Raw genomic sequence first — 262,663 nt, forward strand, 5'->3', positions numbered from 1 at the left:
GAGCTAGAGGGTTCTGTAGTTGCTTAGAGTTGCATAAAGCTGGGCGTACAAATCCTTATGCAAATTTCATACTGGTGAATGATGCTTGATAAAGTCCAGGACCCCCTCTCTCCCCACAACTCTCCTAAAAAGATACAGCATCATCAAGAGTATCTGACATTAAATCAAGTGTTCCCAAACATTTCTACTAAATAAAACACCAACCTATAGGACATAAAATAAAGAAACTGCCTTATACTGAGTCACACCTTTGAGCCATCTAGCTTATTGTTGTCTGCAATTGCCAACAGTGGTCCTCCCAGATTTCACATGGGACATTCCCAGCCCTAAGTGAAGATGCTGGGGATTGAACCTGAGACCTTCTGCATGCAAAACAGATGCTCTACTACTAAGCTATGGCCCTTCTCCTAAACCCAGCCCTTTAGCTACTTGAAGAATGGATGCTACCAAGCTCTGCTGAGGGCAGGTAGTAGTACAGATACAGATGCAAGACTGTTCATGAATGATGCATCTGAACAATGTGGTAAAGTCTGTGTTTGATGTTATGGTCAAGATCAGGCATAGGCAAACTCGGCCCTCCAGATGTTTTGGGACTACAACTCCCATCACCCCTAGCTAATAGGACCAGTGGTCAGGGATGATAGGAATTGTAGTCCCAAATCATCTGGAGGGCTGAGTTTGCCTATGCCTGGTCAAGATCCAGAATAAGACACTCCACAATAAATTAGTGAAGGGATGGGTAATCTGTGGCCCACCAGATGTCATTGGACTTCAATTCTCATCAGCCTGGAACGCTGAGCACGCCTTAGGCACCAAGCGACCCAGCAGGAGGAGGAGGTGGCAAAGAGCCCCAGCCAGCCACTGCCACGACCTCACTTGTAAAAGGAAACTTGCAGATGGGAACCCGATTAAGGAGGCTTCCACACACGCACAGAACAAGGGCAAAAGGTGACAAACACGGAATAACCTCAACCCGGTGGATCAGTAAGGACTGGTCTCTTGGAAAGGGATTGGGGGGAGCCCGCTTGGATCACCTGCTTGGGCGGAGGGTGTGTGTATTTTATTTTTTTTTAGTGTGGAAGGAAAGAGAGGGGAAATGCTCCAGCCACCGCCTTTACAAGTTTCCAGCTGCTGAGTGCCTCATTTGTTGGTATAGAGAGATTTTGTTTCAAGACCATCGAAACAGAAACATGTCATAATAATAATATTATAGAGATAGGGATTAGAGGAGAGTTAAAGTTAAATTTTGTTACTATCAAATTAATCAACTAAAAAAATTACAGCTGGCTGGCTATTCAAAAAATTAAGAAATTAATTGAGGGCAAGTAATTTTTTTAAAAATGGAGCTTATTGGGCTGCATTGCAGCCGTTAAAATGACTACTTTCCCCAAGTTCTTATTTTTATTTCAAGGCTCTCTATATCAATTCTTCAATCCCAATTACAGAAATGGCTGGTGCTAATTAAAATTTTATTTTAGATTGAAAGTGGAATAGAACAACCCTCCAAACTTTGTATCACCCAAGGGACAACGGAGGAATAGAAGTGCCTTATGTTAAGAAATGGTGCCTTAAGTTATATTATGATGCCTTTCTGCTTAGACAAAAAATGCATATTATTAATAAGTCGCTAGAGCTCCTGTGAGTTCAAATGGAATCTTATAAAAAAAAACCTGTCAAATATTGACAAGCTCTAAAGGGAGCAATGGGAAACCCTTCTTTCAGTGACTGCATGCTAATGGAACTCTGCCTTAAGTGAAAGCCAATTGGTCCAATTGTTGCTGGCCAAATTACACTTTGCTCCAAATGCCCAGGCGACAACAAAAGCCTTTTTGGAAAACCACTTATAGGCTTTACAGGATATGAATTTTGTTAAATAAATAAATAAACCTACAACCATTTCATGTAACTGTAAAATAACTTGGGAGACAGAAGAGACTGCTGAAGATCCTCATAGCCCCAAAGCTGTAGTGCTACTTTCCCCAAGTTCTACTTTAACCCATCCCTACTTCCCGAGTTTTCCCCCCAAAAGGACACCTCCATCAATTGTGGCAAAAGCCCTAGAGAGATCTGAGAGAGCCAGGGTTCTGGCTTTTGCTCTGCTTCCATTTGCCTCTGACTCTGCCCAACACTGGCATGTGACCCTTGGAAGGTTCCCCAGAAGGAAATGCAGCCCTTGTGCTGAAAAGAGTCCCCTGCAACAATTTTACAGTGTCTCCCTGCTTGGTATCAATCCGGATCAAGGGTGAGCTACACATCAACAAGCACACACATAAATCACTGCTGAAGTGCACCTCCAATTTTGCAGAGATAATGATGATGTTTCCCCAGCCCGTTACTGTTGGTTACAGACTACCTGTGATGTCACAAAAACACATGACGGCTGAATGGATATAAAGGTGGCCCTTTTCCTCTTCTCCAACAGAAGACAGAGGGCAACAGCTGTGACATTCAGAATTGCCCAGCCTTCTTCCACCTGGAGAAGGAGAATTGGCAGATGGACGGAGGTGATCATCTGGCTGTGGGATGCCATGGAGCATTAATAAGGCAAGTTCACTTGCTGAGAGGGATGTGGCTTGAAGGCAGCTGATACCCATGGTCAGAAGCTGGCTGACATCTGGCGATGGGCTTAATGGAAGCTGGCAAATGTTTTTATCTTCCTTAGTAAATGCTTTTTTTCTAACTGGGGAAAAAGAACATATACCTTCAGTCTTTCAAACTTGCTGTGACCTAGATAGCAGCGCATCTTTCTTAAAACAGAAAAAAAAGTCAGTGAGCCATGGATTTCTGAATTGTGAAGAGCTCAATAAGCAAAATTCAAGCCTCCCAAATGAAATTTGGAAGTCGGTGGATATCTGCAGATTGAAGCCAAAGAACAAATATGAATGAAGAGTGAATGATAAGTGAATGTGTCCATTGGTGTTTATCATGGATGTTGGCTAGCATATGCATGCCTATGTGTATGGGAAGTTTTAATTGTGGAAAAGGCAAATGGTATCAGTAGCTACATGAATGTGATGTGTAAAAGGAAACTGGTGGATATTCATGAACAGCTGAAAACTCTGGAAGTTGGCAAGCTGAAGTTAGTTGATGAAGTCTCCAGGCTGAAGCCAGTGGAGGTGCCTGGTAGGTCTATCACCAGCTAAACGTTACGATTTAGTGATACATCACAATGTCTGAAACATGAAACTATGTAGGGTGGCGGGGTGAAGATCAGGCAAAGGAGTGGTCTTTGGAGATCGCACAGGTGGAGGCTGAAGATCGGGCAAAGGATCAGTTATGGAGATTAAGAGGTACATGTTATGTGCTCTGCGGATTCCTCCTCTCTGAGGCAGACAAACCCTCATGTTTGGAGGGTGAACTTTTCCCACTCATCCCTAGACAGAGGGAGAAGGAAGAAGCAGCCCAACTGCAACTCCTGCATCGGGCAGAGAGAGACACTGTGGTTATGAAGGGCACCAAGGCTAGGAGTGGGACCGTTCTGCTATCGGAGGGGAAAAGCAGTTGAAAGCAAAGGCAGCCACCAGACACCAGAGGGTTCACAATTATACCACCCCCTGGAATTTTGAAGGTTGTGCTTCACAATACATCGCCAGCTCAATTATTTTGAAACTGTTCTTATGATGTGGTCTACAAACCGGTGTTGGATGATGCATCAACAATCACACAGCCTTAGTGCCTGGGTGATGCTGTTGAATGATAACTAGCCCCTTCATTGTCTCTGTCCCACCCCACCCCCAGGATATCTGAAGTTTCTTCAGACCAACTGTGAAAGCAATGAAGAGAACTGTAGCACTTAAGCAAGCTCACTTATATTTCTAAACAAATGTCTTTCTAAATATATCTAGCTGTAGTGTTCATTCTACCTTTTTCTTCCAAGACAGTTTAGGTGAGAAGTACACATGAAAGATAGGCTGGGTGAGAAATAATAAACAGGAACACATTGACGATGGAGAGCAGGAAGTGAACTCAATGAGGAAATTGTATTAAATTTGATGTCATTTGGTACTGATTTGTTAAAAAATTGGAAAACTAATAATTATTATTTGGCAAAAAAGAAAAATAATAAATCAGTAGTGAGTTGCCCCACAATGGTCAGGCCAGGGGAGGTTATGCTGGTGCTTCTCCAGCTGTTGCCATTGGCTTCAGGCTGCCTGGGATGTCACAAAAGGACATGGTGGCTGAGGAGAAAGAGGCAGTTATTTGTGGAGGGAGTGAAGAGCCTTGGTGATTCAGGGGAAGTTGAGGAAGGGCCAGCTGGAGACAAGGAAGGGAAACCTGTGTTGGTTCCCTACTAGTTGAGTTGCCAACTTTTCCCTCCCTTTTTTACATAGCTGTCAAAAAGGTCACAACTGACTTTGTCAGAAAAGTCAGATGTCCCCCCAATAAACTTTTGAGGATCCACAGGGTTTGAAAAGCTCTCTGAGCTAGAATATTTCTTATAGGTCTAGTAAAGGTAAAGATACATTAGGATCAACAGATGTTATTGTGCCAATTTTCAGTTGGCATAATAACAGCAGTAGTTCTGGAACTCAGAACATACCCAGCTCTTTAAAAATCCACAGCATTTAAGAAATCCAGGAAGGATGATGAGTCATTTTCCATTGAAATAAGCTCAGGTAAGGACTCACCTTTTCCAACTGCTGCACGTGAATGTTTGGGTCAGGCCAAGAAAGTTGTCCAGTACCTTGAGGAATCAGACAATGAGTTATTCTGAACTGAAAGCACCTTGTTCAAAAATGGGGTGTTGGCCTTTCGATGGGTGCAAAGTTTTAAAACATTATGTTTGTCCCTGTAAGTATTTGACAGCTTTAACTTCCTTAATAAAATTTTATCTTCCTTAATATATGCTTTTTTCTAACTGGGAAAAAAGAACATATACCTTCAGTCTTTCAAACCTGCTGTGACCTAGATAGCAGTGAATCTTTTTTAAAAAAGAAAAGAAGTCAGTGAGCCATGGATTTCTGAAGGAGAAATCTCTGTCTACATAAGAGTCTAATTTTGCAATGCTGACAATAACGCTTGATGGGATAGGTAGAGAGATGTAGATGCAACATGCCTCATCAGACAGCCGTAACCTACATTTTAAAAATGTTTTAGAACATTTGGGTCACTCTGCAAGCGTATATGAATACTAGGTTACTACAGTTACAATATGCTTCCCTTTCTCTTACCCTAGCAACATTTATGCCTAGCAACAAGGCTGCATGTGTTACTACTACTGATTCTGCACGCACTTCACTCCATCATGGCAACATCTGTGCCTAGCAACAAGGCTACACATTCTCTGCGAATGCTGGTGAATGGCAGGCTATTTTGGAGCCAATCTTGTTCTTTGGAATGCTATGCTTTAGAGGTGACCTCTATAGTTCAGCCCACATAGTTTCCTCACTTATTTATTATCAGCCTGTTCCAGTTCCACTACTATGTCTGAAACAGATAGTGCATAAGATGCAAGGCATCTTGCTTGATATAGTCCTAGGGCATAGCCTGAAAGTACCTGATGCAGAATTTTTACTAAATCGAAGCTGGTCTAGATCTGATCGGTATCTGAATGAGAATGAACATAAGAATATGATATACGTAAGAAGAGTCCTGTTGGATCAGACCAAAGGCTCATCTAGATCAGCATCCTGTTCTCACAGCATGCCAATGGGGAGCCTGCAAGAAGGACCTGAAAGCAACACTGCTCCCTTCACTTGTGATTCCCAGCAACTGGTATTCTGCTTCCAAAGGTAGAAGAACAGAGTGATTGTGCTTTCAAAGCAGGTGCTCTGCCACTGAGTGTACACCTCTTCCCCACTTCCCAAATTCTCAGAAGACCCTCTGATTTTACACTGCCTTTCCCACTTGCTGGATGCAAACAAATATAATGAGGCTTAGAATGTCCCAATTTTTGTGTATATTGAAATTTTTATGCCTCCAGCTCTATGGGGAATAAGAACGTGTAATTAGAGATGTTATCATCATGTCTGTACAAAAGGCAGCAAAGATAAGGTTACATAGGGAACTGTAATGCTGTCATTTATTTCCAAATTTGTTTTAAATGCCTTTTGTCACAGATCCAGAGAATGATCTAGTTGAGCAAACTTGCTTCTCACACAGGTCCACACACAAACATGGGTCAGCTGACTTGTTGCTCCCCCCCCCCTGCTACATGTGCTGGCTGGGACTTATGGGAGTTGTAGTCCAAAACATTTGGAGGCACCAAGATGGTGAAGACTAGTTTACACCATAGCTGTCAAGTGTCCCTTATTTGAAGGGACAGTCCCTTATTCCAGCGCCATGTCCCGCTGCTGTCCCTTATTGATGGATGTCCCTTAAATGATGTCCCTTAAATTTCAAAGGAAGCAGCTCCTCTCCCTCCCTGCCGGCCAGGGAGGAGGGAGGCTCCAACTGTGTTGCTTGGCTGTGTTGCTCACCCAATAAGAAGTCTAAGAACGACTGGGGGGGTGGAGCGTGCATGCCTTGTGTGTGGCTAGTTAATGCAACCTGAGGGGTTTTTTGAATGCTGGACGCCATTTTGTTGCACATGCTGCTGCAAACTTTGCAGTGCAAAGCCAGGCCGGGGAGCCATCTTAAATTGAGGCTGCATAGGTCTTGTGGTGCATGTGATTCAGATTCTATTCAGTTGAACCTCTGGTTACAAAGTTGGTTGGACAGTGTTCTCGAAGCTACCAGCATGAGTTTGACCAGATTGCAGGAGGACAGGAAGACTGGAGTGCCTGGAACAGGTGAGGCTGCAGGTCCCTTTTTTTGGCTGCTGGTCCCTTATTTTCAAATCTGTAAGTTGACAGCTATGGTTTACACTGACAGTGGCTTTCCAGGGTTTTGGACAGGGGACATTCCCAACCGTACCTGGGGATGGCAGCAACAAAACCTGGGATGTTCTGCCCACAAAGGAGGTGCTGTACCCCTGAACTATGATGCTTGCCCAATTATTTTACAGAGGGAGATATAAAATCAAGCATATAAGAACATGAACCACTAAACAATACACTAAAAAAAGCTAAAACTTTGGTGCACAGCTCAATTCAATGAATATTCACTTGGAAATAAATCCAGAGAAGATTACTTCTGAGTTAACGTACAAAGGTTTACAGCCTTATTGTTCATAAATGCAATGTTTGGGCAAGGTGTTTTTATTACACTTCAAATATCAAGTTATGAATGGCGATGGGCAAATCAGTCTGTTTTCTGTTTCTCTCCATTTCTCATTTTTCCAATCTTAAATTCAGTTCTCCACATCAAATTATTTTTTAAAAAAAAAGTACTCATGAAAATTCATCAGTATTTTAGTGCAAATTTCTCCTAATAGCCACACATTTGTATGCAATTTGGCTTAAGACATATGTTTTTACTAGGCAATTTTGCTAATGGATTATGCATGTCGTTTTCAATAATAAATGCATTTAATACACATTTTACCTTAATAAATATATGCACATTTGTGCACATTACTTGACCAGAGAACTGAACTGCATAATTCAAAGATGTACCAGTTTCAAAGGATAGCCTTGTTTCAGTTTGTCTATTTTTCAAGAAAGTGTGAATTAGGTAGGTACACCTTTCAATGAGAAATGAATCAAATGTTTACCCAACCCCTAGTGCTTTAGCAAAAGAACAAAGAAAGCCTGTGACAGACTCTCTCACTAAAGATGGGAGCTGGGTAGTGTGACTGAATTTCTGGGTGCTTAAAAATAACAGTTAACTACACTAGAGAGGTCTGCTTCAACTGTTCATGGTGGTTTTTCTTTATTATTCTGCAGCAAGGTTTTTACGTATGTGAATAATGCCATGTGTCCACTTATCCTCTCACCCAGAGGTTTGAAGGATTAGGAGGCACTTCTGGGACAAAATTAGACTTTTTATTTAATTACACTCAATGAGGGGTTTAAGCTTGATGGTTACAAATGAGAGGCACAATACTTAGTTTCAGGCAAACACACTTTACGTTTTAAATTTAGCCTCAAGATAGACTATTTCCACCTAGCATGGCTACTAGCATTACTACACCAGCAACACTTTCCCAGTCCTTTCTAATATTTTTACTTTTCCCTAATTAAACTGGGTTGCCCTGGCTAGCTAACCCTAATTCCTGTCAGGAAAGGTCCCTTTCTCCTCATGTCCCACATGCTTTCCCAAGCCCTAACTGATCCCCATCTGACAGTTTAACTGCAAAGTTCTATTTTTTAAAATCACCTGTTCTCCCTGACTGGCTGGTGTCCTAACCAGTTCTGATTGGTCACTGGGTCACCAGGAGGCTGATCCAGGGCCTGACAATCATGCAGAGATTCTCCTCTACCTAATATTTGTCTTTCTGTTCTCCAGAAGCATGAGGCAGATCGCCCCCACCTTGCTGTCCTCTCTAAGCAGTGTCAACTCCAGTTTTAGACTCTAATTTGCAGTATACACTTAAAACAGTATCAAACCACTTTAAGCAGCCAAAGTTTCATCCAAAGATTCCTGGGAACTATAGTTTGTTAAGGGTTGTAACAAGACCCCCTATTCCTCCTCACAGACACTTTACAAACTAGAATTCCCAGGATTTAGTTAGGCTTCCTGCGTTGCAGGGGTTGGACTAAATGGCCTTTGGGGTTCCTTGTAATTCTGTGATTCTTGGACAAAAGCCATTATTGTTTAAAGTTGAATTTATTTTAAACATATGGGGGCCTCATCTGCGGTCTCCCTGTGGGTCTAGTCTGTACAATCATCCAGATGGGGAGTGCAGGGCAAGTGAAGGAACCTGTTCTATTTCCCCATTTTTGTCATTGCTTGCATTTTCAGAAAGGTGAACAGGCAAAAACAACAAGAAGGAGAAACTACAGGGTCAGGAGATTCTGGAGGTTGGCAGAGTCTCCTGCAGGTGTGTGTGGGTCTTGGCAGATGCCCAACAATGCTACCCCGAATGTATCCAAGGAAACCACACTCAAGTATTGCTAATCACCTCTCGAATCAAGTGTTTTTAAGCCAATGAAATCAATTGTAGGGCCACAATAGACATGATTACTTTGTTAGCTCTGAGGTGCTTGATTTTAGTAAGTAAATAAAGGGGGAAGTGCCTGAGCCAGATTGGCATGGAACATGGCACAGGGGGAAAGGGGGTCTCCATAGTCCAAACTGTAAACAGTTATCCTTTTGCCTGCTCTTCAGACTATACATTTGGTTTTGGTTTTTAGACACTGTGCTGCTTTAGGTGCCTTTGGGTGTGGTGAATGAACTTGAACATTCAAAATAGACATTTTCACCACAGGCTTCCCTAGAAATATACAGTAGCTGTTCTTTTATTAAATTTTACTTGTTTTGAATGATACCATCATATATTTTAATGATACCATCATATATTTTAAAGAGGACTTCAGGGCAGAATACAAGTCTCCTGAGAAAGCCTGAGGCGTAGTATATCTGTTTTTAAACACAAGTCAACTTCTCCCTCGGTTTATATGTAAGATAGCAACACCTATCTTGCTTACATTAGGTAAGCAGATGCCAACCAGTGGGGACATTTGGAATTTTGAGAAAGTGTCATGGGCACCAGTCACAAAATGGCTTCTGTGAGGGTTTGTGGCATAACACAAAATGGCAACTGTGTGGCTGTGGCATGGCACAGCACAGCACAAAATGGCTGCCACATCTTAAAGAGCAGAAAAGGAGATAGAAACAGAAAATGGTGAAGTCATGACCCCCTTCAGTGAGGAAAAAGCCACCTACATCAGTCACCACCACAGTTGCTCACAGAAAAAACCTCTATACAGTACTCCTCTGTGCAGAAGGAAGGGAGGTATCCAATCCTAATATCCAATGAAGTATAGGTACATTTAAGGGGATGTATTCAGTGTGGAAGAGGCCACTGAACCAGAAGAGCAAACTGTCTCTTCTATATTGTGGATTTGTCAGGGTATGTTATTTACTGAGAACTTTTTTTTGGTGCCGTAGGAGGTACTGACAGGCACACTGGCACCCATAGGCACCAAGTTGGCAACTCCTGCATTAGTTCATAAGTTCATAACATGTTTCAGCTTTAGAAAACTAGAATTATGATAGTTTACTGGTTATGTCACTCTCCCCACTTTCTTTTACTGAAAATTACATCAGTGTGATTACTAAGTGCAATCCTATGAATCCTTACCCAGAAGTAAGTTCCACTGAGTTCAATGAAGGTTTTGTCCCCAAGTCAATGTGAATAAAATTGCAGCCTTGGGCAAATGTGTGCAATGTGCAACAGGATAGCAAGATAACAGAGAACTTGGGGGTGCAACTTAGGCTACTATTCAGTTTCTGGGGTTAAAGTTTGTATTGGGTCACAATTCCAACAATGGAGGCTGAATTAATGCTCATGCATAGCAATAGCAATTAAAGGGTCTCCCTCATTTCAATATTGCCCCTAAGGACATTTGTGCTTCTAACACTCCAAACAACAAGCTGGCTGAAAAGGCTGGACACTCCCAGTAAATTACACAGGGCAGCACACACATTCTTCCCCTGGCCTGGAGCCCGGCTACTTGCTCGGACAAGCCAGGCCAGAGATGCTAATCAGTGTTTTGCTAGGAAACCTTCTGCTTCCCCAAAAGTAAAGTGGAACTAGCACACTCTTTAAATGGCTGGACAGGCCCAGAAGGGCTGTGACATCCTGTTTCTTTTCCTGTTCGTATCTGTCTATGATTGCATGTCTGTATCCAAAGCATAATTAAAGATTATGGAGACCCTATGCTGAACAATATTTAATCAATGAATCAATGATATGTTTTTCCTACATATATTTTTAAGAACCTATGAAATTTCTCCATAACTTGGGAATGAGGCCCTTGATTTCTCATTGTGTTGTTATAAGAATTTTAAGGTCTCAAATATCGAATAAATATTCATAAATGCACACATATCTAAATATATGAACCATGTGTCTTAAATAGTATGGGAGAGCAATCCTGAAGCCATTTTGAGTCTCCCAATGACCTCTGCAATAAGGGAGGCAAATGGGGAAAGCCTTCTTATTGTCTTTTTTGCTTGCAGTTCCTGTCTTAAGGGCATATTTGTGCACGAATAGGGTGAGCCTGTGACCTGGACTCAGGAACTAAAGTACAGTATTAACCATCACAAAAGAATGGCCAGACTGCCCAGGTAATGCAATCAGTATCCCGGCAGACAGGATTTCTGCTGTAGACCGCCTCCTTCTGTATTATGTATGATAGGGGTTGGGGGGTGGGTCTTAGGCTACAGGGTGGGCAATTTCCAAAGTCTATATAAGGGCTTGCACATCATTGTTCAGGGTTCTCCTCCCTCCTGTGTGTGGTGAGTGGGGACCCTGTTGCAACAGTTCCTTTAATAACGATCAGGCTTACTAGCCACTTTGCTTCTCAATATACTCTGGTTGGCCTCTGTTACTTTCTGCTACCAATAGGGAAGCCACTTAAGGATCCTATACAGGCACTGGAATACCCCATAAGGGAAAGGGAGCATTTTTTTCTTATAACAGTGTGATCAGAAGGGAAAGGAGGGTATGATGCAAGCTTCAGGACTTAGAGAAATCTTGGGCACTGGCAGAGGAAAGCGGGTGCAGGGAGTGCAGCGTGGACCGGGTGTCAGCTGTGAGGGTGGGTGACATTGGAGTGCCACCCACCCCACCCCCGCTCGCTGTGCAGGCAGCGCACCCAGGGCGTGGGCCGTGGGCCAATAGGGACAATGCTGCCGTGGGCAGCTAGCAGCCTCCCCGACGCTTACCGCACAGGCAGCAAGCAGCTAGGGGTGCTCGCCGTGCAGGCAGCTAGCCCTGTCCCCACGGGCCGGCTAGCCCTGCCCTCTCACCGCTCTGGATGCCGGGGCAGGTAGCTCCGCCCCTGGTGTTGGGTTCTCAGATGCTATTAGACTGTAACTCTCATCATTCCTGACCATTAACTCAACTGCCTGAGGATGATGGTGTTGGCCATTTACAGTTTAGTAGCGCTGCAGAGAGCTTGCTGGGGAGACCATGCATAACAAGGAACTCAAAAATAACTTTAACAAGGTTTCAATAACAAAACAAAAACTCCTTTTACACTAAAGATAACAACAACAAACCAGACCCAACCACCAACCCATCCCCCAGGGTAATGAGAGAGCTAGGGGCTGCTCCTTATATACTATGCCCAAATGCTGACACAGCTTAATTAACACAACCTAGCAGCACCTGCTATGTTTCACAGCTGCAAGACTGGGTCTCGTTATTTGCCCTGGCCCTTAAAAACATACACAACTTGTGAAACAATAATGAACCTTCACATTTTGCAGTGACCATTCAACAGATGTGAGTTGTAGTCCAGTGACATTTAGGGACCATAGGTTAAAGAACACCACTGTAGAGCAAATGATTGATGATGGTTCAGTATTCACACCCCACATGTCATGCACACAAAATATTGACCATATTTTTCCGCCCTGAGCTGCAACAGCTCTAACTTATTAAATCTAATCTTATTCTCTCTATTTTTTTACGCAGAACCCTTATTTAATGTGCCCCCACCTCTGCTTCACCTTTGTCAAGACAGTCGCTGCTTAGACTGCAACGTGCCACCACCATCCTCCTTGCCTGTTCTAGTGTGAGCAGCTGGTGCTGGTTAACATGGTTATCTATCATGGAGGCCCCATATAAGTATTCCTGGACCAATGCCTAATTTATATTGTTTCCAGTTCTTTGGCTTTAAATCTCATGTTTCCATCATTTTACCGTTACAGAAAGAGCCATTTTTAAATTGGTCCCTGTTTTAACTGGAGTTGTTTAAATACAACGGACTACTTCCCTGAAATAAGCCATGTTTCCTAAATGCTGCTCTGGTTCTCTTCTCCTCCCAGCACAGTAGCATTGCCACGACACGCATTGCCCATCCTACAGTAGTACTTTAATAGTGCATCACTGTGGGGTAGGAGCATGTGAGTGCTCTCTCTACAGGAGTCCCAATTTTTGCAAAGATTCTGCAATAGCAGCAAAATGACCTTTCTTGGGACAAAACTGCATAAATAAGCTCTCCCGCTGACACAATTCTCGGCTCACTCCAATTTTGCAAGGCGATTATTTGGAGTTACAACAGAACAAGGAAATTTGAAGGCTCTAAACCCTGTGTGGCTCTTCATTTGGCAACCTTGGACATACCCCCCCCCCATACCAGTGCTTTTCCCCCCTTAAAAAATATGTTTTGGGGTACTCTCATTTTCCTACTCATATTGAAATACTGCCCCTCAGTGAGGCCAAACTTAGATTCACAACATATTTAGGGGTATGTATATCCCTGCGTCCCCCTAGAAAAAAAGCACCACCCCTAAGCAAGGTTCTTGGTCCCTGATCTTCTGGACGACTTAATATACACGATATGCCATTACAGTGGTACCTCAGTTTACATACGCTTCAGGTTAGAGACTCTGCTAACCCAAAAATAGTACCTCAGGTTAAGAACTTTGCTTCAGAATGAGAACAGAAATTGTGCTCCAGCGGCACGGCAGCAGCAGGAGACCCCATTAGCTAAAGTGGTTCTTCAGGTTAAGAACAGTTTCAGGTTAAGAACGGACCTCCGGAATGAATTTAGTACTTAACCCGAGGTACCACTATATTAACTTATGAGCTGTTCATTAAGAAAGTGTGTATCTATAGCACTGTATGCTTCTCCAGACCAAAATAAAAATAAAAATCCAAATGAAAATGAAAATGTCAAGCACTACCATTCAGAACTGAGGTTATGCCATATGCGCAGTACCTACACTCCACAACTTGGCCACGTGACACACCTGAGCACAGTCCAGCCCCAGTTAAAACACTTTGAAGTTGTACTGAATTCATTAGAAGAGACAAAGAGAGACAGAGACAAACAGACAGAAAGAGAGCATGTTTTTAACTCTCTTCTATTGAAACCAGGTTGGACTTCGACTTAACTTTCCCCCGAATCAACCCCATAATGCAGAACGTTGGAATAAATGGTTCACTACATAGCTTGATGAAAAAATAATTGCTTTACTATTGGCCAGAGAAGAAACAGCTGCAGGGAGTTTGCTTCCCCTCTGCCAGAAAAAAAATCAGCTCCAACTGCCAGTTTCCATGGAACTGCAAGAAGCAAGGGGGAAAGCCCATCAGCCTCTGCCACCAGCCAGAGAACCAAAGACCACCAGATCGTTACACTGCTTCTATCCAAATGACAACACAAATAAAGTGAAAATCAGCCTGGGTATGGCACATCTCACTATTTCCTTCTGGTTAGGGCTGGGGGGGGCATTTGATTCAGATCACATTTAAAAGCGGAACTACATAACCTGCACTTTTCAAAACTATGTGCTAACTGGAACACACTCATCCTTTGAAATCAGCCTTGGCCCTGCGGACAGTAGTCATGATGAGCTCCTGAACTTCAAAAAATCAACAGTACATTCAATGATATCAATTACAGGCTAGAATGCGACTATCAAGGTTAAGCCTAGATTCAGAGGATTTTCAGCTGTGAGCCATTGAGTCTCTTCCATGCTCTTTATGTGAAGAAGAAAAAGCCAAAGAAAGACATTTGTAATGCAAATGAGCAACACAGCCAATGTAAACATTGGCTTTAAGCAAAGCAAGTACTCAGATGCAAGCTGTACAAAATTCCTGTAAAAACAATGAAGAGGCTTGTGGCCCCTTATACACAAACACTTATTCGGGCATAACCTTTCATGGACTAGAATCCATTTCATTGGATGCAAGACTCTAGTCCATGAAAAATTATGACATAATAAGTGTGCTGGTCTTTAAGGTGCTGGAAACTGTTGTTTCACTGTAACAGCCTAACAGTCTCAGAATGCAACTAAATTGTTTCTTATGCTGCCATCTAGTGACTGGTTGAAATAAAGACTTGCCCTACACACATTCAGATAAATAAGATTCAAATAGGATGGTAAAGTGCTGGGACAGTAAAGTTTCCAGATGATAGACAATAAGTTGATTGCGGGGGTGTGGGTAGTATTACTACTACTACATTTATATTCCACATTTTCTCAAATGAGTTTGCAGTGGTGTACACACTTCCACAACAATCCAGTGAGGTTAGTTAGGCAGAGAGATAGTGACTGACCCACTGGGCTTCAAGGTTGAGTGGAGATTTGAACCCTGGTCTCCCAAGTCAGAGTCCAGGACTCTAACTACATCAAACTGGCTCTCATGCCGAGGTGGTATAGCCTACTCTATCACCTCAGGATTCTACCATCTCATTCTGCTTCAAGTGTTAAATCAGGTCAAGTCAGACTATCTAGCAAAAGCCAATCTTTGGGATAAATCAGGCCTAAGTTTACCGTTGTCTGAGGGTTGCTACTTCACATGCTATTTTTCAAACCATACATGTTCAACCCAAATGCAGAGTGCTGGTGCAACAGATGTGTGAATGCAAACATGTTTATCATATAGGTGCTCATCAGGAAATCTGGATTAGCTGTGGGAGCTTGCCAATTGTAGAGTTACTGCCCATCTGGTTTTGCCATACCATACTGTACGAAATTGACAAGATGTTGCCCCTAAAACCTCATGCACGATGTTATTAAAATTTGCCTTTGATTCCTGATAGCGTGAATCCTGGCATGTCTATCCATATGCATGCGTGTACAAACACACATGGTGGGTTTTATCTTGTGAACTGCCCTGAGATCTTTTGATGATGGGCAGTATATAAATCAATCAATCAATCAAATAAATAAATAAATTTCCTATAGGTAATATCCAGCTAAGTCCTACTCAAGAGCACAACAAACCCCTAGAAACCGATTGACTTAAGTAACCTTCCAAGTCCATGAATTTCAAGAGGTCTACTCTGAGTATGTCTAACAGTGGATATCACCCTATGTATTTAATTTGCATGCAGAATACATTTAGGTGATGCTGTTAACAAAATTAATCTTGATTAAAATATGGAATACACTTATGTGTTTATGATTTTTCTGGAGTGTTGCTAAGAATTATAAGCATTTTAATTCACAAAACTCACTGCATTATTTTATCTCACACTGCATCAACTATCCAGCAAGTTTGGATTCTACAAACACAGACTTTATAGCAATTCATAAAACACACAGCACATATAATCTAGGCAGCTTGCTGTTGCCACTGTGGTTACCAATAATTGAATTTCAGTACAAATTTACACTCCAGTGGGTAAAATTTAACAAGTGGTGAGGTCCACACAGACTCAAGGAGGTATCTGAAATTAATTGACAGCACAAGCCTACACATGTCTACTCAGAAGTAAGACCCATGGAATTCAAGGCGGCTTACTCCTGTATAAATGAGTAGAGAACTGCAGCCAAAATGTTTTATTGATTCACAGTGGTAACTACAGAAATGATAGCATGAACTTCAACGATTACATAAAAGAAAATCCATCAAGGCAGGGCAGTGTAATAAACAAAGCAGCACAGTATGAATAAAAGAACAATAATAATCAAGCTGGTGCAATGTGAATGAAAGAACAAAAGCAATTTGAATTAGAATGATGGACAAAGCAACTACTAAAGCAATACATAATAAATTACAAGGACCTACACTGCAGCTTCTTAATAAGCATTTAATTTTAAAAGCATTCTAAATTCTCTGAGCTTGTGGACTCGGTTCCAAGAAGGAGATTGCAAGCCCTTCTTAGGCGCTAGAGATACCAGGCTGCAAACCAATGTCTGCTTTCACCAAATTGGCCTTGTGGCCACAACAATTAGCTTATTTTGTCTACTTGTATTTCCTCATCGCACCATCCGTTGCTTTGTGTAACATCTTACCTGATGAAGAGTTATGGAGAGCTGAAGAGCTAAGCAGCTAAGCACATTTTTGTGACTTCGGGGCTGGTCCTAATAAAGAATTGCCCAACTGTAGGCCTTTAGCTCAGTGGTAGAGCATTCGCTTTGCATGCAGAAGGACTCAGGTAGGGCTGGGAGAGAGCCCTGTCTGAAATCCTGAAGAGCCACTGCCAGTCAGTGTAGACAATACTGAATCAGATGAACAAATGGTCAGACTCGGTGTAAGGCAGCTACCTATGTAGCTATGTTTGCTTGAGCTGGGGAAGATGGGAGTTGTAGTCCAACAATGTCTGGAGACCCAAGGTTGAACACTGTCCTAGCACATGGAGACGGTTGTAATAATAATAATAATAATAATAATAATAATAATAATAATAATAATTTATTATTTATACCCCGCCCATCTGTCTGGGCCTCCCCAGCCACTCTGGGCGGCTTCCATAGAAACCAAAAATACACTAAAATATCACACGTTAAAAACTTCCCTGATGTCTTCTGAATGTCAGGTAGTTGTTTATAACTTTGACATCTGTTGGAAGAGCATTCCACAGGGTGGGCGCCACTACCGAGAAGGTTGTAGCCACATGTGCACACACCATGAAAGTACACAGGCTGTGCACATACAGTGAAGAAGAGTCAACTAAGGAGTCACATCAGTGGAAGCCCTGCCCTTCTACTTGAACAATGGCTCCTCTCCATCTTCTCTCCTGAAGTTGGCTCTGCTGGGGGTTGGAAGAATCCCCAGAACAGTACTCAGTAGGGGAGGAGGGATCATTACATTCGGCCAGCCAAAATGTTATATTGAATCCTTAGTGTTATATTGATTCTCTTCTCATAACTGTGAAACACAGGCCTTTCCCTGTTATCCTGAGAACTGTGGGCTACCCTTCACAGAGCTACAATTCCCAGCACCCTTCACAAACTACAGTTCCCAGGATTCTTTGGGGGAAAGCCATAAATTATTATTATTTAAGAATAAATTATTATTATTTAAACAGCTATCCTATTTTAAAAAGACATCTGAAGGCAGCCCTGTTTAGGAAAGTTTTTAATATTTAATGCTGTATTGTTTTTAACATTTGATTGGGAGCCGCCCAGAGTGGCTAGGGAAACTCAGCCAGATGGGCGGGGTATAAATAATAATTTATTATTATTATAAAAACATTAAATTTAAAGCGTTTAAAGTTGTTTTTACTGCTGTAACCCACCCCAGAACCTTAGGATGAAGGGTGGATAATCAATCAATCAATCAAGTGCTTTAAATATATGGTGTGTAGGCATCCTTAATCAAATAAGATAAAGAAACAAATGCAAATTTTTGGCTTCGAATTTGGGTTACCTTAGCGCAAGTTATTTGTTGCCCTTAGCATAAGCATATACTGTATGTGAGTTTGTATCCAAGCCGAATGACTGTATATTTTGAAAGTGACCTTGAAGCACTCCCCTACCCAAGGCATACAAATGTTGTTGTGTCCAGGCAAACAACTGCTGTCTCTGTAGACTGAGAATCTCCCAGGTGAGCTCTCTGCACACCTGCACCGGGAAGTGAGTCAGCAGGAACAGAGGCTGCAGCTGGATCACAGAGAATCCCAGACTCTGTGCCCTGGAATAGAAAACATCACAGGGAACCTCCTGGCAACTGTGCACAGCCCAGACTCCCTGAAGCCTGAAAGTTTAGCTGGTGATCTGGTTACTGCATTTTCTTGGACGCTAGCAGCAGAAGGTTGAATAAGGGCAAAAGTAAAGGATCATCACTCAGAGGTAAAGAGCCATCAAGCAGGAACCAGACTGTCAAGCCAAGGATCAATGTTGGGAGGCAGAACAAGCCAAGAGTCAGACGCAGTAAAGCAATGGTGGGGAACCTGTTGTTCTCCAAAGTCCTGGACAAAGACCGTTCTCAGCTTTTCTATCTAACCACCCATTATGTGCCTTGTGCGTCCACAACACCTTATAGGTTTGAAGCAATAGAAAGACCTCGGACAGTTTCCCAGAAAGGTACACATGCATCTCTTACTGTGTACAGTAGTACCTCAGGTTACAGACACTTCAGGTTACATACGCTTCAGGTTACAGACTCCGCTAACCCAGAAATAGTACCTCAGGTTAAGAACTTTGCTTCAGAATGAGAACAGAAATCGTGCTCCAGCGGCACGGTGGCAGCGGGAGGCCCTATTAGCTAAAGTGGTGCTTCAGGTTAAGAACAGTTTCAGGTTAAGAACAGACCTCTGGAACAAATTAAGTTCTTAACCCGAGGTACCACTGTATTATAAAATGGGATGGTAAATGACCATAGTCATAACTACAATCTGTCACATGTTTTATCATCCTTATCTTCATCTCCACAACAGGTAGACCCTAAGTATATATACATTCTTAGCTCATCTCTTTCCACAGGCTGACAAAAAATTACAACATGTTTAAAACCAAAATAGAATAATAAACTGTAAAAGCACACACAACAAACACACGCCAAAAAAAGCAAGTAAAAACTCAAGTTATCCTTCGTATCTGTCAGACACACCCCATGTGGAAAATCATTTGTGTATATTTTTGCTTCTTATATTAGTTTCTGTGAATTAGTTGTTCCATGTGTTGCTGCTATGTCTAGATGTGCACAATATTCTGTAAATTAAAATGCATTATGTTCTGTTTCTAGCAAATTGGAAGTCACTGCTAAGATGGTGTAACTAATATCTATATCCTTGAATCCTTACCTTCCAGCAGCGTTAAAGAATGCATTTTAGGGTACCCAGCAAAGCTATAGCGACTCTTCAGGTGGGCAGAGGCAAAAGAGGACCACAGAAGCAACACACTCCAAAGCAGGTGTTGGAAGATTCAGGACAGATCACAGGAAGTATTTCTTCAAAGGGCACATAGTTATGCTATGGAACTTACTCCCACAGGAGGCAGTGATGGTACCCAACTTAGATGTCTTTGAAAGACGATTAGACAAATTCATTGAGGTTAAGCCTATCAGATGGCTACTAGCCAGGATGGATATGCTCTGCAACTGTGGCTTGAGCCTATAGTGCTTCTGAATGCCAGTTACTAGAAACCACAGGACGGGGAGACCGCTCCTGTTCTCAGGTTCAGATTGCTGGTTTCCCACAAGGCATCTGGTTGGCCGCTGTAAGAACAAGATGCTGGAATAGTTGGGCCTGGCCTGGTCCAGTAGACTTGTCTAATGTTATCCTGAATGTTTAACGGTTGCGTAGTTTGCAAGGGAGATATAGTTTGCACAAGCTACACCTGTAGAAATTGCATCTTCTGCTCATCTGTTGAAGGTGTTCTCTGGCTATCCTAGGCACTCTGCACCCTGTATTTCCATCAGTTTTTCCTATGATCCACTCCACTTGTCTCCATGGAGAAAGTAAGACTCCCGCTAGCTACCGAATGCAAAAGTGGACAGGGCAGGAAGCATGGCTGCCATAGCTTTGCTTAATGCTTCAAAGCATTTAAAGGCATATAGGCACCATCTCTGCCTGGGAACTTCAACAATGTGAGGAGGAGGAGTGTGTGTGTGGCACTGACAAGCTTGCCTGATTTATTTATTTCTTAGAAAGAAGGGCTTTATTTTTGTGTGTGTGTATATTCCTGGTCTTGAATGAGACTGGTTGTGGGCATTTACTCCATCACATCAACAAGCTTAACAATTTGCGGCCTGATTTACTCAATGAACATCTGTGTTATCATCTACAGATGAGTGATAACTTACTTCAGCAACAAGGGGTGGGTTAGGAGGAAGAAAAGTAGTGTCAGAAAGTTTACAGGCAACACATGCATTGCAACATCATTGTTACAAATAGAAACACTTGCAGCAACCTGACTGTTGATCCCAAAATAATGGGACCCATTGGCTCAAGATGGATGTGTTGAACTTGTACCCTGTGAGTGGCAGGTGAGCAACCGCTGGCACAGATTGAGAGAGTTGACAAGGAAGGTGGACTGGATAGAACCAGGCATGTGTTCACAGTCCATATGAACTTTGTGACTATTCAGAGCTGTATTTCCAGAGCTGTATTGTTAGTGATGCTTCCCTGAGATTTGCAGGGGATTCCTCAACACCTCTGCTTTAAGCAAGGCAACAACAGAACAGCTGCTTTATATGGGACCTACCCAGCTGTGCTTTGTTAGACGTCTCCCCACAGAACCCTCTTCAGATAAATGTGAGTAACTTGTAAATAAGTCATTTCAGCTGAGTGCATTTGAGTTTTACCAATCTTCTTACAATAAGATGGAACTGTGTCTCTGTGCCGTCTCTGGGGCGGGGGTATAGGTGAAGTGGAAAAGAAAAATCAGATCTTTAGAAGATAAGTTTCTACAAGAGGAAGGAGGGTGTGCTGGGAACAGTGGCTATCTTCTGAAAAAAAGAAACATGCTCCTACATTAGCTTGGAGCATCTCAGGTCATGCAGATAAACCCACAAAAGTTACTAGCTTGCAAAACAGTAGTAATAAATGCTGGCCTCATAAGAGGCTAGTAGCCTGAGTTTCTTTGGTGGTTGTAGAACAGACAGCATGGAAATGAAGACCACAGTGGTCTCTTAGCAGGCTAGTCCAAAAAATAAAACAAAAAAGCATTCTACCAAGTGAACTGGTGGAGGCAGGACAAAGTGACCCATAGCAACCACTCCAGCCTCCACCAACTCACAATATTTTCATGCTGGTTGTGAAAAGGGTACTTCCTGTTTCTACATTACAAGTCTGGGAACCAAGCTGTTTCAGAGGCAGGCTACTGTAGCAGTCCTCCTTTCTTACACCACTTCACTCACTCACCTGCATGGAATTCTTGGTCGCCTGTAGCTAGCAGGTAAGTTTGTTTTGTTCATTTTATTTTTATCCTGCCCTTCATCTATCAAGAACTCTGGGTAGTTTGCAACAGCCAAATCCACAAAATCCAAAAAAACTAAAACCATAATCACAGCATTATGAATGTAGAATTTACATGTGTTTTATTTATTTTTAGATAGTGTTGAGTCTAATCTTTTAAATAAATACCTTTTAAAACTTTCGCTATTGCTCATTTTAATGTTTTTATTTTGTTGATAAACTGCATCGAGTTTGGGGTTGTGTTTTTACATTCAAGCAGTATATACATTTTGTTAAATAAAAACCCGGTGAAGGCCAGGGAGAAAAAATATTAATAGTAGCTGTGGTAGTAGTACTAATGCCTAAACTTTAATTTATCTCCCCAAAGCCTGAATGAATAAAAACAACTAAAACTGGTAATCAAAATATTTCCCATGAGGGTAATAGCCACACTTCCCAAGGCAGAGCAACATGCAGAAGGGCAACAGCTCATTGGTGGAGCATCAGTAGAGTTCTCTGATTGCTCCATCTCAAGAATAACATAGAGCTGCGAAAGTTATAGAAAAAGGGAAACCAGCATGATCTAGGGGCTGAAGGACTTTCCTTGCCACAAATAGCCAAAACATAAGGGGCTTCTTAATTCAGGGAAAAAGACAACATGAGGAGAGCATATCATTTTATAAGAATGATGCATGGTTTGGCATAGTGAGGGAAGTCTACTGCCTTCAAGCTCTGCTTATGGTCTAACTGGAAGCAATTGGCTAGCTGCTGTTGGAAGGAGGGGGCTGATCTGATCAGTCTAGCAGGGCTTATTTGATGTTCTTATGATGATCTCCTGTGTAAAATTTTAGCACACTTGAGAATGAGACTGTGTGTAGATAAGTGAATTTTAGGGGATGTGGCTTGCAAACTCTCTCCCATGCTTTGATCCCACTAGGCAGTGATTCCCATGACTCATAAAGCCTGTTAATTTGCATGTTACCATAGTTTCTTTTGCATGTCACTTCTACAGTAGCTAATCTTCTAGGAGTTGACAAGCCGCGTCTCCTGATGTTGGGGGAGCAGGACCATTCTCGAGTGTAGCCTGCAGTGGGGCAGTTAGGTAATTTTAGACTCTTACTCCGCCGCCATCCCAGCCTTTAGATGGTGGTGTGGTTTCCTGCACTTCCTTTCAATGTGATAAACTGCCCCTGCTGAGTTTGAGAACCTTCCTGTTCATTCTGCTGAGTGGGAGCCCTGGACATCTGCTCATAAATCCTGCCATAGTGACACCCATGGCACCTTGCCGGATATTCCTGGGTTAAATGCTTGTGTGGAACACATTTTATTTAAGAGAGCAACTCTGTCATAAGTTGAAGGGTCCAAGACCAATCCAAGACTTCTCATGTCTTCCCATATTCTCAGATGCTCCTAAGCAGCATCCTTGCTCAACTTCTTCACAAAGAACCACAATGGCTAATGAAAAACAAGCGTTAAGAAGATTCAGTATCCTTGTAAACTATAGAAAAAGGATGGGGAACTTCATGCCAAGAGGCCAAACACAGTGCTCCAGACCTTTGGGTCTCTCCCTGGGCCACTACACTGATTCAGTGTAATGCTTTTTGGACCTCTTGAGCCCCATAATTTGCATGCTGCAGATCTCCAGTGTGCAATTTCATTTCCCATACTTGTTATGTAGCAATAAAGGACAGTTGTGTTTGAACGGCCTGCCCCCTCCTGATTTGTTTTCCTGCTACTCCAACACATCACTTTCCTTGAATGGTTCTGCTTGACTCAAATGTGTTCTGCCTTCCTCTGATAATACTTCTTACTTGCCTGGATGGAGGTTGCCTGGATATAGGAAAATGTCAGGAAATCAGGAAAACGTCAATAACTATTTATTTGCGAGCAACAGGTCAATAAATCAGCATAGCAGCTAGGACTTGCTATATACATTACTAAGGTTCTGACTAGTTGTCACTGAACTATGGAAGGAACCACACCCAAGGAAGGCAGTTTCTATTACAGACCAGGCCTGTTTCTTAAAGAGACAGGATACGCTCAACATACACCTGTCACTAACCATCTCGAGTTCTCCTCAGAGCTATAGTTTATGAAGAGCCAATTTCTCTCTTCCGCAATTCTAGGACTTTTATCTGTGAAGCCATAGAACAGGGGTGGACAATCTGAGTTCTCCAGCATGAGCAGTGGTCAGGAATGATGAGAGTTTACTCCAAGATCTGCCAATCTGCTATTGGGTTAAGTTCAAGGATTTCTTACTAATAAAGTTCTATACACCTTAGGGCCAGGCATATAATTGTGGTTGTTGTTCTGCAGGAGGGTTTCTGCTTGAAGCCCCTATATTATCACAAGTCTGTTCCACAGCTTCTCAGAGCAGCATTCTCAATGTGGCTGCCCCTATTTTGTAGAACACCATCCCAGTTGAGAATGAGATGACAGACACCCACTGTTTGTAGTTTCTGGAAACAATTTCATTTTGACAAGTTTTTCCAACTGGATGGGATGAAAAAGATTAGGTCTCTGGCCTTGCATCCTTTATATGTATTATTCTAAAACCAATCTTCATATTTTTTGGGTATTGTTTTCAGACCTATTTTGGTTGTTTCTATTGTATAATTATAACTCGTCTTTAAATTTATATGAATGCTGAGACATAAATTAATAAACTAATAAGAGCAATTATCTGGAGGGCCAGAAGTTCCCTCGCCAGTGCTACAGAACACTAGATAACTGGAAAAGACTGTGAGCCACAGGGTTTCATAGTGAGATCTCAGGTGACAATAGCTGTATAGCAATAGAAGAACCTGCTTACTGAGAGAGAATAAAGTACATGCTGTTTATGAATGAGGGTGTGTTCTCCACAGGCAATTGGCAGACACCTGCTCTCCCCTCTCTGACTCGCTGCCAGGAAACGGCACAGCTGCTGTGGTCGTGCTTTGGATGATCACAGAAAACATGAAAACTCCACGCTGTCGCTACACTCGTCTGGTATGTACTGCAGTCCTTGCTTCTTGGGTTGGGATAGGGAAGGACAGAGGTGGGAGTTGCCCCAAGGGGCAGGGCTAGAACAAATGGGTGCAAACTGCAGGGCATAAAGTTCATTTCAACTAAACGTTAGCAGAAGCTTCCTAGTGGTAAGAGCTAACAGTTGAGAATACTGCCTCAGGAGGTGATCTCCTACCATGGAGGCTGGATGGTCAAGTTGTAGGGAAGCAAGACAGATTGAACAAGAGGTTAGAAGAGATGACCTCCAAGATCCCTTCCAGGTCTAGAACTCTAGGAAGTGAAACTGCAAGCCATCCTCACTGTACTATGTCCCCCTCCCCGCATTTGTGTCTTTCTGAAACCTTCTGGCATCATGGGAGCCTGTTAAGAGTTTAGTGCTACTGGGTTCCTAGGTCCAAAAAGGTATACGTATATCCTAATGGAAAACGGAAACACTGGTCAGTTAACTTCAAAACCAGGCAGCACAGAAATATGTTTCTTTTAGTAGACAATGTGTTACTGAGGAATTTAAATTCCCTCCCTCCTTTCTTTTGGTGCAGAGCATCAATCTTCTATTTCAGATGTTTGGGCTGAGAATGCCATTGTTTATGTGGTCAAGATAGTGCTACCAGGCAATCCCAGGCAGAATATTCCATACCATTTGTGCAAAGGGGATTTAATTGATTAGGAGATTAATTTGATGAAAAAGCATCATGTTTGGTGGAGGTTACCATCACCTTGATTTTGCCTTCAACCTCAAGTTTTGCTTTTAAGCCCAGCTCCTCGGGCTATTTGGTAGACAGCTTTTAATATTCATATCCTTGAAGTGACTTAAGCAAATATATATTCAGATGGGTGGCAAGCCCAAAAGAAAGGAAGGTAGCAAGAATGTAGGATTTCTACAGAAGTGGGTGGTATATTTCCGCAACCAGGTTGGTGCTGCAGATAAGGGAAAGTATGTGTAATTGCGGAAGCACAAGGGAAAGTTATATTGATAAAAGTGAAGCAGAGGACAAAGAGCAGTGCTGATACCGGGCTTTGTGGTTTTTGCCCAATGCATTGCATTTTCATACTGAGATGGGTGTGTTGCTGTTATTATTTGGCCCAGAAAGGGTATCTACAAGCATATCCCACCATTATCTTCCTACACCCTCATCTTCAGTCTGAGTAAGGGCAATAGAAGCAAATAGGGATAACTTACCCGATAATCTTCAGATTGATTTTAAAAGCATAACAGTTTTTGCTTCTGTGCAGATGAGATACGATAGCATATACACATGCTAATAGGATTTTGAGGCCTCTCTACATGTGTTTCTAGGACAGTAGCTTGAGTACACAGATGTCGTGCAGGATCATTGTACTTTTATTATCTACACACACAATTTATTTCCTGGACATTAGTACAGCACAGTGGTACCAGGTTACATACGCTTCGGGTTACAGACTCCACTAACCCAGAAATATTATCTCGGGTTAAGAACTTGGCTTCAGGATGAGAACAGAAATTGTGCTCCGGCGGCGCAGCAGCAGGCCCCATTAGCTAAAGTGGTGCTTTAGGTTAAGAACAGTTTCAGGTTAAGAACGGACCTCCGGGATGAATTAAGCTCTTAACCCGAGGTACCACTGTATTGGCTATGTAGGACCTTGATAATGTGCAGCAGCCCTCAGGTGAACCACTTTGTACTAAAGCTGGGAAGAAGGCTCACCCCTCCTGAATAGGGATAGAAAGATCTGTCAGTTTTGATTCTCATTTTTCCAATCTTACATTCATTTCCCTGAATTTTTAGCAGTTTGAGTTTTTTGTTTTGTTTTTTAATCCTCACAGAAATTCAGCAGCATTTTAATGTGAATTTCTGCTCATGATCAATTTATTAAATGCAGTTTTTACTAATGTACACATTTCTGTAAGCAAGGTTCCTTATAAAATGTATTGTTACATGCTATTTTAACTATTATATTCATTTTATTTATTTTTCTGCACACTTTCCCTTAATGTATGCATTTTTGCAAACATTGTTTGGTTGGCGTACTGCATTGCAAAATTCCAAAGGATGGTTTTGTTTCAGGTTGCATATTGTTTTGGAAAGTACAAATTTCATAAATTCAGCTTTAAATGTGTACTGAATCTAGTTTCTTCTCTTGCAATTGCAATATTTAATGTCAGAGGAGGGGGAATTGCACAGCAAAGAGCAAACTGTCATTTTACTATGGTGTATTTTCATTAACAGAGTCAAGACTCCACATTTACATAGTTGACAATTGCAGGGTAGCTCTAAGACATTCCCGAGTTGCTTTTTGACCTGCCGTAAAGATGCACTAATAGAGCTTTGAATCAAGAATGGAGAACTTGTAGCCCTCCAGATGTTGTTGAACTGCAATTCTCATTGTCTCTGGCCATGCTGTCAGAAAGGAGCTGGAGTCCAACAACATCTGGACTGCTAAGGCTTTAAATGAATCACAGAAGACAATCAATCTACCCTTTTTCTAGTCTCACCCTCTGAAACAAAGGATGAAGGGGAGGAGTGGGCTCAGGATGGTTCATTAAACTGATGTTCCTGAGATTAAAATATTGCTTTATTGTGGCCTACATACTGCTGTGCTATTAATTATAAGACTAAGCTTTTAGCAGTCCCATGAGACTAGAGGGAAGGGTAGACTCATTGCCTTCTGCAATTCACTTTGCTTTATCTTTTTGCCTTTATAGTTCTCTCTGAGGAGTATCCTTCTATTGAAGCAACAGACTACATATTGGGGAAGATTCTGCAACTTAGTTGTTGCCTTATTCATTTCCCATTTAACAGTGTGTGTCCTTTTATCAGCCCAACCTGCTGGAAGAAGCCCTGTCTTCAGAACCTGAGGAGTCTACTGAACCAGAGAACCCGGTCTGGACAAGCACAGAATTTCATGAGCCTGTGCTAAATGGGCAAAGCAACATCCTGCACTTAGAAGAAATCCAGAAGGTGAGCACCCTTCATACTGTGACTCAGCAATTTTCTTTAATGAGTGCTGCTATCACAGTGACTCCCCTAGGTGAGCCCTTTGCCCTTATACATCACTTCCACACATTGTCCTTAGCTAAGGCACACATTATGGAGTATTACTGGCTGACCTCTGTTAACTGGGAAAGCAAGTTTTTGGCAGGAAGGTCTGCTGAAGCCATGTCTCTACAAGGGCCAGGAGACCCTTGGCCCCATTTACAAGGAACAAGTGCAAAGAAGTAAAAATTTCCAGGACAGTCTCAGTTATTTCCACAGGCTTAATATTCACTTTTGTGAATGCAAAGATTGTAGAAGGGGCCAATAACTTAGGCAGTGGTTCCCAATTACAGTGGTACCTCGGGTTAAGTACTTAATTCGTTCCGGAGGTCCATACTTAACCTGAAACTGTTCTTAACCTGAAGACCACTTTAGCTAATGGGGCCTCCCGCTGCGGCAGCGCGGCCGCACAATTTCTGTTCTCACCCTGAAGCAAAGTTCTTAACCTGAAGCACTATTTCTGGGTTAGCAGAGTCTTTAACCTGAAGCGTATGTAACCTGAAGCGTATGTAACCCGAGGTACCACTGTAGTTAAGGACTGCAGGCCCCCTGTTTTTCAAAAGCCAAGCCATGGACCCCCTACTTTTGAAAATGTTTTTTATGTGATTGGTGCCACCATATGCTCCAACATGTCCCAGAGCAAAACTGGGATGTGCGTCTTCTGGGCAGCACTCCTGTGTGAGTTACATGGCCCATGCAAAAGCACCCCAAAATGGGATGTCCTGGACGGTTGATGGGTATGTGCCATGGCCCTGCTTGGTGGGTTGTGTGGACTCCCTGAGGTTCCACCAGTTGGAAACCACTGACTTAGGGTGTATGACCTGTGACCTGAACTAAGCAGAAGATATACTGATGAGCTTGTGCAGGTGTGGTAAACCTTTAGCCCTCCAGATGCTTCTAAACTACAACTCCCATTATCTTTGACCATTGGGCCTGCTTGGTGGGTCTGATGGGAGTTGTAGTACAGCAACATTTGGAGGGCCAAAGGTTCCCCACAGATCTACTGGAATAACTTAAGATACATTCCTACGTTGGACAGGTTTAAAGCAAAGATGTGAACTTTGTGGATGTCCAGAGGCTGACGGACTCCCATTCCCCCCTGCCAGTATGCCAATGGGTAGGGATGGAGACATGCAGTCCAATAACATATTTAACGCCTCAGGGTAGATGGAGGTAAGGAAAGAAGTGACCTTGTGTATGTGATACCTTTTAGCTTGCACCACACCTCCCTCTACGAGTGACTGGACACCCATGGAACCTCATCTACTGTACAGCAAGGGATGGATTTAGCCTGAAGACTATGTACCGAAGCATGAGTGATTTAGCTTCTCCAGTGTTGTTGATTATCAGAGACACTGAAGGCCAGGTAAGCATAACTAGCTTTGAAACAGGCCAGACTTATCAAGTCTAGCAGAGGGGGGCTGACTGGTTGGGTTCAGTTCACTGCCTACTCTAAATGGCCTTCCTGCTACTTGCAAGTTACAACACATCTCTCTTGCATCCTTTTCAGATATTTGGAGCCTTTTCTTCTACAGCCATCCATGTCAGCAGCTGCTTCTACGGCAATGGAGAAACATTTCTCTTTTCCTTCACCCCACAACTTAAGGTGATTGAAGGGATATCATCCCCCAAGTATGAAGGTTATCGGTGTGTGTTAACATTATCTGGAGCTATTACCAATTATACAAATGTTGCCTGTCACTGATTTGCCACAGGCTTAAAGTGGTATACCTACAAAGTTTCCAGTATGCACCATTTGGCAGTTGGTCTAGTACAGGGATGTCCAACTACCGGTAGATCCCCGGCTGATCCTGGTAGATAGCGGGATCCTTATCATGTACAAAATGTTACAGGGGAAAAGCTGAAAAACTCTGTGCAATCCTCCCCCTAAAAAGCTCAACAGCTCTAGGCAATCCACCCACCCCCCACATGCTCCTCCCCCCTCCAATGACAATGGGTCATTGACAATAAAATAATGACAATAAAATCACTGCCAGTTTTTTTATACTGGGAGTAGATCAGTCTCTTGGGAGCTGGACATGCCTGGTCTAATAAATCAGCCTTCCCCCATCCTTCTTTTTATCCTGGCCTTTGATACCTGAGATAGACATTTATAGGACCAACCCTATTCTTACTATAAATGATTTTACTTGCAAAGGGGAAATGCTTGTTTAAAGTTACCAGAGATCTGAAATGGGGCATTAACAGTCAGGGTGCTGCTTCAATTGTTTTATACACACACACACACACTTCAGTTATAATAAAACACGGAAGGTCAACACAAAAGATGCTGGACTGCAAGCAACCATTTGACAATACCGTGTGGATTCTCCAATATATATATATATAGAGAGAGAGAGAGTATGAAAACATGGCTGTTCCAGAAACAAGGGTGAGCGTGGAAGAAGTCACAATTAAAACACATGGTAGGAAGTGGTAAGCGACCCCTACCAATAAATACTTGGCAGTAAATTCTACTGAACTTAATGAGACTTACACCGGAGTCAATATGCAGACAATTGCCCTGATAGGGAGCTTGTGTATTACGTTGCAATTCTGGCTTCTCATTTTACTTCTGAGTCAAACTTCACAAGAAGTCTGCAAGAGTTTAAGGGGTGGGGTGCTGACACAACGTTCAAAATGCTGCCAACTGAACCAGAATATAAAGGTTTCAAGTAAGCATTGGAAAACAAAATAATGATTGTTTTCTCTAGTTGTACAGCTGTGTCTTTTATTCCCAATATGCTTCTCTCAACAGTGTTTTTTTCTTCTTACTCTCCAGGTATTTAAGTGGACAGGTAAAAACACCTTCTTCATGAAAGGAGATGCAGACTCCCTAGCAATTGGTGGAGGCAGGTATGTGACTGTGAAAGATGTTAGTGGGGGGAAATGGTTTTGTTGTGAAGGTAAGGGGTGCTGCAGTGCAGTCCCAATCAGATTATTAACTTTTGAGGATGGTCTCATCATCAGCAGTTCTTTTTGGAGCCAGTGTCCCTCCACTACTGAATCAGTGATACAAGTAAAAAAAAATGCCATCACAGTTAAGCTAGAACAAGTTATTCCTCAGAATGAGAACCATGATGAAAAGTATTTTTACTTTTATCTAAATTTACCACTATCCACCCTTCACTTATTTCTAGGTTTCATGACATCAAACTGAAGATTCCTCTCTCCTATACTTCTTCAGTCATTATGATTTGAGATACCGGCTATAAAAAGCCCAATGGTATTTTTGTGTGTGTCCTTTGAGTGGACATAGCTGTCTAGCTTTATTTAGTACACATTATCATCTTGCCCTGCGTCAAGATCTTCCAAGTTACTGTGGACTCTTTTGTATACATGTTGGAAAAATATGGTTAATCATTGCAGTGGAAAACCAGTTTGGCTGTATATAGTTTCAAAGCATCTAAATGTATAAATAGAAACTGTGGCAAAATGGTGAGTTCATTGTAAACCCTTTCAGAGCAGGGGAAAGAATTTGAGTAGAAAGGAAGCAACGAGCCCTCTAATCTGGCTCCCACTGCAAGGTAGAACCATTGACCACCCCTTCTTCAATCAGCCCAGGCAGCAGAAAGCAGGTGCATGTGAGATACCTACAGAGCTGTTGACTCACAATGAGCCCAAACCACACTGTATTTCTTATGGATCAGAAGCTTCTTGTGTTCCTCATTCTGCATAAAGTTTATCCAATGTTTTGCCTTTCCCTTTATTTTCAGTGGCAAATTTGGATTGTGGCTAGATGGAGACCTGAACCATGGAGGAAGTCAGCCCTGTGAGACATTCAACAATGAGACGTTATCTCCCAAAGAGGAATTCCTCATCAGAGACCTGGAAGTTTGGGCACTTTCCTAACTCAAAGTGTGGTGGTGGTGGGGACAAGTCCCCTTCTGCATCAACACTGCAAGTGCCATGGGAACAGGGCTTGGCCAGTCGTCCTGTGGTGGCAGCTTTTCAAATCCCCTTCAATGAACATAAACTTGCTGTAGAGACTCCCTCTGTCTCCGTAGATTGGGATGGAAAAGATGCTGGATTAACTCAGCAATTTCCTCATCTCTCTCTCACCCAATTTTGCTTCCTACTATCCTGATTGTACAAAGATAAGCTAAGGATTTTCATTTAAGCTCGTCTTTTGTACTTCAGGGCAGGTGAAGCTCTTGCTAACAGTCATCTTCAGAACTGGTAAGCTATGCGAATATTGGCGGCTGCTTGCCAGGGAAGGATGCCCCAAGAGACACCTCACAGCCTTAACCTGTACTTGCCCAATGGCAGACCAGGCAGTAAGCTCCTTGCCCTCCTCCTCGATTCTCACAGTTTTTGCTAGTGATAGAATTAGTTCGTATAAGCATTAGAATGTAAGAACTCTGGAGGTGCTTTCAAGTGCACCTTTATCATGTGGTTGTGAGAAGGCCCATCTCTTTGATGCTCAGCAAAGTACCACACAGGTACTGAAGCTAAACACTGAATGGCTTAGTTAGCCACACAGGTACCGCCCACATTTTGTCATCCTCTAGAGTTAGTACTTTCCTCAAACCACCCACTAATTTGGCAATAGGAAGCTTTCCACAGGGCTAGTCTTGGCCTCCTAATTAGCGTTCTACCAATGACATTCAACTCCTGAATGGGCATTTTGCAGGGTTAAAAAAAGTTTCCCCAAATGAGAGAGATTTTCCCTTCATAATAGTGTATTTCATATACAAACAAAGGTTAGTTGAGAAGTAACCAGTCTACTTTTCCCTCCTTACCCACAATTTAGCTGACTGTGGCCATGGGGGATTTAAGTCTTTCCCTGTTTGGGGGTTTGTGGGTAAGCACTTTATACACAATATTTTGTCTTCATAGCACTTTATACACAATGTTTTGTTTTTTGAAAATGGCATCAACTTCACATCCTAGCTAACATATTTTGTACATCAACATGTACAGGCCTCTTTGTCAGTTATTGGTCACTTTATGTGACATCCCTGACCTCATTTTGTAAATAGATTCATTTTTTTCTCAACTTTTTAAAAAGAGGCCAAGTGATAAATTATTCCTATATGGAAGCACGCAGAACCTTTAAAAACTAATCAGTTAAAAACACTGGTGCAAAGCCATGCACAACTATTTTATTCCAGATGTGTTCACACATGCATGCTGTGACTGAGCAATCAATTGACAACTTGCATGTATTAAACAGCCATAGATAACTCACCTCAGACGGAGCTTAATCGGTTTGGGCATACTGCTTTTCTATGCAATCTGTACACATTTCATCTAGGAATAATTCAATGCAATGTTCATGTATGTATAAATCAGCTCACTTTACTTTTATCATTTAAGAGCTTCTCCTCTTGGTTCTAGAGACTGTGAGGTCGCTTATCCATTTCATAGGGACAGGATATTTAAATTGTTCAGATCCAGCATCAGTAACACATTTTGAATAATCTGTAATGTCATCTAGAGATGCCCTTGGATACTCCTCTGGTTAGATATATGATGCAGCAATTCTTTTAACATTGCTTTGAAATGTCTGCCTAATGATTTTTAGTCAATATATGAACAATACGATTTTTTGATAGCTTTATAGTTAATTATACATTTAACACTAACAAACCAATCCTTAGATTTCCTCATTAGAGACTGGGCATTGTACACTTCAGAGGTCATGTGACTTCTTCTAGTCAAGGACTACAATCTGTCCAAATTGTTTTGTGCTATGCTGAGGTCTAGTAGCATAAATAAAAACTTTTAACAGATGGGAATGTCAGGGGTGTGAGAGAAATGTGGTGTGAAATACTTTAGAAGCATTAGGTATGTAGGGAAGGGGTGGAGTAGAGGAGGCCTTATGTTTGTCTTTTAAGCACATAATGAAGACATAAGCCTTTCTGAACATGTATCTCTCCTTGCTCTCAGCCTAGAAATCCTGAAAGCCGTGATCCTAAGAGAACTAGATACACCTTACATACTTGCAAGAACTCTTTCACTAAAGAACACTGGAAACTGTAGTTCTGTAAAAGTCACAACAAACTTGTTTTAAAGCAGCTTAAAGTTCTGGTGCAGATGTACTCTCAATCACTGTGAAGCCTCTGACTAACTGTTTTCGAAGCTCACTCCCCTCTCCTAACATCAAAAAGCCACAACCCTTCCAAGTGCATTATTTGGCAGAACAAAATTCAAAATATAGCACAAAATCTGAAATACAGGAAGCAGGGCTGTAAGGGGCAGATTCCGAAGACATCACTGTGGCAAGCAAAGGAAACCAACTGTGCCTACTGCCGGTCCCAATAAATGAACTGGGATAAATTGCCCATTGGTATTGTAACTACAGAGTTCCAGATTTGCTCAAGTTTGAATTTTACTTTACTGAAATTGGCTCTTTGTAACACACTGAAAAGTCCAGTCAAGTTCTGAACATATTAGGTATAGACCATTAGGGGTTTTTAAAGGGGTTTAATTACTCAGCTGATATGCACAGGGAAAAAGATTAATATACAGGCACACAAAATATATAATTATAATTCTAACCAGTCTGACAACTGAATATAGCTTTGGAGAAAATAGCTCTATGTATGTTACCTTAACCTGTTTTTATGAAGCAATTTAATGTCAAAACGAAGGCTCAGGATGCAAGCAGCTCCCTTTCAATCCAATCTTACGGAGCTCAAACAATTGAGCCACTGAGTTTGAGGTCTCTTCTTGCCTAGTCTAGTCTAGATGTTTTTGGGACTCCCAATTCACATCAGCACCAGACATGGCAAACAGTCAGGGATTATAGCAGTTGCACTTCACTGATATCTGGAAGGTCACAGGTTAGCTACTCTTACTCTGACTGCAGCACTAGAAATGTTGGATATTTCTGGACAGCTCTCTGCTCGTGTGAAAGTGTGTTCTGGTGAAATAATTCTAGATTCAGGTGCTGTGTGCTGGGAGTAAATTCAACAGAGCACCTGATAATGCCCTAAACATTTAATTTTTCAGCCCTAAGTTTTAAGAGAACTCCACAATGCAACTTCATTTTAAATACTGGCATGGATCTAACATTCCTTTGAACTATCCCGCTGGTGAAGGGAGTGGGATTCAACTCCCCCTGCAATGGCCCTGTAAATCTGCTCAGTACAGAAAGAGACACCGGGGGGTTGATGGTGAAAGTGGCTTTCCAGCTTCCTACAGTAGGTAGTCCCTTCTGTGATGAGGAGGCATTCTGTTTGCAGAAGGACATCTCTCTATCCCAATCCATAGTTCTTAAATGGTGTATACATTTCTTCTGAGCCTTAGGTTCGTTAAGTGAAGTTTCAGAAACTCTGTTCTCACATTTAACAGCACACTTCTCTCACACAAACCCATTTTCTGTCAGCATAAAGTGCCACATCATAAAACTGTGTTTCTCCCCAAAAAAATTTTTAAGGAACAATATATACTATTCCATACAAAGACAACAAATCTGTGAAAATATGAGAGATTAAAAATACATTCAAGTCGGTTTGAAACATAACAGGTAAAACTCCCTGGTCTGAAATTTGCTTCTGATTCTTAACAGCTGTTTGCTTCTCTATACAAACCAGCTCATTTCCTCTCTACCTAGTGCTTAATGGCTAGGATACATTCAATAATTGGTTGTTTTGGTACTGCAAGTATTTTGTTGGGTTATATAAAAGGTAAGCATTGAAGTTAAAAAGGTAACTTTATAAAATAGTATATCCTTGATTGTGCCAAGGCATGTTTAGCTCTAAATGAACATATACTGACTATCATGATTTGAGGGAATGGCAGCTAAAAAGAACAGTAGGATAAGCACTTTTATCATAAACAGAAAATAGGCAAATGGCATAGGCTTGTCCCCTTTCCCCAGAATAGGTTTCATATATAACATTTATCATAGTGGAGAAATTATACTATTGTGCTGATCTTAAGAAAATGAAAGAAGTTTTGAAATAGAATGGTGGTTTTTGTGGCTTTTCCCAAAACCTTTTGAGCTTTATCCAATTAAGTTGTACTCAGAGCAAACACACTGAAATTAATGGAGCTATATTAGCTATGTCCATTAATTTCAGCAGTTCTGTTCTGAGTAGGACTAACATTGGATACAACCTTATTTTGAATTAACAAAATAAGAACATTGCCGGTCATCAAATGTCCATGTGAAATCTACAACAAATGGAATTTTAACTCGTCTGAGCTAAGACTGACATTTTCCACTAATGCTTTCCTTTCCATGTTTCCATGTTTTTATAACACAACCTTGTTGTACAAACCGGAATCATTCAACAGAAAAGTTGTTCTAGTCATTAAAAAGCGACTTTCTAGGCTTTCTAGGCTTTGGAGTAGAACTGTTTTTCTTTGAATCATGCTTTTCGTCATCTTTGACTACATTCCAGTCTGCTTTCATTGGTGTAAGTTCAGGGGCAACAATATCACCATCCTATCAAAGCATCAAAATGAAGAAAAGAAGTTCAGTTGTGCACTGGAAATTAACAGTCAATACATTCTGTCATCTTCTTGGCAAGTGGAGGAAGACACTCACTGGAGCCTTTTTACACATCATTTTACAAGAAAAACATTCTTGTGCTGCCCTTTCAAACTGTCATAAAAGGGTAATGGGTGACTCATGCTGTACCCCATTTATTTGTGGTAGTCCCCTCAACAAATTTTATGTACTCATCATTTCCAAAGAAATTAATAAACATAACAGATACAAAACTTCTAGTTAGTGGTAGTATTACTGTTGTTTTAGAATGTAAACCATAAAGGCTAGCTTGTCCTCCAACGAGATTTCTGAGATTTTTAGAATTCTCAAGTCCCTTGTGTTCATAATGTGCAGAAGTAATAATGGGTTGGTGATAGAGGAGACTATGGAAGAATGAACAGGTGATGAACAAAAGGAATACAGAGAATGAGGTAGATCTGAATCTCATAGCTCAGTTGGTTAGAGTGTGGTGAGGAATGCCAAAGTTGCAGGTTCAATCCCCGTATGGAATAGTTGCATATTACTGCATTGGACTAGAGGATACTCAGGGTCCCTTACAACTCTACAATTCTATGATTCTACACTGAGATGTAGAAACATTTAGCACCTGCTAAATGTTAAACCTACCTTACCTGTGGTTTAGTGAAATTGTTGTCTATACACCACTGAACGAAATATTTTCTAGCATCACAGATTTTATCTGCTGTCTTACAATAAACCCTGATTTGCTGCTCTTCAAATTTTTCTGGTAAGAGCTTTGAAACCTTAAGACAGAAGGAAAAAGAAGTCACATACACTTAATTTTATCACCTTGTCAGAAAAAGCTTCAACAAATTTCTCAGAAGCACCATTCAGTTACAAGAATGTTTGCACAGGGGAATTTTACCTTAAAACCACTTGCATTCAATTACCACTTACATAGCAGGTGATATTAGAACTGTGTTGCTACTATTGCCATGCAATTCTGTAGTCATTTTCACATGTATTCAGATACTCTTTAAAAAGCTATCATAATAAAACAGGCAGAAACACACACACACCCCAACCTTACTTACTTGTTCTTTAGAAATTCTGAATGCCTTATTTAGGTCAGACTTGCAGTAGAAACGCACGTTATTGACAGGGTTCTTTTTTTTCATTCCATAATCCATGTTGATAACCTTCACAGAGGCAAGTCAAAAATAAAAATGTACTAAAGTGCATTGTAGGCACATATGTGAAGAAATCTAAATCATTTAAAATGAACATTTAAAGAGATCATTCTTACATCAACAATAAAGTCTTCAGGCTTTAATCCAGGCTTGTGAGATAATGTACTGGGCTGGGACTTGGCAATTTCTTCAGCCATCTTACGACACCGTTCCTGCAGGGTATAAAACCTTTTACTTTTTTGTGTATTTGAATCACTGTATTTCAATCATACTCTCAGAAACTGATGAACCAGACCCATGATTAATTTTCAAAATAATTTACTCTCTCACACACTTTACAATGTGACAAATAAGGTATTCGATATCACCATAATATGACAATCAGTAGTGATGACTTTTAATGCTGTCATAGCTTCTCTTCAGGCAGACTAAGGCAAAATTAGTTATCCATTAGAGAGAAAGGAAAGAAGGTTGGAACATTTTATTATTGTTGCTCAATGTTTTGCCATGCTTTTATTATGTTGAAAGCCAAAGTAGCTGGGGCAACCCAGTCAGATGACCGGGGTACAGGTAAGAATTTATTATTACTATTGTTGTTGTTATCCAACAAGTTGGTGCAAAATATTGTAAAAACCTAGTAACTCTTGTACTCAATGCTTAATCCAGGGGTTACCAACCTAGCACCCATGAAAACCACTTCTCGCACCCCAAGACACCTATGAGCTTTACTGAAGAAGGGGCCTGTCTGTGGCCTTTATATTGATTGCTCTGTTGTGCAGTGCTGTTTCTGAAGTTAAAAGAGCATGCCTGTTTCCACTCTGCAAATACAATCCTATGTCTACTCTTTGGAGGGAATGTTGAGGATATATGGAAGAAGATAAAAGGTTGCTAGCCTGTGCATTTTGAGACAAAGGTGGCCTAGAGTGGAGAGGAAGAGTGGTGGCTATCACTCCCTTTATTGCCCAGAAAGACAATTTGTTTCAGGATTCAGGGGAGGGGAAGGAACAATGGGGATGCCTTCCTCACTCATTTCATGAAGGATGCCTATAGGGAAGGACAGGGAAGGACAGGCTTTTCCCAGACTCCAGTGGACTTTTTCAGCAGGAGTGGGAGCAGGAGAGAAATGCAACAAGGATGTTGCCCTCAGTTGCATCATGACTAGTCTGCTTGTGCTGGCAAAGAAGGTGTGGGCTTTTCCAAAGGTTCTTTTCGGTCTAGAAAGTGGTAGATGTTGTTTCTGCACTGTGGCGTGGCTGGAGAGAGAAGTGACAGAGATGGCCTCCCCAGGCACTTCATGGACCATGCACCTGCTCAGGCAGGCTTTTGCAAGGCATTTGCGGCAAGATAGGGGAGCAGGGGAGAGATTAGTGATCTGTGAGGAATACTGAGAGAGTATGTAAAGAGACACTATGGAGAGACCTGGTCTGAATAGAGATATTGAATTCTTGTCTCATTACATATGCTAAATCTATTTTTGGTCATCTGCATACTATCCCTTGCTTTTTCCTGTAGGACTAATTGCAGTCGTTAACAGTCGTCAACAGGTTTACCATACCCATTGAGTCAATCACCCATCTCCTACTACCCTTCTGAGAAAAACCCCACCCCACCCTCCCACTATATATAAGGGTCTGGTGACTTCTGCAGAAGTGTGCATGCATACAAGAGTCTATACCCAGAACAAGCTTAGTTGTTCTCATAGGTGCTACTGGACATTTTTTTAATTTTTTAATGTAAAGAGAGATAGAAGCCAGAGGTAAGCAAATTGGTACTCGAAAAAACCAACCAGTACATTACTCTATGATCACACTTAACAAGTTAGCAGAGTGAAAAAACCAATGTAACTTGAGAAACTGTGCCCACCTTCGTAATTTCTGTGCCCTCTTGGGGCTGAGTCTGTCCCAGGTACTTATACAGGTCACGCCGCTCTATTTTACATAAAATTTCCCGTGCTTCTTTGAGCTCTAGCTCATCAGAATGAAGAATCCTTAAGAAGATCTCATCTGCCAGTATTAAACAAATCAAGTCATTAAAGCCAGCTTTTCTTTTGCATAATTGAAACACGTATTATCTGTCAGAATTTAAGATTTTTTTTTTATGCTATTATAATCGTAGTCAACTGGAAATAATCTTTTATATATCTGCAAAACGAAACTCACAAGACCATATTCAATTCAACAGTCAGATGGAAAACCCCAAAATTCTGCTGTGTCTCAACAGGGTTAAGATATAGTTCTGTGGGTCTCTTCTCTAGCTGCTTTGGCAGTAAACGAAAGGCACCAGAAGGTAACATTTTTATAAAATAATTATATCCTCAAACAAATCAAAGCCCAACAACCTCAACGTAGTTTATGGTAAAATGTGCATAAAATGAAACCAAATCAGGAAATAACATTTTTAAAAAACACACCAAAAATATCCGCTCATAAACCTAAAGAGCACAAAGGAAAGCAGCCCTAACATAGTCATAACAAGAATAGTCTGTTTTTTGAGCTGAAGACCTTCCTAAACAACCAAGTTTTGTGCAATGTCTATACACAGCAGTAAAGAAGAGCACAACTAGAAACATCTGACTCTACTTTACTAGTAAATAAAACTTCAATTACTACACACCTGGGATTAGGATGGTGAGAAGTAGTCAAGGGCAAAAGGCTTGACTTTCAAACAAGCATTTCCCAAGGCTCTGTGAAAACTGGCAGGTCCAGTGTAAGGGTTGGCAAGACTGGGCACCTCTCAAGGACACCCCCACCCCACTAACAATAACCGCCTGCTTGTTCATCTGCCTCTTGCTTCAACATGGAGGAGATGAACAAAGAGCGTCTCCACCCCCACCGTTCAGTCCAGACAGCTAGCAATGATGAGGCAGAGGAGCAGCTGCCATCACTGGAGTGAAGGGACATACTTACTGAGGTAGAGGGGTACATTGAGGGCATCTTGTCCAAGAACCACCAAAAACCTGGGCTCAGCACTAGTAACCAGAAATCTATACATCCCTCATAGCTTCCTTTCCGTTCCTCCATTTGCTTTCCGTTTTGTCCTGCCTTCCTGCTCCGCCACCAATTTGCATAACAAATCTTTCACTTCTACAGTCACATTGGTTCCAAGATTCGCACTGTTCCTGGCTAAGCCCTGGACTCTCTAGCCCAGGGGTCAGCAAACTTTTTTCACAGGAGTCCTGTCCACTGTCCCTCAGACCTTGTGGAGGGCAGGACTACATTAAAAAAAACCAACGAATTCCTATGCACACTGTGAGGGGGGCAAGTAGTCGTCTTCCCCACCCCCCACCCCACCCCCAGCCACCTTCTCGGTTTGCCACCTGCCTCATTCACCGAAAGGCTGGCGGAAGTGGCATGAAACGGGCTTCCTCCCTGCCTAGAGAAAGAAGGCGCTGCGCTTACCTTCCCAGGGGCTGCCACCACCGCTGCTTCTTCTCATGAAGTGGGTAGGCAGAGTGAGCTCGTCCGCTCCGCTCTCTAGCCCACAGGAGCACCAGGGCTGCGGCAGTGGTGGGAGGAAGAGGCCAAGCGGTGGCGGCTTTGCCAATCAAACACCTGGTTTACCTCAGCGCAGCATGGGGATGTCTCTGCCAATCAGAGCCACCGCCGCTCGGCCTCTTCCTCCCGTCACCATTGCCAGGAGTCTCAGTTGCGCAGCGGGTTCCGGCTTCACAGCGCAGGCCGGATTTAGGATGCAGGTGGGCCTGATCCGGCCCGGGGACCTTAGTTTGCCGATCCCTGCTCTAGCCCGAATCAACCGCCATTTTGGATTCAGTTTTGAGTCAACACCATCTAATACATACTCATCCTACCAAGATTTTTACAAGAGCAATAGATCAAAAAAAAATTTGCCTAAGCAGTTATATATCAACCTATTCAAATTAAACGAAGCTAATAAGCTCTTTAATGGCTTACAGAGGGGTAAAAAGAGAGACATGGAAAAGGAGGAAATTTTTATTTTTCTCTTTCACGAACCACCCCTTAAATAATTTTAAAACTGGGAGAGGGGGAAGTTTAGCCATAGGGGAACAAATCCATTTCTTATACTATAAATAAATAATTACAGTGGTGCCTCGCAAGACGAAAAGAATCCGTTCCGCAAGTCTCTTCGTCTAGCGGTTTTTTCGTCTTGCGAAGCAACCCTATTAGCGGATTAGCGCTATTAGCGGTTTAGCGGCTATTAGCGGCTTAAGGGATTAGCGGATTAGCTGCTAAAAGGCTATCAGCAGCTTAGTGCCTTAGAAAAAGGGGGTGGGGAGCGAAAAAAAATCGCAGGAACATTTTTGTCTTGCGAAGCAAGCCCATAGCAAATTCGTTTTGCGAAGCACCTCCAAAACGGAAAACCCTTTCGTCTAGCGGGTTTTCCGTCTTGCGAGGCATTCGTCTTGTGGGGCACCACTGTACTTCTTCAGACCTAGTGATACAAACACTTCACTTCCTTCATATGCACACAGCAGAATATATAATTCATTTACATAAAGCAATGCACTATGTTTCATTTAAGTGCCATAACAAAATGGTACCCTGAGAGAAATACTTCCTAAATTGGTGCAATTAGAATTTCAGTGTCAGTCCAATAAGCCCATACCTGTTAGCTTAGTGTAGGCTTCCATGTCTTCTCGTGCTGTAGCAATATTGTACTCTTCCCCTCCAGATCCCTTTATGATGATATGTGGGTTAGCTTTCAAAAGGGCATCTGTAATCCTGATATGAAACATGCAACACAAATGAGGAAGAATCCATAATTTCAATATTAACTCCAGATCAAAGATGTCACAATGGCTTTGGAAATTTATTTCTATGGCTAAAAAAGAGTAATACAAAAACACCAAAGTTGATAAAAAAAATTAAACCATATAACTTTTTCTAGTCATCAAAATCCACTTTGAAAAACGATTAAGGAGAAGGACAGGGACATTCAACAGAGTTTCTCAATGAGACACTCCAGAACTAGGGCTACAACCTTTAAATGATCAATTGGTTAATATTAATTAATTTTTTTTAATTAATTAAATTCAAATTGGTTGAATTAAAACACATCCCTAAATAAATCAGGCAACACTTCTTGAAAAAATATTTGTAGCTGGCAAGCACCATTGTAGAAGCATTCCTCCTTCAGTCATACATTATTAAAATGAATTAATATGCAAGCTCATACAAATGTAATTAATCTACTAACGTAAGACTGGCTAGGATTTATTTGGTTACTGCCCTGTCTAGGGCATATCAACATGCACTTACTTACATAGTTTCAATGATGTTGCTTATTTTATGTTGGTAGGCTCTGCGGTGCAGGCAATTCCGTGTGTGGAACATGTCATACAAATTTCCAACCTCCTAAAGTCCAAGATAAAAACAGTATTTTATTCATCTTTTATATTAAAACCACAGTTCCAAGACTTATGAAACATTCAGGGCAGGTACCTCACAAAATGTTTTTGTTTTATGTATGACTGTTGCAAACCACTGTGATGTTCTTTATGAATAGTGGTATATGTTGTTATAAATAAATAAAACTTGCTGGCAGCAAACTTTTGCTCCTTTCACTTAATGGTCAGGAATACATGAAACAGTCTCTCCCATAAATGCTCATAATAATGTCCTAGAGTGGGTAGCAGGGATTCAAGGGCAATTTTACAGAAATAGAAGATAGCCTTAAAAAAATTTTTTTTTATAAAAAGCATTTACTATCTGGTATCAAGAGCCTTCCCAAGTGCAACCCTATGTGTATAACCTTAGAAGTAAATTGCACGAAATTTAATGAGCCCGGTAGCCAGGTGAGAGTGTATACGACTGCAGCCTTAATCTGCCAATTCTACTTTAATTCCTCAAATTGGATTTTTGTTGCTGAACAACTAGGGATAAAATAAAAAAAGGTTCCAGGACATAGAAATAATTAGACCCTTCTAAATAATCCATGCACAAGAAATATAAAAACGTATTCCAGAACACTAGAGTAATCATTTTTGCAATTAAGATTACTTTCTGTTTATGTGGAGAGGCCTCATGGGGGCTCCTTGAAAGTGGAGCAGTGCATGAAACACAGGATCCTTAAGATAAGATGATTCCTTGCATGCATGAGAGCAGAATGCTCATAAATTGGTGGATACTTTCCTTGCTTCTGTACTGAGCTTTGCCTTGTACAAGCTTGTAACTGAAACAATTTTGTGTGGTTACATTTCCTGTTTCTTCCGCTTAATGAAAATACAGTAATCCCTTATCTTACGCACACATATAGCCAGCCAACCCTTGGAGCTGCCTTGCAGCAAGCGGGTGAGAGACAGCATCCCCAGGATTCAGAGAGCCAGTGTGTTGAACAGACCTTGCCCAGCAACCAAGGCCAAGACCTTAAAAGCTCATTTTGTGCTGGGCCGTTTGGGTTACCAGGTTTGAAAAGAGCTCTTAAGCTCTCTGTCTAACTTGCTGGGCAAGGCCCATTCGACATGCCAGCTCTGGAAGATTATGCATGCTTGTGTGAGATCTCGCAGGAAGTCAGATTATCTCGTGAGAGCGCCCCAGAATCTTCCACAGCCTGTGTGCTGAGTGGGCCTTGCCCAGCAAACAAAGCATATCTTAAAAGCTCATTTTGCGATGGGCAACGCTAAGCAGACCCGGAGTGAAGAGAGCTTTTAAGCACTCTCCCTTGCTTGTGACTTGACTTGCATAGACCAGGGAGCACAGTGGTAGAGCAACCAAATGCATGAGGATTAATGCTGGAACTAGAGAGAATAGACTGCGACGATTTGTACCTGCCTTCCATGCTAACCCAAACCTTCCCTACCCACTTTCTCTAAACTGATAGTCATGATGGCTATATTAACTCTATTATCAGAAGCAGTATGCCTCTAAAAACCAGTCTCTGCATATGACAAGCAGGGGAATGTTGTTCTGCTCATGTTCTCTTTGTGGGCTTCCCACAGGCATCTGGCTGGCTATGGCAAGAACGTAAGGTTGAATTCAACGTACTTTTAGTCTGATCCAGCAGGATTCTTTTTATGTTCTCATTTATGGCCCTTAAACACCAACTCCGACCCATCACCACATGGTCAACCATATGCTATAGTAAGCCTATATACTCCCTACATGTAGTGCGGCTGGTTGAGATGAAAGGTAATGGCTTGGCCAATACCTCGTGCTCCCAAAATCCATTTTCCCCCCTCAAACTTTCTGTTCTCAAACAACAGAGAAAACATATATTGCACTGTCTCCTATTGGAAATGCACTTCTCAATGTATGCAGCACTAGCAGACTGCAAGTTTATCTCCATCTGGACTCATTATACCCACAGTCATAAAGCTCACTGGGTGGCTTTGTGTAAACATTAGCTTTCAGGTTAATTTGCCTCTCAACACTGAGTGACAGCAAAATGAGACGGTGTTTCCCTGAGCTCCCTGAAAATGGGGGTGGGGGGATAGAAGAACGAAAAAGACAAAAATTTAACGGCGAGTTTTTCAAGCTGCCAACACTATTTTACTTGGCATTCTCTACTTTCCTCAAGAAAGCTTACCTTGTCACGGGTACAAATATGCTTCTTTCCCTCAAATTCACAGACACGAGCAAATTTAATGAAGCGTACATAATCAAAGTTGTTCTGGATTCCAAGATGGTGACAATCCCTAAATATATTCCAGAAACAGGCAGGAGGTAAGGTCATTCACTTACAAATTGAGGAGTTGCATGGACCAAGGAAGGGGGGGAACATTTTAAAATTAGGGGGAGGGATCAGGAAGATGGCTTCACTAGGGACCTCATCTTTAAATAATGTAAAAGGACTCTCAGGGGATTCTTTGAGACTCTATATATTTTTCATATTCCCAAAATATAGATATATAATCTCCAGACACACTTCTATAATAGCAACTGCAATTATCTTCAGACGAATTGTGGTTTATCATGAACCTGCAGCTGCTTTGCTCCTCCCAGGCTGTTCTGCTGCACTAATCCATAGTTTGGCTCAGAATTCTCCTGGAAAAACCAAGGGTCTTAAACCAGAGAACGAAGTGACAGCTCACTGGAGAGAGTTAAAACACAAGCCTGCGTGACACACTAAGCCAAGCCATGGCTTAGCTCAGCACAGCAGCAGAACTAGAGAAGAGCGAAGTAGCTGCCATCTCCTCCCTCGGAACCCCAACACTCAGCCATGGTTTGGTTTAAAGTGATGTATGAAATGGGACACTGTTTAGTTTGAAAAATATTGCTAAATGTTATTTAAACTGCTTAAGATAGTGAAAATCTCCAAGTGGTTTCCATAAAAACAACAAAAATACAAACATGTGATAAAAACAGAACACAGCTGTATTTCACAAATAAAACTGAGCAAGTCTACAAAACAAAAAAATTAAACACTAAGAGTCAGACACAGTCCAGAAAACATAGGCAACATATTCTGAAAAGTTGTTCAAGGGCCATTATGATCTCTACCTCATGAATTACCCAAAGCAGAGTATTCCAGAGAGTGGTTGCTATCTCCAACAAGGATTGCTTCTTTTCCCCATTCAGAAACAGTTGTAGTTTGTAAACTTACCGAAGTTGGTAGTGGGCACCATGAGCTACTGAGGTCACTTGAGTCTCTAGTGACAGCAATGGATCTAGGAGCACACTACAACCCTCAGAGGGAATGGAAACCCATCAGAACTGCTGAACAGCCCATCCATAGGGTTTCCATCCAGCCCTCATCTAGCCCAGGCACTGGTTTAAAATATGCATGACTTCTCTTGGTTCATATGTGCAGCTGCATATAGATACTAAATTTATTTATAAAAATATTCATATGCCCTGCATCATAAAAATATATCACAGTGGCTTACAACAACACAAGACCATAGAATAAAATCATAGAAAGTATATGGAGTACATGTACACGGAGAAATACCTGGGCTAGGTATCTCTCTATATGAGAGGTGGGGGACCTGGGCCCTCCAGATGTTGCTGAACCATCCCCAACCATTGCCCATCCTGGCTGAGGTTGATGGGAGCTGGAGTGCAACATCTGGAGTGCCACAGGTTCCTCATTCATAGTCTATATCCTGCTCATACTGGCTCTCTCACTTAGATATTTTTTTTTCAAGTATTTTTATTAGTTTTCAATATAACAAAATGCAGGGTTAACCAGCAAGCATACAGTTTATATGGTATGGCACCATACAGTATTTAAAGATAACGAGTTTTTAATGATAGATATATATCCCATTTAACTTGGACCAATAGGATATTCCATTAATTGGTTTGTCTATAGGTAAAATATTCCCAGTATTGTTTATCTATAAAATAAATCTTCCAAATGCGTTAAAATGAGCATGATCCATACCTGGCAAAGTAATCCCATTTATCAACATCGATGCCACTTGTTTTGTTGGCCACTATCTCATAAAGAAAGCCTTTTTCTTCAGGTCGCCCACGGTAAGGCCACTGGAGAAAGGGGTGGAAATACCCAAAAGCAAATAATACATTACAATAAAGCAATCTACTCTGAGCACCAAACTGGCAAGGAAGCAGGGTTCTAAGAACTCTTTGCACATGCTGGAACAGATTAATTGATACCTGCCAATACTTTATTAATAAGAGATAAAAATTGGTGGAGCTAATAATCACAGCCTAGTTTTGTGATGGAAAAAACCTTGGCTAGCCAAGTAATTAACTTACACTGGAATATGAATGCAAGGAGCACAGCCCTATTGGTTCTCCTGGACTGTATTTCTTATCGGTCAATTGTCTGGTTTGGGTCTAAGTAGTACTACTCCTTCCTGGAGAACTGGTTTCAATCAGATTGGCAAGTACACGGAACAGGACATTGTTGGCCACAGCAGCACATTTAGGAAATTCAATTCCCTGTGATATTAGGCAAACTCCAGCTTTATATTTTGAATCCAACCCTGGAAACCCATTTTTTCCTCAGTCACTTTTAACAGTTAATTTGAACTGGGCTGCAAAAACAGTATTACTATTTGATTTATAGTGTGCTTGCTTTTGTGGTGGCTTTTAAAGATGATTTAAAAGTTTGGCTGTTTTTAACATATTTTGCATTGTTTTGGTGGCTGCCATTTTTATACTTGTACATCACTCTTTAAAAGATGTTCACAGAAAAATATTTATTGAATAAAGATTCACTTTTATCCAAATATCAGGACAAGCAAATGAAGTGCCTGCAGGGTGACCTATTATTGTGTCACTTGCAAATATTCCCTTCATCCAAAAGGAAGGGAACCATTAGATGCACCTCTGTCTTTTGCAAGCTTACTCAGCAATACTTGTATCTGCATAGACATGCACAGAATTGCATGAAGTATGAAGCAGCTCAGATCATTCTTCGATCTACCCTAATGCATAACGATTCTCCAAAGCTTCATACCGAAGCATTAAGCAGCTCTGCTGCTGTGCATTTTTTAACTGGAAATGGTAGAACAGAGTGGAATATTATGAACACAAAGCATATGCTTTGCTGTTGAACTATGGCCCCTCTTCCAAGATCTATAAAAAGCTCAACAACCAATGTTTCACAAAAAATAATGAATCTCCCACATGCAACACCTGCCAATTTTCCTTCAAAAAAGATAATGCTATTAAGCATTATATTCCATTAAATTGCACAGTATTTACAAAGCAGAAGACTTACTGAACTCCTGCTTTTTTCAGTCTTAATGGGTCCTGCTATCTGCTCTTTGATAAAGTCTATATCTTCATCCGGCTTGAGACCATAATACTTCAAGACTGGTCTTAGATCATTGGAATCAATCAAGTGTTCAAACATCTTAACAGAAGCATCTTCATGCTACACAAAATGAAGTTTTAATTATTATTAATCAAAGCATATGCTGTCTAAACAAGCCATCATAACTGAATGCAAAAACATTAAGACAACATTACGCCATGGTTTAATGTCAGGTGGATGAGCCTGAAGCAAAGCATTGTGTGTGTGTGCTCCTGCTCCCCTCACAGGAGCTTGAACAGAGTTCATTTTCACTTCTGCAAAATCCCAGCTTAATGACAGATTTTATCCAGGGATTCTGGTTTAAAACAAAATATTTAAAGTGCCATAAAAAGCAAATTTAACTAGCTTGTTAAACAAGCCAGAGTTTCTTTAAATCAGGTTCCCTCATTCAAGCATAATGCTGGATCTCCCACTGCTGCAATAGCAAACAAATACCAGCAGGGGGGGAGAAGAGTTGTTTCCTAGTTTCACATTCTTGCTGCAGCTCAGCAGCTGAAATCACTAATTCCTGATAAGCAATGGAATGTTCAATAACCTGAGATGGCTGAAAATAGAAAGTACTTAGAACAGCAAATGAAGCAGAGAAGCTACTGAAAGAAGACCCTAGAAAGGTTAATGGAACATAATCTCTGTGAGAAGAAAGGACGGAGAAAATTCATAGAATTGTGGGGTTGAAGGGACCCCAAGGGCCATCTAGTCTAACTCCTTGCAAAGCAAGTAAACAATCCCCGACAAATGGTCATCCAACCTGTTTAGAAACCTCCAATGAACTTCACCACTTTCTGAGTGAGTCCATTCCATGTTTTGTCAGAATCTTCTTTCTTGTAATTTGAATCAAATGGTTCAGGTCCTACCCACTAAAGCAACAGAAATCAAGCTTGCTCCAAGTCCCATGTGACAGCGATTCAGCTAACTGAAGATGGCTATCATACTGTCTCTCAGTCACCTCTTCTCCAGGCTAAACATACCCAATTTCCTCAACCCCCAGAACTGGACACAGTGCTCCAGGTGGGGTCTGACTAAGGCAGAAGAGAGTGGTAGATAAACAGTAGGAATTTTAGTGACTATATTTCAACAATATGGTAACTTTAAAAAAGAAAAAAAAAACTTCAGGAAATGTCTGGGTACTTTGACTATAAAACACTATAACTGTTAAATGTGGTTAACATATTTTTAGGCAAGGCAGCATTCCCTTTAAAAAAGAAAGCAGTAATAACTGGTTGCATACCCACCTTCCATGCAGTTCCTGGACAAACACGAGGGATGAACCTTCCATCATACATGTGTGAAAATGGGCCATGACCTGAAAGTAGGAATTATGCAGTTCATCTTTACCTAGCGTGCATAAATTGCTTCATTAAGACATTTGGGAAGTGGCTTACCCAAATCATGACAAAGACCAGCAATCTGGACGCACAAAATATCCCTTTGGTTGATGTCCAACTCTGGTTGTCGCTTCTGCAGTGCCCGGATCAAACGGCCTGCTAGATAGCCGACCCTGTTGCAAGAAGGCAAAAGGTTCAGCTCTCCAGTTCTTAAATTTTACGGTTATAAATAAAATAAAAACTTGCCCCACATTATATATTGTGAAATACCACTCAATTTAATTAGCTCGTGAACTGCAAACCTCTAGAGCAAGGCTGATCCAAGGACCACATTGCTGGTCAGCCACATCTCCAAGGCCCACATGCCACTTGACATACAGGACATAGCACACACTTTCACTCTCTCACACATGCAGTCCAAAACTCAAACATACACTCACACACAAACATGCATGTATAAATGTGCACACATACAAAATCAGCATTCCCAGCACTAGGGTACAATGACTATAAATGCTGTTTTTTTACTCTGCTGAAAAGGCTCTGTGGAAGTTAAAAGGCAGCCTTTCCCCACCCCCACCAGCACTGAAGTGGGGGGGGGGAGCTGCTTTGTACTCTTAAAAGGCAGGCTGTGGTCTATCCCTGATTTCAGTGCTGTGATGCTTAGTGCTAAGACTGGGGAAAAAACATATCTTCGGCTGAAATGGCTTAAAATAAACTAGGGGAGGAAATGCAACTAAACTTCCTCTCTTACTATGCTTGCAAATTTCATACAATGCTGCCTTAAAATGTTTTTTTTTAAAGGTTCCAATCACATCAGCAGGCCTCTCTATCCACCAACAAAGTGCATTCTTAGGAAAGCAAGCAAGCAAGAACACAGCCCTACTGTCAAAGCAAATAGCATTTATTTTCATCCATGAGTTTTAGTGGGAAAACTCAGTGTCAGAAAATCTGCTTACTTAGTTGAGTTTGGGTTTGGTGAGCCTACATCCTCAGGAAATCAAATATTGAACACACCAGCATATGAGATGAAGGGTACTTCTAACTTTTACAGATATGTTAAATGTAAATCTCCTTTAATGGAAGTTAAGTATGTTACCGGGAAATTGGAAGGGGGGTGAGAGACCCCCACACCACACCACAAGGCAGAGACAAAAGAGTCTCCACTGCACATTACCAAACCATTCACTCACACACACATTTTCCTGCCTTTCACCTGTCAAACCAATCCCCTAGTGTCAAGAGACAACAGCAACATATCTGCAAAGGTATTGCATCTGCAAGGGAAGCTCAGCTCAGGAGCCTTGACTCACCGCTGAGTAACAGGTCTCCAACAAAGAAAAACAGGGAAAGTGTCAATACCAAATGTAGCAATTCACTGATAAATGTATCTATGTACTAGATCAATGGGAAAACTTTCGAAATTCATAAGAAATCACTTGTTGTATCAATCTTCTCAGTTCCAATAGCTTTTAGGATCCAGAGAAGTGAGGCATAAGGGGAAGGGTGAGAGAGCCCACCATAAGTGTCTGCAGGGCCTTCCCAAGCAGTCATGACTGATATTCTGCCCCAAGAGTGTCAGACAGATAATCATCTCAATCACAATGCCTAACCACCCCATAGTGGAATCAAGCCTGGTCAAGACAAAGATTTGACTTGACTCAGGGACCTGGAAACTGTAAATACTTTCCTTTGTACTGTGATGGAGTAAGTGTAAAAGACTATATTTGAGTGACAGGGGCATGCCTGGATCTCAGGTTCTGAGATCACACCTTTTCTGTGACATATCTATGATGTCTTAGTGATGCATCCCAAGATGTATTATGAGAGCCTTTGAAATACTGATGTAACCCGCTGATCGAGGCTTCTGGCTGCTTCATCTTTGTAGTACAGTGGTACCTCAGGTTAACCACTTAATTCGTTCCGGAGGTCCATATTTAACCTGAAACTGTTCTTAACCTGAAGCACCACTTTAGCTAATGGGGCCTCCTGCTGCCGCCGCACCGCTAGAGCACAATTTCTGTTCTCATCCTGAAGCAAAGTTCTTAACCTGAAGCACTATTTCTGGGTTAGCGAAGTCTGTAACCTGAAGCGTATGTAACCTGAGGTACCATTGTAGTTTATTGCAACAATAAACATCAGGCTTACTGGCTGCTATTTGGCTTCTATGTCCTGCTTTGAAGTCTCTTGCTTGTGACCCCGACCTGAACCTAAGAGAGTCAAGGTTAGGCGATTGTGGGGTGCTCCAAGGACTCCCTGTTACAAGTAGCAGTTGTAGTAAAGTTAGTATATTTCTGAAAGCCATTCCTTGGTTAAAGGAGGGAGTGAAGCCTTGTGGGAAACCAGCAAGCCACAAGGACCCTGGGAAAGGAATTCTGTTGCTTTAACCCGAGACTAACAGGCTCCAGGATGAGCAGTTTATGGGGGAGAGGAATAAACTGATTTACTGAAGGACCTAACACCTGGGTCCTATGCTGTTCCCATTTTCTCACTGATGTTATCTCCCTAAGTGGTTACAACTGCATACCATCAAGGAAGGGAGGACACCCCTTGATCTGGCTCTGGGTTCTTAATTGCTCCAGCTGCCAAGTGTTAGATGGATTAATTAGCTAGTCAGTCATTGGTGAATTTGAAAATAATCTAAAGTTATGATTGGTCTTGGGGTTCCGGTCCCACGTGTGTATTGGGGATAAGAGACTTGAGAAATGAATGGTCAAGTGCTCTTTGCAAATCCGCATTGAGCCCGGCTGGAAGCTACACCTAATTAGCCGACAATCACCGCCTATTGTGTTGGAGAATTGCTGCTCGTTTCATCCATGGACTTAAAGACTTTTCTATCCTAACCTATCAGTAGTGTGCTGTAAGTAGAGAGTTAGTTATATTTTACAATGTTCTTATTTTGCATCTGTAACCCTCAAGTGATGTGCCTGCACGTTTGCATGTGTTCTTCTGTTCTTCTTTTTTAAAATAAATTTTTTTAGCAAAGAAACTGTTTTAGTTGTGTGCCTTTCTGGGAATTAGCTAATCCTTGCCTTCCGTTTGGTTACGCCTACCGTGTATATTTCTGCCTGCAGAGATAAACTGCAGGGTTGGGGGGAAACCGGACTAATTAAGGCGCAGCCTTCCCCTTGAGGCTGTGGCTTGGAGTTCCCCGGGTTAAAGGGGTGGTGGCAGCTACCAGTATATTTTGTCCTGTCTTGTAAAGGAGTAACCTCCGCTTGCCTGGGCTACTCAGGGGTCCTGTCTGGCCGGGGGGGGCTGAAACAGGGCAGGTGGCCGGGTGGCAGAGGGCAGGTGGATGGTTGCTTTACCACAGCAGTGCTATGGAATTCAATGAAACTGCAATTACTTATGTTCAGAGGCACAACCAGTCTGCAGTAACCTGACTGGTGGCGTATACCAGTTCAAAAAAACCAGAGATCTGCAAAAAGAACTTGTGCCTTACCCAAGGGAATGCTCAAAACGGTTGTGTGATGCTCCTGGGAAAACATAATAAGTGCCACCCAATTGTTTGATGTATCTTAGACGCTGAAATTGAGGTGTGTCAATGATCCGAACAAGAAGAGGATGCATTTCAATGTGACCATGAATGGGGTCATTAAATACCTGGAAGATGTAAAACAAAATGTAAAATTATTGCAGATATATGAAAAGCACCAGAAGAAAACACTTTAACTTTCACTTGCTTTCACTATACAGTGGTACCTCGGGTTAAGAACTTAATTCGTTCTGGAGGTCCGTTCTTAACCTGAAACTGTTCTTAACCTGAAGCACCACTTTAGCTAATGTGGCCTCCCGCTGCCGCCGGAGCATGATTTCTGTTCTCATCCTGAAGCAAATTTCTTAACCTGAAGCACTATTTCTGGGTTAGCGGAGTCTGTAACCTGAAGTGTATGTCACCCGAGGTACCACTGTACTCAAAAGCTAGTACAATCACCGGATAACGAAAAGCATCTCTGGCTGCCCCTGTATGCCAAGATGAGCTCCAGCAGATTTAGCAGACAAGACCAATAGGTCCCACAGTCAAGAAGGTGGATACTGCACATGTTGTAGAGGGAAGTGAGGGGCAGATGGACCTCATCAACCTGGGAAGGTAGTTGATCTAGGAGAAGGAAAACCGACCCCAATCCTCCACTGACTTGAGGTATATCTTTGGGAGAAGAAAAGACTAAGGAGTAAACCCTACTCAAATCCAGAGTGGAGCCCTAAGACGGTTGGATGGCGCCTTGTATGCATCCTTCTGGCAACTCCTGCAGCCAAGCAGGTGCCAAATGTATTGCTCTGCTTTCCTTTGAACTACATTAGTGAGGTTGAGAGTGGGATCTTGTCATCTGGGCATCCAAGGACCTCCATATATACTGTCCAAGCTTGCATCCTGGAGAGGTCATTTTGATGCTGCTAACACAGCCATTTGACTTCACCCTCGGAGACACACTCCACTGTCTCTTGAGACAGACGGATGCCACCAATATGGCTGCCATAAAACAAAAGGTTTTAATTTCTTAACTGACTGACAAGTAGCACACGCAAATAAAATAGATGTTGAGAACATGAAATGTGATAAGAAGTTTGTCCAGATTCAGATAATTTTTTTCAGAAAAAAATCATACATTTGTTCTTTGAGCTAAGCTATAAACAAAAAACAAAAACATTGGAGAATTTCTGATCAAGCAAAACGTGATTTCCCCCCTCAAAGCAATTGACTGACCTACCTATTCCAAACCCTCCCAATCTGGATTCCCCAAACCCAACTCCACAAATGGCAGAGAAAACTACTCCTTTATCTTCTCATACAAAAAACCAAGAATAAGCCCCAAATACCTGCACCTCCCTACCTCAGAAGAAGGATGGGGAATCCCCAACATAGAAGCATATTACAGTGCCAACCAAATACGCCATATGATCCCATATATACTAGAAGATGAGACAAAACAATGAATACACCTAGAGAGGGACACAATTGGAAATACCTGCACCATACAATACCCACTCCTCCCAAACAAACTAAGGAAAATTCACACAACACTTAACAGGTACACACAGACCATGCTCAAAGCATGGAAAACAGAAATAGGCAAACTATCCCCAACCCCATCCCCACTAATTCCCCTGGCATTATTCCATCACGCAGCACAAAACCTCCAGATAAAAACCTGGCAAACCAAAGGCTTATATCGTCCAGTAGACTTCTATAAAAATAACAAACCTTTGTCAACACAAGAAATACAAGACAAACTAGAAGACACCCTGTAGTGAAGTTGGAAAATCTTGGTATGTCAAATGCTGAATCAGCAGGAGTAAGGTAAAACTCTCTAGAGGTGTGAGTCAATTACATCTTGACTCTAGGCAGGATGAGATGCTATCTGATTTGTAGACCCTGGCACAGCTGGGGGCCTGAGTGTGGATTGGGTTGTAAAAAGGTAAAGGAGGCTATCAAGTAATTTACAACTTGGGAGCCTGGTATGCGTAAGAGAGGCCTGGGTACAGAGGGAGAGCCTTTTGATCTCAAGGTCTCTGAGGCTAAACAAAGTTCAGCTGTGCCAGTCTCCTGACAATCAGAAGATATAGTCTCATCATACAGCCATTGGTAAATTGGTAATTAACCTAAATAAATTATTGGTCCCTAACCTGTCCTCCACGTGGGTTTTCAAGGATAAAGGATTTGGGAATAGACTAAGATTGCTTTCAGATTAATGTAAATGCTTCTCTCACCTTCGTTATGTCAACATGACTTTGTCCCAGTTTGCTCAGACAATTCAGAAGGTTCTGTCTCACTCCGGTCCTGAAAGTTATCAAGTATAAGTTAAGTTGACCGTTCCATATTTTATTAAATAATCTAGTGGACGCTAACATTAAGTTAATTGTTACTGTTCAGTGCAAACATTTTTCAAAGTTTTCAGTAAAAGATCTTCAAAAGATCTGAAACCGAATACTCTTAAACGCTACCAATTCCATGAAGATTTATTCAGATGTCAAACTGTAGTGGTTTTAAAACATACTTTCTCCAAACTATAACCTGTACCCAATATTTGCCAATGTGGTACAAAAGAAGATGACTATACACCATTTTCATGAACAGGCTCCATTATTTGTGCATCTGTTTCTGCACACACAGTCATCAACATATATTTGCTTCATTAATTTGACGGTGGTTTTGTCTAGGAAAGCTCATTTAAACAACATGCAAAGACAAACCTTGTTTAATGAGACTGTGCAGGCTACTGCAGAGAACCTAACAGTTGCTTTACTCCTTCCCAGTCCTTTTTGTTGTTGTTATACCACAATCACCCAAGCAAAGATTTTGCTTGGCATGTAATCCAAACCAGGGCTCATGGTTAACCTCTCACCTAACTAACCACCAGCAATAACAAATAGTTAGGGTGTAGAGAGGCTAACCATGGGCCCTCGTCTGGATTACATGCTAAGCAAAATTTTGACTTACCGCAGCATGACAGCAAAAATAACTTTGGAGGAGAAAGTGGATATAAGCAGCTCTCTGGAAGCGTGTGCCATCTCACTAAACCAAGGTTTGCCTTAGCATGTTATGCAGTGCCATAAATCATTCTGGAAGGGGTGCATTTCTGCATCATAAACAACAACTATGTTTTATTACCAAAAACTGCAGAATATTCCAGTAGCCCTCTGTGTAAAAAGGTGTTTTTCATAAATTGTGTAATATTAAAGGTATTCATAGAATCATAGAATCATAGAACTGTAGAGTTGGAAGGGACCCTGAGGATCATCTAGTCCAACCCCCTGCAATGCAGGAATATGCAGCTGGTCCACACAGGGATCGAACCTGCAACCTTGGTGTTATCAGCACCATGGTCTAACCAACTGAGCTATTCTTTTAATACAGTTTTAGTGACATCTGTCAAGTGTGAGATCGCAGAGAAGAAAAGTAACATCCATTGTTATGATGATTAATGTTGTAATAATTACGTTACACAATATGGCAAGTTCAAGTCCTGTTTCAGTTTCCTGATTTCATGAAAATGCTTTACATACTGGCTTGGTTTGCATGTCACATTAAATCTTCATTGCAACAGAACTGCAGTTTAATGTGAACCACTGTTGAAATCGAGGCAGCTTCCCTCCTCCTCTGCTGATAAAAGATCAGGGTCACTAATCTATATTTCTTTAGCAAATGTACAAAGCTCAAGGTATGCACTAAATATAGCAATGATCCATTTAGGAATTAGAAACACAAGCAGTCCAAGCCTATGTATGACTATTCAGAAGTATGTCCCACTAAATCCAATGGGACTTACTCCCAGGGTACATATAGGATTGCAGCCAAATTCAAATGTCAATAGATTTAAGTTTCCCTTACCCAATTCCCATTTCTTCAAGTTCTGATTCAGTGAGGTAAAGGAAAGATGAACCAGCAATTTTTTTTCCTGAGGAATTAAGGAGACAACAGTTAGCTTATTCTGTTACTCTTAACATTTATGTTTCTGAAATTCTTGATCATTCAAAATCCTCTGGGCAGATGACAAAATCACTTGAAAAGTAAGGAACGTTAAGAAACTATGCTATTCTGAATTCTTGGACCCAGAGATGTCTTACATGAATAGAAAGACAGATTAGAATGAAGCACCATTGAATTTTCCTGTTTTCCCTATCCAGCTGCAGCCCACTGTGCATCACACACTGTACCAGAAAATTACTCCCTTCATGGGAGGTTTTTAAGTAAAGGTTGGAGGGCCATCTGTCACGGATGCTTTAGTTAAGATTCCTGTATTGCAGAGGGTTGGACTAGATGACCCTACAGTTATATCTAACATGTTATAGAATCATATAATCAATAGAAGCCATATTTGGTATTACTTGGAGCACATGCTTCCCTCCTTAGACAAATGGGGGGGCGGGCGGTGTTCTGTAACCACCACTAGGTAACAGTAGGTAAAGTGGCTGCTTTGATGCTGTAACTAATATAATCTAAATTTATTTTAGTTTTTTATTTAAGAACAATAACACTCTTCTTTATTTCTGATTCCTGCTTTACAGGAGACCCATGAGTTCCAATTAGTACTCATTTGGTGCCGGGTATAAATCTAATAAATAAATCATCATCATCCTCAAATCATAGAATTGTAGAGTTGGAAGGAACTCTGAGGGTCATCTAGTCCAACTGCCTGCAATGCAGGAATAAGCCAGTATTCATTCATACTTTCACATGAAGAGCCACCAGTATTTCTTTTCTGCAAGTATGCTTTGGTGCAACCTGAAATATTTTGCACTGGGCATAAGCTAACTAACCTAATTAGCCTCCTAAAAACATAATAACAATAATAAATAGTTTACAGTTATACCCAAATTAAAATTAACTGCCAACCCCAACTAAACATTTAACCAACATCAACCTGACAAAAAGAAAACAGAGGAACCAAAATTAGAATTGTTAAAAATATTTTAAAACATTTTAGCCAGTTGCCCCAACCCAAAAGTGCATGCATGAAAAGTAATGTGGGGGATTTTTAGATCTGGATAAACGAATGACCTGACTTCTAGCTTTAATGATGTTGTGTCCTGATGGCACATGCTTTGGTGATCCTCTGATACATACTTGGTGCATGTATCTTTCCCCCATTAGAATATGTGCTTCCAATGTTATTTCCTTATTCTTTGAGAACATTACAAGTAGAGACAGAACATATCAATGCTGGTTAATGCCAATGGACAGCTAAAGATGGGTCATTAAGGGAACAAAGCAGAGCAGGGGCTCTGTGTCAGAGGGCAAACAGGTGGGTCTACCTCCCTGTTGGAAAGACAAAAGGCCAGAGTAGAGTTATTTGAGTCAGACTGGGGTGGCCTGCAATCCTTTTTAACTAAAAGGCTTGTTTGAGAAAGAAGTGCTCCTCCTTTGGGAGGAAGGGCGGCATATAAATCAAATAAATAAATACAACCCAAGTTAAAAGGAAAAGGGGATTTAAGGCAGCAACCCTAAACACTTATCGGGGAGTGAATCCCACTGAGCTTAATAGACCTTACTCCGGAGTAGACTGCGCTGCAAATGACTCTTAAGACACAGCCTTTTTAAAATGTGGGGGTTTTTTGGGGGGGGGAGTTATTGGGTTGTTGTTTTTATTTTTATTACGTATTTTGTAGTTTTAAATGTTGATTTTATTCTGTGAACCGCCCCGAGACCCCTGGGTATAGGGCGGTATATACATTCTAATAATAATAATAATAATAATAATAATAATAATAATAATAATAATAATAATAATACTGTAGCCCTATGGCCATTGACTTCAGAACAAGCCATCCTGGGTCTTACTCCTCAGAACGAATAGCCTTTCCCCTTTGGGAACTTACGCCAAGACGAACCTCTGGGGCACCGGGAGAGCAAGTCTCCCCAGGGCGCGCATATATATATACAGTATATTCTTTGCGTCGGCCCCCTAGTCGACCTGCGAGGAAAGTTCAGAGATCATTCCTATTTTCCTACTGGTTTTCCAGAACCAAAGCAGCAGCCGTGACTAGCCAACCCCACCCTCAGGCGACGGAGCCCGTTATGCTGCGGCTCTGCAATCCACTTCATAACCGCCTCTCCTCACGGCATCAGGAAGCGGGAACCGCTCGAGGGAGGAAACGGCGGCAGCAGCAGCAGCGTCGCCTCAGCCGGGCGCCCCCTTTAAGGTCCGCCGAGGTTGAAATTCCCGGCGCAACGAGGCTGCGCAGGCGAAGCGGCTCTCCGGTCCCGCTCGTCCCGCCCCCCCGCTTACCTCGGAAGCAGCGCAGCAACTCCGGGTCATCGAAGCCGCTGCTTCGCAGGAAGTCGCACACCTGCTCGATGCCCCAGTCCCGCGGGTGACTCCCGCAGGGATCCGGGGCGCGGCAGACGGAGACGCGCTTCTCCGGCGTGTGGAAGCCGTCGCCCGGGCTGGCGGGCCGGGGCCGCTTGAAGGCTCTTCCCCCCTTCCCGCTCGACATCGCCCTCGGCTTCCAGGCAGGGACACCGCGCAGCAGCAGCAGCCTGCTCGGTAGAGACGAGAGACTGAGCAACCACCCGGCCTTGCCTTCATATACAGCAAGACGCCTCCCGCCAGGGCCGGGGGTCACGTGACGGCAGTCCTCCAGTCAAGGCGGCCTGCGTGGCTCGCGGCTTCTGTGTCTCTGCTGGGTGGTTCTGTGTTGTTTTTGGAGGGAGGGAGTTCAAGGGGCTGGTTGGACGTGAGGCTGATAAGCCAGATCCCCTCAGCAGAGCTGGAGTTTTAGGGGAAGGCGTGAGGGGGCAAAACATGGGGTTTAAAGCTCAGGGATGGGGAACCTGTGGTTGGTCCCCATCCCATAGCTGTCAACGTTTTCCTTTTTTTGAGGGAAATTCCCTTATTCCGAATAGGATTCCTCGCAAGCAAAAGGAAAAGTTGACAGCTATGCCCTATGCAGCATGGCCAGTAGCTGCAGACCTTTGGAGGGAATCTTATTCCCCATCCGTGGCTCGAGCTCCTGCCATTTGCGCAATCTACACCATATCTCCAGTTCAGGATTTATGTGTAAACTAAACAAGCTATAGCTTAGGGCCCCACACTTTTGGGGGTCCCCAAAAAATTTAAAGGAAACAAAAACTGGATATACATTTTCAAAATATAAGATAATTGTATTTCAGTTCAACAATTACTTTGATAAAAGACATATTTTGTTCTGTGCAAATGGCCTTAGATACCTATTAGGTCCATAAATTACCATATAGCATATATTCAACACAAAAACTCCCAACAATTTATTGTTGACAAAGGACAGCTGGACATATAAAGGGCCACATTTTCTTCAGTAACTTACAGGCCCTGCCCGTAACTAAACTCTTCCAGGGAAATGTTTCTTATTTACTGTTAAATATGTTGCCTTTCTTTCTAAGAAGCAATTTTAACTTAATGCATTATAAGGCCAGTATGTTCTAATAAAAGTATTGATAACGTTCTGTCGTATCTAATACATAATGTTCTAAATGTTACGAGTGTTTATTTTGGAGCTCCCTCCCAGCAGCAATTCTCCCCCCCCCCCCAAATAAACTAGGCTTTTCATTAGGGTTTCAGGCCTGAGGAGAGGTGACAACCCTACCCAGCAGACAGTCAGAGGAAGCTGGAATAGGCACAGAGAAGGGAAGGCCACACAGTTTTTTCTCCATCTCTCAATTATCTCCCCTCATCACACTTTTCAGATGGCTAATTTCCCCAGAGGTTAGGAGGAAGGACCAGAGAAATGAAGCTGCTATGGAAAGAGATAAAGGTAAAGGTACCCCTGCCCGTACGGGCCAGTCTTGACAGACTGTAGGGTTGTGCGCCCATCTCACTCAAAGAGGCCAAGGGCCAGCGCTGTCCGAAGACACTTCCGGGTCACGTGGCCAGCGTGACATCGCTGCTCTGGCGAGCCAGAGCCGCACACAGAAACGCCGTTTACCTTCCCGCTAATAAGCGGTCCCTATTTATCTACTTGCACCCAGGGGTGCTTTCGAACTGCTAGGTTGGCAGGCGCTGGGACCAAACGACGGGAGAGCACCCCGCCACGGGGATTCGAACCGCCGACCTTTCGATCGGCAAGCCCGAGGCACTGAGGCTTTAACCCACAGCGCCACCCGCGTCCCTATGGAAAGAGATAAGGGGAGATAAACAAGGGTGGAATGGATGGATGGAGAAAGGAATGATGACAATCCTAAACTACTACTTCTCTTTCTTCTCATTGTACCCTACAATAGTTCGCTACTGGGTCATAAATATTACTGGCATTGCACTTTTGTTCAGCTTCAGAACAATGGGATTCAGTTTCCTTTTGAATCCCATATATTTAAAAATACGAATTTCCATTGATGCAAAAATACATTTGGAGATCTTCAACTTTGGAAACATTTTTACAAATCTGTCTAATGGAACAAGTTAAACCGGCTCTTTAAGAACATAGAAAGATCACTGCTGGATCAGGACAAAGGTGGTTCTAGTCCAGCATCCTATTCTCATAGTTGACAACCAGATGCCCAGGGTTCAAAAGCAGTTTTCTGTCAGTTGTTTAAAGAAGGGAGGGAACAGTAATAAAGACTGGATACACCTAAATTCTTGGGTTCTAACCACAACATAGCAGAGTCTGTATGGACATGTATACCAGACAATTTTGCCCAGATTTTCAGGAAACTGAAATGAAGGGAAAATTGTCCAGGAGAAATGAAACTCAAAAGTACTGGCCTGGGAAAGAGATAATAAATACCAGAATTACTTGAAGAATTAAACTTTCATTCAATGTTTAGTCATCAAAGTTGAGAGGGATAAATTCCCTCCACCCAGCCCCATGACTTACCGTACTTGATTACTGCTTTTCTTACAGATTTTATGGGCTCCAAACAACTTTGGTGGATTGACTGGTATGGCCATACAGATGGGTCAAAGTAATATATTCAGGAGCCTTGACAAGAGACACTGCAAGTATATTGTGATGTAAATAATTCGGAATCAAATGTACTGCTATATATTTTGGGGGCCAGTGTCTATGAGTGCAAGTCACCCATAAATCCTGGAATTAGTAAAAATTAGAAACAATCAAAGTTTGATTAAACTGTGCCAAACACAAAAAAACCACTGCTGGATTTGGTTTAGGAGCCAGGCCAGCTCAGCAGAGCTAGCTGGATGGGGCCATTGGAAAAACAATAGCTGATGATGGCCAGACATTGACTCATCAAGGAAGCCATCAAGAGAGTGAAGATGTACCAGACAAGGAGGGGTGGAGCCCCTCATCTAGCTGTGGGCAGAAACCAAAGGGGTTTAGGATTTCATGATGGGTGACATAGGCTGGGGGGGAAACAGAGATTCCCCCCCCTCCCACTGGGTTAGCAGTGATGGGCAGCGGGGCAAGGGGGCAGAGGACCATGTGGGATAGTTGGGACAAGCAGTAACAAAGACACAAAACATCGCTTATTTCTCTTGCAGACCCAAGCCTGCTGCTCCTATGAGAAAAGCAAGGGACCCTCTTGGGGTGTGATGGTGGGATTTTCCTTTATCCAAGTTCAGGTTTATAAAGACACCACAGTCACTGTTGTGCCTCATTGTCCAAGAGGAAACTTAAGCCTGGGGTAAAGCATGCCTGCAACCTCTGGAATCTTGTATGGCTCGTGGAGATTGGGGTGGCATGTAACAGTACATAAAGCTAAATTCTCCCTTGGGGGTGAGTGGAGCTTTACCCTGAAAGGCTGTGCGTATTCTTTATTTCAAATAAATACATTCATGAATTGTTCCAAACCACAGGCCCAGAGGAGGGCTCTGGGAAATTGTTGGGTGCAGGAATACCAAAGAAGGTGGCCCAAAACACCAAAGTGATCAGTTCTGGTGCTTTATTAAAAAAGGTAAAGACTTACAGCTCGTCAGCAACCTTTGCCAGACCTGGGACAGACTTCGTAGCAAGGAGATGGCTTGTCTGCTCCCAAGCAAGTGTGCATATATTCTTTATACAGTGGTACCTTGGTTTTCGAACATTTCGGAAGCTGGAACATTTCCATTTTCAAACGCCAAAAACCCGAAAGTAACTGCTTTGGTTTTTGAACACTTTTATTAGCACTCTGAATTTGAACAAAATTTATAATCCTCATAAAAAAATGGCATTAATTTCCTCTTTCCTTTGCTACTGCTTTGAGTTTCGTTTCTCCTAAGCAGAAAGTGAAAGCTTTCAGTTTCTTGGAAGTGTTTTGTCAGACGTTGCATTGTATTCTGTGGCTAGGATCCAGAATACAACTTTAGCTAAGCCTTAGGGCAGTGGTTCCCAATTATCTAATTACTGAGGACCTACTATTTTTCAGAAGATAAGCCACGCCCTCAAAATCTGCTCCAGAGGATTAGAGAACAGTTTACAAAAAAGGCAAATAAGAGTGGGAAATATGTTGTTTTTAATGTTTGCAATAGGTTTAAAAGAGTAAAAGGACAATTCCCTAGATGCCTAAATCCAGGTTTGGGGCAAATACCGTCTTGGTGAGAGAGCCCCAACAGAGATTTATTATAGCAAAATATGCAGTAAAGTAAATTTTCTTTCCTACTTCTCCTTTCTTCCCACAGCATTTTAAAAAAGACATGTTCGGTAAGTTAAAAATGGTTTGCTTACAAACTCTTCAAAGATCAGATTCATGTGCTTTTCCATACAGCAGCAAGAAAACACAGTTTAACTTAATTTAGAAACATTTACCAATTTTTGAAACTATTTGTATAGAAATATAAAGATAACTTTATATTTGTATAAAAATATAAAGATAACCTGGCGTGCTCTGGTCCATGGGGTCACGAAGAGTCGGACACAACTAAACAACTAAACAACAACAACAACATAAAGATAACTTGCAAAAAGTACATGGTTTGGGCTTGCAGCAATCAGCCTATACATTTTTCTGGTTGGATTCACACTGTGGAAGAAAGTGAACAAAGGCCTTCAGTAACCCCTTCTCCTAAGGTTAGGGGTGTGTGACCTAGTTAAGTCTAGCAGAACAGCTTGTTGTTTAGTCGTGTCAGACTCTTCGTGACCCCATGGACCAGAGCATGCCAGGCACTCCTGTCTTCAGGAGTGCAGAACAGCTTACTCTATGGTATTAACTCCTTCATGCATTACCTAGAGCTAAATATACTAGTGATATGAGGAACTGGGCAAGTGGTTTACTGAGGCTCCAAAGGATACAGTGCAGAGTTCTTTGTTGTTATGACTCAGGATGGACTCTGAAATAGCAAGCATGTCATGAAGGTCTGTGCTTGGGCAAACCTTTTGTGTGTTACTTATACAGAAACATCTTACGTAATCGAGCAGCAACAGTCCAATTATAAACGCCTGCCTGTTCCCAACTCCCAATCATCCATCTGTTAGATGAGGGGATAGGTGTTAGGCACCCAGGTTGCATGGAAAGTTCCCAGCTCTCAACTCCCTAGGCCAGTAGCCAAATTCTCAAAGCAAACAGATAAACATGTGAGATCACTTTTGCAGCATGTACCAGTTACTCTTGGAGTTATCTTGACTGCCAAGAAGGGGTTTACAGGCCTTCCAGGACGTATGGGTTTCACCATTTGGCTTTCCACAGTACAATACAGTGTTACAATTATTCACTCTCACAAGAGAGAGTGATGTCTACCAACTTGGATGGCTTTGAAAGATTAAAACGATTCATAGCAGGTAAGACTATCATTGGCTACTAGCCATGATGGCTCCTTTCTTATATCCACTGTTGGAGGCAGCATGCCTCAGTACCAGTTGCTAGGAATCATAAGTGGGCAGAGGGCTGTTACTATCATGACCTGGCTCTGGGCATGCCATAGCCATTTGGTGGCCATTATGGGAACAGGGGGATGCGGGTGGTGCTGTGGGTAAAAGCCTCAGCGCCTAGGGCTTGCTGATCGAAAGGTCGGCGGTTCGAATCCCCGCGGTGGGGTGCGCTCCCGTTGTTCGGTCCCAGTGCCTGCCAACCTAGCAGTTCGAAAGCACTCTCGGGTGCAAGTAGATAAATAGGGACCGCTTACTAGTGGGAAGGTAAACGGCGTTTCCGTGTGCGGCTCTGGCTCGCCAGAGCAGCGATGTCACGCTGGCCACGTGACCCGGAAGTGTCTTTGGACAGCGCTGGCCCCCGGCCTCTTGAGTGAGATGGGCGCACAACCCTAGAGTCTGGCAAGACTGGCCCGTACGGGCAGGGGTACCTTTACCTTTACCTTTATGGGAACAGGATGCTGGACCAGATGAGCCTTTAGCGTGATCCAGCAAGGGGGGGGGGGGCAATGTTTGCTAAAGGTACCCTGCATCTCAGTTTCCTATGTGTGGTTATTAAATTCTTAAAATAGGCTTAATAGTCCTATGCAAGTTCAGGAAAAAAAATTGTTCACTCTTGTATTCCTTTTAAGATCAAATCTATGGCTGTTTTAATATTTGTGAGTGGTTATATCAACTCTTGAATTGACCCTGTTCCTTATAAAAGATTCTCTCCCTATCTAATCTTAGGAAAACTGTTCACTTGTATCTTTCTTTAAAGATCATTTCTCAAGGAACTTTCACTCTTTAGTCTAAGGAACTCTCATTCAAACTATCTTAAGATCTGCTAAAAGGGTTCTGGATAAAGTTGGGTACTTTTATTTTCCTCTTCCTTAGTATACACGTGTGTGCTTGCATGATAGTAGCATAGCTTGTGTTTCCTTCCCCAGTTGTGTCTGTGTACATAAGTATGTGTGTGTCTCTCTCTGGTAGTATAAATCTTGCTATGAACCCTGTATTTTAGAAGATTGGACTAGGTAACGCCAGGGTTCCTTCCAACTCTCCCAATTTTATGACTATGTGGAAGGCGATGTGTCTGCAAGCATTGGAGGGTAATTTTTAAGTTCTGGTGTATGGTGATGGGTTGAAGTTCAGCCCAGCTTTGCTTTTTGGTACAGCAAGATGGAAAGATTGGTTTTTAGAGTTTAGAATAAAGAGTTTTAAAGGGTGAGAGGTGAAAGCCATGATGTTTTTGAAGCAGAACTGGTGATAACAAGCATTTGAGTGATTATCTACCAGTTTTTACCATTTTGTCTATTATTTAAAAATCAGACTTCAAAGTCTCTTCAAAGTTTAAGCACATACAAATTCATAATCAAGCAGAATGAACCTTGACCATCACTGTAAATAAAGGGCAGAAAATTTTGTCTGCAAATGGTAGGGCTGAAATGACTGAGAATGTTAAAGATCTTATTATGAATTCTGACTCTCTGGCCATTTTTACCCATACATAAGGGAGCGGGTGATTGTTCCGCGAATGAACAGAGGGGGAGCACACAAGATAATGTTAGCCCACATTTTTTAATAGAGACCTGCACCCAATTTCCTGTACATAAAGGAGGCGGTGCTCCCAAATTCCTTTTGCCTGGTGTGCAGGTATACAGTGGTGCCCCGCAAGACGAATGCCTCGCAAGACGGAAAACCCGCTAGACGAAAGGGTTTTCCGTTTTCAGAGGTGCTTCGCAGGACGAATTTCTCTATGGGCTTGCTTCGCAAGACGAAAATGTCATGCGATTCTTGAGGGGGTTTTTCGCTCCCCACCCCCTTTTTCTAAGGCGCTAAGCTGCTAATAGCCTTTTAGCAGCTAATCCGCTAATCCCTTAAGCCTTTAATAGCCGCTAATAGCCGCTAATAGCGCTAATCCGCTAATAGGGTTGCTTCACAATACGAAAAAAACCGCTAGACGAAGAGACTCGTGGAACGGATTAATTTCGTCTTGCGAGGCACCACTGTACTTATTTGGTGAAGGAAGCATGATCCCTTAGAACTGAGTTAACAGAAATTTAGTTTGACCAACTTCTATTGCTGGTGTTGGTGAAAACTTGAATTGCTGAGTTTCTCTTCTCGTTTTAAATGTAACCCTATTTTAAAATATACTCCTTACCCTTCCCTTCCTTTATTCAAATGGTAATTTGGCCAAAAGATGCAACATTTTTAATGGTATAAAAGATTTGCTGAAACATGAACTCTGCACATGCACAGAGGCTATGTCAGCTTAAAAGAGAGGAGGGGGGAAAGAAAAAAGGAGGTTTGGAGAGAGAGCAGACTTCAGGGAGACATTTATTCAAATTTCTTTATGAACAACTTGGAACCATTGAGGGAAATCACCCTTATGTGTCCTTTGCTCCAGGGTCTACTTAAGGAAAACAAAAGGATTAAGTACTGGACCCTCAAAAGTCAAGAGGTTGCCAAGTTCCAAATCTAACATGCCAAATTCTTTCCACAGGTAAATATCAGAGCACTCCCAATATGAGTTCCTCTCGGGAGTAGTTCCTCCCTCCAACAAAGGGATTTAAATGAATTTTATAACAGGTTTTGTTTTGTCTGTATATGCCTATGCACTTTAGGAACAGCATTTCCTGACAGCTTTCACATGAAAAAAATTCCCCTTTCAACAGGATAAGTGAACCTCTAAGAAGACTCAACCCCATTTACAAAGCGGTTGTCCCTTCTTTTCTCCCACAGTACAAATAATAATAATGAGGGGATATAAACAGTAATTTAAATATTCTATATCCAAGGTTCTCAGAAAAGTAATTACATTTGTATTAGTGGCTTTGAAACTTTTAAAGTTACAAATAATCTGTTTTCATTTATTAAATCAGTTTTTCCATGATGTCTATGAAATTAATCGAAGCACAACCAAGTATTGTTTTGGAACTGTATTTTGTCAGGTAGTTTTTAAGCAAACCCATTCCCTTTTACCCTGTTTGCCTGAGTATTTATTATTAGTTCTGTCATTGTGGCTAGTTTGAGGTACTTGCACAACTTTAAATTGCCATTCATCTTTTTTTGGTATTAACTCATTTTCCAATATTTTGCTATTAACATTCTAGCTGATGTTGTCACATCAAGAAACACTCTTTTATTTTCATTTGGGATGCTCATTGTTAGAATGCCAAAATAGATAAGCGTAGAGTTTCTTTTAAAATTGTGTGTTTTAGCATTTATTTATTTTTGGTTCCTCATAGGTCATGTAATTTTTTCTCTTTTTTTACTTTGGGAACATATCCATCACATGTGGAATAAGGTTCCTTCATTTTGTTGCATCTCCAAAACATATTGCTGATATTTATTTATTCTGACTGATTTGGATGGGATCAGGTACTATATGTAAGTCATTCTCATGAAGTTCTGTTTTATCAGATAGCACATGGTGAATTTTAAGCCTTTTCCCATTGTTTTCCCATTTTTCAGTCTAGTAGTAATCTGTGTGGTTTTGATAATATCTTTGTATTATTTAATAATAATTCTTTTCTAAATCTGATGTCTTTGTGTCAAGTCCGTTTTCATCTGGAAATTTTTTTTAACTGGTAATCTAATTTTTTAATTTTTTTTTCTTTTTAAATGTTCACCTTTCTTGTATTTCTACCCTTTTCTTCCTGTATATGTGGAGTAACTAAGTGAAGGAAAGCAAACAAACTTAGCAGATAATAACAATAATTATATGGAAATGTGATAATATTAAAATGAATAAAATGCTTAACACGCTAGGATTTTATTATTTGCAACTTCCCAAGATAACTCAAGATTTTTTTGTGTGGCTTTTGCCTCTTCCTTTTCTAACTGTGTCTTTTAAGTCCCTAAAAAAACCCTGTCACTGCTACAGATGTTAATGCAGACCCAATAATGGAAAACCCTCAGCCCAACTCCTCCTGACTACAAGGCTATTTATTACCTGCAGCAACAACAAAAGACACCAGAGTGGCCACAGCTATCTCTTTCAAAGGATATAGACTGAGAGGGGAATGGGGCTGACAAAGGGGGGAAAGTTGAACTGCAAGGATATTCTCTCACTTTTAAACCTCAAGACTGTGCTCCAGGACTGAAAAGATATGTAAAAGATCACGATTGCCTCAAGATATGTGACTGATATTTAATGGGTTTGTTGTGTATTATGTGTTATTATGTAGGAATATTGAAATATGTTTGATAGTGTGTTATTTCCACAAAGGGGCCCCCCAGTGTTTGTGCGTAATTGTTTTTATGTTTAATGTATAGTGTCTTATTGCTTACACCCCAATGGAGGATTCTCATGCATTTTATGTTTTCTAATAGATCAGGCTTTTGCATAGTCCAATATTTAGATTAGATCAATTTATGACCACATTTCTTTGTCCCACCTGGCACTCTACCAACCTTCCCTACCCATTTTAAAATGTGTTTTAACTCATTTTACCAAGGAGAAGCTTCAGGGTCCATGAAAACACCAGATACATGAAGGTATATATGCCTTGATTTCGCTGGAATGATCTGTTGGGTTGAAATAACCGGCAGACGAGTTGTGGGTGTTTATGTGGGAGGCATCTCGCAGACCAAGTCTTGGAGAGTCCCTTTTATTGTATATTACTAGCATTGCTGCATATGTGCTTGGTGCTGATTGGTTACACGTGGGGTGCATACAGGCATTATACTATTACATACACATATGAGAGGGTTACATGCAGATATTACACATCACTAGATAGAGAGAGTACAGGAACATGGTAATCTATCTAGTCTGCGGTGATAAACAGGGGGTGTATATAGTTAGATAGGAAGGTCATGACATCACTTAGAGACTTGGAGCTATCCGTACCAGGGTTGTTTAGAAGGCACTGTGCAAGAACACCACCTACGCAGGACTCTAAGAATTCAAGAGGAAAGCAACACAGGAAGAGAATACAGGAAGGCCATATTCTAGTCACACAGGAAAGGAAACAGGAAAGGAATACTCTACAATGATCCCTTATATAGTTAAACTGACTAATTTGCACAAGTGCCCTTTTTTAAGTATGGTTTTGTTTTAACATTGGTTTAGAATGTGTTAACCATGAGACTAAATAAATTCTAATTGGGCTCAGTTCTGATTGGGCATGTATCCCAGGTGCACTGAACTTTCTCTGGCCCCCTTAGAACAACTGAGCAACTTTCCTAGAGTGCAAGACAAATGCCAATAATAAAAAAAATGCAATCCCATAGAAAGGCAAAGGCAAAGACATCTCTCTCACTAAATGTCCAAACCTATGCCAGGGACAAGGCGACATGGTCAAGATGAAAGCCCTAAGGGGATTCACCAGGAGGTGTTGCTGTGGGTACGTTGGAGGTGTGAGTCCAGAGAACTAACGTTGACACTTGGGAACACCCAAAAAAGCAGAAACAAAATAAACTGCATTTTTCAGTCATTGGTGGACCTTCCTGCTAAATGTAAAGCATAGACCACTATGGAGAAAATGTTTCTCCCAAAGTGCTAGAATGCCACAAGTAATTTAGTAACAAAATGCAACATGTGTTATTTGTATGTGATATCCTATGTTCAGCTATGTGCACTGCTACAGTTGCAAATAGCCTTAAGGGGCCTGACATGCAAGACTTTTCAGATTTACACAAAGGCATCCATTTCCAACATGCTACGTTAACATTTTGTGGGGCAAATAATTTTTTAAAGAAAAAATTATAGCCCCAAAGCAGCACAGGAAAACAGCCATTAAGCCATTTTCTCTGCATTGGAAAATGGGAAAGCCTACCCATTGTCTTTTCCTTCACAAATCCTGTCTTAAGGGTATATCTATGTATGAATAGGGTGAGCCTGTGACCTGGCTCAGGAACTAAGTATGCACTCAGATTTCTGGTAAACATACTCAGATTTCTGTTGTAGACCACCCCTTTCTGTGATGTAGGTATGATGTGTCTGGGTGGGTGTTGAGCTACACCCCTTCTGTGATGTATGTATGATGTTTCTGGGGGTGGACAGGCAATTTAAAATGTCTATATAAGGGCGGGCACACCTGGGTTCTGGGTCCTCCTCCTCCTCCTCCTGCATGTTAAGGGGGCATCCTGTGGCAAGAATTCAATAAAGATCAGAGGTTTAATTACTCAGCTGATATGCACAGGAAAAAAGATTAATATACAGGCACACAAAATATATAATTATAATTCTAACCAGTCTGACAATTGTATATAGCTTTGGAGAAAATAGTTCTATGTACGTTACCTTAACCCATTTTTATGAAGCAATTTAATGTCAAAACGAAAGCTCAGGATGCAAGCAGCTCCCTTTTAATCCAATCTTACGGAGCTCAAACAATTGAGCCACTGAGTTTGATGTCTCTTCTTGCCTAGTCTAGTCTAGATGTTTTTGGGACTCCCAATTCACATCAGCACCAGACATGGCAAACAGTCAGGGATTATAGCAGTTGCACTTCACTGATATCTGGAAGGTCACAGGTTAGCTACCCGTACTCTGACTGCAGCACTAAAAATGTTGGATATTTCTGAACAGCTCTCTGCTCGTGTGAAAGTGTGTTCTGGTGAAATAATTCTAGATTCAGGTGCTGTGTGCCGGGAGTAAATTCAACCGAGCACCTGACAATGCCCTAAATGTTTAATTTTTCAGCCCTAAGTTTTAAGAGAATTCCATTACACAGCTTCATTTTAAACACTGGCATGGATCCAAGATTCCTTTGAGCAGAACTGCTGGTGAAGGGAGTGGGATTCAACTCCCCCCTGCAATGGCCCTGTAAATCTGCTCAGTACAGAAAGAGACACCGGGGGATTGATGGTGAAAGTGGCTTTCCAGCTTCCTACAGTAGGTAGTCCCTTCTGTGATGAGGAGCCATTCTGTTTGCAGAAGGACATCTCTCTATCCCAATCTATAGTTCTTAAATGGTGTATACATTTCTTCTGAGCCTTAGGTTTGTTAAATGAAGCTTCAGAAACTCTGTTGTCACATTTAGCAGCACACTTCTCACACACAAACCCATTTTCTGTCAGCATAAAGTGCCACATCATAAAACTGTGTTTATCCCCCAAAAATTTTTTAAGGAACAATATATACTATTCCATACAAAGACAACAAATCTGTGAAAATATGAGATTAAAAATACATTCAAGTCGGTCTGAAACGTAACAGGCAAAACTCCCTAGTCTGAAATTTGCTTCTGATTCTTAACAGCTATTTGCCTCTCTATACAAACCAGCTCATTTCCTCTCTACCTAGTGCTTAATGGCTAGGATACATTCAATAATTGGTTGTTTTGGTACTGTGAGTATTTTGTTGGATTATATAAAAGGTAACTATTGAAGTTAAAAAAGTAACTTTATAAAATAGTATATATGTTTAGCTGTAAATGAACATATACTGACTCTATCATGATTTGAGGGGATGGCAGCTAAAAAGAACAGTAGGATAAGTAAGCACTTTTATCATAAACAGGAGATAGGCAAATGGCATAGGCTTGTCCCTTCTTTTATGTTTTTTCCCAAAAGCTTTTGAATTTTAACCAACTAAGTTGTACTCAGAGCAAACTCACTGAAATTAATGGAGCTATATTAGCCATGTCCATTAATTTCAGCGGTTCTACTCTTAGTAGGACTTACATTGGATACAACCTATTGTATTTTAAATACTTTGTTGGAAGCTGCCCAGAGTGGCTGGGGAAACCCAGCCAGATGGGCGGGGTATGAATAATAATATTTATTATTATTATTATTATTATTACCTGTTTTTATAAGTAGACCTTTCTTCACCGGCACACATTTAGATTAACAAAATAAGAACATTGCCGGTCATCAAAATGTCCATGTGAAATCTACAACAAATGGAATTTTAACTCATTTGAGTTAAGACTCACATTTTCCACTACTGCTTTTCTTTCTATGTTTACATTTTTTTATAACACAACCTTCTTATACAAACCATAATCAATCAACAGATATTAAAGCTGTTGAGGTCCAAATTCAAGTTTCCTTTTGGCCTTTGAATCATGCTTTTCGTCATCTCTGACTACATTGCAGTCTGCTTTTGTTGGTGTAAGTTCAGGGGCAACAACATCACCATCCTATCAAAGCATCAAAATGAAGCAAAGAAGTTCAATTGTGCACTGGAAATTAACAGTCAATACATTCTGTCATCTTCTTGGCAAGTGGAGGAAGACACTCACTGGAGCCTTTTTACACATCATTTTACAAGAAAAACATTCTTGCGGTGCCATAAAAGGGTAATGGGTGACTCATGCTGTACCCCATTTATTTGTGGTAGTCCCCTCTCAACAAATTTTATGTACTCATCATTTCCAAGGAAATTAATAAACATAACAGATACAAAACTTCTAGTTAGTGGTAGTATTACAGTTGTTTTAGAATGTAAACATAAAGGCTAGATTGTCCTCCAACGAGATTTCTGAGATTTTTAGAATTCTCAAGTCCCTTTTGTTCATAATGTGCAGAAGTAATAATGGGTTGGTGATAGAGGAGACTATGGAAGAATGAACAGGTGATGAACAAAAGGAATACAGAGAATGAGGTAGATCTGAATCTCATAGCTCAGTTGGTTAGAGTGTGGTGCTGAGAACGCCAAAGTTGCAGGTTCAATCCCCGTATGGAAGAGCTGCATATTACTGCATTGGACTAGATGATACTCAGGGTCCCTTACAACTCTACAATTACAGTGGTGCCCCGCAAGACAAATGCCTCGCAAGATGGAAAACCCGCTAGACGAAAGGGTTTTCCGTTTTGGAGGTGCTTCGCAGAACAAATTTCCTATGGGCTTGCTTCGCAAGACGAAAATGTCTTGCGAGTTCCTGTGATTTTTTTTCGCTCCCCACCCACTTTTTCTAAGGCACTAAGCTGCTAATAGCCTTTTAGCAGCTAATCCGCTAATCCCGTAAGCCTTTAATAGCCGCTAAACCGCTAATAGCGCTAATCCGCTAATGGGCTTGCTTCGCAAGACGAAAAAACCGCTAGACAAAGAGACTCGCGGAACGGATTCTTTTCGTCTTGCGAGGCACCACTGTATATGATTCTACATTGAGATGCACCTTCTAAATGTTAAACCTCTCTTACCTGTGGTTTAGTGAATTTGTTGTCTTTACACCACTTAACGAAATATTTTCTAGCATCACAGATAGTGTCTTCATCTGCTGTCTTACAATAAACCCTGATTTGCTGCTCTTCAAATTTTTCTGGTAGGAGCATTGAAACCTTAAGACAGAAGGAAAAGGAAGTCACATACACTTAATTTTATCACCTTGTCAGAAAATGCTTCAACTAATTTCTCAGCAGCACCATTCAGTTACAAGAATGTTTGCACAGGGGAATTTTACCTTAAAACCACTTGCATTCAATGACCACTTACATAGCAGGTGATATTAGAAGTCTGTTGCTACTACTGCCATGCAATTCTGTAGTTATTTTCACATGTATTCAGATACTCTTTAAAAAGCTATCATAATAAAACAGGCAGAAACACCCCACTCCCAACCTTACTTACTTGTTCTTTAGAAATTCTGAATGCCTTATTTAGGTCAGACTTGCAGTAGAAACACACGCTATTGACAGGGTTCTTTTTTTTCATTCCATAATCCATGTTGATAACCTTCACAGAGGCAAGTCAAAAATAAAAATGTACTAAAGTGCATTGTAGGCACATATGTTAAGTAATCTAAATCATTTAAAATGAACATTTAGAGATCATTCTTACATCAACAATAAAGTCTTCAGGCTTTAATCCAGGCTTGTGAGATAATGTACTGGGCTGGGACTTGGCAATTTCTTCAGCCATCTTACTACACCGTTCCTGCAGGGTATAAAACCTTTTACTTTTTTGTGTATTTGAATCACTGTATTTCAATCATACTCTCAGAAACTGATGAACCAGACCCATGATTAATTTTCAAAATAATTTTCTCTCTCATGCACTGTACAATGTGACAAATAAGGTATTCGATATCACCATACCATGACAATCAGTAGTGATGACTTTTAATGCTGTCATAGCTTCTCTTCAGGCAGACTAAGGCAAAATTAGTTATCCATTAGAGAGAAAGGAAAGAAGGTTGGAACATTTTATTATTGTTGAGAAATGTTCAGTATTTTGCCATGCTTTTATTATGTTGAAAGCCTAAGTAGCTGGGGCAACCCAATCAGATGACAGGGGTACAGGTAAGAATTTATTATTACTATTGTTGTTGTTATCCAACAAGTTGATGCAAACTATTGTAAAAACCTAGTAACTCTTGTACTTAATGCTTAATTCAGGGGTTACCAACCTAGCACCCATGAAAACCACTTCTGGCACCCCAAGACACCTATGAGCTTTACTGAAGAAGGGGCCTGTCTGTGGCCTTTATATTGATTGCTCTGTTGTGCAGTGCTGTTTCTGAAGTTAAAAGAGCATGCCTGTTTCCACTCTGCAAATACAATCCTATGTCTACTCTTTGGAGGGAATGTTGAGGATATATGGAAGAAGATAAAAGGTTGCTAGCCTGTGCATTTTGAGACAAAGGTGGCCTAGAGAGGAGAGGAAGAGTGGTAGCTACCACTCCCTTTATTGCCCAGAAAGACAATTTGTTTCAGGATTCAGGGGAGGGGAAGGAACAATGGGGATGCCTTCCTCACTCACTTCATGAAGGATGCCCATGTGATAGGGAAGGACAGGCAAGAGCAGCCTTTTCCCAGCCTCCAGTGGACTTTTTCAGCAGCTTGGACGTGGGAGCAGGAGAGAAATGCAACAAGGATGTTGCCCTCAGTTGCATCATGACTAGTCAGCTTGTGCTGGCAAAGAAGGTGTGGGCTTTTCCAAAGGTTCTTTTCGGTCTAGAAAGTGGTAGATGTTGTTTCTGCATTGTGGCAGAGATGGCCTCCCCAGGCACTTCATGGACCATGCACCTGCTCAGGCAGGCTTTTGCAAGGCATTTGCGGCAAGATAGGGGAGCAGGGGAGAGATTAGTGATCTGTGAAGGAGAGAGAGAGAGAGAGAGAGAGAGAGGGGTGGTGTGTGTGTGTGTGTGTGTGTGTGTGTGTGTGTGTGTGTGTGTAAAGAGAGATATAGAAGCCAGAGATAAGCAAATTGGTACTGAAAAAGCAGTACTTAACAAGTACTTAACCACACTTAACAAGCTAGCAGAGTTTGCTAACCAATGTAACTTGAGAACCTGTGCCCACCTTCGTAATTTCTGTGCCCTCTTGGGGCTGAGTCTGTCCCAGGTACTTATACAGGTCACGCCGCTCTATTTTACATAAAATTTCCCGTGCTTCTTCGAGGTTGGGCTCATCAGAATGAAGAATCATTAAGAAGATCTCATCTGCCAGTATTAAACAAATCAAGTCATTAAAGCCAGCTTTTCTTTTGCATAATTGAAACATGTATTATCTGTCAGAATTTAAGGGGGGGGGGAAATTATGCTATTATAATTGTAGTCAGCTGGAAATGATCTTTTACATATCTGCAAAACGAAACTCACAAGACCATATTCAATTCAACAGTCAGATTCTGCTGTGTCTCAACAGGGTTAAGATATAGTTCTGTGGGTCTCTTCTCTAGCTGCTTTGGCAGTAAACGAAAGGCACCAGAAGGTAACATTTTTGAATAATTATATCCTCAAACAAATCAAAGCCCAACAACCTCAAAGTAGCTTATGGTAAAATGTGCATAAAATGAAACCAAATCAGGAAATAACATTTTAAGAAACACATCAAAAATGTCTACTCATAAACCAAAAGAGCGCAAAAGAAAGCAGCCCTAACATAGTCCTAACAAGAAGAGTCTGCTCATCTTGCTCTATAGGCCGAGGGAGCCAGCGTTTCTCCGCAGACAACTTCCGGGTCATGTGGCCAGAATGACTAAGCCACTTCTGGTGAACCAGAGCAGCACACGGAAACGCCATTTGCCTTCCTGCCAGAGCGGTACCTATTTATCTACTTGCACTTTGATGTTCTGTCAAACTGCTAGGTGGGCAGGAGCTCGTACTGAACAACAGGAGCTCACCCCATTGCAAGGATTTGAACTGCCGACCTTCCGATCGGCAAGCCCTAGGCTCAGTGGTTTAGACCACAGTGCCACCCACTTCCCACTTTACAAGTAAATAACACTTTAATTACCACACAACTGGGATTAGAAAGGTGAGAAGGGTCAAGGGCAAAAGGCTGGACTTTCAAACAAGCATTTCTTAAGGCTCTGTGAAAATGCACCTCTCAACGACATCCCCCCCACTGACAATTTCCTGCTTGTTCATCTTGAGTCTTGCTCCAAAGTGGAGGAGATGAACAAGGAGCATCTCCACTCCCATCGTTCAGCCCAGACACTGAGGTCCGGTGCCGAGGGCCTTCTGGAGGTTCCCTCCTTGTGAGGTTACAAGGAACCAGGCAGAGGGCCTTCTCGGTGGTGGCACCCACCCTGTGGAACGCTCTCCCATCAGATGTCAAGAAAATAAACAACTGTCTTGACTTTTAGAAGGCATCTGAAGGCCACCCTGTTTAGGGAAGTTTTTAATGTTTGATCTTTTATTGTGTTTTTAGTCCTCTGTTGGATGCTGCCCAGAGGGGCTGGGGAAAGCCAGCACCCAGCCAGATGGGAGGGGTATTTTATCTATCTATCTATCTATCTATCTATCTATCTATCTATCTATCTTATTCTTATTATTACAATGGTGGGAAGAAAGAGTAGTAGTTCGGGTTCCTCTGGCCAGCAAACAGCTAGCAATGATGAGGCAGAGGAGCACTTCCTTCATATGCACACAGCAGAATATATAATTCATTTACATAAAGCAATGCACTATGTTTCATTTAAGTGCCATAACAAAATGGTACCGACAGAAATGCTTCCAAAATTGATGCAATTAGAATTTAGGTGTCAGTCCAATAAGCCCATACCTGTTAGCTTAGTGTAGGCTTCCATGTCTTCTCGTGCTGTAGCGATATTGTACTCTTCCCCTCCAGATCCCTTTATGCGGATATGTGGGTTAGCTTTCAAAAGGGCATCTGTAATCCTGATATGAAACACGCAACACAAATGAGGAAGAATCCATAAATTCAATATTAACTCCAGATCAAGGATTTCACAATGGCTTTGGAAATAAACTTTTCCAGATTAAGACTGGTAGCAAAGAGCAATACAAAAACACCACTGTTTTTCTAGTCATCAAAATCCACTTTGAAAAACGATTAAGGAGAAGGGCAGGGACATTCAACAGAGTTTCTCAATGACACACTCCAGAACTAGGGCTACAACCTTTAATTGAACAATTGGTTAATATTGATTTTTTAAAATTAATTAAATTCAAATTGGTTGAATTAAAACACATCCCTAAATAAATCAGGCAACACTTCTTTAAAAATCATTTGTAGCTGGCAAGCACCATTGTAGAAGAAGCATTCCTCCTTTAGTCATATATTATTAAAATGAATTAATATGCAAGCTCATACAAATGTAATTAATCAACTAATGTAAGACTGGCTAGGATTTATTTGGATACTGCCCTGTCTAGGGCATATCAACATACACTTACTTACATAATTTCAATGAGGTTGCTTATTTTATGTTGGTAGGCTCTGCGGTGCAGGCAATTCCGTGTGTGGAACATGTCATACAAATTTCCAACCTCCTAAAGTCCAAGATAAAAACAGTATTTTATTCATCTTTTATATTAAAACCACAGCTCCAAGACTTGTACTGTTGGTTGTTTGTTGCTGAACAACTAGGGATAAAATAAAAAAGGTTCCAGGACATAGAAATAATAAATAATCCATACACAAGAAATATAAAAATGTATTTCAGAACACCAGAGTAATCATTTTTGCAATTAAGATTACTTTCTGCTTATGTGGAGAGGCCTCATGGGGGCTCCTTGAAAGTGGAGAAGTGCATGAAGCACAGGATCCTTGAGATAAGATTATTCTTTACATTCATGAGAGCAGAATGCTAATAATTGGTGGATGATATCCTTGCTTCTATATTGAGCGTTGCCTTCTACAAGCTTGTGGGGTTACATTTCCTTTTTGTTCTGTTTAATGAAAATACAGTAATCTCTTCTCTTACGCACACATATAGCCAGCCAACCCTTGGAGCTGCCTTGCAGCAAGCAGGTGAGAGACAGCATCCCCAGGATTCAGAGAGCCAGTGTGTTGAACAGACCTTGCCCAGCAACCAAGGCAAAGACCTTAAAAGCTCATTTTGTGCTGGGCCGTTTGGGTTACCAGGTTTGAAAAGAGCTCTTAAACTCTCTGTCTAACTTGCCGGGCAAGGCCTGTTCGACATGCCAGCTCTGGAAGATTATGCATGCTTGTGTGAGATCTCGCAGGAAGTCAGATTATCTCGCAAGAGCGCCCCAGAACCTTGCACAGCCCATGTGCTGAGTGGGCCTTGCCCAGCAAACAAAGCATATCTTAAGAGCTCATTTTGCGATGGGCAACGCTAAGCAGACCCGGAGTGAAGCTTTTAAGCACTCTGCCTTGCTTGCGACTTCACTTGCACAGACCAGGGAGCACAGTGGAAGAGCAACCAAATGCATGGGGATTAATGCTGGAACTAGAGAGAATAGACTCCAACGATTTGTACCTGCCTTGCATGATAACCCAAACCTTCCCTACCCACTGTCTCTAAACCTATAGTCATGATGGCTATATCAGAAGCAGTATGCCTCTAAAAACCAGTTTATGCGTATGACAAGCAGGAGAATGTTGTTCTGCTCATGTCCTCCTTGTGGGCTTCCCACAGGCATCTGGCTGGCTATGGCCAGAACGCAAGGTTGAATTCAACGTACTTTTCAACAGCAGGGTTCTTTTTATGTTCTAATTTATGGCCCTTAAACATCGACTCCAACCCATCACCACATGGTCAACCATATGCTATAGTAAGCCTATATATTCCCTACATGTAGTGAGGCTGGTTGAGATGAAAGGTAATGTCTTGGCCAATACCTCGTGCTCCCAAAATCCATTTCCCCCCCTCAAACTTTCTGTTCTCAAACAGCAGAGAAAACATATATTGCACTGTCTCCTATTCACTTGGAAATGCACTTCTCAATTTATGCAGCACTAGCAGACTGCAAGTTTATCTCCATCTGGACTCATTATACCCACAGTCATAAAGCTCACTGGGTGGCTTTGTGTAAACATTAGCTTTCAGGTTAATTTACCTCTCAACACTGAGTGACAGCAAAATGAGACAGTGTTTCCTTGAGCTCCCTGAAAGGGGGCGGGGGGATAGAAGAACGAAAAAGACAAAAATTTAACAGCGAGTTTTTCAAGCTGCCAACACTATTTTAGTTGGCATTCTCTACTTTCCTCAGGAAAGCTTACCTTGTCACGGGTACAAATATGATTCTTTCCCTCAAATTCACAGACACGAGCAAATTGAATGAAGCGTACGTGATCAAAGTTGTTCTGCATTCCAAGATGGTGACAATCCCTAAATATATTCCAGAAACAGGCAGGAGGTAAGGTCATACAATTACGAATTTTGGGGTTGCATGGACCAAGGAAAAGGGGGAGGAGATTTTAAGATTAGGGGGAGGAATCAGGAAGATGGCTTCACTGGGGACCTCATCTTTAAATAATGTAAAAGGACTCTCAGGGGATTCTTTGAGACTCTATATCCAGCAATTTACTCAATGTATTAATTGCTAAAGGGTTCTATTTTTTTAACATTCCCAAAATACAGATATACAATCTCCAGACACACTTCTATAATAGCAACTGCAATTATCTTCAGACAAATTATGGTTTAGCATGAACCTGCGGCTGCTTTGCTCCTCCCAGGCTGTTCTGCTGCACTAAGCCATAGCTTGGCTTACAACTCTCCTGGAAAAACCAAGAGCCTTAAACCAGAGAACGAAGTCACTGTTTAGTTAGAAAAATTTTGCTAAATATTATTTAAAGTGCTTAAGACAGTGAAAATCTCCAAGTGGTTTCCATAAAAACAACAAAAATGAGCCACTGAGGTCACTTGAGCCTCTAGTGACAGCAATGGATCTAGGAGCACCCCCAGACTACAGCCCTCAGAGGGAATGCAAACCCATCAAAACGGATAGACAGCCCATCCATAGGGTTTCCATCCAGCCCTCATCTAGCCCAGGCACTGGTTTAAAGCATGCATGACTTATCTTGTTCATATGTTACAGAGAAACAGCTGGGTATCATCAGCATATGGTGCTACCTTGCCCCAAATCTTGTAGAGGTCACCCCCAGCAGCTGCAAATAGATACTGAATTTATTTATAAAAAATATTCATATGCCCTGCATCAAAAAAATATATCACAGCAGCTTACAACAACACAAGACCATAGAATAAAATCATAGAAAGTACATGGAGTACATGTACACAGAGAAATACCTGGGCTAGGTATCTCTCTATATGAGAGGTGGGGGACCTGGGTGCTCCAGGTGTTGCTAAACCATCCCCAACCATTGGCCATCCTGGCTGAGGTTGATGGGAGCTGGAGTGCAACATCTGGAGTGCCACAGTTTCCTCATTCATAGTCTATATCCTGCTCATACTGTATACATGGCTCTCTCACTTAGAAATATTTTTTCATGTATTTTTATTAGTTTTCAATATAACAAAATACAGGGTTAACCAAAAAGCATACAGTTTAAATAGTATGATACCATATAGTATTTAAAGATAAAGAGTTCTTAATGATAAGATAGATATCCCATTTATGTTAGACCATTAAGACATTCCATTAATTGGTTTGTCTGTAGGTAAAATATTCCCAGTACTGTTTATCTATAAAATAAATCTTCCAAATGCTTTAAAATGAGCAAGGTCCATACCTGGCAAAGTAATCCCATTTATCAACATCGATGCCACTTGTTTTGTTGGCCACTATCTCATAAAGAAAGCCTTTTTCTTCAGGTCGCCCACGGTAAGGCCACTGGAGAAAGGGGTGGAAATACCCAAAAGCAAATAATACATTACAATAAAGCAATTTACTCTGAGCACCAAACTGGCAAGGAAGCAGGGTTCTAAGAACTCTTTGCACATGCTGGAACAGATTAATTGATAACTGCCAATACTTTACTAATAAGAGATAAAAATTGGTGGAGCTGATAATCACAGCCTAGTTTTGTGATGGAAACAACCTTGGCTAGCCAGGTAAATGACTTACACTGGAATATGAATGCAAGGAGCACAGCCCTATTGGTTCTCCTGAACTGTATTCTTATCGGTCAATTGTCTGGTTTGGGTCTAAGTAGTACTACTCCTTCCTGGACAACTGGTTTCAATCAGATTGGCAAGCACACGGAACAGGACATTGTTGGCCACAGCAGCACATTTAGGAAATTCAATTCCCTGTGATATTAGGCAAACTCCAGCTTTATATTTTGAATCCAACCCTGGAAACCCATTTTTTCCTCAGTCACTTTTAACAGTTAATTTGAACTGGGCTGCAAAAACAGTATTACTATTTGATTTATAGTGTGCTTGCTTTTCTGGTGGCTTTTAAAGATGATTTAAAAGTTTGGCTGTTTTTAACATATTTTGCATTGTTTTGGTGGCTGCCATTTTTATACTTGTACATCACTCTTTAAAAGATGTTCACAGAAAAATATTTATTGAATAAAAATTCACTTTTATCCATATATCAGGATAAGCAAATGAAGCGCCTTTTGCTTCTCTCCAGGATAAACTGCAGGGTGACCTCTTACTGTGTCACTTGCAAACATTCCCTTCATCCAAAAGGAATGGAACCATTAGATGCACCTGTGTCTTTTGCAAGCTTACTCAGCAATACTTGTATCTGCATAGACATGCACAGAATTGCATGAAGTATGAAGCAGCTCAGATCATTCTTTGATCTACCCTAACGCATAACGATTCTCCAAAGCCTCATGCAGAAGCATTAAGCAGCTCTGTTGCCGTGCATTTTTTAACTGGAAATGCTAGAACAGAGTGGAACCTTCTGAACACAAAGCATATGCTTTGCTGTTGAACTATGGCCCCTCTTCCAAGATCTATAAAAAGCTCAACAACCAATGGTTCACAAAAAGTAATGAATCTCCCACATGCAACACCTGCCAATTTTCCTTCAGAAAAGATAACACTATTAAGCATTATATTCCATTAAATTGCACAGTATTTACAAAGCAGAAGTAAAACGGAGAACAAGACTTACTGAACTACTGTTTTTTTCAGTCTTAAAAATGGGTCCTGCTATCTGCTCTTTGATAAAGTCTATATCTTCATCCGGCTCGAGACCAAAAGACTTAAAGACTGGTCTTAGATCATTGGAAGCAATCAAGTGTTCAAACATCTTAACAGAAGCATCTTCATGCTACAAAAAAGGAAGTTTTAATTATTATTAATCAAAGCATATACTGTCAAAACAAGCCATCATAACTAAATGCAAAAACAATAAGACAACATTACGCCATGGTTTAATGTCAGGTGGATGAGCCTGAAGCAAAGCATTGTGTGTGTGTGTGTGTGTGTGCTCCTGCTCCCCTCACAGGAGCTTGAACAGAGTTCATTTTCACTTTTGCAAAAGGTACTTAGAACACCAAATGAAGCAGTGAAATCACTGAAAGAAGACCCTAGAAAGGTTAATGGAACATAATCTCTGTGAGAAGAAAGGACGGAGAAAATTCATAGAATTGTGGGGTTGAAGGGACCCCAAGGGCCATCTAGTCCAACTCCTTGCAAAGCAGGTAAACAATCCCCGACAAATGGTCATCCAACCTGTTTAGAAACCTCCAATGAACTTCACCACTTTCTGAGTGAATCCATTCCATGTTTTGTCAGAATCTTCTTTCTTGTAATTTGAATCAAATGGTTCAGGTCCTACCCGCTAAGGCTAAAGCAACAGAAATCAAGCTTGCTCCATGTCCCATGTGACAGCCATTCAGCTAATTGAAGATGGCTATCATACTGTCTCTCAGTCTCCTCTTCTCCAGGCTAAACATACCCAACTCCCTCAACCCCCAGAACTGGACACAGTGCTCCAGGTGGGGTCTGACTAAGGCAGAAGAGAGTGGTAGATAAACAGTAGGAATTTTAGTGACTATATTTCACCAATATGGTAACTTTAAAAAAACAAAAAACTTCAGGAAATGTCTGGGTACTTTGACTATAAAAACACTATAATTGTTAAATGTGGTTAACATATTTTTAGGCAAGGCAGCATTCCCTTTAAAAAAGAAAGCAGTAATAACTGGTTGCATACCCACCTTCCATGCAGTTCCTGGACAAACACGAGGGATGAACCTTCCATCATACATGTGTGAAAATGGGCCATGACCTGAAAGTAAGAATTATGCAGTTCATTTGTGTGGGAAACGTTTGTGTGTATGCGTGCGTGTGATTGGACAGATGCACAGAGACACATTTTCAGTATATTCTGGTATTTTTTTTAACCATAATAAAACCATTTTGTAATACCAAGCCAGAGACCAAACTTTCAGTCCATTAGACCAGGCTACCCTTTGTGCTTCCCCCAGAGTTTCTAATAACCACACAAAAAATATAAAAACAAAATATAAATCATGGAGTAGGTAACATTTTTAAGAATTCTAAGCAAATTCCCACTGGAATATTAGTGTCTCCTATTGGCCCTGGAAAACAGAGAGAGAGGAAGTCAACCTCTGAGGGTAATTTGTTGCAGGACCTGGGTGGTATCACTGAGAAGGCCTTCTCACACATCACCTCCGCTGGAGATGGAACATGTTCAAAGAGCACATGGCAGTTCAAACAAGAGGACGCTGTTCTGCAAATATCCTAGGATAAAATTCAGTGCCATACTCTTCCAAACATTATATTTTTGCAAGATTCCAGCTAGCCAGAAAGGATGATGCCTCCTCCTTCATGCACTGTTATGGGGGTTCTCCCAACTCCTCCAGAGCCAATGCTTTTTTGTGGTGGGGAGATATGTGGGGAAAGAAAGGAGGGGCAGGTCTGTTGCACAAGAGGAAGATCTTGAGCAGGCCTTCCACGGACAGGGCTGGTTAGGTTAATCTTGTCCTTAGTTTAGAAATTTAAAAGTTTAAACCAATACTTCACAGCAAAAATCACCTGCCCCAAATCCAGCTCCTATCTAAATATTTTAGTATGGAATAGTACTTTTATTTACCTAGCATGCATCAATCACTTCATTAATATATTTGGGAAGTGGCTTACCCAAATCATGACAAAGACCAGCAATCTGGACGCACAAAATATCCCTTTGGTTGATGTCCAACTCTGGTTGTCGCTTCTGCAGTGCCTGGATGAAATGGCCTGCTAGATAGCAGACCCTGTAGCAAGAAGGCAAAAGGTTCAGTTCTCCAGTTATTTGGTTTATAAATAAAAGTAAAACTTGCCCCACATTATATATTGTGAAATACTACTAAACATACTCAGCTCGTGAATTGCAAACCTATAGAGCAAGGTTGGTCCAAGGACCACATTGCTGGTCAGCCACATCTCCAAGGTCCACATGCCAGTGATGGCTTTGACCAATGTATGCACACATACTACCCACAAACACCCACATTCACTTGACATACAGGACATAGCACACATTTTCATTCTCTCACATTCAGTCCAAAACTCAAGCATACACTCACACACAAACACACAAGTATAAATGTGCACACATACAAAATCAGCATTCCCAGCACTAGGCTGCTTTTTTACTCTGCAGAGAAGGATCTGTGGAAGTTAAAAGGCAGCCTTTCCCCACCCCCACCAGCACTGAAGTGAGGGGGGGGGAGCTGCTTTGTACTCTTAAAAGGCAGGCTGTGGTCTATCCCTGATTTCAGTGCTGTGGTGCTTAGTGCTAAGACTACAGAAGAAACATCTCTTTGGCTGAAATTGCTTAAAATAAACTAGGGGAGGAAATGTGACCCAACTTCCTCTCTTACTATGCCTGCAAATTTCATAAAATGCTGCCTTAAAATGTTTTTTGTTTTTTTAAGGTTACAGTCACTTGGGATGGTAAGGAAGAATTCCACATCAGCAAACCTCTCTATCCGCCAGTGAAGTGCATTCGAAGGAAGGAAGGAAGGAAGGAAGGAAGGAAGGAAGGAAGAAAACAGCTCTGTCTAAGCAAATAGCACTTATTTTCATCCGTTAGTTTTAGTGGGAAAACTCAGTGTCAGAAAATCTGCTTACTGACTTTGGGTTTGGTGAGCCTACATCCCCATGAAACCAAATACTGAACACACCAGCATATGAGATGAAGGGCACTTCTAACTTTTAAAGATATGTTAGATGTAAATCTCCTTTAATGGAAGTATGTTACTAGGAAATTGGAAGGGGGGTGAGAGACCTCCCCCCCCCACCATGAGGCAGAGGCATTAACAAACCATTCACTCACACACATTTCCCTGCCTTTCACATGTCAAACAAAATCCTCTAGTGTCAAGAGAAAACAGCAACATACAGTGGTACCTTGGTTTATGAACTTAATCTGTTCTGGAAGTCCGTTCTTAAACTGAAACCATTCTAAAACCGAGGGGCGCTTTCCCTAATGAAGCCTCTATCTATGGACTGGCTCAATGGGCTAACGTTAGAAATTCATAATAAATGAAGTGAGTCTGCAGAGCCTTCCCAATGGTGATATTCTGCCCCAAGGGTTTCAGACAGATAATCATCTCAATCACAATGCCTAACCACCCCATAGTGGAATCAAGCCTCAAGACAAAGGGGTGTATTTGACTTGACTCAGGGACCTGGAAACTGTAAATACAGTATTTTTCGCCCTATAGGACGCACTTTTTCCCCTCCAAAAATGAAGGGGAAATGTGTGTGCATCCTATGGGGCGAATGCAGGCTTTCGCTGAAGCCTGGAGAGCGAGAGGGGTCGGTGCGCACCAACCCCTCTCACTCTCCAGCCTTCAAGAAGCTGTCCGCAAGCCTTAGGAGCTCTCCTGCCGGGCTCCCAAGGCTTGCGGACAGCAGCCTGCAGCCCAGAACTCGAGGAGCACAGCGGGGCTCGCCCCGGGCTTCGGGCAGCTCTCCGCAAGCCTTGGGAGCCTGGCGCGATTTCCCACGGGGCTCCCAAGGTTTGCGGATAGCAGCCTGTTCTGCTTCCCCCGCCCCCAGCCCCGCAAGCAAGCTCCGGGAGTGATGATGAGGTTGCGCAACCTCGCCATCACTCCCGGACCCGTTCTGGGGGCTGGGGTCGGGCGAAGCTTGGGCTTCCCCAGCCCCCAGCCCTGCAAGCTCTGGGAGCGATGGCAAGGTTGTGCAACCTTGCCTTCGCTCCCAGACCCCCAGCCCCGAGGCTAAAAACGAAGCCTGGACAGCTAGCGGGATCCATCCCACTCGCTGCCATGGCTTCTTTGCTCTTTGGGGCTCAGGGGGGAAATAATTTTTTTTTCTTTATTCCCCCCCCCCCCAAAAAAATAAGTGCGCCCTATGGGCCGGTGCGCCCTATAGGGCGGAAAATACGGTACTTACTGTGTTGGAGTAAGTGTGAAAGACTATATTTGAGTGACAGGGACAGTGATGCATTCCAATATGTATTAGGGGAACTCTGAAATACTGATGTAACCCACTGATCAGGGCTTCTGCCTGCTTCATCTTTGTTGTACAGTGGTATCTCGGGTTACATACGCTTCAGGTTACAGACTCCGCTAACTCAGAAATAGTGCTTCAGGTTAAGAACTTTGCTTCAGGATGAGAACAGAAATTGTTCTCCGGTGGCGCAGCAGCAGCAGGAGGCCCTATTAGCTAAAGTGGTGCCTCAGGTTAAGAACAGTTTCAGGTTAAGCATGGACCTCCGGAACGAATTAAGTACTTAACCCGAGGTACCACTGTAGTGGGAAGTCTTGTTGCAACAATAAACATCAGGCCTACTGGCTGCTATTTTGCTTCTATGTCCTGCTTTGAAGTCTCTTGCTTGTGACCCTGATCTGAACCTAAGAGATTAAAGGTTAGGCAATTGTGGGGTGCTCCAAGGACTCCCTGTTACAAGTAGCAGTGCTTTTGTTTTACGATAGGTTACTGTGGAATTCAATGAAAATGCAGTTACTCATGTTCAGAGGCACAGCCAGTCTGCAGTAACCTGAGTGGTGGCGTATACCAGTTCAAGAAAAACAGAGATCTGCAAAAAGAACTTGTGCCTTACCCAAGGGAATGCTCAAAACGGTTGTGCGATGCTCCTGGGAAAACATAATAAGTGCCACCCAATTGTTTGATGTATCTTAGACGCTGAAATTGAGGTGTGTCAATGATCCGAACAAGAAGAGGATGCATTTCAATGTGACCATGAATGGGGTCATTAAATACCTGGAAGATGTAAAACAAAATGTAAAATTATTGCAGATATGCTGAGTACTTTGTCTTTCTGTACATTCCTTTCTCAACCACCCTGGCACCAGCTAGCCCGGAATGTTAAGTGATGTCCTGACCTTCTTATCTATCTGTATATATCCTCTCCTTATCACCCTGGACTGGAATGTTAAGTGCACTCTGTACGTTCTCTGAGTCTCACCATATCAATCACTATAGATTGTTTACTAAGGAAGTCTCCATGCCTGTCTAACTCTGTGTTCCCTCTATCTAATGATGATGAATGTCTTATACGCAACCCCTTGTATGTCTTATACGTAACCCTTGTAACCGCATTCGTGTTAAACCAATCAGCACCAAGCACATGCGAGGCAATGCTGTAATATTCAATAAAAGGGACTCTCCGAGACGTGCTCGAGGAGATGCCTCCCAGATGACACCCACTACTCGTCTGTCGCTTATTTCAACCCAACACAGATATATGAAAAGCACCAGAAGAAAACACTTTAACTTTCACTTGCTTTCACTATACAGTGGTACCTCAGGTTAAGAACTTAATTCGTTCTGGAGGTCCGTTTTTAACCTGAAACTGTTCTTAACCTGAAGCACCACTTTAGCTAATGTGGCCTCCCGCTGCCGCCGGAGCATGATTTCTGTTCTCATCCTGAAGCAAAGTTCTTAACCTGAAGCACTATTTCTGGGTTAGCTGAGTCTGTAACCTGAAGTGTATGTAACCCGAGGTACCACTGTACTCAAAAGCTAGTACAATCACCGGATAACGAAAAGCATCTATGGCTGCCCCTGTATGCCAAGATGAGCTCCAGCAGATTTAGCGGACAAGACCAATAGATCCCACAGTCAAGAAGGTGGATACTGCACATGTTGTAGAGGGAGGTGAGGGGCAGATGGACCTCATCAACCTGGGAAGGTACTTGATCTAGGAGAAGGAAAACCGATCCCAATCCTTTATCCCAATAAAAAAAAAACCAGATAGTTCAATACCACCTTCAAAAATAGACTAACATTGCTTTCAGATTAATGCAAATGCTTCTCTCACCTTCATTATGTCAACATGCCTTTGTCTTTGTCCCAGTTTCCTCAGACAATTCAGAAGGTTCTGTCTCACTCCGGTCCTGAAAGTTATCAAGTATAAGTTAAGTTGACCGTTCCATATTTTATTAAATAATGTAGTGGACGCTAATATTAAGTTAATTGCTTAAGTTTTTTTTTAATTGCTTAAGTTTTTTTTAAGTTTTCAGTAAAATATCTTCAAAAGATCTGGAACATAATACTCTTAAACTCTACCAATTCCATGAAGATTTATTCAGATGTCAAACTGTAGTGGTTTTAAAACATACTTTCTCCAAGATATAATCTGTGCTCAGTATTTGCCAATGTGGTAGAAAAGAAGATGACTATACACCATTTTCATGTACAGGCTCCATTATTTGTGCATCTGTTTCTGCACACATGGTCACCAACATATATTTGCTTCACTAATTTGATGGTGATTTTTTCTAGGAAAGCTCATCTAAACAACATGCAAAGGTAAACCCTGCTTAATGAGACTGTGCAAACATGCAGGCTCCTGCAGAGAACCTCACAGTTGCTTTACCCCTTCGCAGTCCTTTCTGCTGTTGTACCACAATCACCTAAGCAAAGATTTTGCTTAGCATGTAATCCAAACCAGAGCTCATGGTTAACCTCTCACCTAACTAAACACCAGCAATAACAAATAGTTAGGGAGTAGAGCAGCTAACCATGCTCCCTGATCTGGATTACATGCTAAGCAAAATTTTGACTTACAACAACATGGCAGCAAAAATAACTTTGGAGGAGAAAGTGGCTATAAGCAGCTCTCTGAAAGCCTGTGCCATCTCACTAAACCAAGGTTTGCCTTAGCATGTTATGCAGTGCCATAAATCTGTCCGGAAGGGGTGCATTTCTGCATCATAAACAACAAATATGTTTGTTTACAAAAAACTGCAGAATATTCCAGTAGCTCTCTGTGTAAAAAGGTGTTTTTCATAAATTGTGTAAGAATAGAGGTGTTATGGTAATATTAAAGGCCTTCTTTTAATACAGTTTTAGTGACATCTGTCAAGTGTGAGATCGCAGAGAAGAAAAGTAACATCCATTGTTATGATGATTAATGTTGTAATAATTACGTTACACAATATGGCAAGTTCAAGTCCTGTTTCAGTTTCCTGATTTCATGAAAATGCTTTACATACTGGCTTGGTTTGCATGTCACATTAAATCTTCATTGCAACAGAACTGCAGATTAATGTGAACCACTGTTGAAATCGAGGCAGCTTCCCTCCTCCTCTGCTGATAAAAGATCAGGGTCACTAATCTATATTTCTTTAGCAAATGTACAAAGCTCAAGGTATGCACTAAATATAGCAATGATCCATTTAGGAATTAGAAACACAACCAGTCCAATCCTATGTGTGGCTATTCAGAAGTATGTCCCACTAAATTCAATGGGACTTACTCCCAGGGAAGTACATACAGGATTGCAGTCAAATTCAAACGTCAATAGATTTAAGTGTCCCTTACTCAATTCCCAATTCTTCAAGATCTGATTCAGTGAGGTCAAAGAAAGTTGAACCAGCAATTTTTTTTCCTGAGGAATTAAGGAGACAACAGTTAGCTTATTCTGTTATTCTTAACATTTATGTTTCTGAAATTCTTGATAATTCAAAATTCTCTGGGCAGATGACAAATGAATATCACTTGAAAAGTAAGGAACATTAAGAAACTATGTTATTCTGAATTCTTGGATCCATAGAAGTCTTTTATGAGTGGAAAGACAGCTTAGAATGTAACACCATTGAATTTTCCTGTTTTCCCTATCCAGCTGCAGCCCACTGTGCATCACACCCTGTACCAATTACAAGGTGGACTTGCCTTCATGGGAAGTTTTTAAGCAGAGGTTGGATGGCCATCTGTCATGGATGCTTTAATTAAGTTTCCTGCATTGCAGGAATATGTGGCTCTGATGTTATTTCCTTATTCTTTGAGAACATTACAAGGAGAGACAGAACATATCAATGCTGGTTAATGCACAAAGGATCCTGTACTGCCAATGGGCAGCTAAAGATGGGTCACTAAGGGAACAAAGCAGAGCAGGGGCAGCATATAAGGTAAATCGAATAAATAACTACAACCCAAGTTAAAAGAAAAAGGGGATTTAAGGCAGCAACCCTAAGCACGCTTAGACCTTACTCCCGAGTAGACTGTGCTGCAAATGACTCAAGACACAGCCCTTTTAAAATGTGGGGGTTTGGGGGGGTTATTGAGTTGCCGTTTTTATTTTTATTACGCATTTTGCGGCTTTATATCTTGATTTTATTTTGTGAACTGCTCTGAGTACAGAGCGGTATATAAATTCAATTAATAACAATAAAACAGCAACAACAACCCTATGACCATTGACTTCGGAACAAGCCATCCTGCCACGACTAGCCAAGCCCGCCCTCAGGCGACGGAGCCCGTTATGCACCGGCTCTGCAATCCGCTTCATAACCTCCTCTCCTCACGGGGTCAGGAAGCGGGAACCGCTCGAGAGGAAACAGCAGCAGCAGCAGCGTCGCCTCAGTCAGGCCAAAAGGAAGAGGACGACGACGACGACGGCTTGAAAGATGACTACAGTCTTCCCGGCGCAACGAAACTGCGCAGGCGAAGCGGCTCTCCGGTCCCGCTCGTCTCGCCTCCCGCCCCGCTTACCTCGGAAGCAGCGCAGCAACTCCGGGTCTTCGAAGCCGCTCTTTCGCAGGAATTCGCACACCTGCTCGTTGTCCCAGTCCCGCGGGTGACTCCCGCAGGGATCCGGGGCGCGGGAGACGGAGACGTTCTTCTCCGGCGTGTGGAAGGCGTCGCCCGGGCTGGCGGGCCGGGGCCGCTTGAAGGCTCTTCCCCCCTTCCCGCTCGACATAGCCCTCGGTTTTCAGGCAGCGACACCGGGAGCGAATGAGCGACCCAGCTTTGCCTTATATAGGAGGAAACCCGCCAGGGCAGGGAATCACGTGATGGCAGTTCTCCAGTCAAGGTGGCTTGTGCGGCATGCGGCTTCTGTCAATGCTGGGTGGTTCTGTGTTGTTTTTTGGAGGGAGGGAGGAAGCTTGAATAGGCACAGAGAAGGGAAGGCCACAGAGCTTTTTCTCCACTTCTCCATCTTCTCCCCTTATCACACTTTTCAGATGGCTTATTTCCCCAGAAGTTGAGGGGAGGAAGGACCAGAGAAATGTAGCTGCTATGGAGAGAGATAAACAGGCCTTCAGTAACCCCTTCTCCCAAGATGAGGGGTGTGTGAGCTAGTTAAGTCTGGCAGAACAGCTTACTCTCTGATCTTAACCCCTCCATGCATTAACTAGACCTAAAAATGCTGGTTATATAAGGACCTGGTCAAGTGGTTTACTGAGGCCCCAAAGGATGTAATGCAGAGTTCTTTGTTGCCACTTTCATAACGCAAAATTTACGTAACCAGAGCATAGCTGTCAATGTTTCCCCTTTTTAAAGGGAAATTCCATTATTCCAAATAGGATTCCTCACAAGAAAAGAGAAAAGTTGACAGCTATGAACCAGAGGGTTTCGTAACGTGATGTACTACTGTACTTCTCTTTCCCCTCATTGTACCCTACAGTAGTTCACAACTGGGTCATACATATTGCTGGCATTGCACTCTTGTTCAGCTTCAGAACACCCGATGTTTTCTTTTGAATCCTATATATTTAAAAATACCAATTTCCATTGATGCAAAAATACATTTGGAGATCTTCAACTTTGGAAACATTTTTACAAATCTGTCTAATGGAACAAGTTAAAGCAGCTTTTTAAAAACATAAAAAGATCACTGCTGGATCAGGACAAAGGTGGCTCTAATTCAGCATCCTATTCTCATAGTTGACAACCAGATTCCCAGGGTTCAATAGCAGTTTTCTATCAGTTGTTTAAAGAAGGGAAGGAACAGTGATAAAGACTGGATACACCTAAATTCTTGGATTCTAGCCACAACATAGCAGAGTCTGTATGGACATGTACACCAGAAAATTTTGCCCAGATTTTCAGGAAACTGAAATGTAGGGGAAATTGTCCAGGAGAAATGAAACTCAAAAGTACTGGCCTGGGAAAGAGATTAATAAATACCAGAATTACTTGAAGAATTAAACTTTCATTCAATGTTTAGTCATCAAAGTTGAGAGGGATAAATTCCCTCCACCCAGCCCCATGGCTTACCGTACTTCATTACTGCTTTTCTTACAGATTTTATGGGCTCCAAACAACTTTGGTGGATTGACTGGTATGGCCATACAGATGGGTCAAAGTAATATATTCAGGAGCCTTGACAAGAGACACTGCAAGTATATTGTGATGTAAATAATTCGGAATCAAATGTACTGCTATATATTTTGGGGGCCAGTGCCTGTGAGTGCAAGTCACCCATAAATCCTGGAATTAGTAAAAATTAGAAACAATCAAAGTTTGATTAAACTGTGCCAAACACAAAAAAACCACTGCTGGATTTGGTTTAGGAGCCAGGCCAGCTCAGCAGAGCTAGCTGGATGGGGCCATTTGAAAAACAATAGCTGATGATGGCCAGACATCAACTCATCAAGGAAGCCATCAATAGAGTGAAGATGTACCAGACAAGGAGGGGTGGAGCCACTCATCTAGCTGTGGGCAGAAACCAAAGGGGTTTAGGATTTCATGATGGGTGACATAGGCTGGGGGGGGGGGACAGAGATTCCCCCCCCCTCCCATTGGGTTAGCAGTGATGGGCAGCGGGGCAAGGGGGCAGAGGACCATGTGGGATAGTTGGGACAAGCAGTAACAAAGACACAAAGCATGGCTTATTTCTCTTGCAGACCCAAGCCTGCTGCTCCTATGAGAAAAGCAAAGGACCCTCTTGGGGTGTGATGGTGGGATTTTCCTTTATCCAAGTTCAGGTTCATAAAGACACCACAGTCACTGCTGTGCCTCATTGTCCAAGAGGAAACATAAGCCTGGGGTAAAGCATGTCTGCAACCCCTGGAATCTTGTATGGCTCGTGGAGATTGGGGTGGCATGTAACAGTACATAAAGCTAAATTCTCCCTTGGGGGTGAGTGGAGCTTTACCCTGAAAGGCTGTGCGTATTCTTTATTTCAAATAAATACATTCATGAATTGTTCCAAACCACAGGCCCAGAGGAGGGCTCTGGGAAATTGTTGGGTGCAGGAATACCAAAGAAGGTGGCCCAAAACACCAGAGTGATCAGTTCTGGTGCTTTATTAAAAAAGGTAAAGACTTACAGCCTGTCAGCAACCTTTGCCAGACCTGGGACAGACTTCGTAGCAAGGAGATGGCTTGTCTGCTCCCAAGCAAATATGCATATATTCTTTATACAGTGGTACCTTGGTTTTCGAACTTTTCGGAAGTTGGAACATTTCCATTTTCAAATGCCAAAAACCCGAAATTATCTGCTTTGGTTTTTGAACACTTTTATTAGCACTCTGAATTTGAACAAAATTTATAATCCTCATAAAAAACTGGCATTCATTTCCCCTTTCCTTTGCTACTGCTTTGAGTTTCGTTTCTCCTAAGCAGAAAGTGAAAGCTTTCAGTTTCCTGGAAGTGTTTTGTCAGACTTTGAATTGTATTCCGTGGCTAGGATCCAGAATACAACTTTAGCTAAGCCTTAGGGCAGTGGTTCCCAATTGTCTAATTACTGAGGAGCTACTATTTGTCAGAAGAAGCCACGCCCTCAAAATCTGCTCCGGAGGATTAGAGAACAGTTTACAAAAAAGGCAAATAAGAGTGGGAAATATGTTGTTTTTAATGTTTGCAATTGGTTTAAAAGAGTAAAAGGACAATTCCCTAGATGCCTAAATCCAGGTTCGGGGCAAATACCATCTTGGTGAGAGAGCCCCAACAGAGATTTAATACAGTGGTGCCTCGGGTTAAGAACTTAATTCTTTCTGGAGGTCCATTCTTAACCTGAAACTGTTCTTAACTTGAAGCACCAGTTTAGCTAATGGGGCCTCCTGCTGCTGCCGCACCGCCGGAGCACAATTTCTGTTCTCATCCTGAAGCAAAGTTCTTCACCTGAGGTACTATTTCTGGGTTAGCTGAGTTTGTAACCTGAAGTGTCTGTAACCTGAGGTACCACTGTATAGCAAAATATGCAGGAAATCATGGGAAAGACCTTTAAAATATCACCTTCTAAGTTTCTTTCCATACTTCTCCTTTCTTCCCACAGCATTTTTAAAAAGACGTGTTCGATAAGTTAAAAATGGTTTGCTTACAAAGTCTTCAAAGGTCAGATTCATGTGCTTTTCCATACAGCAGCAAGAAAACACAAACCGTTTAACTTAGTTTCAAAAACTGGTAAATGTTTCTAAATTATTTGCATAGACATTATAAGGATAACTTGCTAAAAACATGTGGTCTGGGCTTGCAGCAATCAGCCTATACATTTATCTGGTTGGATTCACACGGTGGAAGAAAGTGAACAAAGGCCTTCAGTAACCCCTTCTCCCAAGGCTAGGGATGGAATGGATGGATGGAGAAAGATGGGTCATGATGGGTGACATAGGCTGGGGGGGGGGGAACAGTACAGAGTTAGATTATTAAATTCACTCTCACAAGAGAGAGTAATGGCTACCAACTTGGATGGCATTAAAAGATTAAACCAATTCATAGCAGGTAAGACTATCACTGGCTACTATCCATGATGGCTACGTTCTTATCTCCACTGTTGGAGGCACCATGTCTCCATACCAGTTGCTGGGAATCACAAGTGGGCAGAGTGCTGTTACTACCAGGTCCTGGCTCTGGGCATGCCATAGCCATTTGGTTGCCATTATGAGGATGCTGGACTAGATGAGCCTTTAGTGTGATCCAGCAGGGCTGATTTTATGCAGGGGGGAGGAGAGGAGAGGTCCCGCTGCAGAAGCAGATCTCTGTGCAATGTCTTGCGCAAAAGATTTCATATTGCAGAACAGTATTTCAAAATCTCGTGAAATAAACAAAAAAGGGTGATGCAAGGGGACACACACACACAAACACACACACACCAGCTCGATCCCAAGAAGGTTCCCATGCATTTCACAACGCTGAAAAATACTGCATTGCTGACTCATGTTCAGCATGTGGTCTACTAAGATCCTATATATTTTTCATATACAATACAGCTGTTGAGCCGTGAAGTACACACCCTATATTTCATCTGATTCTTCAGACCTAAATGCAGAACTTTTATGTGTTTTGAAATTCATTTTGTTTGTTTTGATTTAGTTCTCCGTTCTTTCAAGATACAGTGGTGCCCCACAAGACGAGTGCCTCGCAAGACAGAAAACCCGCTACACGAAAGGGTTTTCCGTTTTTCAATGCGCTTCGCAGGACAAATTTCTCTATGGGCTTGCTTCGCAAGACGAAAATGTCTTGCGATTCTTAAGGGTTTTTTTCGCTCCCCACCCCCTTTTTCTAAGGCGCTAAGCTGCTAATAGCCTTTTAGCAACTAATCCGCTAATCCCTTAAGGCTTTAATAGCCGCTAATAGTGCTAATCCGCTAATAGGGTTGCTTCGCAAGATGGAAAAACCGCTAGACGAAGAGACTCGCGGAACGGATTCTTTTCGTCTTGCGAGGCACCACTGCAATCTGGAATATTGCTTCTGTCTTCTAAGGCATTTGCTACTGTGCCCAATTTGCACTGAGTCATTTGCAGATACAATGAGCATCTCTACCACTCCTTTGTCTTGGTTAGGTGTCAACACACATTTTGGTCCTGTGGAGGCAAGTGGAATTTTGAATGTCATGAGCACCACCCTCTTCAACAGCACCCTCTCTCTCTCTCTCTCCACTCTGATGGGTCACTCCACACCCTCAATAGATAGAAATTCTGCAAGCACTTATCATGAACTCCTGTGCCCCTTGAATGAATCTCTTCAACAGAAATTTGCTTCACCCTTGGCTCTGTGAAGACTGTAACTATGACCAATTCATCTGAGCACCACATAAGGGTACAATCAGAGGAGACTTGGTGTGGAAAGTGTGGGGAAATGGACCACCAAACAGGAAGTTGGCGATCACCTTTGGTTTTTTTACTTAGGAAATCTCGGGCCCCGCATACAATCTCCATACTGGAGCAAGAGAAACCAATCAAAATGAAAGCAATCAGAAACAAGCGTTTTAATTAAGGTTCATATTTACAAGGATTTTTTCCAAAGTATTATGGAAATATATAATTCTATCAAGTCAAATATTGCAGGATCAATAACCTCTTGTAGACCAAGTTGCAATTAGTACAAAATATAATACAACCTATTAAATCATTATTAATAAGAAATTCAGCATCAGCCTTTGAGGTAAGAAAATATAGATAGGTTTGGAGGGCAGATATTTTAAGAAAGAGCCCTTGAGAAATTAAGATCAACTGATGTGGGGGGAATGCACGAAAATAACAGTACACATAGCTGAGTCTACTAAGCTCAGTGCATCTTTATACTACACAGTAAAAATGTAATAAGTAACACACCTTCAAAGCCGTCTTTGCCACAGAGATACTAACTTTATAAAAAGCTCAACATTTTAGATCCTGTGGCACTTGGGGATTTTCATTCTCTATCCAATTATTAAAACACACAGATATTTTCTGTATTGAAGCACTAATTGTTTATCAGCTTCATTGCCTTGGAAACCATGGCTCTTCTAGTTCACCTTACTACCTATTAGACTGGAAGACTTCAGTGCAGCCATGGAAATCTTCGTTGCTGCCCCCCATGTCCCAACAGCAGCTGGGGGGGGGATGATCCTCAGCATGTTTCTGTGGGATTCCAAGCCAGTGTGGTGTAGTGGTTAAGAGCAGTAGTCACGTAATCTGGGTAACCGGGTTCGCGTCTCCGCTCCTCCACATGCAGCTGCTGGGTGACCTTGGGCCAGTCACAGTCTCTCAGCCCCACTCACCTCACAGAGTGTTTGTTGTGGGGGAGGAAGGGCAAGGAGAATGTTAGCCGCTTTGAGACTCCTTAAAGGGAGTGAAAGGCGGGATATCAAATCCAAACTCTTCTTCTTCTTCCTCTTCTTTCTAATCCCTTGACATGCCCTCAGATAAAGGGGGACATATGCCACTCCTGGGACTGGTCTACTTGTTTTCCCTCCATTTAAGACCAATGGGATAGAATAGATTTCATGTGGGAGGCAGGACACACTTTCTGCCCTATTGGCGTGAGCCCAGCTGAAGATTTGTCCTACCAACCAGAGAACTTTGCCTATCCCATACCTTCATTGGGTGCTCCTCATCAAATCTCTTCTTTAGAGACCCTTAAGCATAAAGAGTTCAAAATTAATTTGGGACCCAATGCCAGTAATAGAAAATGAAGACTAAATCCTACAATAGTTACATATATCGTATGTACAAAAGCACCCAATTAAGGCTAACTTTTGTGTAGATACTACACAAGCGACATTATACTTTTGGGGGACAGTATTTATTAATAGGAATGTAGTAACATTGGCTACAAATTATAGCTTCTCACAGAAGAAGCAACCAGTGTGCAATGCCAAGGTTTCCTGCCCCCAAGGAGTACAAAGGGCAAACGAGAAGTGGCTTGAAGCTATTGCTAAATCCTCATTCCCCCCCCCCCACTTTTTTAAGCAAAAGGAGCCCCAGCAAATCTCTCTTCTTAGGCCTCTGTCCTCCTTGTTTTATCATATTGTTGATTTCCTTCAAACTCTGAAAATTAAAGAATTACAATCAAAGCTGGTAATAATTAAAGATAAAAACAAAAAGAGCTTAATATGTGTCTTTATTAGAGTATATTAGAGGGAAATCCAACATTGCACAATTGTTGCAATGTAAATAATTTGGAATCAAATGTACTGCTATCTGTTTTTGGGGACAGAGTCTGTGGGTGCAACTTACCCGTAAATCCTGGAATTAGTAAAAATTAGAAATAATCAAGCCTTGATTAAACTGTGCCAAACACAAAAAAAAACCACTGCTGGATTTGGTTTAGGAGCCAGGCCAGCTCAGCAGCTAGCTGGATGGGGGCCATTGGAAGAACAATAGCTGATGATGGCCAGACATTAACCCATCAAGGAAGCCATCAAGAGAGTGAAGATGTACCAGACAAGGAGGGGTGGAGCCCCTCATCTAGCTATGGGCAGAAACCAAAGGGGTTTAGGATTTCATGATGGATGACATAGGCTGGGGTGGGGGGAACAACAGATTCCCCCCCACTGGGTTAGCAGTGATGGGCAGCGAGGCAAGGGGGCAGAGCACCATGTGGGATAATTGGGACAAGCAGTAACAAAGACACAAAACATGGCTTATTTCTCTTGCAGACCCAAGCCTGCTGCTCCTATGAGAAAAGCAAGGGACCCTCTTGGGGTGTGATGGTGGGATTTTCCTTTATCCAAGTTCAGGTTCATAAAGACACCACAGTCACTGCTGTGCCTCACAGAATCATAGAGTTGGAAGAGACCACAAGGGCCATCGAGTCCAACCCCCTGCCAAGCAGGAAACACCATCAGAGCACTCCTGACATATGGTTGTCAAGCCTCTGCTTAAAGACCTCCAAAGAAGGAGGCTCCACCACACTCCTTGGCAGCAAATTCCACTGTCGAACAGCTCTTACTGTCAGGAAGTTCTTCCTAATGTTTAGGTGGAATCGTCTTTCTTGTAGTTTGGATCCATTGCTCCGTGTCCGCTTCTCTGGAGCAGCAGAAAACAACCTTTCTCCCTCCTCTATGTGACATCCTTTTATATATTTGAACATGGCTATCATATCACCCCTTAACCTCCTCTTCTCCAGGCTAAACATGCCCAGCTCCCTTAGCCGTTCCTCATAAGGCATTGTTTCCAGGCCTTTGACCATTTTGGTTGCCCTCCTCTGGACACGTTCCAGTTTGTCAGTGTCCTTCTTGAACTGTGGTGCCCAGAACTGGACACTGTACTCCAGGTGAGGTCTGACCAGAGCAGAATACAGTGGCACTATTACTTCCCTTGATCTAGATGCTATACTCCTATTGATGCAGCCCAGAATGGCATTGGTTTTAGCTGCCGCGTCACACTGTTGGCTCATGTCAAGTTTGTGGTCAACCAAGACTCCTAGATCCTTTTCACATGTACTGTTCTCAAGCCAGCAGGCACCCATCTTGTATTTGTTCCTCTCATTTTTTTTGCCCAAGTGCAATACTTTACATTTCTCCCTGTTGAAATTCATCTTGTTTGTTTTGGCCCAGTTCTCTAATCTGTCAAGGTCGTTTTGAAGTGTGATCCTGTCCTCTGGGGTGTTAGCCACCCCTCCCAGTTTGGTGTCATCTGCAAATTTGATCAGGATGCCCTTGAGTCCATCATCCAAGTCGTTGATAAAGATGTTGAATAAGACCGGGCCCAAGACAGAACCCTGTGGCACCCCACTAGTCACTCTTCTCCAGGATGAAGAGGAACCATTGATGAGCACCCTTTGGGTTCGGTCAGTCAGCCAGTTACAAATCCACTGAGTGGTAGCATAGTCAAGACCGCATTTTACCAGCTTCTTTACAAGAATATCATGGGGCACCTTGCCTCATTGTCCAAGAGGAAACATAAGCCTGGGGTAAAGCATGCCTGCAACCCCTGGAATCTTGTATGGCTCGTGGAGATTGGGGTGGCATGTAACAGTACATAAAGCTAAATTCTCCCTTGGGGGTGAGCGGAGCTTTACCCTGAAAGGCTGTGCATATTATTTATTTCAAATAAATAAATAAATTGTTCCAAACCACAGGCCCAGAGGAGGGCTCTGGGAAGTTGTCGGTTGCAGGGATACCAAAGAAGGTGGCCAAAAACACCAGTGATCAGTTCAGGTGCTTTATTTAAAAAGGTATAGACTTACAGCCTGTCAGCAACCTTTGCTAGACCTAGAACAGACCTCGTAGCAAGGAGTTGGCTTGTCTGCTCCCAAGCAAGTGTGCATATATTGTTTATACAGTGGTACCTCAGTTTTCGAACATTTCGGAAGTCAGAACATTTCCATTTTCAAAAGCCAAAAACCTGGAAGTAACTGTTTCGGTTTTTGAACACTTTTGTAAGCACTCTGTGAATTTGAACAAAATTTAGAATCCTCATAAAAATCTGGCATTCGTTTCCTCTTTCCTTTGAGTTTCGTTTCTCCTAAGCAGAAAGTGAAAGCTTTCAGTTTCTTGGAAGTGTTTTGTCAGAAGTTGCATTGTATTCGGTGGCTAGGATCCAGAGTACAACTTTAGCTAAGCCTTAGGGCAGTGGTTCCCAATTATCTAATTACTGAGGACCTACTATTTTTCAGAAGATAAGCCACGCCCTCAAAATCTGCTCCAGAGGATTAGAGAACAGTTTACAAAAAAGGCAAATAAGAGTGGGAAATATGTTGTTTTTAATGTTTGCAATAGGTTTAAAAGAGTAAAAGGACAATTCCCTAGATGCCTAAATCCAGTTTTGGGGCAAATACCGTCTTGGTGAGAGAGCCCCAACAGAGATTTATTATAGCAAAATATGCAGTAAAGTAAATTTTCTTTCCTACTTCTCCTTTCTTCCCACAGCATTTAAAAAAAGACGTGTTCGGTAAGTTAAAAATGGTTTGCTTACAAACTCTTCAAAGGTCAGATTCATGTGCTTTTCCATACAGCAGCAAGAAAACACAGTTTAACTTAGTTTCAAAAATTGGTAAATGTTTCTAAATTATTTGTATAGAAATTATAAAGATAACTTGCTAAAAGCATGTGGTCTGGGCTTGCAAAAATCAGCCTATACATTTTTCTGGTTGGATTCACATGGTGTAAGAAAATGAACAAATACCTTCAATAACCCCTTCTCCCAAGGTTAGGGATGGAATGGATGTATAGAGAAAGGAATGATGACAATCCTAAACTACTACTTCTCTTTCTCCTCATTGTACCCTACAATAGTTCACTACTGGGTCATAAATATTACTGGCATTGCACTTTTGTTCAGCTTCAGAACACCCGATGTTTCCTTTTGAATCCTATATATTTAAAAATACCAATTGCCATTGATGCAAAAATACATTTGGAGATCTTCAACTTGGGAAACATTTTTACAAATCTGTCTAATGGAACAAGTTATACCTGCTTTTTAAGAACATAAAAAGATCACTGCTGGATCAGGACAAAGGTGGTTCTAGTCCAGCATCCTATTCTCATAGTTTACAACCAGATGCCCAGGGTTCAAAAGCAGTTTTCTGTCAGTTGTTTAAAGAAGGGAGGGAACAGTAATAAAGACTGGATACACCTAAATTCTTAGGTTCCAGCCACAACATAGCTGAGTCTGTATGGACATGTACACCAGACAATTCTGCCCAGATTTTCAGGAAACTGAAATGTAGGGAAAACGAAAACGAAACTCAAAGTACTGGCCTGGGAAAGAGATAATACCAGAATTACTTGAAGAATTAAACTTTCATTTAATGTTTAGTCATCAAAGTTGAGAGGTGTTATGCTTCCAAGGGGTTTCTCGAGAGCAAGCAGGCAAATACCTCCCTGCTCTGCTGTGAAGCTTGCTTTTGCTGCAAAAATAAACTTTATCTGTCCGGAGCACCACTCTCCCATGGCTGACTCATTCACTGGCAGAATCCGTGAGTGGGCGGTTCTTAAACTTTCCCCAGCAAAGCAATTTCTTGACGCCCAGTCTGTGCCTCCCCTCTCTGCACGGAAGCTTACTGCGCAAGGAGGGCGTGGGTAACGGAGGACCCCTCTCCTCCCCGCTTTGCCCAGGCAAGGTGTCCTGGCACCTCCAAGCCCTGCAGCTCCTCTCCATTGGAGGCGTGGTTGCTCACCTCCATTGAAGAAGAGCTGCTTCCCACGATCCTTGGAGGCTCTCTATAATCCACTCAGTTTTTCCTCTCTCCCTCCTGAACCGATGGCAGTTCCCTGAGAAGAGGGATAAATTGCCTCCACCCAGCCCCATGACTTACCGTACTTGATTACTGCTTTTCTTACAGATTTCATGGGCTCCAAAAAACAGACCCACACCTGAAAGAAGTGCTGCTGAAATTCCAAAGTATTTCCAACATAAATAAAAAAAAAAGACTGAGGCAATGGATCTGAGGCAAGAGGTGGAGCCAGGGTGGGGAGAGGTTTAAAGTTTGGAAACAACTTTGGTGGATTGACTGGTATGGCCATACAGATGGATGGGTCAAAGTAATATATTCAGGAGCCTTGACAAGAGACACTGCAAGTAGGTTGTAATGTAAATAATTCAGAATCAAATGTACTGCTATATATTTTGGGGGCCAGTGTCTGTGCAAGTCACCCATAAATCCTGGAACTAGTAAAAATTAGAAACAATCAAGGTTTGATTAAACTGTGCCAAACACACAAAAAACCCCTGCTGAATTTGGTTTAGGAGCCTGGCCTGCTCAGCAGAGCTAGCTGGAAGGGGGCCATTGGAAGAACAATAGCTGATGATGGCCAGACATTGACCCATCAAGAAAGCCATCAAGAGAGTGAAGATGTACCAGACAAGAAGGGGTGGAGCCCCTCATCTAGCTGTGGGCAGAAACCAAAGGGCTTTAGGAATTCAGGATGGGTGACATAGGCTGGGGGGGAAACAGAGTTAGATTATTAAATTCACTCTCACAAGAGAGAGTGATGGCTACCAACTTGGATGGCATTAAAAGATTAAACTGAATCATAGCAGGTAAGACTATCATTGGCTACTATCCATGATGGCTACGTTCTTATCTCCACTGTTGGAGGCACCATGTCTCCATACCAGTTGCTGGGAATCACAAGTGGGCAGAGTACTGTTACTACCAGGTCCTGGCTCTGGGCATGCCATAGCTATTTGGTGACCATTATGAGGATGCTGGACTAGATGAGCCTTTAGTGTGATCCAGCAGGGCTGATTTTATCAGGGGGGAGGAGAGAGAGGAGAGGTCCCACTGCAGCAGTTCTCTGTGCAATGTTGTTTTCACTAATGTTACTTTCAGATGGTGGTCTAGGAAGCTCATTGCCAAATGGCTAGGTTGCCTTATATCTTGTGCAAAAGATTTCATATTGCAGAACAGTATTTCAAAATCTTGTGAAATAAACAAAAAAGGGTGATGCAAGGACACACACACCAGCTGGATCCCAAGAAGGTTCCCATGCATTTCACAACGCTGAAAAATACTGCATTGCTGACTCATGTTTAGCATGTTGTCTTCTAAGATCCTATATATTTTTCATATACAATACAGCTGTTGAGCCATGAAGTACACATCCTATATTTCATCTGATTCTTCAGACCTAAATGCAGAACTTTTATCTGTTTTGAAATTCATTTTGCTTGTTTTGATTTAGTTTTCCATTCTTTCAAGATAATCCTGAATATTGCTTCTGTCTTCTAAGGCATTTGCTACTCTGCCCAATTTGCACTGAGTCATTTGCAGATACAATGAGCATCTCTACCACTCCTTTGTCTTGGTTAGGTGTCAACACACATTTTGGTCCTGTGGAGGCAAGTGGAATTTTGAATGTCATGAGCACCACCCTCTTCAATAGCACCCTCTCTCTCTCCCCACTCTGCTGGGTCACTCCACACCCTCAATAGATAGAAATTCTGCAAGCACTTATCATAAACTCTTGTGCCCCTTGAATGAATCTCTTCAACAGAAATTTGCTTCACCCTTGGCTCTGTGAAGACTGTAACTATGACCAATTCATCTGAGCACCACATAAGGGTACAATCAGAGGAGACTTGGTGTGGAAAGTGTGGGGAAATGGACCACCAAACAGGAAGTTGACGATCACCTTTGGTTTTTTTACTTAGGAAATCTCGGGCCCTGCATACAATCTCCATACTGGAGCAAGAGAAACCAATCAAAATGAAAGCAATCAGAAAGAAGTGTTTTAATTAAGGTTCATATTTACAAGGATTTTTTCCAAAGTATTATGGAAATATATAATTCTATCAAGTCAAATATTGCAGGATCAATAACCTCTTGTAGACCAAGTTGCAATTAGTACAAAATATAATACAACCTATTAAATCATTATTAATAAGAAATTCAGCATCAGCCTTTGAGATAAGAAAATATAGATAGGTTTGGAGGGCAGATACTTTAAGAAAGAGCCCTTGAGAAATTAAGATCAACTGATGTGAGGGGAATGCACGAAAATAACAGTACACATAGCTGAGTCTACTAAGCTCAGTGCATTTTTATACTACACAGTAAAAATGTAATAAGTAACACACCTTCAAAGCCGTCTTTGCCACAGAGCATTTGGGGATTTCCATTCTCTACCCAATTATTAAAACACAAACACACTGACCTTTTCTGTATTGAAGCACTAATTGTTTATCAGCTTCATTGCCTTGGAAACCATGGCTCTTCTATTTCACCTTACTACCTATTAGACTGGAAGACTTCAGTGCAGCCATGGAAATCTTCGTTGCTGCCCCCCATGTCCCAACAGCACCTGGGGGGGGGGTGATCCTCAGCATGTTTCTGTGGGATTCCAAGCCTTTCTAATCCCTTGACATGCCCTCAGATAAAGGGGGACATAAGCCACTCCTGGGACTGGTCTACTTGTTTTCCCTCCATTTAAGACCAATGGGATAGAATATATTTCATGTGGGAGGCAGGACACACTTTCTGCCCTATTGGCGTGAGCCCAGCAGGGCTGAAGATTTCTCCTACCAAGCAGAGAACTTTGCCTATCCCATACCTTCATTGGGTGCTCCTCATCAAATCTCTCCTTTAGAGACCCTTCAGCATAAAGAGTTCAAAATTAATTTGGTACCCAATGCCAGTAATAGAAAATGAAGACTAAATCCTACAATAGTTACATATATCTTATGTACAAAAGCACCCAATTAAGGCTAACTTTTGTGTAGATACTACACAAGTGAAATTATACTTTTGGGGGACAGTATTTATTAATAGGAATGTAGTAACATTGGCTACAAATTATAGCTTCTCACAGAAGAAGCAACCAGTGTGCATGTTTAGAATGCCAAGGTTTCCTGCCCCCAAGCAGTACAATGGGCAAACAAGAAGTGGCTTGAAGCAATTGCTAAATCCTCATTCCCCCCCCCCCCCACTTTCTTAAGCAAAAGGAGCCCCAGCAAATCACAGGAATTGGAAAAATGTATTGTCCAAAGAAAGGATGCATTTCTTTTCTTGTTGCTGGTTGAGGGTTTTTAAAAAAGTATTATCTTACCATGTTTATTTGGGGGGAAAGTTGCTAATACTCAATTTGCAATCATAACTTCTCAGAAACATGGTACATTTCCTACTCCTATGACTTGGTGGGGTTATTTCTTCTACCTGAGATCAGAGAAAGGCATATGTTCATTTGGTGCTTCAAGCCACTGCAGCCTTTCCTGTTTTTGGGGACAGTTGTGGGAGAGAGATATTTCGGATGTCAGACACTCAGATATGGTTGTTTGTAAGCAGCTGCAATGCATAGCCAGGCTCATCAAAATGAAAGCAGGCATGTTACCTGAGGAACTAAGAAATCAACTGCAGAGTATGACATGCTTTTCATAGTTGGCTTACAGTATGTAAGCATCAGTCACTACAGTGAAAGTAATGTAAGCTCCGGAAGTTACAAAGAGTGCTTCTGTCTAAAAGCCTTTTTAAGAAACGAAAATAAAATGAGATACTAAGATAACAGAAGATAGTATTTCCCCAGTACAGCCTACAATAGAAAATTGTAGGCTACTTTCACCTCTGCTGTTGCACCAACAACAAAAACAATCCAAAACCCTATTTCATTTCATCCTGCATGCAGACAGTTAGCCATCCAACCTGCAGCTAAGAGTACAGCCCTTGAAAGTTATGCTCATGATTCAAATCAAAGCACTATCCAAGCATCAGATAAAAAAGTGACACCTCTTCACTCAACTAGGAAGTGAAAAATACCTGGTTTTAGTATATGAATGACTAGAAGTAAGAATTGTCCAACTTATGTCACATTAAAATAATGTGCAGAAGGTAATAATGTTCTTTCAACAAATAAAAACTATGCTATTTCTCCAAGTCAACTTCAAACCAAGAGAACAATCCCACTAAGGAACAACTGACTGGTTATTACATCTCTAACATGTGGTGGCTGCAATCTGAAAACTTTGGACCTTCTCATAGTAGGAACTGGCTCCTACTTTCAGAATAAAACTTAAAAAGCCAATAGCTGCACTTATAAGATGTAGAACAACGGATCTAACTCTAAAGTTCCACTTTTAAAAAGGAAGTACCATAAAACTACTTCAATGTTTTGACTAGTCCACCATCCAGGTAACATAAGCAAAAATTGAAAGTTGAAAGAGGACAGTGTTTTGAGCTACATGAGACAGATCTTAACAAGCTTTGGCCCACATAGGATTCTTGCAGACCTAATGATTTGCTCTTTCACTGACAACATCCTGAAGGCGTTTAAGTAAAACATCATCATTTTCCTGGCACAGTCTCTTTGCTGGTGATTCTGTGTCACTGTCAATTGAGATTGCTCTCTTCTTAGGCCTCTGTCCTCCTTGTTTTATCATATTGTTGATTTCCTTCAAACTCTGAAAATTAAAGAATTACAATCAAAGCTGGTAATAATTAAAGATAAAAACAAAAAGAGCTTAATATGTGTCTTTATTAGAGTATATTAGAGGGAAATCCAACATTGCACAAACTTCCCCTTCCTCTAATCTGTACTTTAGAATATCAAGTCAGTTCCACTTATGCACCAACTCAACTAGATATTACCCTTAGCTTTCAAAAATGTTCAGTAGTGCGGTATAATATTCAATCTTTGATTAAATTATTACAATCACATACAGTATTAGGGCACTTCAAAAAGGTATGGAGAAGGTTTTAAACACTTAAACAGCATTAATCTTACCTTAGAAGGGCTCCCATTAAATTTATATAAGAGGGCAGTTTTAGGTGTCAAGCAAGCACCATTCTTATGAGGTGAAACATAAACAGAATGTTGTTGGGATATCCGCCGAGGAGATACAGGTTGATGTTTAATGCTAGGAAATGGGGAAAGGGAAGGTGCTTCAACCTTGGAAAGAAAAATTGCAGAGTTAAATACAGACAGGCCATTCTCTAATTTTACAAATGTAAGATTTAACGGAAGAACACAGCTCAAAAATGACAACTGTGACGAAGTTTATTTGACCATCTATACAATTTTCTAAACCATGTATGTTACACTCTTAATTTTGAAGGATCTTTTTCAGCCACTGAAGAGATTCCCGAGGCTGCTTCCATAACGTATTCACCAAAAATACCAATTCAACATCAAATAGATACCATTAATTCGATCTTAGGCTTTGAAGAGAATTCTCTGCTACCCAAGACTTGGAGGAAGCTGTTGTACAGCAGTTAAGAGGGGAACAATATAACATGCACCTCTTTGAATCTCTCTTTAGAATACACCACATCTAATAACAATTCTATTTAACATACCACGTTTGTTATGTATGCATTACTTAAAACTTAGGTTATTTATCATCACAGTAATACTGAAATTTAGGGCTGTTAGGTCTTTTACATACAGTGGAACCTCGAGTTGCGGATGTAATCCGTCCCGGAGGCGCGTCAAAGTGTTCGCATCCAAAAGCGCCACGCCTGCATGTGTGTGTGCGCGCTTTAGTGCTTCTGCACATGCAGCAAAACCTGGAAGTAATCCGTTCTGGTACTTCCAGGTTGCTGTGGGACACAACTTGAAAAGGCGTAACCTGAAGCTGACGCAACATGAGGTATGACTGTATTGAAGGATCTTTCGGAGAACCTAACGATTTCTCAAGATATTTTGAATGTAAATTTGCAACCATTCAAATTATGCTTATGTAGAAGGCTAATGACCCAAAGTACACCACGGTACTACTTCTTATTGGTTACACAAAGTAAGTTTTATAATTGATTAATACAAACAGATTTAACAGGAGTCCACATAGTTCCCCCCCCCCAATTACTCTTATCTGGGTGATTACCTCTGGGTGATGTTTATCCGATGTGGGTTCTAATTTCAGTGCGAAGGCCTGCACTCTTCCTAAATAGATGGTGTCATAAAATGTTGGAAGATCCCCTCTCTCCTCCTTTTCCAAGCCTTTGGGAATTTCTGGTTTTGTTCTCATAGGTGAACAGCTCATCTTCCTGGGTAAGTCTAATGAAATGAAGGTGTAAGAAAAATAACATAGGCCATTATTATTATTAAAATGATGGGGGGAAATTTGAAATGGTAGAGATACAGGCAGATAGATAACTTCTCTCTTCACCATCCACCCAATCTGTAGTGCTGCTATAATGGGTCCAACAGCACAAGCCTTTGCTTGTTTACTTGGAAGTAAGTAACTTAGGTACAACATCCCCAGTCTTAAGTGGTTGTAGTAAATGTGGATTGAGCCAATGTATGTAATGTCAAACCAGTAATAAAATCAGTTCACCATGTAATGAATTCTGGCCAAATTACCCAACATAGGTGCTCATCTTGCCTTCTTTCATCTTGTAACTGGAGACCGAGGAGACTCTGTGACAAGGAGTGCCTTTCATCAGTTTAGGGTGGTATGCCAGCTCTGGCCTCCTGGACAGAAATAGCCCAACCCATGTTGAGTAGCATCTAGGATTGACTGCTGTAATGCATTTTATATGATGCTTCTAAAGGCTATTTGCTGACTGGGACAGGTTAATGAGAACGTATTTCAACAGCACTGAAAGAACCTTATTGCTTTCTAGACCATTTCCAAACACAATCAAAGTGCTGGTGCACCTGCTCTCATGAAGACCTGTCTCTGCACTGGGGTCATCCACATTCATGACATTTAGGAATCTTGTAAAAACACATCTCTGCTCCCAGGCCTGTGTTAATGCAGTATAGTATAATTTTAACTCTTCCCAACTACTTTTATATCATTTTCTTCCTATATTTTCATGTTTTAAAATGTATTCTAAGATTGTTGTACACCCCCTTGATGTTGGTAGTAGTACAGAAGTTTTAATCAAACTGCAATTTTTTGGGGGGAAACAAATATCCAGAGATTGCATGAATGGATACACCTGCATGTGCCTAAAGAGATCCTTAAATTCCAACCTTACAGGACCATCCTATGGATGTTTACTTATGCGTGTCATGCTGGTTATTCCTACTCTCTCCTTGGTTACAGAATAATAATAATAATAATAATAATAATAATAATAATTTTTATTTATACCCCGCCCATCTGGCTGGGTATCCCCAGCCACTCTGCTAGGGGTGGTTTGGTCTAAAGAATCTATCATGAAAGGTCCAAGTATCTGAATCTATCATGAAAGGTCCAAGTATCTAAAAGTCCAAGTATCTGATTCTACCACCAACTTTAGAGTCATATATTTTCATCAGATTTATAGAACATGGGCATCAGGGTGGTATTCAACTCAGTCTTAGTCAACTGAATACTCAAATGCCATTAATTTCAATAGGTCTACTCTGAGTAAAACTTAAGATGAATTACACCCCCCCCCCCCAGTTTTGAATGTATGTATTCAGGAATTTCCTTCCTAATAATAATAATAATAATAATAATAATAATAATAATATCTTTATTGTCATTGCCCCCTTCGGGGACAACGAAATTACTTGGCTGCTCCATAAAAACACTAATTAAACAATATAGTAAAATACAGCAAGAGAGATTAGATGACTTTAAACCATTCAATTAAATTTTAAAAATAGTAGATCTATTTACTTACCTTCTTCTGACATCTCTTCCACTTTTATATCTGATGTTGCCTCTGTGGACACACTTTTCAGTAAAACACTTCTGTAGACCTATAGCACATGGAAAAATGCAGGTTTTGGAATTGCTGGTAAATTGAAAGAAAAGGTTTACAATTTCTCAAAAGTGCAGGTAATATTTAGGTAACAAATGTATTATCTTTACTAAATGCCTTAACAAAATGTTTGTAGCTTGAAAACATACTTACATGGCTATTTGCTTGTGGCTGGTTTCTATAGCATTTCATTATGTCCTGAAACGTTCTTTCATCTTTGGATACCTGAACAGAAGAAGAAGAAGAAGAAGAGGAGTTTGGATTTGATATCCCGCTTTTATCACTACCTGAAGGAGTCTCAAAGCGGCTAATATTCTCCTTTCCCTTCATCCCCCACAACAAACACTCTGTGAGGTGAGTGGGGCTGAGAGACTTCAAGAAGTGTGACTAGCCCAGGGTCACCCAGCAGCTGCATGTGGAGGAGCGGAGACGCAAACCCGGTTCCCCAGATTATGAATCTACCGCTCTTACCCTCTACACCACACTGGCTCTACAGAACATTGCCAAACCCATTACATAATAAAAACATTCCTGTAGACATGCATGGATTTGAAGGGTTGGGAGAGCGCTTCTACATGCGTAAGTGAGCTTCCAATGACTTCTCCTGCAGCTCTTTGTGATGCTTGACAACTCAATAAATCTTTAGGACATGAGTAGGCAAACTAAGGCCTGGGGGCTGGATCTGGCCCAATCGGCTTCTAAATCCGGCCTGCAGATGGTCCAGGAATCAGTGTGTCTTTACATGAGTAGAATGTGTGCTTTTATTTAAAATGCATCTCTGGGTTATTTGTGGGGCATAGGAATTCGTTCTTTTTTTTTCTTCTTCCAAAATATAGTCCGTCCCCCCCAAAGGTCTGAGGGAGAGTGGACCGGCCCCTTGCTAAAAAAGTTTGCTCACTGCTGCTTTAGGAGGAAATTCCCAACAGAGCATAAGGAGCTAGACCTTTGAGTTGAAAATAAGCCAGTGCTAGTGCATATGAATACATAATGACTGCATGTAGCCTAAACGAGGAGTCCGCCAGCAACAATCTTTATGGAGAAACACAAAACTGGTGGGATGCTGTGCACTTGAGGTTTCTCTTAGTTGCATGCCATATGGCTAAGTTTGTGGCTGACAGTAGGAACCGAAGTGTTCCTAAATGCTTATGTTGTGAGCTGCCCTGAGATCTATAGATGAGGGCGGTATAAATTTAATAAATAACAATGATAAATAAATTACATGGTGGGAAGTAATTCTACGGGACCTCAAAGGAAGTAATAGGAGTTACTTTTTATTATCATTGTAAAATGGCACATAGTTTGAATTAATGTCTTTTGTTGCATACTCCCACTCGCATCATTTATAAAGATTGTGACAGCAAATATTGTTGGAGCTCACACCTAACTGAGCACTAGTATTTAAATAAATTCCTTGCTCTTACCTTTGCTCAGCAACTGCTTTGGAAAGGGGATGCCCAGCAAATACTTCCCACTCTCCAGCTCCATAACTACAAGTATGGGGTAAATGGAGAAAGGGCTCTTTCCTACAGCTACTTAGTGCATTTCTGTTTCTAACTCACAAGGTACAATTGGCTAAATTCATACCTTCCTAATTCACTTGGCAGTTTGAAGAGCTCAAATAAGATAAACGTGAAATGACTATGTGTTGTTCCACACACTGAGAAATACTTAAATATTAGTTGGCATTTGCTTCAAGAGATTCTATAGAGGACTTGTGGTACAGGAAAGATTCTGAAAAGCACCTCTGGGGTGCTTATATATAGCACATATAGCACCTCTGGGGAACACAAGGGCAGCTTATCAAACTGCTACATAACACAGTTTTGAAGGCTCAGTATCAAAGCATCCAGGTTTTGCATGCAACAACTAATCCATGCTGGCCGCAATATGTTCTTATTTGATTGACACAAAGGGAAATTACTAATATTAAGTATTTGGGATGGAAAAAACACAGAATCATCAGGTTTGTATTTGAACAACTTATATATCACTAAACAGGCAGCTGGAATGGTGAGATGAAAGTCATGCCAGAATATAACATAAAAACAGTACTGCATTCTGAACAGAAGCCTTACCTTTGCCATGATGAACAAAGCACAAATTAGGAGCTGATCCAAGTGCCGATCTTTCATTAGATCTGTACAATGAACCAATGTGAATTCGAAACATGTCCATATCTTCTTGCGCAAATCATTGGAAACATCCAGTTTTATGCACAGATCACGCAACCGCACACTTGCCAGATGATACACCTAAAATGAATTACCATGTAACACTAAGTGAATTTAACAGATTTTTTTTGGAATGTTAGGAATTTGAGCGGAGGGACAAACAAGGAATAGGAATGTGAGGAAATGGAAGTGTACACTATTTTCATTTCAGGCAATTTTGCTCTTTAATACAGACTTTATGTTTTAGGAGATGTTTGAAACAGTTGTATGCACATTTCTCCTGCCTCGTTCAAAATGCTGTGGCCCACCATAAATGCTCCCCTTTAAAGCCACTCCCCATCTTGGCCCAAAGGCTTCTAACGCTAGCATATAAATACAAGGTGTCTCTTTCCCAATGTGTCTGGCATATGCATTTTCCCTTACACCCATTTTAATTGATTTTCATGCTCTACTGTAGGCTCATTGCTTAGTTATATCCCATCTCCATTTAGATGATTAAAAACATTTCATCCTTATCCCCTAGGGGCGATTTATTCCAAAACAGATGCTCTCCAGATTCTGTTGGTTCTCTCTCCCCCCCCCCCAGGGGTCAGTGCTTCCATTCACACAAGTGGAACTTTAGATCCAAGCCAGCATGTTGTGACTTGGAGTAAATCTATTTTGTACAATGTTGCAACGTAAATCCTGCTGGCTTTAATGTAGAATATTTTGTTAGGGCTATTACTACGAAGCATTATTTTGTGGCAGGGGGAGAGGGGGCGTTAGAAACTTTAGCAAAAAATATCTTCTAGAAACACTTTTTACCTTTCTGAAAAATAGTGCAAGAGATCCAGTTTTCTTTGGCCTGCTTCCAGCTGGCTGATACGCCTCTTGTGCTTGAGTCATATGATGACTTGGAGACACACTGATTAAAGCTTGAGCAGTGAGTGGGGCTTGTCCAACGCTGTCCGCTTTAGATTCTTCAATAATAATAATAATAATAATAATAATAATTTTTATTTATACCCCGCCCTCCCCAGCCAAGGCCGGGCTCAGAGCGGCTTACAAGCAATAATAAAAACAAGATGAATGATTACAACTTAAAAACAAAAATAAAATACAACATTAAAATAATGGAACATTAAAATATTAAAATGTAGCCTCATCGTAGGAGGAGAAGGAAAAGAAAAAAGAAAGAGAGGGAGGGAGGGAATCAAATTGGCTCCAAGCCAAAGGCCAGGCAGAACAACTCTGTCTTACAGGCCCTGCGGAAAGAAATCAGATCCTGCAGAGCCCTGGTCTCATGAGGCAGAGCGTTCCACCAGGCCGGAGCCAGAGCTGAAAAGGCCCTGGCTCTGGTTGAAGCCAATCTAACTTCCTTAGGGCCTGGGACCACTAGGGTGTTGTTATTTATGGACCTTGAGGCTCTCCGTGGGGCATACCAGGAGAGGCGATCCCGTAGGTACGAGGGTCCTAGGCCGTGAAGGGCTTTAAAGGTCAAAAGCAGCACCTTAAATCTGACCCTGTACTCCACCGGGAGCCAGTGCAGCTTGAAAAGCACTGGGTGAATATGCTCCCGTGGCAGAGACCCCGTGAGGAGCCTCGCTGCAGCATTCTGTACCCGCTGGAGTTTCTGGAACAGCTTCAAGGGCAGCCCTGCGTAGAGCGAATTACAGTAATCAAGCCTGGAGATGACCGTCGCATGGATCACTGTGGCCAGGTTGGGGCGGGAAAGGTAAGGGACCAACTGCTTGATGCGGCGAAGGTGGAAAAATGTCGCCTTGGCTGTTGCTGTAACTTGCGCCTCCATGGAAAGGGAGGCGTCAAGGATTACACCCAAACTCTTAACGGAAGGCAATGGCACTAACTGGGCCCCCGCAAGAGAAGGGAGTTGGTCCCTCATCCCCATGCCATCCCGACCTAGCCATAGGACCTCTGTCTTCGAAGGATTTAGTTTCAATCGGCTCCCACGAAACCATCCAGCCACAGCTTCCAAACATCTGGTCAGTGTGTTCGGGGCCGAGGTGGTGTGGCCATCCATCAACAGATAGAGCTGAGTGTCATCAGCATATTGGTGACAGCCCAGCCCAAAGCTCCGGATAATCTGGGCAAGGGGGCGCATAAAGATGTTAAAAAGCATCGGGGAGAGAATTGCGCCCTGCGGCACTCCACACACCAAGGAGTGGCGCGACGACATTTCCCTCCCTAGTGCCACCCTCTGTCCCCGACCAGAGATAAAAGAGCACAACCAGTTCCGGGCTATGCCCTGTATCCCCACGTCTGCGAGGCGGTGGTCCAGAAGATCATGATCGACCATGTCAAAGGCTGCTGACAAATCTAAAAGGATCAGCAGTCCTGACCCGCCTCAATCTAGTTGTCTACGGAGATCATCTGTTAGGGCAACCAGAGCCGTCTCCGTCCCAAAACCAGGACGAAAACCGGACTGAAATGGATCTAATGCCGATGTTTCCTCCAGAAACCTACCAAGCTGTTCAGCAACCGCTCTCTCAATTACCTTACCCAGGTATGGAAGATTTGAAACTGGGCGGTAATTGGATAGGTCTAAGGGATCTAATGAAGTTTTCTTTAAGAGTGGACACACCACTGCTTCCTTCAGTTCCCCTGGGAATGTCCCCGTGTCAAGGGACAAATTGATAATTTCAGCCAGGGGGGTCCGCACAACACCTGGACATTCCCTAATCAGCCAAGACGGGCACGGATCAAGGAGGCAGGTGGTGGGCCTACTAACTTGGAGGAATCTATCCACATCAGTAGGGAGTATGCGATCGAAATGGTCCAACACTGGACCCGAAGTCAGTCGAGGGGCCTCCAGTTCAGTCACTGTATCTAAATTGGCAGGGAGGTCACGACGGAGCAACAGGACTTTCTCCGCAAAAAAGCTCGCGAATGCCTCACAGCTGTGGGTCGAATTTGTGCTTAGATTTGGTTGTCCTCCTAAGGACGTTAATGACCTAATTATTCTAAAAAGTTGTGCCGGGCGAGAGCTAGCGGATGCAATGGAAGCTGCAAAGTAAGATTTTTTAGCAGCTTTCATAGCCATCTCATAGGCTTTCATAAGCGTCCTATAAGATGTTCTTGAGGCTCCGTCACGAGTCCGTCGCCATACTCGCTCTAGCCGTCTGAGATCCTGCTTCATTTTCCGGAGCTCCTCAGTAAACCAAGGTGCCCAGTTTCGACGGGGTCGCAGAGGGCGCTTAGGCGCGATCTCATCAATGGCTGCCAAAAGCCGGTTATTCCAGTCCTCAACAAGGTCATCTAATGAGTCGCCAGGAGGAGCAGGGTTCCGTAAGGCTTGTCGGAATCTATCAGCATCCATCAGTTTTCGCGGACGAGCCCAAATAGGTTCGCCACCCGAGCCAGGGTAACTGAAATCGGTATCAAAGTGATCCCTCCAGTATTATTTGCAATACCTAGGGTATATCCACAAGTTACAATTTATGTATTTACAACACACTTGCAAAAGTTAATTGCAAACAGAAAAATTATTTAAAAACTTTTTATATAAGTGTATTGATGTGCATGTTATTTACTCATCAATATAGCTATACCAAATAGTGCCTTTATAAATAAACACACCAAAGTGAATTTCCCACAATAGTTAAAAGGCATTCAGTGAACCAAAAGTGTTTATAGCCAACAGTTTCACATTTATTACTCTTCTCCAAGATTACCAGCATTATAATCTAAATTATAAATTGCAATATATATTCAATTTACCATGCAATGTATTTTTTTGTCCTGTTACTGTAGCTGTTGTCATTGCAAGAACCGTCTGCTCAGTTGAAACAGGCACATTTTCATCAACAAAGCTTGACACTGGGGCAATTTTCAACCTAGTCCCTTCAGTCAGATTTTTTTCTGCAGGTTTTTCTTTTGGGCTTTCATCTCCAAAAAGTCTCCTCTTAGCACTTCCTGCCACAGGAGAACTATAGCGATCATGAACAGAAATGGGAGACAATGGTTGCATATCTAAAATGAAAGAGGGGACAATGTGTCACAACAAAATGCAACTGATCACAGAGAGGTTACTTTATCATTTCAGTAATTAAATTTTGAGATGCAGAATAGTCATGCACCAATACTACATTTTCATAATTTCTAAATAATCTCTATCGATTTAAGTTCCTATTTGCACAAAAATTGTTTCCCAGAGTCTAAGAATCAAGGTCACATTTACCACTGAATGGAATTTTTCATTTGTCACAAGCCATACATCAATAAGGAAAATAATGAAGCTTAGCAATATACAGATTACAGTGTGTGAATGAGAGACTAACATTCATTTAGGCTGCTGATTCTTAACACTCCTTGACGGATCTCTTCTTTGGGAAACAACTTGTTTAGAAGTAAACATCTTTGAATAAGTAATATTACCAACAGGAATTACGTGTGTTCTTGTCCTCAAGCAGAAGCAACCCTTCTCAACAAGTCACTTACGTAAAACTTTTTTTCCTCCTTAAGAATGGCAACACTTTCCACTTTCTTATCTAGGCCAGTGTTTGTAAGCCTGTAGTCTGTAAGCTTGGTTAGGTCTGCTTAAAATGACCCATCAGCCCTGAACAGCCCCTCTCCCCCCACTTGCATGTTACTATTGCAAGTAGGCTGGAGTTCCTTCCAGTTTCTGGAGCATTCTGACCTGCTAGCAATCATGGTGCACAAAAAACAGGAGACACCTTAGCAAAAAACACAGAGAGCTGGGTCCATCTTCCTCCCCATTTGCAGAATTTGGAGGAAATCCCACTTATCCCTCTGCTGATTGGTGCAGATTAGTTGGGTGGGGGTATGTCTGCCTACCTCTCTATGTGCCTGGTCACTTTGGTGCAGCTTATCATTGGCATGTGCCTTTCAGGGGTTTACCAAAAATGAATACAACCTTTAGAGGCTTTTATGACTGACAGTACTACCCAGATATATGTATAGCGGCAGTTAAACAACTTTCAAAATTTTGAAGGAAGGAAAGGTTTTCAGAATGAATTGCTTTTCTTCTAGCTTTTAACTAAAACCCAGATGACCAATTCTAATTGACTACCTGGACAAGGAGACACTTTTAAATACAAATTATTTCACACAAAGAAAACAGTAGTAAGATATTGAGGAAAAGGGGAGAGAGATGATGAGCTTACCCCGTCTAAGACTTTCCCCAAGATTTGTCCGAACCTCTTTGACTCGAGGATGCACTATAGGAGATACTGGCATCATGGGAAGATGTCCTAGTCCTCTTCCTCCATTCCCTGTTTCAAAATTACATGGAAATATTACCTGGGAAGGAAAATGTGACAATTTTGAAGAGGTAGGAATAATACTGTTTTGCTGTCTATTATACAAATATTTCTTTAATGGGGAACTGAGTAGTTCAGCAGAAATTTCCCTCCTTGATTTAAGGGGTGAGGGATATGACTTAAATTACTCCCATGTGTTCAACTTTAATTATTTGCCTGTCAACATACTTCTTCACAGGTAGGGACCTTGTTTTCTGATGCTTGGAGGGCATCCCACAGAGCAGAATCTTTTGTCCAGGCTAGGCTTTCAAGAATCTGTTCCTCAATGCTGTTGAGATGTTTTACCATATCTCTAGAGAGTCCTTCTTCGGATCGAATCAGTATTTCAATCACCTTGAATGAAAAGAGTATTTTGGTCACAGACATACAGTAAAAATCTACTTCACTAACCATTTTCACTGCCTCACATTAATAATTGTATATCCAAAGCATTTTCCCTACAGCTTGTTTCATCTGGCGTTTTGGAGGCTCTCCTGTGTTCTTTCAGCATTTTTCTCCAACCTCATCTCCAAAGTCTTCAAACTTCTCTCAGCCACAGCCACACCAAAAATTTCCATAAAAACTGAATTGCTTTCAGACTCTTTTAGTCCAGCAGTTTTTAATTTTGGAATTTCATATATGAACTGCCCTGAGATCTACGGGTATAGGGTGGTATACAAATTTAATAAATAATACAATCCCAAACATTTTGGATATGATTATTGTTAACAGTGAGACCTCAGACATTAAAAACTTCCTGATACAAGGATGCCTTCAGAAAGTTGTGAAATTGTTTATTTCTTTGACATCTGACAGAAAGGCATTATACAGGGCGGGAGTCACTACCGAGAAGGCCCTCTGCCCAGTTCTCTGTACCTTCACTTCTCTACAGTGAAGGAAACACCAGAAGGCCCTCAGAACTGGACCTCAGTGTCTTGTCTGAATGATGAGGGTAAAGATGTTCCTTCAGGTATACAAGGACGAGGCTATTTAGGGCTTTAAAGGTCAGAACCAATACTTGGAATTGTGCTCAGAAACATGCTGGGAGCCAATGTAGATCTTTTTGGACTGGTGTTGTATGGTCTCAGCAGCCACTCCCAGTCACCAATCTAGCAGTCCCATTCTGGATTAGTTGTAGTTTCCGAGTCACCTTCAAAGGTAGCCCCACATAGTACATTACACAGTACCCAAGAAAATTACTTTACATAGAACACAAACACTCATCAGCGTACAAAATTTTAACCTATCAAAAGATAGTAACTGACTGGCATTATTATCTAGCTGTCATTTCTGTAAGAAGTCAGAAGGAAGGATTTACCCAATTGCAAACCAACTTTAATTCAGTTAGGCCTTCTTTTACTAGTCTTCCTAACTCCTTCCTTCAACCCTTCGTTGGATGGCATCTGCACCTTACAATGTAGTATGGAGGCTAAACAATTTCATCACTAACATACAAGTTCTATATTTGTTTCATAAGACAGAAGTTAGACCAAACTTTTACCAATACTAAATGCCTGGGCCACTAACACATTACATTTTTATGTGTGCATCAATAGGCTTCAAGTGTACATCCAAATCTGTTAAGTATGCATGCATCAATCTTGCACTGCCAAGGCACTGTGACTGACCACTGCTGTTCCTATCAAGCATGCATAGTCTGTGAAACAGCCCTTTGACAACTTAATATACAATATGTGAAGTCAGTGCTTTGCTTGTGCTTTACCTTATAAAAATAGAATGGCCTGAGGTTAAGAATTTCAATGATCCAGGGGAAAGTTCGTGGTGAACTATATGCAAACAGCACTATCTCTAAACAACATGCCAGCAAGGAACGGTGGAAAATATCTTGCTCTAAAAGGGCCTAGAAGGGAAAAGCAGAATGTTTAACCTCTCAGTCATATAAGAAATTGTAATTCAGCATGCTTTTAAACCCTGCCAATCAAACTTGAGATCCTCAAGCTGTTTTGTCAGGAGGAGTTGAAACTTAGTTATATGGACGGTGCTCAAACACTAGAGAGTTCACAGCGGATATTAGCACAGATCTATGCCTAATAGTCCTGTTCTGCTTCTGATTTCTCTCTTTTTAGAAGTTCTGTCAATTATTCTACTTCAAAATAGATGTTTCATATAGTAAAAAGCTAGGTGATGTATAACAGGCAAACATTCATTTCAAGTTTTACTGGTGGTAACAAAACATTTCTTCAGAATTACCACTGGTTATATTTTTAAGAGCAGAGTCTGTAGGTGATAGGGACATGGGTTTTTGAAGTTCCAAACACAGCACTGAATTATTCAGTCATACAATCCTGCTGCAGTAATAATAAACTAATACTTATATGAAATGAAGCTTCTAATAAATAGAGTATCTTCACCCTAAAAAGCTAACATAGGTGAGACCAGTTTTGTCTCTGGGGAAGGACCGAGGAAGAGAGATGGCTGCCTCAGTTTGGAAGCTACTATCATCTGAACAGCACATAAGTGAACTAATTAGAAGGAAAGTAGTACAAGGGAAGGTTGAGCACATTCAAGTTACCTTATACAGAAGCAGTTCATTAAGATCATAATAGCCCTGCTGGATCAGGTGAAAAGCCCATCTAGCCCAATACTCTTGCTCTTGCATTAGTCCACCTAGCTAATTATTGCCTACTCTAACTAGAGAGCTCTCTAAAGCCCCAAGCAGAGTTCTGTCCTAACAACTTTTACCTTGAAATTCTGGGGACTGTACCTAGGAACTTCTGAATGCAAACTATCACTGAACCCCTCATGCAATCATCAGAATGAGAGAAAAAGCCTGAAAATTCTGACCCTTGGATTTTGCTCACCAAAATAGGCTTTCCATACTGCACCCCATCCCCCAGTAGGTTTACTTACAGACATGTCTTTGCCATGTAGCCTCCGCATTTCTTGTACCATTATGGTTTCCAAGATTTTATAATAAAGGATTTCTGCCAATTTTAACCGGTTAACAGCAAAATCTGCAATTTAAACAGAAAGTGTTTACATGTTTTACAGTTTAATTGTATTATACTTCTATAGTAAGACCCAAAAGTTTGTGACTTCATATTGATGAAGAAAACATCAATTGGCTCAGGCTGCAATCCTGTGAGTAAGAGTAATGCAGTAGGGGGCTTACTTTTTGGTGAGCATGCATGGGATGGCACGGTAAATGCAACAGACCAGGCTTCCTCAAACTTGCCCCCCCCCCGATGTTTTTTGCCTACAACTCCCATGATCCCTAGCTAGCAGGACCAGTGGTCAGGGATGATGGGAATTCTAGTCTCAAAACATCTGGAGGGCCAAGTTTGAGGAAGCCTGCAACAGACAATTCATGCTATCTACAAGTAGGACCTGAAACAAAATGTTGCAGTGTGGAGTGCTCCCTGTTCAGAATCACAGCCATTCTATCCTATTTCCTGTGCTCCTAGTTTTCAATTCCCTCACCTGACAGCCAGGCAACCAGCCAACATTCCTTGGTCATTTCAGGCCTCTCTGGAATGTGGGGAGAGGGGGCATTTGAAGAGTTTTCTACATTTCTGTAAACCTTTGGGTTCCCATAAGACTGCTGATAACTGTTTTGTATGGGTAATCTCTATAGCTACCTAAGGAATAGCACTCTTCCCCTAAAGATGGAAATTAGTACAGTGTATTAAAATAGCTACATGAAGTATTCCCAACATGCCATTTACACAAAGAACTGAAAGTTGTGTTTTTGTTACCTTTGGGCTTTGAAACATGTGAAATTTAATATAATATTAATAATATAATATAATATAATATAATATAATATAATATAATATAATATAATAATTTATTATTTGTACCCCGCCCATCTGGCTGGGTTTCTCCAGCCATTCTGGAGAATCTTCCAACAAAGATTAAAAATACATTAAAATGTCACACATTAAAAACTTCCCTGAATATGTTATTGTTACTTCCATTCCTACCTATGTGAGATCCTGGCTGATCATCAGTTGATCGTGTATAGTTCTGACAGAAAACTTCCCCTATCTCTTTCACTCTGTTCATGATCGTTTCCATAGGATTTTGTATACAAGACCTATAGTATAAAACCAATAAATTAACATAATATATGAAATGTTATGTAATTATCTTTTGATAGAAAGGCTTCCGCTTGCCACATTCTTTTGTAATTAACGCCTTCACTTTACTGCATTTTAAACTAGAATACATTGGCTGCATTTGCACATAATATTACATTTTAACAATGGTTTGCTCAACAAAGCATGAGTTGTCTAACAGACATGAAAAAAAGGCATGACTTGTTTCTTCAAAGATAGGTTTGTTCCCCAGATTAGTTTTCCAGCTGCTCTTGTAACCTGATGAATGTCAGGGGTGGGATGCCCAAATAAACCATGGTTAAACAAAGCTATTGGGTTCACACATAACATCAAACCATACTAAAAACAAGTGATGGCTTGTAAGCCAACTACAAGCTATGACTTTACACTGTGGTTTGCTGTCATATCTTAGCATTATGTGTGAACCAAACTGTTGTGAAAGGCTTAGTCTACAGAAAATGAAGGATTAGACTTATAGATTTGATGTTGTTTATTTATTTATTTAGCTTAAAATTATTTATTCCATTCCCCATTTGGATGTGCAACATTGCCTTACTTCAGCCATTCCCCACAACAACTTAACAACTGTCTATTCTAAACAAGGAGTGACTGAACATTTTGAAGTATAACTAACTTCCCAAATGATCATTGCCTTATAATAATCTTAGCACAAAATAAGTGGAAAAAGAATGCCCTAAATTTAGTAAACCACTTCCCAAAACAGAGCTCTATAGTTCTGGAATTCCATTTCCATCTAACTTCTTCTTGCTGTAAGAGAACTGAGCCTACTAACCCCCACCCCTGAATACCCAAGGCTGGGAAGCCATGAAGTTCAGTTCCTATAGAATGAACACCTACTGCTGCCATGACTAGCTGGAAGATTGTTGGATAAGGTGAGAGTATGATCAGTTTTAATTTTTAACTGCATTAATTATAGTAAAGGTAACGGTACCCCTGACCGTTAGGTCCAGTCACAGACGACTCTGGGGTTGCGGCGCTCATCTCGCTCTGTAGGCTGAGGGAGCCGGCATTTGTCCGCAGACAGCTTCTGGGTCATGTGGCCAGCATGACTAAGCTGCTTCTGGTGAACCAGAGCAGTTCACGGAAACACTGTTTACCTTCCCACTGGAGCGGCACCTATTTATCTACTTGAACTTTGACATGCTTTCGAACTGCTAGGTGGGCAGGCGCTGGGACCAAACAATGGGAGCACACCCTGTTGCGGGGATTCGAACCGCTGACCTTCTGATCAGCAAGCCCTAGGCTTTGTGGTTTAGACCACAGTGCCACCTGTGTCCCTGCATTACTTATACACTTACTGTATTTCAAATCAGTTCACACAACTTCAGGGAACCAAACTGAAAGAAGCAACTTAATGAATTACTAACTGCAAGTCATTATGTATTTTCCATGTAATATTGGAGTTGTAATCCAGGAAAGATAATATGTTTCTTTAGATCCAGCTCCCAGATTATGATTAGATCATTTGACAAAAACCAGAATGGGGGGAAGACCTACAGATCTGAGAGAAAGAAAAGGAGTATCCACTTACTCAAAAATAGCTATAAGCTGTTCACTAGGTGCATTTTTTAGCCCTGCTACAATGCTTTGTAACCGGCTTACACTCTGTGTTGCGGAAGCAACAGGAGTAATTACTTGTTCCTTCTCTCTAAGGTATCTCCTGCCAGTCAATGGAGTTGAGGGTGTGAAGGATCTTTTCTACCAAGTCAAAGAGAAACATCTTTCAATTGTTTTGGCCCATGGTTAACTTCACAAATACCATCAGACTTTAGATCACAGCTGCAGAACATGACACAACAAAAACATACCCAAAATAACAATCCCAGAAACTACTGACCGTTCAGAATTGAACTGTATGTTACACTACTACAGTACTTCTTTTTTAGACTATGGGTTGTATCCAATGACAGGTGGGCTGGCCCCAATCTCCTATCAAAATGGCTTGCTTAGAGTGGTGCAACAGAGGATCAGGTCCACTGGTCAGATTCAGTTCCCCACCAGTGGTACACTCGTTTGGCTTACTGTACTGTATGAACAAGGCCACTGCATTGGTGTTCTCCCCCAATCTGCCAAAAAGTTATTTAGATATTGCATTAATTGCGTCTTAATTTTTAAAAAGTTTGTAAAGATGAAACCATTTCTCTCTATTTGGTAACACCTGTTTACTTTCTGCAAGCAGCGTAGTCAGGAAAACCAATTAATTCCCCTGTCCTTCTGAAAAGTGTTGGTATTTATTTCTCAATAGATATGTGGACAAATCACCTTTTAAAGTGTGTTTTTAAGAACAGAGTTTGGATCAGGTACACTGTATAATTCTTTCATACATATGAGCCTGCCTAAGCATTAAGATAACTTACAGAGGTCCTGCTTTTTGGCCTGTAGATGTGCACTGTTAGGCATATGGATACAAAGAAAAGTGCTCTCTCAGTGGTGGCACCACATGTTTGGAATGCTCTCTCTTTCTCTAGGGACATATGAATGTACGTAAATAACTTACTATTGCTTCTTATGTACAGAGTTCAAGACATGCTTACTTAAAATACCTCATCCACTTTTCTTGCTGGAGGCTACGAAAGCAAGCCCACTTCTGTAAGACAACTAACATTACCTTCTCAAAATGCTGTTGAAGGTAACACTCTACATGAGCTCTTGTCATCACCTTGCCAGATGGCACATCAGTAGAAAACTTCCGAGGAGTTCCAATTTCTTCTTCTGCATCTTCTCCCAAGAAAACTCTCTCATCAAAGTCTCCTTCTGTCAGAACATATTCTTCATATTCTTTATTCAATGCTTTGCTGGAAGACAAACACACTATTATGAATTAATGTTAAAAGAAACCAAACTGATTTTTTTATTTTATATTTTACCCATTTTATAGATTTTATATTTTACCCATTGCTATACACACATGCTCTCAGTGCTCCCCTACTCTTCTACCTATGGTTTTCTAGTTTCTACAAGTTGAATTTTTTTTGAAGCCAACTGTTGGGATAGAATGGAAAAAGGAAATACTAGCAATTAGGGGGTCTGAAAAAGCCTTTAAAAATGTTTTACATTGTTATTTATTTTCATAAAATTTATATACCACTTGATTTTTTAAAAAAACCAAAACTCAAAGCGGTTTACCAAAAGTAAAACAGTAAAATCAAGAAAAAAAATTACAGCAGTACTTTAAAGCATACAAAAATTGAAGTACTAAACTTTCTAAGCATCTGGGTAAAGGTAAAGGGACCCCTAACCATTAGGTCCAATCGCGGACGACTCTGGGGTTGTGGCGCTCATCTCACTTTATTGGCCAAGAGAGCCGGTGTACAGCTTCTGGGTCATGTGGCCAGCATGACTAAGCTGCTTCTGGCGAACCAGAGCAGCGCAAGGAAACACCGTTTACCTTCCCGCCGGAGCAGTACCTATTTATCTACTTGCATTTTGACGTGCTTTCGAACTGCTAGGTTGGCAGGAGCAGGGACTGAGCAATGGGAGCTCACCCCGTCATGGGGATTCGAACCGCCGACCTTCTGTTCGGCAAGCCCTAGGCTCTGTGGTTTAACCCACAGCGCCACCCGCTTCTCTAAACAAGAATGTTTTTAGCAGGTGCTGAAAAAAGGACAGTCGTACCTTGGAAGTCGAACAGAATCCATTCTGAAAGTTTGTTTGACTTCCGAAACATTCGAAAACCAAAGCGTGGCTTCTGATTGGCTGCAGGAGCTTCTTGCAGCAATCGGAAGGTATGGAAGCTCTGTCGGATGTTCGGCTTCCGAAAGAACGTTCAAAAACTGGAACACTCACTTCCAGTTTTCAGTCATTTGGGAGCCGGAACGTTAGAGTCCCAAGGCCTTTGGGAGCCAAGGTACGACTGTATAGTGAAGGTGCCTGTTTAGGCACTGCCACACTATACGATCAAGTTCTTTCTACTTGATTCAAATCTGGTAGCACCAACAGGACCCAAACAAATGTGCTTGGACATTGCAAATTGTTTATCACTTCCCTATAGAATTTTAAATAGCAGAGCCTATAAAACAAGCTTTAAACAAGAAATCCACCAATGAAACTCCTGACTCAACGGTCAAGGGAAGAGCCATAGTTCATTGATCTAGCACCTGCTCTGCAGACAGAAGGTCCTAAGTTTAATCCCTGGCATCTCCAGGTAGGGCTGGAACAGATTCCTATCTGAAACCCTGGAGAGCCACTGCTAGTCAGTGCAGACAACACTAAGCTGAAAATACCAATGGCAGCTTCTTATGCTTGCATGTCATAGTAAGCAACAAACCGTGGCTTACCATGACTCTAGTAAATTAGCTTTATTCTGGGGCAATCCCTTGTTTTACTGTTAACAAGCATATGCATATAACTCAGTTTCTCCCACTTTGCTCCAGCCTGCCTGAAGCTAGGAGAAACAAACCACATTTGGCTTAGTGTTTGTTCTTGGCTTCCACTAATGGTTTGTTTAGAGAGAAACATACCACAAATGCTGGTTCTCACGTAACACTAGTCCAAGCCTCATGGTTTGTTTCTCCCAGCTGCAAGTAGGCAAAGTGAAGGAGGAGGGACTGGGCTTGTTCAAAGTAGGGTTGTGCCCCAAAGGTTTGCCCCAAAACCAAGTTAATTTACTAGAGCTGGAGACTGCAACATGAAGCAGCTTCCTAAATCCACATGCCTGGATTGTGCAGGAAAACAAGATAACGTCCTTCAGGATCTTGTGTAGAAATACTCCAGAATAGGAATGCACATTATTTAAAAATCCAGTGTGCATTTATTGCCATAGCTTGCAATTCACCATTAGTAATACCATCAAATGGCAGAAGAGCCATTTCCAAAATGTTCTATCACCAGATTCACACAATGAAATAAAAGTATTCAGATAATTTTTGAATGCAGAACTTACTTGTTGTCTGCAAAGTTACTACAATCCAAAAGACAGTCTCCTTTTAAAATCTAAATGAAAAAACAGAAAAGCAGTTCAAATAATAAATAAAATAAGAACAAGCAAGTCGGCCTCTGGCCACACAGCTGTGTAACATCAGTTCAAGTGGCTCTGACACTTAAGCATTATTTAGTCGGAACCAAAGAAAGACCACCCAGAAATGTTCTCCCCTATTTATGTCAGACAAAGATAAATATGTGTTTAAAGCAGGCTTGAAATTTTGCTTAAAAATAAACAAAAAAATACCAAAATAACACTTTTGCCAATCATGAGTCCTTTATAACCTACTCAATAATTAACAATGACTTTTGAGCGTATACCTCTCTATCACAGAGCTTCGAGATATATGGTTTAAAGTAGTGTTCCTTTATGGTCTTGGCTTCTACCAAAAGTCCATCATGTAATTCACATAGTGTGGCAATAATGCAAGGAGGCCCTTCAGAAGTCCTGACATCAGCTGTATGGAAGTCTTCTGGCAAACCTTAACCAAAAGGGGAAAAGTAAGTGTCTGATGAATTAGAAACTAATTTCAAGACTTGTCCAAAAAAAATTGCATTGGGGGCAATCATCATACCTTTAAAAGATGAATTCAATAGATCTCTCTTATGTGGACACAGAAGTGCATTTGCAAAAACCAGATCCAAACAGCACAGAAGCAAATGGTATGAGTTCACTAAATCACCTCCAATCATATTGAAATTCCCTTTGGAACAAACCACATAAACACAATTAAGACCATATAACCCTTCAAATGAATATAGGGAATCAAGTTAAATCATGACTTACCTTTTGTGTAAACAAATAATGTCCAACAAAAGTTGAATAGGTCTTTAACATTGCAGGGCACCCGTCTACAGAAATAAAAGTCAAGGTTAAGTTCCAGAAAACTGTCCTTCCAAAAACTGTCCTTTGAAAATATGCAGCTAGAGCATTAACTTGAATCTAATTAGCAACTACCATAAACTGCAGTAGCAATTTTAAACTTGAGTAGTACAATGGATTCCTCCATTAGCCATACTTCCATTTGTCATGTTCAAGAACCCTTCCACCACTATCACCATCCCACTGACTACCTAGTTCTTTTGTAGTCTAAACTACACTATTTTGCAGAATGCTTCTTGTGCCCATGTGTGTTGGGCACCACAGGAATTGTATAACATTACATCAGCCTTCACCAACCTGGTACTGGCTGCAGATGATGGATGTTATACTCCAAAAAATCTAGAGGGTACCAAACTGGCAATGGCTGGATTACAATTAGCTTCATTATATTATTATTATTATAATGTTGTTGTTGTTGTTGTTGTTGTTGTTGTTATATAATCGAAAATACCGCAGCATTTCAGTAGTACCTGTGTTTCCTGCTTCTTTGTAGCTTTGGTTGTTCTTCATCAGGATTTTTAAATATGACCAGGAATATTGGCTTAAACTTCTTGAAAATCACTGCAGACACTTCAAAGTTTCTCTCCAGTCTCTCCACTCGCTCCCGAAACTCCTGAGGCATATTTGACATGTCCATCCACTTTTTCATTTTACTAAAAAACTGAATTAAACTTAAAAAAGAATGACACTGGATTGTAGTCTTTACTATAGTTCATATCAGTATACAAGGTATGTACTTTACAGTTCTTGTGTTGTTGAAGAAGACCCATTTATACATGCAAGAAAATCACTTGATTACAAAATGTTTACATGGCTCACAGTTGAATGCATGAGCTGACTTAACTGAAAAAGTCCAGGTCTGAGATGTCGTGACGGTATATGAAGAAACTACATTAGCACTGCAATCATCAAGTACACATATATGTTTGAACTAGTGTTAGAATTATCCTTTGACATATACTATGCTATGCTATTTAGTTTCTAATGCTAAAGGAGTTAGCCTAACTACATTCAATCTGCAAAAGCTTCTGAAACCTCAAAGTAGACAACTGTGCAATTTGAAAATAAATTTCCAGTTTAAGTATTTCATGTCTAAGGTTACCTCTATATGCACAGACCCATTTTTAAAAAATAGTAAATTATGAACTTATGAAGCATAAAATCATAAGCACACCAAATTATTTAATGTCTTCAGACTGAAAAAAGCTAAAAGCGGTATGGGCACTCACCCATTTATTTTCAAAAAAGTAATACCTTAGTTTTGCTGAGCGTAGTATCCTGGTGAGTGAGACACAGTTTCCTTCCCTCAGGCCACTTCCTACAGTGGGGATAATACTCTTACGGCAAGCAACATAGAGAGCACAAGCCAACCAATGTACTGTTTCCCCCTGCAAAGATAAACAAACAATGGCCTTTAAGTGAACAATCCTCAGTTTATACTCTGAAATAAAGAATACAAAAAGATGCAGCTTTAGAAACGATTATTTTCTTGACTATTCAAGGAGGTAACAAAAATGTTTTTGATTCTTTTAAACTAAACTAACTACTAAATTTCTCTTAAAGAATAACTTGGTACTTTGCTTGATGTACTTATTAGAAGATAAAATAGAATAAATAATGTCAAATTCTAATCAAAACAAGCACTGAGTTGGATAGCTATTCGGAATTTGCATGAACTCTCATGCAAGCTCTGACAAGCCCATATTCAATCATTTTCAAACTGTGTTCCAGGGTACTCTGGGATTGCTCACAGAGAAAGTTCTATGAAAAGCTTCTATGAAAGACAGCTTGTCCACTGCCACCAATCTTCTCTTGAGGTATGCTGTGTTCTGAGGTCCACTGAAATTCACCAACATCCCACATGACTGGACAATTATAAAAGTTTTCTAACTAGATTCTGAACACAGAGAATTCTCTGCAAAACACAGAGCAGATGAAATGTTCCCTTAAAAAGTCACTTCCCTTAAAAAGTTTTAAAGTCACTGTCTTGGATGCAAGTCAAATATCTGCAAAGTTACTGAGCAACAACATTATCCGTCATAGAACGTGTGCTGAGAAGTTATTTTCAGCTCCTGCTTCAATTTTTAGAATTAGAAATGAAAACATGGAAATGTGTCACTGAAGGAGAAGAAATATGGCACAACTTTTTACCTAACAAAGTTTTCAGGCCAGCCAGGTTAGCTATCTTCTGCCATTGTCAAATGTCTATCAGAAAGGAGACAACACTTTGCTTTCAACTTGCAAAAAACTACGAAAATCTTAGAAACCTGACTCAGTCTTTCATCTCTTACATGTGCAATATTAAATATTTGAGCTCAACCCTGAACTCCAAAGCTTTCAATCCTGTGCCTAACACACATTTTGACTGAGTGGTTAAGTGTTGGAATCAACTTGGGGGAACGGGAAATTCTCGAGAAATCTCTCAGCAAATAAATAAGCATGAATGCTCAGTAAACAGTCAACATCCCATCTCCTCTCTACAAACTTTGTGCAAAGCAATCAGCATGAATACTCAACAAACAGGTTGCCTGGTAGCAACTCCCAAGAGCAGGTGGCGTTCTCCATGTCCGTAGTCCATATTAAAAGGAAACACCCTGAGTCCTTGCCCACAAGGTACAGGAGGCAAAAGTGACCAGGGCATTCACGATTATGGGGGCACAACTCAACCTACAAAGCTCCTTAGAAGGCTATGACTATTTAAATACACCTTAAGAATCCTTAATAATGCCCTTTTAAGTGAAAGCTGAGCTGCATAGTAATGAATCCATTTTGGAGACAGGGACAACACAAATGGATGTAAGCAGTGAAGAAAGCAAAGTTTTGAAACCTTGGTTCCTCATTGGTACTTATTTACTGAAGACCTCAAGTTAACTTCTGGCTCTTGTGGGAGGCCCCCGTTTAAAAGGCCGTCGCCTGCTGTCAGGCAAGTTTGCGTGGAGGAGGAGGCTGGCGGCTGCCCCTCCGTTACCCGGAGTAAGCAAACCGTCTCAAACGGCTCGGTCAGGAGTGAATGGAGGAGTGAAGCCGGCAGATGCAAGAGAGGGGTCGGCGCCGGTGGGGCGGGAGAGAGCAAGCAGCAGCGGGGGTCGGTCGGAGGGCAGCCTGCCAGGGGACCCACGAAGTCCGGAGCCCGGCCTGAAGCTACTGAAAGCTCCTTAAAAGCCCTTCATAGTGGCCCACAGCCCAGGTGGGGCCCAGCCGCGTCGTCCCTTGAGGCGAATTAAAACCCTCACGCAGCCCGGCGCGCTGAGGCCACTGGAGGGCAGGTCGCGGGGAGGCGTCTATTCACCGACCGACCGACCGACACTCCCTCCGCAGGACAGGCTGGTTCCCACCTCCAGGCTGTAGGTGCCTCGCAGGGCCGTGAAATCCCGAAGGGCCTCGGCGGCGCTGCTGGCGTCCAAGTTGAGCTCCTGGCAGAGGTGGCCTATGGCGGCCCGGATAGGGCACTGGCTGTCGGCGGGGTCGTCTTCTTCCCCCGGCATGATGATGCTTCCCCCTGTCCCGCGAGACCCCCGCGTAAGAACAGGCCTCCCAACCGCCCACAATCCTTTGCGCCGAGCCCGCCAAAACGGCCTCAGCCACTCAGCGAGCGACGCTCGACTCGGGCTCCTCCCCCACCGGGTGAAGCCTCTTTAAATATCTAGCCGCGTTTTCGCCATCGGTAGATTCGCAAACTTTTTCAATGGTCGTGCGCGTGCGCGGGGATGGGGGGGGGGGGATAAAACGCACTCCGATTTCCCAAACCCTACTGATAATTCCCCCCCCCCCGCCCGGAATTTAAAAAAAGGGTATTACGCACACGAACAAAGGCGCACCAGACAGCCTTTGCACAGGAGTCAAGAGGAGGGAAAGGGCCAAGCGAGGGAGAGGTGCTCAGCTCCACGTTTTGCTAGCCTCCCTATCGGTTCTCCAGGGCATCTGTCCAAAGGACAGCAGGGTAAACAAACACTTCCTCAGTAGAAGTAGTTGTCACTTTTCCAGCTCAGGTTCAAAATAAATAAACAAACAAAAACCGCAGTTATTTCCTCATAGCAACAGGACATTCTTATATACTGTATCTGCAATGGCTTCCTGATAAAATCTTAAGCTTCCAGGTTTGGGGACGTCAGTTCTGGACGAGCTGGAGCCACACTTTTCACGTCATAAACAGTAATAAACGGAGACGAGGAAGAGCTGCTATTTATTACCTAAGATGGTCATCCCACCCCTCTGTAGTTATTTTTTTATAAGGCTAAGTATACTTCGCTTTAGTAGAATTGTTCCTGTATACAGTATACTACTTCCCGCGCTAACTCTGCCCTAACTTTTTGGACTTTTCTTTCTTTTTCAATGGCACTATCATGGCTATTAAAAAAATGCTTTATAAGCAATGCTTGGTCCTTGTTCTCAAAGACTGTTTACAAATGAGAGAGGAAAAACTCTGGCTGATTAACGAAATCAAGCATTTTAATTTACAAGCCTGAGGCAAGAAATAAGACAAACAAGGTGTACGCACACGTGAGCGCACCCGCCGCACCCCCCCCCCCGGTTGTTGGTTTCAATTTACCGGTATGCTTGATTCCCCCCCCCCCCCCGTTATCTAGATGAGGGTGAACCTACACTGAAAAGTATCCCAATGGCTCAGACAGTCAAAGGAGACCACCCACTATCTCAGTCCAAGATACTTCTCAGACTGGAGCAGTGCTATGGAGCCAGGGTCACCGAGGTAGGCAGATTGCATGTAGGATTACTGTTCAACATCACTCCCTCAGACTACCCAGAAGAACTTTTAACTTTCTTGGAAAATAGTGTGCAACGGATTTGTGAGCCATGTTGGTTACTGCATGATCTGCAACCATGCAAGTTCTATTGACTATGCCAACTGAAGCCACTCGGAGTACTCCACCATTTTAGGTTTTGACAGCAAAAGGTTGTAGTGTTACCCTAGTCAGGTAGATAAAATAACTAGCGCTGCAAACATGTATCAACTTAAATTGATTAATTAATCAACAAATGAGTAAATTACTCAGTTGTTGTGGGTTAATTCTAACTAATGAAGACAAATTTTAATCCAGTAGGCTCTGACAATTAAAGGCACACATTTCTGAAGTATTCTCATTTTGGTGAGGAAATATGAAAAATTAAATAATACGAAAAGGAACTACAACAAAAAAATAACAGCCTCTCTTTCCAACAATTGGTAGCTTTTGTTTCTTTGACCATAGGTTGTCCCACATTTTCTTCAATATTTCAAAAATGTACACTTGATTACATGTAGATTTAATTTTACCACTTAATCAACTTTTCTAAAAAGATGATCAAAAATACTTTAATCGACAGCTTTAAAAACAACCCATTGAGACAGCACACTTAGAACCCAGTTATCAGTCTTCTGAAATGAGTCATTAGCTGCTTGGCCTGGGGGCTCCTTAACATACTTTCTTTCTGCACTTTGGAAGGCAACTATTTTTTTCTGTTCTCTCCTTTAAATATACATGAGAGACAGGACATTTGGCTCATCAGTTGACCGGACAATTCTATACCTTGGGTGCTATGAATTAGGGCTGTATTGGGGGAAGGGGAGAAGTAGGGTGGTTTCAGGATTTAAAAACTTATTATCAGGAATAGCAGTGCTTTTACACATTTGAAAAAGGGGGTAATTGTAATTGTTGAACTGAGATGGGAAGTAAATGTTCACATATCTCTGATAAATTATCATTCTGCAGTGATGGCAGGAGAAGATGTTCAGAATGTAGTCAGACCTCCTTTATAGTTCTCCATTCAAATAAATCATTCAGTAATCAGGTGGTTTCTTAGTTGATACTGAATCTAGTTCAAGGCATAAAATAATGGGTTTCAGCTTCTGTAGTTTGGTAAGACAGTCTGTCCCATGCTGGTGAAAGCCACTTCAGGCCTGCCTCCTGCACAAAGAACAGCATTCTTCGGCCTCCTAAACAGAAGGGGAATCTATCAGACACAATCCATACCCATACAACATTGAGGCTGGTTGGTGAATTATATTATTATAAGAGATTTTGGATAACAAAAGAGGTTTTACAACATAGAAACATTTATGGGATGAAAATGAGATTTCTGCTCAAGTAGAACACTGCATAACAAAACATTTAATTGTTTTTATATTGTGGTTGTCCTATATGCAAAGGCTTAGCATTTGAGGTCCTTATATCTTGGCCAACCTGTTGCATGATGCAATAATCCAAACCTCCTACAATTTGTTTCACTCTGAAATACATTGTTTCTGTTTCTTAAGGAATACTGGCAGATTTAAGAAATAAAGACATCACTATAAAATATTCCTAAGAGCATGATAGTGTCTTAAGAGAGTTTTAGAAGCCTTACATTGGAAACAGTTACTGACAGCCTTCACCATGGCAGATTTTGAACTGAAATTTTCAGGATCTAAACAGGTGAAATCACCACTACATACTTTATTTTTGCTAATTAGATATGCTGTGCAAATTCACTGTGGGATGTACATGAATTACTAGATTTTAAATGATGAAACTCTCTTAGTGCCTTCTGGTCCTTGAGCTGGAAATATCTCTAGTTGTGTAGCTTGGAAACCTCCATCCAGCTGGGTACCAAAACAATATGGAATGTTAATGTTAAAGAATATTTGAAAGCACTGTCTGATAAAAGGATGGCTTAAAATAGTATTATGGTTTAGTTTGCTGAAAAGTATGTAAGTACTGTATTGTGCAATTAAATCAAATCTACCCAGTCATAAAAGTAATGCATAGTTTATACAGTGGGGCTTATTGGGTCGTATGGGAAGTAATATGAAAGAAAGATAAGCTACAGGCCAAAACAGTGCTCATGCTGAGAAAAAGGCAAGTCATGTTTAGTTCCAAGTCAAGCAAAACAATCAGAAATAGATTTCCTAGAAAAAAGTATATACAACTTTTGCAAGGCTCTGCCAATATTTTTAAAAATGCATGATATAGGCACTAAATTAAAAAATTAAAAATCTGACTTTTAAATCTATTTATCATTTTTTACAAGCACAGACAGTTTATTTTAATAGCACATTAGATGAAGCATCTATGTTTATGTGAGTGTTCACGAAATAAGTGGGAAATCTGCATTTGTTCTCTAAAATGATTATGGGGAAAAAAGAAGTAGCCATTGATGCCTTTCATTGTAAATAAGCCAGAGTAGCTCCATCACTGCAAAAGAGTCACACATTAAAAGTCAAAGAGAAACCTACACACTCAGACACACACACATTAAATAAGAAAGAACAAGGTATATAGCACATGCTGACAAACTAAATAAAAGTTTAGTCTCAACCCTGTTCCTTACGAGTGTAGCTCTGGCAAATAATCTTTTTATATATTACAAATAGACTCCAGAGAGAGAGAGACCTGCATCCATTCACAGTAAGGCTTTCAAGATATATGAAGTTTTATAGCATTTGTATTTTAAGGATTTAGGGCAAGTACATGTTTTCTACTAAATAAAAAGTTAGTACTTAAAAGGTTCAAAAATATATCAAGTGATTTTTTTTTTACATAAATAAATTATATTGATTTTGGATTTAACAGCTGAAAAAACCTCTCTGCTTCCACTGGAGGCAAAACTGAACAAAATGTTAGTTAAACAGATAGCAGCATTTCTAAGAAATCTGTCAAGAGTGATACAGTATCTGTGCTACAGGGTGCTATTTAAATAGGGCCTATGTCATTATTCAATCTCTTGCAATAGCATAATCATAAATTGTTGAAATTGATTCCAACCCAGAAAACTCAGAATAAATTCACTGCAACATACAGACTTAATTTTAGTTCATGGGTAACAGACTTCTTTGAGATGCTAATTGTAACATGTACATACTTTATAATCCCAAATGTATAAAAGACAATGAAAAAAGCATCATAAATAAATAATGCAAACTGAAATAGTTATGTCAAAACATTTGGACCATCTGATAAATTAGCAAAACTGTAACAGAAAAAAATAAGTAAAAAATACAGTAAATTGTGACAAACCAAATGTGAATCTGAATATGAGCATACACTCCGAAGCCCCTCTAATGGTCTGCCATTTAAACATCGCACCACAAAGTGTGTATTTTTTCAAGTCTCGAACCATGAGCTATAAATTAGAACAAGCCCAAGTGAAAGAAAAGTGACATAGGAGTGGGAATAAAGCGGGCTATGTAAAGATTACCTGTGGAGGGCGTTTCAACACACTGAGCTTTGGGAGCCTACTTATGTTTTTAAAGGGTTTCATCTGAAACACTTACACAAAATGTATGTGCAGAGACATTGGGAAATACCACTGAACAGTGAATGGGATCAAGAGGAATTGAAAGGGGGAGCTAAAACGTTTTCTTCACAGTCTAATACTAGAAACAGAGGATAAACTCAAGCTTTGAAACCGTCAACAGTCCTTAACAAAAGCCCATCTCACAGCTTTAAAAATTCTGATTTCAAAAAATAACATTTCTTAGGGTAGTAGAATTGATAAAAGCCAATCCTGTTCCCTCATAAGAAGATTAAAACCAGTAGTTTATTCTTCATTGGGGGAGGGGGAATTATTGTTAAGGGCCTTTGTGAGAAACGGCTAATAGAAAAATAATAAAATAACTAGAAGTTATTAAGCTCCTGCCTCTGCATTAAAAAAAAAGAAAAATTATGCAAGATGTGCGTCAGTTTCTCAGCAGGAGCTGGAAATGGCCTAAAATCAAAGAAAGGACAACTGAAATCCACCTTAAACATAAAGCAAGATTTGGTTTTAGAAATATAAAAGTTCAGGTAATCTTTTCACTTACAGCAGTTTGTTTCCAAAACTTTGTAGTGTGAACAGGAGGAAATTATCTACCATTAATGCCTTTTTTTTAAAAAAAAGAAAGAAATGAATATATGCATTTTCAATCATTAGTTATATACTTCTGTCTATACTACTAATCTAGTAACCATGATAAAATAGGGAAATACTTTAAATCAAAAAATACACATTAGCACTTACTATAACTGTGCTTTTTACCCCAAAATACAAGATTTTTTAAATTCAGTGTCTTTGTAAAAACATCTACCTTTTCCTGTGTTTGTGTTTCCATCATTAGAGAAGCATTGTCTTACTGAGATTATTTCCCCTCTCAAACAAGCAAGCAGTTTTGGCAATCACCAAGTACTTATTTACTACTGTTTTGGAGAAGGGAGGGATGAACAGCTGGACAACTGAACAAGAAATTTCTGCCTCCCGTACCAATTAGAGAACACTGCTTATCTCTATGGCAAGACCCTGCAACTATTAACATGTCACCATAGTTATCTTACCAGGAATTAGGTAGATAATATTACTTATAGAAACACAGGTTTTTTTTATGAAGGTGAAGTGGGAACAGAGGGCTGTAACAAATATTTATGGGATGAGAAACTTACAAGCCACAATATTATTTTTTCAGAACGAAACAAAAGTTCTAATTGATATCTTTAATATCTTTGAATTCCTCTTCTTCCTCCTCCTCCGCTGGTACATCCTGTTCATTCTCTTCTGACACAGATGGTGTTTGCTCTGTACAGTTTTGACTGTTTGCATGTTCCTTGTCGGACAGTGAGAGAGTTTCTGGTTCTGCAGTTGCAAGTTCCCCTTTAGTTTTCTTCCTCTTCCGTTTCTGACTTTCTAGGTTTGTTGCCTCTGAGTGTCTGGTTTGTTGAAGGCCTGGCAATGCCATACCAATGCCAGGAGAAAGAAACATTGAGGGATAGATCAGTCCAGATGACATTCCTGGAATAAGAAACGGGTTAAAAGCTACAGGACTACTGGTAGTTATTGCAGGTTCTGACTGATCAGAAAATGAACTAGGACCAGACTTGTCTTCAGACAGAGTTTCCGTTTTTGCACCTTGGCCACTTTGTTTGTCTTCAGCATCATTTTCTGCGTGCGACGTACCACTTTTAGTTGTGCTTGCTAATGAAGTTGGAGCAGCTGAAGTACAAGTAGTTGTCATTGATGGATTAAGAAGTCCTCCAACACCAAACATTTGTGGTACAGCAGCCATGCCTGGTAGCATCATCGGCAACATACTCAGAGCACTTTTGACATCCTCGCCAGCAGGTATTGCTGCAAATCCAGCAGGAAACCCAACCAGCCCAGTTAAAGGAATGCCTTGCATGTTTCTCATGTTCTGAAGTCCTACTAAATCCATTCCAGCAATAAGTCCGTTCATGAATAATGGTCCCATTCCAGAAGAAGCATCTGCTACTATGCCAGGAGCTTTAAAAAGTTCGCTCCTTGGCCTCCTTCCTCTCCGCCGAGGCCCAGCATCTCGGAGTACAGGCTCAGTCAGAATACGATTAAACTTGCTTTCAGGTAAAAAACCCTGAGTTGGAAAAGAAAAGAAACAGAATTCCAAATGTTAACACCCTTAGAGGCTCAATCACATGTGCCTTCAGCTGTGTTCTCTAGTGGAATATAAATCCCCAAGTGCTTCTCTGTGTGACAACAAAAATGTAATTTGTGTGAAAACAAAGTCTCTGTGCTTTGCTGGTAAAATAATCAGCACCCCCCCACCCCACAATCCTATACATGTCTACCCCAAAAATAAGTCCTATTAAGTTCAATAGGGCTTACTCCCTGGCAAGAGGGTACAGGATCAGTCTTAAGGCTGTGATAATATGGACATTTTCTAAGGTGTAAGCCTGACTGAACACAAGATATCCAAGTAAACATGCATAAGACTGGGCTGTAATTGAAATTAATTATTGCTAGCTAATAGTTGCTTACTCTTTTTATTTTTTTAAAAAAGTGCTTCAGTGCTTTTAGAAGGGCCTTCTCAAAGAAACACTTCCAGCCATCCTCAGATGAAGTTAGCAGGAAAGTACTTTTGGCCACTGCTCAAACTGGAAGCCTAACCAAATTGTGAGCACACAAAGGATGCAAATCTGAATGATTTGGAAAGTGTGAAATGCATGGATTATGTGATTTTTTATCTTCCCTGAAATTCAGAGAGATCAATGAAGAACAAGGGATCAGGATACATTTTGAAAGATACTATGTTCGCATATTTAATTCAAAAGCCAGCTCTGCATCTGCAGGTAAGCCTAGGTTTATGTGTACAGCATGCTCTCACACTTAACTATCTTTCAATTGTACTGAAAAACAAATAGCTGTGCTACCTATTCAGAAAACTAATTAGAAAAGAGATATGGAAGAGGTGGAGGGGTGTTTCAAGATAGATATTTCTCTGAAAACCTTTTAACTTACTGAAAGCTTAACAATGTCAGACCAGTCTGCTGCAACAGCATACTCCATGTTTGCATCAAGCCACCTTGGCAGTTCCTTCAGTGCTGGTGCCATGGCTCCCCCTAACTGTAAAACACAGTAAAATGATTACTTATTTTGTAGAGAAGACTAAGCAACATTGCATAAGTAATATATGATGAAACACCTAGAGAAATCAAAGCTGAGTTGCCCACTCAGGTTGTACAGGTTACAGTTTGTGACAATGTCCTAAAAGGATTGCCCTTACAAGCATCTGCTGGAACCTACAGGTGTAAATCAAATACAGTCGTACCTTGGTTCTCAAACAGAATGCGTTCCAGGAGTCCATTCGACTCTCGGAACCGTTTGAAAACCAAGGTGCGGCTTCCTATTGGCTGCAGGAGCGTCCTGCAGCCGATCGGAAGCCGCACTGGACGTTCAGCTTCCGAAAATCGTTCAAAAACCGGAACACTCACTTCCAGTTTTCGATTGCTAGGGAGCCGAAACGTACAAGTTCCAAGGCGTTTGGCAACCAAGGTATGACTGAACAAACATAACATGCAGTCCAGCCCTATGTAGATGCAGTTGGAACTTTTGTGAATGTAAATATTTTCTTGTGACTGAGATATAAAATTAGCATACTGGACATCGGAGGTCACCCAAATGTTTTCTCCATGATATTTCATAACAGCTGGTATAGTCCACCCTCCTGATCCCCATGTCCCTCCTTAGGTTTTCCCTTACGAACGAAATACTCCTCCACAATGTTTCTCATATTGCCTGGAAAAATACTGCAAGGAACATTGCTTCCTTCCAGCCAGCAGAGCGTACCCATGAGAAAAAGCTGCAACTTGCCATGTGATACAGCAAGCTGCACCTTCCATCTGTTTGAGTCAATTTGCTGGAAGGAAGCAAGTACAGCTCCACCCAGCTATGCCCTACAGCAGGCAGCAATCCTTCCTTACCAGTCAATTTGTCTGTGAGGAATGTAGCAATCTGGCGTGAAAGCAGCAGGCTAATTTCCTCCCCTATAAGCAGATCTACATGGAAGTGGGGATATTCACACTTAAGTAATTTATGTGTTGCTCTTTGCACATATGCACTTCATATGTAGGAAGAGAGGCAAGGAAAGACAGACTTGAGAGAAACTGCATTTTGTTCTCCAAAACAAAATAAGCCAGTTAAGACAGAACTCAGGTTTGCAGGATTTTAATGCATTTAGAACTGACATTGTGCCAAATCACATAAAAGAAAAGAATAGTAAAGTCTTCTGCTTACCCTCCTCCCAGTACCCTTATGGACCACAGGCACGCGTTCCTCCCCTGTGAGAGAATTTATGTCCAATTTGCTAGGGTCCTTACAGCGCTGCCTCCTTTGTTTAGGCTTTTCTGAAAAGTTCTGAAAGGAATATTAGTGAAAATATGAGTGACGCTCCCTTCCAAGTAAACGGGCACAGGACTGGAATATGAGACTTGTACTTACTGTGCCAAAGCCAGGGATTTCAAGCGTGTAGTCAGACTGCTGTCTCAGCCAGTCCAGAAGACTCTTATTTGGAACAATCTTCTCTGCCTGGACATTAGTGCCTGGAACGGTCTGCGGACTTGAGGTAGTAATGGCTGGCCCATCAGGGTTAGGATTACTTGGTGCAGTCTGGATTTGATCTTCCTGAACAATATAATAGGAAGAGTGAGAAAGAAAGGCACTACTGAGATGCAGAAATAATACTGAATTTTCCAAATGTCACTGCAAAATGAACACAATATCTGCTCCAGCCATCGCAACTACCCTAGCTAAACCCAGGCTGCAAGAATGGCAAACTATTTCCTTGGGGAGGGGTGTGAATTTCTCCTTGCTTAGGCAGACCCCCACCCCCAGTACCTTGACACCATTATTTAATAAGAATAAAACAAAACATTTGCACTTGGCACTAAGCAATCATTAAAGTGCAGAGGAATAGAAGAGGATGGGGATTATTACTTACTGGCAGCCCTGTCTGGAGGGTTCTTTCCTTCAAAAATATGAGATCTATCCCTTCCACATTTTTTCTCCTGCCCCGTCTCCTCCTCATGGCAGCATCATCTCTTCGTAGACTCCCATTGACGATCTGTCCTGTGACAGGATGAATTAACCCTGCCTGAAGGATACCAGACAAGTCCATGCCAAGGGAGCCCTGCAGAGCGTTCACTGTCCCTAGCTTAGGTATATTTGTGCTCAGGGAGAAAGGAGAGCTGCTTGCTGGTGACCCATCAGGCACTCTTGAGAGGTCTACTGCTGCATCCCGCCAGCCGTTCAACACGATGGAAGGGTGGGGGTGGGAAGCCACGAGCTGTTCAAGGCTCCTCTGCTTGGCATCTCTCTCCATCTCAAATTCATATGGTTGCCTGTGCTTGTGTTCATCTTTGACGAAAGTGGGCGCCAGGAAACCTTCCTGTGTTTAAAACCAGGAGTGGGTAGAAAGGCACAGTTACAACAATCTGTCCTAATGGAGACTGCATACATAATTTTCCAATATTCTCAAGCAACTTTTAAATTCAGCACCCTTTTCTAAAAGAAATACTGTACCTGAATGTAGCTATCAACTTTTTTTAAAAAGGATGGCAGAAAGATAGTGTCAGTAATTTTAAGAACAGTAAGTTGATGCAGTATTGAGCGTAAGTTTATTACTTACGGACAGGAGTTTGAAACATTATACAAGTAACACTTTGCAGCAGGCAAAGACGTCTACCCAAGCTCACCTTCTGGACCTGTGCAGCTGTCACTCCATTGCTGAAGCTGGGTTCGGAGGCCTCTGGTTCAGTGTAGCTGTTTCTATTGCCAGTACTGCTGGATAATGCAGGAGTCGGCATCACAGTTTGTATTTCAAATGGCTGGCTGGAAGAAGGCCACTTGCCCTTTAAGATGGCATGACAGATGTTGTCTATGCGGTTAATGATCACTCGATCCTGTCAAAGAAGCAGATATGTTTCACTAGCTTGCATGTGCTGTAAGTTCTAATCCTTCCAAGAGCTACAACTAGGCAACTAGTTTAGCTTCAGGTGTTCCTTTTCCAGGTGATACAGAGGCTTGACCAGCCTGTAAATTAACCATCCTGCATAGCGGAAGCAAGGCTGCAGGCCTGTGCATGTAAGACACACGACACTTGGTCACTCCTGTAGAAAGGGTTCATTCCAGGGTACATACCATACAAAGTTTTAAATTGACAGCTTTCAGCCAAGAAAATGACTGGAGCCATTATGCAGATACACTCTCTATTTCTGTTTCATTTTTTAAAAATCGCATTTGAAAGTATGACTGGACATTTACCAATAAGCAACACAAGCTGGAAAATAAACCTCTACAGTCTACCCTTCCATCACACATCAATTTGCTCCTTTCTCTACATCATAATTTAAAGCTACTAATGCAAGGTTGATCCCAATAATGTCCTGTTAGGACATATATACACAAACACACTGGGAGCAGTTTTAACATCAGTAGCATTCTGATGGTTATTAACTTGCCTCAGCAATATTTCAACAATGAGTGATAGTAACTACACCGGGGTTCTAAACCCTGGATTGCAGGAGGAAGTCAAATGCAGAGCACCAGGGTGCCCCTTTCAAAATAAGATATAGGAGGGAAACAAAATAAGGTATAGGAGGGAAACAATAAATGACAGGCCTGCCAGAGGCTCTTGTCATTTAGGCTGAAGTCCTGTTAGGGCCACACACTCAGAACATGAGACCAATAACTAAAAAGAGATAAAAACATTTTTTTTCTTCAAAGAAAACCTCAATACTTCAAAACTGCCAGGACATTTTTCAGAAGGGAAGTGCCTGGCCTTTTTACAAAGAAAAGGCTATAGCCTACTGGAATCACAAACACAATGGTGTTTTTCACATTCCTTATTGAAGACACTGGACAGCTATTGATATTAACACCCATATCTGACAAAATATGACACTATAATGCAGGAAGTATAACAGAGAAATATTCAACTTGGAGAAATACTTCAATGCTGCTTCCAAAATGTTGCCGGATAATCTATTCTACTTCTCTCAATATGTTTTCAAAAGGGTTCAGACACAAGCCAGGGTGCCCCTGTGTGAAAACAACATGGTAGGTGGATCTCAGTCCCTGCGGAACATTGACCTAAAGCCCTTAATCATGCATACTTAAGCTACCAAGCCACCTTAGGCCACTCTGAGAAAGAGTAGAGTGTCTTCTCCTGCAGAAGCTGAGCAATGGTAGGTGCCCGGACATCTTGCAGTTCATCAATCTCTCCAGGAACAACAAATGTGGAACTCTTACTTTCATCTTCAGAAAACTTCTCAAAACAATCTAGACGGAGTGGAAAACAACATGTAAGCTTCGTTAAAGCATCAAATCGCTCTTTCTTTCAAAGGCATTCTGAGGCATCGATGGATCTTCAACAAAGAACACAAGAGAGCTGCATGGTTCTCTGGACATCTATGACACCCGCTAGCAGCTCCCACATATTTGAAGAATAGTGTCGGTAAATTTAAATGACAGAATGGCATGTGCGATTCTGAAGAAGTTTGCTAATTATGGGTAGAAGTTTGATATGTAACACTAAGTGTCTCTGGAAGCTTGCAACAACAGAATTCAGCTCTGCTACAAAATACCAGAAGAAAACAGAAGCAGTTAAATAATTCAGCTACTATGATTCAGTGGCCTAGCTTGATCCTAACCTTCAAATAGTATACATAAAAGCTCATTTTCACTAACTAACTAACCAACCGAGCCAACTCGGTATAGGGTATAAAATGCAACATGCATGAAGTAAGATCCTATGGAGTTGAAATTTGTTAATCCGCAGCCACAGTCAGTTTTCTGGCACTTGTAAAGATAATTACCTCACCAGTTGATGTCATGCTAATACTGTCTTTTTATATTATACTTACTGTCAAGTTACAATTCACCTCAAAATGAAAATTACTAAGATATGCAGGAATGTTCACTGGCAGAAAGATACCCCCCACATTACTCTACCTTGATTTTGGCTGCTTTCATCCCTCTTCTCTAGGTCTTGATTCTCACACTCTTCCTCTTCCCTCTTCATTTCATTCCCACAGAGAGGCTGTGGAACAGGACTGCCCCTTTTTTCCTCTGTGTCATCTCCCCAGGGGTCTGCCTCCATACAAACAGGATGTGACTTAAGGAGCTCCATCTGAATTGCTGACGTCTGGCTTCGTGCAGAATGGTGGTAGTGGTGATGGTGGCAGGTCTGGATCTCTTGCAAGACTGGGGTGTGCTCCTCAAGGCTCTCAAATTCAGCTTGATCGTCCTCCCCAGCCCCATGCTCACTATCACATTTGGATGCTGCCTGCTCACTCGAGATTGACTCAACCAGCTCCTTATTCCTTTCCTTCATGAATGCATCCAGAGTAGTGAGAAGACATGAACTATGCTTTTGCTCCTCTTGCACAATGGGTTTGTCTTCACCACCATCTAGGATCTTTAAGCAACCTCTCAAATCTTCCACAGTGTCAGCAGCTGTCTCCAAATGATCTTCCTCTTCCTCCTCCTCTTCCTCCTCCTCTTCTTCACTGTGGCTCTGACTTTGCACCGATTTCTCTTCCAAGCCCTTTTCATGCAACAAGCCCATGAATCTCTTCTCAGGATGGACTTTGATATCAAAGTTATGGAGACTCGGGCCATACACTCCTATGCTCAGGACCCCTTCCATGCCATCTCTTTCAAACGGTACTGATCCTGGGTTAGCGTACGGACTCTCCATGTGCTCAAGGGCATTACAGGGTTCCACAATAAAGCTCTTGGAGGGCTTAGTTTCCTTAGATGAGGGCTCCTGGGCTGCATTCTGACCCTCCGTTTGGTCGCTGCCATATTGCAAGTGATCCAGGTAGGAGGGCTCTCTTGTGGTCTCAGCATCACAGCTAGATAGATCTTCATCCCCATCTATTTTGCCCTCTGCTATTTTGGTAGTATTGCTACTGACATCTGTGCAGCTGGGACTGTCGCGGGCAAGGGAGCTATGCTCGCTGTTGCACGCCTTCTCATCATACATCATGCACATCAGAGAGTCAGGCAAAGAGCTCTCATCATAGTTAATGGAAATCATACCCCGGACTTTCGACATGAAATTTTCACAGCTGCTATCCTGGGAGATGTTGTCTGTCCGCGAGAGACTATTGCCTGAGCCCACTAGCTTGAGACAGCTGTCCGTTTCGGTCTCCGGAGATTCATGTTTTCTTTCCACCTGATTGTATGAAGGGGAGCAATACAGCTTAGCATTTGCTTGGTGGTGGCAACACAAGTTTTCTGTTCCAAGGACCCCTGTCCTTTTGTGCTGAGCATAGTTTCTGTAGGCATCCAGGAATGACAGCTGGGGGTCATTCATGATATAATAGTCCGTGCGGTTCAGCCCGTGTTTAGCTGTACCGATGAGCAGATCCCGGTCATGCTTACCACACTCCCACCACACGGGAAGGTACAAGCTTGGGCGGCAAAGCTTGAGCCGCTCGTGCAGCTGCGGACACCTCAGCACTTGCTCACGGACCTTCCGTAGCAGTTCAATTCGGTATAGGGTCCTTGCGGCACGCTCCTCAGTGATTGGCTCCACATAGATACTGGGATCAGCTGGGCCTATGAGTATAGAAGAGGGAGGGAGCGTAGAGAAAACCATCAAGGGTAGAATGGTAGAATGTCTTTAGACTAAGGTCAAAATACTACAAGTCTGTTGCTCAAGACATTTAGCAGGGGGTTTTTAGCAGTAAAAAAAAAACCTGAAAAGGAAAGAAGCAGGGTAATGTCCTTCATCATCATCTATATTACAAGTTTAGAAGCCCCAAATAGTTCCCACTCACCATCTTCTTTCCAGTGGGGCAAGCGGCAGACATTCCTGCACATTGCAACAAAGCTATAGAAATATTTTTCTAGGCTCTCATCAGTTTTCTTCTCCAAGCGTGAAATGGATCGGAACTGGGTCCAGTCGAAAACCTTCTTCTCTGGATCGTACATTACCCCAAATGAAGAGACGGTGCGATAGAAATCTGCTTGTTCTCTTCTAGTCCATCTGCAATGCATGGGGAACACAAATCCACCCATTCATGAAACTTGCTTTCAAAAAATTCCAATTTTCAGTATGTCGCAATTATGTATTAGTTCTGGTCAATCTATTTTTTCTAGTTTGGGAGGGTGTTTGGGATACAAACTGAACAAATGATAATGATAATGTAGCAGCCGAACAGTTCCCAGTTTTGAAGCTGGAGAGGTGGCGGGTGTCACTGTAGAACCTCCTCAACAATCTCCTTCACCCCTGCAGCTTCAAAGTTGGGCAAGAGACAGCCTGCTATTTATACCTGCCAGACTTATCATAGCAAGCATACTGTATTTGCTGGCTCCTGGTGTTACGAGAACATTCCCTGCCTATTGGGGTGATCTTTGGTATCTTACATTATGCCACAATCTGGAATCAAAGCATATGGGATTCCAGTAATGGTAGGAGCATCTGCAAGCTTGAAATTACAGCATGCAGGCTATGAGCCTGAGCTATCTACAATGTTTGGGGATAAGTTATTAGCAGTTTTTGCCCATTTATGTTAAAACAGTCCTTCCAGTGCTCAAATAAGATCAAGCCTGTTCCCAGCCCACTGTTTTATATTACCTTTTCTGCATTTCCTTGTTGATAGGGTCCATCTCGTTGGCTCTCCTAAACATCTCCTCTTGTAGCCAATAACCATGGTTACAAGGCCCAATAATCTCAGGCCTAGTAGGGAGCTCTTTACGGTTGCAACGCTGATAGACAGTGACGAGACGCCGCAGTCTGGCTGTGAGGGCGGATGACACAGGCCAGCTGGATTTGTCTGGGTCGGAGCCATCCTGGGCTTCAAACATCAGCAAGGTCATTAGTATTTAACACAAACGCTGCAGAGTCCTTGAAACATCCCTACTGAATCATTAAGTACTTCACCCCACCTACATATACACGGACATAATCTGCCCATCAGTCTTCAGTACCATGGTTGGGATATGCAGGCAGCATTGGGTTTCTGAGTCACTGGGATTCAAAGGTCACCTTATTTTTTGTTTGGTTTTGCTGAACTATGTGGAAATGATAATCACATAAACTGAAGCCTACCCATTCTCTCAGAAGCATGCAGCCACACACCCATCCAAAGGGGAAAAGGAAGTTTGGTCTTAAACAAAACCCTGCTCTGCAGAAGGCTTGCCACACACACAAAAAATCCCTCAGCAATATAATTTCATACTCAAAGCCTACTGAGTTTCATTGCTTTTGCTCCATGGCGAGAGGCGATATTTATATCATCTAACAATGCTAATACCTTGTACCTTTTACCTGTATGGCTTCTGTACCATACAACCAAGTCCAGGTTAACGTCCCTCCAATTTTTGTCTTTCTTTAAGCCCACCTGTCAGTTCTAACCACTGATCCAGAAGGAAGAACCACAAATATCCTTATGTGCTGCTGTGCATGGTAATAACAGCTGATGACCCAACAGCCCACTTGGGAATCAGTGCTCTAGGATTAATTTGTAGACCAGGGCCTTTTCCTGCAGTGATCCCATCACTGTGGAACTCCCTTGCTAACCATTTTTCTTTCTTTAAGGAAGCTGTCAAGCCTTCTGCTTTGACTATTTTTCAGCAACTTTAGTGCCTTAGTTTTATGTAGCTTTATTCTATGTTTCATAGGATACTGTTTAATATAATTTTTAAACACACAAATAGATGTACTTTTACTTGCTCTAAGATACCTATGAAGCGTTCAGAGAAAACAGAGTAACAACATTCAAAATAAAACCAACAGAAAATAGTAGCTATCAGGTTGTGACTAGAGTAACACTGCAAAAGCAATAGTGTCCTGATACCAAGATGAGGAACCAACTGAAATACAGGAAAGTATCTTTACTAAGAACAATGAACTGTTGTGGTATTGGCAGAAGTCTTTATTTGTTGTTTTGTATGTAGCTTTGCATGTATTTCTCTGTGTTTTAATTTAAGAATCTGTAAAATAATAGTCGAACGATGAAAGATTTACCGTTATCCTAGTTACACACACACACACATTTTTTTTCTCTTTTCTCTTTCATATTTCTTTCTTTTTTCTTCTTCTATATTATAATTTTACTTTTCCATATTAATTTTTGATTCTTTTTTATTTACTTAATCCGTTTGATGACAAAGTTTTGTTCTAATTGTTTGTGTATGCAACATAATTCAATAAAAAAGAAACAAAACAAAAAAACCCAGAAAATAGTAGCTATCATTCGGAAGGCTTGTTAAGCTGCAAAGCGTTGGAATAAAAAAGTATTATTGGAGTTTTTCAAATGCATAATGAAGGATCTTTTGCAATATAGGTTCTTGAAATACAGTTTTTATTTGCTCTGGAAGTTAGCTTAGCTGCTATTCTAACCGATAAAATCAATACCCCTCCACTCCCTATAACATCTAGATGCGCAGCCTCACCTGCCATGGTGTCCTCCTTCTTCTCAGTGACTTCACCACAACCATCTGAAGTCTCCTATGAAATGAAAACAAGCCCACATCAACAGAGCTTACTTTAGAGACACTGGCTTCTGGGCCAAAAGCCAAATACACAAAGCCAACATTGAATTATATTTACATTGCCTCCACAGCAGCGTATGTTACACATCTATAAAGGCACTATGAAACCACCAGAAGAACACTTCATTTTGTCAATATGATCCAAACCCCCAACTTTAAGGGATGTGAAACTGTCAAGGGTGTTATTTGTGTGTGTTGTGTTTTCTGCAGTCCCAGAACATCATCAGAACAGATAACGGAAGCAGAGTAGTAGCAGTAGTAGTAGTAGTAGTAGTAATAAAAATAATAATTTTTATTTATACTCCGCTCTCCCCAGCCAAGACTGGGCTCAGGGCGGCTAACAACCAATAATAAAATAAGTTGATTAAAATACAATTTAAAAAACAACATTAAAATACAACATTAAAACATTAGGATGCAGCCTCTTCACAGGAGGAGAAAGGAAAAAGAAAGGGGGAGGGAATCAAACTGATTCTAAGCCAAAGGCCAGGTGGAACAACTCTGTCTTACAGGCCCTATGGAAAGAAATCGGATCCCGCAGGGCCCTGGTCTCATGAGACAGAGCGTTCCACCAGGCCGGAGCCAGTGTTGAGAAGGCCCTGGCTCTGGTTGAGGCTAATCTAATTTCCTTAGGGCCTGGGACCTCTAGGGTGTTGATATTTATGGACCTTAAGGTCCTCCGTGGGGCATACCAGGAGAGGCGGTCCCGTAGGTATGAGGGTCCTAGGCCATGAAGGGCTTTAAAGGTCAAAAACAGCACCTTAAATCTGACTCTGTACTCCACCAGGAGCCAGTGCAGCTGGAAAAGAACTGGGTGAATATGCTCCCATGGCAGAGACCCTGCCTAGAAAATCACACTTACTTCCTGTTTCTGCAGCCCATCCAGCTTCTCTGCACTTGTCTCTTCTTTATCCACGTTCCCTCTAAAGAAAGCAATCCAAGAGGGGGTTAGTCTGCAGAAGCTTTGTAAGGCAAGGTCATTCTGACAGAATTCTCCAAACATTAATTCCACTGAAGTGGCGGCAAGCAGTGCTGGCTATTATTACCTGTGCTATAGGTAGGCATCTGCCTCATAACGAAGACTGTTGTGACAGCACAGTCATGGGCAGCCCAACAATCATTCCATCCCCACCTTCTGCTGATTTAACACTTGGGGATCACCAAAAGCACCACCCACTAAGGATATGCTTTCTCAAGACTGTATGCATGAATGGTGCACACTTAGCTTTTGGAGAGAACTGCTCCAAGGCATAACCTATTGATGTCATTCATATAGACCAAGCTTCCCCATCTGCCAATCCACAGCATCACTACAAATAGCTAACGTCACCGACAGTCTTTGTGTACGACTCCCACAGCAATATCAGCATGTAGTCTGGATAGTGTTCACTTAAGCAATTCTGCTCCTGTGACAGATCAATACCTGCCAGCCCAGCATAAGCTTACCTTTCTGGAGCATCCTGCACTCCATCGATGACACTCTGCTCTGCAGACAGCAGCATCTCATCTGGCATGCCTACCTTCTCAAGGAAGCATAGGGCTGGGTCGGCTCGCATAGCATTGTACCTTTCGTAACCTGACAAAAGCCAGAGGTTTTTTGTTCAGTGATATTCAGCTGAGTGCTTCCAGCCTTAACGCTCTACTACTACATCTCCATTAAGGTCCACGTAATCAACAAGAAACAGTAGGAGGTAAGATAGGTGGCCTGCCCATTCTATATGATGCAGTGTTGTTGCTGAATTAGTTAAGCTTTGTTATGTTACATAATACAGGCAAGGGTATGTGGACATAATACAGGCATAATAAAGGTCGCCAGAAAAGGGCCCCCTCAGGATTTCAAGTATTCAGTGCCCTGGATAGCTTATTGCCCCTTACTATGGCAAACAGAGGTATGCAAGTTAAAGAAATAAATACAAAAGAGGTTTATGTTTATTATTGCTAAAATATCACATTACAGTCCACAATTATTTCTTTTTTTTATGTAACCATTAAAACCTACAAAATATATAGTTTAATACGAGTTGAATTTTAACTATTCTCCCCACCCCTTTTATACAGCCTAAACACCCAATTTGTAACCTAAACACACAACACACAGGCATTTCAATCCCATCATAAAATCCTGTGCAGGATTTACAGAGCAACCCTATGCATGCTTGCTAGGAATTAAGTCATATTCCAGGCCATACAAAAAGTAATACCATGTTTGAAAACGCCAATAAGGAGGGATTTATCAGCTTCCGCATTCCACCAATCCACAGGAATTTCTATGTAGTCAATGTCTGGCAGGAGGAAATCCAGATCTCTGTGAAGGACAGGCAAAGATTATATCCCGAGAACGTTCTGCACAGCCATTCCTCTCATTTATACAAATTAGGGAATGAAATAGTCTTTAGGTTTAAGAGTAGCACAGAAGGGGCATGATGGAACTCATGGGGAAGGAAATTCCACAACAGCAAGGCCACCACCAAAACAAATGGTCCATAGAGGATCTCTCCAAACTGTTTTGTCCATCACTAAGACCACGTATGTTTCAGCAAGTTCCAACATCTCTATAAAATGTTGGGAGTGTGGACTTGTGAAAATCCACTAAGAAGTGCTGTAAAATGTTCCAGGTTCAGTTCCTGGTATTTCCAGGTAAGACTAGGAAAGACCTGGGTGAAATCCTGGACAGTTGCACCAGTCAGGATCAACCAGTTCATTAAAATATTTAATTTTGTTGCTGTCTCCAGGATAGGTCTTGAGTCTCCTATCAGAGTTTTGACATGAATGGATCTCCTTTCTAATTCAGGTGAGCTTATTGCCGCTCTCATCTGCATGTGTTTGCAGGACCACAAATACTCTGCAAAGACTCTACAGATTTCTTTCAAATATAATCTGCAGTAGGTAAAAATATGCATTCGCAGGGTTCTATAATTTCCTGCTGAGTGCAAAAACACCTGCACACACACACACACACACACACCCCAACTCAAACGCAGCAACTCAAGCACATGCTGTGTATGTTTCCAACACTGGGGGACTGTAAAGCAAAATTCCAGAAGGCGAATGTAACATACTTGGCAGGAGTTCCTTCAAAGGCTTTGTCAGCTGCCTCCCCCAACACTTCAGCTTTCAAGTAGTAGAGCATCCGCACACGCAGCAGCACCCTACCGAAAGGAAGAGCAGCAAGTGATTCAGAGGGCAAAATCCTGAGTTTCCAATATGCTGTCCAAACCTAACAAGCCAATCCGCAGGTCTCCAGGATGTGCCAGTTCATTTGCCGGCAGTGGAAACTGTCATTGCTGCCTTTTTAGAAAGCTGGCCTTGCAGGGACCAGATCCCAGTGCTAGAAGAGAAGCCACTAGGCGTGCAGGCTGGGGAATAAGCAGCTGTCATTTACGTTACACTTCACTCTTTACTCTTAATGTGCCATAACTTGAGTTACTACCCAACATAAAGATAAAGGTAAAGGGACCCCTGACCATTAGGTCCAGTCGCAGACGACTCTGGGGTTGCGGTGCTCATCTCGCTTTACTGGCTGAGGGAGCCGGCATACAGCTCATGTGGCCAGCATGACTAAGCCGCTTCTGGCGAACCAGAGCAGCGCACGGAAACGCCGTTTACCTTCCCACTGGAGCAGTACCTATTTATCTACTTGCACTTTGACGTGCTTTCGAACTGCTAGGTTGGCAGGAGCTGGGACCAAGCAACGGGAGCTCACTCCGTCGCAGTGATTTAAACCGCCCACCTTCTGATCAGCAAGTCCTAGGCTCTGTGGTTTAACCCACGGCGCCACCTGCGTCCCTACTACCGAACATACGTGCACACAAAAAGAAAATACATGAGATAAGGTGGCATGTGAGGGGGCAGATGATATGCTGCAGTCAATGAAACGAACTGAAATATAATGCAGAAATTCCAGGTTTTCTAAAACCGGACAGTTAAGAAGAAGCACACTCGCTAGGTATCCCCTTACTGACTACCTAGTGCCAGCTGGGTTGCATTTGGGACACAGGGGAGCACAGTTCCAATCCTGTGTCCACTGTGCACTGTAGAGAAGTGAGCAAAATTTGCCAGTTGCATAGCCTCTTCCAGAAAATCATATTTTCCCCCCAAAAATCCACTAGGTTTTATTCAAACATGTTCTAAACAAGCAGAGAGAATGCATTTCTCTCAATGACTTGCACCAAAACAGAGAAGCTAAACATATCTAATCAATGGAATGAGTGGGTGCTTGTTTCCTGCTCCAGACCTGGGGGGAAGAGGAGCGGTGCAAGCACATGTCCTTGAGAAGTTTTCCAATTTGTACACTCGTCCATTTTACACAGTCTGGAAAAATCTGAGCTGGGGAACTATCCTTAATCCTCATGGATCCACAGCAGGAAATCCCAGCTTCCTCTCCATACAGTTTTCCAAACTTCAACTTCAATTTCTTCAACAGTCCTTCCCAAGTTGGGGGGGGGGGGATTGATTCCTGGTTCCAGAGGTGTAAAAACAGGAGCACACTTCCTTAAAAAATGGTTTGAGCCACCTCCATAGTGAACATGCGCAGCAGCTGATAGATCAAACAAGACCCCACAATGGATAATGCACCCCCCCTTTGCTCACTTGTTGCAATGTTGTTTTAGATGCTTTTTGTAGCTGTCATCGTGTAAGACAATCTCTGGATTGCAGGTGGTGAGCCAGTCAGCATTCTTGATCTCAGGGAGCAGCATCTGGTTCTTGGTTTTCTTGCCTTTCCTTCCTCTTGGCACTGGGGCTGATAAGCCTGCAATAGGCAGGGGGAAGAATCATGAGCGTCATTGCAGACTCAACATGGCTCTATAGCAGATCTATAGCCAAATCTTTTATCTTCTCATACAAACAGTGACAGATGAACAGGGCCCTCCACCTGTCACATCATCTGACATCATGATGACATCAGGTGACTGAAAAGTGGGTGATTCCGCCCACCTGCTGAAGCTGGGCCACAGGGGAGTGGGGATAGGGGTCTGCTTCCATCACGGCCCCACAGGAAATACACAGGAGAAACAGCACTCAACAGGACTGAACTGTCCATTTATTAGCTGATGATTGGAGAGTTCAGTCCTGCTCTCTACACGGTTCTGTGCGGGACTGAACTCCCTGCTCGTTAGCTGATGAGCAGGGGGGTCAAATACTGCTGCTTTGTCTGCATGTGCCAGTTCCCAGCAGGGAATCACAGGAGAATCACAATAGATAACTGCTCAGTGTTCAGTCTTAAATCTTTTCACACCATGTCTCTGTGCAAGTAATGCAGCTCTGATCTGAGAAGTGTCTTTGTTGCAGATTACAAGTGAAGGTTCATTCACTAAACGGAGGACTTAAAACTTTTACACTTTATTAGCAAGTGCTTTATTAGCTTTGATGTAAGCTAGGAAAGGACCCCATGCTGGAAGTTTTTATTTAGCTCCTACTTTCATTGCATTGAGGTAAAGCTGAAGCTTAAAACAACAACAAAACGAGTCTATTGTACCTGAATGGTTCTGTAGGGCCTGGTTCTGTCCATCCTTTGTGGGAGTGATCAAATCCCAGATAAAACTCTTTATCTTCTCATCTCCCTTATAATGTCTGACACAGTAGACTAGGAGTGCTCGGCAGATCATTTCCATGTCTTTCTCGTTGAGATGCCATTTAAACCGGCCATGGGTCAATATGTCTTTCCAGCGCCCCCAGCTTGAAAAACAAGAGATGTATCTTACATACTAATAAGGACACTTGGCGCTTTTCCAGCATCTTCCCACACTGCACTTTATCAATGAAGCCTGGCCAGGCTCAAGAAAAGGAAGAGAGACTCATCAAAAGGGAAACTATAGAGGAAAATGAGCAGGGTATTGCTAAAGGAGGGACCCTGATCACTGGTTCTGGATTTTGGACCCAGAAGTATTTATTCCCCCCGCAGATTTCCCTCTAGGCATTGCAGAAAATGCCATGGCTGATAAAATTTGGGAAAGACTGGACACTTATTCTGCACTGAACACTTCACAGATTGCTCAGACCACGGAACCCACCTTCTAGGGCCAGGATAATATGGGGCTGGGCTCCCCAGGAAAAGCTTAACAAAAAGACACACCCAAATATAAGCAGGTTCTTCTCCACACGGAAACATTCTGCCCGTAGGTAGCGGCGTGTTCTTTCATTGAGGCGTCGCGAGCGTGTGGGTCGCTCATCGGAGTCACTGTCTAGTTCAGAGAACTCCATAAGTTCATCCTCCTCAAAGGAATTGTAGTGCTTGGTCTGTTTACGGACACGGGGCCTATCAATCACTAGGCTTTCCTGTGAAGGGAAGGGAAAAGAAGAAGAGATGTAACTACTTGAATCTGCACCCAAAGCTACCTGGGATGGTTAACCATTTCTTTCTGAAACTGTAACATCTACAGATTTTTCAGAAGTAAGCACTGATATACATCTTTTTTATATTAAAAAAAATCACAGCTGGAATGGCCATGAGTTGGTAAATCTATTTTCAAGAGTTGGCCACAGACAAAACTGAGACTGTGCACCTGCCCCCTACTTTCCTGTTTTTCAGACTGACTCTTTTATTCTCTCCGCCCCTGTTCATTATTGCACGTGTGTTGTGTTATGTTATGGCAGGAAAACAAGAAGAAAATATCTCAGTGGTCTGTTGTATAGCATTATTCCCTCTGTTGTGGCTTCTTTTGCCCTAGCTGGAGTATTAGAAGGCATTATCCTTAGGCTACATTTTAAAGCCTCCCCCCATGTGAACCAACCTGGACCATGCAATCATCATCTGAGGCCCTTCTTCATGTGCCTCCTCTGTAAGAGGTCCAAAGGATGGCAACACGTGAACAGGCCTTTTTCCTGTGGTAGCTCCCTGTTTGTGAAATGCTCTCCTCGGGGAGGCCCGCCTGGTGCCTTCGTTACGTATCTTTAGGCACCAGGCAAAAATATCCAGCTTCTCCCAGGCCTTTAGCTAGTCAAACAATATATGGCCTTTTAAACTGGAGGGGCAGGGTATTGCTTTTGTTTGTTACTATTTATGCATTTTTGCAGTTTTATATTGTAAACTGACCTGTGATCCTCAGATGAAGGGCAGTATAGAATTTTAATGAATAAATAAGGCAGACACCAGAGATGACTGGTTCTGCCCAAGGTAGCTGGACCATACTGAACCAGTTGTTTGACTAAGCAAGCAGGTACAGCGACTGGGCTCAGGAGGTGGCAGCCGCGTATGCTGTTTTGCTTCCAGGGAGCTGAACACTTCAGTGTTTCTTCCTCCCCACAAAAAACGCAGCACATTTGTTTTCAGTGCCTCCAACTAAGAAGACTGACTGTGATGGCTGGAGCCATCTAATACCTTTCAAAGGTGGGGGAAGCGGGGGGGGGGAGTTCCTTTCCCTTTAACAGCAGCAACTATCTGATAAGCAAGCATGGAAGGAAAGAATGGGAGATATGGTATCTTAGTTGCTACAACTCACATCAGTATGAGAGAAGGACAATGTAAAGCTATGGGACTGTCAAAATCCAAAGCCTGAACCATTGTCTGCATCTCTCCCTGGCCCAGTACAAAATGATGGGTTCCTTTCATTCTATGCTCCTATGCAAAAGCCACAGCTGTCAAGATGAGCTTAAAGACAAAAGAGGTGAACGTCCACCTCCAGTATTTTGAAAATACAGGGATTAATTTGTTAATGATTAATTCATCAGAACTTTACATGAAACCTGAAAACAGCACTCTTTTCAAACAAAATGGTGAATGGTGGTTGTAAAGGTAATACAACTTAAAGAGATATAAAATATTTCTTTGTAATGAGGTTTCCCTCCAATGTCTGCTGTTTATATTGGCATGTGCAGATTTTTTCACCTTAAAAACAGCAATGTTAAGGAAATCAGCAAAAGAAAAAGAAATGATAGAAAATAGTAGATCAGGTTTTAAAGAAAAAGACTTTAATTATATGCTTGAATTTTACATTCTTACAATGTCAGTTGATTTGATTTCACAGCACAGAATATCTAAATTGCTAAGTGTGAGAGCTGAGGATAAATTGCATCTGGCGCTCAATTTAGAGACTGGTTTAAAATTGAAAGGCTGTTTAAAACTGTACCCAGCTTCATTCAGAATGTTAATACTAACTTCAATCACTGTGTTTTGTTTTATGATGCATCTTGAAGAAGTAACGTTTACTTGATTTAAAAAGTTCTCTTTTCTCCTCTGGATTTTTAAGTGACAGTGTTCTATCTTATATTGGACAATTTTATGCAAGTGTGTGTGTGTGTGTGCCTTCACATGTGCACGGTCATGCAAACATATGTATTGTAGACATACATATGTAGTAAGTAAATGTTTTTCACACTACGCATCAGTGCATTACTATAGGCCACAATTCTAAACAAGTTTGCTTGGAAGTAAAATCAACAGGACTTGCTTTGCATTAAATACCAGGCTACACTGAAGGAAGTGGCTGAAAAGAAGGAAGGCAGACAGATGCAAATCTATACACTTAAAACAGACTTCTTCACCCTGAGATGAAGAAGTATAAAGTTTAATTTGAAACCATAAGTAAAGGTTAGGTTGTTAAGAAAAACCAAAGTTGGGCCCAGTGAATGACGGGGCAGCACTTTGCTAAAGCTAAGCCACTATAGACCTTATCAGTTCCTTGGATGGGATAGTATTAGAAAGGATTCTAAGAATCAGGTTCAGGAAAGGGATGGCATGACCCAAGTTCCTGCAGAAGAGATGTTCAGATGATCTGCATCAAGCTCCTGTCCTCCATAATACACCAACAGTAGCCCAAAGCACCATTGAATAGCACTTGCTGCAAACAGTTATGTAGGTTTATATATTTGTGCATGCATTTTATTTCCGGTTCCAAAATAGTAACATCATAATTACCTTCTCATTTTTTGCATCTGTATCCAGCTCTGCTATTTTTGCCCATTTCTGCCAGAAGTTGGGATCATCTAATGAAATGTCAGTTCTGTTTCCGGAAGCAACAAAACTGGCCTGGGAGTGAAATGAAAATTAACAGACTATACCTCACACAGCAGCAGAACAAAGGAGAGCCATGAATCCTTTATGCAGAACCACTCAGAAAGAAACCACACTGGGGTGCAGACAAATAATTTGGTAGTTAAATTAGAGAATGCCCAGCAATTGGCTTTCTCCAACATGCTGGGGATGTTAGGCCCTGGGATAAACAATACGTGATTAGGATTTCTAAATGGTGTTTTTTCCTGGATATTTATACATACTAGGCATTGCATTTAGCAGGTTGGTTTCAAGAAACCCAGCTTGTCAGCCAAACATATAGTTGATAGCACATAGGCAGAGGTGAAAAACGAACACAGTGTCTCACCCCCAGAACTCTCTTGGTGCCAATTCTCTGCGATGCAGCACAGACTACAACGTTGACCCCTTGGCCAAACATCTCACTAATATAGGGAAGGCAAGGAGCATGGCTGGGGTCACACAGGGCCTGTGTCAGTGGTATCATTTGGCATCCCACACCCCACCAGGGGGTTCACTGACAAGACCCCCAGGGGCCTGGTGTGCTAAGAAGGTAGAATAACTGAGGGAGGCAGTTGCTCCAGTGTCCTGGAGCCAACACCAGAGTCACAAGGCAAATGCTAGATAGAAACAATTCATACGACTATTCAATCTAATGGTTCAGCTCCGTCAAACACATAAGACGACCCGGATGGTCGCCAGATTCTGTGTACAGATCTACAGGTGCAGACCATCCCCCAACCCAAACTAGTTCATTAAGAAAATTCCCAAACTCGGTTCCATGGGTGACTCTGGGTCATCTCTCTGCGGTAGCTTATCTTAAAGTTATAAGTGTCTATATGCTTATCGCATTTATAACTTTTAAATTTATTGTTGTACATTGTTTTAAATGTTTGTTTTCCTTCTGGGATTGTGCCCCAAGTGTGTTTTATAAGTTGGTCTCCGACTGTAATAAATTATCTATCATCTATCTATTATCTACCTACCTATCTATCTATCTATCTATCTATTTATCTATCTATCTATCTATCATAAGAACATAAGCAAAGCCTGCTGAGTTAGGCCAATGGCCATCTAGTTCAGCATCCTGTTCTCCCAGAGGCCAACTAGATTCCCGTGGGAAGTCCTCAAGCAGGACTCAAGCGCAACAGCACTCTGCCCAACTGTGATTCCCAGCAACCGGTTTTCAGTGATATACTGCCTCCAACAGGGAGGTTTGAACACCTTCTCTTCTTCTTTGCTACACATACCCACTGTCCAATTGATTCGTAACTGCATTTCTCTGCATTTCTTTAGCAGACATTTTTAGTGTCACAGGAAGAAGGTAACATTCTAATAGTTTGAGAGTCCTTAACCAAGAAGACAATGAAACCAGAAAAGAAGCTCAACCTTTACAAAAATAAACACCTGTGAGAATCAGAGGGGCTTGCAGAAAATAATGGAGCAGAGCACAATCCCCTTCTTCCCAAAGGAAAATCTAAGAGGACTATTGCTGGCTCAGTTGGTTTTTGCCCCCAAGCAAACAATATACACCAACCTTGGAAAATGTGGAGCCTTTCCCTTCAGTCTGGATAGTGATGGTCTGGGTTCTGCGTTGCAGTATTTGGTCAATATCTTCCTCACAGAACTTGGAGCCTTCGTCTTCTTCATCCATCAAAGCCCCATAAGCGCCTTTTCGCAATAAATCTTCGACCTCCATTTTTGAGAGCTGCTGCACCTTCCAAAGAGACAAACAAAAAGAAAAGAGAACCCCACCTTGGACAGCGAACAGAAAAAAAACTGGCAACTTCAAAAAGTAGGTTCTGGGATAGCTCAGTCAGTACAGCATCAGACTCTTAATCTCAGGGCCGTGGGTTCAAGCCCCACGATTGGCAAAAGATTCCTGCATTGCAGGGGATTGGACTAGATGATCCTCAGGCTCCCTTCCAACTCTATGATGTCTACAGAAAGGAATGAAAATTAGCAGACCCAAAGGTCATGGTTCCAAAAGGCCTCCTTACCCCATTGTTGCTCCCCTTGCGATTTATGTCCTGCAGCACCGCTTTGTCCAAGCCTAGCTTCAAGCTGGCCTTGTCAAACATCTCCCGCTCGTAAGAGTTCCTAGTGATGAGGCGATAGACCTTCACGGCCTTGCTCTGGCCTATCCGATGGCAGCGAGCCTGAGCCTACAGGAGAGAGACAAGGAAGGCATCACTGGAGACAGAGCTGGCAGAACAGGAGGCAGCAGGGGAGCTTTCTCCAGCCACATCACCATCAAAATCCTTCCTTCACCACCTCTCTTAACCCTCTCATAACTGCATCTGAGCCCATCAGGTGGAGGAAGAACAGCCATGCCAAGGCTTCCCAGTATAAAAGACCGTAATAGACACCACCATAAGACTCACAAACCGTAAGATTCACAAACAACCAAAGCATTTCCAAATTGGGGCATATTAGAGTTTACTTTTATTGTTGGGAAAACTTTTATGAGTACAAAACCCACTGAAAACTAAAAATGCATGCACACCTGAAGCTGGAAGAGATACCCTATTGATGTGGAAGAGATGGGAGTGTCAGGTTCATGCCCCTTCAAGCACCCTTTTGCCTTCTGAGCAGTGAGTTCCACATTTTTCATGCTCACTCTACATAGCCTCTGTTCCCACAGACAGCAACAAGCTTTTAGCCAGACCTTTGGACCATGTGGTCCCATCTCAGAGATGCTGGCAGTACCTGCAGATCGTTTTGTGGATTCCAGTCCGAGTCAAAGATGATGCAGGTGTCAGCAGCAGTAAGGTTGATGCCCAGCCCTCCTGCCCGTGTACAGAGCAAGAACACAAAGCGGTCTGAATCCGGCTTGCAGAAGCGGTCAATGGCAGCCTGGCGTAAATTCCCACGCACACGCCCATCAATGCGCTCATAGGTGTACCTGTGTAAACAGGGAGGCATAATAGGTCATCTTGGGAATAGTGCAAAAAGGAACAGCAGCACCACAGAACCAGACTTCCTGCCTCCAACTGTGGCCAAATTAGCAACAGAGCTGTGTTGGTAAAGCTAAGCAAACCCAGTTCCCTTACTCTGGTGTTGTGGAAAAGAGCAATGGCCACGAAGCAGCCATCCCTGTTTCAAATCTCAGTCTAGCTATGAATTCTTTGGGAGATCATGCCAATATCTCTTAACCTTACCCCAATCTCTATAATATGAAGAGAATACTGCTGGCCTATGTTACAGACTTGTCACCAGGATTGTTGAGGCACTGTGGATGGAATGCTTTGCAGCCATGCTCTAAGGTGTTAAAATATCACCACCACAACCTGTATCTGGTTTTTTTAAATAGACATGCATAGGATCTAGGAGTTACTCTGATATCAGCAAATACACCTGGTACTCCAAGACCCCCCTCCTATAACCAAGCTGGTCCCCTATAATAATCCCTCAGTTTCATCCAAAGCCCACTTTCTACGTAAGATGTTATCTGACACCAATAGTCAAGAAGTAGTAAAGCAACTAGATTACTGTACAAAGATCTGGAAATGTATTTCAAATAGGCACTAGTACTACATGTTTTTAAAAAACTATTCAGTCTCTTAGGTCCCAGATTAAAGTTCTAACCACCAGGCAACTTAAAGCCCAGGATTTTCCCAACTGTGATGTGCTACTTCTTGTGCTACTTCCAGCAGCCTTTGTCACATTACAGAAAGCAGCTGGAATAAGATTCGAGATGGTAGCTGCAAGTGTGCTGCTTAGAGAGCGGGTCTCCACCAGGGAGGCACTTTTAAGCCAGCAGCGGCTGGTTCACTCAGAGAAGAAGGTGTGCACTACAGAACTGATAAACTGCAGGAGGGCTGCTGGAGCCATCTAGTCTCACAGTGAGAAAGCAACTACATAGATACAGATCACAGTGAACTGCTATGATTTCCAGAGGAGCTGCCACATTACTCTGTTGCAGCCTTGTGGCAACTTAAGCACTAACTAATGTGTTAGCGCACAAGCTTTCATAGACTGGCGCCCACGTCATAAAAATGGGACTCTACTCCACAAAATCTTATGCTATAATAACTGTGTCATACCTTTAAGGTGCCACAAGACTTTACTGCATGACAGCGAACTTAAAATGACTGAACTACTTCTTAATTAGGAACAGAAAAAAAACTGCCTTATACTAGATGAAACTATTTGTCTATTTAGCCCCCTACTGTCTATTGTGCTTAGCAGTGACCAATCGATCCTATTTTTCACAGGGGATGACAGGAATTGAACCTGGGACTATCTCCATGCAAGGCATGTGTTCTACCACTGAGCTATGGTTCCTTCCCTCTATGGGTACTGAGTTCTCAGTAGGGACTGCTATCCCGCATGGTAGTGGGTCAAGGCAGACTCAAATGCACAGAGAAGAATGGATCCAGGGAAAGTGAGTTATGACAGCTGCAAGGGATGGAGGGTTTGCGCTTGCTTTCACAACACAGCTGTTCCCTTCCTGCCTCCAAGGGTAAAGGAAGAAAATCTATGGGGAAAGAGGAAAACAATAAGAGGATGAAGGAGAGGATCTAGGCAGAGGGGGAGAAGAAAATGGTATATATGAGTGCACTGGAAGATGACAGTAAGCCTAACAGCTTAGCATGCTCTGGAAGGATATCACTGATCCAGGTGATGCTCTGTGGTGCGAGCTCTTGGGCTGTACTGACCGCCTCTGGATGAGATAATCCTCCAGGATATCAAGGCAGCGCACCATCTGGGAGAAGATCAGCACCTTGTGCCCGCCTGCAATCAGCTTCGGCAGCAGCTTATCAATCAACACCAGCTTGCCTGCTGCCTGGATCATCGCCTGTAGCTGGAAGTCAAGAGCATCTGGACTGTGGGTTTTACGGAAATCCTCCAGGATCTTCTCCTCTGCCCCTGGCCCAGAGAGAGAGGGGGGAAATTCACCAGTGGTTCAAGGTTCATAATCAACTCCCAAAGCACCCCTAGCACACTATTGCTTTGTTTTGGTGCTGCTCATTATTTACCATGGAGACTTTGGTAAAGGAACTGTGATGGGGGTGCAGGAGGCAGTCCTTATACCTCTAGGCCAAGGGTGGGGAACCTGTAGTTCTCCAGGTGTTGTTGACTAGAACTCCTCCCGTCCCCACTGTTGGAACCATTGATGGCACCATCACCCCTAAGGAAACACCCGATTCATCTGCTAAAAGGAAGTTGCTACGGCAACTCTTGCCACTTCACAACGGATGAGGAAACTGCAGCGGCATAACAGGCCAAATGTGCTGGAGTGCCCAGATTCCAGCCCCATCCCTTACCATTGATGAGGTAGGGGTGGTTGCAGCACTTCCGCAGCTCCATCATGGTGTTGATGAGGTTAGGCATGTTGTGCTGGTTAGCACCCTTGGACAGGAAGCTGAAATTCTTCTCCAGGATAGCCCGGTAGTATTTCTTCTGGATGTTGGTCAGTTCTACCTCAATGATGGTCTCCTGTTTGGGTGCTAGGTTCTTTTCCACATCGTCTTTCAGCCGTCTCAGCATCATGGGTTTCAGGAGAGACTGGAGCTTTTTTACCTGCCAGGATCAAGAAGATAATCCATTAACACTGCATGGGATCTCAGCTCAGACAGCAACTCTGGAACTTCACATACAAAGGCTCTCCATATGCCAGACCTAACATAATGATTAAGCAAGCAACTGCCCAGAACTCAGACATGCAAATTCTAAGATGTCAGGGCAAAGCCCGCTTACTGCTCTTTTGTGAGCCTCAAGCAGGGAAAGTAGCATATGCAACAAATATGCCTAGTTGGGAGAAAGGTGGTACATACTATTACTATTATTACTATTATATATTTATTTATACGCTACTTCCTGTCAGGGACTCAAGGTGGTTTACAGATAAGAGCAGTTAAAAACATAGGGGAAAAATCATTGAAACACACACACCCTACTGAAGTGAGCCCCAGCTCAGCACACCAGCTGAGAGTCAATCCTGCAACCTTTCCTATTTACCTGTTCCTCTGTCTTGAGGTCCCCAAACTCTTCCAGGAAAGCCGTCTCAGATGGGAACTGCTGTGGCTCCAAGAAGTTCAGCAGGCTGAAGAGCTCCTCCACCGAGTTCTGCAAGGGTGTCCCAGTCAGGAGCACTTTGTGTTCCTTTTTGCCATGCAGGGAGAGATCAGGACAGGAGAATTGCTGAGGCAACAGGATGGACAGGGCGCTAACTCCTGCACTGTGGCCCTGCAGTGCTTTTGCTTCCGGAGCAGAGGCAGCTGATGACAGGTCACTCTGCCAGTCAAAGGGTCTGCTTTCAGCTCTCGGAGAAGCCAGCTTCTCATAGACTATTCTCACCTCTTTACACCCAGCACCTGCCCTGCCCAAACCATTGCCACCCAAGGGAGAAGCAAACATTCTACTGCAAGCCAAATGGCTCCAAGCCATCTTCCTACAGGAAAGCACAACTTCCCAAACTGCCTGCTGTAGAAAATGCTAAGAGTCCACAAGTTTTGACTGATGGTTTCATCCAGACACAGTGACTATCCTAAGGGTATAACTGGAAAAGACATGCTATGGTATGCCTCTGATGTGCATTAGAGACATGCAGCACATAGCTAGAAGTCTGCTAGAAGTTCCCTTTGAGAGCCATGTAGCGACAAAGCACAATCATCTTGGGCAAACCTCAGGACATGTGTTGTGCAACTGTGGAGTAGGATCCTGGCCACAGTACAGCAATAGAAATAGGTGCGCACTTGCACACCATTCAGTATCCTCGTACCAGGGTTGGATTCCCATAGTGCGTAGAAGAAGAAATTCAATTTGGAAAGCCTCACCAGAGACATGAGTTTCAGTCCTTCCAGTAATTTGCAGTTCCTGTTCTTGAGCCGATGGGCCTCATCGATTACCACACAGCGCCACTGGATCTTCTTCAGCTCTGGGCAGTCAGCCAGGATCATCTCAAAGGTGGTGATGACTACATGAAATTTGAAGAGCCCTGAAAGAGGATTGCCCTGGAGATACCAAAACAAGATGGGAGAGTTTGCTAGCAGCTAGGACTGCTCAGGTAGCAGGAGTCCCTCAAGTTCTTGACTGAGGCACCTGGTGCCTGAAAAGTGCCAGTCAAGCTCAACAGAAGGGGACTTGCAAGCTCCACTTAAAACAGAGGCCATGGAACCTAAGGTAAAGGTACCCCTGCCCATACGGGCCAGTCGTGTCCGACTCTAGGGTTGTGCGCTCATCTCACTTAAGAGGCCAGGAGCCAGCGCTGTCCGCAGACACTTCCGGGTCACGTGGCCAGCGTGACGAAGCTGCTCTGGCAAGCCAGCACCAGCGCAGCACACACGGAAACGCCGTTTACCTTCCCGCTATAAAGCGATACCTATTTATCTACTTGCACTTAGGGGTGCTTTCGAACTGCTAGGTGGGCAGGAGCTGGGACCGAAAGACGGGAGCTCACCCTGTTGCGGGGATTCGAACCGCCGACCATACGATCGGCAAGTCCTAGGCACTGAGGTTTTACCCACAGTGCCACCCATGGAACTACATTACCAGTAATCTTCTCCTTACTCAGCAGTTGCCCATACCTAGCATAACTCCACTGTTCACTGAGCATAGCCATAAGTAGAGAAGGGGAACTATTAATTGCACCTGGAGTCTGCATCTATAACTGAAGAACAAGCAGCTCTTCCCAGTTAGGTTTCTCCCCCAGGGTATCCAGGTGGTAGAGCCCCACTCTCTGCTTTCTGAAAGTTTTGTCCAATGGGGGAAGGTGCAGCCTGAACCTCACTTTCAGAACCTCCCAAACATGTGCCACCACTGAGTCAGCTGCACCACTCACACTACCCTCAACTACTCTAAATTATAAGTGGACTGGTCATGTTGGCTGTGTTTTATTTCCACTGTCACAGAGGTAGGTTGTCTCTGAATATCAGTTGTTGCAAATTGCACTCGGGTCTTGCTTGCAAGCTTCCCATAGGTTTCTGGTTGGCCACCATGAGAACACTGGATGAGATGGACCTTTGCAGGGCTCTTACAGTTGTTGTTTTTCATGTACTCCTTGGTTTTAGACTCCCCAAAGTAGTAAAGCCTCCCCACCCTGCTCCAGAGCATTGCTGGGAACCCTGCAGGCCACATTCCCAACAGAAGTTAAAAAACACACCCAGGCACAGCAGTAGCAGCAAGGATTCGAGGGGTGCCTGGGAACCAGAGAGCATCACAAACCTGTGGATCCCGGTACACCATCTCATACTGCTGGATCATCTGGCGGCTTATCTGGCTGCCATGGTACACGATGGCATTCATCTCAGTCCACGTGCGGAACTCTCTCTCCCAGTTTGTGATTGTGGAGAGTGGGGCAATGATGAGGAATGGCCCCCGAAGGCCCATCAGGTATATCTCAGAGAGGAATGTAATGGACTGGATTGTCTTCCCCAAACCCATTTCATCAGCCAAAATGCAGTTCTTCCTACGGGAAACACCACAAGCAGGCATTACAATCACACAACTGAGCAAGGCGTCCTGCAGACGATTCCTGGCTTTAACACTGACACAGTGTGTTACCTAGACAAGTTCTTTGAACCTTCTGGTGCGCTTTCCCCCCACCTACTTGCTTCTTAAGAGTTCACGTCTACATCCCACGGAAATGAGTGCCAAATTAACTAGTACTGATGGTAAATAGTCTCAGACAATTGCAGCAAAAGCAACATGTGAACACAGTACGGGGTTAGCTTCCCATGCTGCACGTTTCCAACAGTTACACAGTTCTCCTGCCTCCACATTCCTAGCATAAGTTATAGGCACATTTGCTCCAGCTACCCTGCAAGTGACAAAGAAGTCGAGCCAATTAAACTATACACCAAATCAACAAAAAACATTCCCAAAACCCAGCTGAATGCTTGTAGCCTCTGAAATATGCTAACAGGACCCCTTCAAACAACTCCTGTTGTTACTTCATTGTTACTGATGACATTTACCAAAGATGCCCCTGTGCCATCTGCAACTCACCTGTTGTACCAGTTAAAGAGCAGCCAATTCATTCCTTCCAGCTGGTACTCCCGCAGTTGGTTGTTGTTCTTATAGTCCCGAGTTTTCACTAACTTTTGCCAGGAGTCAGAGGCAGGACGCTCCTGGAGGGGAAATCAGAAAGGAGTACAGTGACTAGTGCAAAGACTAATCTTATCTTGGGAAAGATATTTTCATAATTGCTTAGCACTTCTAACTAGTTCTCACATTCTATAGCAAGCTACGTTTTGTGTTTATGGTATGGTACTGGCTATGGCAAAAGTGCCACGCATTCACAGATTCCCAAGGGCTGAAAGGGAAAACACCATCATCAAATTCAACCCACCTACCTCTACTGGCAGCAGAAGGGGTGAACCTAAGTGATAGAAGCACATGTGTTCCATGCCAACTTTACGATGGCCAGAATATTGTATTAGGCCAGAATACACTGGGAGCCTGATAAAATAAAGACATGCAATGTGCTCACAAGTTTTCCCATAGTGGTTCAGGGAACAAAGAACAAACTAGGGCACTTACATCATTCAGATCACAGTGTGCCACAGAACAGGAATGAACAGAACCCCTATAGAACAAGTAGTTCTGGGTGACTGAAGCCACATCCTACAGGCAAAAGTTTTTTTTTTTGTTTTGTTTTCTAAAGTAAGCGAAAAGGGCTTGGGGAAAAACTCCTTACTGACCTATAATATGATACTCATTAGGATCTATAACACAAGGGAACAATACCAAAAACCCATCCACATAAGTCATTCTAGGGAAGCATTTCATTTTTAGCCCTCTGGCACAAACATATCCCACACATGACCCCATCCAGAGTTTTGGATTCCTTTGAGGAAAGAAACATTTGTTTATTTTTATTTATTACATGAAATTGTTCCTACACCAGCTATTTCAAAGGGTGGGAAAAAGCTGAAAAGAGATATAGATCCATAAGCCATGCTACACAGCAAGGGACTTTCAAAGGGTTGGACTTTCTTTAGAAGGCCACTGAAGTAGCCACAGCTCTGCTCAACATCAGCAGCACATTAAGGCACAGCTCCTACTCCATCCAGGTCTTCATAGAAAGGAGACCGAATATGAATCTTTCAGCACAATCCTATGCACAGCTGCTCAGAAGTAAGTCCAGTGGTATTTACTCGAAAGTAAATGTGTACAAGACTGCAGCCAGACAAACTGGTGAATAAATCCTCCTAATGAAGATGAGTGGAATACACTAGGAATTTATCAGAAACACACCAGGTTGGACTACTTAGCCAACAACAATATTTTTTATTAAATTTATTTCACGTCCTTTCGCTAAAACAAGCCCAGGAAACAACAAAGCAATAAAACAACACAATTAAAAATAAAATGAGCAAAAGCATTCTGTTCCCATATAGTAGAAAAGTAGACATCTATAGGAAGCCCAACAAGTCAGATGCGAAACAAAAAAATTGTTTCCCTTTGGAGGGTGTCTTGTTTTGTTTTGTGGGACCCAGGTCCTTTCCACTACAGTTTCATAATTTTACTTGTTTTATCATTGTAATGGCTTATCTCCTTTTTAAAACTGCATATTCTATTGTTGTAACCTGCCCTAGGGAGCTTATGGCGAAGGGCAAGCAAGGAATCACATAAGCAATTAAGCAAAACAGCACTCTCCTATTCCCTTTTCCCAGCAACTGGGACTCAGCACAAGGCCACTGAAACTGGAGGTAATCTACAGACATCGTGACTATCAGTCACTCACCACTTCCATCTTATAAGCCTGACTGGATTTGTCTACTACAGTCCTCCCGGTTTTCAGGGAAGCTACTACCTATTTTTTATAGGGGTCAGCTCTGCTCATGTCAGTGAGCCATTAGTTACAAACTTATGTACCAAACGTGACACCTACACATCTCTGCACCATCCAGCTGGATTTCACAGCACAAAAGATATGAAGAGCCACTATCAAACAACCACAAAATGACGATAAGCAGCAGATAATAACACTACATGAATAGCCAAGGCTAAACTAGCAGATGCTCTGTGAGACATCTGGATGAAAGTGGGGGAGGAAGGGCTGGAAAGAGAGGAAGGTTACTGCTGTGAGTTGAATGGCCTCAAAGAGAAGATAAGGGTAGGAACAACAGCTTAAGAGAGAGTGCCAGGACGCTAAAATTCATCAACACACAACATTTCCCTCCTTATTAAACTGAAGTTTCTCTCTTAACTCTTACCAAGGATTTGATTTCTGGTTGGATTTGCAGAGAGAGAAACTCTTTGATCTTTCCAGGGTCGACATCTTCCTCCAGCTCCCAAGTGCTTTCCTCATAAGGCAATGAGCACCATTTCACCAGGTAGTGAGTCACCTCCTGCAATCCATGGAAAACAAAGGAGATGCAGAAAACAAGTGACAAAGCGCAAGTGACAGAACTCCTTTGGGAACCCTGTTCTGTACATATACCAAGAAAGCAAGAGCCTTAAGCAAATGGAAGCACATAAAAATCTGTTGCACAAATCCCTACAGAGAAGGAAACCGAGGATAAGGAAGGTTTGCATCAAGACCGATGGGAACTGAGTGCAGGGATGCAATGCTGACAGATGCAGCTGTACAACCAGCTATCATAAAAACATTCCTAAGGCAGAGGAGGGGCTGTTTTTTCTAAAAATAATAATAAAAAACTGCACATATATCTTAACTCAGGGGTGAGCAGAAGATCTTGGCCCAGTGATGGACCATTTGGTTAGTTAGTTCTTATCTTGAAGAAGCATGCATACTCAGAATATTTAAAAGCAATTAGTTATGCCCTCCACAGTGATGAATAAATTGGATTTGCGTTAAACAGCATGACACAAATTAATCCACCCCCCCCCCCAAACAGCTAATTCAAAGAAAAGGGAAGAGGTGAGTGGGCTGAAGCTGGGACATTTGCATGCAACAGATATGCCCAGCATTAAATATCAGCACCTGGCATTCTTATCAGTGCCACACTACTCTGGCGCTCACACTGCACACACTCTATGGTCCGTCATGAAAACAAGAGGGATTAATAAGGAGCTGTCAACTGCAAGGAGCAACCATGCTAGAACAACATCTACCTCCCCGGTGTCAGAGTCCTTCGTGTGAGCCACCTCCAAAATTCTATCAACTTCCACGTAGTCTGGGTTGAACATATCTTCATCAGGCTGGCAGAAAAGGATGCAAAACAACAGGACATACATCAAGACAGGGTAAAACTTGACTGAACAAAGTAAGCATGAAAACAATAGCTTCTGAAGCCATTAAGCCAGGATCTGTTGGATTATTGTGGTGTAAGAAAGCCACACAGGCTCCCACAGGCACTCCCTTTTTTATAAGCCAGGAAAAAAAGCATTAGTTGTCCGGTCAGCAACTTTATTTATTTTTAAATACAGGAGCTATTATTTTGGACTGAGAAAGGACTGAAGGTCCTTGGACACTGGCTCTGCCTAATGACTCATTCCTACACAAGCAAATGAGTCTTCACCAAACTCCTCCAGCATTTCTAACAGAAGCAGCAGAGGCTGCTTACCTCTCCTTTCATCCCTCATCTGATGACTCCAATTCATACAGGCAAATGGAAGTACATACCCGAGTGACATAAAAGGGGGGTTCTGCCCAAGCCTCTTTTGATGTTCATACTGGGGAAGAGGGGATTAAAAAGAAAAATGGAAACCAACCCCCCCTACTAAAAAAACCTTTCTCGCTCAGGCATTTCTAAAACAGCGAAGGTGCATAAGTTTAGGAGGGGTGTTCTCAGGCTATGCTGAGGTTCGTTTGAGAGATGTGGATGGTATGCGGCAGAGAGAGCTTGAAATGCAAACCCCCCATACTCGGAGTGGGCTGGCCCATTCTGTGCAGGGTCCAGCCCCCTTTGGGTCAAACTTGAAACAGGTTCGGGGCACTGCCTCCGGTGCTAGTTCCTCCCTGAGCCAAAGAAGATTCTACTTTGCGGAAGGAAGTTGGAAGCCCAAAACAGAAAATGACACCCCACACATCATTTACCAACTAAGAGCCTCTCTTGTCTGAAAGGAAGCTCTCTGCTGCCAACGACTGCATCACCACCCTTCCTCAAGGTGATTTTTTTCTTTTCTTTTTTGTCTGCAGAAGCCTGTGCAGGATTATCAGGGAAGGGAGAGCAGCAGCAACAAACTGAATTAGGTTTCCTGAAAGTCCATAAGGTTTCTGAGTGTTCGACCAGGGCTTAACTGGAAGGGTCTTACACAGCTGTAATGGAAAGCCACGAAGGGCCACAATGAATCATCAAGCCATCCTTTTCCTCTTCCTACTTGAGGCGAAAATTCCACAATGCATGCCTAAACACAAGCATGCAAAGGTGTGGCATCCTGTTAAATCTAGCAAAGGGACAGTATGCTATCTGACACAAAGAGAGGAACATCCAAGATCATGTTCCCCCCCAAAAAAAGATTCTGGCTACCTTGGTTCTCATCGAACTGTTATGGGCCAAAATGTCATCAAACAGAGCTCTGCCCCATTCAAAATGCAGCAACTTCGCATTTTTAACTATCTGGGCCAATAGACAGGCGATGGATTAACTGACAGCTTATAAATAATGAGCAGGTGGAAACCAGCAGCTCTTTATTCTTGCCAGCACCTCCTTCCTCTTTCTCTCTGTAACAGAGGTGCTAATTCAGGGAAGAAATGCAGAAATGTGATTGCTTATCACAGCAGTGTCTCTTTAAAAACCTCAATGGTTCTGCCACAAAAGAATATGGAAAGCAGTGTGGGAATTGGCTCTCACACTAGGAGACAGGAGGTGAGGACCCCAGTGCATCAAGCAGAGGAGCAGCTGCTCATCGCAGACAAAAGGGAATGATGTGGCATCTTCCACCAGAAACATTTCACACTCGTGCCAAGAACCTGTACAGACAAAGGGCTCAAAACTCCAAGGATTCGCAGCCGCAGTTAGAAAGCAATTTCAATTTCATATTGCTCTGATTTATACCCACCAGGGATGCATGGAAAAAGCTGCAGGTAGCAAGCCTGGCAAGAGCGATAAATTCATATTAAATTTCATTCTAAGTGAGACCAATCTACCTACAGAGCTCAAGCACATGTGCATATGCAAGTAAGTGGAAGAAGAGGCCTGGTGAAACTCTGGTCATTCCTGGAACCTCCTCTGAGGCTGCTGGGTCAAAGCAGTGACAATGGGGGCCCTGCATACACGCACATGCCTTGGTGATGCTGAGAAGAAGCACCCCTGGGTAATGAAGCCCCGACACACGACACGTCACATATTTCGAGGAGGGAGTGTCAGAGTACCCCGCCAGGGTCAATGCTCACCTCAGTGAAAATGTGCTTCATCTGGGCCTGCTTATTGCGAAAACGCTTGATCTTCTGGGAGATGCGTGGGTCTTTCTCTAGCTCCTCCATTGTGGCCCATTTGCAGTGTAAGTAAGAACTGCAAATGAGAAGAAAACACCATAAAGGGCATGAAGAAACAGAGCTTGATCCCCTACCCCCCCAAAACCCCCCCCCCCCAAGGGAACACAATTCTAGGACATCATAAAAAACAGAGCCATAAAAGCCACAGGGTTGTATCCAATGCAGTGCTTCATAAAATGTCCCATCAGTGCCTGCGCAACGTGACTTCATCTCCCTCTCCTCCCCTAAACAACCCCTAGATCTGTTCTAGAGGTTCCCACCAACCTTCTGGAGCACATATGGGAAGAACGCAGGGGGAGGAGTGGAGAGGGAGCCCCATCGTGCCAGTGGAAATCCCTTGTGCTGACAGGATGCATTAATTGAATACTGCCCATAACCAGAAACTTAATGGGGGGAGGGTGAAACAGAACTGCATGGCAGATGAGCAGCACGTGTAAGCAATGGTCAATCTCACTTTCTAAAAAAGATAACTCACTTGGAGTGGGGAATAAAAGGGAAGTTCAGGTCAAACTACAAATAAGGAAGTAGGCTGCAAGAAGCAGACCTTCTACCCAAGTGAATGGGGCGGGGGAGAAAAATGAAGACTACAGGACAGCGGACCACTGAAGCAGCGAAACCGAAGACAAAGCAAGAAGGTGCAAGGAATTAGCACTTGTTCCCTAAAGACACAGCAGGGAGGTTGGAGTGAGTGGAAGGAACAAATGCATTATCAATGCGTAAACAAGCTGGAAAGAAGAAAAACCACATGCCATACATACAAATTGCGGTACTTTACGTAGAACTCTTCCTGCTCGTAAGTTGCTCCTCCTGGGTAGGTCTGGAACAACAGCAAGTGCTCAGTAAGCCTCATTTACATGGAAGAGTTACTAGGACCACACTGTACGGCCAGCGTGATCTCACCTGAACCGTTCTGCTCTAATCTAGCAGAACAGAGTGTAACAGACTCAAGCACCTTCCTGCATGATACATGGGAGGGTGAATGCTGGAGCCCAGTTGGCAAGAAGCACAGAGGTGGAGCAAGGGAAGGCAGAAAATTCTGTTTCCATCCCCAACCAGTAATGGAACTCTTGAGACTTTCAATAAACCTAGGCAGCAAGGAAGGACATTGCAGCGTACAGGACCTAAGTCCGATACTAAATTTCCCTCATATGCTTCAGGAGCAGATAGTACAGGCCACACAACACTGTCAAAGGATAAGAACTGACCACTTCTAACCCCAGAAAATGCACAGAACAGCCACTCCTGACAACTCTGTAAGGAAAGCCCTATCGCCAAGCAGACTGGAGACTGTCTTTAAAGCACATGCTTTATTCTACAGCAAAAGCTGTAACCCACTTGTGACATGGTAAATAATATGTCAGCCCATTTTAATATGGAGTCCCAGATTTTAAAACTCGGCCAGACTCTAGCGAGCGAGATGAACCCAAACCTTAAGTAAGCAGCCACATCTCCACCTCCTCCTTCAGCTTGGGACTGGAGAATAGGAGGCAGAATAAGTGGGCTTCTCTCTGCACCAAGCTCAAAGCACTCACTGGGTGCAGAGGTGCCGTGAGCCTCTGCCTTCCCTACCTCCAATTCTGAGCTGTTGTGGGCTTGCTTTCAGCCCCTCCCTATGTCTGAGCTGAGAGTTAGATTTTCCTGTGACCTTGGACTCCGTTTCTCAGGCACAGTAAAAGGTCAAGGACAATACCCGGTACGATTGCTTCATCAAAACAACAGGTTGAAAGCCTAACTATTTTGAAAATTCTTTTTTTTAATAAAAAAAACAAAACTGCAAATCTTGCAGGAAGAATCATTATGTTAACTCCAGCTCCTTTCTCTAAATGTTATATCCTCAACCACATGGGTCCACCTCCCATTCCATGATATGCAGACTATGTGCATGTACTGCGTCCAATGCACAGTTTTTCCTCCTCAACTTCACATTGTATACAGTCGTAGCTTGGATCCCAAATGCCTTGGTACTTGGGACGTTTTGGCTCCCAAACGCCGCAAACCTGGGAGTGAGTGTTCTGGTTTGCGAACCTTCTGTGGAACCCGAACGTCCGACGGGCCTTCCGCAGCTTCCGATTGGCTGCAGGAGCTTCCTGCAGCCAATCAGAATCCATGCTTTACAAGTCAAACGGGTTTCTGGAATGGATTCCGTTCAACGTCCAAGGCACGACTGTAATTACTCTATGAAGAGTGAATGCCTGACTCAGAAGGACACTTTTCTCCCTTACACGAAGTCTCCCCACTCAACTGCACCAACCGCTTCTACTACTAACAGTACAGAACATTTGTTTAGGACCCATACCATGTTATACCGGTTCATAGAGGCAATGTAGCCCCAGCCCAAAAAGCTTAGTCAGTATGATGTCAAACCCCTACAGCAACCCTACATGGGTTACCATGGCCTAACTCTACCCACTAGAGACCTTTCGCCCAACATATTTTGTGCAGCCTAGAAAAAGACCGGTTAGGATCTCATGGTAAGAGAGTTACTCACCTCCTTCTGCACCATCCTGGAGGCAAGGATCCTCTCAATGATGTTGGCATCATCCTCAGGGGGCTCCTGTGGATCCCGAGACAGTAAGGTTTGTTATTCTGATACAATAGCGGCGTCTGATGCCCCAGAATTGCACAAGTTAAAAAGGGGGAAATCCTCAAGTTCTCAAATCCCAACTCAAGGCCTCTTCTGGAATTAAAAGGCAGGCAAATGCGTATGTCAGGCTTCATCAACCTGGCACCCTCCAGGACTCCAACTCTCATCAGCCTGATGTCGTCCAAAACATGTGGAGGGCACCAGGTTAATGAAGGATGTTCTATATTAATTCTGCTCATGTAGGGCCGGGCCGCCCATGAGGTCAGTGGGGTGAGGAAGCTGCCTCAGGCAGCAGAAGCAGGAGCCACCGCACCACCCAGCTAAAGGAGGCTGCGGTGTGGCAGTACAGCACGTTCCTGTTTTGCCTCAGGTGGTGCGCTGCTCTAGGCTTAGGTGCTTTGTGGTGTGCTTTGCTATGGCACTAGGACTAGGTATACCCACATTCAAATCCCTGCTCAGCCATGAAGCTCACTGGGTGACCTTGGGCTAGTCACGGTGTCTCAGCCTAACCTACCTCACAGTGTTTTTGCATGGATAAAATGAGAGAGGATACCATGCATGCCATCTAGAGATCCTTGAAGTAAAGATGTGATAGATATGTAATAATAAATTTAAAAAATGTGGAGTCGCCAGTGAATGTGCCTGTACAACATACATGCTCACAAATAACTGCGTATCAAATCCATGTTAACATTTTTGTTTTGTTTTGTATGTATTAAAAAGTAACGCGTGAGGCCCTATTCAGGCCATCACTGGAAACAAATTGGGAGCTTAAGAAGTGAAGTTAGTTTACAAGTTTTGGTTACTTGTACATAGCATGTTCCATGTTCTTGGACCCTCAATGATATGGCCATAGCACCAGCATAAACATGTCTCTGCTCTCAAACCTTTGCCAGTATTAACCCAAACATCCACATGTCATGTTCCTATTACATTTCTCCTCCATATCAGAAAATGGTATTTGGATGCAAAGAAGCAAACCTTGTTTCCTCAACAGCCCCAGGCTTACCTCTGCCTGCCAGGCCAAGGTAGATGCAGAGAGAGCAGAAGCCCGACCAGCTCCCAGAACAGCAATTGTTTCACCATCATCATCCACCACCTTGAAATCCAGGTCTTCGTTGTACTTCCTGCGCTTCACCTGGCGGCCAGAGCGGCGCTTCTGTGCATCAAACAGAAGCTCCGATAAGAGAAGAGAGATGCACACCTAACTTCCTGACTCAGATCTGGCACTTGCCCAGCTAATACAGAGAGCAGGAACAGGACTCAGAGCTTGGCTGGTACTCTCCCAGCCCTTGCAAAACTAGGGCACTGGGAGGATGAACTAAGCAGTCGTTTGAAGGACACAGTCAAATGCCCCCTCTAACCACACGGTCATTTTTATTTATTAATTTACACATAAGAGGACAAATGTAATATAGCAAAAATCAGCCCTCCACCAGTACACTATTTTGTGATTATTTTTTTCAAAGATATCACATCTTACTATTCCACAGAACTATTCATGTATCTCATTCTGTCATACATGTTCAAGTACACAGCAATTGTAAAATCTCTGCTTCTTCCTTGCTAACGTTCACCAATGCAAATAACAAGGACCCTCCCATTCAATCTCTCATCCAAAGTCTTAGGGGAGTGATGCATCCAATTCCATTTGATGCTATGTGGTGTAGCTAATAACGCTGCAAAAAACTGTGCAGAGGTCCATTATGTTTTCCATTCAATTTAAGGGACAACTTTTCTGCCATTGCTATCTGCCATGACCATCATTTCAAGCATCCTAAACCAAGGATAAATCTGGAGCCAACTCTTTAACATCACTACCTCTGGTCCTGGGTGCTGTACACCACAAGACAGGGGAATCTGCTCTTTCACAGTCCTATGTATGTTGAAAGGCCCCATAAATCCTAGAAAGAAAACCAGCACAAAGCAAACCACAAGGCAGGTAATGACTATTACTCTGGTGGCTGAGAATCTGCACTTAGTCAGACCTCACCTGGAGTACTGTGTCCAGTTCTGGGCACCACAGTTCAAGAAGGACACTGACAAACTGGAACATGTCCAGAGGAGGGCAACCAAAATGGTCAAAGGCCTGGAAATGATGCCTTATGAGGAACGGCTAAGGGAGCTGGGCATGTTTAGCCTGGAGAAGAGGAGGTTAAGGGGTGATATGATAGCCATGTTCAAATATATAAAAGGATGTCACATAGAGGAGGGAGAAAGGTTGTTTTCTGCTGCTCCAGAGAAGCAGACACGGAGCAATGGATCCAAACTACAAGAAAGAAGATTCCACCTAAACATTAGGAAGAACTTCCTGACAGTAAGAGCTGTTCGACAGTGGAATTTGCTGCCAAGGAGTGTGGTGGAGTCTCCTTCTTTGGAGGTCTTTAAGCAGAGGCTTGACAACCATATGTCAGGAGTGCTCTGATGGTGTTTCCTGCTTGGCAGGGGGTTGGACTCAATGGCCCTTGTGGTCTCTTCCAACTCTATGATTCTATGATTCTAAGTACATTTAAAACCTCATGCCCCTCACTTCAGTTGTTTCCTTCCAACAGCAAGTACCCTTCTGATTTCAACACCATATGCTCCTGGAAATCTTCACTAACTCCATAGGCAGTGTCTCCATAGACAAGGAAAGGAAAGGGAGGCAAAAGCCCTTTCTGTTTGGGAAGCTCTAAGCACAATTCAGCTCACTCCACAGAATCACTTTTGCTGTCCTGTGTCTTCCCTGGAGCTGCCCTTGAGTAAACCATCACTTCCTTCATGCTGCAAAAACTCTCCGAGCAAGCTCCCTGTTGAATTCACAAATCACTGATTTAACAGAACATCCCCTTCAGCATCCTTTATCTCCTCTTTGCGTCTCCAGCTTTTCTTGACCCATAATCTTATTGGGTCTGTTAAGAAGCGAATTGATCATAGTGCTCCCTCTCAGCAAAAGCAGTGCTAGCTACAGAGACAGAGCTGCAGTTCCTATTTAAGGCTCGGTCTGAGGGTGGTAGCTGCTGAAGCAACATCTGAGCTCTGCTCATATGAAGTATTCAGCCTGAGCATGGAGCTGTCCAGGGTGCCTTTGACTCAGGTAAGGTCAGCAATGGCAAGAGTAGAGGGAAAAGTTGAGAGGAGAGCATTCTCTTCATACCAGTTGTATTTTGGATGCATGGCCAGACGGTAGGATCTTGTCATTTTTAAAGGAGAAGATACACGCACAGCACATCCCCCTATATTTCACTATACCAAATAATCAATTCTATACTATATAGATTCCCACTTCTCTCCAGCACAAGCAGGACCAGGCACAAGATCAGTACAGACCATGCTATCCATGAGGGGAAGGGGTCATGTAGTATTAAAAAACAAGGCCTTTGCATTTTGGACATACACAATTTGGCAAATTCCCGCACTTCTGGTTTTGTGCACCAACTGCTATCAAGATGTATCCTTTGGGACTCACATTGTAAGGAATGTATGATGAAAAAATGAGCTCTCCTACTAAATAGGAGGAACATTACTGGAACAGCAACTGGCCATATACCTGAAGAGTCACACACAGAATCCCAATGATAGCAGTCATTCTTTCTCAAGACAGAGCCTCCCATGCCCACAAAGGTGAGAAGCCCAAGCATACCTGGCTGTCAGCTGATTCAGCAGACTCCTCAGGGCTCTGCCCAGACAGTGAAAGGAGGCTTTGATCCAGTTCAAGGCTGGCCACTGAAGTGTCATTTTTCCTTTTCCCTTTTTTTTTCTTCTCAACAGGAGTTGGTCCTTGCTCCGTGCTGCAGATATAAATGAGTAGTGTCAGAGGAATATGAAATCGCAGGTACATTTTGAAGGACATCAGCTTGGTGTAATAATTTGCTTGTTGTAATAATTTGTGTTTCTGCCCAAAATACCTCCCTAAAATGTGTCTCCCTTTGTGCCACTATTCCTTTGAGAGTACTTGGTCGTTTTCAGTCAGGATCAAAAGGGTCACGCACAAAACCATGCCTCTGGATGGTTCTCTTCCAATGGCAGTTATGTTCTCCCCAAAAACCACATCTGCATCAAGCCATGTTTTGGTTTAGCATTACATGCACCCCTGTTCAGTGTCAAATTAAACAGAACCGTTCTCTGGGCTTCCAAACAATTTTAAAAAACAAATAGGGGGTGGGGAAGTAGGGCTAGGAGAGATTGATGATGTCACATGGCAGGTGGGTATTCTTTGGACAAAGAGAGTCAGGGCTGAACAAGAGCTGTGTTAATTGAATTACAAACTGACTGGTCTTGCTGGCGGAATCAGATTACACTTTCTCCCTTTCCAGGAACAAGTAAGCAAAAGATGTTTGCAAAATCTTTTCAACACGAAAAGGAGAAAAATATTATAGCAAGCAAATACAGAGACATTTCACTGCACAGCATTTTTTTTTATGTCTTGTTTATGAAAAGGCAGCCTCAAAAGTGCCTGTGTTAAAAAGTGGGCAGCCAGAGTAAGTCATTCAGTAAATCATCCATTCCATGTATCCAAAATCCACATTATGTCAATACCTTTATTAGGTCAACTGAAATGTCACAAAATAATGGCAAGCTTTTCAGTTCCCCACAGCTCTTCATCAGGCTAGGTAATAAAAATTGCAAAGCGGGTTTCGTTATCAGAGAGGTTATTCCCTCTAACTGCTAGGATAAAGCTACCCAATTTTGTTTCTGTTGACTTTTTTTTTAACCTAGCATACCAACTAAAATTGATCTCTACCTCTGATAATATTATAACTGCTTAGTTTTCTCTTTATTCCTGTTCTCCACCTGCCAAGGTAACTGTGTGCTTTACCTAAGGACAGAGACAGAACTGGGTAACAGCTAGCAGTTGCAGTTCCAGAGATGAGGAATTAAGCATCATATTTTCTCCTTCCTAGTAGACCTTGGTGTAACATGAAACCTGCATAGCTTCTAAAAGAGCCTCATACAATATACAATGCAGACCTTCAAATAATTGGGGGGTGGGGAGGAGCACGCCACGATAGCAGAAATACAATGGATAACCTTTATTTGCTGGAGTTTTGGAAATTTGGTTCCAGCAACACTCAAAGTTTTAAGAATCTGATGAGGGCCTGTTCCAGCTGTTTGGACCATTAGAGATTCAGCCACTGGCCAAAAGGAGCAGAATTCTTTGGTTTTGCTCCTTTCTTGTGCCTTGTTTCCCTCTGCTACAGCTTAACCCAGCCCTTTCCAGTTGTTTTCATGCATCGGATGGTGCTCAAGGTGGCTAACAATACAAATGCAATAAAATACAACAAAAACAACATTAAAATACAAAACAAGTCAGGTAAAACAGCAAGAAAAACAACCACTTCAAAACAATTTAAACATATTTACAATAGTTGGCTTATGAGTGCTGGTCCTGTCTAAATAAAAATATTCTTGCCTACCAACAGGAGGTCACTAAGAGATGGGAATAGCCAGACCACCCTGTGGCGATCACACAGGGTCCCCGGATGTTTCACCATCTATTGATCCCTGCGCCACCACTTTATTTCTCGCTGCCACCACCCAGGCCCTACCTGGTACAATACTGAGTCCAGTCAGGGTTAAATTGGAACATAAACTTTTGTTTATTTATTGCAGTTTAACAAGCGTGTGGTTTCATAAACAGTATCGGTCAATTACAATCATGGGGTGCCTATCCAGACCTATAACTTCCACTACTTGCTCTCACTCACTAAACCACCTCTCAGCTATTTACTTGTCTTCCTAGCCCCTAACTATTCCTGACTCAGCTTGTTTTGTTACACTAACACAACCTACCCACAAACTCTATCCCAATTCACTCGCACTCCAACCAACCACCCAACTCCCAACGAACTCCTCCCTTTGCCCCTCCCAGAGCTGGTTTTATATTCCCTCTGACTCCACCCCCTGGGTTCTGATTGGGTAACCTGTTTAACTATTTCACCTCCAGCACTCTCATATGTTAACATCACACTCCCTTGGCAAGGACTTCTACAGCAGCCATCAAGAAGGTCCTCTCTTAAGTTCCACCAAATGTGGTTCAGATGTTAGCAGGACTGACAGAAGAACCTCTCCTTGAGAATCTTAAAACCTGGACAGCATCATATAGAAAAACATAACCTTTCAGACAGCCTAGTTCCAAGATGTGTAAGGCTTTGTAGGTAACAGCTAACATTTTGAATTGTGCCCAGGAATGGACTGGTAGCCAGTGAGACAGTTGTAAATGGGGGGGGGGGGAGTAGCCCCCATAACCGGCCCCATCAATTTATGCCTCCACCAGCTGCAAACCAGACAATGCACAATCAGGCACAGTTCAAGCCAAATTCCCTACCATGTTTCTCAAATTAAAAGTTGACAAACTTCAAACACATAACTTTTTTAAACATAACCCAAAGCACAGCTGAGTTTCATGTTCAGGGTTTAATGTCCTTTCCCTATCAGTGATGCTTACTTCCAGTGCATTGGTCTCTGCAAAGCACTCAGAGGCACCAGGCAAATACCAGATCAGTTTCACATACCTGGTACCAGCATATACAAATCAAGAGAGCTGTACCAATTTACCAGGTCGAGCGGGTGGTGGTGGACAGGAATAAGACATCCACAGGGACCACAGAAATCGCATTTCAAGTGTATTATTCCTTACTCAGGGCTGTTTTCATCTAGTTTGTTTTTGCTTTTGCCACTCCTTTAATAAGAAATGGTTTGCTTTGGTTTATCTTTCTTTGTCTATTTTAAAATCATGTTTCCGCTGAACCTTCCTGCCCCTGCTTCATGGGAAATTGCTGTTAGCTGGAGGTTGTGCAAAAAAATAATTCTTGCCAACAGCTTTTTCAGGCAGTTGCGACGCAACCACATGCCTGTGAATGGACCAGAAGCTCTGGAAATGCACCGATGCTGTAGCTTCTGCTTCAGTAGCAAGTCCCCAGACATTGATTTTGCAGTCACAATTAACAACGGTTCCATTCATGAATGCTGGAGCTAACTGTGATTAGAAATAATTTAGAGGAGATTATGCCACGATTACCAGCCGCTTAGAGAATTTGCAGCAATTGCTCCATTTGCATGCATGTTTTATACTGTCACTTCAGAAGGAATGCTTCCCTGCTATCTTCTTTTTAAACTGTCTTGTGACAGGACCAATGGACTTGAATCCTTATTGAGAATCTAAGTAGCAAGAATGACCCTTTCGTCACATGCAAGTTGCTCCTAGCCGTGGCTCTAGTCCACAAATTATGAAGAGCAACATAATATATGGTAGTCACAAGTGTCACTGACAAGAAACCCACCCCCTGATGAATTTAACATTCTAAAACTCTTCTCCTTTTTGCACTCCTCTCCCACTGTTACCTTACCTGGGTGGGCATTTCTCTCATTTTAAAACCCCTTTAAAATTGATCGCTAAAGTCAATCTTATGGTAAAAGTAATTTATTTATTTTCTACACTTTTGAGGTCCTTAACAAGAATTCCACAGGACAAATAGGGACAAGGAAGGCCCAAATATGCAGCACCTTGGAGAGTTCCAACAGAGCCTGCAAACTGAAGCCTTTCATTCCTCCAGGACCAGATCACAACCTCCCAGGCTCCGCCCCTTCCTAAAGCGATGTTTCTGAGTCCTTTGGCCTCAAGCCTAGCACACCTTAGTTCCCTCCAGAATGAGTGACATGGAGACACATAGTGTCTCTGGTGAGGATGAGGACAGGTCCTTTGGGAGGGTGCAGGCCCAGAGGTTGTTGACTGGAGGTCTTAATTCAGGGGTCTCTAGCTCACGGTATCCAAGTTCAATAGGTTCTAGCTAAGGAATAGCCATTATGCTGGTGTCTGGATATTTATCTCCTCCAGTGCTGCTGATCTGACTGTCCACTTCTCAGTCCAGCTGTTCAGGGTGGGGTACATGATAGTTCTTGTGGTCTCTTAGCCAGAAGGCTTATGTCAGGCTGGCTTAAAGGTAAAGGTAAAGGTAAAGGTACCCCTGCCCGTACAGGCCAGTCTTGACAGACTCTAGGGTTGTGCGCCCATCTCACTCAAAGAGGCCGAGGGCCAGCGCTGTCCGAAGACACTTCCGGGTCACGTGGCCAGCGTGACATCGCTGCTCTGGCGAGCCAGAGCCGCACACGGAAACGCCGTTTACCTTCCCGCTAGTAAGCGGTCCCTATTTATCTACTTGCGCCCGAGAGTGCTTTCGAACTGCTAGGTTGGCAGGAGCTGGGACCGAACAACAGGAGCGCACCCCGCCGCGGGGATTCGAACCGCCGACCTTTCGATCAGCAAGCCCTAGGCGCTGAGGCTTTAACCCACAGCGCCACCCGCGTCCCTAAGGCTGGCTTAGCTTCAGCCATAAAACTGCACCAACCCAATGCCACACTGAGGTGTGATAACAAGCATTATTTCACATAAACCGGTTTTCCTTTTTAAGCATGATGAAATCCACACAGAATTCTGTATCTATTGTGTCATGCTCCTGACCACTAAAGAACAGCAAGTCAAATCTTCAGCCCAGGTGGCAAATGAATGTTGAACACTTTCACAGGTTTCGAGTGAACGCAAAAATAATCACATGCTGGGATAATTAGTCTGCTTTCAGATTAGCCTGGTGCTTGTCCTTTGTTTACCTGCACAAGACCAACCATAACCCCAGGGAAAGCAGGGATTGCTGGGGAGTGGAGACTTCACCCCTGGATTCTTAAAGCAAGTGACTCTGTGAAAGCTTTTAGCCAAATCAAAGGGAGAGAGAGCAACAAAGGCAGGAGACATTACCTCTGCCTATCTTTAATTAAGGACACTCTCAAGGGAGATCAGCCCTTCTTCTCTCCTGACCAGCTCGTAATTAAAGAAATTAGTTCAGGCAGCAACACAAAGAACCCTAAGACATGCACCCTCGTTTATTACGGTCCAGCACTACAACAGACATAGAAAAACAATCACATGTCATTTTGAGGAAAATGGGCTGTATTCTAGGATACCCATGTCACCTGATAGCTTAAGGAGGGAAATGGGTTCTATTTCTGACTCTGTCACTGATGAACTAGGACTTGCGATTCCCCCCACCCTCTCCTATTCCCACATTCAGTTCTGCTTTGCCCCCCAACAAGGATGAATAAAGCTACCAAGAGGTCAAAATTCTTGCCTCATTTACACTTGGGGATTTTTCTGTAGAAGACTCCCACCAAAGACAGATTTCAATTAAGCCACCTCCTATTTATTGCAACCATTTACTTACTTTTCTTCTCAAACCAAAGTATGTGACATGGGGGGGGGGGAGTATGTGACATCAAAGGGAAAAAAGAAGGGGGAAACTGCCCAACCTCAGACACCAAGTATTCCTGCAGGAGGCAGTCAGAACTTAAGATTTAGGTCCCCATTTCATGTGGTCTGAGAGGCACAGGGGCCGTTTCCAAGTACAGTGGTACCTCGGGTTAAGTACTTAATTCGTTTCGGAGGTCGGTTCTTAACCTGAAACTGTTCTTAACCTGAAGCACCACTTTAGCTAATAGGGCCTCCCGCTGCCGCCGCACCCCCAGAGCACGATTTCTGTTCTCATCCTGAAGCAAAGTTCTTAATATTTCTGGGTTAGCGGAGTCTGTAACCTGAAGCGTATGTAACTTGAAGCGTATGTAACCTGAGGTACCACTGTAGTGTGAGCCCATTTAGGTTTAGGCTGTGTGTGAATTATCACTTTTAACTACATGTATATCCTTCCCTGCCTCCCAAAGGACTCCAGGATGATGAATACAGATAACAAAACAATTAAAATATTTGAAAACAATTCCAAGACAAATGCAGACACTACAATATGGGCAATGCCAATCACATGGTTTTTCTCCACCTGACCAGCTATGGGATCACATCATAGCACTCCTATACCACTGTGGCTACATTTGACAGGAGCCTTTGATAAATCTAAGTAGGGAACAATAATTTTCACTGCGTTCAACGAAAACAAATTACGCTTCCACACTGCCACAGAAATGGGAGCTCTTGCAGTTTTAACAACCATACTGAGAAGGCAGACACATGGTTCTGAACAAATTACTATAAATATGATTAATAATGCTATTGCTAGGTACTAATTTTATGAAACCCCAAAGTGAAAACATACTTTAAAATATCCAGTCCCTCTAGCACAGAAACATCAATAAACCAAATAGGCTCTCCATCCCATTTTGCCAAAATCACCAAGCTGCCTTTATTCCACAACAGCGTTGAGCAATTTGTTTCCTATCAACATCTGAGCCATTCTCCTATAAGTGGTGGGACTCAATTCTTGGGGGGGAGAAAAACAGGGGCTGCAAAAAAGTGAGTCTATTGACTGCATTTGATATATACAAAACTATGAACTTGCTCACCAGCACATTACAGGTTTTAGCTCAAGGGTGTTTCATTCTGTAGTCCTCTGGGATGCACTATGCTTTGTGGTATAGAGAAGTGTAGATGTAATAGCCTGTTCCTAAAAACCACCCATAACATTCAGGCCAAAGCAAAGCAGAGAGAAAAATGGCTGCGGGGGAAACAAACAAAGGGTAACATGAACTGAGCAAACACCCACCTGGTCTTCTTGGGTCTGGCTTTGGGGGGAGACTCCAAGTTGCTCTTCTTCTCTTTAGGCTCCTTTGGGACTTTGGGCTCCCGAGGCTTTCTGGGTTTCTTCGCCCCCTCCTGTTTGGGCTCCTTGGCCTTCTTAGGCTCCTTGGGCTTTTTGGGTTCTTTTGGTTCCTTAGGCTCTCTCTTTCTCTTTGGTTTGGCTTCTCTTTCACCCCCTGGTTCCTGCTGCCCCAGCTCTTTTTTCTTCCGTTTCTTCTTCACCCCGGTGCCCCCACCCCTGTTGTCCTGCATCCCATTAAGGGATGTCACCATGTTCTGCACAATCTCATCGGGCACCTCAACAGGCACCACATCCTGCTGGTCCTTCTGGGCCAGGCTCACGCTGGCCAAGTCGGAGATTGTCACCAGGTCATGCAAATCTTCCTGATCTGTGCTGTCAGCAAAAGGGGACTGTGGCTTGCATTCAAAGGTGATGGAGGCATCAGACATTGGGGAATGACTCAGCACATTAAAATTTGGCAGCTGCAAAGAGAACACAGAAAGAAATGTCACCACACATGTACACAGGAGTGTGTATTGCTGCTGAGAGCTTGAGAGCCAACCCTGGCCACTGCATTTAACAAGGTATAGACAGGTGGCCTGCCCTTCTCACATGATTTTGAATAAAAGTTAGCTTTGACAAAAACAGTAGAAAGTTTCACACAATTAATCCACACTGATGCCAGGGTTTCCATCCAGGTCTTAGGCAACCTACCACGTTACTAGGATTTTTCTCTGCTAGAAATAGTGCATTCCCTAAAAAAATGTATGCATGGCTGGTTGCCTCAGGACTATGGATTATGACACTGAAAAATGCATATGCCCGGCAAAAGAAGACACACTTGATTATTAAAGGATACATACATACATACTCAGAATTCAAAGTAAATGCTGGAACAGGTAATATGTGAAGCCATTCTCTGCACACATTACAGAGTTGGAGGAATTAATGCAGATTTAGAAGGGATCCCAAGGGGCATCTAGTCCAACCTCCTGTGATACAGCAATCACAGCTAAAGCATCTTTGACAGATGGTCAACCAACCTCTGTTTAAAAACTCTCCAATGAAGGAGGGACCATCACCTTCTGAGGTAGTTCATTCCACTGTCAAAACAGCTCTTACCATGAGAAAGTTCTTCCTAATGTTTTGTCAGAATCTCCTTTCTTGCAATTTGTATCCGTTGGTTCAGGTCCTACCCTCTGAAGGAGGAGAAAATAAGCTTCCTCCCGTCTTTCATGACACAGCCGTCCAGATATTTGAAGCTGCTGTTGACCTGACAGTTCACACCTGCTGTTGGCCTGCTATGCTAGCCGGAGGGTGTAAATGACTGAGCTGCCACAGAAACAGACCATCTCTGCTTTGTATAAAAGAGATGTAGCGGGCCCTGTCTCTAAGATAAAATTTTGGTTCTCTGGGAAATTCCAGCTGCCATTGCTGGCCTCTAATCACTACATCACAAATAGCCAAGATCCTATACAAAGATGTATGATTATGAAGAAAGAGGAAAGGGTGACTAAGGTCTTGACACAGCTGTTCCCCCAGTTGTTTTAGAACTCCCAGCCTTTCAAAACCACTGAAAATTAGTAGTAGTAGTAGTAGTAGAAGGAGTATTAGTAGTAATAATAATAATATCCCTTCCACAACAGCAATGGCTGTCCTAAAGAGATACCTGTCAAGTCCATTATATCAAGACAGGGAACTAATTGTGAACCATTTTTGATATATGGCAGTGCACTTTAAGTGATTAATTTGTATAGAGAAAATTGTAGAGAAGAAGAATAGGTATGTGTACTGCTTTGATTGTCAGAAGCATTTCATATGACAACAAGCTGGGCAGAAATAATGGAAATCCAGTTCCACTAGGATTTCTTGTATTTCCTCTTCTCCCTGCACCATCTCTAAATCTGTTCCCTCAACCCACCAGAGCAAATTTAGGGCGGAGGGTGGGGAAGTTCTTACTGCACAGCTAAAAATGCTTGCAGTAGTGGAATTGTTTAGTTGGGTACTGCCCATTGTGCAAGTTCTCATAAAAATAAGGTGAAAGAGCAGATAGCCAAATAGCCCCTTGCAAACAAATGCAGAAGTGGCACTTCTGTCCTAATGTAACTACAACTTAGCCAACATTTCATTACGACACAGCACATCCCAAGCAAAATAAACCCTTTCCCACTATCCTGCTAGCCCTAACTTTGCCTCATACTCACTGTTAATCTAGCACAGTGGTCCTCCAAATCTTGCCAACTCCCATCAGCCAAAGGGTTGGTGGCAGCTGTATTCCAATAACACCTGGAAGTACATAGGTTTCCTATGCCTGACCTAGTACAACTTCAGTAAACTCGCCTTGGCAGGTACCAACATGAGGGAAAATGTGTCTCGAGGCTATGGCTGCAGGAGCAAGATAAAGCTTCGCTATCGCCATCAACAAATAAACAAGTACCAACGGATAACCATTTACCACAGTGGCCACTACTTGCAAACTTTGCAAAGAAGCACACGCAGCCACACGTGAACCTGGTTGTACAAACCTGGCTGAACATCAGATATCCGGAACAGTAAAGATGTTCTAAAAATCACTTCACTGTGCAATGCAATGCAACAACCCAGCTTATCACTTGGCTGCATGGGAAAAATCCAGCAGCAATGAAGCTATATTCAAGCCAACTCCTGTTTTAAATTGAGTTTTCCTATAATATTCCTGTGTGTTTTCAAATTCAGTGTAACACTTTTCAGCTGCTGCATTATTTCACAGCAAAGACATAACAGTACACCCAAAAACTTAAGAGAGCATTTCACTGCAGTGAGGCAGAGCTGCCAATTTCAGAGAGAAAGATATGGCTCTCCTGACTCCTGGCATGGATTAGCAGAGTCATCCTCAGCCATGTAATAAAAGAAACAAACAAAAACTTAGGAAACAGGATTCCTCAGCATCTTGCTATTCTTGAACTGGTAAAAGTCAACAATGATTCCGAACAAAGGGATCTACCCAACGTCACATAAACAGAAGGATTCACCATACAATGTAACACCCAAAACGGCCATGCACAGATCTGCCAAAATGTAAATTCAGTGGCGCTGTGGGTTGAACCACAGAGCCTAGGGCTTGCCGATCGGAAGGTCGGCAGTTCGAATCCCCACGACGGGGTGAGCTCCCGTTGCTTGGTCCCTGCTCCTGCCCACCTAGCAGTTCAAAAGCATGCAGTGCAAGTAGATAAATAGGTACGGCTCCAGCGGGAAGGTAAACGGTGTTTCTGTGCACTGCTCTGGTTCGCTAGAAGTGGCTTAGTCATGCTGGCCACATGACTCGGAAGCTGTACACCGGCTCCCTCGGCCAGTAAAGCAAGATGAGTGCCGCAACCCCAGAGTGACTGGACTTAACGGTCAGGGGTCCCTTTACTCACATAGTATGAACTCTTGATGAAAAATGAGGTGCCTTTCCTAAAAGACAGTATTTTAAAATGCTTCTGCAAATAAAAAGGTTTTATATAAATGGCCTCGGCCCAGTATACCTGAAGGAGTGTTTCCACCCCCATCGTTCTGCCTGGACACTGAGGTCCAGTTCTGAGGGCCTTCTGGCGGTTCCCTCACTGCAAGAAGCGAAGTTACAGGGAACCAGGCAGAGGGCCTTCTCGGTAGTGGTGCCTGCCCTGTGGAACGCCCTTCCATCAGATGTCAAGGAAATAAACAACTATCTGACTTTTAGAAGGCATCTGAAGGCAGCCCTGTTTAGGGATGTTTTTAATGTTTTATTGTGTTTTAACTATTCTGTTGGAAACCACCAGAGTGGCTGGGGAGGCCCGGCCAGATGGGCGGGGTATAAGTAATGGTCGTGATGATGATGATTTTAACCCAGCACTGAAAGGCATATAATTTCACTGCCAGGATAAAGATGTATATGATCTGAAGAGAAACCATTGTATATACAGAGAAGACTCTCCTCAGAGAATGGGTAAGGGCCATAGTTCAGTGGTAGAGCATCTACTCAGCATGCAGAAGGTCCCAGTGTGAGAGCCAGTGTGGTGTAGTGGTTAAGAGCGATAGTCTCATAATCTGGGGGACCAGGTTCGCTTCCCCTCTCCTCCACATGCAGCTGCTGGGTGACCTTGGGCCAGTCACACTTCTCTGAAGTCCCTCAGCCCCACTCACCTCACAGAGTGTTTGTTGTGGGGGAGGAGGGGAAAGGAGATTGTTAGCCGCTTTGAGACTCCTTAGGGTAGTGATAAAATGGGGTATCAAATCCAAACTCTTCTTCTTCTTCCCCCTAGGTTCAATCCCTGGCATCTCCAGGTAGGGCTAGGAGAGATCACTGCCTGAAACCCCTGGAGAGCTGCTGCCAGTCGGTGTGGACAATACAAAGTGAGAGGCACCAGTGGTCAGACTCAGCTAGCTAGGGATGATGGGAGATGTAGTCCAACAACAGCTGGAGATCCAAGTTTGATAAAAACAGTCTTAACTTGTAGAGCCAGAGCAGCGTTTCATCTGCATTGCCGATTCGGATATTGCTAGAATCTCCTTTCCGTCATGAAACCCCACAGATTGGCCCTGGGCAAGTCATTCCTCTCTCAGTCTAAGCTACCACACAGAGTTATTGCAGCAATAAAATGAGATGATCCCATGTACATTGCCTCGAGCTACTTGGAAGAAGAGCAGGATACTGATGTGATTTTAAAAATAGTTTGGAAAAGACTAAACCAATGGCATTTAAACACATCTGCAACTGATGTGGCCATCTGCAATAACTGATTGCAAAAATGTAAAAGAACATTGGTGTCCTTTTATACAGGGAATCTGGAAATACAAATCATAAACATGCTGCAATCTAAATAAGAAAATTGAGACTAGAATTGAGCTTCATATAGTGCATTTACTTGCAACAGACGTGCCCTCTCCTCCATTGATGTTTATAGTGTGTAATATGTAAAACAATGGAAACAAAAAAATAATAAAGAACTACTGTAGCCCCAGCAAACCTTATCTGAGTCCTGCAGGAACCTCAGAACTGAATTAGATTTGTTACACCTGTACAACTAGAATGGAAGAACCCTGAAGTACAAAATAATTTGAGCAGTTAATGATCTTAAATTTAGTTTTCAAAATAGCAGTTTGAAATGAGTAGTTATTGAAATGTACTACTCTTTCATAATTGAAAAATCAACCTAGTTAAAAATACAGCTTTAAAATTAACACTGAAAGAAATGGGATGAAGCAATCACCTTTTCCTTAAATCGGTATTATAAGTCAGTCTGCGTCTATTTCTACACAACTTCTTAATAAAGAAGTTAACAATTAATATGCATTTGTATAATTCCTAACAAAACTCTGTTGCTCTTTTCTGACAGATTTGCTTGTTCTCTTAGGTTTGAAGATTACAGTGGTACCTCGGGTTAAGTACTTAATTCATTCTGGAGGTCCGTACTTAACCTGAAACTGTTCTTAACCTGAAGCACCACTTTAGCTAATGGGGCCTCCTGCTGCCGCTGCTCGATTTCTGTTCTCATCCTGAAGCAAATTTCTTAACCTGAAGCACTATTTCTGGGTTAGCGGAGTCTGTAACCTGAAGCGTATGTAACCTGAAGTGTATGTAACCTGAGGCACCACTGTATTTCTTAGCTAGTTTTATATTATTTTTAAAATCTTTCTTAATCACCTGAAGAGGCAGGATGGCTAAGCATACAATTTTAACAGCATAATTCTATGCAGTCTTACCCAGATGGGAGTATTATTGAGTTCAATAGGACTTACTCCTAGCTAAGTGTTTTCAGGATTGTAACCTAAATAAATATAAATGCATTACGTCACTTTCTGGACATTATGAATGTTAAATTGTTGAAAAACACATAAAACCCAAGTTGTTAAAAAATTATTTAATTGCAAATTTGTAGCAGACTTATTTTTTGGGAGAGCAGCATGCTTGGCCCATCCTTCATTTTGAATATTATTATATACGGTACATTTTCCTATAAAAGGGATAGGTGGAATCATTTTGTGGGAACTGGTTGAATGTCAGACATGTTTTACTTCTATCTACTGTACTATTTTTGATAGGAAAATCAAAACAGGATAAAATTTGTTGCAGCCTTATCCATGCTTTGAAATAACACAGTCAACATAATTATTTGTTCTGCAGCCACATCATTACCTACTAGCTCAGGCCCCCTATTGGGAAGAATAAATAAATATGTTTTCAGAAAATTATACTTCCTAACACCAACTGCAGCTTCTAATTCCATTAACAATTAAAGTTCTATTGACACATGCAAGTTTTCCATGTCCAGCTTTGACATGTGAAATTCTAATGCAGTTAACCAATAGCAGCACAGACACTTCCTTTTCTTTTTCCTTCTCATGTGTGACTTGACATCTGCTCAAAATACTCCATTTTAGCTGCATGCTTATGCCTCCATAACCTTGCATTTTCAAACTTTCACCAATAAACCATCATAACAAAATATTTCACTTAAAGTTAATTTGCATCTCTGGGATCATCATAGTAGCAATAGCACAGTTGGATTACAGATGAAGGCAGCTCGGTTCTATACCACGAAAACACCTGTAGTTGGATATACAGTGGTACCTTGGGTTAAGTACTTAGTTCGTTCCGGAGGTCCATACTTAACGTGAAACTGTTCTTAACCTGAAGCACCACTTTAGCTAATGGGGCCTCCTGATGCTGCTACGCCGCCGGAGCACAATTTCTGTTCTCATCCTGAAGCAAAGTTCTTAACCTGAAGCACTATTTCTGGGTTAGCAGAGTCTGTAACCTGAAGCGTATGTAACCCGAGGTACCACTGTACATAGGAACTACCATACCTCTGGAAGATAGGACAGGTCTTACAATCCTTCTTCATTTATTTGGCTCTGTTAAAGCAATGGCTCAGCATCTAATGCTGGTTGGCAGATTTGCAAATAGAATTTGTATCTCTAATAATAAAAGAGAGCAGAGAATAGAAACATCAGCAAAAAAAAATCTGTGTGTGTGTGTGTTCATGTTGCACAACTTCCCAAAACCTGTCCTGGATCTGGCACTATGAATCTCAGTGAAAGCCAATGGGAATTCAAGTACACCCAGAGCAGGATGGAGGGGGAAGAGAAAAAACGTATCTGCTTCCAATCAGGAGCTGCTGTGAACATAGTGAGAGAGAGAGATGCACTTTAAAGGCAAACTGTCAAGGTTAGTAGGCCTCAAAAGTATGACCTACTTTTTTTTTAGCTGCTTGCCTGTTTGTATTTGCAGAGACCAGCGTTCTTTAGGCAAGCTCTGAAAAAAATACTTCAATAGAAGCCACTAAAATTTAATTAACCCGTCACCCTTGATGAGCTCTTCAGCTCCACATCTGCAACCTTACAGCACCGATCTATCACCATGAAACACTGTACTAAACTGCTTCACATGTGTCCTTCTCTAACACAAAGATCAAACCAGTTACAAGAACTTGAAATAACAGAAATGGTGTGTCCCAGCTCACACCCCAAAGAAGTAAAGAATTTAGTTTGCCATTCATTTTTCAAGCTGCATGTGTCCTCATACAGGAGAGGGAAAAGCAGCCGGGCCTTTACTTTTTTTTTTCACTGAACAGGTTTCAAAGAAAAAATGCTATTTTGGCTTAAAAAGCAGACTGCCTCTCCAGCACTGGGAAATACTAGAACAAAGAGAGAAAGTTAAACCCTTAATACTGAGGTAAGTTTTTACCTTATCTGTCTGTGAACATACCCGAACTTTAGATTCTGGCCTGGAAAAAAAGGTGTCCCTATTCTAAAAGTATAAAATACCCTATACAATGCACAGGTGTATACTATTTTGAACCTGAAATGCAAAACACTGTGCAAAAGGCAAACCAAGGACAAGGACATGCCTGGAAGCTCGCAATCTAATTTAAACATAAAACATAAAGGGGAAAGATAGGGAAGGTAATGCGGTTAAGGAAAGGAAAACAAGGGTTTTTGTTTTTTTAAAAGCAGGTGGATTTTAAATAAGTCGGGAATAAGAAGGATATCCAACTATCTTGGGCACTGAGCCCCAAAAGAGTTGTGAAGTTAGAAAGGCCAAGGATGAAAGAGATTATTATGAATTTAAAGAGGCGAGTTCTTGACGATCAAAGGGTGTGAGATGAGATAGAAAGGCAGAAGAGACAGAATGAACAGATTAGAAGGTTATAGTGATGGTGAAAAGAGAAGAGGCAGGGAGGTATTGATGATGGTGGAAAACACAGGGTTAGGAATGCAGGAGAGGGCAGTGAAGAGAGAAATATATAATCTCCTTCCTGGTCATGCCCAGTCTCATGTGGTCAGCAACCCAAGTCTTCCTCACCTAGATGTTCCAAGCCACGTTCTCCCAAACCTCTTGCCGGTTCCTTGCCTTCCGACACACTTCCTCTTTAGGTATTAGTCAGCTCTCAGACCTAACTGTAGGAACAGCCTTATGAAACATACAAGAAAAGAAAACCCACAGAACTGGCTAGTTACCAGCCTCAATCCACTGCCACCATGCAGGGCAGGCCCCTGGTAACTCTGGGAGATTTCAGGGGAAATCACAGAGGTATTATAGGTGCCATATCTAATTTCACATATCCCTGCATGCTATAAATTTCCCTAAAAGTCCTGTTAGGTACAGGCTGCAAATGGAAACATTCCAGGCCAGTCAGCCCTGACCTTGCCGAGATACCTCTACTCACCTGCATTGTATTCTGTATCATCAGAGCCACAGAACTAAAGAGGTGAGACAAAGCAAAGCTTAACCCCACATGGGTTGCGATTTCAGGGAGAAACATTTGATCAGTTCATTTTTCAGAATTCATTTTTCACCCATCTCCAGAGTGATCCTATCTCTTACAACAATGCTACTTCTCACAACAACACTTAACATTGGCAGCAGTTAAGTGCTCATGCTCTTCACTCATCAATAGGCCCTTCTCAACTGTATCAGACACTATGAGTATCATTAATCCTTTCTGTATATACAAGAATAGAGTCAGGTGGGTTTTTAGCCAACCAGAGAGCTCAAGTCTACTGCACAAGCAAAATGTGGATTGCACGAGAGGGGTTTTTTTCTGCAGTGTACCCCATATGTGGAACTTCACCTGCTTTAAGCGGGTATCTTTCTCCCCAGTTGTATTCCAATATTAGTTCTCTTGAAGCAAGCTTTTAATACAGTTCTTGCTAGAATTTAATTTATTATTATATTTCTTTATATCTCACCTCTTTCCCAGACTGGAACTCAAACCAGCAGCTTACACAAATTAAAACAACACGGGTAAAATACAGAAAGCTAAAAACATACAAGATACTAGTTAAAAAGTAAAAAAACACACCTATAATAAAATTTAAACAATATAAAAATAAATCTATTGAAATACAAATAACATTTTTGCCTCTAAGGGTTGTATCCAACACTAGGAGTTTCGCAACAGAACTTCCCCTCCCTCTCCTCCCCCACCCCACTTGCTCCCAAACTCTGTTCTGTGGTTTTCGCCAATCGTCCAAGCAGATCTGAGTGGCACATAGGGAAAAAAGAGAGGAAATTCTGTTGTGGAAGTCAAAAAGCTTACGCTAACTAAACATCCCTTCATGCTTTTCCTTACTGATGCTGCTCTTAGTCTGGAAATGGTGTTTTAACTACGGGACATTATTATTTTCATGCTTATTTTAAATTTTGTAAGCTGCAACTCTTTTTGGGAGGGAAAACAAAAAGCATATATTTTGGTGTAAGTAACGAAATAAATTGCCACCAGCATGGACCATACAAGAGCAATCCTCACTACTTATGAGCAAACGCAAAAAGTATTCAGCTAGAAGCAGATTACATTCCAGATAAGCCATCTTTGGCTAGCATAAGGCATGTTAACATAATCGTTATAGCTTGGTATTCTAAGTTAACAAAACGACTTACAAAAGTGTCTCATTAAAACAATCAAAACGTGTAGATAAACCACAATGGTAGCAAGGACATCCCAACAACAATTAAAATCTAAGAATACAGTGGTACCTCAGTTTGAGAACAGTCCAGTTTAAGAACAATTTGGTTTATGAACTCCGCAAAACCGGAAATAATGTCCCAGTTTGAGAACTTTACCTCGGTCTAAGAACAGAATCCGAATGGTGGAAGGGCACCAGTGGTGGGAGGCCTCATTAAGGAAAGTGTGCCTTGGTTTAAGAATGGTTTTGGTTTAAGAACGGACTTCCGGAACAGATTAAGTTCATAAACCGAGGTACAACCGCTCTACAACAAGCCCACCTGTTGATTCTTAGGCAGGTTCATTCACCTAAGAAACTCCATCAGTGGAAGCATGGCACAATGACTTCCACTTACCCAATGGAGATTTTTCTCCTCTCCTCACCCCGCACGCCCCAGAACTGGCTCAGTGGGGGGTCCAGGAAATTCCCTCAGAAAAGTGAGTGGAGAGAGGAGAGGGGAATTGTTCTGTCTGGCAAGCTGAAATGCTTGTGCAGGCAGAATGTTCATAATAGCACAATGTTGAATTCCACCCTATGTCTTGTTGGTTTTATGATGGGTTGTTGGGTTTTTTCTTTTCCCCCTGTAATTTTAACTACTTCACTGCATTCCCTCCCCTTCTTCTTAATGTAACCATTCTGAAAATTTGAAGGGGGGAAGTTTATGAATGTTTAAAGTGGTACCATCAGGGACAATAAGAAGCTTCAAGAGGGATTTTTTTGAAGCCAAACAGCACAGGGGCACTAAAGGTTAACCAAGGGTTAAAAACCCTTTCCACACACTCCTTTAACCTCCCAATCCAGATTTGGAGACCCCCCACCACCCTGCAGCTGTTTATTGTTAAGAACAAGGCGTGCCCAAGACCTAAGTTTGCTATTCAAACACACTACTGTGTAATGTGTAATTTGGCCCCGAAGTAGCTACCCATATTTGCTGTTTTATTCAGAAAAACCACACATGCGAAAGCAGACCAGAGCTTAATAAAGCATTCCACATCTGATCCCTGCACGTTATGTTGGCCTCCTCCACTTCTAAAATCCACACTAGCCCCAAATCTAGGGGACAAGCCTTATTATTATTATTATTATTATTATTATTATTATTATTATTATTATTATTATTTTCATAGGTAAAGGTAAAGGTACCCCTGCCCTGGGACTTTTTCAGTCCCAGAAGAATAACCAGTTTTGCTGCCCTGAATGCTCTCCTTTCTCCCCTGCCCTCCTGCAAGCCCAAACCTCTCAAGTTAGTCAACAAGTGAAGAAAAACCAGTGGAACAAGAATGCCCCCTTTGCTCGCACTGGAGGAAGGAAAAGTGGGGGGAAAGAAAAAGCTTTGACAAGATGCTGATATTATGAAGGCGGAGTGTTGGGGGACACACAATGATTCCTCTGTCTAATATTACCTCATCTGCAGCACAAACCCTTGAAAATCACTTAAAATATTTCTCATGTCAAATCCAGAACATCCAGCTGAGCATTTCTTTTAGCCAGCCTCCCACCTAGACTTCCTGTATGGGAAACACACAGCATTAGAGGTCAGTTTTGGCTGCTGTATAGGTGAAAATACAATCAGCGGCTGTTTCTCTCCCTGTAAGGTAGCAGCAGCCCTTCTGACTGCCTGTCCTTTCCCCTTCCAGGGATCATCGGTTCTTGCAGATCACAAACGAGAAGCTACATCCCACAGTCCACCAACAATACCTACCCCTTAACAGGCTCACTAGAGATTATTAGTAAGAGGAAGGAGGCAATGTAAATGCCGAGGCTCCGATGGTATCTTGCATTATGTGGATACAATAAAAATAGACTTGCAAGGGAAAGCATAAATCTTGGCATCCAGGCTCCATGCAAGGAGAAAAACACCCAAGGCAGCAATGCAGGCTCTCCAAGGCTAAAAAGAACTAGGCAGTGGTGCTATCAAGGCAAGACTGTAGGGCAGATATCAAGGGTCCTATTTAGCAGAATGAATTGGGGTGGCAGGGCAAATGCAGCCATCGTGGCTCACCACGTTTTGAAGCAAGTGGGGCAATATACATTACCATCTACAGAGGGGTTCCTCCCTAAGCCCATCAAGTTGCCTAACTACATCACTGGAATGAGACAAAACGTGTATTTGTGTGAACAGGGTGCAAGAGCAGTCCTTTAGAATTCAGTTGCAACAGCCAGGCCTACATGCTGGCACAGTTTCTAATGATGGGGTTTTACTGCGGCTTTACAGTGAATCAGACCAATTGTATGTCTAGCACGGTATCTGTCTACCTGGTCCCTTTCTGTAAGTAGTTTCCCCCATAATTCCTGCCCAAATTATTTTTAAGTGGAAGCTCCAAAGACATCACACACAGGACATGTGCTCTGTCACTGAATTATGGGTATCCCTACACACTCCTAGTCACTATTTCCTGTATCTGTGTCCCTCAGTTTCTGCCAAAAAAGCCCCTGCATTTTCTAAATCCTGGATACAGAACTGGGCAAAATAACAATATGCAAACTAGGCATGTAGACCTGGCTTTAGACCATTTGAGGTGCATATTTTTAGGACTAATAATAATAATAATAATAACAATACTTTATTATTTATACCCAGCCCATCTGGCTGGGTTTCCCCAGCCACTCTGGGCAGCTTCCAACAAAATATTAAAATACAATAGTCTGTTAAACATTAAAAGCTTCCCTAAACAGGGCTGCCTTCAGATCTTATCTTATTTCTGTAACTGTAAGCTGTTGGTAATGTTGTGTTGTAATGTTGCAACCAACCCTGGGACCTTAGGGTGAAGGGCAGGTGATAAATTAAAGAGTAGCAACAGCATAAATAATAACAATGTGCTGGATACAGAAAGTGAATGCTATGAGAATGAGAAAAGGGCATTTTATCATCCATTAAAAGAAGCAGCAAGTTGCATCAATTTGCACAATGCGTGAAAAGGGGCATGGCTGGGAGAAGGCTACCAGCAAAACAGCTGTTTCTTAAAGAACAAAGAAAAACAACATGACCAACTAGGAAGTGGCAAAGTGTGTGCTGCTCTGGAGACAAGAACTGGGATACAATGTGAACTAGAATGATGGAAGAAACCTTAGCAGTAGGATTGGCAGGTGAGAATTTCGTTTCTTTTTGTTCCTTATATCTGAAATATCAGAAAGGGATAGAGTTGTTGGCCAACTTCACTTTAAGACTTTGTTTCAGAACAGGCTTAGAAGGGAAGATTTATTCCTTTCTAACAAGCTCACTTTAAAAATCCCCATTTAAAACAGGGCAGGACACAAAAGAGCACGGAGCAGATTGGTTTGTTCCATGCTTCCATATATTAAAGCAAGCTCCTTCCCTTTATCAACATAGGCGACAGCTAGGTTTGCCTGTGTACACACACAGGAAATACAATGACGGCTGCTTCATCAATCTCTCAGGCATACTTGGTTGCTAAATGGCACCAGCATAGCAAAAGCAGCAGATCCAGACACACAGAGGAAGGAATGGCCTTTCAGTGGCATGAAGAATTTTTAGTTAATTTTTTGGCTTTCAAAAGATTGATCAAATTTAAATAAATCCACATACTACCTACATATTAATGTATGTGCCATTTTTTGTGATAGAAACAAAGTGTAAGTTACTATCCATAACAAAAACAACACTTAGCATTTGAATAGTGCTTGTAAGTCTTTAAAGTGAATTTAGAATTGTAGAATTGGAAGGGATTGCCAAGGGTCATCTAGTCCAGCCCCCTACAATGCCCTCAGCTGTCATTATCTTCTTATAATCCTTACAAAAACACTGCAAGGCAGGTGTGGGGAAGCTTAGGCCTCCCAGATATTGCTGAACTACAACTCCCATCAGTCCCAGCAAGCATGGGCAGCACCCAGGGAAGATGGGAGTTGTAGTTCAGCAACATTCGGAGAACCAAAGGGTCCCCACCCCTGCTGTAAGGTAAGGCAATATTATTATTCTCATTTTGCAGAAAGGAGGACTGAGGCAGAGAAGGAATTGCTTGTCTAAGGTGATTGTCTAGGGATTCCTGGCAGAGGCAAGATTTGAACTAGGGATTTTCTGATTCATAACTCATTCTCTTAGCCACTACACCACAGTAAGGAATTTAACAATGAACTGTAACTATGGACTTGCATTTATATTTAAAAAATTGTTTATCTTATGATAGCACTTCCTCGGATTTAAACTGCATGATAGTGGGATTAGATTTAAGCAAGCTATTCACATTAAGAGGTTTGGGGATTCTGCTGCCCACAGGAACAAAGTTGTTAAGGAGGTTCCTTTCACCATATGGCAAAAAGGACTCAACTTCCTCAAATCCAGTTGAATAAAGGACCCTAGGGAATGCTTCTCCTTCTCCCTCTCCCTCCCTTGCACACACACACACACAGAGAGAGAGAGAGAGAGAGAGAGAGAGAGAGAGATTGACAAAGGAAAGGGTTGCCAACCTGTTTTTCTTTCTTCTGTATTTTCATTATCATCAAATATGGGGTGTATATTACTTCTGTAATATAGACAAGACAAAAAGGTCACATTAACACTGAATGCACACAAGAACTGCTGTAAAGTCTTTTTAATACAACACCCTCTCTGAAGAGCAGTGACACACTCAGATATAAGTCCTGCTCAAAAACACTCTGTATTACTCAAGAAGGAAGGGCCTTTTGGAGTCTAAACAGATAATCCTGAGTCACTGATTTACATGACTGGGAGCCATACGATAGTAGATAGACAGACAGACAGACAGACAGACAGATGATTTGAAACTTCCTCATTACACCTATAACTCTACAGCGGGGATGGGGAATCTGCCATCCTCCAGATGTGGTTGGACTCCCACCAGACCCGGTCAGCATTGCCTATGGTCAAGGATAATGGTAATTCCCCGCCCCTTGAAGGCTTATCAGGGGACTGTCCATCCCATGGATGTCAAACAGGGATTCCTCAGAGTGTTAAGTAGAGGTCTTCCAAACCTTAGCCATTCAGATCCTTTGGGAACCTCATACATTATGCACCTTAATGATACATCTAAGATTTATTTAACTCTACATTTAAAAATGTAATGGGGGGCATTTAATGCATACAACATACAGATACACTAAAGAGGGAGGGAGAGTTGGTTAGTGACCTGCTGAGTATAAACACTATTAGATGTTATGCAATATGTGCAATTGCTTTGAGATGCAAAGTAGTCAGATGGGTGGGGTACAAAACATTTATTTTTATTATTAATAATAATCCTGGAGCTTTATAGAAACAAAAGAAAGTACTCTACCAATTAAAAATATCCTTTCCCACTTGAAAATATGGCCCTATAAAAGTGCGGCAACATTTGGAGACCACTTCCTGCTTTCCCATAACTATGCAGATTGAGAAACATGCATTTACCTTCTCCAGGAGCAATACATCGCCTTCTTTGAGGAGGAGAGGGATGAAGGATCTTGTTTAGTTGGAAAGCAGGGAAAAGAAGAATGTGCACACTCTGGGGTCAGAGCCAGGCCATTCTCATTTCAGTATCCTGGAAAGGGAAGGGACATAACCAAAAGAGACGCAGTCAGCCTAGCAGAACAATTAGGAAATAAATGGTATCCATTAAATATCAAAACAATACATGTGACAGAGTGGTGTAGTAGTTAAGGTTGAAATAAGACTGTCGAGAAACATGACAATCAGCCATATGCCGAGTTCAATTATGTGTATGCTGTGGGTGGAATTTAACATTGTGTAATTACAAATGTTCCATTTGTGCAAGCACTGCTGCTTGCCAGACAGAGTGATTCCCCTCTACCCTCCCTCTCCATGCTGTTTTGGGGGTTCTCCCAACTTTCCCAGAGCTCATTTCAAGGGGTGCAGGGGGTTTTCACTGACAAGGTTGGTTTGGTGACTATAAACAAGTACAGTCAACTGGAAGCCCAGCCTCTTTGAGATGCAAAAGAGGCCATGTGCTAGATACTGCAAGCAACCCTCAAATAGCTCTACCCCTGCTTCAATTTGTGCTGCAGAGCAATAAATTTTAAATGCCATGCCCACCCACTCTCTTTTCAGCCCTGGAGTTGATCTCTCCGACACAGGGATTTACTTTGCCTTCTGAAGTTTATGCCCTGGATGGGTGAAAACCAAATCCAAGCTCACTTTAGTTTCCCAAGTACTGAAATGGGTGGTGCAGTTCACAGTGCTGGCAAAAGAACAGGACTCTTCATAAGAGTCTCCATCCTCAATCGTTCAGTGGACTGAAGATCCTGTTTTGACAGAGAGCAACTCGCAAATACATATTTAGAAACATTTGGCAGTATACACAGAACTCTATGCTTACACTGCTTGTCTCTTGTGCCCAGGCCCAACAACAATAATAGCTCCAAACTCTGAATATAAAAAATTGCTATGACCCAAGGCATTTATGATCACTATTAAATCCAGGGGTATTTTTGAGCATTTTTAAATTAAATAATAATAATTATTTTTTGTCCAGGGGGCTGGGAGCAGGAACGAATATACGCCCAATGGCTGAACCAAAAATCCACCTATATCTCTAGTCAATAAAGTTGAGCCATCTGTAATTCAGATCACTGTCTGCTTGAGTTTATTAATCACATCTTACATTTAGCCACTGCTGGGTAGGTGGGTGGGTGGAATGCCACTGTGACTGGTACCGTGATAAACTAACTTCATGGGGAGTTCCCCCAACTTTTTTCCAGAAAAAAAAAACACTGATTACATCCCAATTTTTTTTCTCTCGCCCCCTTTTTCCTCCTTTCCGCACCTCTTCCTGTTCGTATGTTTTAAAAATAACAATCAATATAAGTATTAATAAACGAACGAAAAAGCGGAAAAATAGAGCTACATGAGAAATGACCTGTACACTGATAACTGTTGGGCATTGCTTGAGTTACACTGTGACCCATTGTGGTGCAGTGGTTAGAGTGCTGGACTAAGAGCTGGGAGATCAGGGTTCAAATCCCCACTCATCAGTGAAGTTCACTGTGTGGCCCTGGGAAGAGTCGCCGCCTCTCAGCTTGACAGGGGTAACATGAGAATAAAATGGGGAAGAGGAGAAGTATATACTGAGCTCCTCATAGGAAAGGTGAGATATACAGTGGTATACGGACAAATTGCGTGAAAAGGACAATAGTGACTTTGGAAAAGAATGGGAGCCCTTTACAACATACTTGCAGAAACAACAAAAAAACATGGACTCGCTGGCAGGATTTAAATAAACATTTGCAACTTTATTGACAGAGAACAAGAAATATAATGAGTGATAACAGAACATTATGTATAAACAGCAGAATGTAACATGTGATGTAACAAACCAGAAATGGAAGTTGGGGGAAGTCAACAGGGAGGGGGGAAAGCAGAAAATGGATGTTAAATGATGATAATGAATAATTGTTATGAGAAAAGAAAATCAATAAAAATTATTACACACACACACACACACACATATATACATATACATACAGTGGTACCTCTGGTTACGAACTTAATTCGTTCTGGAGGTCCGTTCTTAACCTGAAACCGTTCATAAGCTGAGGTACCACTTTAGCTAATGGGGCCTCCCGCTGCCTCTGTGCCGCAGGTGTGTGATTTCTGTTCTCATCCTGAGGTAAAGTTCTTTATATATATATATATTATCAAGGATTTTCTTGTTTTACAGAAGTAAGTGTAATGCCTCGTATTTTTCTTTTTCCATGTAACATTTTTACAAATCCGTTTCATTTGTTGAGGCATTAGGAGGAAAATAAAAAAAAGAAAGAAAGAAAAAAGAAAGGGGGGTGGAGGGAGGGAAGATGGATGGGGGTGGGGTCTGGTGGCGATGTTTCTATTATGCTTAAAGTATGTAGAGTTTGGGGTCAGCGTTGCTTGTGTTGTTCACTTGTGTTCCTTTGGTGGTGAGAGAGGTTGGGGTTGGCCTAGGGTGTGATTGTTTGCTTGTGATTGGCTGTGGTGATCTTTGTTTTCGTGTGTGAGTGAGGTGGGTCGGTGTTTTGGATCAGGTTAGCCATATTGATTTGTATGCTGTTGGTGGATTATTGTCATTGTCCTGTTGGGCTGAGCCATACCGGGGTGAAGGCGTCTTCTTCTGTTTGTCCCCGTGTCAGTTTCAGTTTATTAGTTAATTTTTCTAGTAGGGCTGTTTCCCATACTATTTGGTACCATTGGTCCATGCTTACTCCTGACAGGTCTCTCCAGTGTCTGGTTATGGTGTTTCTGGCTGCTGGAAGTAGGTGGGTTATGAGTTATTTGTGGTGTAAATGGGCATTGTTATGAGGTAAAGTTCTTAACCCGAGGTACTACTTCCAGGTTAGCAGAGTCTGTAACCTGAGGTGTTTGTAACCCGAGGTACCACAGTAAATATATTCAGTAACTAAATGAAATAAACTGGCTGCTATAAACCTAGAGTTGCTGGTTGATTGCTAGGGCAGAGGGATGAACAGACCAAAAAGTCTAAGGCCACCAGATTATTTGTTAATTTCTTTTATTGTGGATAAATAAATCAAACACAAATCTCTTTTCTAAAAATTAAATCACAATTTGGAGATTATTACAGCTTCTGGAAGAACAATATCGATGCGCTTCTGAATAACCCTGCTTAAACCACGCTCAGCATTTTTGGCTCAGGCGGAGAAACTGGGCTGATGCTGCTCCCATAAGCAACGGAGATCCCTTTTGTGTCTCTTTTGCTTTCCTACTCCAAAGTGGTTACAGCCGCACAGTAGCTCCCCAGCTAGGAGGCGAAAGCCATGTGACAAAGAACACGGCAAGCAACACAGCAGCAGGAAGAAGCCAGAGAACAAGGAGCAGGCTAGTTGAGCACAGCATGCCGGGAATTTTCTGCAGGTCAAATTTCTACCATGCATGCATAATATGGGCTTCATTACTGCCATCTTAATTGGGTGGAGTGGGAAGGGGGGAATCAGTTAGGGAAATAATGCCTCAGCAAAGCCAGAGAAAGGTGGGGTCAGGGAACCCAGAAAGGCATGTCTGGAGCAAGGAGAGGATTGTCTCAGCTTCCTGGAAGCATTAAGCAGCCTCTCCATCTTTTTCTTTTTCTAAATCAAGCTTGCACAAGGCTGCAGAGCTACCCAGTCTCCACAGGATGGCACCAGCCCAGAAATGCTGAACGACCCAGGAAAGTTGATTTACTTTACCTCTTATTTTAAAGCCCAAGAGCCTCAAATTTGCTGCATCCATTAGGTACAAAGATTTTAACCAAGAGATGATTTGCAAACCAGCTCAAGTACACCCTTCATAAGTATCAAGAGTAAAAGAACCTGCCTCAGCTGTGCAAATTTAACATATCATCAAGTGCATATGATGATCTCTCAACTACCAACAAGCATGCAGCGCCAAAAGGATAAGAATCCCATTACAAAATATTTTATCTGTAAGTCGCCATACAAGGGTGGGTGATATACAATATTGATTAGAGTAAATCCACTTAAGTGCATTAATTTCAGTGGGCCTTACTCTAAGTATGTCTAACATTAAATATTACCACAGAATAAAAACAGCATAAAAATTACAGCAGTAGAAACAGCACGCAGCATCACTAAAAACATGTAACAGACCTAAAAATCAGTGGATTGCAAATGTATTCACCTACTACTGAAAAGACCACAAGGAAGGTGCCAGGCAATCATCTCTGGGGGTGGCATTCTATAATCAAGTGCCAATACAAAGAAGACCCTTTAACTGGTAGCTAACCACATAATTCCTCTTGGTGGGGGCACCTGCAGCAGAGCCTCTCAATATTCAATTGAGGAGACGACCCATCAGGTAACATTGTCTCAAGCTTTTTAGGCTTTAAATGCCAAGATCTGCACACTGACTTAGGCCAGGAAGTGAATTGGAATCCACTGCAGATGATTAGCATGATAAGTTCTAAGAAGTCAAAATGGGGAAGGGTCAAGGGGGCAGGTGGCCAGATACAATTTTTCAAGCAGCTGGTCACATCCTCAGGCCACAATAATTGAAAGTGATCCAGTACAAATGAAATGGACAGTGCACTGGACACCACCACTGTCTAAACACTTTTGTCTCTAAAGTGCCTTGTAAAGTTGTTACAGCAGGTCTCCAAAGATGTCAGAGCAATGCCCTCTTGCCTGGATGACAAAACCTCATTCATCTGCCAGATGGATGTGATGGTGGCAGAGAAGCAAGCTTTCTTCACTACCGCATGGTAGTCCCGATGGTGCAACCTCGTCTGTACTGAGATGTATGTCACCTGAGCTCTAGATGCTGTCCCTCTTGTTTCGTCACATGCTGGTCACTGGAGTACCATGTTAACATACACACTCCACAGAGATGGGAGCAATTGTGTCAACGGCTCTGCGCATCTCACCATTCCACAAGTGAGACTTGAACTTTAGCCATGTCAGCTAGAAAATCCCTCCCAGCATTCAGGAAGCCATCAGGTTCCATTAAGTCTCAGAGGGCAGACCATATCAATAGGTAACTCCACTCTTGCAGAATAGAGTAGCTGCATCCAAACCACGTGTTAGTCATTTTTAAAGCATTATTTGTACATTTATGCAATGTAAGGTTAATTTATCACCTTAACTAAAACCACACAAACATGTAAGATTTCTCAGATGCCTACCCATCAGTACTGTGCACAGCTGCCTTCTGCTGTAAACTAGCAGAACTGAGCACATTGCAGGAGAAAAAGGAATATATTTGCAAAAATCATGGCACACCACTTGAGCAATGCTTCATTTGTTATGCAGCTTTACTTGCCATAATATCTTCTTACTGTCCAGGAGCTTAAGTCCCAGTTGTATATCTCCTTTCTTATTATTCTTCATCTATCATCAGTACTATTTTTTTCTGCATGTTTCTTCCTAACTCATCTTGCTTTACAACCTATTCATTTGTGCCTCCATGTTGTTGCTTTGATGGGGATAAAGGCTACATTCCTAAAGCAGGTTTTTCTTTGTGCCCCAAACCTTTTTTTGACCTCCAATAACCAATTGTGTACTTTCACAGTGGCACTTTGGCAGGCCATCTCATGAGCGACATGAATTTTCCCATCACCACTAAGCACGTGCCTCTCCTCTATCCCTAAAAGAGCTGCCAGATTTTGTTCCTTTACTGCACTATTCCTGTGTGCAAAACCTCCCAGCATCCCAATTTAAGATCCACCTGTACACTTTGACAAGCAGATATGCCAACATCCCCGCTTCTGCATTAAATATACAGAGATTAAAATCTCTGTTTAATCTCAAACGAGGCTGCCTAATTTTCTAATGGAGCTGCAGTTTTCTCATGAAGATAAGGATGTTTTTGCTGGTGTACCACGTAAGTGTTTCGACTGTTTAATTTGAACTTCATTGCCAATTATTAGAAATGGACAGGTTTTATGCTTCATTCCATGATGGTTTTTATGTTAACTCAGAATACTATTGATATTCCTTATCAAGATGCAAAATCATCCCATAAGCAGAAGCAGGAGCATCAAGCTACATTCAACACAGCCAGAAATAAACATTTCCTAACAGGTGAGACTATCAGACTGGGCAACTGAATCATCACTGGGGCTGTTCTAAGTAGCCGACTCTCTGCTAGTACCATTGCTGGGATTGAAGCATCTGCCTATTACCCTGCTCTCTTTGATTTATTTTCATTTTCCCAAGTGTGACACATTCCTCCAACGAGGCTGAAACAAAATCAAGTTCCAATTATGCATCCTTTCCGTCTGGGTTCTCCTGGGAATTCTCAGAGACACATAACACATACAGGAGAAAAGCTGTTACCGAATCCACAAAATCCACTTCAATCTACTTTAGAACAGATACTATCCATGGTAGCCTCAAGCTACACAGCTGACAGAGTAAGAAATGCAAGGACCACAAATGCTCCACTGTATAACCACAGCCAAGTTTTGCTGGACCGTCGGCAGCAGATTTCAATCAGAAGTTGACAAATATCTCTTACCCATCACGTACTTTTCAGCTATGAAAAGTGACTCATTCAGACCCACGAGGACAGATTTGCAAAAACAAACAAGGAAAAAGATGCATAAACAACTTCTGCATTGCAGTTGAAATCACAATTGTGCTAGCAGTACTACAGTACTAATCTTGGTACTAGCAGCTTGTCTGTATGCTATTATGTATTCACATCACAGCAACAGTCTGTTAATTTGTCCACCGCAGATTTCTAAAAGTAGAGCTAGACCTTTAAGGTGCAAGATAACCTCAGGGACTCTGGGGCTTGAAGCAGAAGCCTGAAGGCCTTAGGCTGGACCCAGCCTGAAACGCTGCTATAAGCTGTGTGTGCTAAAGCTTCAGAGCCTTCTTCAGATACAGAAAGGAGGAGGTACATGTAGTATCAGCCACCTGGTAGCATAAAACCCCTGGACTGCTGGCCTTCTGCCTTTCTCTCGTCAACAAAGCTGTACTGCTTTGCTTACTGGTACTTCATGACCAAGATACCTACTCAAACCCTCCAGGTCCAGATTATGCTATGGCCACCCACACCTCTGAATGGGCTCCAACTGGATCCACTATACGATCATGCAAATTTGTTAATAAAATCTGGAACTTAGTGGTGATCCCTCCTAGTATGTGTCTGCAATAGTCCTCAGTGTACAAACTGGGTAACCTGGTAGACAAAGCTCAAGTTTGCAGGGAAGGTTATCCTGAGTAAAAAGAAAGGGCAAGCTCACGGAACTAGGATGCAGGAGAGGACACTAGCAGAAAGCACATTCAGGTGAAGGATGCATAACTAGTCAACACACTCTGCTGAGTCACATGGTAGAGAGTGGCATGTCTGAAACACGGAGCAGGGAGTGCATATCATTCTTCTAAAAGGCAAACAGTTATTTCTAACTCGAGGCAAGCTACTCTTGTGAAGAAAACTGTTCTTCCCAGCTACAAAAAAAACCCATGTTGTTACTGCAGAGTTACTCACCAGAGTGGGTGAGTGGGTAGAGAAGGCTGGTTTAAAAACTTTCCACAAGATACTTGCTACTTGCTGAATCTAGGCACAGCCCTCAGCTCCCAAGAGCAGATTCAAAAAACTATCTCCCTGCCTGTTTTCTCAACATCACATGGTTTGGGCAGTCACCTGATGTTGAGACATGTGGAACTAGTTCTAATGGTAAGGCTCATAAGGTAGAATTCAATATTGCACACTTCCAATCATTCCATCAGTACAGGCATTGGAGCCTTCCAAATGGAATGGTCTCCTCTCCTCTCACTGCATACTGTTCTGGGGGTTCTCCTGACTCCCGCCCACCCTTGGAGGGTGAAAGAAGAAGAGAGAAGGAAAGCCCTGTTGTACAAGCAGAAATAATTGCACAGGGCTTCTGGTGAAAGGAGTGATTAGGTGAATCCCACCCATGGTTTAGTGGTTAAGAGTGCTGGACTAGGCTCTGAGAGACTCATGTTCAAATTCCCATTCAGCCATGAATCTTACTCAATGAACTTGGGCCAGCCATTTGCTGTGAATATAAAATGGCAATGGGGGAACCATATGTGCTGCCTTGAGCTCCCTTGGGTAAAGATGGGATATAAATGTGGTGGTGGTGATGTCGTCTTGTTGGCCCAAATTTATTTATTCTTCCTCATCACTTAGGGGGAGGGCTATTACAGATGTAAGGAGACCATTTACAGACAATGGTTCCATGCAAATATTCATCAGGAGAAGGAGCATGTGAGAAAAAATAATTGGGTGGAACTCAATGCCACATTAATACAATTGTTCCATCAGTGTAAGAATTTCAGCTTGTCAGTTACAATCTTCCACCTCCTCACCCCCCACACTGTTCTGGGGGCTCTCCAGAGTGGATTTATGGGAGGCCTTACAACATCTGACACACACATTCTTGACAGCAATAGTGCAAATACCAGGGGAAGAGGACAGCAGTTAATGGGCACAAGTAGATTCATGCCAGTTCTCTGTCCCTTAGCATTTCACGATGCAAAAGTGCAGATGGAAAAAGAGACAGGAAATGACATCGTCTCTACAGGGTGAAGCAACACCTGAAGACAACAGCTCCCAAGGCAGGCAACATACAAAAGCAAGAAAGGACAACAGAGCGCAGAGAGCAAGCAGATTCCATACAGAGGAACAGAAGGCATACTTCCAAAGCATGACTGGTTGGGTTTTTATTTATTTATTTTACTTAAATATTTTTAGCAAAGCCCTTAAAAAGCAGCTTACATAAAGTAATCATACAATATCACCTTTCATTAAAAACACCTGTTTGACACAGTACTTTAAACCAATACGTAGGCCAGCAATGTGCCGTTATAAATCAGCTAGAACAATTTCAAACAATTTCAGCAGCTCATAAAATCTTTATGAAAAAGCAGCTTGCAATAAGTGGGTATTTAAGATCCCTTTAAAATCCTGTACTGATGGGTCATACACACAGATGTGTTGGGAAGGAATTTCACGGAGGAGAGGCTGCCTCTGAAAGAGCTGTGCCTTTTATGCCCGCCAATCTAAATTTTACAAAGCGGGACGTTGAAGCTTTGTAACTGCATGGGTGGGTTCATATTGGTGAAGATAGTCAGTCAGATTAACTGGCCACAAACATTTTACGGCTTTAAAGATCAGTACTAGCACTTTAAACTGGGCCCTGAAATCTACCAACTCCCAGTGGAACTGGTAAAATATAGGTATTAAATGTCCCGACCACCTTCCATGCCGCCCCAAAATCCAAGCAGACTCATTTTGCACCCAGTGAATATACGGCATCTATGCCAGTGCCTCATGCTGAATAGGAAACATACGACTTGGGCATCTGACCGATGTATCAAAAATACAAGGTCAATTATAGTCAAATAACTGTGAATTATATTTAATCTTTGTTTATAGTGTTTTCAAAACATACATATGGAACAACAACAGAAAATAACTGTACAGCTTGGTGCATGCCCAGCTAAACAGAAAACCCATAAAGAAGAGAGCATCACTAGGATCAACACTAGAAATACCATGGTAACAGGTTCTTCTATAATTGGTTTTTTTGTGACCAGAGAGCACCACAGTTCCACCCTGTCAAGTCACAAATACTATTTAAGACATTAATTTATCAAACTATAGCAAATTACACCAACTGCAAAACAAAACCAATTTCTCTAAGAAATTGACGTTTTCTATTGGAAATAAATTCCGAGAAATTTTACCTCTTCAATTTACACGTATTGGCACTGACCTCGAGAAAAGTTTAGTGCAGAAATACCGCAAATCCAAAAAGTGCAACTGGTAGCAAAGGTAATTATAAAAAATCCCTCAAGGCAGTCAGATTGCCACCAGATGTCAAGCTGGAATCTGGAACTCAGTATCAGAGGATTCCTATGGCAGAAGGATCCTCTGCAAAAAGCGCACCCTGTTGAACTTCATAAGGCTGAAGGCAGAGGTGCAAGGAGCCAGCCAAAGGAGGGAGGAAGAGGAGAAAGTATTTCTGGGGTTCTCGTGACTGGCTAAAAATCATACCAGTGCACACCTTATAAGCCCAGACACCTAAGAAGAGTCAGCAAACTGTTCAGTTTGGTTTTGCATTTTTAGATGTTTAATTTATTGTTAAAGACTACTTTTGCTGCACTGAGGTTATGTATTTTTTTCATGTTGTAAGCCACCTTGAACATGTTTTGAACTATGGAAAGGTGGCATACAAATAAAAGTTTATTTGTTTGTTTGTTTGTACGCATAAAATACCTATTTTGTTCACCATCCTCTTTCATACAGCAGCCAACTAGAAATCTTTTGGAAGCTGATAAACAGGAATTGAGATCAAGACTGTTGTTGCTTTCCAACAGCTGATATCCAGAGGGATGTTGTGTCTGAACCTGGAAGTAGGTAACACATAACCATCAGTATCCATTCATAATCTTAGCTTCCATGAATTTGTATTCAGAAATCTGTCAGAAAGCCTTCACTCAGAAAGTATTTTGTTAATGCCACTCAAACCCCTTGTAGTATCCAAATGTACATATATTATTTCTGTTATACAGAGCAGAAAGGAGTGCAGAGAGAAGAAACGCCATGGTGCATCTGCAGCAGCACAACGGGATGCCTTCATCTGCCCCAGTTGCAACAAAACATGTCTATCCCATACAGCAGGCGCTGAAATCTTCCAACAGTCTGACTTCACCCGCAAAAGCGCAACTCCTCCATTGTCTCCCAAGAAACATGGATGCCAACAATAACAGAGCAACAAAGAGGATTCCCGTAGGATCCCTAGAACATACAACAAAGTGAGGGAAATATGAACTCATCATCCCAATGGCATGACCTGGACAACTGATCAGGCTACCAAGAGTAGAGGCTCAGAACAACCACTATTTTCTCTTCAGGAAGTTCAAGACAAGGTGCATAGTGGGCAGCTAATTGCCATCACACCAGTCTAGCAGCTATCTGAAACTAAGAACGGCAATGATCTCTTGTCAATACTTACCTAAATTCTTGGTGAGAAAACAGATGTTCATCAGCTACACACAAGGTACGTATCTACGTTAAAGAAAGAAGAGTCCCCTTTCTGCACAAACCGTAATCTTTATCTAAATACAAATGTTTTGTTTATCTTGCCTTCCCTGTGAGCCAGCCATTTGTTTGGACAATTTTCTGAGTGATGGAGTAAGTTTCTGTATTTTTATCACATTTGTGAAATCAATCAACTGGTTTGAAAATAAGCAATTCTTTAGTTTTCACACTGTTGTTTTTGTTTATTTGTGGACTATTTGGCTTTTCAGTTACTGTTCTGCCATTTCTACAACTGCCATTTTGCAATGATTTGGCTCAATGTAAAAAAAGGTAAAAAAGTAAAGGACCCCTGGACGGTTATGTCCAGTCAAAGGCGACTATGGGGTTGCGGTGCTCATCTCGCTTTCAAGCCAAGGGAGCCGACATTTGTCCACAGATAGCTTTCGGGGTCAAGTGCCCAGCATGAATAAACCGCTTCTGGCGCAACGGAACACCGTGACGAGTGCCAGAGTGCACAGAAACACCATTTACTTCCCGCCGCAGTGGTACCTATTTATCTACTTGCACTGGTGTGCTTTTGAACTGCTAGGTTGGCAGGAGCTGGGACAGAGCAATGGGAGCTCACCCCGTCACAGGGATTTGAACCACCGACCTTCTGATTGGCAAGCACAAGAGACTCAGTGGTTTAGATCACAGCACCACCCGCCTCCTTTGGCTCAACGTGCCCTGGATGGCACTGTATGGAAACCCCCTGAGTTTCGACACAATCTAATCTGTGCCTGCTGTGTTTCCCATCAACACACCTGTACTGAGACACATTCAGCATTAAAAATGGGCCAGCTACTGAACACATAGTTTGGTTTTGTTTTTAGTTCACCCAACAGCCAGGGAAAACCTGAAGATGAACTAAAAGGGAAGTTAGTTTTTAAACCCACAAGGATATTTTTAATGCTGTTGTTTTTTAAACATATTTCTTATTAAAGATTTCTTGGTTTACAAAATGTCTTTTTCCCCAAGTTACATTTCTACAGATCAGTTTCATTTGTTGAGACATTAGTGTTACATTAGGAAGAAAAGGGGGAAAGAGGTGGAGGGGGGCTTGGTGAGTGGTGGTGGGGTCGGGTGGCGATGTTTCTATTCTACTTAATGTATGTGGGGGGTTTTGTGTCGGTGTCACTTGTGCAGGTTCTCTTTACTATTCGCTTGCATTCCTTTGGTGGTAAGAGAGGTTGGGGTTGGCCTAGAGTGTGATTGTTTGTTTGTGATTGGCTGTGGTGAACTTTTTATTTTCATGTGTGAGTGGGGTGGGTGTGTTGATATTTATGAATAGATATTTTTAATGTTTAGATTTTGAAACACAATTTAATCCATTGTAAAAACATGCAACTGCTTCCACATGTTATCTCTGTCACACAAACATACATGCACTCACACCTGCAATTAGACCATGCACACACACTTGCAAACAGTATTACAGAAGAGAATGCATACTACCTTACACAGAATATAAAGTACTGGTTCATTTGGCCTAGCACCATCTTCTTTCCCAGCAGCAGATTCCTAGGATCTCAGCTCCCAGCCCTGAGGCCTGAAATCTTTTAAAAAGAACTAACACCAGGTAATGCCAAGAATTGAACCTGCATGCAAAAGATGCGCTTTACCATTGAGCTGTGGGCTTTTCCCAGTGTGTGTATGGGCTTTTCCCATATGTGTTAACATTTATCACATCTCCAAAACTTAGCAGACTCGAAAACTCCTAAATGATACCTTGTTTAGAGAAGCAAAGGTTAATGTGTAAAATAGGTGAGTGGAATAAAACTGAACAGCTGCACAACCCGGGCCTTGGAAATCTCATTCAAAATCCTGCCCATTTCCGATTAAATCTTCAGGTCACTGAAGGAATACTCACAAGAGTTTTAAAGCCTATTTTTTACAGGCTGCAAAGTTAGTTCTCTTCATAAAACCGTTGACTTTGCTTTATGGCAAGGATTTTAATGCCAATTCATGGGCTCACAGATGTTTTGCCATCCAATCAGCAGCTAGAAGCATCCCTCCTCAATTGCCACAAAGCATACTAATTTCCCTCAAGAACCAAGGTGTCCTTTCAAACTCATCACCATTTAACTGAATATTGAAGCTATGCCCCTGACTCCATACACCTGACTCCTTCCCAGCACCTTTTAGTGAAAGCTATACTTCCAAATGCACAAACCACCCAAACAAATTGTTTATATTGAGTCAAAAACAAGCCAGAACTAAGCAGGCTTCCCAATGAAAAATATCACACAGAGAGATGGCAATTTTACAGACACAGCAGAGTCTCTATCAGTAACAGTCATCAAGCTGGGACTGGTCAGAGGTTTTAGCTGTCTTAGAACATGGCAGCATCAATCCTGACAGATATGAGTCAATGGGACCACATTGTACTAGCCCTTCAGAATCTGTGCTGCCATTATGGTTTATCCTAATACAGTACAGATATTGTCCCAATGCAGATTTTGAACAGTTTGGGGATACATACCATGTTATTGCAGAAGAGCTGTGACTGCTAATACTATCAGAACTGTCATCTAGCCCAACCCCCTGCAATCACACACACACACCCAAAGAGGATAATGAAAGTAATCTTGCAAGCAATTCAGCACACTTATGCACTGACTCTAATGCTCCCAGTGTCACAATTCAATGGATACCAAGGATTATATAAGCCGCTCTGCCAATAAGCCACTCCACTTTTACATTCTAACATCCTGATAGCAGAATAACAGATATACAACAACTATCTTATTTTAAATTCTGCTTTTGAAGCAGCAATTTCACAGTAAGTTTTGCAGTACAAGCTAAGACCAACGACTGCGGCTCCATGTTCACTACACCAATATCCAAAACGGCATTAGTTACGTGGAACTAAAACTGCCACTAGACTATTGTCTGGGATGAGGCAAACAGTACCAGAGTTATATGTTCTATCTGATCTGTGTTGGCTGCCTTCTAGTTTCTGAGCTAGATGTGGTGATCCAAATCTTTACAACCCTAAAAGGCCTGAGACCTGGGTACCTTAAAAACCACCTTATGTTTCTTCCTTAAGCTTTCCACTCCATATTGGATACTTCTTTTCCACATTCCCCTGCTAAGTATAATGCAGTGGCTGGGCATGAGCGAGTGTTTTCTGTTGTGGCTCCTACACTCTGGAATACTGATGAACAACCACCAGCTCCCCGTTAACCTATTTTTTGTCATGGGAAGGGTGGCATTTTGGCTTTAAATTTTGGCCATGGCTGGTTTTTGTGTATGTTTCCCCCCCAGTGCCTTTTTCATTTGTTTATTTTATCTTCTGCTATACTGTGGCCATTTTGGTGATGATAGTTTATGGGGGTGGGTTTGTCTTATGATGTTGCTGTTATGATGGGTCATGTTTTCTCTCACACTTATTTCAGTTTTGTAATTTGACATTTTTTTGGTGATTTACAGCAACTTTCTTAGCAGCCTCAGACGTTTAGGGAAAGGAGGGCATATTGCTTTTAAAATTAAAATGTGTTTGCTTGCAAGAAAAATGGGGTAAATATACTTAAAAACAAGTAAGTAAATCGCACGTTTACACATGCCATTTATGACTTGCAGTGAATTTCCAATACAACCCATAATACTGGAAAGCTTGCCGAACTTCGGTCTATATGCAAAACAGCAACCTGGACAGGTTAGGGCTTTTAACGGGCACCTGCAGGTATGGCTGCCATAGAAGAGATTTTGGCTGGCAGCAAGGCTGTTAATTGATGTACATGACTTGAAGCATCGCCACCTGTCTTGTTGCCCTTCTCCAATTCCACGAAGTAAGCAGAGATGCATACAGCATCTCAGGTCTGCGAGGAAAGCTCGCAGCTTTTGTTCACAGCTAGGGCAGCTCAGCCGGACTTGTCTTGGCCAGCAAAAGCGGCTGCCACTTGAAAGCAAGGTATCTGTGGTGCAATCCAGTGGGAACTCAAACAACAACATTCCTGTGAACTGAAGGGGAGTGGGGGAAGGGCTTCTCTGTGAAAGATGCAGCCAGCCATGCCAGGCAATTCCACAGAGGAATGTCTCCTCCCCTCCCCGGAATTTGCTAAGATGCTTGAAAGGAGAGAGGGACAGGTGCGTTTTGCAGCAGAGAGAGATAATTCAGCGCCTTCAGATATGGAGGAAGCAAACCTCCTCTCCACAGCATTCTGCAGCAAGTTCTGTTTACGTCTACACTGCAGCTGCTGGGCTCTTGTACGGAGTGGGGGGGGGGTGTGCATTTGCTGTGAAAAACCAAGCTGAAACTCCAGCGTGGCAGCTCTGTTGTGTTCTCACTTCGCTGCCTCGGGAATCAGAACCGCAAAGCCTAGCAGGATGTGACCCGGGCCTCCTAGGAAGCCAACAGGCCCCGCTTTCTCTGCACTCCCTTCCCCAATGCCCCACCTTCCTTCCATTGTTGGGGCGCACAGAAGGATGCAGGGATTTGTGCCAAGTAGAAAACAAAACAGCAGCTCAGTAGCAAGGGCAGCAAGGCAATCAAAGCACAGGGCTCACAGCCGACAGGCATGCAAAAATGTGCTGGCCCAAGGGAAAGTGGGCAGGGACAGTGCGTCTGTGTGTACACTGCCCTTTAAAACAAATCATACTGAAATTCAGCAGCAAGGTAACCCAAAGTCTGCACCAAAAGAAGCTAACTGTACACATGATGCACGTCTATTTTGATTTAACTACTGAAGTATGTAAAAGAAAGCAGGTTTGCATGGGGATGCTGCAGCCGTCCAAATGTTTGTTGGGCTTCATCCCCCATCATCCCTGACCACTGACCATGCTGGCTGAGGCTGATAAGAGCTGGAATCCAACAACATCAGTAGAGCCACAGGTTCCTTATCCCTGCTTATTGGAAGATCAAAATTAAGAAAGAGGAAATTGTTGAAATGGGGATATTTAAACAGGGCTATTGTTCTGTGTACATTTTTTTTACTGTATTGTACATTGCTTTGGTGGACGCGGGTGGCGCTGTGGGTTAAACCACAGAGCCTAGGGCTTGCCGATCAGAAGGTTCGGTGGCCGGTGGCCGGTTCGAATCCCTGCGATGGGGTGAGCTTCCGTTGCTTGGTCCCTGCTCCTGCCAACCTAGCAGTTCGAAAGCACATCAAAGTGCAAGTAGATAAATAGGTACCACTCCGGCGGAAACGGAAACAGCGTTTCCGTGCACTGCTCTGGTTCGCCACAAGCGGCTTAGTCATGCTGACTACATGACCCAAAAACTGTACGCCGGCTCCCTCAGCCAGTAAAGCGAGATGAGCACCGCAACCCCAGAGTTGTTCGCGACTGGACCTAACGGTCAGGGGTCCCTTTACCTTGCTTTGGGGTGCTTCATGGGAAGCAACTCATTAATATAATAAATAATGAATAAGAATACATTGGTACTTCGGGTTACAGACGCTTCAGGTTACAGACTCCGCTAACCCAGAAATGGTACCTCGGGTTAAGAACTTTGCTTCAGGATGAGAACAGAAATCGTGCGGCAGCAGCGGGGCAGCAGCAGGAGGCCCCATTAGCTAAAGTAGTACCTCAGGTTAAGAACAGTTTCAGCTTAAGAACGGACCTCCAGAACGAATTAAGTTCTTAACTCAAGGTACCACTGTACAGTCATACCTCGGGTTACAGACACTTCAGGTTGCTTTTCTTCGGGTTGCGGACTGCCGAAACCTGGAAGTACCGGAACGGCACACTTTCAGGTTTTGGCAGTCGTGCATGCGCAGAAGTGCTAAATCGTGCTTTGCGCATGCGCAGAAGTGCCAAATCGCAACCCGCGCGTGCGCAGACGCGTACTGCAAACGCTGCGGGTTGTGAACGTGCATCCCACACGGATCATGTTCACAATCCGAGTGTCCATTGTATATCAATGGACAAGATTCACCTAATCAGCCATGTCAGCAGAAGCCCTGCACAATGAGCTCTGCTTGTACAATGAGGCTTCCCCCCTCCTCCTAGCACCCCCAAAATTGGGTTGGGGAGCAGGGTCAGGACAACCACCAGAACCATGAATGGAAGAGAACACTGTTGAATTCCACCCTGTATATTTATCATAACCTTCCCTAAGTTCAAGGGATAGTGCTTGCTTCAAAGACTCCATCAATAAAGAAATCTGCAAATGTGATGAGCATCCCCTCGATTCCTTCATCCACGTCATTTATATACACGTTGAACAACAACAGGCCCAGGACAGAACCCTGTAGCACATCACCTATCACGTTTTTCCCAGGATAATCAAGAATCATTAGTGAATGCTCTTTGGGTTTGATCAGTCAACCAGCTACAAATCTACCTAACAGTTACCTTGCCCAGTCCACAATTTACCAGCTTCTCCACAATAATATCATGGGGGCCTTTGTCTACAGCCTTACTGAAATCAAGATACACTATCTCCACAGCATTCCCCTGATCCACCACGTTTGTAACTCTATCAGAAGAGAGAAGGCAGGCTGACTCATTTTCTGCATGTATGTATGCATGTACCTCAGTCAGCTAAGTTGCACAGATGCTGTTAGAAGTTGCCAGAACAGGAGAAAGCAACAATACACAACACAAAGAGTGGAATGGCAACTGCTACAAAATCAAAATCTTAGCAATGGATTTGAACGCCCATGCCAAGGCCACAAAGCTGACTAAAGTGGCCCAAACTTCATCTTCAGAGATGCACCAATCCTCCTCCAGGGATTCCTTTCCTTTTGCTTTACCTCCAGGGAATCCATTCCTTTTGCTTTACCTCATTGGCTTATCTGAAACTAGGAGCTTTTCCACAAAGGGATCTGAATCAAGCCCTGAAACCGCAGGGCCAGATCAGATGTTAAAGGAAGCTAGAGCAGGGCCTATGCATGGCATAACTGATTTCCACTCCATTTTACCCAGAGTTCTTACATGTATCTTGAACAAGAAGGGGGGGGGGGTAGGAGAGGCCCCTTCAAGATGCTGCCGCACCATCCTCAGAGGCACCCCTGAAAATATCAACCACCACCATTCCAGAATGCTCTTGTAAAAGCGCAGCAGGTCCTCCACCAACAACTAAAGGCCGCCAAAGATCTAAATTGATCAGTAGGGTAAAATTACAGTTACTGATTTCAAAGCAAACATAATCCATCCATCAAGGTTGTAAAATAGCATCTCAATGCCATACCAAGTACAATATCTAAACCAGCAGGAGCTCAAGAAACAAGTGTCTCAAAGTAACAAACTCTTTTTAAAGGAACTTGCAAACCAATGGCCACAACTTTTGTTATTCAGTTTACAAAGTTTTTTTTTTACAGAGTATTGAATTTAATCATTTGACATAAATGATTAATTGGTTCTGCCATATTTTAAATTTTTTCCAGCACCTCCGCCACATGTTCTGTCCTCATTTAGCAGAAAATATAGACCATTCAAAATTTCTCACTCATTCAATTCTCTGTAAATATTAGCAGAACAATTTTTGTTATGTAAATTATCTAAGTTTTCTTCAAGGGTCAAAACACGAGGATTGCTCCTCCGGCTATTTGCCATATGGACAATAGTCCTTCATTTCAATGAGAATCACAAGCGAGTTTGCAGCTACCAGATAACTTCTTTCCTCTAAACCACCAATTCTCCAGGCCACTTAATAAACTTTTTTTGTTCTACAAACTGAAGCACACACGTTATTCATATTTTAATATAGTTTTTTCACTTTGGATGCAGTGGATATGCCTGTTTTGTGAGCAACATTATGTGCAGTAGATCTCTGTTATCGGGTCCCTTCAGTCTCTCCAATTCTTCGATTCTATGAAAGTGCCAATATGCTCACTGCTCTACAACCTTTCTGTGGATCACCTGAATGAAGCGCTTGGGCAGTGGTCCATGGATAGCAATGTGGATTTTCTAGAAAATTTTGAACTGTAAAATAAAATTCAATACATTTCCCCCCCCCCCGTACAAATTTGGCTAATTTGCACTGAAAATTTCTGATGCCCTAGAGAGTGATCTAATTTAGCATGTTTATTACGTGTGTTTTAGTAAACCATGCTTTAAAAATGCCCCAATTTTTTGTCCCAATACAATACAGTTTGACCTGAAATATTTAAGGGAGGAAATTAACAGTGCACTTAATGCGATTTCAATGCTCTTTTAGAATGAAAAATTCAAAGACAACCGCATGTACACTGAATGTTCATTGCATTGTTTGCATTGGGGGGGGGGGGGAGGGAAGCACTGAAAACTGCTGAAATGTTAGTATCCCCCAAAACTGTGGATGATGTTCTGACTTACCTACTTGCTAGGGATAATCACCTTAGAAAAACATTAATTATAATTTTGGAAGCTGCCAAACTTGCCTTTTATTGTATTTGCCATTGGCATCTATTGGTTGCTACTAATAGAACTTAAGAAAAAGACATTTTTCTATGGCAAAATAACGCACCAGAAAATTTCCCATAGGCCACAAATTTAAAAGCATCTCTTCTACAGTGCTCTTAATGGCAAGTCCAATTATTCCATACACAATCTCCCTAAAAACTGATATCTGTACATCTTTACCAAGACCTGGCTGATCAGAATAATTCAGACACTCACTGCCCCTCTGAGACAGAAAGAGAGATTTGCATATAACATGTACAAGCATCTCATGCTCAGAGCCATTGTCTATAGAGCCATGAAACATGTTTATCTTCCCCGTGGGATTTTTCTTAAGCCTCAAGTGCATACATGGCGGACTACATGAGAACAAGAAGCTCACATGAACATTTTTGTTTTCTTCTGCCTGTCCTGAAAACTGCACTGAAGGTTCAGTATTGTGAGCCAGTCTGTCTCCAAAATGCTGCTGGCCCCAAAAAGGGAAAAAAATAAAGGTTTATATCTTCACTTATGGTGTGTCCCCCCATGGCAGCTTTGGGGGCAACGGTGTTCTCAGAAATTATTTTAATAACAAAACAAGAATTGTAACCAGCCTCTTTGCCAGCATTATTGGGGATATGGGATGGGCCAGATGAAGACGGTTTGGATAAAGAATTTATTCTATATTTATTGTCAACTGCCAGGATCGTTATTGGAAGAAAATTGAAATATTTGGAGGGATTAAATAAGCATTATGGTACAGTCAAATGTGGCCCATGCTGCTGCAGAAAAATTAACTCAAAAATTAAGGCACACTAGAGGACAAGCAAAAACAAATTAACTTTCAACAATGTGGCAAGAAATATTTTATACATTAATGATGGCAAAAATGTTAAAACGTTTACTATGAAATATGCTGCTCTTTGGAATTCTTGGTAACTTAGTAACTTTTCAGCTTTAAGTGAGACTATCATAAGACCTCAAGGACAATATCCTTTTATATATATATATAATACTGCTACCCCCGTCCACACACCAGGATCTGTGAATGAAATGACCCACATTTGCATTTGTGTGTGTGTATTTCAATTTTCGTTTTTATTTAATTGCATTGCTTTTCTTTATTCTTGTATGCCACTGAAGTATAGTTCTTGCTTAACTCATTAAAAAGCTTTTCTTTAAAAAAATATGTGTACTACAGATTTTCCACATTTATAACTATGCAAATGGATATAATATGCAATATATTGAGTTGCATACTGATTCAAAAATAGTTTAATATTTTGGTTACAATCATAGCACCTGGTGCTCTATCACAATGGATATATGTTGGTTTATAGTAACTCTGAACATTGTATGTATAAAACATAACCATAAAATCCAATTTCCTGCTGATCCTTAAGTCGGTACTCTGTTTAAAATTACACACGTTCAGTTCCTGAGTTTCGCTGTTAAACGCAGTGATGCCTTCTACACCTGCACAATAATGTGAAGACAGTTTCCCTTTTATAGCAAAGGCTGTAGCTTTGGTTTGTTCACAACGACATTTTCTGTGCAAACCCTCCCACCCCCAGGCAGTAGCAGAGGAACACAGTGTGAACAATTCGGCAGACTGCACTAGCTGCTCATTCATGGTAACCCGGGTTTCTGGCAGTGTTCACTAACCTAGTACCCTCCAGCTGTTTGGGATGACAATTTGGGCGTGCTGGCTGAGGCTGAGAGGAGTTGAAGTCCAAAACAGCTGGAGGGCACCAGATTGACAAAGGCTGACTTAGAGCAGACTTCTTTTTTGAGCACAGCCATTTAAAGCTCAATGACATATACTTTAATTCAAGAAGAGACCTAACAGAATATGTGTTTATTACACTTCTAATGCTTTTAAGTAATCAACGTATTTCTTTGAACAGCAACCAATGTACTGTTTGTGCACTGATCGCCCAAATTTTTTTTCCCCCTGGAAGGGCAGAGGAGTTGTATTTCCTCTTACTTAAAAGTTAGTTCTATCAACAAATAATTTATACTAAAATTAATTTATGCAAAACTATGAGATAAAGAAGAGGCTATTTTGTGGGAATCAGTCCAAACAGGCCAACCATATTCTGTAAAGTAACTTTAAATGTGTCTGAGACTGATGAATCCGTAATCAATGGCTTTGGAAAATCACTAGACTTGTTTCAGACAGGCAGACAAGTCCCATTGGCATTTAGCATTGGGATGGCAAAGTCAAAAAAAGCCAGACGGCTACCAGCTGAATATTCAGCCCCATGAGGACACACACGAATAAAGAGAGGAATGGACTACAGCACTACTGCCGCTACCAGAACTCAGTTCTCAACTACATTATCATGGAGCTGGCAAAGGATTTGGTCATGATAACCCATGATAGCTAGTAGTGCTAGTTACTAGCTAGATGCCCTTAGAAAGGGCTGAGACAAGTCCAGTCGCGAACGACTCTGGGGTTGCGGCGCTCATCTCACTTTACAGGCTGAGGGAGCCGGTGTTTGTCCGCTTCCGCAGACAGTTTTTCCAGGTCATGTGGCCAGCATGACTAAGCCGCTTCTGCCGAAACCAGAGCAGCACACAGAAATGCTGTTTAGCTTCCCACCGGAGCAGTACCTATTTATCTACTTGCACTGCATGCTTTCGAACTGCTAGGTTGGCAGGAGCTGGGACCGAACAACAGGAGCTCACTCCGTCGCGGGGATTCGAACCGCTGACCTTTCGATCGGCAAGCCCAAGCAGCTCAGTGGTTTAACCCACAGAGCCACCCGCTAGAGGCCCTTAAAATCAAGGCTGCCTCCAAAGCTCAAACACCATCAATCTGACAAAACCTATGAGGCATCATGGAATACGACACTCCTCCCAGTTCAAGGTCACGCATGTAAGATCAGGCATGTGTATTTTCCAAGTCTGAGGACGCAGGACCCATTTTGCTGTAAACGCACACTTTACACCTTGCAAGGCATTCTACTGAATTTAGCACAACTCACGGAAGTGTGAAAAATCAAGCACGTTATTAAGTGTTTGCTTTAAAACCACAATCCTTCAATATATGACAACCTGATCTATATTTATAAAGATTCACCTTGAAATCTCGTTAAGGCTGTTCCTTACTACCGTCTGAGCATCGTATAAGAAGGAGGGGAAACAGCCTGCATATAAAAAGTCATTAAAGTTTGATGAGGGCTCATTGAGTCAGCATATTTCTAAACTTTATTCAAGTGACATAATAAATTGCACTAAGCTTAAGGTTTAACACGGGTTGAAATAACGTTAATTTCAAGTAGATTTTTTTTAAAGCACTATCGTTTTTCTTCATTGAAAACTACCATTCATGTCTTTTAAAAGAATTGATCAATATTTTATGCACCTTTCAGGTGCACTGCAAAACCATGGGCATAATTCAACAAGAAGGTCTCCTATGCGAGCTCTGTTGCTCTTGCAAATCTCCCATTCACTTCAAGGATAAAGCACAGGAGATCATTCTCCTGGACTGTGCCCTTTATGTTCCGAGAGGCTTAGATATCACAGTCCTCTGAGCTCCAAGCACCCATTGAAGCAGGCGGACAGTGGTGGGTCAGCACTTGAATGTCTTCGCATGCAGGAGAAATGCCTAACTCACTGAGGTTTAAGATCCATCAGCTACCCTCACCTGGTTTAGACAGCCAATCAAAGCCATTCCCAGGGTGTGGCCACTGTCACATGCTGACAGCTTGTAGGAGCCACCCGTGAAAGCTGAGTGTAGGGTGGGGAGCAAAGGTGGACAAACTACCTTAGAAAGAGCATGACATGTCCCCCAGCATAGGTACTACCCCTCCACAAACACCCCAAAAATATATACAGACACAGATCAACACCTCAGTCCTGTAAGAAAGAAGCACTATGACACATTTCATAGGTTACCTTTTAAACACACCAAACCACAATGTGTTAAGTTTTGCATAGTGTACATTAAGAGTAAAAAAAAGGTAAAGGTACCCTTGACTGTTAGGTCCAGTTGTGGACGACTCTAGGGTTGCGCACTCATCTCACTCTATAGGCAGAGGGAGACGGCATTTGTCCGTAGACAGCTTCTGGGTCATGTGACCAACATGACTAAGCTGCTTCTGGCGAACCAGAGCAGTGCACGGAAATGCCATTTACCTTCCTGCCGGTACCTATTTATCTACTTGCACTCTGACATGCTTTAGAACAGCTAGGTGGGCAGGAGCTGGGACCGAACAACGGGAGCTCACCCCGTCGCAGGGATTCGAACCGCCGACCTTCTGATCAGCAAGCCCTAGGCTCTGTGGTTTAGACCACAGTGCCACCCGCGTCCCACATTAAGTGTAGGGGGCCTTTTTTCAGCCAAGGGCTACAGTCCCTTAGGCAATCTGTTGAGGGCATCCTCAGCATCCCTGCATTAGATCATGGGTTGTTAACTGTCTTTTTGCCTGTCAAAACAAGTTGAATAAGCAGGGCCTAATGGTCCAAGAGAATGAATTGAAGACCCTAATGGTGCAACTGCACAGAAACGTAATATCTAAATAACCTTCTGTTTGTTTGTTTGTTTGTTTGTTTGTTTATGGCTAATGTCACAACCTTCCTAAGACCCCAGGACCACATACGGGTACAAATACAAAAATTTAAATCACGGTATATATTTTCTATATAATAATATTGTATTAATTTGTTAATTCAAAATAGAACCCTGAAACACACTGATCATACAGAATCTAGAGCAAAAAAGCCAGCTTTCAGCTGGCGCCTAAATCTATACAATGTTGGCACCGACTGAACTTCCAGAAGGAGCGCATTCCTCAAGCAAAGCACTGCTGCTATTGTAGCCACATTTTTAAAAATCTGCACACAAAGACGTTTCCAGCTCATTTTGCCTTTACAACACAGCAACCACATTTCCAAGCTTTCTCCATCACAATGAGGACCAGAAACACTTTGTTTCCAAAAGAGGGGCTGGCCTCCACAGGATTCCAGAGATACGTAGCACAGAATCTGCAAGTCAGCCATACGTTTCCCAAAAGAGGCTTATAGCCCGTAAAAGGAGTGTTTCGGTTCTTTGAAAATCTCTGCCTCAAAAACCACACCCACAAAGGCACTGTTACTATAACATTAGCGTTACAGACCAAAAGCACAAGATAGAACTGTTCAGTTTGGGGGTGCCTGCTTATTCCTTAGAAGACATGCATATAGACTTGTGGTGTTAAGACTGGCCCATTGCCCTCCCTTCCCTTTCACAGGCTCTTATCTTCCTTCAAGCTGCTTCCACGTGGCTGTAGTTGCTACTTAAGTTGAAAAATCAGTGGACCTAAAATCGCCTGCCTACAAACAAATACATTTTCTCCTGTGATTTAAATTAATTGAACTATCTTCCATTAAAACTGTAAGAAGGTGCGCTAAAGGTCAGAACAACAAATGCCCAGCCCAACTATATACATCCCTGTTGCTGTGGCTGCACAGAGACTGACAGTGCAAACTCCCACCTTTGCAGTTAACTACTAGAAACATTAGACCTAGTACTAGCCATCTTATATCATCCATCTGCAATTGCCCAGGGGCTCTTAAGATCTAGCATTAAGAGAACTATGTCCCCCTTCCCGATGCACCAGTGCAGGATAGAGATAGCCTTTATCAAGAGGAAAAATGAGACAGGCGCCTCAGATAAAAGAGAGGGAGACAGATATCATCGCCACCGGGAATTTTCTCGTGTGCAAGCTCCAATGAAATAAATAGGAACTGCACGGGAGCGTAACTGAGCTGTTGCACAACTCCTGTTCATTGCACAGGAAGTAGCTGCAGAGAAGCCGTTCCTGACGGATTGTATCCTGTGGTAAGCACATAAGAAGAGCCTGCTGGAAAGGCTAGTGGACCATGTAGTCCAGGAGCCTGTTCTCATAGTGGCCAAACAGATGCCTAAGGGAAGCTCATAGCAGGAACTGAGCACAAGAGAACTCTCCTCCTCTGCAGTTTCCAGGTGCTAGAACTCAGAGGCAGACTGCCTCTGACAGTAGAGGAAAACATACATGATCATTAGCATTTGGATTTTCCACCCCAGGCACCACTGTGTCTTGGGCTTGCTCTGGTTGAGCCCTTGCTAGGCACCAGGAACTATGTGGCCAGTGTCTATAGAAATAGACCAGGCCATTAAAGAAAACTTATTTTTACCCAATTCCCCAGAATATACAACAAAACAAGTTCACTTTCCTTAGAAACACAAGCCCTATATTCTCTTATCATACATAAACACGCACATAAAGCAACTCATAATTTAGAGGATTTAAAAATAAAGCCTATACCCTAAGGTTCAAACTAAACAGCTGCCACCATCACCCACACAAAGCCTCTCCCCTCCAACACTGACACAACGCTTGTTTCACAAGTAAGATGCTTTCTAGTACTAGAGCTTGGCTGTGAGTAGGCATATTATTACTACAGTGGTACCTCGCTTTACATACGCTTCAGGTTACAGCCTCCGCTAACCCAGAAATAGTACCTCGGGTTAAGAACTTTGCTTCAGGATGAGAACAGAAATCGTTCTCCGGCGGCGCAGCGACACTGGAAGGCCCCATTAGTTAAAGTGGTGCTTCAGGTTAAGAACAGTTTCAGGTTAAGAACGGACCTCCAGAACGAATTAAGTACTTAACCCGAGGTACCACTGTATTATTATTATTATTATTATTATTATTATTAAACTGCCTTCATCCAAAGATCACAGGGAAGTTTACAATACTAAAAGGGCAATTTACAATATACATTAAAAATACAGAAATGGTCTAACAACAATGAAATAATAGCAGTATTAACAACACACAAAAGAGAAAATGTATTAGAGGTCTTAAAGCTCTTGCTTAAAATATACAAGGCACAGGTGGGAGAATGATAAGAGAATGAGAATAACTATCAAGGGTTAATTGACTTTCAGTTGTGTTATAATGCTTTCTCTCTGCAGATTTAAATCCACTGGCATTTAGGGCTATCTAGGGCTGACATAGTCATATAGAAATCCTACTAAGGCTAAATATGAAATTTCAGTAAAGTTTACATTGCAGTCAGCATGCTTGGGAACTTGGTCAATTGTTACATATTTTGCAAGCGTTCAAGGCATGGGCGACTGCTGACTTGCACGCCATTTTCAGCCCCAGAAGGGGGCAGAACAGGGCAACACATAGTAGGACCCGAAACGCAACACCTGCACAAATGGGGAGTTGCCTGTATTGGAATTTGCTACTCAAACATTTTGTGAAGAGTTTGATGCTCTTGAGGTCAGTGTTGTGATGCCCTTCAAAGATGCCCAGCTGTGCTAATCTATAGGCTAAAGGAGTAAAGAGAAAGGGGAATCTATAGCAGACCAGTCTGAAGGCTGGGGGGGGGGGGTCATCAGATGATGGCCTTGCTTTTTTCTCAAAAATAGTTGCAGACCACTGAGTTTAAACTGTCAGACAGATACTTAATAATTACATATATTCATGTAAGAGGATAGGGGTTTATTCTCACCAGTATGCCCCATTTGCTTTAAAAAGCAGAGCTCCCCACCCCAGTTTATACACAACAAAGGCAGACCCAAGTTTCAGCAAATACTGCCATCACATGTAGTTTGTGTCTCAGAGGTCATACAAGGCACAGATGCCTCAAGCTTATGGTTTCTGCAGCTGTTCTTAAAAAGAAGTTCACATTCTCAAGCAACCTTCCTGACAAAAAAGAGAACTGGCCAGAGAAAATAAATTTGCTTTGCATAATCCACCTGTACATCTTTACAATGCCTCTGAAGACATAAAGGGAAAATACTGTCAGAAATAGTATTGGCATACCTTTTGACAAATCAAAATTATTAAAAACAATACTGAAGCAGGAAACTCAGGTCTTTCTTATAAAAGTAAAGCAACTTGTAGCATGTAAAGGTTAGCATTTTTGGTTATGCATGGAGTGAGACAAACCATGAGTCTAGGTTCGGAAAGAACACTAAACCAAAGAAAGGCTTAGTTCTAGGCTAAGGAGCAAAGGAGGAGCTGAGCGGTAGCTATTTTTCCTGTGAGTATCCACATGATAGTGCAAATGCTAACGTAGTAGAAAAATCAGCTAGAGAACTAGTAAGGCCTAGAGCAAACAGAGGAAGCACAAAGGCAGCCTTTTAATAAATGGCTTACACCAGAGTCAGACTTCATTTATCACATTTGTATTCCATCCCTCCTCCTAACAGCTCCGGGTACATGGCGTTATCTCATTCTTTCCTAATATCAGCCCTGAGAGGAAGTCTGGGACTGGCCCAAGGCCACCAACTTAGTGGTCAAGGAAGAATATGAAATCAGATTCAAGTCTATTCTTCCATCCAGCATAAGACATGGTCTCTTCAGTCAGCACAGTGTGATCTGGGAAAGAGCTAGTCATCATCATCAGTTACGTGCAGCAAGAATGCCTAATAACAGAGGAGAGAGAGTGAAATAAAATTTGCAGAATACAGATGAGAGAGGAAACTGTTTCCAACACAAACATTCAATGACCATTGTCACAGTACTTTCTAGGTAGTATTCTGGTCCACAGCATGATGAAATAAAGTACAGTGGTACCTCTGTTTATGAACTTAATTCGTTCCAGAGGTCTGTTCTTAACCTGAAACCATTCTTAGCCTGAGGTACCACTTTAGCTAATGGGGTCTCCTACTGCCGCCAGTGCACAATTTCTGTTCTCATCCTGGGGCAAAGTTCTTAACCTGAGGTACTACTTCCGGGTTAGCGGAGTATGTAAACCAAAGTGTTTGTAACCCGAGGTGTTTGTAACCCGAGGTGTTTGTAACCTGAGGTGTTTGTAACCTGAGGTACCACTGTACAGCTGCACCACACTAAACCATGCAAAGCTTAGCTGCACATTGCATGATGGGAAAACAAAAACACATTGTAAAAATGTTTGCTCAATTTATGATGCCACGCTAGTTAATATTTACCACAAAGCCCTAAAAGCAGTCAGTCACATTCTTCAGCACCTTTTAAAATGCGACTTTCATCTTACATGTAAGTATTTTCTTGAACCACACACTTCTATAATATCTGGCTTGATTATTTTAGTTTAATGTTTACTACTGTATCATTTTTGTGTATGGCACCTAAAGTACTTTTGACAGATGGTTGGGATGTAAATTACGAAAATAAACAAATAGGGGGGAACTTGCAAGCCGTACATATTCATCTGTTCTTGCTGTGCATAGATGCACTGGAAAGCCACAACTGAATGCTGCCTCTTAGGGCATGTACACCAAATGTGCATCTGCAGACATCACACGCACCTAACGTATGGTTTTCCTCCTTTTCCCCATATACCTAGCACTCACATGACTGAGAATGTGTGTTTTTGTGTGTCTGTTTTAGTCAATAGCCAGTAGAGAATGAATGTATATGAAGTGTCTGGATACTCTAAAATAATACTGCTATTATTATGATTATGTTAGTACTATGTTATGTGAAGGAAGACTATCACCTTTGAAGTGGCTCTTAGAAAGCAACTATTGGTGATTTTCTTTCACTTTGATACAAATAGTTGAAGAAGAAATAGCACACATTTCAGGATGTTTGAATGTAAACAAGAGAAACACTAAATCAACCTTACCCTCTTAGTTTTGATTTTCTGAAACACATTATTATTCTTTTTAGACATCAGCAATTCATGTGTGCACCAGTGCTGAGATTTATAGTATAATACTATGCAACTTTACTCAAAATTCAACTATGTTTAATAGGGCCCTAGTAACTGTTCATAGGATGGGCAGATCACATCACAAACCAGTACCTGTCTATACCATTATTTTAATAAATTTATTGCTCTCTGTTCCACTAAAATAAGTTCACAAAGCAGCAAATTTCACATACAGCAAAAATGTAAATAGAAGCAATCCGTAACGATTGAAATACAAATGAAACTGAAAAGACAAAAACAAATTGCATCAAGATAATCACTTAATAGCCAGGAAAAATCTTTCTATAGCAACGTTGTCCCAGGCCTGGCAGCAGAATGAAAGCAAAGAAGCGGTTTGATAGATATTTCTCAGAAGAGAATTCCAGAAGATAGTAGCCAATTATTAGTCCTAGTCAGAGCAGATGTGTTAAAATTAATGGGCATGACCAATTCAGGTCCTTTAATTTTAACAGGTCTACTCTGAGTACAACTCAGTAGAACCCAAAGACTGAGTACAGTACAGAAGAGTCCCTTTTCAGTTGACCTAGCCAATGAACCCACAGTACTTCTGTTCCAAGCCTCTTTGATTGGTCCACTGGGAAGAAATTCTTCCTGTGCATTTCTATATAAGCCAAAAAGCCCTTCCAATAGGTAATACATCTACTACAACGAAGGTTATTATTTATATAGCGCTCATCTGCCCCAGCCACTCTGGGCAGCTCCCAACAAAATATTAAAAACATCAAATGAACATAGTACAGTGGTACCTCGGGTTAAGTACTTAATTCGTTCCGGAGGTCTGTTCTTAACCTGAAACTGTTCTTAACCTGAAACACCACTTTAGCTAATGGGGCCTCCTGCTGCTGCCATGTTGCCGCTGCATGATTTCTGTTCTCATCCTGAAGCAAAGTTCTTAACCCGAGGTACTATTTCTGGGTTAGCGGAGTCTGTAACCTGAAGTGTCTGTAACCCAAAGTGTATGTAACCCGAGGTACCACTGTATGCATGTGCATTCAACTGCCTCCCTAAAGGTATCCGTGTCACCCAGGAAATGGCAGCCGCAGTCTGGAAAGGTCCCTTACTGGTTGACATGGAAAAGCTGTTTTCAACAAAGCCCAGTGACGGAAGCACGCAGCTGTGTTGAGGCAGCATTGGGTGTTGAAATTTTGAGCCCAGAGCAACCGCTCCTGTGCCCCCACCCCCACACTACACCATTGGCCTGAATTCTAAAGGGAGACCTCGCAGAACCAGGTGGTAAAACGTTTCCTGTGTGATATTGGTGGCAGGGAGGAAAGTGAGTATGTTGATTTGTTCTCAAAGAAGCTACCAAACCATCCAGCTCATCACCGAGGCCTATCCTAGCCACCAGGAGCTCTCCAAAATCATAGAATCGTAGAGTTGGAAGGGACCCCGAGGATCATCAACTCCAACCCCCTGCAATGCAGGAATATGCAGCTGTCCCATAGGGGGATCGAACGTGCAATCTTGCCATTATCTGCAATAAACTGTGACCAACTGAGCAATCCATGGTCCCAGACAAAAGATTTATTTTTTGCTTAGTGGGGAAGAATTCAAACATGTTATCTTCCTACTTGTAGCTTGAAGTAATACTGCCCAGGAAAAGAATTACCACTTGATATTTACTGGTGTGACTAGCATACCCAGAAGAAGAAGAAGAAGAAGAAGAAGAAGAAGAAGAAGAAGAAGAAGAGAAGTTTGGACTTGATATCCCACCTTTCACTCCCTTTAAGGAGTCTCAAAGCGGCTAACATTCTCCTTTCCCTTCCTCCCCCACAACAAACACTCTGTGAGGTGAGTGGGGCTGAGAGACTTCAAAGAAGTGTGACTGGCCCAAGGTCACCCAGCAGCTGCATGTGGAGGAGCAGGGAATCGAACCCGGTTCCCCAGATTACGAGACTACCGCTCTTAACCACTACACCACACCAGCGCATCTTTATTTTTTTGCTGTACTGCATGCTCTGCTTCCTTTACTCCTTTACACACATAAAAGTAAAGGGACCCCTGACCCTTAGGTGCAGTCGTGACTGACTCTGCGGTTGCGGCGTTCATCTCTCTTTACTGGCAGAGGGAGCTGGCATACAGCTTCCGGGTCATGTGGCCAGCATGACTAAGCTGCTTCTGGCGAACCAGAGCAGCACACAGAAACGCCGTTTACCTTCCTGCCTGAGTGGTACCTATTTATCTACTTGCACTCTGATGTGCTTTCAAACTGCTAGGTTGGCAGGAGCAACGGGAGCTCACCCCGTCGCAGTGATTTGAACCGCCGACCTTCTGATCGGCAAGTCCTAGGCTCTGTGGTTTAACCCACAGGTACCTGGCACCAAATCCAGGACCATTTTTGCTGCTGCTTCTCCTTCAGATAAGTTTTTTTGCTTGATTTTTTTTTCTCCCAAGCATACAGTATGTTAATTTGATGAAACATTTATTTGGCGCCTTATTTATATATATATATATATATATATATATATATATATATATATATATAAATATAATTTTTATAAAAAAAACAAACCTTTGAACTATTCTTGAATGGATTATGGGAGTAACTCTGCAATTGACATGACTGTCACAAAGGTGAGCCAATCAGCAGTCTCCACAGCCAGATTATCATGGAAAGAGAAAGAATTGGTTGTTCCCACCTGAGGAATGCTAACTTGCACACACACACACGAAAAAGTCAATTGTGGATGCACATCTTATGCAGCTTTCAACAAGAGATTTCAACCTATCCTGACAAAATCTCCTGTTACCTACAAAAGCTCAAGCCTATTTCCAGATCTGCCTCTTTGAATGAAAGTCTACTGCCTCTAATCTCCTCCATCATTTTATTAATGATTTCTCTTCTTGAATTTGGCTCTCCTTTCCACCACCAAGTTTTGCAAATGCTAATGAAAATGAAGAGATGCATATATGTAATGATACCGGTTGTGCATTAATTAACCTGGAATCCACACAAAAAACAAATTTACAAAATAAAAACTAAAATTCATGTATCTTTGCTAATGAAGGATGAGTATGAAAGTAGTTTTACTTTCTACAGAAAATGTTCAGCGAGTGGGATGATGGACAAATACAAATAAATTAAATTTTGTAGCCAAGTCTAAGAGTCCTGTGCTTTCAAGACATCAGAGAGGAAACATCCCAAAGAGATTTAGTGATTTCATCAAAGGTCCCACCAGGGATTGCAGAGACAATCTCTCACCAGGGAAAACAAGGAACAGGTTGTTCAATTCCTGTTTGGTCCCAAGAGACACGACATCTCAGCCTCTCCCAATACTAGGGTGCAACTTTGAACAATATTACTGAAATTTCTCATTAGGACTGCTCAAAACAACTTAGCAGTACCACTGTTCCGCCTTGGAACTTTATGCAAAATGACAGGATAATACATGTATTATTAAAATATACAGGCAACACCTTGCAGTAAATGACAGCTGTAATTCTATGAATCACTTACATACTATGAGTAAACCCAACTGAACGAAGTGGGACTTATTTCAAAGAAAACAAGAACAGGACAGTCATTTTACTAAAATATGGTGTTCCAAACTAACAGCAGTCGACAAGTACACGTTACTTTTTTTAAAAAAAGAGGGACCTCTTTTTCAAGTTAAGTCAAGAAGTGTGTATCACTGACACAACAATCCTGCACATTTCTCTTGCAGCATCAGGATAATAACCCTGCAATGCTACCAAAGCATTGCAGTAAAAAGATACAATGGAGAAGCAGGCCATGATTCTTCAACCTAAGAACATGTTTTTGGCTCAGCTAAAACCTAGTTCTCACTAGATGTGGTAAATCTGTGTCTGGGCTATAACTGCTTTAGATGGGTGAGGAGCTGCTCATCACTGAATGGTTCATACCACAACCAACAAGATCCCAGGCATGCACCTCCAGGTGGTGGAGACGTCAGGCACCATCCTGACACTCAGGCATCTTCACTTGGTCGCAAGTGGTCGAAAGCCAGGTGCAAAATGCGCCTGGCAACCGCCTAATTTCGAACACTGCCAACAACAACAACAATAAAACCCTGTTTCCACATAGAAAAGCTGATGTCAAAGGGTCTCCCAGTTCTAGCTTTGTCAAGACATGGGTTCACAACCACAGTGAGAAATATGCCTAAGTCTAGGGATCAAACTAATAAATTTGAAAAATCTATGCAGGCTAGCAAATACTTACTTACTGTTTTCATTTATTACACATTTATTTCATATTTCCTCCAGGGAGCTCAGAAAAGCATACATTCCCCACATTTCATCTTTACAACCATGGTGCAATGTAGCCAAAGCTGAGAGGCTGTGACTGATCCAGTCCATCAATCACATTGACACTAGACTGGCTCTCAGAACATCTAACCCTGCTGTCAAGAGTAGCATCGCAAATATCAAATGCCTCACCAGTCTCAGACGTTCCCAACTTTATTTAAAGTTTTGAGCAATTATCATAAAGGCAAGTCAATACAGAGAAAACGCTTGGTATATTATAAAAAATGGTTTCACCAGCCAGCAACAAGGTATGATTTATTCCCCCCCCCCTTTTTTTTTTTTACATTCTGTTTGGGAGTGTGTGGGTTTCCCTTTGACTTCTTATAGCATTTAGACCGAGAAGCTTATTGATCAATACGAAGAAATCCATTCCGATTACCAGTAAAAAGTCATTGGTACAAGACATAAAGAATTCCCCAAAGAAGTGATCAAAATGATGAGGATTAAGGCTGCGTAATGAGACTACAAGTTCACAGGGAGACAGCGACAACAGAGTGAATGAGAAGTGACTCTAATGTGACTTGCCATGCCTCTTCTATTGCGACTACCACTGCAAAGTCACAAAAGATCTGTGTCTGCTCTGCACACAGCAAAAGAGAAGGAACGGATCAGCTGGCAGCAACTATAGCTGCCGCTTTTACAGCACAGAAAGCCTTGCTCATTAATTGCTTTCATTAGCAGATTTCATTTGTGTTTTCTAATCCACTTCAGGGTTAGAAGATGCCCTTGCTTGCCCTAGGTCAAGAAGCTGTGGGTGATGATTTTCCAGATTTGAAATTAATGAGTTGTTTTGCTGGTTGCAGTGTTAGGAGACTGGCAATGAATTGACATTTTGCTACAATAGTGGGGGAAGTACAAAAATGTCATCAAAATCACAGCTTGTATAGTATCAGTCTAACGAATGCCAGTATACCACAGCAGAGATGCTTCTTATCTGCGGTGTTTCTTACCACGTACTGGTAGCAGACCAGGTCTATAACCATTCTTTAGTATGTAAACTTCATACTCCATGTGGAATCCCAGGTTATTGGAAAACACTTCTCTCAATGATAAGTCCCATTTCAGTATGCATCACCCTGTACTACACGTACACTTTTTAAGTCACTAGTCCACAGGGACAGTGTACACAGTTTGCAGGTTCCAAGTCTCCCCCTCCAAGACAGACACACAAACACAAAGCCATGCAGGCTTGCTGTGTACCATTTTTGTAAACTCTGGAATGCTTACCGAACACGTCTCATAGCTCAAAACATACAGCGCTGTGGCGGTCACAAAATCAAACAAGATGGGGAGTTGCTCTTTCACCCTGGGAATTCAGGGCCTCCCGATTTGCTTTTTAATCGGCAAATATTTACAAGCCCTCTGCAAAACATCACTACCTCCCGGCGGCATAATTCGGAAGGTGGCAACACGGACGCAAAACAATGAAAGGAGGAGTAGAGAGAGATGGATTGAGTTTCCAACTCTCCTTCGATGCTAATCTCTCCCTAGCCCCGGAATTGCACCAAACTTGGTCATGGTTGCAGGAATGCACATGACTCATGGCCGTATTGTGGATGGATCTGCAAAAGAGGCAGGTGGGCTGGACTGTGCGTTGTGTGTGTGTGCGCGCGTTTCTGTGCGTGAGCGCCTCGGAGGGAGGGCTGGGGGGGGGGGGGAGAGAGAAAAAAAGCAAACTGCAGTGCGTGGGACTAGACCCAAGGGGAGTCGCAGCTGGGGTTGGACGGCGCATCCTCCCGATCGCCACCCATGCAAAACAGTGGGCAGGCGCAGAGAACTTCTGGGGGTGAGAGGGTCAGCGGCGGCAGCCCCACAGCCTGCCTGCACACAGGGGGAGAGGGAGGAGCTGCAGATCATCTTCCCTCCCTCCCCCATCCCCCGCTTGCTCTCCTCCCCGAGCCTTGCGCTTTAAGGGGGAAGGTTTGCGCTGCAAGGGGAACCTGCGGGGCATCCCTGCTCGGCTCCACATGGGCATCCTCTCCCTCCTTGCAACTCTGCGCAAGGGCACCATCACACGCAGCACCCCCTCCCCCGGCGCCCAGCTCTGCTTCCCAAGGACAGAGCCTCGCCAACGCCATGACAGTGTCTGAGAGGAGAAACTAAGCGCTTGGCAAGACCCCCCCCCCTCCCCGCCCGCCTGCCGGCCGAGCCCGGGCCGCCTGACCAGCCGCCGGCTCCTTGGCCCCTGCCGCCTGCCCTGCCCGGCGAGCGCAGAGTTCATTCATAGGCTGGCCCCGCGCCGCCTTGCGCACCCCGCGCACCCCTCACTCGCGCACGGCGCGCCAATAAAAAGTTCAGAGCCCAACTTACCTAAAATGGCTCCTGCAGCAGCCAAAATACAAACAGCTATTATTTGGTGAAGTTTAGCCCAGACACCCTGCAAGGACAGCCTAGCCTGGCCCCGGCACGCCCCCGCGCTGCAGCCACTGGCCACCCGCAGCCCCCCGGCGCCTGCCATTGGAGAGGCGGCCCGTCAGCCAAGCGCAGCCCGCTCCAAGCTTGGCTGCAGCGCGCTTATTGCTAGCTCCATTGTGCTCCTATTTGCATTGATGTGATCGCTGCCGGGATTGGCTGTGGCGAGGACCGAGCATTCCCCCCCCCCGCACCCTCCCCGCAATTCCTTTTGCCTCCCGGATCTGCAGCCGCGGTCCTTCTCTGCCCTGCCTCCCGCCCCCTTCCAGCTCTCCAGCTCGGTTGCCCAACGCAACTGTAGCTGCAACTTTCCAAAGGCTAGCAGAGGAGAGAAGGATTTCGCCCCCCACTCCCGTATCCTCCAATCAAGGGGTTTTTTACTTACTTCAGCCAGCATTAAAAGCGGAGGAGAAGAAGGGAGGGGAGGAGAAGCGGGGGAGAACCTCTCCCCCTTTGCATTCCACGTCTTTGCTCGCTTTTCATGTCCCGGATGTGAGATTTCCTGCATTTAAAGCACAGTGTCTGGAGGTGGAATGTGCAACCTCCGAGCAGGACGATGCAGGTCTTTTATTGTCGCGTGTGGGAAGGAGAAATGGGCACAATACTGGGGTGAGGGGAAGGATGTCAACTTTCCTTGTTCTAAGAGATGTGGGGTAGCGCCAATCTAGACGAGCTATTCCTTAGCGTAGCTTTCCTCTTCTCCCCCTCAAAAAAAAAAATCTGTTGAGTAATGGCTGCAGTGGGAGTTAATCAAACACATTCTGAAGACCTTTCTTTTGCTAACTGGTTTTAATGTTATTTAATTGGTTCCAGGCTAATGTACGCAGTTGATCCGCCGGTTGAATGGTGCACCTATGGAACATTCCTGGAAAAGAAACATTGAAATAAGACCTCTTGCCTTCTGCCAGTTATGTTATTTTCTTTCCCCCATATGTAGGCTGGTGAGTAGGGTGTTACTCTTTGGAAAATATGAACAAGCTGATACAGCATGAGCAGAGTAGATCCTTGCCAAACATCTGTACGCCGATTCAGTCATGGAATTACTTCACAATGTGCCTAGTGCCCAAATTCACCCACATTTACCACAGGGACAGCTCAGTGCAGCTATGTTGTGGCATAGCAGAAGTGGATGGACTTAGCAGATGAGGGGCATGGCACAAAGCAATCACACCAAGTGCTTCCCCATATGCTAAACTTGGTGGTGGGGCCCAAGTTTTGTATGAACTAAGTTTCTGGTTCAATTTCCGATACTTGCTTAAGGTGCTGCTGCCTATTTTTGATGACCCAGCTGTAGAAGGAATGGATTGCTGCAGTTCTGATAGAGATACAGCAAATGTATAGCCTATATAGATGAACATATATGGCTCACCAGGCCCAGCATCCTGTTCTCACAATGGCCAACCAGATGCCTGTGGGAAGCCCAAGCATGACCTGAACGCAACAACATCCTACCAGCGTTCAAAGCTGCTTTGCTAGAATAGATGGTCAGAAGCTGACTCACCATAGTATGCAGATGAGGAGAATGGTCAGTCAGGGACACAATACTGTAATGTGATTCCCCGTCCTAGCTTATATGGACAAGTCACCTTAAACCACCAATATTCCAAAATCTCTCCTTTTGGAGAGATGCATTATTCTGAGGGTCAAAGGAATGGGTAAGATATGAGGTGTTTAGACAAGTTGTATAAAGACAGTGAAGGGTTCAATATAAGAAGCTGCCTTACACCAAGTCAGAACATTGGTCCATCTAGATCAGTATATTCTACACTGACTGGAAGTGGCTCCTCAGGGTTTTGGATGGTTTTTTTTCACTCTTACTGAAGATTCTGGGGACTGAACTAGGGAGCTGTATGCAAAGCAGTTTCCCTGCTACTAAGCTAGAAGCCCTTCCCCAGTATGAATATGTTACACAGTATGCCTATGGATACATACACCGAAAAAGGACGTTCTAGGTGAGAAGTTGATTTCTTGCTGCAAAATTAAATACAAATTATATATTTTTAAAAACAACAACTGTGTAAGACCTCCAGCTGGAGTACCACTATCATCTGGGAGTAGATGATCATACCCATGCTAACTAGGGAGTTGCCCACTTAGCTGGTCAAGCTGGTCCTTCTGCACAGATCCGTTCAACCAACATTCTGAATATGTCCATTTGGTCATATAAATCAGTCCTCAATCAAATTAAGAATAGACCAAAGTACCAAACAAAGCTGCAACTTTTCCAAAGTCATAGAAGCATGCTGTTACCCACATGGGAAATAAATACGTCTGCTACACTGATAGAAACTGTAGTAAGGAAATCTCAAAATACTTAAGTTTGCAAACATTTGACTAAAATGTTATAGTTCCATGTTAGAAGTTAAGTTTTCTAGTTTACATCTTCAGACTTCCATTTTCTCAGTTACTTCTATGAGGTAAGCTAAGGAATTGGTATATTGCAATAGATTCCTTTTCCCGCCATTTACAGCTGTTGTCATCAAGAAGGTACACTGCACTACTTATTTCTAAACACATTCTGTTCTGTACTTCCATTTGCCTGTTATAGTTCTTCTAAATCCATCTTCATATTATCACACTTATTTCCTTTACTTTCTCTCAGCTCTTGTTCTGGACAGATTTACCAAGCATGTCATCTTCCTTATTTCTCCAGACATTGTACTCAAATTTCCGAAATAAATGATGAACTGAGTTACAAAATACTTTGTCCTGCAATTGTTCTGATCTAATGCCTTCCTTCACTATCTCCTACACATTCATTTTATAATATGAATTTTACTGATTTTTTTTTTAACATATGGCACCTTACATCCTTTATCAGTTGCAATGCACAATCATAGCTGGGTTCAAATAAGGAAAGTTTCATATATTTTCTGCATGTTAAAGAAACCCTGTGCTTCCACTGTAGAAACCCAAGCTATTGTTTACGTGGCCTATATCGTTTACTCTTTCTATTCTTAGGTAAAGGTAAAGGGACCCCTGACCAGTCCAGTCCAGTCCAGTTAGGTCCAGTCGTGACCGACTCTGGGGTTGCGACGCTCATCTCGCTTTATTGGCCAAGGGAGCCAGCGTACAGCTTCCGGGTCATGTGGCCAGCATGACTAAGCCGCTTCTGGCGAACCAGAGCAGCACATGGAAATGCCATTTACCTTCCCACCAGAGCGGTACCTGTTTATCCACTTGCACTTTGATGTGCACTTTGATGTGCCAACTGCTAGGTTGGCAGGAACAGGGACCGAGCAACGGGAGCTCACCCTGTCACGGGGATTTGAACTGCCAACCTTCTGATCGGCAAGTCCTAGGCTCTGTGGTTTAACCCACAGCGCCACCCATGTCCCTTTTTCTGTTTTTAGAGATCCCATCAAAAATGGTAACTGGTTCCGTTCTTAGAAGATCACTGGAGCAAATAATATCATGGTCATGTAAAGAAGACGACATAATTTTGGAAGTCAGCTTTACAAAAGGCACCATGCTAGATCTTTCATTTAAGTATTAAAAAATTCCAGGGGATGAAATCCAATGCTGTCCGTGTGCTGATAAATAGGAAATGAGGTGAAACTGTAGATCAAAAGAAACCAGTAACACTTGTTTTACATTCTGCTGCTTTTGTAACATCTGTGACACTAGCATCTGAGTAACTAGAAGAAGTGTCTAAATGTCTGCTTCACAAGTATTGTTCAGGTCTTTTGGAGAATTTTCCTTATCAAATGCTGCATCTGAGATACAGATATAGATATGCCTACTTTTGGAAAAGCTTGTGATCCACCCCCTGCCCCTTCCCAGTATCTTATTATATGAGATTTACAAAAATACAACTGCTACTGGTTTTTTAATGAAGTGTCCATGGCCCTGTGGATTTTTTGCACACTGCCACTGACTCTGGCAGAACCTGAATAACGTTTCAGCAAACTAGCATTCAACAAAAACTGCATCCCTTATACTATGGGCAAGAACAGTTAAGCCATCTAGCTAGTTTGTCTATTGAGTGTCAACTTGGAAGAGATTTGGAGAAATTATACATGCTTTTGCAATGAAAAAGACCAGAAAAATAAAAGTTTTAAGTTAACTGGTTTATTTATCAAATGTGTGCAGTAATGTTCTTACGTACACTAGTATGAAAGCAGAATGCAACAGACTGCTGATGGAAGCACATTGCCATTAACATGTGACACGATTGTAAAAATAATCTGCACTGGCTGCCCATCTACTACCAAGCCAGGTTCAATGTTCTTGTATTAATTTACAAAGCCCTGAACAACTGAGGTCCAGGGATTACCTGGACCCTTATATTCCAGCTCAGTCACTGAGCTCATCTGTTAGGAGCATCACTGGTTGTCCTCCAAGTTCGCAAAGCTCATGGGACTTCAACCTGAAATAACCCTTTTGTATCATTGAACTAGTCAAGTAGGGTGCTCTTCAACTAGCAAATTAGCAGGTGTATTCTGTATGAGCCCTTAAAAGTTTGCTGCAAACATTTCTGTAATAGTTACCGTAGCTGGTGATCTGTTTTAAATTTTAATGTATTTTTATTGTGGTCCTATAATGGTTATAAACAACTTTGATTTTTTTTTAATGAAATAACAGTACACAAGTATTTTTTATAAAATAAAGATAACATCAACAGGGTAATACTTTTATTAGGAGCAACAACAACAAAGTTACAAAATAAAAATCCTTATAAAACTCTTCTTCAAGCCGAATAGTATATGAAACAAAAATAGTGAATGATTAGTTTTTTCAGGTGGATGGTAGAAAAGTTCCAGAGTGGGCCATGGAGTAATTTCAGAAACAATGGAAATGTGGTTTTCAGATTAAAATAAAAATATTTATTTCATTACTCATGAGATTGTAAGTGTAGGATGGGACAGGGGCCTGCATTACAAGTTTGTACTGGGGCCCACCAAAATGATGCTTGAGCTCTGTGTTCCATCCCAAGGGAATGAAATATAAAGCCATATTTGACAGCTGCTCCCATAAACCATGTAAACTGTCTAGAGATTTGTCAAAGTCTGAGCCTCAGTATTGTCCCGAATCTACTATAAATCTTGGTACATCAATGTACCTAACCAATTTTTGCATAGTGATTCCAAAGATCAGGAATAAGAAGAGAAGAGTTTGGATTTGATATCCTGCTTTATCACTACCCGAAGGAGTCTCAAAGTGGCTAACATTCTCCTTTCCCTTCCTCCCCCACAACAAACACTCTGTGAAGTGAGTGGGGCTGAGAGACTTCAGAGAAGTGTGACTAGCCCAAGGTCACCCAGCAGCTGCATGTGGAGGAGCGGAGACGCAAACCCAGTCCCTCAGATTACGAGTCTACTGCTCTTAACCACTACACCACACTGGCTCACTGGTTTTTGTCTATGTTTAGATACAACTAGATGCCATTTTGAATCAAAATGGAGTCTAAACTTTTTAAACTCCAAATCCTATCAGCTCTAGTTAGCATGTCCAATGGTCAGGAATGATTAGAGTCATAGTACAACCACATCTGAGGGATGTGGGTGGTGCTGTGGTCTAAACCACAGAGCCTAGGGCTTGCCGATCAGAAGGTTGGTGGTTCAAATCCCTGTGATGGGGTGTGCTCCCATTGCTCGGTCCCTGCTCCTGCCCACTGCCCACCTAGCAGTTCGAAAGCACTTCAAAGTGCAAGTAGACAAACAGGTACCGCTCCGGCAGGAAGGTAAATGGCGTTTCCGTGCACTGCTCTGGTTCGCCAGAAGCGGCTTAGTCATGCTGGCCACATGACCTGGAAGCTGTACGCCGGCTCCCTCGGCCAATAAAGCAAGATGAGCGCCGCAACCCCAGAGTCGGTCACGACTGGACCTAATGGTTAGGGGTCCCTTTACCTTTACAACCACATCTAGAGAGCCACAAGTTAGCCTCCCACTCTTCCTACTGTTATTACAGTAGTTGTGAAGTTGAACAAAACAGAATTTCTGAACAGCTGCAGCTGCTTATGAAGAGACGAGAAAATCTGTATCTACTGTAATGATCTCTTTTGCACAATTATCATGAGCCCCGACACTTCAAAATCCAAAGAGATCCATGAAGTTACAGAGCTGTCTAATTGCTCCAATAGAGAGAAGTTTGGGAAATTAATGAGAAATATTATCCATGCTGTCAGAGCTGGCTCCTGGTCCCAGCTCACAAAGGACCAACGCTAGCCGGTAGTAAAGTATCAAGTCTTTATTGAAGAATAGTTTCCATTTCCAAGCCTCAGCGCCCCAGCTCTACGTCTAGAGTCTAGACCGGCGAAGCTCCGTCTGAATCTCCGCCCCCTGTACACCAGTTTAAGACTCTAATCTTACTCCACCTCTCCCTTCTCTCCTTTCTCCTCTGGGTCCTGCTGCCCCCCGGGGTCTCCTCCCTCCTGGACTCCTCTGACGCAGACGTTGACCCTCCTGACTCCTCCCGCTCTCTTCGGCGGGCTTTAGGACTTGGCTCCCTACCCGGGCTGCCAACTGTGCCGCCTTCCTGTACATTTGAACTTGGCGCGCGCGCGCGTTTAACCTTCCTCTTAACCGTTTCCTCGCTCCCTGACGGAGGCGTGGTCAATCCTGCCTCATGTTCTCCCGCTGGTAGCGCGCCGCCTGATCCCGATGCCTGGGACTCCTCCCCCCTACTTCCCTCTGGTGTGGACGCTGGTCCAGATTTCCAGCTGCTGCTCTCTGAGTCCCCTCTGGCCCCTTCTCCCTGAAGTGCCCCCCTGGGTACTCCCCTTGCCCTGACCATGGGAGCCCCTTTTTGTGAATCCTCTGATTCACTGGACAGACTCAGAGACCTCGGATCGCTGTCATCGCTGACATTTCCTTCGGACTCCTCCCCTTCGCTCTCCATTTCCTCCCTCTCCTGTGCCTCTGCTCCTGAACCCCTGACACATGCGAAGAAGAAGAAGAACCAAACTCTCTTTTTCTCTAATACCTATGCCTTTTAATATAGTTACTATAGTTGCAACTTGCAAGTAATGCATGAAATACAAGGAATGGATAATTCATGATAACTACAGGGAAATGAGTCATAGCTAGTATGTGGGAAAACCAAACAAACATTTATTCTACATGTACTTTGAATATGGGACATAGTCACCATGGAAAACATCGCTCACCAGCAGTCATGGACATGGCAAATGTTATAGATGTTCTAATGACACCACTCTCAATTATGCATCAGCATAACAAGATGGGGCAGCATATAAACCAAACCAAAGTACAGATTATTTGAATCTCTTTACTTGGAAAAATGAATAAATCCCATTTGTGAAAGACTCTGGCATGTTGTTTATTTTGAGACACTTTTGTTATGTCTCTCTTTTTCCAAAGTTCTTTTTCCCCCTTTGGTTAATTCTTTGCTATGTTGAGCAAATAAGTGAGAAGATGACCAAAAAATAAACTTACAAGAGCAAACATGAGGCAGATCCTTATGCTGTCCCTTCCTTTTCCAGGTTGAGCTTCCAATTCCAATTTTCTCTGCATTGCATCCTTTCGTCACTAGAGTTTACAGAGAATCCAGATGACATGGTTGGTAACAAATAGTTGCCTCTCCAGTAAGGACATGCAATGTGCTATTGCGGCTTTTCAGGGCTTCTGTATCTTTAATTAAAGTTACCTAGTTGCCAGTTCTGTCCCTTTTAATGCAAGAGTGAGCTTAGTAAATATCCTGCTATTCGGCCCTTGAACAGTCTTTTGACATTTCTGTCAAGGGGCTTTAATTATTGGCTCCTCTTTTTCTTTCCATTTTCCTATAGCTACATAGTGATACCTCACTATATGATAATTTGTTAGATCATATTGTGCTATATTACATGTTTTGTGACACCTCCATTTTAATTCCCCTTCCAGCTGGAAAAGCAAATACCTCACCAATATTGGAAGACTCTAGTGCAGGACAGGAGCAACCTTTTCCTTAACTTTTGGTCAACTTTGCTGCTCTCACTGTGCTACTCACTGCATTTTCTGCCTCTATAAGTGCCACTGAAATAAAAATGCATCGTCCCCATGTATGAGTCCAGTAAATTATGCCTTTTAAAATTTTTTGTGATTTGAAGTATTCCTTACTTTATAGCAGAGAACCAAAAATATTCTTGCTTGCTGTATACAGCTTAGCGATCATTATAATTAAGTGGTATATAAATTGCCAAAATCAATAAATAAAATTTTTTAAACGTGATGCAACAAAGCTCAGGTGAATTTGTAGCCAGGATCAGAAGAGTAATTAAGGTGTACTCAAGAGCTTGGATATATTTGTGGTGATTCCGCCCCCACAGCTTTATTATTTGTTGAATTTCTATCCAACCCTTATTCCTCAAGGAGTCCAGCAGCAACAAACAGATAAACCATTTAAAAGAAAAAAGGGGGGGAAAGCAAACAAAAAACACACACACACACCAAAGCAACAACATTCCAAAACTGATTAAAACATTCTAAATCACAATAAAAACATACTTCTATCCAATTATCTTGTGGTTGCCAGGAACAGAGTTTTTCAGCCACCAAAGGCCTAGGTAAACAGGAATGTTTTCAAATTCCTCCTGAAAGTTAATAATGATGAATACAGGTACACCTCACTAAGGAGAATATTCCAAAGCCAGGCAACTACCACTGAAAAAAAGTTGTCACAGGTCAGTGCCAACCAAGCAGCCCCTTTCAACAGTTAGGACAAAGGGCAGACCTCTGAAGGAGTCCTCCATTTGAAAGGTTATTTGGTCTGTCCAGTTTGAAAATAAAGCTCCTATGAAGGAAGAGCAGGGGCGCTGAAGATGTCCATTAACAGCACCATGACAGCAGACCATTCACTTGGTCACAATGTGAAAATGCTCCCTCCCCCAATGAACAGCACACACACACAGAGAGAGCTGTTTTTTCAAAAAAATCCCATCAGTTGCAAAATAAAATTTCCATGAAGCATTGTAGAGAAGAGTCTGCTGTCGAAGAAACATGAACCCCAAGCATCCTTGGACAGGCAGAATTTGTGTGGTTCGTTGGAACCAGCACCCTGTGTAAGGTAAGGATCTTACATTCTAAAGAGCATTGAATAGGCATAATATTTGTTTTAAAAGGCTGTTCTGTTTAAAAGCTGACATTTTCTAAAATGAGGAGGCAGTTTTTTCTTCCCATATTCAATTCTGGGGAAACCCATAATGTCTCGCTTTACATTTGGAATGTACAGTATATTTGTTCACACAGCCAGAAATACATAACAGGACAGCCGTATTATTTTTCAGCAGAATGTTATATTCTGAAGAGAATATTGATTATCCATTCCTTCTGAATTATGTAGACTGGGGGCCTGTGTGTAGGAAGTTTTAATTTAAGCTTTGGGTATATTTTAGATGCTTTAACAAACATTAAATGATGATAATAATTATTTTGACAAGTCTCTGGATAGACAAACTTCTGCTGACAGTTATAAAGGATAAAAATATTAACATAGTTGTATTGATCTTTCAGTTCTCATGAATAAACTGCTAGCTTCACTTCCTTTGAGGTGAATATTGGTTCTTTTAACACGTGAGACTTGGTGTTTTAGACACCTGGTAAGGCAACAGTAGTTCAGGCCATCATTTCAACATTTCTAATGATTTCTAAGTCCTGGAACACTTTCAGAAGCAGCTAGGTATGGACCAGTGGCAGTCAGTTTCTTTTGACAAGTGTGCGTTGAATCAAGTCCAACATATGAGACAGTCCTGCTGTAAAGAACAGTGCAGTGCAGTACAGTGCAGGCCATCTATATCACTCAATCCATCTACTGCCTTGGGATAGTTTCATCTTTGACCTACAAAGCTGAGGAGCAGGCAACAGCATAGCACTGAGGAAGCAAGCGAGACTGAAAACTGACTACTGTAAACAGGCCCATGGGGCTCCTCTTAGGCCTTTCTACAATGGAATGCTGTAGACCTCTTCCACTTGTGGCCAGGGCTGTCTTACCCATAGACGCTAGTGGTGCAGGGCACCAGGGCGCCAAGTTCTGAAGGGCGCCAGGTGAGAGTCCGGGGAACACCGAACGAGCACGCTGAGTGAGCGAGGGTGTGTGCGCTGCTCGCGCCGAGCATCAACTTGGCCTTTTCCCTTTTAGCCTGCAGGCGCTGAATTCTGCGGGGCGCCAGAAGGCTAAAAGGGAAAAAACCAAGCCAAAGCTCATGGAAGCAGCACAGGCCCACTCGCTCACTCGGTGCAGGCCTGCTCACTTGGTGTGCTCGCTTGCCCAACGTCTTCGTCTTTGAGCTGGGCATCAGGCGCTGTGGATCTCCATGGGACTGGCTCCCCCGGCCCACTCGCTGCCCTCACCTGCCTCCACCATACTGCTCCAAAGCAGGACGGTGCTCAGAGCATCTGCCTGCCATGGCCACCACAGCATGAAGTGGCCAGCTGCGCCGGGAGGTGCTGCTTCCAGCCTCCCGGCTCTTCCCTGCCAGAGGAGCCGCCCTCCAGCCACTGCCCGCCTCCTCCAGCCTCACTGGCAGCGCCGTCAAGTCCTAAGAGGCTTCCTCTTGCGCTGTTGGTGTTCCTTCCCTAAAAAAATGCTGACAACTCTGGGGAACCTTTCCTAAAAAAGGTCAACAGCTTATGGTTCCACCCTTGAAAAAAGGTTGACAACCCTGGGAAACGGGGGGGGGGGGGGGTGCCAGAAGGATCTTTGCACCACGGCGCTTAAGACAGCCCTGCTTGTGGCAATGAAGCCAGCAAGCTGACCACACACATTTTGGAGCCTCAAATAAGGTTTGCAACATCACTGTCTATACTCAGTCTTTAGTCACCTTGCGGATTTAAACATCACTTTAGAATACAACTAAAAGGCATGTGCCACAAGATGGCATCTTACAAACAAGCAAGCAAATAAATGTGTCAAAGCAGAGAACACAGCCCTATTTGATTTCAGCTTTAGAATAACAGCACTACCTTTCATCTATTCCAGAGGATTTGAAAACTGATTTATTATATTGTGGGTTGACAACAACCTCCCCACCCCAATCCTAGACCACCAGCTAATACTGTATTCATCATTTAGCCTTGGGCTACAGGGAAATAACAAATGCAATGATCGTTTGGGAAAGAGCTTTGGGGACTGGAGGGATCAAATTAGTATTCAACATACACATTTCTAAAGTCAGTACAGATGTCTAAAGCTCTCCTCACAAATATGCATCTCTGCCTGATTTTATGGCCTTATTTGTGTCCCTCATGGCTGCATACCATGCATTCACTTTTGAGGAAGCTGATAGGTATATGCCATCTTGCTTCACCTATAAGAAAGAATTTCCAAACTTTGTTGTGGCAACCATTTACATATCCTCCAAGTCAGCCAAAGAGGGAGTTCAGGTTGCCACCACAGGCAAATAAAGGTCCGGCACTGCCCATTCAGAAAACTTCTCTGTCAAATCCCTGCTGCCAGAGATTCATGACAGAATTCACTTCCTATGCAGGTTGCTAGCTGGAACCAGAGACAGCCTAATACCTGTTTCTGCCTGAGGTCAGATGGGCTCCCTCCATATATAGAAGTTTACCAGACTAGCACTCTAATTTTACATCTTCAGCAGTAGTGAGGGTGCCATTTCCTCCAATGCACCTGAAAGCTTCATAGGTGCACAGCAGGTCACCTGGCTCACATAGATTGGTCCTCCAAGAGAGGGGAATGAACAAGGAGCTGATGAGTACTCATATTACCACCCTATCTGCCACAAAGGCAGCACCTTACTCTGCTTATTATTATTATTATTTTAAAAAGTATTCTCATTTTTCATACAGAACGGTTATTGACATAAGCACATACAAAATGCAGTAAGAATGGTGAGTGCAAGAAAAAATATTTATCTGTAGAGCAGGGGGTTTACTGAGCTGTGCAGACAAGCTAACATAGGAGAAAAACTTATACCAAGTCAAATAAAAGTGAATTATTTTTGATGAACCATTAAGGACTCTCTGTTTGTGTCAGGTGTTCTGATAATGCAGTGTCCCACACTTTCACTAGCCACTCCTCTTGGGAAGGAGGTGAGTTAGATTTCCAGTGGGAAGCCACTTACATTCTGGCTGCGGCAAAAGACATAAGCACAAGAGATTTATGCATGATGGGCAAATTGGTACCATGTTCCAAGGACAGGAGCACCAGGCCTAGGTCTGCTTACTCTGCCTAATGGTAGGTCTGGTCCTGGTTAGGACTCAGGCTAAGACTGAGATCCTTTATTAGGAGTACAGTGGTACCACTGGTCACGTACTTAATTCGTTCTGGAGGTATGTTCTTAACCTGAAACTGTAATTAACCTGAAGCACCACTTTAGCTAATGGGGCCTCCCGCTGCTGCCGCTGCGCCGCCAGAGCATGATTTCTGTTCTCATCCTGAAGCAAAGTTCTTAACCCGAGGTACTATTTCTGGGTTAGCGGAGTCTGTAACCTGAAGCGTATGTAACCTGAAGCGTATGTAACCTGAGGTACCACTGTATAATTAACAGAACACAGTGGGATTTGATTCTGAGCAAAAATGCATTGGATTGGACTGAAAATGTACCAAAATGGGAACAAAGAGGCGTGGGTCAAATCACAGGAAGATTCCTTTAGCAACACAGTACAACTCAGATGCTTAATGAGGCAAACTAAAACCAGTCAGTTTAATTCCTTGGACCCCAACTCCTAGTTTTAAAATTCTCTCTGTCCTCTTTCTCTACACACCATGCAAAATCAGCAGTGGCTGCTGCCCATTACGACAGGCAGGGTGGAAAGCAGAGAGTCAAAGCAGCAAGTGGAGCCAGAGACAATGACTAGTAGAGGCAACCAATTCTAGTTTTGCTCCCATCCTCCATCCTGCAAGGGAAACACTGAGATTAAGGAGGAAGAAATCGATAAGCAATGCCATCCTCTGGGCTTGGCTGAAAGCAGGAAGGCAGGCAAATGACTGAATGAACCTGCCTATACTGTGTGTAATTGTATAAATCTCCAGCATGCGTCCCTCACACCCTTATTTTTTCCTAAACTAAAAATTCCCAAACAGTATAACCTTCCTTGGTATGGAAGGTGCCCCATAACCTTGACCATTTTTTCAGCACTTTCCCCAGCTCTACAAAATCCTCTGTGATATGAAGCAACCAGAATAGTGGAAATGTGACCTTACCGCAGATTATGTACAAGGCCTCACAACACATTTTCAATCGCTTTCCTAATACTCCCTAGCATGGGATTAATCTTTTTCACAGCAGCTATGCATTGGTTTGACGTTTCCATTGAACTATCCACCATGACCCCAAGATCGCTTTCCTGGTTAGTCATATCTGTTTCTGCCACATGTGATAGGATTGTCTTTAAAAAAACTTGTATTGGGTAGGAAATGCATCTGTAAAACAGCCTGGTGCTTCATACTTGTATATTTGTGTGTTTTGCTTGGGGTGGGAGGGAGTACTAAGACGCTTTTTTCAAAAGAGAATTGTAATTTTTAAATTACATTTCCATTAATGAATTGTAAAATGTGAAACAAACTATTATTTCCAAAAAAGTTCCTTTCAAGCATTACTTACAGTTCCATAATTTACACAATAATAATACTGTAGTGATAATAATAATAATAATAATAATAATAATAATAATAATAATAATTTATACCCTGACCATCTAGCTGGGTTTCCCCAGCCACTCTGGGTGGCTCCCAAAAGAATAGTAAAAACACGATAAAACATCAAACATTAAAAACTTCCCTAAACAGGACTGCATTTTGATGTCTTCTAAAAGTCAGGTAGTTGTTTATTTCCTTGACATCTGATGGGAGAACGTTCCACAAGGCGGGTGCCACTACCGAGAAGGCCCTCTGCCTGGTTCCCTGTAGCTTCACTCCTCGCAGTGAGGGAACTGCCAGAAGGCCCTCGGCACTGGACTTCAGTGTTCGGGCTGAACGATGGGGGTGGAGACGCTCCTTCAGTAATTGACAAAAGCGTGTCCATATTTCTCTGTAGGTTTAACATTCTGAAAACTGCAATTTCTTCTGTATATCATCTGTCAATTTGTCTAGTTCAGCCAACTCCAAAGGCTTCAACATCCATTCTCCTATAGATAGTACAGTGGTACCTCTGGTTAAGAACTTAATTCTTTGTGGAGGTCCATTCTTAACCTGAACATGTTCTTAACCTGAAGCACCACTTTAGTCTATGGGGCCTCCTGCTGCTGCTGCGCCGCCAGAGCATGATTTCTGTTCTCATCCTGAAGCAAAGTTCTTAACCCGAGGTACTATATCTGGGTTAGCAGAGTCTGTAACCTGAAGCTTCTGTAACCTGAAGCGTCTGTAACTCGAGGTACCACTGTACTTGAAGATTTCTCCACTTACCGTACATGCCTGTACAACGTTTGCTGCTATTAACAAAATCAGTATTGAGGATTTCAAATTTTTAGGGATAGCCAATTTAAGCAAGATCACTATTTGAGTAAGACTCATTGTATGCCTTCAGGTCATTTCTAAAATAATCTGTATTGTCCGCCTGCCTCTAGAAATTATTGCTGGTCAATAATTCAATTTCCACTTTTTAACATTAACAGCAACCAGGCTGGTATCTAAAGTTAGCACTTGTTAGATAGGAGATTCTAGCTTCTGTAGCCATCTTCGAAGCACAAAGCCATATGTACACTTCAATGTTTGTCTTGAGTTGGCAACAGCAGCTGCATGATACAGCCCAATCTTCCCTGCCAGGGAGGAATTTGGTGGGAAAGAGGGGGAGGGGCAAGGAAATTTAAACTCCCCTTTTTATTCTCTGCTGATCTCAGAGCCCAGATGTTCCTTTGTTAGAAACCGGCAGGCACCTTTACACACCAAGAATTCATTAAGCAATTACTGCTAAAAAGGACAAAACCAAAGTCACGAGGGTATCAATTAGCACCTGTTTGTTGCCGAACTCTAAATTACAAACTTGTTCACCTTCTACTTGGGCTGACTTGCTTATGAAGAAAGGAAACTTCCCTGTGTGAAACAGCGGTATAATTCATTTTCTTACTTGTGGGGTGAGATGAAGACCCAGTTGAAGACTATGCAGGAACAGCGAACAAAGAATTTTGAGGAAAAAAGGAAAGGGGTGGAGAGCAAAGGAGAGAACACTGGATGAGTAAGAGTTTGTATATTTCATTTATTACCGCCTCCTTGATCCCAAAGTCACATGGGGGTGGGAATCATATAACCGGAGAATATGACACTGTTTGAAATGTAAGGCCTGTCAGAAGTTCCTGGAATCTGTGTGCTTCTGTCCTGTGGACAGGTAAATGGCAGCCTTCTTACTGAAGAACCTTTGAGACCTGGACACTCTACCCACCAAGGTTGGCAACTGATCCGTCTGGGCAGGAAAGAGCACAAAAGGCCTTCTTGCTACTGGTGAACTTTATTTAAGCATCATGGCCTTTCTGCTCTCTAGTGTGGTCTTGTATCATCACTCTCTTCTTTCGTCCCATCTACTACCAAGAAGATCTGATGGAAGCAGAGTAAGACTGATGACTTAATTTCCAAATAGAACCCCTGTAGGTTAATATACCCTGGATTCCATCTTGAATCTGAAGTTGGACCCAGTGCTAAGATCATTTCTATTTTGGTTCAATGACACTCTTGTTTCTCTTAATAAATATGTTCCTGTTGAATACCCCAAATTTGAGCCAATGGCCCCTTGGAGCTTTGCTGCACCTGCATCTTTGAGAGAGAATTGCCTAAAAGCTGCTCTGGGGATAGTCTCTTGTGGGCTTGGTAAGACTAGATTGCTGAGAGATAAAAGCACTTGGCTTTAAGGAAGTGCAGGCCTATGCCTAGACTCGTAGGAAGCTAGCAGATTGTTGAGACTATTCCAATTTTCCATAACATCTGGTCATAAGGAAGGGTTCTGGTGATGGCAGCGATACTCTGGTTCAACCTCAAGGTTGATTACCTGGGAAGATCTGGGACATTTCTGCCAGTCACAAGGTGTTGCTTGTGATAAAGACATGACCTCACTCCTGCTGGAATATGCACCTGGCAATGCAATTGATTGAAGATGCCTGCACCTAAACAAGAGAAGCAGGTGCTGGAGCAAGAAGGCCTGCTGTTTGGTCATTTGCATCTAATTGGCTGCCCAGATACTGTATCAACCTGGTGATGAGCCTGATTGGATAAACAACAAACCTGCCTTGGAGCAGCAGGTGCGGAAGCAAAAGCTTCCTTGCTAGCCATCTGGATTATAAATTGGTTGCTGAATATAGCACTCCCTGAAATTTTGGATTTAAAGGAAAAAACTATTTAGGAGCTTACAGGCAGCCTGTGGGGAATTCTTTAATTTCCATATTCAAGTTAGAGATTTTTCATGTTTTTGTATTGTTTCCAGAGAAAACAAAGATAAGGGGGCAATTAAAGCATATGCCAAGGGATATTTATGGATACTTGAAAATATTCATTTCTTTAAAAATGATTTATGTATATGAATATGAGTGAATGGTACACATGCAAATTAGGCTGAAAGATGAACTTGGGACCTGAGTTATTACATGAGGTCAAGGCTGAAATAAATAAATTAAGGTCTTATGTATATAAGAAAGGTTCATAAATGTACCAAGCAAACACATACATAGATATATAGGCCACATGTCTGACGCTGCACAGGAGAGCAGCCATGGAGCCATTTTGACTCCCAGGCTGACCAGGTGTTTTCTCTGCAATGGAGGAGCCTCCCCATTGTCTTTTCCTTCACAAATCCTGTCTTAAGGGTATGTCTGTGTATGAACAGGGTGAGCCTGTGATCTGACTCAGGAACTAAGTATTTAGCATTACAAAAGACTGGCCAGGCTCCCCAGGGTATCAATCCAGTAAGGATTAACAGGTAACTTGCCAGACAGGAGGTAAGCAACCCACTCAGATTATGAAGTAAACAACCCACTCAGATTTCTGTTTAGACCGCCCTTTCTGTGATGTATCGGGGGGGGGGGGTCTTGAGCTACACCCCTTCTGTGATGTAGGTATGATGTTTCTGGGGGTGGTCTTGGACTCCAGGGCGGGCAATTTAAAATATCTATATAAGGGCGGGCACACCTTTGTTCTGGGTCCTCCTCCTTCTCCTGCGTGTGAAGGGAGCACCCTGTTGCAACAGTTCAATAAAGATCAGGCTTACAAGCTGCTTTGCTTCTCAATATTCTCTGGTTGGCCTCTGTTTTTTCCTCCGACCGATGGAGAACCTACAAATGACTCTTGTGGCTCTTGTGTCCCCCACAAGGGAATAAGGGCAGATTTTAGTTTATTACAAGACCAAAAGAAAAACACAGAGGGATAATTAGACCTACTCTCCTACGGTCCTTGGGAGGGAAGCATCTGAGGGCCAGTCGCAGGGCTTTGGGTGGAGTGGAGCAACTGCTTTTCCCACCCGCTTTATGACCTTTGAGATTGCACACAAAAGGAAATAATAAAATATGAGGAATAAACATGTGGTACCAGAATTAGGTATCCTGGAGCCTGAGGCAAACAACATGAGATGCCCCCCTAAGCCAACCCCATATTTTATTATCTAAAAAAATGAACAACGGTTGTTATAAAATGATCCCACAAAGCACTACTCATTACTGTGGGATGTTAACAAACAGAGAGATTTGAACTGAAAGCACTAATGTGTGGATGCAGCACTGGATTTATGGTGGTGCAGTCAGTTCCCACACCCAGAGCACTGAGCTGAGGGGACACAAAACAACAAGAGATAAAATCTATATACACAGGTACCTAATGAGAAGATACATAAAAAAGCAACTGTACTAAAATGAATTATTGTGAAAGTAAGATTGGGGGGGGGGCGTGTCAAATTTTGTCCTCACTCAAGGCGCCATATTACCAAAGTCTGCCCCCTAGTGGATGGAAGGGCACTAAAGTGCACAGGGGAAAACTGGATCTGTGTGGCACACATATACATACATACCCTGGTGTGTACAAAGCTTTAGTACAGGGTGAGTCTTTTAAAAGAGGCCCTGTGGAACATGTGTACTCTGTATCCATGGGGCCTCTTTTAAAGGACTCACCCTGTATAAGGCATCTTCCCATGTTCATATAACATAATAAAGGTAAAGGTACCCCTGCCCGTACGGGCCAGTCTTGACAGACTCTAGGGTTGTGCGCCCATCTCACTCAAGAGGCCGGGGGCCAGCGCTGTCTGGAGACACTTCCGGGTCACGTGGCCAGCGTGACAAAGCTGCATCTGGCGAGCCAGCGCAGCACACGGAAACGCCGTTTACCTTCCCGCCAGTAAGCGGTCCCTATTTATCTACTTGCACCCGGAGGTGCTTTCGAACTGCTAGGTTGGCAGGCGCTGGGACCGAGCAACGGGAGCGCACCCCGCCACGGGGATTCGAACCGCCGACCTTTCGATCGGCAAGTCCTAGGCACTGAGGCTTTTACCCACAGTGCCACCCGCGTCCCCATATAGCATAATAAAATGTTTCAAAACCAAACCAAAATGACAACTAGCAATAAACTGCAGAAACAAGGAAGAGAGAGAGGAGAAGGCAGCAGTAAGGTCCACCCTTCCCCTAGTTTTGCTCAAACCAGTTCCAGCCATCTTAAAAACAATGTTCTTTAGCTGCAGTCCTTAGTGGTTTGACCCACTGTCAGTTGAGAAGTATTAAGTACTACTATGTGCTTCTTTTCTTAAGGAAGAAGAGGGTGATGGCGGCTACTGAAGCATCATCCAGAGAGGGTTTGACTCTCTTTCCAGGTTACCCTTCATTTTCTAAAATGTAAATAAATAAATAAATAAAATCACAAAATTGGGTGCTGTCTGTTGGCAATGCTCAATGCTGCATAATGCAATGAGGCTGTACATTCTGGTACTGGTGTCGCCGACACTTCAGTGTTATTTCAGTAAGGCAACGCAAATTTGCGGGGGGGGGGGGTGGAATAACAAATTGCATAGCATTTGCAGACTAAAAGGAACAACTGTAGCAAATGCCAGCCATATTTGCAGGGTTGATTTCTGTTCTAGACAAGGAACAAATAAGCGAACACTGGCAATTTCCACTCCCATCCCTGTTTTCGTTGGAATTCTCCGACATCCTTAATCTCAGGTCATTGAATAATACTCAGATTTATAGTGTACAAAGACTGCACCTAATCACCATTGAATTTCCTCATATTAAATTTAAGCAATAATGCATAATTGGAAATAAAGTGTTCTTGGTACATAATTGTATGGTTGCACACCACCCTAATCTCTGTGTGGTGCCAGATCCCAGGGGTTCCAGGAGCTTGCCCAGGCCTCGTTTTCCTCAAAATGAGGGTCAGCAGAAACTGTGGTGTCTTTATGATATACAGTTTATTTACACACATATACAGCCTGAGCCTGTGATGGAGGGGCTCATATCATTAACACCCTGGGAGGTCTTCTCCCATTGCTACAGCCTTAGATTCAAGCAGAAATCAAACATGCCTCTCTCTCTCTGGCTTCCGCCAGCTTCCAGGTCACACATACATTCCTCTGGCCTTCCCCCCCCCCACCAGCTGAGGGAGAGGGGCCCACCCCCATTTGCTCTCTGGCACAGAGCCACTTCCCTTGTTACCTTAACAACCCACACTTAGGCCAGTACCAAGAAGCTGGCCTGGGTATTCCAGCAATTAAATCCTTGCCGGATCCACAAATTGGAAGGGACTCAATGCATATAACAACAACAACAACAACAACAACAAATAAATAAATAAATATTATTTTAAAAAATATTTATATCCCACCCTCCCCGGCGAGGCTGGGCTCAGGCTGTACAACCTAAACCCTCCCAACTCCCAACATTATGCATTATTTCTATCTATATAGGTAAAGGTAAAGGGACCCCTGACTGTTAGGTCCAGTCGTGACCAACTCTGGGGTTGCGACGCTCATCTCGCTTTACTGGCCGAGGGAGCCGGCATACAGCTTCCGGGTCATGTGGCCAGCATGACTAAGCCGCTTCTGGTGAACCAGAGCAGCACATGGAAACGCCGTTTACCTTCCCGCCGGAGCAGTACCTATTTATCTACTTGCACTTTGATGTGCTTTCGAACTGCTAGGTTGGCAGGAGCAGGGACCGAGCAACGGGAGCTCACCCCGTCGCGGGGATTCGAACCACCGACAAGTCCTAGGCTCTGTGGTTTAACCCACAGCGCCACCCGTGTCTATATATTTATTAATAAATCTGATGTCTGGTATCTTTCTTTCAACTTTGGATAGGTTGTCAGTTTTTCCATTGTAGCTTATCCCCAAATGTTTGGTTGTTTCTGGTACTTAGTATATATAACACCCATAAAGCTGTTACCATATGACAAACCGTGCGGTGGGAGGGAGCTTTTTCATTCCAAAGGCTGCATATCTTCGTGGGCAACCTTGCAGAGGCTGCATGCCATTGGCAGGTAGAGACACAGGCAAAAGAGGTTGGAACAACAAGTGTATCTATTCCCTTTGTACAGGATGCTATATTGTAGCTATGCAAAAGTCAATAGGTTTTTACCTACCCCCCTCTCTCCATTCAGGCAAGCAAGAGGCATTTTCCCTTCATCATTCTTTTCATCATTTTCACTCTTCAAGGGCACGTTCCATCTAGGCAAAATCACTCAAGGGGACCGCAGAGCAGGACTGTTGAGGGGTGTGCCCTAGGGATAGAAGGCATGGCCGGAGAAAGGTATGGCCCAGGTAGGATTCCAAGGGCCAGAAATAGAGGTTCATGTTCTGCGTTAAGGTTCCCCAGCACGGAAATAACCAATGTTCCTTTTGTATAGTGTGTTTGGAACAGAATAGTAGAAATAATAATACAGTGGTACCTCGGGTTAAGTACTTAATTCATTCCAGAGCTCTGTTCTTAACCTGAAACTGTTCTTAACCTGAAGCACCATTTTAGCTAATGGGGCCTCCTGCTGCTGCCGCACTGCCGGAGCACGATTTCTGTTCTTATCCTGAAGCAAAGTTCTTAACCTGAAGCATTATTTCTGGGTTAGTGGAGTCTGTAACCTGAAGCATATGTAACCTGAAGCGTATGTAACCCGAGGTACCACTGTACAAAGGACAAAAGACCTTCTGAGTGCTGGCCTTCCTTTGCCATTACTACCCCCAACCATAGCTGTCAACTTTTCCCTTTTCTTGTGAGGAATCCTATTCGGAATAAAAAAAAGGGAAACATTGACAGCTATGCCCCCAACCCTAAAATGGAGGGGAGAGTGTAAATATGAGTGTGGGTATATATTGTGAGAAAAGACTTCCCAAAATTAGTCCCTGCTAACTGCATGTAGCACATTTAGTCAAGGCAAGTGGGAATTCTTTTCTGATATCTGCACTCCAGAGAGAGAGAGAGAGAGAGATGCAGCATTCTGTTGCTCCGCTTTTTTAATGCTATTTATAGAAGCAGGCGTCACTATTGTAGACAAGCCGATTCACTGGAGGTCCAGCTATCTCAGCATATCTGCCTCCCTGCATGTGCTGTGTTCATTTCTTGTTTCTACACAAGGCCTGCCTGATAAAGCCAAGAATCTCTCTTCTTGCCAAGTAAGTATCTTATGCATGCAGCTTGCCTGCATAGCACCTTAGTGCTGCTCTGTCCATTGTCTAATCTCCTCCTTCCAACTACTTCCCCAAGGAAGGAGGAGGAGGAGGAGGAGGAGGAGAGCATCGTTTTTTGAGATGTATCATCTTGGTGCTTAGTGGCAGCTCAGAGGAAACGATGCTTGATGCCCTGGGGAGGAGCATGCCTGCTCCCAGATTTATTTGTAAGCATAGCTATCAAATTTGATTCCACCCTCCTGCCACCCCCCAAAAAAGAAAGAAAATAAAGAAGAGAAAGCAAAAAAGAAGGAAGGAAGGGCAAAATTCCATAATACGACAGAATCTGCAGCAGTTTCTTCTAAACAGATGCACCCAAGGCAGGTGTGCCAATTTGAATAAAACATCTAAGTTGTTTGGGGATGGAAGTGTATATTGAAAGTATTTTGATTGGGGGGGGTACACATTGCTAAAATAGGAGTGGATGGGCTACATAATGTAGAAATCTTAACCATGGCTATTCAGAAGCAAGTCTTATTGAATTCAGTGGAGCTTACTCCCATCTAAGTGGGGTTAAGATTGCAGCCTAACAGTATCTTTAAGCAGTATTTAAGTTGATATTTTCCTCTCTCTTTTTTACAATATTATAGCCAGAACAGAATTTCTTCGGCTAATTAAGTCATTGATTAAAAACATTAACAGGGTTATAAAAGAGTGCCCTCCAGCCACAGTGTTTAGAGCAAAAGTGTGCTGAGCTTCCCAATATATCACCGCCTATGTCAAAGCCATGCCTCTTCCTAAGATGCCGAAGTTCTGCTATCCCTACATTCTTGGGTTTTGTTTTTTCAATCTGCTTTCTTAACCATTCTGAATATTATGAGCTTTTCCCTTGCTAGTCTATTTTCTAAACTAAAAACCCAACAGCCTCAGAAAATGTCTTTCCTTGGAGGGAAGGTGCTGTAATGTAGACAAAATGCTGCCATGGAAAGGGCAAGACAAACACACAAAGACAGCTGCACCACTGGTTATGTTCTTAATGCACATTTTAAAAAGAAGCAGGCGATCTTTCTCAAGGGATTTCCATTGGTGCTTCTTGGAAGACTGTTTAGGTGAGCTGTAAGAGAAGGTGGCTCGGAGACACTGAATAAATAGAATGATTCATAAAGACCCTTGATAAAGAGAATGATTTTCTGAAAATGCATCAGAAACATGGTAAATGGTACACGTTTGTCTCTCCCCACCATCACCAATGCTCTGTGCTCCCCTGACCATTTTGCTTGCTCCTTTTCCAGCACCACAATGCCCTTTTTGAGATGGTGCAACAGGAACTTCCACTCAGTATTCCAAACATAGCTATGCCGCAGATTTATAGAACGGCATTAAGATAACAGCCATTTTATGTCCAATCACTTTCCTAATAATCCCCTACATAAAATAAACCCTTTTCATTGCTCCTGAGCACTGAGTTGACATTTTCATTGAGCAATCCGCCAGGTGCCCAAAATCTCTTTCTTGAATAACCACAGTCAAAAAAGACCTGATCATTGGATATGGGGAATCAGGTTCATTCTCAATTCCACCAGGTGCTTGTGAGGCATCATATAAACCCTTTAAGGCTTGCTAGTAGTACAGTTCAGTTTTAGAAATGAATTAGCCGCCGCCGATAGCTTTCCTCCAAAGGAGAATATAATCTCTGGGTGGTGGAGGAAGGTTGAGGCGATAGTAAAGCCAAAAAGAGTTAAATTCTCTCCTTACATGCCACAGTCTGGATTCTGATCACCCCGGTTGCTTTAAAACAAACATAAAAGCTAAAATGTGAAATGCAATTACACATTTCACAGATCACCTAGTTTGGCCTGCAAAACAGAGTCTGTCAAATTTTTAGCACAGGTTCACTTTTGTGGTAGTATTAAAACTATGTATCCCTTATTTCAATAAAAAAAATGTACCTCAGAAAAAATGTTTAATATTGAAGCGGAGGTTTCCCAATACAATTTTCCCCATCAGGGAGAACTGTGTTAATATGAATGAGCCCTGAGTAGCTGGATTGCTATTATTTATACTGAGTAATTGAACTACTACTTAATTATAAGAAATTGAATTACTGAGCAAGAGCAATTTTAGTCCAGCTATTAAATATGAATTGCAGACATGGATAATATTATTCTTCATGGCAAACTAAATAGCTAATATCAAGCAAGTTAGCCTCATTGTTAATGGGACACATTGTAAGCCAACAATCCGCAGGATGTTCTGCTGACAGAAGGTCCATTCAAATGAAGTGGATTTGTGTTGGCAGACCGCTTTGAGGACTGAAAAGATGAATTCTTCATATGTGTAAGCAATATTACAGCAACTGACACACTTAAACTTGCTGAACAAATCACGCTACACAACTATAGAATTCCTCAGCCTCATTCCAGAGCATACTTCATTACAGCTATCCATCAGACAAAGCAGGATCCTGCCTACAAAAGCTTATGCCATAATGAAGGTGCAACACTATCCCTGATATCGTCTGACTGAGTAGCCCTTGAAAATGGTAGACCAGCCACTGAACCAGCGGAGAGGAGCCGCAATGGGGGAATGAGACCTCCACTGTGGGAACTTAGGCAAAGCTCCACAAGGAGGCCCATCAGCCCTGCTGACTATTAGCACACTGGGACTGACTGACTGACTGTCTTTCCTCATTTCCTTCCACCAGATGATAGCCTCCTTCACCACAGCAGCAGCGACTATTCCACTTGTGAGCTCTGAGAGGCCTGCTCAGTGGAGACAAGAAGGCAGAGAATGGCATGTGTCAGAGGCCCCCTGCCCTGGTAACAGAAGCATCTTTGTACCACCCTCTTAGTCAGAGCCTCATCTTGGGGCTGGCTGAAATGAAGTACGTAGAAGGAAGGGATCTACCAGGCTACTACTAACAAAGAAACTACAGTGGTACCTCGGGTTACATATGCTTCAGGTTACATACGCTTCAGGTTACAGACTCCGCTAACCTAGAAATATTACCTCGGGTTAAGAACTTTGCTTCAGGATGAGAACAGAAATTGTGCAGCAGCGGCAGCAGGAGGCCCCATTAGCTAAAGCGGTGCTTCAGGTTAAGAACAGTTTTAGGTTAAGAATAGACCTTCAGAACAAATTAAGTTCTTAACCCGAGGTACCACTATATATTGAAGGCAAAGTTAAAGCTTTTATTGAACAGTACCAGTTGCTGGTGGGTTGTGAACAATGGGTTAAATTACATAGTGCTTGGGCTCATGTCTTGAGGAGCACCACACACACACACACACACCTGAATCTTCTGAGATAAGGCTGCCAGGTGCACTGGGTTACCATAGCAACAGCACTGAGGTTGAGTACTGTATATGACTTGCTGAGTCATTCACCTTCCCATTTGTTCAGGAAATATGCCTACATGTAGAAATGGGTAAAATAGTCTCTATGGCATTGCTTTCATTGTGTCTGTCTGTTGCATGCCTTGATGCTATCCTGTTTGCTGTCAGAGTCTGACTCTGAATCTGTGAGAGTGAGGGGAAGAGGCTGTGGGTTTCTCCAAGGTTGGCGGATGCCCAAGCAGTAGCTCACGCTGAAGAGCTCTGAGAGCCAAGCAGTTGGATCTTTTGAGAGAAGAAGATTCGCTTCACCAATACGGTTTACCCAAGGTTGAGTTTTCCTGCGTTGCAAGAGGGGGAGAAGACTGGGTGAATCTGCCATCCGTTAATAATATAGCATCAGTTACTGCATCTGCAAGGAAAGGTTCATCATTATCAATGAAAGGTGATTTGGGTTTTCTGCTCTTCATACACACCCATCTGCCTGCCTGCAAGACACAGTTCTTTGAAAGAGACAACTAATAATCACATCTCTTTTGAAAGCTACAGCTTGGTGAGCTCTGCAAAGCATTAATTCAGCCTAGCAACATCTCCCACAGGGAAAGCAGGACCACACATAGAGTGGGAATGTAGCAGTGAGAAACTAGCCATCTTGGAATTGTTCCAGCTCTCAGCCAAACAACAGTGTGTGTGCAGGGGTTGGGGGAAGTGCAGGTTAAGGATCACAAAATTCCTGTATGGGAAGCACCTCCATGCAGAAAATACATGCAGCCTGCTTATTGATTGTCCGCATTAGGCAATACCAGGCTGACACCAGTGCCTGGCTTTCTTGGGTAGCTACAGGACCCTGGCAAGGGCACAAAACAGCAAAAGCAAAAACAAAACCTATCCCTGTATAATAAAGCAGAACCTTTAAATGTGGGGAAAATCATAGTGTGCAGCAGCAAAGGTAAAAAGGTAAATAACCAAAGCCAAGCTTAAGCCAGAGATCTTTCTAAAAAGACAGATCCTTACTTGGAATTAGGGGTGTCAGAGGATACTTACGCAAACAAACAGGAGCAGAAATTATTGATACAGTATTTGCTTATTTGTCCCACGTCCAGTATGGAAATCAATCCAGGAAATATTATCAGTATTCACTGTTACTTTCAGTCCACAAGTGATACATACTTACGTTTTTTGCCTCCATTTCTATGACATTTCCTTTGCACTGAAATGAGTGGGGTAGAATAACACGATGCTGACATAACTTATGTAATTAATTACCATATTTTTTGCTCTATAAGACTCACTTTTTCCCTCCTAAAAAGTAAGGGGAAATGTGTGTGTGTCTTATGGAGCGAATGCAGGCTGCGCAGCTATCCCAGAAGCCAGAACAGCAAGAGGGATTCCTGCTTTCACTGCACAGCAATCCCTCTTGCTGTTCTGGCTTCTGAGACTCAGAATATTTTTTTTTCTTGTTTTCCTCCTCCAAAAACTAGGTGTGTATTGTGGTCTGGTGCGTCTTATAGAGCGAAAAATATGCAAATTAACTAATTAAATTAACTAATTAAATTAAAAATATGCAAATTAACTAATTTTGTCCTAGTGGACAGCAAAATGAACAACAAAGTTTTTGGCAGAAGACAAACTATTGGCATCCATCTGGCTCAAGAGACAATGGAGTACGCCTCTGGGGGTGAAGTCAGACCGCTGCATTAACAACACCGAAGTGACCTCTCCAGCCCGCAGGCCTGGGCAGTGTGTATGGCGATCCTGGACCTTCTTCCATCTCTACTAGGGACATCTAAAAACATTCAATGCTGGTGCTGCACAGGAAGGGAGGGCATTCCATGTAGACACCTTCTGGTTCTGGTG

General features: G+C 42.4%; 5 protein-coding genes and 4 long non-coding RNA genes across 27 annotated transcripts; 5 read left to right on the plus strand and 4 right to left on the minus strand.

Moving 5' to 3' along the window:
- The first annotated feature begins 8,750 nt into the window (after window positions 1-8,750).
- LOC310679226 lies at window positions 8,751-14,956 on the plus strand. 2 transcript variants are annotated; one of them, XR_014512156.1, is made up of 3 exons: window positions 8,751-8,865; window positions 11,008-11,115; window positions 13,877-14,956. It is a non-coding gene; the product is annotated as an uncharacterized lncRNA (long non-coding RNA). The 2 variants fall into 2 exon arrangements; XR_014512157.1 differs by having other exon boundaries at window positions 13,987-14,956.
- A 4,477-nt stretch (window positions 14,957-19,433) lies between these two features.
- TLDC2 (TBC/LysM-associated domain containing 2) lies at window positions 19,434-31,581 on the plus strand. 5 transcript variants are annotated; one of them, XM_083444095.1, is made up of 9 exons: window positions 19,434-20,927; window positions 22,582-22,671; window positions 23,696-23,806; window positions 24,434-24,557; window positions 27,374-27,514; window positions 28,803-28,955; window positions 29,100-29,195; window positions 30,372-30,445; window positions 31,306-31,581. In XM_083444095.1, exons 3-9 carry the CDS (start codon window positions 23,766-23,768, stop codon window positions 31,439-31,441), a joined length of 765 nt encoding a protein of 254 aa, XP_083300221.1. In that variant the 5' UTR covers window positions 19,434-20,927; window positions 22,582-22,671; window positions 23,696-23,765; the 3' UTR covers window positions 31,442-31,581. The 5 variants fall into 5 exon arrangements, with proteins under 5 accessions (XP_083300221.1, XP_083300220.1, XP_083300222.1 ...); XM_083444094.1 differs by lacking the exon at window positions 19,434-20,927 and having other exon boundaries at window positions 21,905-22,671; window positions 27,356-27,514; XM_083444097.1 differs by lacking the exon at window positions 19,434-20,927 and having other exon boundaries at window positions 22,604-22,671; window positions 27,356-27,514; window positions 29,100-29,236; window positions 31,306-31,440.
- Window positions 31,582-34,003: 2,422 nt separating this feature from the next.
- On the minus strand, window positions 34,004-63,620 carry SAMHD1 (SAM and HD domain containing deoxynucleoside triphosphate triphosphohydrolase 1). 3 transcript variants are annotated; one of them, XM_083444001.1, is made up of 17 exons: window positions 63,494-63,620; window positions 58,944-59,194; window positions 56,546-56,612; window positions 54,925-54,994; window positions 52,658-52,818; window positions 49,270-49,385; window positions 49,120-49,190; window positions 47,792-47,947; window positions 46,487-46,587; window positions 44,687-44,795; window positions 42,425-42,516; window positions 41,768-41,883; window positions 39,047-39,186; window positions 37,300-37,395; window positions 37,088-37,192; window positions 36,665-36,796; window positions 34,004-35,987 (listed from the first exon to the last, which is right to left on the minus strand). In XM_083444001.1, the coding sequence occupies exons 2-17, from the start codon at window positions 59,149-59,151 to the stop codon at window positions 35,847-35,849; spliced, it is 1,881 nt and encodes a 626-aa protein (XP_083300127.1). In that variant the 5' UTR covers window positions 59,152-59,194; window positions 63,494-63,620; the 3' UTR covers window positions 34,004-35,846. The 3 variants fall into 3 exon arrangements, with proteins under 3 accessions (XP_083300127.1, XP_083300129.1, XP_083300128.1); XM_083444003.1 differs by lacking the exons at window positions 58,944-59,194; window positions 63,494-63,620 and adding an exon at window positions 58,712-58,861; XM_083444002.1 differs by lacking the exons at window positions 58,944-59,194; window positions 63,494-63,620 and adding an exon at window positions 58,534-58,861.
- Window positions 34,004-92,013, minus strand: LOC310679188 (deoxynucleoside triphosphate triphosphohydrolase SAMHD1-like). Of its 3 annotated transcripts, none has more exons than XM_083444006.1 (17): window positions 91,394-92,013; window positions 90,224-90,290; window positions 88,719-88,794; window positions 87,498-87,658; window positions 84,563-84,678; window positions 83,617-83,687; window positions 82,566-82,724; window positions 81,223-81,323; window positions 79,747-79,855; window positions 77,959-78,050; window positions 77,320-77,435; window positions 75,613-75,752; window positions 74,150-74,245; window positions 73,940-74,044; window positions 73,513-73,650; window positions 72,171-72,509; window positions 34,004-35,656 (listed from the first exon to the last, which is right to left on the minus strand). In XM_083444006.1, the coding sequence occupies exons 1-16, from the start codon at window positions 91,599-91,601 to the stop codon at window positions 72,387-72,389; spliced, it is 1,878 nt and encodes a 625-aa protein (XP_083300132.1). In that variant the 5' UTR covers window positions 91,602-92,013; the 3' UTR covers window positions 34,004-35,656; window positions 72,171-72,386. The 3 variants fall into 3 exon arrangements, with proteins under 3 accessions (XP_083300132.1, XP_083300131.1, XP_083300133.1); XM_083444005.1 differs by lacking the exon at window positions 34,004-35,656 and adding an exon at window positions 70,524-72,060; XM_083444007.1 differs by lacking the exons at window positions 34,004-35,656; window positions 72,171-72,509 and adding exons at window positions 70,524-71,412; window positions 72,953-73,106 and having other exon boundaries at window positions 73,458-73,650.
- On the plus strand, window positions 63,836-66,691 carry LOC310679234. The gene is made up of 3 exons (XR_014512169.1): window positions 63,836-64,526; window positions 64,902-66,060; window positions 66,414-66,691. It is a non-coding gene; the product is annotated as an uncharacterized lncRNA (long non-coding RNA).
- Window positions 92,014-100,787: 8,774 nt separating the features above from the next.
- LOC310679237 lies at window positions 100,788-104,701 on the plus strand. Its single transcript, XR_014512172.1, has 2 exons — window positions 100,788-102,111; window positions 102,561-104,701. It is a non-coding gene; the product is annotated as an uncharacterized lncRNA (long non-coding RNA).
- Window positions 104,498-131,489, minus strand: RBL1 (RB transcriptional corepressor like 1). Its single transcript, XM_083444108.1, has 23 exons — window positions 131,077-131,489; window positions 128,996-129,129; window positions 128,212-128,412; window positions 127,646-127,710; window positions 127,434-127,562; window positions 127,180-127,340; window positions 126,821-126,870; window positions 124,547-124,733; window positions 123,470-123,636; window positions 121,783-121,895; window positions 120,710-120,813; window positions 119,562-119,699; window positions 118,028-118,192; window positions 117,704-117,839; window positions 116,298-116,549; window positions 115,932-115,990; window positions 113,385-113,540; window positions 112,485-112,661; window positions 110,563-110,634; window positions 110,329-110,407; window positions 108,594-108,766; window positions 107,495-107,659; window positions 104,498-107,171 (listed from the first exon to the last, which is right to left on the minus strand). The coding sequence occupies exons 1-23, from the start codon at window positions 131,224-131,226 to the stop codon at window positions 107,001-107,003; spliced, it is 3,204 nt and encodes a 1,067-aa protein (XP_083300234.1). The 5' UTR covers window positions 131,227-131,489; the 3' UTR covers window positions 104,498-107,000.
- Window positions 131,490-135,130: 3,641 nt separating this feature from the next.
- Window positions 135,131-236,484, minus strand: CHD6 (chromodomain helicase DNA binding protein 6). 10 transcript variants are annotated; one of them, XM_083443949.1, is made up of 40 exons: window positions 235,919-236,024; window positions 200,273-200,402; window positions 199,333-199,388; window positions 197,975-198,026; window positions 184,924-185,441; window positions 178,026-178,173; window positions 175,413-175,562; window positions 174,308-174,373; window positions 172,578-172,636; window positions 171,718-171,835; window positions 169,494-169,580; window positions 168,632-168,766; window positions 166,419-166,540; window positions 165,636-165,879; window positions 164,249-164,425; window positions 163,431-163,574; window positions 162,737-162,992; window positions 162,128-162,338; window positions 160,176-160,371; window positions 159,467-159,631; window positions 159,004-159,177; window positions 157,353-157,463; window positions 154,572-154,774; window positions 153,975-154,174; window positions 153,089-153,248; window positions 151,558-151,647; window positions 150,700-150,803; window positions 149,945-150,074; window positions 149,361-149,421; window positions 148,400-148,454; window positions 146,580-146,799; window positions 145,780-145,988; window positions 143,945-145,558; window positions 143,124-143,272; window positions 141,688-141,894; window positions 140,934-141,380; window positions 140,435-140,617; window positions 140,231-140,350; window positions 138,956-139,060; window positions 135,131-138,071 (listed from the first exon to the last, which is right to left on the minus strand). In XM_083443949.1, the coding sequence occupies exons 5-40, from the start codon at window positions 185,406-185,408 to the stop codon at window positions 137,169-137,171; spliced, it is 8,208 nt and encodes a 2,735-aa protein (XP_083300075.1). In that variant the 5' UTR covers window positions 185,409-185,441; window positions 197,975-198,026; window positions 199,333-199,388; window positions 200,273-200,402; window positions 235,919-236,024; the 3' UTR covers window positions 135,131-137,168. The 10 variants fall into 10 exon arrangements, with proteins under 10 accessions (XP_083300075.1, XP_083300074.1, XP_083300073.1 ...); XM_083443948.1 differs by having other exon boundaries at window positions 159,004-159,183; XM_083443947.1 differs by having other exon boundaries at window positions 159,004-159,186.
- Window positions 236,461-238,706, plus strand: LOC310679231. The gene is made up of 3 exons (XR_014512166.1): window positions 236,461-236,582; window positions 236,834-236,961; window positions 238,623-238,706. It is a non-coding gene; the product is annotated as an uncharacterized lncRNA (long non-coding RNA).
- The last annotated feature ends 23,957 nt before the right edge of the window (window positions 238,707-262,663 follow it).

The sequence above is a fragment of the Podarcis tiliguerta genome, assembly GCF_965153285.1.
Source record: "Podarcis tiliguerta genome assembly, chromosome: 6".
Classification (NCBI taxonomy): Eukaryota; Metazoa; Chordata; class Lepidosauria; order Squamata; family Lacertidae; genus Podarcis; species Podarcis tiliguerta.

Excerpts from the sequence above, each read along its gene's own strand:
- TLDC2 (XM_083444094.1), top strand. The coding sequence starts at position 23,766 with ATGATGAGAGTTTACTCCAAGATCTGCCAATCTGCTATTGG. Across the intron at positions 23,807-24,433 it reads ATCTGCCAATCTGCTATTGG|GCAATTGGCAGACACCTGCT; the intron begins GTTAAGTTCAAG and ends TGTTCTCCACAG. Across the intron at positions 30,446-31,305 it reads CTAGCAATTGGTGGAGGCAG|TGGCAAATTTGGATTGTGGC; the intron begins GTATGTGACTGT and ends CTTTATTTTCAG.
- SAMHD1 (XM_083444001.1), bottom strand. The coding sequence starts at position 59,151 with ATGTCGAGCGGGAAGGGGGGAAGAGCCTTCAAGCGGCCCCGGCCCGCC. Across the intron at positions 56,613-58,943 it reads GTTGCTGCGCTGCTTCCGAG|GAAAAAAAATTGCTGGTTCA; the intron begins GTAAGCGGGGGG and ends TTAATTCCTCAG. Across the intron at positions 47,948-49,119 it reads GTCCAGGAACTGCATGGAAG|CATGAAGATGCTTCTGTTAA; the intron begins GTGGGTATGCAA and ends CATTTTGTGTAG.
- LOC310679188 (XM_083444006.1), bottom strand. The coding sequence starts at position 91,601 with ATGTCGAGCGGGAAGGGGGGAAGAGCCTTCAAGCGGCCCCGGCCCGCC. Across the intron at positions 78,051-79,746 it reads ATATTTGTACCCGTGACAAG|GAGGTTGGAAATTTGTATGA; the intron begins GTAAGCTTTCCT and ends CTTGGACTTTAG. Across the intron at positions 73,651-73,939 it reads TCAGAATTTCTAAAGAACAA|GTTTCAATGCTCCTACCAGA; the intron begins GTAAGTAAGGTT and ends TTCTGTCTTAAG.
- RBL1 (XM_083444108.1), bottom strand. The coding sequence starts at position 131,226 with ATGCCGGGGGAAGAAGACGACCCCGCCGACAGCCAGTGCCCTATCCGG. Across the intron at positions 126,871-127,179 it reads CGAAGCTCTGTGATAGAGAG|ATTTTAAAAGGAGACTGTCT; the intron begins GTATACGCTCAA and ends TTTTTCATTTAG. Across the intron at positions 110,408-110,562 it reads AGCCACAAGCAAATAGCCAT|GTCTACAGAAGTGTTTTACT; the intron begins GTAAGTATGTTT and ends CATGTGCTATAG.
- CHD6 (XM_083443942.1), bottom strand. The coding sequence starts at position 199,365 with ATGATAATGAAAATACAGAAGAAAGAAAAACAG. Across the intron at positions 178,174-184,923 it reads GCCAGACCCAAGAAGACCAG|CACGGAGCAAGGACCAACTC; the intron begins GTGGGTGTTTGC and ends TTATATCTGCAG. Across the intron at positions 154,775-157,352 it reads CAGATGCAAAAAATGAGAAG|GAAAGCCTAGTGATTGATAG; the intron begins GTAATTATGATG and ends TTCCCTTCACAG.